Below are 287694 nucleotides of genomic sequence, written 5' to 3' on the forward strand. Positions count from 1 at the left end.
AGGCAGGGGAAGTTTTTCAGATGTCAGAACAAAGGGATGTCAAAATAACCCTTGTTACAGGGTTATGGGTGCCTTTACTTCACACAAGTTCAGGAAGAATGCCAGCCATGGCTTCTGATCCAAGAAACAGGCAGCAATGTAGCAACTGAGCCCTTCCCACGGGCTAGTGTTTACCCTGTTTCCCTATAGTTGCTGCAGTCAGCTGTGTGCCAGGACTGACTGGTCTTACCATATCTGACCTCTGGTCATCTACCTTAAAATTAAGGATTAATGTTGTGAGGCTAGAGGAGGACTTACCTGTACATCTGATTTTATTTGGATGCAACTGTGAATCTGAACAGCATTAAAACAACTCCATGTGTAGTGAGTCATACATTTCAGATAACAGTAGTAGCTGTAGTCTTCTAATATGCTTTGAGCTTTCAGATGAAGCTTGCCACATTTAAACTGCTGTAAAAATTGAGATATTCCTGTTTCTCTTTCTGGGTTATCCCACATGTATACTGATCCGGTGGAGTCTTTTATAACCAACCCTTTAGGCCATTGGTAGGTTTCTACTCAGTGTGTAAAACTGGTAATTCATATGCAAAACATTTCTAGTTTGGTGATGGTCATAAAAATGTTTGAGTCTTTTGTGGCTTAGAGCTTGCTACCCAGTGATTTTTTTCCCAGCCATTAATGAACGCTGTTTTGGTTTTCTTATTGTAAATTGGTTTGGATTATAATAATTTTATCTCAAATCCCATCCCCTGCAGGATGCTGTATTTCCCTTTATGGGTGTAGGGGTGTAGGGATGTCCTATTTTTGCCCTTGGAAGCTTATTTTCATTTCTCTTTTTCTTACGGTTCTCCCCTGCAGATCTTGTTCCCAAGAGTCTCATAGGAGTATGCAGCAAGCCAGCCTGAGCTGCCATCACTGAATTTTAGCAACAGTGGCTTGAGTACTATACCAAAATTTTTCTTCATTTAACATCACACACAAAAATACAGTAACTCTTATTTTGCATGACATCAGCAATCCTGTGAGTGTAATGAAGGATTTGTGTACAAAACATACCAGGAAGGCAAAGATGTCCAGGAAACATGCTTGGTATAGTCCATGACTGGACTTCTGCATATTAAAATAATCACATTTCTGCAATTTGTTCCAAAAGAAGTAGTGAAGGCAGAAGGCTTGAAGGCCTTATCCTCTGGAGAGGTGGTTAAAATAAACACGTCTGAGGCAGAGTTGTGCAGAAAAGCTTTGAAAGGTTTAGCAGGGTAGCTGTAACTAGTATTTTTTAAATACTGGAGACAAAATGTGTGCTTGCCCCGTTCTGTGTGGCAGTAGCTTTTTCTGTTCAAAGATTATAAAAACTGCTAGATACAGTTAATGGCTGGAGAGAAATAGCTGCCTTTGGCCAATGTAGCCTTGTGAAACCAAGAGAAAAGATCATAGTCTTGCCTTTAAGATGTGCACACAACATGAAAGGTGTGTGTGGCTATAGGTGACTTTTCAGATCTGTAATGGCAGCACAGTTTGGAGTCTGACTCAGGACAGAGAGATATCAGGTAAAAAAAGAACACTTGGAAAACACTGCCAAGGTGTCATTAAATCATTTGGGACTGACAAGTACCTATTTTTTCAGGCCAAGTGATATACACTTAGAGAATGCTTCCTGAATGCCTGTCGTGTCTTATCCACAGTGGCTTTGCAGCTCATGTTAGAAGTGTTGGTAATCTAGTATGATCCTCTATTGCAAATTAGTCACTGCTCTTGATGGTCTAATGTTGGAATGGCATCTGACCCCAGCCTTGTTGCTGTAAGTGATGGGATACACATCAGTTATGAATCATTTGCTCTGAAAATCATTACTGAAATCCTGCTGTGCTGTATAGCTGCTTTTATAGCATCTTTAAAACCAAGTTTGGTGGTTGCTGGTTTGTTGCAAGCACCCTGCCTTGTGGCTGAGCTTTATGTAAGCAGCCAGTAAGCAGCAGATGAAGAAATGCAGTGTGGAAAGCACAACCATGCTGTTTTCTCCTGAGTGCTTCTGTATGTTTAGAGCAAATTTGATGTGGATGCAATTGGCATGTGAAATACCATATCATATCAGGTAAAACAATAAGGACTTGAAGTGTTGGATCTTAGTAAAGGTGATGCATCTGTAGATCCTGCATCCCATAGAGTCTCCTTTAAAGCTGAAGCGAAAATTGCTGGACTCCCAAGAGTGTCACAACTTATGGATCTTCCTTCTTACTTCTTGGGTTTGATAAATATTTCTTACCCAGCACTGCTTTTTTTCCTGTTCCTGTTAGAGGCCATAGATTTAAAGATCATCCTGAACTTGTTTCTGAGCTCGTAAGACTGGGGTGAGCTTGCAGATCATGAAGTGTGAGTGGCGAGGCTTAGCCTTTGCTGGCAAGTGAGTGGCTGGTTGTTATTTCAAACCTCTTCTTCCTGCTGCAGTTTTATGTAGAATGCTGGGGGTTTGTTTTTGGGGGTTTTGTTGTTGTTGTTTTGGTTTGGTTTGTTTCTTTCTTTTGTGGGTTTTTTGTTTTGTTTTTGGTTTTTTTTTGGGGGGGATGGGTTTTTTTGTGGTTTTGTGTTTTGGTTTGGTTTGGTTTGGTTTGGTTTTTGGTTTTTTTTAGGTGTCCTGTGTTAGAGATTTCTTTCCGTGTATTGAAAATGCCTCTATGGTGGTATTTATAATTGTTATCTTGTCAGATATGGAAGCATGCGTGGGGAGTGAGACAGCTGGCCAGCTTTCTGAGCACATCCTGCTTTATTACCCAGGACACTGTATTCACAGAAATTGCTCCTTTACAAATACCTCTGTTCAACCTTGAGTGTGAATTTCCATCCTGAAGTGTAAAAAAAGGGTAAATAGGAAACATGTAATTTTGTCATATATTGATTAACTTGGTCAATACAAACATCTCTTACAACCAAACCAACTCACTTCACCCTCTCCTTCCATTCTTTACCCTCTGCTTCACTTACAGTAACTACTGACTTTGAGAAACTTACAGCAGGCCTATGGTGTAAGGAAGCAGTGTTCAGTAGTGCTAAGCTTGAGCCTGCCAACAAGGCATGTTATGAAATATTTATCATTCTGTTTAGATTAGAATGTAAATTTTTACACATGAGTCAAGGAGTGATTTCTGTCCATGCTATATTTTAAGTTTTCCTTCCTGGAGCAGTTTTTAGTAGAAGATGTCAGCATCCAGGGTTTAAGAGCAAAAGAACTGTTTACATAGGAAGCAAAGAGCACAGTTAGGATTAAAGAAGTTGAACAGATATTGTGGCAGAGGAAGAAATTACTGTGTCTTCTTGCTGCAACAGGATGACCCTTGCCTACATCCAGTACCTTCCAAAGGTGCTGGATCTGCTTATCAGGGAGCTTGTTATTCCCATACTGGGTGGTATTAAGACGGCAGCAGAAAACCAAGCCCTGTCGTGAGACCCATGCTGCACCTTTCTTCCTGCTTCCTGCCAGGCACTGCAGACTTAATCCTTTCCCTATTTCATCATTAATAACACAATGCATGTTTGCTCTGTGGGATACATTCCCTCCTGGAATGACATCTATAGCCCTTCAGTGCACTGCCCAGGGCAAATCTGGTACATCAAAATAGGACCTGGAAGAGCTTGCACTGTAGTAATGTCGAGGTAGTCAGGATAAGATGGTGTTGAATTTGTTCAAAAAGCAGAGATTTTGAGCACAGTTGCCTGGTTTAAGATTGTAGAGCAATACCTGCATTGGAATTGTTCTTTGTGCTGAACTTAAACCAGGACATTATATGGAAAATGCTCTCACTCAGTTGCTAATAGTTGACTTCTTCATCTGTTTGTTCAAGCACCTGTTAGGATGTTTTGTCTTCACGGCAACTTTTGCTATGATATGACTAAGTCCTCCAGGAGTATTCAAAGTAGGAAGAGGTGCTAGTGTGATTCATGTTAATTAAAACAACTTTTGTTTGCAAGAGCTGCTGAATGCAAACATGAGAATTATCTCTTCAGCGAGAGGAGCTGTATGTTTCTTCTGACTCGGGGCACATCCAGAGTTCTGTGGCTACAGTACAGCCTTGTGATTACTCAGTGATCTACTTTACGTGGCAAAGGTAAGGAAAAAAGTGTTTGAAAGAGCTCTCTTCTGTGAAAATCTGGGAACTAAGTCAGAAGAAATTAAATGAGAAAAATAGTCCCCTTGCTGATAGTTTATTTTTTGCCAGACACCACCCAGTAATTCCAGTGTAGGTTATCTTGCTGCCTGTTACAGAGCCTGCTTTTCATTCCAGAGGTAAAGCTGCCAAGTTGCCTCACATTGGCCAAAGCACTTGCCTGCACTGGGATCTTGCCCTGTAACTGGGGTTCCTGGTGATGGTGGCAGGGAGGATTGGTGAAGGACAGGTACACTGGAAGCAGGTCTGGATTGTGCTTATAGATAATGATGTAACCAGTGCCCAAATTTGTCTTTTCAGCCATGGTTGGCTTCATTTTGGCAGAAGATGGGACCTGAAATGAAGCACTATTTGTGACAAGAAGGGGGTTGTGATACCTGGTGATTGCTTGCTATCCATGCTTGTCATTCAGGCTGGCACAGTGTGAGCATGAATGTTGGGATACTCCAGATGGTCTATTTGTGGCCTGTAGGCATCTGTTGGTTTGTGTATTGAAAATGCCTCTATGGTGGTATTTTGAAGTGAGATTGCTCAGTGCTCGTCTGGTACCTGATAGCAGCAAGACGCATTGCTGATAGTCCTGTTATTATATCCTATCTGCAAGGTAATTGTGGTGCATGTCTCCAAGTGTGCTTACCACAACTGTAGTCTTCTTGCAGCATCAGTTGCCCATCTCAGGCCTTTAATCTTATCTTCCTTCTTCTTCTCCAGAGAGCAGGTCTAGGAAAATGTAAAGGATGAAAATAGTGACAGGGTTATTTTACTTCACTCAAGACTTGGAGTTCTGTGGCATGCTATCAAAGGTATGTTTTGTGACCAGGCAAGAATACATGACATTGTCATTTGTGTCCTTCTGTGGACACAGGAACTCAAAATCTTGATGCTTATGTTAATAATAACCAGAGAATGCCTGTGGTTACTGCTGTTCATCACCAAAACCAAAATGAGAGAAAGGAAAATTCTAAAACTAGAAAGAGAAAACTATGGGAAGACAGGCACAGAACTTCACATCAAGGTCAGTATTAACATGGCTTCTGCTAGCAGCTGTGTTGTGAACACGGTTTGAAAATCCGTGATTTCCAGATGGTTTTCCGTCCCATACATGTGCATGCAGCCTGGAAAACTCTTGCAATTACTTGCAGATCATAATGATTTATGCAACATGCAATATGCAGATGTTAAAAACTTGAGTGTAGTTGTACGGAAGCTTCTCAGCAAGATTTTGGAATTGGTAACAATATCTCTGAGGCTTGAAGAAAGGAAGCATCATAATTCTGAGAACAACTGTGGTCAGAACAATGTTTATTCACTGTATTACATGTCAGTATTTATTTAAGTTCCTGGGTGCTAAAGGAGGTTCCTATGTGATGACAGCTTAGTGCCCCTGTTGTTTTCTGCACATCCTGAAGCACACTGCATGTAAGACAGGTAATGCAAATCAAACACTCACCAGGTTTTTTGACTTCTATATATAAAAACATTAAAATGATTTTATAGGGCAAGGGCAGCCACATCTGGGTCCTGCTCATTAATCCATAACCCTTGTTTCAAAAACAATGAAGAAAACCTAGGTGTTGGGTGTCCCAGCATAGGAGCTGGTGTACCAGAGTACAACTCTAGGAACTGGTCACTCTCCCTCCTCCTCTGTTCCAGCTCAGCTCTGAAACTGGCAGAATTTGTGTTTCAAGTTCTGTTATAACAGAGATAAAAATTTCTTAGAGAAGTTTCACAACCAGCTTCAGGGTTCAGAGCTGGCTGCACCAAATCACACTGTAAGTTTAGGACTTCTCTCAAAAATGCACATTTCTTTCTCAATGCGAACAGCCATAACAACAACCTATTTATAAGGGGGAAAATACTAAACAGAAGAAGATGTCTGCTGAAATACCAACAGAGACAATGCCTGCCAGCCTGGGAACAAGGCCTGGAAACAAGGAGCATCCTTGAGAAGCACAGCTGGCACCTTTGAAGTGCAGGTGGGCACTGAGGGACCGTGACAGCCTGAGATACCATCAACAAGTGCAACAGCAACAAGGGATTGTAACAGAAACTTATCATCTGGAAAGCTGAAAAATAGTCTGTCAAAAGGGGAAAACATCCTGGGAAAGTGAGAATTGGTAACTGCCAGTGGCTGCTCTAACTGCAAGAACAGGGAAACTGTCTGGAAAAACAAAAACTCTTTTGAGAGAAGAGAAAACATTCTCATCTGTGGGCTGCTCCAAGTGAAAAATAGAAACTAGCTGCCTCTTTTGGCTGCTCCAGGTGGTGGTGTCCTGCGCCCATGTATGTCTCTGTGATACAAAACTGACTTATTTTTGACTCAAACTGGAGCCTCTGCAAACTTCCCATGCTGCTGCATGTACTCTTCCTTGTCCTGAGCAGGCTGAACTCCCTGCATGAGCTTTTCTATGTGACCTCCTGACGAGTTACTGGACCACTGCCAGGGATGCCTCATTGGCTCCCATTTATGCCATGGATCATCTCTGAAGTGAGCCTCTGTCTGTTGTTTTATTTGTCCCACTTGTGTGATTGGTCTGATTTGGTCCCACTTGTGGGATGCATTTGGCCTCCCATGTGTGGGATTGGTTTGCTGAGCTTGGTAGTGGTAATACGATGAACGTGCCTTTTTATGCATATAAGTAATCTGCCATAAGAGTATATGCTGTTCTATTATCGATAAGTTTGCTTTACTAGTGATAAGTTTGTAGTAACTTGAAATAGAATCAAAATCACAGCATGGTTTGGGTCGGAAGAGACCTTAAACCTCATCCAGTTCCAACCCCCTGCCACGGGCAGGGACACCTCACACTAGACCAGGTTGCTCCAAGCTCTGTCCAGCACATCCCTGAACACTGCCAGGGATGGGGCAGCCAGAGCTTCTCTGGGCACCCTCTGCCAGTGTCTCACCACCCTCACAGGGAAGAACTTCTTCCTTACATCTGACTGTCCTGTAGTTCTACAGCTCTTCATTTTTACCATTTTTAAGGTGGGTTTATGTTTCTTACTTGGAAGAACCTCTTTGGACAACCTGTTCCAGTATTTTACCACCCTCATTGTAAAGAGTTTCTTCCCCACATCCAGCCTGAATTTCCCCTCTTTTAGTTTAAAACCATCACCCCTCATCCTTGGTGCATGACAGTTTCAGAAAAAACAACACAGGATTTCACATTCATAAAAGTCTCTGTTCCTGTCTATAGCAGTTCAGGTGAAAACTTCACTACCAGACAGAGGTGTCTTGATTATTATCCATTCCAATTCACTCCATGTCTCCTGCTGTCCCTTGCCCAACACACCTGCACACAGGTCCACCACCTCAGGAAGTAACGTGGCTGCAGTCCTGAATGGGGAGGGGACACCACAACAAGAAACCAAACAGCCAATGCTATGGCTTTAAAAGACGTGACCCACATAATGTGGTTACAGATGACACCAATTTATTTAAAAAAGAAAAGAAAAGAAAAAGTTGAAAGAATGTCAGTTTTAAATGTTAGGTGTTAAGCAGGCAAGTAAAGGTTAAGTGATGGGAGGTAAAAACAGAGCCTTACAAAGTAGAAATCACTGTGAAATACCAACAGGACCAGAGAAACCCCAAAACCTTCCCCTGCAACCCTCTGACAGAATGCATATAGAAAAGAAATAACACCATCTTTCCAAATTGAGCTCTTAAGAATAGGAAGCTGCATTGCTGCAATGCACAGGGCAGGGCAGGTAGTGCCTGTGGTGCAACCCCAGCTGCCGCAGTGATGGAAGCTGGTGTCTGCAGCTGCATGTATCACAGTATCACAGTATCACAGTATGCTAGAGATTGGAAGGGACCTCAAAAGATCATCCAGTCCAATCCCCCTGCCAGAGCAGGAACACCTAGATAAGGTTACACAGGAATGTGTCCAGGCGGGCCTTGAATGTCTCCAGAGAAGGAGACTCCACAACCTCCCTGGGCAGCCTGTTCCAGTGTTCCGTCACCCTCACTGAGAAGAAGTTTCTTCTCAAGTTTAAGTGGAACCTCTTGTGTTCCAGTTTGTACCCATTACCCCTTGTCCTATCATAGTTTGCCACTGAGAAGAGCCTGGCTCCATCCTCGTGACACTCCCCCTTCATATATTTATATACACTAATAAGGTCACCCCGCAGTCTCCTCTTCTCCAAACTATAGAGACCCAGCTCCCTCAGCCTTTCCTCGTAAGGGAGATGCTCCACTCCCTTAATCATCTCAGTTGCCCTGCGCTGGACTCTCTCCAGCAGGTCCCTGTCCTTCTTGAACTGAGGGGCCCAGAACTGGACACAATATTCCAGATGCGGTCTCACCAGGGCAGAGTAGAGGGGAAGGAGGACCTCTCTCGACCTACTGACCACCCCCCTCCTAATACACCCCAGGATGCCATTGGCCTTCTTGGCCACAAGGGCACAGTGTTGGCTCATGGTCATCCTGCCGTCCACTAGGACCCCCAGGTCCCTCTCCCCTACACTACTCTCTAACAGGTCGTTCCCCAACCTATATTGGAACCTGGGGTTGTTCCTGCCCAGATGCAGGACTCTACACTTTCCCTTGTTATATTTCATCAAGTTTCTCCCTGCCCAACTCTCCAGCCTGTCCAGGTCCCGCTGGATGACAGCACAGCCTTCTGGCGTGTCAGCCACTCCTCCCAGCTTAGTGTCATCAGCAAACTTGCTGACAGTACACTCAATTCCCTCATCTAAATCATTGATGAATATATTAAATAATACTGGCCCCAGTACTGACCCTTGAGGCACTCCACTAGATACAGGCCTCCAACTGGACTCCGCCCCATAGATTACAACTCTCTGGCTTCTCTCCTTCAGCCAGTTCGCAGTCCACCTCACTACCTGATCATCCAGGCCACACTTCCTCAGTTTAGCTATGAGGATGCTGTGGGAGACTCTGTCAAATGCTTTGCTGAAGTCAAGGTAGACCACGTCCACCGCTCTGCCATCATCCATCCACAACGTTATTTCCTCATAAAGGGCTATGAGGTTGGTCAAGCATGACTTCCCCTTGGTAAAGCCATGTTGACTGCCCCTCATAACCCTCTTATCCTTGACATGCCTTAAGATGGCACCAAGGATAAGGTGTTCCATCACTTTCCCAGGGATGGAGGTGAGGCTGACTGGTCTATAGTTACCCGGGTCCTCCTTCTTGCCCTTTTTGAAGACTGGAGTGACATTTGCTTTCCTCCAGTCCTCAGGCACCTCTCCCGTTTCCCAAGACTTGGTAAAGATGATGCCCCTTATGCGCTGGGTACAGTGTGTAACTGTGCTGGGTGCTTGTGGCAGGCTGTGGGCTGTGGGGGGCTGCAGGGATGGTCTCTGTGGGAACAGACTAGAGGCTGCTTGCTCTGCAAGGGACCCACCGCAGGACACGGCTGAGCCCCTCAGCCAGGCTACCAGTGCCTCTGGGGACATGTATTAAAGGGCAGGGATAGAAAGGGTGAGAAGCAATAGAGGGAACACCACCACTATCAGGGAAAGGAGGAGGAAGGAGCGGCCTTTGTGGCTATGGCATTTGTCTTGCCAAGCAACCATCTGTGTGCTTAGCCCATCTTTCCTGCTATTTGCCAGACATCTGTTGGCTGGTGGGAAGTGCTGAAAAAACTTTTTGCTTTGCTTGGGTGTGCAGCTATTTCTACCCATGCCACACACAGAGTCATGGATCCCCTGAGTGCCAGCACAGCACCTCTCCATCTGACTCCCTGCCCAGATCCCAGCCCCTTTAACTCGCCTCACAGGCCCTCTACTCACCAAAGGGTCCAGCTCAGTGCTCACCAGCCATGCAGACACTCATCTCACAGGAATCCCACACTTACGGGGCTCCCTCCAAACATCAGTAGTGACCTTGTGCCCACCTGGTCCCCTGCCCAGCCCCAGGGCCTCCTGCTCCCCGGCTAGTGCAGCTTGGAGCTTGCCATGGAATTGGAACTGCACACATGAGCTGGAGAAGACACGGGCACTCTCCCCCCAGCACCAACACATGGACTGTGACCCCCAGTCCTGCTCCAGCTGCTGAGCCCCACACTCATCACTCATCACTCCCTTGCCCTGGTGCCCCAGCAGCCATGGTCAGGACACACAGACACGATCCCGACCCCAGCACTGGGCTGAGTCCCTCACCCACCCCAGCGCCTGGCACCACACTGAGGTCCTGTGCCCCTCCGGCTCCAGAGCTGGCTCCACATGCAGGGTGCCCCTTGGTGCTGGCACCTCATCCTTACAGCACCGGCACACACAAGGCAGAGACTGAGGTTGCAGGGAGAGAGCAAAGAAAGGGTTTAATGAGGAGCCAGGACCTACTGTGGTGATCGGGGCAGGCCTGGGTCAGACAAGGGCTTACACACCATCAGCAACTGCTCACACGTGGCCCATCCCCTCCTCTCTGTCACTCCCCTTCCCCTAAATGTTCCTCAACAGGTTTTGCACAGGCCCACCTGGAACATCCCAAATCCTCCTGCTCCTTCCCCCCCTTTTATCTGTTACAAAGCCCAGGGTGTCTCTCTCCAAAGCTGTGTCTGGAGTTTCTTGTTGGCCCATTAAATAGTGGCTGAAGACTTTCAGTCATTGCTATTTCTACTGCTCTTTTATGTGCAGTAGATCTGGATCTCTCTCAATTATTATCCTCTTTTGCATTTAAGTTGTACTTGAATGGGTGACTGTAACGAAGTGGATGCTCTCACCTTCCAGGTAGCTTTACAGAAGCAATTCAGCGTCAGAGCGAGCAGCAATAGTTTGAACAGTTTTCTATGACTAGTACTGCAAAATTCAGTACTTGGCGACGCATGGGGCTGGGTTGGTAAGAAATGAATATTTTAATGTGGAAAGGCTGCAGCAGAGCTCTTGCCACTGGAGAAATTTTTCATTTCTTTTCAGCAGGATCATTGTAACAATTTGTAGCAGATTTAGCTCATGACCAGCTGTTCCTTTCTTTATTATACCAATAGCATCTTGCATGTACACGGGTGCGCTGCAGCTTTCAGCTCTTCACAACAACCCGTCTTCAAGATGAGGTGAAAAGACAGGAGCAGTACAGTACAGTGTGGAAATGTATACAATAAAAAGTATGTGTGCTGTTCTGATCAGATGAGTTTATTTGTTGTTAATTGTATTTCTGGATTTTCATGGGAAGTCTTGAGTCTGAGATAACCAAAACACAGCAGCAAACACCACCATCCCCATCCCCCCACTCCCCCAATAAGCAAACATGCAAACCAGAAATGGATGCTTTGCTTAAGTTTAACCCATGGGCATGTTGCAAACTGGGCCTATCTGATGAGGCACACAAAGAAATGGCACTATGATATATATATGGTGTTGTGGTGTTGTGAAAGAGAAGCACTCAGAGCTTTCTCACTGTCTTTTTGATTAACCATTACATATGAGCTATTTAACAAAGCATTTTGTGAAGCCAATGTTTCCTGTCTGGTCAAAGCGGATGCCTTCAAAAGCAGGATTTCCTGTGAGCTGGTGTCAGCTTTTCAAATTGTGGATTTACTGTGGTTTATTGTTCATGACAAGAAAGAGGAGCCAGATACAAGCTGAATTCTCTGTAACCTAATTTTTTAAATATTAGGTTTAAAGAATTCAGGAATGTGTACTTTCTGCACATCTCCAGCTCCAACATGGAGGACAGCGTTTAGTTTGCTTTGGTACAGAATCACAGAATCACAGAATGGTTTGGGTTCAAAGGGACCTTAGAGATCATCTAGTTCGAGCCCCCCCACCATATAATGTTATAATGTTATGTTTTAATAAGTTTAATTGCTTAATTTCTTATACTGAATTATAAAAAAGAAGTCTTTTATTACATTTAATCCTGCATTCTGTATGGAAACTCATTTGAGACATCTGTGTTTTAAATGAGGAACGTCCTGCCCTAGAATATGCAGTCAGATGCAGCAGCACAATAAAGAACTCAGGGGGTATGGGGGCAGAATTTAGATCCAGCTTGCTGGGGAGTGTGGTAAGTCTGATGTCTGTGTCATAGATCTGCCCACAAGAAACCACAGACTTGTAAAACAATGCTGAAGATCTTTGTGCAGTCAGCATTAATCCTTTATGTGATTTCTGCTGTGTGCACAACTGATTTTGATCTTGTGAGTTACAGTGCATGGTATAATTGCTAGGAAGAACTGTACTAGCTTGTTTTGGCCCCAGAGAGATGTTTTACGTCACAGCTGCTCAAGCACTGTCTGGATGAGTTTGAAATATCAAAAGCCACAGACTCTAAAGCCTTTATGTGAAAATGGATCAGCAGCATCCTGCAGCTCACTCCTGCAGAGCTGGCCCTGAAGCTGCCAGCTCCTTGAACCACACACCCCACAAACTGGAGTGAGGGAGAAGAAGGAAGTCTTTGGATGTGGAGGCCTTTAGACCTTATCAACAGCACAAGACAGAGCAACCTGAAGTCTGTTTTAACTTTCTAAGCCCAAGGAGTCCCTTCCAGGAGGAAAGGATTCATTGTACTGCAAGGCAGGGTAGAACCTACCTGCCTCTCCAAAGCCGCTTGTAGGGGAATCAGCTGTAACATTCAGCCTCCATCTTCTTCTTTCATACTGAAATCTCACTGCTTGTCACACAGTCACAGAATAGTGGAGACTGGGAGGCAGCTCTGGTGATCATCAGTGCCCAGCTCAAAGCAGGGTCAACTACAGCAAGTTACTAAGGACATTGCCCAGTTGGCCTTTGAATATGTCCCAAAGAGAGAGGCTTTGCCACCTCTGGGAAACTTGTTCCAATTTTTGACCACATTCACTGTACATTAAAAAAAATAAAAAGGAAAAATAAAGGAAAAAAAAAAAAAGACAAGGTCCCCCTGAACCTTTTCTTCACCAGGCTGAACAGTCCCAGTGCTCACAGCCTCTCCTTGTATGAAAGATGCTTCAGTTCCTTACCTTACTGTTTCTTTCCTACTTGCACCAGTAAATCCACACACTTCTCATGCAGGGGAGCCCAAACTGGATACATGGCCTGACCAGTGCAGAGTAGAGGGGAAGGATCACTTCCCTTGGCCTACTGGCAGCTTTCTGCCTAATGCAACCTAAAAGGCTGTTGGCCACCTTTGCCATGAGGGTGTGAGGGCACGTTGCTGCCTCATATTCAATTTGTCATTTGCCAGGAATTCCCAGATCCTTTTCTGCAAAGCTGCTTCCCAGTCAGCTAACCCCACTGTGTGCTGATTTCTCACCATGTGCAGGAGCTTGCATTTACCTTTACTGAACTTCATGAGGTTTCTTTCTGGCCATTTCTCCAACCATGTCCAGGTCTCTCTGAATGCTGGGACAACCACTCGGTGTATCAGTCACTCCTTTCAGTTTTGTATCATCTGAGAACTTACTGAGGGTAAGAGAACTTACTCTGCTCTATTGTGAAGGTCACAGGTCACAGACACACTACTGCATCCAGTGCTGAGCCCTGGGGCACGTCTGATCACTAGCCTGCAGCCAGACTGCATGACACTGATCACAACCCTTTGGACACAGCCTTATAGCAAGTTTTCAGTCTGTCTCACCATCTACTTATCCAGCTCTATAGTTCATCAGTACTTGTTTGTGAGGATGTTGCAGGAGACAATGTTAAAATAACATCCACAGCTCTCCGTGGCGTGAGTCACCTCATTGTAGAAGGTTATGAGGTCAGTCAGGCATGTCTTCCCCTTTGCAAATCCATGCTGACAAGGTGATTGCCCTGCCTTGGCAGGGGGATTAGACTAGATGATCTCCAGAGGTCCCTTCCAATCCAAACCATTCTGTGATTCAGTGATTCTTATCCTTTGTGTGTCTGGAAATGGTTTCTAGGATGAGTTGCTCTATTAGCTTTCCAGGGCCTGATGTCAGGCTGACTGGCCTGTAGTTCCCTGGATCCTTCTTCTTGAAGATAGAAGTCATCTCCTGTCTTCATCTTTAGGGACCTTTCCTGATGACCATGACCTTTAAAATGTTGTTGAGAGTGGCCTTGCAATGAAGCCAGCTCCCACAGCACTTGTGCTACGTCCCATCTCAGGGTCCATGAACTTGTGTATGTACATGTAGTTTCAATGCTCCCTAACATGATAGCTCCTCCACCAAAGTTAAGTCTGCTTTGCACTGGACTTCCCCATAGTTTTCATGGACCTGAGGTTGCTGAAGGCAAGTCACCTTAGCAAAGTCTAAGACAAAGGAAGCACTGAGTCACAGAGTGTATCACCCTTTTCTATGTCTTTGTTACCAGCTACACTGCAGGCCCACATTTTTCGCTAGGTATTTTTTGCTTCCTGATGTACCAAATTAAACCTTTATTGTGGCCTTTCACACCAGATTCCAATCCAGGCAGGCTTTGGCTTCCCTAACCGCATCCCTGCAAGCTAACGGATTCATGCGGGCCCACTGTCACCATTTGTAACCTGCTCATTGGGTGGGCTACTCTTGAGTTCAAAGGAACTGATACTTGAAAACCATCCAGCTATCCTGAACCTCTTCTCTCTAGGACTGTTTGCCATGGGATAACTGAAAGCAGATCCCTGAGCAGCCCAAAGTTTTCTTTCTTCAAGTCCTGGGTTGTGATTCTGCTTTTTGCAGGTTTTCCCTTCTTTTCAGGATCCTGAACTCCACCATCTTAGGTTACTGCAGCCACACCTTCTCCCAGCATTTACATCCCCAAACAGTTCTTGTTCATGTCCTTAAAAATAAATGGAGTAAGATGAAAAAGAAGGGAAAGGACATGAAGAAAAGGGATGGAAAGTATTTTTATGTTCCAAAATTAAACATATATATATTCGTGGTAGCCTATAAAGTAAAAATTATTATGAAATGTTAATAAAATTATGTTTCCAGATTTTGACTAAACCTCAGAATTAACAAGATGAGTGAATTGTGAAGTCCTCTTCTGTTCTGAAAGTACTATTATTTGTTTTCCATTTGAAGACTGGCAGTACAAGCCTATGCTTTTAATAATGGAGTCTACAGATTCAGCTTGTTCAATGTATTCTGTTGCTCACTGAATGTAACATTGCAATTAGCTCAAACAGAGTTTGGTGCAACCATGGCAGGAACATGCTTTTTTTCACTATAACTCTGAAGAAGTAGAGCTCTGTGCTGTGATAAAAGAACACAAGTTTCCTGTGTGGGTCACCACGATACTTATTTCCCATCTCCCAGTTGCCCTATTTCAGTCTGATAGTAACAGTCAATTTGTCATCCTGCAGAGTCATGGAGACCAGGACAGATGCACCACCTGTTCTGCTATCACATTTCAGCTTCCTCCTGTGGAATTAAGGTAAATCCCCTCAATTTTCTTGTCAAAATTCTCAAAGGACTTTTGTTTTTTGATCAACATGTCATTGATATAGGTCAAATGCATCTGTATTGCTTTTATTGATGGTGCTTGCAGTGAAAGAGAGAAATCCATTCTGCAAATTGTCCCACTAGAATTACCCATGTCTGTCGATTTGCTACATAAGGAAATATAATTCCTCACCTATGTCATTTTGGTCAAGCTTAAGTTGCTTACTTATATTAGTTGATGTGGAGAATGCTAGGTAACTTCACCTCTCTGTGAAAGTAAGATCCCCTGTCTAACACTGTCCTACCTAGCATTCATCATAGGAGCAGTTTAATCATAAATGATAGAGCTCTTTGAGAGCTATTGTCATTGCTTAAATGACTTCGTATTCCAGAAAGCTGATTTGAACTAGATTGTATTTAAGATCCCTTTCAACTCTAACCATTCTATGATTCTGTGATTTGTTTCATGTATTACTCTTCTGCTAATAATATATGCTGTCATTAGAAATGATTCCGAACTGCTGGAAGGAAAGCTCTTTTGACCATCAGGAAAATTCAGACCCAGACCTGGACTTTGCAGCTAGTTGGACTTCTAAATTCCAAGTAAAGCAAAGTAAAAAAAAGCAACACTTAAAAGCACATGACAGGAATAAAAAGGAACACATCTATCTGAATGTGAAACACAGCCCTTCTTCCAAGAAACAGATGATGAGAAGACAAAGAACAGAGGAGAACATCACAAACAAAGGTGAAGTCTGTGAATGGGAAAGATGTATGCATTACTGAATAAACAGTCTAACAGTTTTCATGTCTGAAGGGGGGCCTACACAGATGCCAGAGAGGGACTCTTCATCAGGGACTGGAGCGATAAGACAAGGGGTGTTAGGTTCAAACTTAAACAGGGGAGATTTAGGTTAGATATAAGGAAGAAGTTCTTTACTGTAAGGGTAGTAAGGCACTGGAAGAGATTGCCCAAAGAAACCGCGAACGCTCCATCCCTGGCAATGTTCAAGGCCAGGTTGGACAGAGCCTTGGGTAACATGGTCTAGTGTGAGGCGTCCCTACTCAACGCAGGGAGGTTGGAACTGGATGATCTTAAGGTCCTTTCCAACCCAAATCATTCTAGGATTCTATGAATTAATTATTTGTACTTGTATGCTAATATATTTTCTTTTCTAGCCTGCTATTTGTAGTTGAGAAGGATAGAGAGTTCAAGGCAGGTTAAAGTTGGAGACTTGCAGCTCCAATGGAGTTAAGTAATGTGTGATCTAAGAATTTCTGTTGATGCTGTATCAAAAAAGTCACTGTAGCTGGGCTACTCTTCAGACAAAATCCTGAGTTGTGACTGATCAGTAAGCCCCTACAATGGGAGAAGGGAAGTACACAAGTGCCATGTATGCATGAAGTATGCAGTATTGAATGTGGCTGCCAGAAAGAAAGCTGAACTTAACATTAGGGGTACCATAGAGGTACCTTGGTTTTAGATCAACAGTTGTATCAGCTGAGTGATCAGCTGGTGTAAATTCGTGTAAATTTTTGCCTGTGACTTGATTAAAAGAGTGTGAATGTCTTCCTCAGTTAGTCAGACCAGCATGGGGGGGGGTGTGTGTGTATGTGACAGCCTAACATAGAGTACAACCACTGAACAGCTGACAAAAAGAGCTTTGAAGACAGCAACGGGCTTGAGCTGCTTAAACCCACATATTCCTTGCTGGTGGAACCCAGCGTTGCGTTGGTGAGCAAATTATAGAGCCTGGCAGTGAGAATCACATTTGTCTTGTGATTCAGCTGTGTATTGCAACGCTATATTCTGCTAAATGTAATTTGCACTTATGTGTTGCTTTCAACACATAGCTGTACTATCCTTCTAAATCAGAACCTCATGCAACATCACATTTCTTTAGCAAAAATAAACTGATATTAAACACTGAATTATCCATGTGTGGAATATCAAAAAGAACTAGTCAGATAGTATTGCACTCTGACATGAGTGCAGGGTGAAGTAAACAGACACTGCAGTTTGACATATATTGTATTTTTGGAGCTGATCCCATTGAGAAAACCTCACCTTTATGATATTTATATTCTTTTTCTTCCTGTTAGATTTTCCTGGTTTATGCACCAGCTGCCGTATTACTGCAGTGATTCTAGGGATCCTCCTCTTGGCATCGCTGGGAATAGCACTGGGTTTTATTATCAAGGGTAAATAAATACCTGCCATTGGAAATATTTTATTTGAAGTTAAAACTTTGTCAGGAAGCAAAACAGAGCTTTCGAAATCTGCTCAGGGGTCCAAGAAGAGCATGGAAGTATCCTTTCTCTGTTAAAAAAGACTTGATTCTGTTTTCTGAGGTTTTTAAATATTAAGTTTGGCCTAGTTAGACCTGTCCTCAGCAGGAACAAGAAAGTAAGGCATAGAGAATATCAAAGATGCCTTTGAGAGAGGGGCAACAGGGTAGACTTCAGTGTGTAGCAAGCACACTTTGTTGGGTGCTCAACCACTCATGACTATTTACATCCTGATGAATGCCACTCTAGGCTGGAGGACACAACCAGAAAGCCCATTTTTTCATGTGTATCTGGAGATCAGTGCTGTACAGTGAGAGAATGAACCCTGAGGTGTTCAGTGGCCACCCATGGGCCAGTAGCACTAGCTGCTCTTCTGTTAGGAAGGAAAAGGAGAGTGCTTCAAACTGCAAGACCTCCATGACTAGCAGCTGTTACAAAATGATTCCTGGTCCTAGCAGCAGCCAGAGCTTAGTGGTGGGGGCTATACGGAAGTGGGTGACCTGCCACAGTCCTGTCAGGTGCCAGGGCTTTGCCTATCCCATTGGACAGAAGGAAACATGGGCCAAAGACAAAGTTTATATGGGGAAGACAAAATAAAAAGGGGAGGGAAAAACAAAAGAGCAAAAACGCTAGAAAGAAAAAGGAAGGCCTCAAGAGACCCCTCCATAATCTCCCACCTATTCCCATCTGGTAAATGGATGCTTACTGGTAATGGATGGCATTACTATAATCCTATATATATAACTATAATCCTGGAGAATCATTTTCTAGAGAGGGTGCGTGTGAAAAATGTGTTTTCAATGGAGCAGGCTTTGTCTATGAACGAGAGCTGTATGACTGTTTTGCAGGCTACCAATGCCCACGCTGCCCTGAGCAGTGGGTCGCCTACAGAGGGAGCTGCTACTCCTTCTCCAAGCAGAAGAAGGACTGGCATTCCAGCCGGCAGTCCTGCGGGGCACAGGGAGCTCATCTCCTAGTGATCAGTGATACCAGCGAAATGGTGGGTGCTTTTGCAGTGGCCAGGACTGAGGGCCTTTGCCATACAGGATAACAGGATTACAGGGAAGCAGGTCGAAGGCACTGTACTGTCCAGCTCTTCCCCTCTGTGAGGAAGGGAAAGTGTAAAGGGCCTTTGCAACAGGAACTTGCTTCTCTCTGCCTGCCCTTGCTGAGCTTGTTACAGGCTCAGCCCTCAGACCCATGGCTGAGGGAGCTGCTTGGCACTCCGAAATGCTGAGTCTCACATTCCTACTAAGGAATAGTGTGGGTGCCCAAAGGACGTTGAGAAATAGCTGCAAACCTCCCTCTCTCACACAGCGCCCCATTGTTCCCCCCAGAATTCAGGACTTGACTGGGTTTCTCTGAGACTACTGATCGCCCTGCCTCTCTGTCCCTCCTAGGACTTCTTCCAGATGATGCATACCAAATCCTACTGGATTGGTTTGCAGAACAGCACTGGTTATGACTGGGTCTGGGAAGATGGCTCAAAACTAAATGGCAAAAAGTGAGTATGGTATTTCCTCTGTATTTTTCCATAAAGTAATGAGCTTGAGATCCTTCCCATGCCCTCAAACTTTTAAATGAGATGTTCCATCTGTAGTCTGTGGAAGTCTATCAGCAATGAATACAGCTGCTAAGGGGTGTTCAGAGTGGCTGCTGGTTCCAGCAGCTCCAGAACTAATGGGTTCTTCCTTCCTGGCTGCTGGAGCCCAGTCTGGTGCACCAGAGATGTGGGAGTCTCTATCCCTGAATGATGTGCACAGCTGCTATATTCCCATTTGTAGGATCACTCACTAGGAAAGCTGAGCATGTGTCCCAGAGATACAAACACAGATACATGTGCAGGCAAGGGACACTCAAACAGCTGGCTGCACACACTGCCAACAAACAAGGCACTGCCTTCAGCAGCAGCTGCATGTAATGCTAATAGGACTCACATAAAGCACAACTATAGGCAGATAAGTCCCTTTCCTCCTCCTTGGCTGCTCAGGATTGAAGTTCATTAGTGAACACACACACACACACACCCCCCACTCCCTAGGTTCCCAGGGTCTCCTACCCCCTGGCTAGTGCATCTTGGAGCTTGCCATGGAATTGGAACTGCACACGGACAGTTCCCCTGCTCACACGTGGCCTGTCCCCTCCTCTGTCACTCACCTTCCCCTTAATGTTCCTCGACAGGTTTTACACAGGCCCACCTGGAACATCCCAAATCCTCCTCCTCCTCCCCCCTCTTTTATCAGTTATAAAGCTCAGGGTGTCCCTCTCCAAAGCTGCGGCTGGAGTTTCTTGATGGCCCGTTAAGTAGTAGCCAAACACTTCTAGTCTCTGCTGTTGTCTCTGTTATCTCTTTTGCACCAGATTTGTGTCTGTGGATTTCTGTTTGACCATTAATTCCCCTTAGCATTGAAAAGGTTTTCTATTGGAAAACCTTAATGAAACAGAGGCTTTCATCTTCCATGTGCCCATACAACACATTCAAACTGGAATACTTGATACTTTCTGTCCCAAGGTATCCAAATGCTTTAAGTGGAGCAGCAAAAATTCCCCCGTGGACAGGACTTTTCTCTCATTAGTGATGAGAAATGGAGAGCCCAAAATGAGACAGACTACCTCTTAAGTCTCAGGGTGAGCTGTGGGCATAGCAAGCCCCACTGCCAGACCTCCCATGTTCCAGGATGGGTCTTTCCTGACACAAGGCCATGAAGTCCAGTTTCAGTGAGTCTCCTACCTCCAAAGATGTGCGAGGTTCTTCCCTCTGCCAAAGTGATGACCCCTCTCTAATGTCCTCCCACTTGTGTGCTCTGCCCGTGTCTCCCACAGTGTCCTGTTCAACAGCCCCGTGCAGAACTGTGCCGTTCTGCTGGATGGTGCCATTCGTGCTTCCAGCTGTGAAATCCTTGCCCCATGGATCTGCGAGAAATCTCTTCAGTGACCTCAGTGGACCTTGTGTGAGGAAGTGTCCTTTGGAGAGTTGTGCTAAGGCTTGGTCCCTGTGAAGGTGTCTCAGGAAGCTTCTCAGAGAGAGAAGCTGTGCTCCTTGCTGCTGTTTGTACCTGGAGAAAACTGCAGCATGGCTGGCAGTGTTACACTGCTGTGTAACTCACTGTGATGGGGTAAACCTGCTACCCTGCTGAGATGAAAATAAACATGGGTTGCTTCTACCAATTTCTTCAGTGGTTACTTTCTGTTTTCCTCCCCGATATCATTGTTAAGTGCATTAGGTGATTGATAAATGGGCAGAAAGGAAGCTGGTGGCAGGAACAGAGTCAGGAGGGCAGGGAGTGAAATATTTTCTCTGCACTAGCACTGCAGAATAGCAGCGTCTCCTGTTGCAGAGAACAAGATACACTACAGCTCTTAAACAGGTTCCTGTCCCAGATCTGCCTGAGGGATTGCAGACTGACACAATTACTTTTGTCAGCAGCCAAATAAACGCAGCTCCTTTGTTCTGAGGCCCACCAGTAAAGGCACCCTCATGGTCAACATCTTTGTCGGTGACATGGACAGTGGTATTGAGGACATGGACAGTGGGATTGAGGCACCCTCAGCAAGTTTGCCCATGACACCAAGCTGTGTGGTTCAGTTGACACGCTGGAGAGAAGGGATGCCATCCAGAAGCACCTTGACACGCTTGAGAGGTGGCCAATGCCAACCTCATAAAGTTCCTTTGCCCAAATTGCAAGTGGGATGGTTTGAGACCAGGTCTGGGGGAGCAGCACAGGCCAGTCCTCTGTAGTGAGTGGATGGCTTGCTGGGAGCTGAGAGCAGTAACATGGCTGGCAGAGGTGATGGCCCATGTCCCTGCCACCTCTTCTCTCTTTTGGTAACTGTAGGACAAGTTTCTGATTCATTGGAGGGAAGCTCCAGTTTTTCCCACCAAGCATGGTGGACACTGTGACTTAGGTGATGCCTTGTCAGCTGCAGAAACAGGCTTTCTTTTTCTTCCTATGCAGAAAATGTGGGGAATAGAGACACCAGCACTTGGCACACAATACAGATGTAAGGTAAGAATATAAAGCCAGTTTGTCACAAAACTATTTGATTGACTAACATAGATTTAGCCTAAGAAATCTTGCCTCATTTTTCACACAGGGTTAGCATCTGTTTGGACTGTGCTCTGTGTTTCACAGACAGGGCCATCAGCTCCCTCCAGCAGTTGAGCATTTGTAGTCAACATGCAAAGTTAACATGTGCAGAGGTTTAACCTGGGACTCCAGCCTAATCCACACAGATTTATTCTGAGATGATACCTGTGACATAGGGAGCAGCCTGGATCTCAGTAGATCTTCTAGTATTAGTAGTGATGATTTCCCCTGAAAGCATCATCAAGCAAATAAATCTTCCTGTTTGCTTGCACAGATCTCCTTTCATCAAGGCATTTTTCCTGAAGGTTGATACACTTGATAAAATCATGTATTGTGGAGAAGGATAAAGCTATTCTCCTTTACACTGTAACCCCAGGACAGTCAAGTTTTGGTTACAAAATTCCTAACAGTGAATCCTACTTAATGTTGTGGTCTTTGACATTACTAAATCTGTCCCATTGGGTGACTTTATAATCTCTGTTCCACCCTTTGGAGGTTCACAATGCCTACATCATCTTACATAAACAGTGGATATTTGAGTTGTTTGACATGTTGAAACAAGAGTTTTTAACAGAAAATACCTATGATAACCCTTGTCTCAGAGAGGAAAATTGGAATAGCTGGCAGGTTTCTGTCCCACACTGAGATTAGTTCATAAAATCATCAAATCCTAGAATGGTTTGGGTTGGAAAGAACTTTGAGATCATCCAGTTCCAACCCCTCTGCCACAGGCAGGGACATCCCATCCCATTTCTTCTCCTGTACTTTTTAAAAGGCAGCACAAAACTTCCCAGGAAACACACCATCACCAATTCACAACCAGCGTATATACTTTTTCCTCTGTTATTTCATTATATAACCTAGCTTTCCATGTTTCTGCTTTTGAAACTCCCATACTATGTAGGGCTTGCATCTTTCAGATCTCCAAACAAAAATCATGCTATTTGGAGACAGAAAATCATTTTCAAACTAAGCTTATAAATCATAGTTAATCACCTTCAGTATTTCTGGAAGTGGATCAGTCTACGAAAGTGTTGACCTAGTTCTAGCAAAAGATTCTCCCCACCTTCCCCTTCAGAGACCTGATGTTACTTTGCTTTTTCTATTCTGTATCTAGCTGATCTAGGGTTGTTTTCTGCATCTCAAAGAACAGCTGCCTTTCCTTAAGCAGGATGATCGTATCAATTTTAGTATCAATCTCTGTAGATTGCTTTGAGATCCTCTGGAAATGGAGGCTAGGCTTCCTACGTGGTGAAACCTGCCCAAAACTATCACCCAGACAAAATGAGACCTGAACTGCTTTGCCACCTTTTACACTTCTGATGATTTTGGTATGTACTGGGAAAAACAGGAAAAGCACAAATAGCTGTTGCAGGGAAAGCGCGCCTAAAGCTCTGAACTATATCTGCCCTGTTCTAAAGGATTTGGGTATGCAACAGAAAGAAACAAGAAGCACAGAGGAAATCTTAACAACCTTATATCCTTGTAACATACTAGTGACCCCAGAGAAGATCATTAATTGGCTTAACTTACGGAGAAAACTAAAGCAGCCTGGGCTGACCTGAAAATGAGACAATCTGTGACTTACTGGCCATGCCAGTTAGGCAGCAATAAAGAGTGAAAACAAGTGTCACTGAGGGAAGGAACCACTTCCCCATATGTACAGCGTCATAAAGAAGGCTACGCTCGAGCTGGAACTGCTATATGTACAAGCTGGGCCACCAGACAGGTCTTGGACACTTTTACCACCTGGAGTAAGCGTACTTGTCATGGCCAAAGCAGTCTTCATTGGGGGCATTTTATTGCCAAATTGTGAAAACTTTGTATTACTGATTCAGATATTGAGAGGAAAAAAAAAGTATACAATTAAACAAGCATTTAGGGTAACACCTTTCCTCTTCTTTCCCTCAACTCATCTTCAGTAAGCTGTCAGAAATGAATTTTTGGCCACAACAAATGCCAAAGAAAGTGGTACCAAAATGGGGAATGGTGAAGGAACCCAGTAGTGCAACCAGAGCTCTCTTGTCCTCGTGCTCAAGTCCAACAGCAGCTCACTGCCCTCCTGCTGCTCCCAGCCTGCAGCCTCCTACACCATTCGTGAACTCAGCCCAGGATGGACTCAAGGGCCACTCACCATGGCTGCATGCTTGCAGAGAAGTCACCAGGTCTTCAAACACCCTCTCCAACATGGTGGGTTATGACAGTCATGTACCCACAACACAGCGTAAGACAGCAGCAGAGAACTGGCCAGTATGGAATTGCAGCCCACCAGACCCATGCCCAGCACCATGATTTTGGACCTTCCCAGCCACCCATACACTGCTTCAGCTGATATTCCAAGCAAACAAGGTTTCCATAAACCACACCTGTTCCTTCCCAGGAACTCACAGCTCGGTACCCAGCGATATTTAACTCATCAACTGCACTTAAATAAAGAGACCTGTAACCCTGCTCCAGCCAATGCAACCGCTTCAAGGTCCCGGGTCGTCCAATGGCCCTTCAGTCCCAGCCCCCCTGCAGCACAGCCACTGGAAGCACGGGCAGCTGTGCAGGCAGAGGTGTAGGTAAGCGGTGTAGGCCGCGGTGCAAGCAATAACCCGAACAGCTGGAGCATTGGTGGTTCAGTGGTAGAATTCTCGCCTGCCACGCGGGAGGCCCGGGTTCGATTCCCGGCCAATGCAATGCTGTCTTTTCCCTTTTTGCTTTGATTTCTACCCATTCCATGGACTCATGGAATTCTTCTCAAAATCTCAGCCTAAATAGCATCTTTACCTTAGCCTTCAATGAAGGTGCAAAAGCTGCCAGTGCCTAACTCAGTAGAGGGGTTTGCCACTGGCCTGTTACCCACTTTAAAATCCAGGAAAATCGTTACAGAAGACGTTTATGAACTTTTCCTCCCAAAACGGCTGACACCAGCTCTGTTCTCAACCTGCTATGAGCACAGCAGGCTGATGGGAGACGGGCATGGCCACCCCAGCGCCAGCTCCTGCCTGCTGCCCAGCGAGACCCCCGTGTCCCTCAGCCCCGGTCAGGCCTGGCCCGGAGCCGGCCACCCCCTGGAGCGCCGCGGGAGCTGAAGCTGCGCTGCTCAAGCCATCAGCGCAGGGCTCGCAGGCACAACACCCGGATCGGACACACGCCCTGACCCGCTCACGCCCAGAAGCTGACAAGCTCGAAGATAAAACTTCAGTGACACGTAATGGGGATGGGAGATACGGAGTAGCTCGGGGGCGGGGGGACTGCCCCCCTCCTGCCCGGGCACTGACCCTGACACAGCCACCGACACCCGAGCCCTCGCTGGGGCTCCGGGCCCTCACATCCCCAGGGCTGTAGCCCCGTGCTGCCCCGTGGTGGCCCCGTCACCCGGGGAGCCGATCCGATCTGGTTCCGTATCGCGGGCAGCTCCACGATGCACTGCGGGATCCACCCAAGCACCACAGGCCGGCTTCTGCCCTCCTGCGATCCGCAGGCGGCCCCGCTCCGCTCCCAGTCCCTCCCCGCGGCGCCGCTCCTTTCTCCATCCCCTCGGCACCGGTGAGCTGGGGTAGCCCGGAACGCCACCGCTCCCGCCCCGGTTCCCACCACCACCACTCCCCCCTCCCCCCTCCCCCTTCCCGGTGCCGAGGGCCGTTCTCTTCCTCTTCCCGCACCGCGCTGGCAGCCAAGGCCCCCGCTCCCCCCGGCACCGCCTTGCTCCAGGGCGCCCCCAGGCGACGCAGAGGCTGCCTCCAAAGTACCCGCTGCTCCGGAGGAGCGCGCTTGGTTTATTGCACACCGAGCACCGCAGAGTTAATGGACCCTCAGTTAATTACCGAGCCCTCTATCAGAAGCGGCTTAGCTGGGGCTCAAGGGGGACACCGGTCCCTTGGCAGCAGGAAGGCCGCGAAGGTAGTACACCCAGGAGACACCGGCCCCCCCAGGACAGGAGACCACCATCCTGCTGGGGACAGCGGCCCCCTCGGCAGCCGGGCTGCCAGCGAAGGAGATGGTGATGGCCATGGTCTTTTTGGCACGCAAGCTCTTGGGGGCCCTGACGGTGAAGGCCGGGTGCTCCACCGTGCACTGGAAGGCCATGGTTTGGAGGAAGATGTTCTTGAAAGGGATGGAGAGGGTGGTGCCAGCCTTGACGGGGAAGGGGCCCTGGGGCTTGGGCGGGAGGGCGAGGCCAATGAGTGGGATGCTGTAATCACTGCCAAGTGGGGAGGAGAGCTGCAGCGTGGCCCTGGCTTCACCCAGTTGGCAGGGCTCAAAGGTCACCTCCACGCTCAGTTCCGAGCCCCTGGGGCTGGCAGGGGCCACACTGATGGTTTTCTCTGTTTGGAAGTCAGCACAATTGGTCTGCACAGGGGAGAAAAGAGACCAGGGAGGGGGTGGATCACAAAAGCTGAGTCAGTACCTCAGGAAGAAACCTGTGGTCGCCTACCATCACACTGGTTGTGGTTCCTGTCCCTGTCCTGTCACTGTATATCCAATCCACAGCATTCCCCTGCTGAATGCGCATGAGAACTGTCCATGTACACCAAGCAGGGACAACCCTGCACCCAAACCCCAAGAGGCCTTACTGGACTGTAAGGTGGAAGTCCAGACACCATGGAGCCTGCAACAGCACCTCCAACAAGGGCAGCAGAGAGCGTTCTGCAAGGGAGGCCAGTCCAGCTGGGGACAAGCCCAGTGCTGGTGGGCAGACCCCCGGACTCACATGGCCATCCTGCCTATGCCAGACCAAACTAGAGGGGCTGGACCCCTTGGCAGAGAGGGCTGGTGCTGGTCAGAGGAGCTGCCTCCCAGCCAGAGCCCTGGCAGCCCACGCTCACCTGGAGGAGGTACTCAGTCTTCTGCCGGGCATAATTCATTATTTTTGTGGTGATGGTCTGACTAGAGCCCAGTGTGACGCAGAAGTAGAGGGGCTTCTCTGGCCTGCTCAAGATGGCTTTCAATTGCAGGTTGTAGTAGAAAGAGCCCAAGTTGCTGCTCTGGAGCACCAGGCGCCCGGTGCTCTCACCCACTTTCAGGGGCTGGTACTCAAGTACAAGATCAGCCTAAGAGGAACAAGGGGAAAAGCCACTGAGTTAGGCAGAGACAGTGAATTCAGGGCCTAGGATGGGGGAAATTGTTCCCTGGTGTGCTCACACAGTGCTGGAAGGCTGGGCTGCCTTCCTTGTTCCAACTCCTCTCTGGGGCACAGCCTTGCTGCATCTAGGGGGACAGTTCACTTGTGGGACAGTCCCCAAGAGCTGAGAGTCCTCCAGCACTATCCCAGAAGCTTCCCACCCTAAAATGCCCCTATAATGCCCCAGGGCACACACCACGTCCTATCAATCCAGGCTGCAGGCACACTGCGGTGTGCTGAGGCATGCCTTGCAGCCACTCTGAACTGAAAAACCACATTAAATAAAGAGCAAGTGGCACAAGGACCTGCCACATGAGGCCTGATGGCAGCATATCACAAGGGGTAGCAGAGCAGACTCCACCAGCACAGGATGATTCCCACTAGGGATATTCTCACACACTACTTCCCCTCTAAACTATCAGCAGATGGGAGCTGCCACCCTTGGAAAGAAGCCCCAGATGATTTGTTCAGGGCATCACCCATCAAGAGCACCCCCTCCCAGAAAGGCTGAAGTGAGACTGTACTGGAGGAGTTTTGCTCCTACCTCCGACTGTGCAGGAACAGTGAATTGTGGGGGAACACTGACGTCGGGCACTTTGCAGTCTATGGCAAACGTCACTGGGACGGACAGAGGATTGTCCACCTTGACAGTGGAGGACACTCTCTGCCGAACAGCGGTGGTAATTTCAACAGTGCTGATGGGTTCTGAAGCGGTAGCCTTGTAAGTCACCATGTAGAACAAGTATTCCCCTGTCTCCTCATTGAGGAAGGTCACCTGAATCAGAGAAAAAGGGAAGTGCTGGTCATTCTCTGCTAAGAAGGACCTTTGCAGGTCAAAGGAGGTGATCCTGCCCCTCTACTCTGCTCTTGTGAGACCTCAGTTGGAATATTGTGTACACTTCTGGTGTCCTCAACGTAAAAAGGACATGGAACTGTTGGAACAAGTCCAGAGGAGGGCCACGAGGATGATCAGGGGGCTGGAGCAGCTCCCGTATGAAGATAGGCTGAGAAAGTTGGGGCTGTTCAGCCTGGAGAAGAGAAGGCTGCGTGGAGACCTCATAGCAGCCTTCCAGTATCTGAAGAGGGCCTATAAGGATGCTGGGGAGGGACTCTTCATGAGGAACTGTAGTGATAGGACAAGGGGTAATGGGTTCAAACTTAAACAGAGGAAGTTCAGGTTAGATATAAGGAAGAAATTCTTTACTGTAAAGGTGGTGAGGCACTGGAATGGGTTGCCCAGGGAGGTTGTGAATGCTCCATCCCTGGCAGTGTTCAAGGCCAGGTTGGATGAGGCCTTGGGTGACATGGTTTAGTGTGAGGTGTCCCTGCCCATGGCAGGGAGTTGGAATTAGATGATCTTAAGGTCCTTTCCACCCCTAACTATTCTGTGGTTCTATGATTCTGCAGATAAAAATATACCAGCTGTGCTAAGCCAGCTCAAAAAGCCTGCCAAGCACAGTGCCCTGATTTCAAGAATAGCTGTGAGCAGTCACAGAGGAAGAGTGCAAGACTGGGGGAAAGCACGTGTAGTATTTCACAGAACCCTAGAATGGTATGGGTTGGAAAGGACCTTAAAGATTATCTAGTTCTCATTCCTCTTGCATGGAACCTTCCACTAGATCAGGCTGCTCAAAGCCTCATCTAACCTGCCGTTCAACACTTCCAGAGATCAGGCATCCGTAACTTCTCTGGGCCATGTGTTTCAATGTCTCAGCACCATCACAGTGAAGAACTTCTTCCCAATATCCAATCTAAATCTCTCCTCTGCCAGTTTGAAGCCACTCCTCCTTGTCCTATCCCTACATACCCTTGTACAAAGCTGCTCCACAGCTTTCTTTTTGGCCCCTTCAGGTACTGGAAGTCTTCTATAAGGTCTCCCCAGAGCCTTCTCATAGCAAAACAAGCCCAGCTCCCTCAGCCTTTCCTCACAGGGAGGTGCTCCAGTCCTCTGATCATCTTTCATGGCCTTCTCTGGACTCACTCAAGCAGGTCCATGTCCTCCTTATGCTGGCCCCAAAGCTGGATTCAGTATTCCAGGTGGGATCTCACCAGAGAGAAGAGGGGGAGAATCACCTCCCTTGACCTGCTGCTCACACTCTGGGGATGCAGCCAAGCACATGGTGGGGGGTGTGGTTCTGGGCTCAAGTGCACACTGCTGCCTCATGTTGAGCTTCTTGTCGGCCAACACCCCCAAGTTCTTCTACTTTCTCCTTTAGAGGCTCCTGATTATCCATTGCTTCCAGCTCACCAATGTCCTGACCCACCTGTACTCAGCAGTGGGACCCTCACAGAAACTATTGCATTAGGGGGTGTGTGGAGAGATGCCTGCTCTTTAGTACCCACCCAGGACACCTACAATCCCACCAGTGGGCATGTCGAGGTATGAAAACAGGTGTGTACCTTCTTGGTGAGCCAACAGCTCCTTGAAGGGCCCCACAACCTGAAGTCCACACTTACCACTGCGTTAATGACTACTTCTTTGTATGAGAGGAACGTGAGCTGGTAGTCCTTCTTGGCAGAGCCTGGCACATCAATGTGTTCCAGCCCCTGCAGCACAAAGCTGCTTTCCAGCTTTTCTGGTTTGAGTATGTCTATCACCACAAGGAACCTGTGGGTGAGAGGACACAGTGAAGGTCAATCGGAAGGACATACATAGGTACAATACTGCCCCTCTCATCCTCAGTGCCTCAGGAAGAGAGAGCCAGCTTTTATCCACCTTGGAGGTAAGGCCTCCAGGATGGGTCTGTGTAGGCAGAACATGGGTAGTGCTTAGGCACCTACTGTCAAAAATGGCCAAAGAGAGTAAAAAGCTTTCAGGAAGGATATTCTATGCAATGTAAGGTTCCTTCCTTGTGCTCCTGCAAGGATTGCTGATCGGGCGAGATTTCCTGGGCTGGACTCACCTCTGCGGCCTGGGTAACCAGTTGCAGACAGGGATGAGCTCAGTGTGGGAAGTTCTACATGGCACCTGCTGGGAAATAATTCCTGAACACTCTGGGCCTTCAGCAGTTCCTTGCAGGCAGTAGTACAAGCCCATCCCATCTGGCAATGGGAAGAAGATAGAACCCTAGAAGACAAGATGGAGGATAAGTCAGCTCTCCTTTGCTCTGTCTGGACCAGTTCCTGGCTCTGGAGTACCTCTGGTCAGTCCCATGTCTCAGGCTGTCACTTGAGCAGCTTTGAGCAAGTCCAGCTGGCAGAGCTGTAACTGCAGCCCTGTCCTACGTGGGAGAGATGGCAGTGTTGTACCCGCTCAGGCTGGCACAGCCACAGGACACAGAGGCAGCATCTCTGGGCAAAGCAAAGACACAGTGGCCCTGCAGCAGAGCTGTTCTGCCTATCCCAACACTTTTTTACTTGCCTGACTAACCCAGGCACATCCGCTGCCAGCCCTGTGCTCATGCAGGTTCAACCATAGTGAGGGGGATGGCAGCCTCTGCTAAACTGGACTGCCCCAGCCATGCTGGGATTAGCCCCAATATTACTGCCAAGGGAGAAGCCTGTAAGCTGGCACAACAGGGTGCTAACTTACAGCCAGGTGGGCCATGAAAAGCTTGTATCCATACTCATTTTGGGTGCCAATGGGTCACAGTCACCTGCCTGTGGAGCAGCATCTCCTCTGCCTTCAGAACAGCTGAAAACTGCAACACTCTTCATGCAAGACTGTACGTTAAAGAGGTATTGAGCATGTGCAACCCTACAGGGCCCAGCTCTGCTGAGCACCCTGGAGACTGAGCCCAGAAGTCTGTGGCCTCCAACTCTGGCCTAAATTCTGGCCTAGGGTAAGGTCAGCAGGAGTGGGACAAGGACCTCAGCAGCTCCAGCACCCCAAATTCCTTCTGAACTGACCCCTTTGACTTATGGCTTGTCCCTGGTCTGTCACGAAAAATACTGCCCATGGAAACAAACGGGTTGGTCATCCCCATGTGCCCAGCCTGAGTTCTACAGGAATGGCTCTTTCCAAAGCTCTTATACTACTGAAGGGGATGTCAGGAGGGCCCTTGGTGTCGTTTCCCACCTAACTGCTCATGGCCAGGGGCTCAGTGAAAAACTGCAGGGTAGCTTTGCCCTTCTTTCTCCCTGTAAAAGGGAAAAGGACACCAGCACAGAAATGCTGGCAGAAGTGGTTGTGCCAGGGCCTGGGGAGCCTGTTCAGTCCATAGGAACTGAGTCCATAGGGACTGAGATAGGCAGGGACCAGGAGCTGCACCGAACAAACTTCATTTCCTGGACCTTCAGAAAGCCTGGCTTTTTAGGTGAGCTGCTCCAACATGGTTAGTAGTCAGTCCAGACTTCCCACCTGCCCTTTCCCTGTGCCTGGCCTCTAGCCACCAAGAAAGCAGCTTCCAATAGAGAACACAGGACACCTTCAGCTTGGACAGGGCCTCTGAACGTCATCTTGTCCAACCTCCTGCCCAAAGCAGCGTGAACTATAAGGGTCACCCCGTGACGGTTGGCATGCTGGCACAGCTCACGTACCTGATGATTCATATTCTCAGAGCTCATGGTTTGAGGTGCGTAGGTGACCTTGTATGGCTTTTTTTGTTGATTGGCTTCTAGATGGAAAAGTTCAGGCCCCTTCCAGTGTTCCCCCTCAATGATGGGTTGCACAGTCCAGGCCTCGTTGCTTGGGTTCGACAGGAGGATGGTCTGGCTCTGCTTCTCACGCACGCTGCATGTGAAAGTCAGAGTCTGCAACAGAGGAGCACAAAGGCTGCTTGGTCACACCAAGGAACCCTTTCCACTCTTCTCACGCTGGCTCTACACCAGGACTTGAAGCACAGAGAGCAGCTCTTCTTTGTCACATGCAAAATTTCCAGTTGGGCCACAGCTTTTGTAGTAAATCAAGTTATTTGTTCTTAAAGAAGGGAGAACAATCCTTTCACATTCTGAGTGAAAGAAAAAGGGGTGTCCTAGAAGGAAACTCTCCTGTGCAAGAAGAAGACCTATAGATGCACAGCCTCTTTGTGGGCAGGCTGAAACGCAATTCTGGACGTTCTTTTGGGATTAGGAGCCAACACTTCCCAAGTTGCCCTGTCCTGCAATGCCTGTGAGGGCCAGGAGTCCTCCCCACTGCATCCCTGTGCCCCAGGGGCCTGATGCAGGTGCCCTGCCCACTCCTAGTGCTGAATGTCCTCCTCTGTCCCAACAGGGAGAAGAGCGGCTGTGGGTGTACAATTTTGGGAGTATAGCAGAGTGGTTCTGTGGGGAGGGTCTCAGAAAAGCCCTGCAGGGTGTCCCTGTGGCAAGGGTGCTGCAGCGTAGAGCGAGCACAGCTGAGCTGCTCACTGGAGGAACAGCACCTTTAACAGGGCTCAGGAATTTTGAGAATCCTGCCCAGCGGATTTCTCAGCTTTCTAGAATACCCAGGCAGGAGTGAGTCTATGCACATTAAGTGTCCTCCAGTCCCTGCCCTGGGAGAGATGTGGTGCAAATGGTGGGGTATAGGTGGGATGGGATCCATCCTGTCTCTGCTCCAGTTACCTCTTTGATCACAGGGGCTTCCACACTGCATCCTGCCAGAGTAAGCCGGAGTGGCTCACTGCCCTGGATGAAGCACTGCAGCCCGTCATACTGGACAGCCTGACCCAGCTTTGAGGGGCGGAAGGTCACAACGAAATGAACAACCATTCCTGGGGAGATGTAACCCTCTGTGGGCCTGATGCAGAAATCTGGCTTGAAGCTCCTTATGTCCCACTTAAACCTTGCCAAGGAAAGCACAAGAACAGGAAAGAAGGATTAGAAACTTGGGAGGCTTGTGTGCTGTTTGTAAGTCTCTTGTGGTCTTTTTCACATCTTGGGCATGATGCTGAGGCACCTGGCAATCAGGCTTTAGGCTGGGCAGGGCTTAGCTGTGCCCATCTGTAAAGAAGCTTCTGGTTGTATCCCCTTTGGTTGTACCCCCTCGCTAACTGCCAGGGCCTGACTGCACAGCCTTGGCTGCATGACTCTACACTGGGATGCAAAAGCAGAGGAGAACTATCTGGGCAAGCTACAGCTCCATGCAACCCTTATCCAAGCTGTCAGCCCTCAGAGGGGATGGGGTTCTGCATTACTTGACTCCTATGTCGCCTGTGTTCCTCATGACAACGCGCTGGCTTGCGTAGCTTTGCTGCATCACTGCTCCAAAGCTGAGGTGGTCCTGATCCAAGCTCACTTGGCTGCCCTGGCAGGAGCCCCGCACCACAAAAAGGGAGCGCACCAGCCCGCTGCACTCCAACATCACTTCTTCCGTGAACAGCTGGATGCGGCGCTTTGGAGAGAAGGTCACCTCCACTTTACAGGTGTCTCCTCTGGGCTTCAGGTTTAGTTCCTTAGTGGGCTTCAAGCAGAGAACCTGCTCAACGAAATGAGTGGAGACTACTTCATCTGGCAACTGAACTGTGGATCCTCCCTCACTAGAGCCAGAGAAGAGTCTTCCAGTTCCTGTTCTGTCCCCACTAACATTGCCCCAGTCCCACTCATTCCCACATATGAATTCCTAGGTAACACCAAAGGTGTTTTCCTGTGATGTGTCCATCTGGCCATGGGGAGCTGAACTATGTCTTCTGAAGTAATTTCATGCAAGCTTCAAGAGAGCTTTAACTCTTAATCTTTAAAAATTCATTTATCTCCCTTACCTTTCCAGATCTAAAATACATGGCTGTATCCTAATGTATGTGTCTAAAACAGGCTAGGGGAATTGTACCACCTCACTTCTGGCTCTTAGGGGAGTCCTGACATCCAGCTCAGCTGAGGCATTCACACTGCTGGCAGAGCAGTTCGAGCAGTGAGGACAGGACAGCACATAGGCAGCCAGGACAGGACATGGTTGTAATTAGCTACTAGCTCCTGCCCAGAGCAGTTCATAGCTACCTGCAGGCACACCAAAGTGCTCACCAGTGAAGGAAGAGGCCTTACCCCAGCTTCTTGCAGCTCTGGCATGGTGGACGTGAGACTAAGCTTAAAAGTGAGAGGGGCAGCACTGTTGTTTGCTATGGTGACAATCTTCTTCACTGTCTGTCCAATGGAGAGGGCTCCCAGGTTCACCACCTTTCCTTGTGGTTCCACAACATCAACCTGAGCCAGGAGGGATTAATGTAAAGTGAAAGGAAAGAAGGAGAAAGGCTTTCTGCCACCCTTATGGCAGAAAACCAAAACATGGTAGGCTGGGGAAGAGATGAGGAAAGTGAGAAAGCCATGCTGGCTGCCTGCTACCCGCAGTTTTAGGATTTGGATTTAATCTCACCTTCATTTCTATGCCTCTTCCTCGGACCTCAATGGTCTGTTGGTACACACCACTGATTTCAATAGGGATGAATTCACGATAAGATGCAACCTCTCTGGGATAGAAAGTGACAGGGACCTCCACTGTCCCTCCTGGGCACAGGACATACACTGGGAAGTCCACCTTGAGGTGCACAGTGTTGCTGAACAAGCAGTTCAAACTGGCAGAAAGCACAGCAAAGAGGAACAGAGGTGTCACAAGGCTGCGTGTGCTCAAACAACAACAGGGCTGCTTGAGGCTCTTCCACCTCCTTTCCCTGCATCTTCAGGATTTTACTCACAGTGGTCATGAGGACACACAGCATGGACGTGCTAAGCAAGGGTCAAAGGAGCGTCTGGAGAAGTCCTACCTCATATCCTTGTTTGCCTTGTTTGTGATGACAAGGGTCTGTTGAGCAGGTGTCATCCCAGCACGGTAGATGAAGCAGGTTCCAAAGTTGAGCCTTGTGGTCGAGAAGTGGACAGCGGGTGCTACGACAGTGGCCAGGAGCACGCAGGTAAATGTGGGACCCTTGCTGATCTGGTGGGGTGAAAGACAGCATGAACCAGCTGAAAATATGGGAATTCCAACCACAAACACCAGAGACAGCTGAGGAAGAGGATGGGGACAGCTGGCTGCAGTGACAGTAAGGAAAAGCAAATGCTGAAGGAATTTCACCAAACGCTGAAAGGATTTCTGTTCCCAGAATGGAAATTGAAGGTAGAAGGCTTGCTTCCCTCTCAGGGAAAGGTTTTTGGAGAGCCACATCCCTGCTTTGTGCAGCCACATGCTGGCAAGACCTTTCTGAGCTGTGGGACCTGGCTCAGGAAGGGCCTGGTAAGGAGAAACAGCTCCATCCCCATGCACATCTAGGTAGGTCCCCCTCCTCCTGCTCCCAAATTAGGGACAGAGAGAGCCTAGTGGATATGATCTGGAACAAACGTGCTTCCCAAAGGGCTCCCAGATAAACACTTAGTAAAATTCTCCATTCAGAAGCTGTCAGACTCTATTTCAGCAGCAGGAGCCTCTTTTGCCTCCTTCAGGCTCTTTAGGGGTGGAGCTCACCCCTGGCTCTGGGCTCCTGCTGCCAAGCTGCTGCGTAGGGAAGGCAAAGGTGCCTTATTAAATGTTGGTGCCTCACCTGCAGTGTCAGCTTAACATCCTTTAAAGAGCACATCTTTTGTGGGTGAAATGCCAGCTGGGTCTCTGCTTTCTTCTCTGCCTGCAGGGTGCCTGTCCAAGGGGTGATGGTGAGGACCTGCTGACAGGCTGCTGGGCCGCACAGCTCCCATGTAAAGGTGAAGCTGAACCTGCTGTTGTTGCGGATGCTGAAGATGCGCTTGATGTTCTCATTTAGCTGTACCTGTGGGGGAGAAGGTGGTGAAGACAAGGGGTTGGAGCACACACCAATTGCTGGCCAGCCCGCTAAGTGCTCCTCCCTCATGTGCTCTGGCATCTTTCCCATTCAGCTAATGACCTGTGTGAAAGATCCATCTCCCTCCCTCTTGAGACCCGACTGTACCCATAAATGAAGAAAACTTTCCCTTTTGTTGAAATCTGTCTGCAAAGCTTCTGGTTAAGGTGCAATCTTGCAGGGCTTTGTGGAGCAAATGGTTCAGGGAACCAGTGCTACTCACTTCCTTGAGATCAATGACGTTGATTTTGTGCGCACTGAGCTCAATGACATGGCCATCACTGTCCTGGCACCCGACAGAGACATTCATGCTGTAGCTGGTGGCCTTGATGTTCAAGGAGAGAGGCTGGGTCTTTCTCTTGACATCGCACTTGAGGTTGAAGACCACCTCTCCTTCTGTTGTTGGTATGAAGTAGACTGTAATGGGAAGCCTGAGAAGAAAAGACTCTTTTTGTTCCATTCACTGTCTTTTAGTTTTCTTGGCCTCACATTGCCTTCTCTGTGGGAGAGCAGCTGTGCAATGGCTGTGGTGAGACCCTGGGCCTGGAAGAAACCAGGAATGGCATTCTGCCCTTCCAGGGCCTTCCATTCTCCGTGATGAGAGCTGTCTAGAGTATGATGATTCCATGCAATGAAACAGCAGAGGATACAACAATAAAGCAGCTAACACTACCTTTATTGTCCTGTCCATGTGCTGGAGGGCAGCATTGCCTTGAGAGCCTGCTTCTGTCCCAAACACAGAAGAAGGTACTCAGAGACCGCCAGTCTCTCTGATCTGTATGACAAGAGTAACATCCTCTTTCCAAAGAAGAATTATCCAGCTCCTATGACAGCAGTACAACATGAGTGCCACCAAACTGCCTCTTTGTAATTTCTGTGAGTAATCTCTGGATAGGTGATCAAACACAACCAAACTACAAAGATCTGAGGAATTACCACTTCTCAGTTGAACCACAGTAACTGATATAGGACGCTCTCTTATCTTGCACCCCATGGCAAGCAAAAATTCAGCATCTTTTAAGCCATAGCAAAGCTGCCCAGAGCTAATATGTTCTCCATACCCCAGAGCAGACCATGACTGGGCACAGAGACATCCATGGTGGATCAGCAGATGAGCTAGTGACCTGTTAACACTGCTTGAACTCATGATCATGTCTGATTGCAAGTCATGGCTGCAGTTTACAAGAAACCAACATCCATTTTCTAACAGGGGATCCTACGAAACACAGCTAGTTGTGTAAGTCTGTTGCTGTACTCCCACAATAGGCTTATATGGTGCCTGTAGTGCTGCTTGCGTGCTTTGCTCCTCTTGGTGGTCTTGCACAGACCATGCGTGGTGGGCTCTGTCACTAAAGGCACAGAGGGAACAGAGTAGACCTTGCACACTTAAGGCTACTGGCTTAGGGGATCACAGGGTTAAAACCCCAAAACATGCTTTTGTCATCAAACCTAAAAGATCTATAGCATGAATTTCTCTAGAAAGGGAACCTAGAAGACTAGGGTAACCTGGACACAACCACTTTACCAAGAAACCTGCAGTTTCACAGTGTCCCAATTGGAAAGGAATGAAAAAAGGTAGATGCCTGCTATTGCTGAGAGGCACCTGGTGACTACCAAGGGGAAAAATCCCAAAAGCAAAACAGCAGTGCAACGTTTGGCATGCAGGGGAGGGAATGTGGCCTGTGAGCTCTTTTACCTTGAAAGAGGAGCGATGGAGCCTTTCAGGGGCTCTACCTTCACGGAGGCCTTGCATCCCTCTGAGAAGAGAGAGCTTTCCCTGAAAGCAAAGCTGAAGGCTTCCTTCTCACTGTTGATCATATGTATAGTCTGGCGTACTTCGTGCCCTGGGGAGAGGACAAAGTAGCTGCTGAAAACCACTTGTATCTCTGGCCACTGGGCCACCATTGTCCCTTGGACTCCTGCCTGCCAGCTGACCACAGCATGCAATCTGCACTGAGGACCATTGCTTGCAGCATGGCATACTCAGAATGCCAATATGGAAACATTTCTTGTACAGCACGCACTGTTGCACCCTCTCTCCATGCAAGGGGACCCCCTAGACTCCCCTGCCTCCCCCAAATCCTGTCTTGAGAATAGCCTCAACCACATGCTTTGTCCTTGACACATGCCTTCCTCCCCCTCATACATTTGGGTGCCAGGAGCTGGATGATCTGCTTAAAAGTGCCCGTTTCCATTTCCAGCTTCCCTTTTGGAGCCTGCTAGAACAACAGGAGTGCTGAGCCCCTGAGGCAGTCCACATCTGAGCACGCAAGGTATAACCATGGTGCTCACCAATTAACAGCAACTGGAAGTTCAAGTGAGATCTGTCCAGAGTCACGAGTGGGTCACTGGCATTGCCCACTAGCAGAACTGGGACTGAAATGTTCTGCTCAGGGACTGTAAAGATCCAGAATGATTCTGTCACGTCCAGGTGCTGGGGAATAAACTGGAACTTCATCTGCGGAAGAAAGAGGCAAATGAAGGAAAGTTGCTGCCCTTGGCAGGGCAAGGAGTGTGTGTGTGCAGTTTACACCACCAAGAAACCCAAGCAACCTCTACCTTATGCTGCTGCGAGCTCAGAGACAGGCAGCTGTGCCTAAAGCTTGGCAGATGTGGGGTACAGGGTGAGAACAGGTTTGTCTGCCAGCTCATTTACACTACAGTCAAAGGTTTCTGCATGGTCTTGGCAAGCTCACAGTGAGAGGGCATGCCCAGTAGTGTAGACATATCCAGTGCTGAAGTGGCATACATGTGTAGTGGAGCTATGGATCTACCTTCTTAATTTTCTGCACCCACCTCTGCTTTCTTCCCTGGCTGGATCTGACCTCTCTCTGTGAGGCAGAAGAAAGCCTCCTGTCCTCGTGGGGCTTCAGGGTCTTGACAAGTCCACTGGAAGGAGTATGCAGAACTGGTTGGGTTTGTAACCGTGAAGGTCCTGGGAACACAAAACAAAATGGACTACTAAGGTGGCGTTGCAATGTGAACAGCTCTTGTCCTGCAGCAGGCATCAGGAACTGCCAGTCCTGGACACCATCTTGAAGGAGTTATTTGGTACTGGGAACCACACTGGGAGCACAACATTTCACCTGCTTTCTAGTGACCTTGTTTGTGTCTCAGGTGACTAAAAATTAATATCTCTCCACAGAGAAATTAGCAAAGAAATTATCCAAACTCTTGCATGTTGAAATGGTAAGATCAAATGAAAATGGTAAAATCAAGTCCAGTAAGAGTCTCTTGGAAGAATGGTGCTCTCTATTGTGGCTGCAGCCTTTGCTGACCCTGTCCAAGTGGTAATCTTAAAGGAGCAAGAATGTTCTTTGGAGGAACAAAGCTTGTATTGGCCATAAAGCAGAAGCTTGGGATACATGGTCCTCCCAGACTGACCCACACTACTGAGGAAAAGGACAAAGAGAATCGAAAATTGGCTAGTTGGTCTTCACTGTCCAGTTTCTTCCAGGCCCAGGACAGACTGGTGGCCAAGGGTCAGCAGATCACAGACAAGGTACAGATGTATGCTGGGGCTTGGAAGAGGAGCTGGAGAGGTTCTTTGGATAAGGGGCATGACTGGGAGACCATCAGCCAGAGAAGCCATGCCCACACCTACCTGCTGCTTCTGCTGCACAGCCCAATGGCCACAAACTCAATCACTCTTGTGTTGAGATCTAACATTGTCTCCTTTGGGTCTGACAACTTTGGGTTGCGCCTGTTTGCCATGAGGCAATCAGAGTCTTCTAGTTCAAAGTGGCAGTTTGTCATCAGACTTTTCCCCTTCACAACCACCTCTGGGCACTTCTGGTTTGGTGTCAGGTTAGGAATACTAGGAAGAAAGGGACTGATATTAGCCAGGTAAACATTTCCAGACAGCCAGCTGCTTGCCTGTCTCCTTGTACAGCATGTACTTTTGCACCCTCTCTCCATCAAGTACTGTGCAGAAAATAAAACAGAACTGCATTCCCTGCCACAGAGACAGAAGAAACGGCACAAACATAACCAGTGATATGTCTGAAGACCAACTGCAGTGCACAGGTTTCTCTGCAGATAAGGAGGTCATGCTTGACTGATAAGGGAGCATACCTAGGGACTGGCTGGCTCCTTGGTAGCCAGTCATTCAGCTTCTCATTCCAGAGAGATCCCTACGGGAGCTTAATATTTCATGTGATTTCTTTTCCCAGTGCCTCCATACCTGCTTCTACCAAAGCTGAATGATCATCTTTACTCCTGCATGTTGACTGGTTCTGCAATCTCTCTGTGGCTGGTTGTCCACAGGTTTTCACCTCCCCCATCCCAGAGGCACAATCATGACTATCCATCAGTAGTATGAGTTGAAAAGTGCCAGGACATTTCCTACCTGCAGAGCATATGGCTCTCGAAGTCCCCCACATACACTGGAGAGAACTTCATCTGGAAGAGCTGCTCCTGGCCAACAGGGATGGTGCCACTGCAGGGCTCGACAGAGAATGGTGACGTGCCACTGATGGCATTCAGAGATGAGTTCAGGGAGGAAGAGACTTGCTCCAGTGAATGGTCCAGCTGACTCAAACAATGGCTGGGATGGAGCTTCCCAGAGGTACCACAAGTGGAGAAGAGGGATTGCCCTGCGGTAAGGAAGAAGCACGACATCGCTCAAGGAGAAAATCCTTTGTTCCCAGCAACTCTGCCTCCTGCTGCAGTGGACAGAACGGAGCTGGGATGCACTTGGAATGTCTCTGGCCAAGTGCTTTCAGCAGGAGGGTTCCCACTGAAGAACAGGCAGAGTGACCAGTTTGTGTTTCAATTCTGTGATACTGCTCGCTAAATCATAATCCCAGAAAGTCCTGGGGAAAGGTGGGAGAACAGGTGGGAGAACAGGGTGGGGGGCAGCAAATATAGTGAATGGTCCTGCAGAGACCCAGAGAACTGCTTGAATCAAAACACATCACTGAACATTGCTCTGTAAAGACACTCAGATGGTGGACAGGAAGGCTATGTCTATGTTAGCAAATCAGAAGGGCCCAGGACAGAAGCCTGCTGCTTCACTCCATGCTGGACTGGGGAGCTAGATGCAAACATCTCCTGCAGGACCACTTCTGGCCAGCATTCATTCCCAAACCATGTCCAGGATCTAACAGAGATACCTGTGTTGCATCATCTGGGAGAATTTCTGGGAGCTGTTTCACATCCCAGCCCAGCCAGCCTCAATACTTAGCATTAAGGACAGTGTTGAGTCCTGCAGAACTGAGCTTTGCTTGTTGTGTCTGGTGGAGAAAAGGCTTTGGGGAGCAGCGCTGCTGTTCTTCACACCCTTTCCTTCTTTCCTCTTTGTCAGGCTTTCATAACTAACAACCAGACAGCTAATGGCGCAGTCCAGCAGACCAGCGCCAGCATGAGGGCACCCTGTGCTCGAGAAGAGTCAATACCTGGATCCCAGGGGAGGGAGATAAGCATATTCAGAGCACCAAAGACTTTGGCTGAGGTCTCCCATCCTGACCATCAGAAAGCTGTCCATGCTAGGAAACACAAGGGTTGACTGCTCTCCTATATCCTGTTTCTGGTGTACAGTTCTGGTGTCCTCAACATAAAAAGGACATGGAACTGTTGGAACAAGTCCAGAGGAGGGCCACGAGGATAATCAGGGGACTGGAGCATCTCTCATATGAAGACAGGCTGAGAAAGTTGGGGCTGTTCAGCCTGGAGAAGAGAAGGCTGCGTGGAGACCTCATAGCAGCCTTCCAGTATCTGAAGGGGGCCTACAAGGATGCTGGGGAGGGACTAATTATTAGGGACTGTAGTGATAGGACAAGGGGTAACGGGTTCAAACTTAAACAGGGGAAGTTTAGATTGGATATAAGGAAGAAATTCTTTACTGTAAAGGTGGTGAGGCACTGGAATGAGTTGCCCAAGGAAGTTGTGAATGCTCCATCCCTGGCAGTGTTCAAGGCCAGGTTGGATGAGGCCTTGGGTGGCATGGTTTAGTGTGAGGTGTTCCCATGGCTCGGAGGGTTGGAACTAGATGATCTTCAGGTCCTTTCCAACCCTAACTATTCTATGATTCTATGATGAGACCTCTTGGACACACAGCCCTGTTTCCTTGCAGCCACCCAAGGAAAACAAGCACTCAGACACAAGCATGTTGCTATGGGTTAATGAGTCACAGCCCCACCACTGAGCTCCAACATGCTGGGAGCAGGGTCTCTGCTGGCAGCAATACTTCTGTGCCTGAATTAGGAGGATCAGTTTTAAACAGTAACATTGCATTTGCTTTGGACTGGGGGATTGCACACAGTGATACAGATCAGCTAACTTAGTGCTACACCATCAGTTTTCCCAGTCACAGAGACTTCCCAAAGAGGTGGCCTCATGTCCCTGTTGCCAGTCCTGACCCAGGCTCAGTTCCCATGCAGACCACAAGTATCAGAGCAAGCATATGAGGGTATGAAAAGCAGAGAGGGGGACAAAGAGAAAGTCTCCAGCTGCAGCTGGGGAGATGCTGATGAAATCAGATGACTGGACAGGGATGAAAAAGCAATTCATGTTTTGGGGCGAAGTGACACAGTCTTCTCCACAAGCCTTCAGCTACCAACTGAAACACCCTGGGCATGCCCAGCTGCCACCCAAAGCCAGTGCCTTACCACTCAGATTGGGCAGGAGCAGCTCCCCAGTATGGTTCACTGCCCTTTCATCCTCCACAGCTGCCATCCAGGTGTATTCCAGGGCCACATTCCCTGTATTGGACAGCTGGAAACTGCTTTTCAGCAAGAGAATAAATAAAAAAAAAGAAATAAAAAGAAAACATCCAATAAGTACAAAGCAAGTAGAAAAGTAATGCTTTATGGTGGACTCCCAGTACCCCTTTCTTTATGCTGAGTAGCATCTTCTTCCTCAAGCATCTCTGTTTCGTCTAGATTGCTGCCCTGGGCTGCCCCAAGACAAAGTATTTCAAAGTTTGGATGTTAAAGAGGAAAAGGCAGACATGGTGCCCAGGAAGTTAATTCAAGGGTCTTATTCTGGTCTTTATATCTCAGTTTGACGTTATTTTGACTGCAAACTCATTCTTAAGCAGACAAGGACAGGCAACATGCAAAGAAAGCAAGACCATGGTTGTCCTCAGCAGAACCTCTCCTGGCATATCTTGGCAGGATAGTGTCTACCATCTCCTGCTTGGCTTTGTATGCACATATGTGGGCCTCAGCACTTACCAGGACCCGGAAAGGATGAAACAATAAATGACTTGTTTAAAGGGAACAACAGCAGGGGAGAGTGCACAAAAAGTTCTAGGAAGGGACTCAGATCCACATGTGGGAGATCTCCAGGACCTCAGGATATGTGGAAACTGAAACCTCAAGAACCAGCAGGCAGCAGCACCTTCCTCCAAGGCTGGTCAGCCTCTTAGAAATTAGAAGAGGCTTTAGAAGAATTAGAAGAATTAGAAGAAGTGGCTGAGCAATAAATATGTCAGTGTAACTTTTGTTGGCACAGGAGCATGAGTAGAAGGAAAAGCAGAGGCTACCAGAAAGCACAGCACAGCTTTGGGGAAGCAGATGCTGGGTCAATCCTGGGAAAGGCAGCTCCCACTTGCAGGTCTCTGCCTGGCCTCCAGCACTCACGTGAACGTTCTTGTCTGGAAGAGCAAGGTTTCCTTGAACTGAATTATGTCCACATCCAGCTGGAACTCGGCATAGTCAACAACAGCACTGAGGTGAAGCTCCACCTCACGGCTGCTCTTCTCCAGGACAGTGTGAGCTGGTTCTGGGGTTGTCTTGATAACCTCCATAGAGGAAAGGGAAAAATCATTAAGCAAAGTCCAGAAAGCCAGGCTGAGCAGGGAGTCTTTTGGCTTTAAAATCACATACAGGGGCTAGAAAGGACCATTCCCATTTATTTTGCCTGAAGGATAACAAAATTTGATCCTTCTGCTGCCTATTTTTTTCTACCTATTGATCAAAGCAATCACCACCACGACTGTGTACTCCCATGGTGACTATGACCGGGTATCAGTCCCTGTGTTTCATCCCTGTAAAGTGTCTGATGTTTTTCTTGGCCCAAATAAATCCCAGAAGGCCTCTAAATTAGAAATAAGTTCCCCTGCAGGAGCTCTGTGGATGGAGGCATCGAAGACTGAACAAACCTAGAAAGCACCTTTTCCTTCTTGACTTATGAGAAAGTGCCTTCCAGATGTCATGTTGGGCAACAGTCACAGTGGTGGGGGATGGCGACAGGTATTTTTGGGATGGAAATGAATTCCTTAGGAAGGTCTCTGACTGCTGAAGCTCTGATGAGGAAGAAGTTTGGTTTACAGCTTTTACAGTGCTTCAGAAACTAGGGAAGAACCATCACTGGGTAAGTGTGTTTGACACTAATGATAGTAGAAGCAAGAGTTTCTGGAGATGACACCCAGACTCCTGCATGACTGTCCTACAGTGCCTGGGCTGCTCCATAATGAGACACCCCACACGACACAGAGACCACAACCAAAATCTCTGGTGTCAGTGTAGACAATGCTCAGAGCACACACACAACATGCTGGTGGGTTACCCAGCATATACAGAAGAGCACTAATGTTGCTCTCCAAGAGACAGAGCACAGTGAATTTAACTCCTTGATGAAAAGGCACTGAATCAGATAAGACATTTTAACACCATAAAATGCAATGAAATCAGAAAGTGTGACCTCCCATTAAACACAGGCTGCAACACTTCAGCCTTTGGCAGAGACTGATAGTTTGCATGTGGCTAAACATCTCTTTCCAAAGACTTCCCCATCTTGTGTGAGCATGTCAGGTCACTGTGCATCCACCTCTCCTCTAAAATTCACTGCTGTTTAACCTCATGGGATGGATTAAATAAAGGAGGAAGCAGGAGCTGCTTAGCCAGCAGAGATGTTAGTCTGCTGCCATCAGCAGTTCTTTTTGTAGAAGCTCAGTAGCTTTTGCTATTGTGTTTCTTACCTTCCTCATAGGCCATGTGGCTGCTGAGTCCCTGCTGGCATCCATCCACTCAATGGTGTGCAGGTGGTCGTCCCAGTCCATCACCTCCTCTGGTGGCAGCTGGAAGGCAATCCTCACAACCTTACACTTCACAGGGTGCATTTTGAAGGCAACTGGGACATCCGATTTCAGGGTCACTGTGATGTTCTTAGCACAGCCAGCATGGAGGTGTCCCACCTACAGAGAACCAGAAAACCAAGACCAAACTGGAATCACTGGCAAGGGCAGGACTGATAGCAAAGGGATTGATGTGGTGAGCAGCTGTGCCAGAAACCTGCATCTTGCTGTGTCTTTATGTGAGGTTTAGCAGAGGAAAGTACAAACAAAGATGCTGCATCCTGTAACACAGTCTTTACTGCAGGGCTGATGGCTCTGCCCCAGCAAAGCCAGGGATTGTATCTCCTACATGGCACTGGACCTTCCTTTTAACCAGTCTATGGTGACTCCCTGCTAGCTCCCAGGAAACCACTGGGTAGGGCTTGAGCAACAGGGAAAGGCAGAGCTATCCTAGCTCACCTGGGGGGAGAACTGGAACGGGGGGTCTACCAGCCACTCAAACCGCAGCACCTCCACCTTGCTGCGGTTGCTGATTGTGAAGGTCACGGTGTAGGGTGTCCCAATGTGACAGTCCCCAAACTGGATGTGTTCCACTCTGGCAGCTGCTAAGAATAAGAACAAGAGGTCTCAGCATGCAGTGAGGTCCATCTGATCCCTCACATGCACAGACATATGTATGTCCCACTCTTCCTTGCTCCAAGCCTTCTTCCCGCTGGGAGATGCAGTTCTCCATCCTGCCACTTTCAGGAACATGCCCCAACATGTCCCTAAACCCATGGCTGTGCTGTGCAGAGAGACAGCTGTACAGTATGCACTGTGTCTGTGCATGCAGCTGGCATTCTCACAGGCTATCTGGTCCAGTGGGCAACGGCACAGGCCTGGTTACACAGAGGGCACAAATTACCACACACGGTCTTCATCTCAATAATTGACTATGGGCTAGCAGACCTCCTTTCAGAGATAGGAGCTGAATGCTGGCATCTCTGACCCTTCCCTGCTAGCCTGCAAGATTCTCCCTTGACAGAGGATCTTCCCCTGTGTTCTTATGTGTGTCTGCTCTGCAGGCTACAAAAGGCAACAAGAGCTGTTCTCAAAGGCTGGACCAGACCTGCGCTGTCACAGGATGAGCAGATGGGTATTTTCCTGTTCCTTGCTTCATCTTGGCAACCTCTCCTCTCTTACCCTCAATTATGTCTTCCTCCAGATTGCCCTCAGTGTTCTCCTCCTTGTTGTCTGACACTAGTCCATGGATGTTATCCAGAGTGAAGTCATCCTCGTAGCCTTCACCTAACAGCTGAATGCTGGTCTCTTCATATGGGTTGTCCACCACTGACAGGTAGATCTTCCCTTTCACACGTTGTGCCAAGGTGGGTTTGAAAAGCACATCAAACTCTGCTGATTCCCCTTGATGCAGGACCAGGGCAGCTGTGTGAGGCTTCCTGTCTACATGACAATAGAAATCAGAGACAAGTGGTAAAGCTATACAGGGGAACTAGCTTCATGGGGTATAAGCAGGAGTAAGAGGTTGAAACTCAGCTGCCTTTAACTGAAGGCTCTTCCACAGTGTTCACAATGTTCTTCTGCTATGTTCACAAGACTATGACACCACCATGCATATCACTGCTTAAGTGTCTTAAACTCAGGTTAACACCCAACTCCCACTCAAACTGCATCCAGCCAGATTCTGCCATACATAAAGCTGAGTCAAAGAGTGGTTTTGGCTTTTCTTGGCCGGCTGTGGGCTCAAGGGCTGCCTCCATTCAGACTATTAACTTCCTGTTAACTTCCCACATGCAGTAAAGACCTTGGTGCATTGACTTAGTGATGGTCCCCCACAGCTCAATCCACCATGTCTGGAACAGAAAAACTTCCTAAAACTTGATAGTATGAAACCCTGCAAAGAGTCCACATGAAAAACTAGGGGTACAGAGCACCCCAGGAAAGAAACTATCTCTAACATCTGGCTGTTGTTTGGACAAGCCAAGAGCAGAGCACACATTTTCCCTGTGTGGATGACCACACATTTTCCCTGTGTGGATGACCACACTTCATGGTTATGAATTTACCTTCTTCAGGTGAGTCCTCCTTCATGTCTGCAGCTTGGTAGATACAGTGTGTGGTGGGCCTGGCTTTCAAGAAGAAAACTCCCCCTTCATCCAACAAGTCAATCATCAGCTGAGGAAAGGGAACACAGAGTATGACCACACTGGTATGGGTACAGGATGGCATGTGGATTAACATTGTACTGCTTCTGGTCTAGCATGGGGAGCCCAGCAGCCTTTCCCTTCACATACAGTTCTTAGCATGAAGTTTAAGTAAAATCAGACAGGAAGGCAAAAAAAAAGTGTTCAGAGGCATTGGGATGTAATTAAAATACAACCAAAAAGGACAGAAAGTACTAAAAGTAATGAGCAGAATTTAATTAAACTACAATTGAGATTAATTAAGTTGTAGTAAAAGAGGATCAAATACAATCTAATGTAACTAGGACATCACATGTGCCCACATGAGAACCAAAACATGAGAAGAGAGATGGGAGAAAAGTACCCCACCAACTTTCTGGTGTTGTGTTTAACTAAAAAGGACAGGCTAATGAGAATATCACATTTCTGAAACTCCCTTCCTGAAAACAGACATCCATCAGTTGCTTAAAAAGAATTCCCAAGACCTGCTTCCACATCTACTATGTTTTCTGGGACCTTTCCTTCATGGAACAAGCACTTGTTCCCAGACCAGAGCAGTCCCATGGCAGGTACTCACCTGGACAGGTATGATGCCACTGTTATAAAGGACTAGAGGGAGTTTTTCTGAATCACCCAGCAACAACTTCTTGAAGAGCAACAGAGGGTTCCCTCTCTTATTGTGAAGGACGGGGCACAGGACCGTCACCCGAGGCAAATTCCCATCTCCACTGATATCAAAGATCAGGCTTTGTGCTTTCATTGCTGTACGGCTGCAGAAGAGGCAGAGGTGGAATCACCACAGTGGGCACTAACCCTTTTCCCACTGGGCAAGCCATGAAGCAAGGCCACCCACCGTGTTTGCCTTGGCTGGTGCTTCTTTTCCCCATGACACAATTCACCCTCACCCTTCTCCTCCCCATCTGCTCAGGGCCATTCACAAGAGGATGGCTGAAGAGCCAGAGCCTTCCAGCTGGTTGGAAATGTGACACTCCACGGCAGCCTTGGTTGCAGTGACTATGAGATGGTCGAATTCGAGATCCTCGGGACAGTGAGAAGAGCGTGCCGCAAGCTCATTGCCCTGGACTTCAAGAGAGCAAACTTTGGCCTCTTCAGGAACCTGCTTAGTAAGGGTCCATGGGATACAGCCCTAGAGGGCAGGGGGGCCCAAGACTCTTGGTTGTTATTCAAGGATCACCTGCTCCAAGCTCAGGAGTGTTGCATCCCAACTAGAAGGAAGTGCAGCAGGAGGGCCAGGAGACCTCCTTGGATGGATAAGGAGCTGCTCAGGAAAATTCAAAGGAAAAAAGAGGCTTATAGAAGGTGGAAGCAGGGACAGGCAGCCTGGGAAGAATACAAGGATGTTGTCCAGGAAGCTAGGGACCAGGTGAGGAAGGCTAAGGCCCAGTTAGAATTGAACTTGGCTAGGGATGTTAAGGATAACAGGAAGGGATTCTATAGGTACGTAGCGAGTAAAAGACAGATTAGGGACAACGTAGGCCCCCTTCGGATGATATCGGGAGAACTGGCTACCCTGGATTTGGAGAAGGCTGAGGTTCTCAATGACTTCTTTGCCTCGATCTTCACTGGCAAATGCTGTGACCACACCACCCAAGTCTTGGAAGGCGGACGCAGGGACTGTGAGAATGAAGACCCTAGGCCCACTGTAGGAGAGGATCTGGTTCGAGACCATCTTAAAAACCTAAACGTACACAAGTCCATGGGACCTGACGACATCCATCCACAGGTCCTGAAGGAGCTGGCGAATGAAGCTGCTAAGCCACTGGACATCATATTTGAAAAATCATGGCAGTCAGGTGAAGTTCCTAACGACTGGAAAAAGGGAAATATAACCCCCATTTTCAAGAAGGGGAAAATTGATGACCCGGGGAATTACAGACCAGTCAGTCTCACCTCTGTGCCTGGCAAAATCTTGGAGCAGGTTCTCCTGGAAGGCATGCTAAGGCACATGAAAAACAACAAGGTCCTTGGTGACAGCCAGCATGGCTTCACTAAGGGGAAATCCTGCCTGACTAATTTGGTGGCCTTCTATGATGGGGCTACGAAACTGATGGACGGGGCAGAGCAGTTGACGTCATCTACCTGGACTTGTGCAAAGCCTTCAACACTGTCCCACACGATATCCTTGTCTCTAAATAGGAGAGACATCAATTTGATGGGTGGACCACTCGGTGGGTAAAGAACTGGCTGGATGGCCGCACGCAAAGAGTTGTGGTCAATGGCTCAATGTCCGGCTGGAGACCGGTAACAAGTGGTGTCCCTCAGGGATCGGTGTTGGGACCGGTCTTGTTCAACATCTTTGTCGGTGACATGGACAGTGGGATTGAGTGCGCCCTCAGCAAGTTTACTGATGACACCAAGCTGTGTGGTTCGGTTGATACGCCGGAGGGAAGGGATGCCATCCAGAGGGACCTCAACACGCTTGTGAGGTGGGCTGATGCCAACCTTATGAAGTTTAACCATGCCAAGTGCAAGGTCCTAAACCTGGGTCGGAGCAATCCCAGGCACAGCTACAGGTTGGGCAGAGAAGAGATTCAGAGCAGCCCTGCAGAGAAGGACTTGGGGGTGTTGGGCGATGAGAAAATGAACATGAGCCAGCTTCAGTGTGCGCTTGCAGCCCAGAAAGCCAACCGCATCCTGGGCTGCATCAAAAGGAGTGTGACCAGCAGGTTGAAGGAGGTGATCCTGCCTCTCTACTCTGCTCTCATGAGACCTCACTTGGAGTATTGTGTACAGTTCTGGTGTTCTCAACGTAAAAAGGACATGGAACTGTTGGAACAAGTCCAGAGGAGGGCCACGAGGATGATCGGGGGCTGGAGCACCTCCCATATGAAGACAGGCTGAGAAAGTTGGGGCTGTTCAGCCTGGAGAAGAGAAGGCTGTGTGGAGACCTCATAGCAGCCTTCCAGTATTTGAAGGGGGCCTACAAGGATGCTGGGGAGGGACTCTTCATCAGGGACTGTAGTGACAGGACAAGGGGTAATGGGTTAAAACTTAAACAGGGGAAGTTTAGATTGGATATAAGGAAGAAGTTCTTTACTCTTAGGGTGGTGAGGCACTGGAATGGGTTGCCCAGGGAGGTTGTGAGTGCTCCATCCTTGGCGGTGTTCAAGGCCAGGTTGGATGAGGCCTTGGGTGTCATGGTTTAGTGTGGGGTGTCCCTGCCCATGGCAGGGGGGTTGGAACTAGATGATCTTAAGGTCCTTTCCAACCCTAACTATTCTCTGATTCTATAACACGTAATAATTTCACTCATGTAGTACAACAGACAAATTAAGAAGCAAACAGATGAGATGTGGCAAATGACTGGCTGTGGTGATAGGAGACGTGCAAAAAAGCACATGCAGAGCATGAAAATAGTATGAAAACAAGAAGGGAAAAATAAACAAACAACACCATCAGTACAGATTATTTCCAAAGACACTAAAAAATTGCTCTTTAGGGCAGAAAGCTGACTTATCTTGTCTTACTTCAGTGACCAAAGGTCTGGGAAGAGCACATCAGGGTCCCGGCACATAGGTCCTGGGACAGAGAAACTGGCCTCTGCTCTTATAAGGGGTCCAAATGCTCCTTTAACATAAAATAACTTAATATACCCCAGGTAACTACATAGATCATATCATTTTACTATAAACAGGGAAGAAATAATGCATGCTGACTTTCCGGCATCTAATCTTCATCTAATCCCTTGTCTTTGGAATGCCCCAGCTCAGCTATTGCACATCTCCATTTTTTCTGGTTCAGTCACTTCCAGTTGGCTAGTTCATGTTGCGCTGTCTTCATAATCACTCCTATTGGCAAAACTATCACCCTTATTTTTCTGCTCTGCTATATCTAGTAGTTACTGCCTTCTATAAAGCTAAGTTTACCTAAGGTGACTGAAAGCCTTAGGATTAACAAGAGGTCTATGTCCTCACATAGGAGAGGCAGCTGTCAGAAAGGTTCCCCCAACGGGGTGAGTTACCTTGCCCGGACATCAAGGGAAGCCTCAAAAGTGCACTGGTAGGTCTCCATCGATTGGGGAGTGAACGCCACCGTAGCAAAGGCATGGGAGCAGCTAGGAATACACATCCGAACAGGATCCACCTCGAAAACATCACTAACACGGCTGTTAAGCTTGGGAACACCACAGAATGGAGTTAGGAGGAAACATTCTTCAATATGACACATATATGCATCATATATGCATCACTGGGAACAGCCCCACACAGCATGCATTCCTCCCTCCTTCCTTGGACAGGCTCCTTCATCCCAGAGTGGTGATGACCTTGCATGGGGAGCTGCCATAAGGGCCAGAACTGCAAAAGCTTGCTCTGCGCTCTGGGCAGTCATCCCAGCACACGTGGGAGGTGGGGACTTCATGGAAAACCCTGCAAATAGTCTAGAATTGACCTTTAATGAGAAGGAAAAAAACAAGGAGCCCGAGGAAATGGTCTGCTTTGAGCTCAGGCACAGTCCAGTAAAAGCCCCCATCTGAGCATGCTTCCAAGAGATGTTCAGAAGGGTCCAGGTCTCCTACCAAAGACCCAGAGGGGTGAGCCAAAACCTTGCTTGAGAGACGCTGAATTCAACCCATCACCCCAGCATTGCTGCACTCCCCTGTAGTCTGACCTGCACAGCGCTGAACTAGTCTGAGCAAGAGGAAGCAATGAACCTGGAGAATGAGGCAGCCTTTAAACAGCAACAGCCACCTTGGCATCTTGTCCTTACCTTACTGGGGACAGGTCTGACAGATAGGACAACATTACAGGGGACTTTGCCCACATTGCAGATCTTGAAGCGAGCTGTGGCCTGGTGCCCAACCAGAACATCAGTGAAGATAAACTTGTTCTCATCTGTGATGAAGATGCCCTTGTCTTGCACTGTCCGTAGGATGTGGCAGAGGTTGTTGTTGCTGCAGATTCGATGTTCCTCAAAAATGGACTCTATGTCATCAACCACAAATGCTGCAAACAAATCAGAGGAGTGCTGAGGATAGAGAAGCCATCCTCCTGAATTTATCTGGACCCTGTTGGCATCTCAGAAGGCTTGATGAGCCCCTTCTGCCCAGGTCACTGCAAAACCCAACCTGGGGTGGGAGAGCTGGCTGTGAGGATAGAGCTCAGTCACCCTCAGTCTTAAAGGGTATTGATTTCATTTTATCCTTCTATGCATCCCTCCCAGCCTCTCCTCACTTGTGCACTTGAAAAAGATTGGAACTTCTGAGGATTTTAAGATGGGACTTCAAGGTCAGGGTGCCTTTCTATTCAAGCGGTAAGTTTAAGTGCTGATCAGCATCAGTGAACAGGGTGTACCTGGAAGGCAGGACTCAGCAAATAGGGTATACGGGATGCCAAAAGGATTATCCCTGGGGTCTCTGTTGCTGACATCGATGGACAGGAGCTCCCTGCATGTCCCCAGCGGCTCTGCACAGCACTCCACTGTGATCATCTGCTGGCCCCCAGGAGGGATGGTGCCAAAGCCTGGGTACACTGTGAACATGCCCATGGTGAGACGAGCCTGAAGAAAGAGGCAAATCAACAGCCTTACCTTGAGCATCCCCAGAAAGGAGCATGCCACTCCTTCACCTCCAGGCAGGCCCAAGCCCCCAGCCCCAGGGCAGGGAAGGATGACTCCATGGCTCAAAGGCAACCCCAGGATGAAACGAACAAGCCAGGAGGAGCTGCAGGCTTGCCCTGAGTGAGGAGAAAGGAGTTTGGATGTAAAGGGTGAAAGTGGCAGCAGGGATCCTTCAGCCTCTTGGGGTAAAACAGGAGAGCAGAAAACTGTGAGAAATGATGGGAAATGGGAAGAATGATGGGAAGAAGAAAAACCAAGCTAATCTGATATCTGTGGACTGGGAGTTCAAACAGGAACATTCTGCATCTGTGGTATTCACACACTTATTTTGGCTAGCAGCTACCAAACGCAGGACCTGTTCCCCTCTTTTGCCCTGCAAGCTCCAGGTCTGAGCCGAGCATGGGACTGTCAGTGGGACTGAGCAGCTCCTGCCTCTGCTTGTGGGTAGGAGATGACGGCCCTCCATCACGTGGACCATGCCCCATCCTGTGGTGACGAGCCCCCTGCCTGCAGCAGCATGTGTCAGGGAGCAGGAACAACTCACCTGTGGGACAGGGTTTGGGTCCTTTTGCAACAAGCGCTTGCTTGGCTTGGCTGACAGAACCACTGGCTTTCCATTTTCACTCTCTTGGGAGTGAGCAGATTTCCTTTGATGTGCACTAAGAGGAGAAAACAGAAACATCCATCATGCATAGCTGCCCCTGACTTTCCCAAAGGCTGAAGCTGGCCTTCCTTGCCATGGAGGAAAACCTTCAGGCTCCTGGCTGCTCCCGGAGGGCTGCCTGCAGCACATAGTGCTGAAGCTTAAGGATAGGTCAGCTGTATCACCAGCTTCATCCGACACATGGGGATACTGAAGCATTTTTCTGCTCCCTGTTCACAAGCCTGTGATGCTAAAGGACAGTAACCCACGTGTCCTGGCTACCTGTCACACCCTAGCCATGCCATGGTGCCTCGTCAGGCAGGAAGGATGGTACAGGTCCCTTCTCACCTTTTCTTTGGCAACAGAGGTGCAGCCTGGTCTTGGTAAATGAAGAATTTAAAGTCAAGGATGCCTTTGTTTTCCAGAATGAAGCTGCAGGTTTTCCTGGTGCCACTCACCATGGCACCGAAGCTGATGAGTGAGGCAGGGCGAATGCTGTACTTGCTGAACACAGCTTTTGCTGACACCTTCACTGGGATGATGGCGATGGTCTCACCTTCTTCACAGACGTGGGGATCAATCACCTGCAACCAGAGAATAGCTTGGTAATTACAGCAAAAAGGTCAGCCTCTACCTCTGTCCCCTGATCCCAGGTCCCCATCAGCTCACCATCCCTATTTAAGTGCCTCCTCCAGAGCCAGATTTTCAGCTCTGCTTAGGAAGCACCACAAATGGTTTCTGAAAGACCTTGTCATATAAATGTGAGAGAGGATTCCCCAGCTAAAGCCCTCCTTCCAGAAACACGTCCTGCTCCACTCCCCAGCTACCACCTGTAGCTGTGTGCTACCACTGCCTGGCCCAGGCAGCTCACCAGGCACTGTAGGATGGGTTTGTTCTCAATGCTAAGTTCCGTCTTAGGGTGGAAGAGCAGATGGACCTGCGCAGAGCGCTCGGAGCTAGCCAACACGCCCCTCTGAGGCTGGATAGTGATGTGGGATGCCAAGTCAGGTATGCTGGTATGTGTGGTTTCCAGCTTGAAACTGGGGAGAAAGAGAAGGCACAAAACCACTGCAGTTGAAAGTCCAGGGGCCACTAGCACACCAACGACATTGCATAGCACCATGAAAAATAACAAGGGGAAAGAGTCCAGCTCTGCTTGGGGATTCCCAAATCTTGACACAGAGTGCAGACAATCATAAGTGTTGCAAGCTAACCCTGACACTGCATTTTTTCATTCCCTCCTTTAAAGAGTCTCATTAAGAGATATGAGCTGACCCATAACAGAAGGCAATGAACCTTAGCAATGAGTGGCTTATATTTTGGGGTCTCTCCTTCTGGTTCTTGCTGAGCTGTGAATTGTGTTTGGCTGGATTCTCTATTAAAATATTTGAGATCAGAGAGCCCAGGTTTTGTATTTACTCAGACCATGACATAGCCAAACATAGGAACAGGTTCTAGCCATGGGCAAGAGGAGAAGGCAGATGGTGGCACCATGCATTCACAGAGCAGGCAGCTGGACCCACCTGTACACAATCTCGTACTTCCCTTTATTCCTCAGAGTCAGCACTTCCTTTGCATCCTCCAAGACTTTCAGAATTCCAAAATCCACACTACCATCTCTACCTGCAGAAAACCCACAGAGTGAGGTAAGAAACGAGAAATATTTGTGATCTGCTGCAGAGTATAGTAAGTGACAGGAGACAGATCAATCTGCACATGAAGCTGCACACTTCAAAGCTCAGAGCTGAGAGACTCAAGGCTGTCTGTGCCCTGGCAGTATTTTACTCCAAGCAGCTTGCAGGATATGTGCTTTACAGATCCGTGCCACACTTGTATGCTGTCTCATACTACACACCAAGTGCTTAGCTTGCCTATGTGCCAACACAAGGCAATGCAACAGGAGTACTTTGGGGACATCCACTGACCTTTAGAAATGCTGATGTTCAGAGCAACATCATAGGCCTCTGCAAAGACTTGGATATTTTCAGTGTGAGCAACCCCCAGGTCGTTTTCTGTGTCTGAAACCTAAGACAGCAAGAAACAAACACTGCTTAAACCATTCTCCTCAGTTCTTTTGGTAGACAACATATGAGTCCTTGTCTTTACCAGTTGCTTCCACCATGGCCTCCCCTGCTTCCCAAGCATTTTGGACTCCTAGGTTTTCCTAACCTGTTCATCTCATGGGCTGACCCAGTGGGATTTGGCTGCAGTAACAAACACTATCAGCCCAACTCTGCTCTCCTACAGCAGGAAATGCTGCTGCTAAAGCACCATAGCAGGCATGTAAAAACAACCACAAGAAATGTAAGTTGTCCCAGAGCAGGTGGCATTGATCAAACCAACCCTCTCCTCTTCAATCACTCAGCATCCTCACCAAAATGTAGCTTCTAAACCATGTGGAGCAACATTCCAAGGTGGAAGTTCACTGCTCTATGTTAAGAACCCCAGACAGACTCCAAGAAGGGTTCACGGAGCATGCCAAAGTCTGGACAACCAGGGCCTGGTTACCCAGCAATGCAGGTAGAAAGAAATCTCATGAAGGCTCATCGTTTTCCTCTCTCTGCAGAGTACCCTTCAAGCACAGTCTCCATCCCTAAGAGCATGGAGCTGATCACTCCACCCTGCTTTGGTAGGGAGGCCACAGTCCCCCTTACCTCTAGTCGGATGGTCTTCTTAATGCTGAGAGCCTTCATAGGCTTAAAACATAGATGCACGCCAAACTCCGTGTAGGGACCAACGATGCCCTCAGCTTGAGACACAGAGAAGTCCTTGCCGAGGTTCTCCAGCCCACTGAGTTGCCAGGCCACAGGCAGTGGGGTGCGGTTTTGCAGGACCAGGGTCTTGCTGTCCCTCCTGCAGAGACCAGACAACACTCAGCACTGGCCGCTTGACTGGCACGTCAGCCTTGCAATTGAATGCAGCTTGGAGCAGCCTCATCCCACATCCAAAACCATAGTTAAACATTTTCCCTTTGCCACAAGTCTCAGAGGTGAGGTCCTTTGGGAGACCTGGGTGCTGAAAGTGTATCCAACATAAGAGAGATAAGGAGGAGCAACTGAACTGCTCACTGAACCAGCAGGCAAGATACAAACGCATCAGGATGCCCATTGTACAGCACTGCTGGGGGCTACAGAGCTTGTAGAAGTCATGAGATATTCAAGCCAGCCAGGAATGGTGAGCAAGAGACTGGATCTGCTGGAAGAAGCCAGCCTCTCATCTGAGTGGCCACAGAGCCAGCAAAGGAAGCTGGAAGGGAGCTGGCTAACAGCTTGTGTCCCCAGCAGAGCCTGCGGGGTGGGAGGACTGACCTGTGCAGCAGCAGCCTGTCGAAATGCAACTGCCTGGGGCTGACCCCCAGCACCACCTGCACCCCCTGGCAGCAGAGGTGGAACACCACCGGCTCTGGGTTGCCGCTAATGGAGCAGATGAGATTGTCTTCCATGAGGCCAGCTGAAGTGGGGTATGCCCAAATGCTCAGCTCCTGGTTCCATCCCCACAAAAAGAAACACAGAAGAGCATTCAGTAAGCAGGAGGAACAGGTCCTGGGCACTTCTACCTGTGCCTGCGCTACCTACCCATCTCCTACCTGCTTCTCATTTGGTTTCAGCTTCATGCTGGGAGGGTCTAAAAGGAATGTGTCCGCTTTGAGATCGTGCTCAAAGCAGAAATGCACCTCTGCTTCCAAGGCAGTGATGTTGAGGATGGTGATCTTCTCACAGTTGCTAGGATGGCGCAATGCCTTGTACCTGTCCACAAGACGAGAAAAGGCTGTTGAGGAGACCACTGCCCTTGAAACACACAGAGGAAAGCACTGTGTCCTGGCAGCAGGAGGCCCCACTGGAAGACCATAGTCTAACAAGCTAGCTAAGGATCACTTCCAGGGGCATGTTGCACAGTCTGTGTCTTCATCCTTGTGCTACTTTGATGTCTGCCCTATACTTGGTGCCTCCATCCCAGAAGCCTGAAGATGCACAGGCCACTTAAAGAGCATTTTACAAAACGTCAATTCAAAGACAAAAATAAAAGTACACCAGGCACATGGGTTCTTCCCCCTTCTTTGTTAGATTTCCTTCCCTGCAGGGTATAAAGAAATGCTTTTGAAAAAGGTTGTAAAAATAGTTTAGCTTATCTCTTTCAAACAAGTCATGAAACTGCCTTGCATTTAATGGGTTAGCTCAAAGCCTGAGGGAAGGAAATAGAAAGGATTCATTCCCAAGAGGAATGCTAAATTCAACAATGTCCCTCCTCTCAGGTGTGAAACAGAATCTGGAGTTAAAGGGCTAAGAACGTGAACAGAAACCCAAAAGCATTCAACAGCCTGGCTAAAGATCCCATTTTTTTTTTTATAACTGTTTTGATTTAATTTCCTCGGGTTGGCAAAATATCACTAGCTCTGCAGAGCTCCCACAAAGAAAAGAGCTTCATTTCTAATATTAAAACAAAAGTTACATGCTACAATGGCCAACTTTTTTAAGCGGACTTTATCCAGCAGTGAGGATCATTTCATAGGTGATAAAGCTGAGATGTGGAGGGGGGAACCAAGGCACCCACCAGGTAGGAAGCTCAGCTCTATCTCTCCCCAGCTCCTCTAAGACCAATGTGCCTGTCAAATGCTCACAAACCTGTGGTCCTTCAACCCCATGTATCTATTTCCTAGGTCTCTGCCTGGGTCTGCCCTGAACTGTGCCACTGGGACAACATGTCTCAAGCATGATCATGAGAGCACAAGGCCCTGGAGATCCCATCCCAACATCTCACTTTGCACAGCAGTACATCAGGATGTTCACAGGGTGCAGGGAGCACATACCACTCTCTTGACTTCCCACACCGCAGCGGTCCGAAGTGGAATACACCAGTGTCCATGACATACTGCTTGAAGATGATGTCATCTTCTGCCTTGCTCTTCCTCTGGTGAGGGAACACCACCCTGGACAGAGAAAATGGCAAATGAGGAACTATGAGATGCTCTAAGTAGAAATCATGGTCAGAAAGCTATAATCCTTATTGGTGGCTGAGGCACCACTACTGGTTCCCAGTTCCAAGCACGAGAAGAGATGCTAGGTGGTTCAAGCAGCATGCTCTGTGCAAGTCAGAAGGTCACTGGGGTACATGGGGCAGTCCTGGCTCTGAGTTAAGGGGGAATCAGTGTGGGAGGCTCCCAGGGACCATTCTTACCGTGGGTCCTGGCTGATGGTGGGATACAGGCAGGTGCCCCTGCAGTGCAGCTGGTACAGTCGGTTTGTCCCCAGGATCTCAAAATGCAACACCTGATCAAACTGGCCAACCTCTGTGGAGCTGAAGAAGACCTTCAGTTCCACCTCACTGCGGGCAGGCACTATCCACCGGCAGCTGCTCAGCCTGGCAATTAAAGAGGAGGCTTCAGATATTGCTAACAAACAATTAAGACAAGGAGGAGGATCATGGACTCGCCATCCCATGGAGGCATCATCAGAAGATCCCCGAGGTGCTGGGGATGATGGACCTCATTTGGCAAGATGGCCATGAAGCAGAGGGATCACCTCCCGTACAGCTCACCTCCTAACGCATGTCGCTGGGGGTGGCACTGTGTCCACGACACTTCGGCGCACCTTGCGGGGATGGGGAGGTGCTGCTGTGCCCAGCCCCTGGACACCTTTCCTGCCCCGGCTGGAGCCCTGCCTCTCCCTCACAGCCTCCCGGCTGCCCACGGCTTTCTCTTTCCTCGACTGGCTCTTGGTGGGGGTGATCTGCTCTTCTGAGGTCTTAGCACCAAGGGGAGAGAAAAAAGGGAGAGAGAGGTGAGATCTGCCCCAAGACAGACAATCTCCCTTCCCAGAGAGAAAGCTGCACGTTGGATAAGAAACAGGAGAGAGAATAAATAAGTAGCTGCATCTGCCCATGGACTTGGCCTTCCTCATTGGCCTTTGTTTTGCCTACAACACCTCTCCTTGCCCAGGACCCTCTCCTCAAAGGAAGTTGAGGGTCTGAGGTGATATTTTTTCTCTCTCATTTTACAGAACCATCCTACGTCTCAAGCAAAGCTGTCTCTTTTGGACAGCATAGGTGATGCCTGCAGACATGGCACCCCATCACATCTTCACTGCCCTTCCACAATTACCCTTTCCCACCCATATGCCCTCCTTCATGGCCCCCCCATCCAGCCTGGCCCCTGCCCCGGCACCTTCACTGTGGACACAACAGGAACATCCAGGAAAAGACTTTCAGTTTTCTTTACTTCTGAAGTGGCACCTTCTGGCACAGCAAAGACAAAGTGCTTGAGGGCTTCTCCTACTGTGGGGGCCATCCGCTTCTCTGGGTAGTGAATCACAGAGTACAAAGTGGCAGGAGGAATGGGAGGCCCTGAGGGACCCAGCCCCAGGTCATCCAGGATCTAAAGCACAAGAGAAAACTCTGTTTATACTCCCGTCACCTTCATCCTCACACTCCCTCCTTAAAGGCACTGAGTTTTTGGCAGTGTTGGGGTTTTTTTTGTTTCTACGGAGTACAAAGCTTTTTTATGCCCAGCAGGGTGGAACAGTGCCACGACCTAAAAAAGGGACCTAGAGAGAAACCTCTTCCTCGAGTGACTCAGCTGAAGGAAGCAATGACCATGAGCTGCATTGCCCTGGGACCATTTGTAATGATTTCCAGACTGGGAAATTCTTTGAACAAACAGAGTACTTGGACAGAGAGCACTCTCTCTTTCCACCCATCTGAGGGATGGTGAGAACCTCCCCAGCCACATGGCTGCTGTGGAGACATTGCGGAACATCATCAGTGGCCTGGACAAGGGTCTGTGCTGTTCTTATTTGGTGGGACACAATGCACCAAGGACCAAGGCCATGGAAGGCTCAGCATCTGAGCCTTATCTGAGCATCTGAGCCTTACCTGCTCTGCTGCTGGCAGCCTGCTGCTCTCCAGGATTGCCCTGGTCACATCTTCTGAGTGTACCACCTGGATGTCCAAGGAGGGCACCCCGACATGCTGGTCACTGACTGACCCTTCTGCACCTTCCCCTTCCAGCAGAGATGACTTTGAGTCCACAAGAGCCTTCAATTTTTCCAGCCGCTTGCTCTCCAGGCGCTCTTTCTCCAGCCTTTTCAGACGCTCCTCTCTGCTCTTCCGGGCCCTGTAGCTGGATAAATGTTGGCGTCGCTGTTCTGTTTGTTGCTGCATCCCTTCGTTCAAAGGGATTAGCAGGATACCCTGAACCCTGTCCCAGGATGACAAAATATGGGTGACATCCTTCTGTGATGCCTCGTAGATCTTAAACCTCAGGGCCAAGTTCTTCTTGCTGTCACTCTGGGTCTTGGTTTCGGTTTCCTCCTGTTCTGGATCTGGTGCCACCACTGGGCAGACATCTGTCAGGGGAACCTTGCTCTGCTTTTTCTTATCTTCCTTGTCATCTGCAACAGAGTCTGGGTGCTCCTTTACACGTCCCTTCTTGTCCAGCTCCTCCATGACATCGGACTGGTTGCTGTTGGATGCATTGGTGTTGCCAGTGGATGCATTAATATTCTGGACAGGAGAAGCAGGACAGAACACTATTTCAAAGCACTGACTCAAATGCTGTAGGGCACTCATTATCTTTACAACAGCACCCTAAGCCTTGCCCGAGCCCTGTGCTAGGTGCTCTACAAATCCCAATTCAGCACACAGATTGTACAGTTTAGCTGAAATGAAACCAAACTCTCCAGTGTCAGCCTGACAAGGAGTCCTGCAAACCAGCTGAGAAACAGAAAAGCTTCCAGACCCAGAGTACTTAAGACCAGTGTGGTCTTCTGGGATTGTTTCTGGCATGTTGAGCATCCCTGTGGCTAGTTGACTCTTTGGAAGTCTGGCTCCTAATGAATGAACTAAGGTCTGGTGTATCTCCTGCCAGACATGTCGGAAAAGACACCTCATCCCAGACCGGTTATCGCTCAGAGATGGCAAGTCACATGTAGAGTGGGGAGAAATGCTGGACTAAAACTATCTAGAGCTTTACAGTGGATGTATGCAGTTATGTGAAGCCATGACTCAAAGGCAGCATGATCCTAGAAGAGCAACTCTACCAATAAATCCATGGGAAAACACCCCTGCTGAAGCAGCAGTACAATCAAACACAGGCTGTTGCTTCCCAGCACAGCCCCACATTCTCAGGGCCAGGTTCTCGTCCCCAGCACTGCGTGTGGCTGCTGGCTTCTCAGGGAACGGTACAGCTCAGTGGGAAGGTCCACAGGGCTTTTACACATCTCTATAAACACAACTACCTACCTGCCTGACTCCGGAATGGCTTTTCTTCTTCAAAGCATTGTCTTTGTCTTTTCCAAGCTCCCTCTTCCCCCGCCTAGACTTCTTTTTCAGCTCTTCTTCTTTCTTCAAGTGCTCTAGCTCCTGCTGGTGCTTTTTTGCAAGCACTAGAGCCATCTCCCTTCAACACAGCAAACAGAAAATATCCTTGAGAGTCACCACCAGAAATGTGTGCTCACTGCAATCCCAGCTGGTCCTGCACTTAATTCACTGATCCTGAGGTCAGGCAGGACTGTTAGACTATCCCCATGTACTTCCCTCAACCTGGGGAGGTTGGGAACATCCAAAGTGAGGAAAGGTGCAAGGTGACCTCCAGGGCCACCCAAATCTCAGCCTTGCTGTCATAAGGTCTCAGTTGGGCAACTTCTCTGATAAGGACCACCTGGACACCTCCAGCACACTGCCAAAGACTGACCCACCATTTCTCTGCACTGATGCCTGAAGCCTTCTCTTGATTTCCCAGTTTAAACCAGCTCACAAATTACTAACACCTCTCTCTATATATATCCCTGCACCAATACTTAACTTGGCTTACCCAGCCTGCTCCTTACTGAGAAAAATCCTATGAATCACAAAGCAAAGGCTGCAGTAACTCCCCTCCTGGCTCCGAACAACCAGGCTTTCTGCTGGAACCCAGCTGTGACCAGGGGAAATTTGTACTGCCTGTCCTGAAAATTGTGATTTGAAAGCAGACCCAGCAATCTTCTCCCGGTGAAACAAACTTCAGCCTGGGCTAAATGAAGTGCTGAAGCACAAGCTTTGAGCTCAAAAAAGGTCTCCAGAGCAGGCAAACCCTTTAGGGACACTATCCGAGGGAGTTACCCATGCAAGGCTTACAGACCTCCTCTTCCTCTCTTGCTGGACTTGTCGTATATTGTTATTAAACTGAGTTTTCTGCTCCTCGGTGAGGGCATCATACTCGTCCTCATCCATCTCCCAGAGACGTGCTTTCTCTCTCCTGCCAGCTTCTTCCTGCTCCCATCCTGCACAGACCAGAGGAGAAACCATTAGCGACTGCCAGCAGAGCTTTGCTGTTCTGGGGAGGCTGTGAGGATTCACAGCTCTGGCCCAACCCAGCCTATCATCCTGCCAGCAGATACCGGGGAGCTCATATCCCTGCTCCAAAATGCAGATAAACCCCCAATAGCCAGTCAGTGAGTCCTGTGTGTTGCCTGGCTCATGTGCACCAGTGTTGTGGTTTGCTTTGAGCCACAGTTATTGAGCCACAACTGCTTGCACTTGCACCCAAGCTTCACTGTCAGAGACTAAGGTAAGTATTACAGCCTTAGCTCTGCTATATTTTAAACAACTGTGAGCTGAATACTGGCAGCACTGAGGCAGAACATGGATTAATAAAAACATTACTTACAAGCTCTGTTGGTAGCCCAGATACGCATGGATGCTGCTGAGGGCTTTGAGAGAGAAGATTTGGGAGGTATGGAGATGAAGAGTCTCACCTTCCTGCTCTTTTGCAGCTGTCTCCCTGGCTTTAAAAGCAGCATAATCGTCAAACAGGTTCACAAAATAGATATGGGGCCGATTTCTAACAGCTTTGAGAAGGCAGAGGAGAGCAGATGCTATGTTGTGCGCAAAGAGGGTCTCCAGGCCATCAAACACCACTCCCTGGTAGCAGTCACTTAACTGTGAAAAAGTCAGGAAGTCAGCTATTGCACATGTTGGGCTCTCAGCTAGTCATTAAACACAAATGTCAAAGGACACCAGCCATTGTGGTTTAAGAGCAGCAGCTCAGACAAGCTCCGATCTTTCACCATGCACTGCCAACTTATAGCATCTGCAGCTTCACCTAAGGATCCCTGCATGCAGCCCAGGACATCTTGAACAGCAGATACAGACCTCCTTCAATCTGAATTGTACCTTGCTGCCTGTCTCTCTGTAGGAGGAACGTCTCCTCTGCCCCTATGCCATACCTGCAGCCTTTCAGAGAGGATGGCTACCAGCAAGTCCTCGGGCAGCACGCAGCTCATGAAGCCCAGCTCTCCCGCTGTGCTGCCATTAATGCTCAGGGATTGCTGCATAGCAACGCAGGGAAGGGAAAAGGCGAGATGAGAACTGGATGAGCCCTGCAATGTTGAATGCCACAAGAAAAATAAACCACTTTGGAAACCCCCAAACAATTCCAACTGCTGGGCCTGGAGCTGGGTTTCTCACTAGCGGGAAACTAGAACAATACTGTAGGTCAGAAGCTCCAGGGGACAACCCTGGAGGGCACATCCCTTGGCCAGCAGAGACCCAAGCCTGCAAGCCCCAGGCGCAGCATCCCACGGCTTTGCCCACCCCCTGCAGCCACATTACCCAGGACTGCACTCTACCAACAAACTGTTATGACCCAGTAGAGATTTTCTGCTAGAGCACAAGGTTTCAATCCCACCCTGAGCCATGCCCAGGTGGTGCTCTGTGCTCTGTATCACCACACCAGGCTTTGGGTAGCAGGGAGCCTCCACTATAAGCAGCTCCTTCACTTCTCAAGGCAACAGGCATTAACCACTGCAGATCACACTTCACCTGGGAGACTGTGGGATCCATTACACATTGCTGGGATTGGGAAGTGTGGCTATCCATCTTCTTGCTCACTGCGGTGCTTGCCTGGCCTTGGGAACTCAGCCCATTAGGCTGCAGGCTGGATTTGCCCTCAGAGCTGGACTGGCTTGCACTTGGGCAGTGTGTGGCCTCAGTGTGGAGCTGCGGGCTGAGGGACACCACTGTGGTTTGACCTGTGGAGAGGACAGAGGCTCAGTGGGGAGCAAGCAGAGCCCTTTCACCTCAATGAGCATAGCACCCTGCACCCTGCCAGAGACACAGCACCCATCCCTAGCCTGCAGGGCACCAGCAGCACTGCCTTCCAGAAGCAGCTTCTGCCCAGCTTCTATTATTAGCATGATAAAGAGCACTGTCTGGTACTGGATTTTAAAGCCAGAGAGTTTTTAATGCACAGTCCTGTGTCCCTCCTATAGCAAATGTGCATGCAGGTGACATTGCACAGTAGCTCCTCTGTGGATCAAACCAAGAATTCATCCTCCATGACCACCCTGCACCCATTCTGTATACTCACATGGAGACTGTAACATGCACCCCTGTCCCAGCTGCACCCCCTTATCTCCACTGGAGCTAATTCCTGGTGGGATAACCCCATCCCAGACTTTCCCCCAGCTCCCAGCCAGGTTCAGAGCTAAGCAGCGCAAAACTTCCCTCACTCCCCAAGCCAAGGTCTGGCCTCACGCTGCAGAGCCTGGAGCACCAACTGCCCAAAAAAGCTTCCTAAAAGTCTCCAGTCTCGCATGGAGAACAGCTCAACATATATGAGCTGTGTGACCTGACTGGGTGTATAGGGAAATCTCTGGAGAAATCTCTGCTATATACAGCATGTGTCTCATGTGAAATTCCTCTGCGAGGTTATTCTTCCCTTCCTCTTATGAGTGAAGCCATACTCTTAAGTCAGTCATCTAGTGCTTAATGAGCCACTTCAAAGGGCTTTTTCCTTGTTGAAGTAAGCAGCAGTTCTGTCTGATGGCCACGAGGACCAAGCTGGATTCAGCTTTGAGGAAATACAAAAACTTTGAGAAAGATACAGGTGTGCTTCACCTCTCTTACAGAAAGGAACATGCGCCAAGAAGCCTAAGGCAGCAAAAGTGCCTGTCTGAGTGCTTAAAATATATATTTCTTCTTTTAATAACCAGAGATGCTGTAAGAAATTGTTTTGCATTTGTACATGCTGCACCCATGTTCCTGAAGAGACTCAAGGGCTTTCAAACTTCCTCTGTGGAGCAAGCACAAGTAGATGGTCATGGTGGGTTTCAAAGTGCTGCTTTGGGTCCCATGTTTCTTCTTACCAGCACCCTCTGTTTCCTGCTGGCTCTGCTCGATGGCAGCCCTGATGCAGAGCTCCCGGGCATGGAGCCCTGCCAAGCTGCTCCTGCTCGAGATGGCTTCTTTCACCACAGCGTCAATGGACAAGCAGGCAGCGCCGTAATGCTTGGACAGGGCAACTGCTGCCGCTGTCTTTCCTTGAGAGAGAGAGGAAGACTGCTTGGTGACACTTGCATGTGAGGCATGTTCAGGGACAGGCTTTGGAAAGCCCCCAGACAGGATTTCAGTTTCAGGGACAGTTGGAAAACAAGTGCCCTTTTTTTCAGGGAGACTGTGTGGGTAGCAACTTGAGCATGGTTAGAAGCATTGAATTCTAGAACCAGGTGGATCATCTCCACCTCATGTTCAGCTGAGGACTTTGTCACTTGTGGTGACCTCAGGCCTGGGCCAGGACATTGTTTCGAGCCCTATCCGCCATCCCTCAAGACCATTTGCTAGCCAGTGCTGGTGAGAACTGTCTTGTGCAACGTCCAGGTATGGTTTCCGGGTCAGCAGGGCCTGGGACTGCTTCCATAAGGCAACAGGGACAACTAGGCAGTGTGGTCTCATGAAGCAATGGCAACATGACCACCCTGTTTGGGGGAATGAGAGCCTAACTGTATGGACACAAGATAAACCACACCACCTGCACCAGCTCAGCAAAGGCCTGTGACCATTTCACGTATCAGCAGAGCTATGGCTCACCTCGCTTCACTTCAAATGGTCAACTGAGCACCATGGTCCAACGGAGTATGTTTCTCCTGTCCTGTCCCCCCATCCTCCCTCTTCCTTGCAGCCAAGGGCTGCGGCTCAAGTACCTGTCAGGGGTGCCCCATGGACAATGATGACAATCCCTCTACGGTTTCGGGCTGCACACCCTTCTGCAGAGATATCAATGCCGAGGTGACGGGCGATGGCTCTAAAGACAGGGCTGGTGTCCAGTTCTCCTGCGGCCTCCTTGCTGCTGATGGTGCTTTGCCAATGCTCTGCTATGAAGAACGAGGTAGAAAAGTCAGTCACCTGCCTACCTTAGATCCTGACCATTCTTCCCATTCCCTCAGATCCTGGGAGAGAAGACTGCTAACACTAACGTCACACCCAAGGTTCCTTTAGGTTTGCGCAGATCAAGGTCTGCCTAGATGCTGGTGAAGGTGCCTGTTCAGAGTACTTCAGTCACCCCTGCAAGTGGGGTGGCAGAAAGAGGGAGAACGAGCATCCAGCAGTACCTTAAGGGACCAGACCAAATCTCTTTCCATGAACTGTCAGCATGGTCTTCACAGCAGTTTGGTCCTGGGTCTTGATGAGTAAGGGGGGACAGGCAGACCCAGGACATTTCACAGTTCGGGGGGTGGGTGTGGGGCTCCATTTGGGGATGAAACAATTATCCAAAAGCTGGACGCTTTAGGCATGTTGCACCTTACACGGGGAGATCTGGCTGGGCTCTGAATTCACTGTAACAGCATTTACAAAGAGCTCCTGCCTGAAGGTCAACAAAAGCCATCGCCACTTGCAATGTCATGTAGGACAAAAGGTGTGGTGCACTGCCCAGGAAAGGGAATAGCATCATCCTGATCCTAGCAGCTTCTGGGGGCAAAGTGCTTATTTGGCAAAACTGGGGAAAACCTCCCTGGCCTCTCACTTGTCCCTGCCCCAGACTCTTCTCAGGATCCTACAGACTTCATTTGCAAGAGCGGATTCAGGGTCTACAGAAGCAAAGATGGCACCAGCCTGCAGTGAAGGGATGGAGGACACCGAAATCCTCCACTTAGGAGCACTTAGGAGGTGAAGAGCTTAAGGTTATTACCTGTCCTGCGTCTTCTCTCAACACCTTCCTCCTCCTCTTCTCCACAGACAGATTTAGAGTCCACCTTGGATTGGCTTTCATCAAAAATGGAGAAGGGAATAACTGAGCTATGAGTTGAGCTGGTGTGAATGACGCCAGCAGAGTGTTTTCCTCCTTGATCTGACAGGAACTGTACATCTTCAGTGTTTGCTGAGGAAGAAGAACACAGGGAGAAAAGAATAGGGTGAACACAGCCTGACAATCTGCTCTTTGCCCTTCACTACTTTGCACAGCCACATACCAAAGGTGGAAAATTTCCCAAGGAGGGAAACTCTGAGGCACTGAGAAGCCTCTCCAGGCTGTCTCTACCCTCAGGGAATTTTGAGCTTGTGCTTCTGTTGCTGGGAAGGAGCTAGTAGAAAATAGCTAGCGATATTAGACCTGGTCCTACTGGCTGAAGAACTCATCCAATCATGCTCTTTGTGGTTGAGGGGCACAGTCTACAACAGACAGATACAAGCTTGCTTTGGCTGCAATCAGGGCTGATAGAGGCTGTGTGTTACAAGCCACAGACATTCAGTCAGGAATTCCTCCACCAAGCTGGGCAACAAGCAGCTGATGAAAGCATGGGCTTTCTATGGAGAATGAAGTTTGCTGTGTCCATACTCAGGACAGCCAATATCAAACCCTCACCATTGTCCTGGCCTGCTGATTCCCCAGTCTTGGACTTTTCCTGCTCATGCTGCAGCCTCTTCTGCTCCTCACCATACTCTAGCACCTCTGGGGGTAAACTTTCACCCGGGGCACGTGGAGGCAGCAACAAGGTGTTGTGACAATTGTAATCCTTCAGCATCCGCAAAATCTGTGTGCATAAGGAGTAACCATATACAGGATGCATTTCTTGACCTTCATCACAAGAACAGACCCCCCCAACCAGCCTATCTCTTTTCATCTCTTCCTCCCAACAACACTGACTATCCAAGCCCCTCTACAGCCTGCCAGCAATGCTGGCTAACCCTGAAATGTCACCAGGCTTTGCCCTGGGGACTGCCCCCATATCCCTGGCAGAAGCCTGAGAATGCTGGAGCCCTGTGAAGCTATGGGAGCAGGCATATGGGGACCAGACCTTCCCTCTCACCTCCTCCTCAGCAAGGTACTGCTCATCGAACTCCAGTGAGTAAAACTCGATGGGGAACTGACATGGGTTCTTCACCACCACTGTCCCCTCCACCCCACAGCTGTATGGCAGCAACGGTCCCAGCTCGAGCACTGGGGGGCTGAACTCCAGCCGTGGTTCCAGACCATGTCCCAGCACCTGCAGCTGGAGTTGCTGGCTGTTTTGGCAAATGTTAATCTTCATCTCACTTCTGTAGGTCTTCTGCAAAGAGAGAAGTGCAGAAAGCTCCTCCATGAAGTCCTAGGTGACAGAGCCTCCAATTCAACCTTTGCCCCAAGTTCAGAAGTGTTATCAGTACCTCTGAGGTGAACGGAAAATAGGTATTTACTTATAGCACAGGCTACAGCATCTGCATGCTGGCTCTGAGTAACTGGGATGAGTCCTGGTGTGAAGTGTAACTGGATATTTAGGCATCAGATGGATCTAAAATGGTCTATCAGATGTTTTTACCTCATCATGAGGGATCATAATGCTCATGAGAAAGGTCCTCAGAGTTACATTGCCCAGAAACAGTCCTGGACTGCTGCGTTAGGCAAACACCAGCTATATGAAAGAGGCAGATGAGCTCTCACTGGCTAGAAATAACAGTTGTCTTCTCTGCTCAGTGTTTGGCTCTGGTCAAAGCCAGACACAAGACAGTTCATCTCTATTAGCAATTAAAAGATCCCTGGGACTGTTCGCAGGCATGGAAGCACTTGTGTCCACATTGTTACACACTGTCAATTTCCAAGTCACAGTGGCCACATGCAAATTCGTCTTTGGGAATACTCCATCATTTAAGCTGACTCCCAGACTGCATGAGAACATGCAGCAGGCTGGGTCAGAGGCACAGTGACTGCTGGCAGAATACTACTACAGGTATTCTGACAGTCTTGCCATAGCTAGGAAGGTGTCTGAGGGCTGCTTTTTTTGCTGGTACCAGTAGCAGGATTAGCCTAGACTGGGCCTTCCAGAGATATCCCCTATGAGTCTTGCAGCCTGCAAATAGGCGCACATAAGGGGGAAGATGATGGGAAATGGGAAGATTTCCCCCACTTGCTGAGAGGCAGCCACATGCAGTACCCTGATGCTCTCTGTGTAAGCTCCCCATGCAGATTTCAGAGTGCCTCTCAGAAGAGTGTGCTGCAGGGGAAACTGAAGCACAGTGGGTACAGGGTTTGTCAAAATCTCTGTGTGGAGGCGGACCTCATCTTTTGCTCCCTGTGCTGGGCTCTGCTGACCATGCTGCCCTGCCAGACCTCCTGGGGGTGACACCTGCCAATCTCACCTCTTCTGTGGGTGAAAACCTGACTTGCACATTACATCGCTGCCCTGGAGCAAGGGTTCCAGCCAATGGCGTCACCTCAAAGACACAGGGCTCAGCCTTCAACTTCTGAGGCAGCTTCTGATGCAGTCCTACTGGCAAACGTTTATCCACCTGGAGCACAGAAACCAGTCGTGTGAGGCCTCCTTGGTCTGTGAGGACATCCCTCTATGGCTGCAATGCTCTGAGATAATGTCAAGATGCTGAGAGCATCCCACATCCAAAGCAGATGTGGCCACCACAGCCTAGAACTGGAGGGAAAACATATAGGCAGGGCAGGCAGTTGGGGAGGCACTGTCCTCAGAGAAGGAGTGGATGAAGGCGGCAGAGAAGTGAAGCATCAGCTAATGAACAGCAAAGGGAATCAGCTTTCATCTCTGTCCTCAAAGGCTTCCACAAACAAGCTGCAGCCCAAGGCAGTCATAGGGGCAGAAAAGGCAAGAGAAGCAAAAAAAACCCAACCAAGAAGTCATGTATTAAACACTGTCTGTGCTTTACCTTCTCAACAGACTGTTTCGTGGTGATGAACCATTTACAGGGGATCTGGAGCTGATTGTGGAGCTGGACAGTTTCTTCCTGGCACTGTCCATGCTGGACAGCAGAGAATTCCAGTCTGTCCCTGGAGAGGCAGACGGATGGCACAGCCACATTGGCACGGAGGCGGATGTGAAACGTGGGGCCTTCTGTGACCTAGTGAAGGACAGAGCATCCAGTTGAGAGACCAGGTGGCATCTGCTGCTGTGCCCAACCTGCTGCCTGTCCCCAAAGTTGTAGTACCTTGATGGGCAGGAGCACGTTCACCTCTCCCAGCGGCAGGTTGGCACTTTGTGGGTCAAAGCGCACTTCGAATGTCTCAGTCTCACAGCAGGGCAGGTGCTTCACACGGTCCAGCCCCACGCTGAATCCTTGAACAGATGAAAAAAGCTGATATATATAAGCAACAGAAAACATGTTAAGGCCGTACAGGTGTTCTGGCCGTCAGCTCTGTGAAAGTCCCCTTTGCATTTCTAGAGAAACCTGCTGCTCTTTCTCCCTTGCCACCACTCACAGAGAAAGGGTTTTCACAGCCAAAATTCAAGGTTCATGTAGTAACATATCAGTTGAGGAGCTCCAGCAATTCCTCTGAGGCATCTCAGGGAAGGAATTTCCAACTAAGATACCTCCATGCTGTGGCGCTTCTTGGACAACAACTTAGAGGAGACATCTGACCACCTTTCTGAGACAGCAAGTCACCATTTGATGGAACTGCAACTCTACCTGAAGGCCTGTTTTGGAAGCCTATTTTGATATACCAGTGGATCTCACAGGCTGTTTTCTCAGTTAAGGCTGAACATAAGTGCTATGACACTATGAACTCCAAACAAAGCACTTCCAAACCACAAAGGGTCCCATCTGTTTGCAACACAAGCCCACAGAGTGCACAAAGAAACTCAGATGATGCTCACAGCAGCCAAGAGCAGAAGATGCTAAGAGCTGACCAAGGTCATCAGCCCATATAGCCCCTGCAATGAAGTTTTAGGACAGTCACAGGCAGGCCAGGTCTCTGGGCACTGCTGGCCTGAATTCAGGCTCTAAAGCACCTAGCGGGAGGTACTGAGGAGGAAAAAGCTATATAAGAAAGCACTCAAAACCCTCCCCATGTCCAGTGTCTTAAGTTAGTCTGTCAGAGACAGCTCCTTCAAGCCTACATGAAATCTCTCCAGCACAGGCTACCTGTGTCACGCAGGACATGTCCATTGATGTGGAAGGACACAGGAAAGTGCCCGGTGTTGGTGATCTTCACGATGTGCGTATGGATGTTACCAAGAATGATGTAGCCAAAGTCCAGGATGTACTCTGGCAGCTCAGCTCTGAAAGGAGGAGTAAGAAGAGTCCTTAAAACACAGCCTGGCTACATTTCCAAGAGGGTGGAAGATGCAAATACAGTGGACATTTCTGTATTTACTGCTGTAAAAATTCAACTCAAGCCCATAAAATCCAAGGTCTGACAACCTGGTAATAAGACTAGCTCATGGGGAGTGAAAATCCTAGGTTTTATCAGCTACCAATGGGACTCCATAATAAAATTACTTCTAAATGCACACTGGACACAGCTCCTCTGCTACGAAAAGCCGCTGTAGTTAAGTCCACTGGACCTCAACTGGTCTCAGTGAAATTGCTAAGCCTGGTGTACAGCCCAGGACCTCATTGTAAGAGGTGCATTTGCCTGCACAGGAAATCTTCACTGCTCAGCAACCAGATCTGTCCCCAAAGCAGCACCAGTGAATGCAGTAATCGACACCTACAAAATTCATGGGAAGGTCCTTTGCCAAAGCAATCTCCCTTGGGAAAGCACATACATGATCTGTTTTGCAAAGCATCTTCGTCCTGAACTGGAACCTACTGTGCTCATGCCTTATCATCAAAGAGCAAAGGGAAGGGCCAAGTTACCTGGGTACGCTCTGCAGTCCCACAGCTTTCAAGCCACCTGATTTTAGGGTTTGTCAAGGGTTTGTCAGCCTGTACGATTCCCTGCTCTTTTTGCTTAGTGCAGTCTGTTAGTCGGAACAAAGATGCCAGCTTCGAGTAGCTTCTTTGAGAGCTGGCCAGCAGGGATGGTAGCCATGATGCCTAGACGGTCTGCACTGGATGCCCTGAGCTCCAGTAACAGAACCCAGCAACTGTGGAAGTGGCACTGTGTAAGTGAGGACACTTCAGCTGCTCACAGGGAGCATGTCAAAATTATGGGGCTCAGAGCCTTTCTGAACTCCCCAGCTCTTCCCAGCTCTGTAGACACAAGGAAGTCTCAGGAGAAGGGCTGCACTGCTGGATGTTACCCTCGGGGCACCAGAAGATAGAATAGAGGAGTCCCTACTAACTTGAGAAGCCTCTGACGTGCACGCTGGTCAAAAGCAATGTCCTCTGGGGAACTGGAGCTGACAGCTTTCTGCTGTTCCAGTGCATGTTCCTCTATCAACATCTGCTCCATCTGCATCTGCAGCTGAGCATCCAACTGAGGAAAGACAGTGGCTGGTTAGCAACAGTTGTACCCAAGGATCCTGCTTGTCTCTGGAGGATCCCACCCTGCTTTTGAGAGGGACGATGGAAGTCCTCCTGTCTTGCTGCTCTGTGTCTGTGACACCTGCTCTCTTAGTCAGCACTTTATCTCAAGAGAAATGAACTCCAGCATCTCCACTTGCCCAGTTATAAAAGTTGATCTGGCCAAACAGACAGACAAGCCAGGAACCTTTCAGAGCTCCAAGTATTTGCCTATCCTCAGCCAATGACAAAGCAGCTTGGGCAAAAGCTCTCTTGAAAAAGGGAACCACAATAAAGCTGGCATCTCATGGAGACAAAAACTGACAGCACAGCCCCAGGGCACAGTTAGGCTGCTGCTTTTAAGCTCTCTAAACCTGGCAGGGCTTGTGTTGTGAGCAACAAACACCCCGGTAATGACCTGCACCTCCTTCAAAGTACCATAAATTCAATCGCTTGAGCACCACCTTCAGGGTCTGTCCCTGGGGTAGTCAGGAAGTTGGTGCATCTCTGGGAAGGACAATTCTGAGAGGTGGGCAGCCCTTGGAACAATGCTGAGCTCACACAGACCGTGGCCAGTGGTGGGCAGGGAGGTCTCAAGGGCCCGCAGAGCCCTGGGAAGCCTGCTGTGGAGTGCAAGGGGCTCTAGTGAGACAGGGTGAAAGTGGCATGGGCCCATGGGGCAGCATCTGTTCTCACCACAGTGCCTGAGTTGTCTGTGGCTGGCTCTGCTGCCACAGCCTCCTCCAGAACAACTGCCTCATCTTGCTGGCTAGCTTTTTCCATCTTCTCTTTCACCTCTTTGAGTATCTTCTCATATTTTTCGTTTCCTGAAGAAAGAAAACATCCACAAATAGCAGCATGGGCCTAGTGCCATTCCCATTTAAACAGGGAAGCCCTATTGCCCTGATGCTGGCCTCTCCCAGAAACATACTCTTCAAGTAATCTATGAAAAACGATGCTGCTGCTCTGCTCCAAATTCTGATACTCACCCCCCACCATCTTCCTCTCCACACAGAAGCACCTCTTCTTCTGCAATGTGATACAAATCCAACCCTGCCAAAATCCCAGCCAGCCTCTATTACAGCTTTCCCAAGCTTTTCTGTCTAACCATCATCTTTCCAGGCCTCTGACAGATAGGCTAGCAAGCTCCTGTGGGATGGTTCCTGGGACAAAACCCACATGGGATCATTCGCCAGAGACTCAAGAAGCAACCTCCAGACCTGGTGGAGGTTGGTAAGAGCTGTGCTATGGTTATATGACATGTGGGAAAAAACAGGGGACTTCCCTAGGGAGCAGACAGGCAGTGCTCACCTTTGATGTTCCTGGGCAAGTCCAGGTGGATTCTAGGAAAGGTACCTTCTCCTTTCAGGGAGATTTCTTCTGGTTCCAGGTGACCCACTCGGATCTGGAAATTCCTGGAGAAGACTCCAGGCACTCCTGGCAGGTAATAGACTTTCAGCATTTGCTCTTTGCCAGGTCCAACGTAACCCTGCAGGACACATGAGAAGAGGAAATGCACAGAGGTTTTGGTGGAGGGATGGCTCAGATGATAGACATGCTGAGAAGACACGACAGGTTCTCATATGTAAACGTCAGACGTCACCACATTCTAGCTTTCGTGTATCCAAAAGCTCTGATCTACACCATCCTGGTGTAGATCACCCTATAACGTGTCCTTCGGAGGGCTCACAAGGCTGTACTCCTGCAGTGCAGCCTCCCCTTTGCTCAGCATGAACACAGCTCTTCTGCTGATGAGGTTTGATAGCCTTTGCTATCAAGAGCCACACAGAATAAACAAAAGCTCTTTTACCAGCTACTATGGGAGATGAGTGAAGAGCCTGTGCTCTCAGCAGGGTCAGCAGCTCCTGTCAAGCACATCAGTGGTTCCCAGGCTGGTGTAGAAGGGCCTGAGCCGTTATTAATGATCCCAACCAAACATCTCCTGATTGTGAGGTTACTCCAAGGGCGCAGGAGTCTATCCAGAAAGCCATTTGGCCATTTAGCTTCCTCTTCTGATTGCAGAAGGGGATAAAGTGATAAGGGGATAAACTGCTTCAGTTCAGACAGCCAGTTCAGGACTGAGAAGCTGGGATGCTGCAAACTCTTCTCATTACCATCCCAGCCTTGCTCCTCCCTGGCCCCCTCACTGCCCAAAGCTAAGCAGAAAAAAGCAAAAGCAAAGCATCAAAGCTGGAGGAGTTAAAGACCGGCACAGGGGCTGTTACAGTTTCTGGAAAACGAGCTTCATGCCCAAGCAAGAGAGTATTTAAGTGCTGCTTAGTGCTGGCAGGGACAAGCAGTGTTTGTTACAGGCAGGGACAAGGAATAAGTCCATTCTGATAACACAACCTAGGTAAGGAGACCCTCCTAAGAACCAGCACTGTCTAGCTCCAATGCCACACAACTGAGAGCTCAACGGCTGGTGTCTGAAGAGCTTCCACAGCACCTCATGCTTGCTGCTAGCGGCTGCTGTACGACAGCAGAGCCACCTGCCAGCCAAGGCCATTAAGGGAGTCTATTAGGACTGCACTTGCTTGACCTTCTCTGTCCCAAAAAGCAATTACTTACATCCCTGTCTCTCCTGGCTTGTTTTATGTTTGGCTTTTTTCCTTTCCCCCTTTTTTTCCCTATAACCCTCTTCTGGCAGCCTGACACAGGGCCAGGGTTAATCCCTAATGGTACTCACTGTGCTGGGCACCACCAGGGGCACGTCAGGCAGAGGGCTGGCTGCAGTGGCTGTGCTTGGGCTCAGCACCACAAAGGTGAATCCCAGCTTCCCGCTGTTGTGCAGAGTGACTTCTGCTTTGATGACTTCGTTAAACAGCTGAAAAGAGGACAGAGGAACAGGAAGTTACAGACACAGGTTTGCTGCTGGGAATCTCCTTCCTCTTTCACTGCTTTCAAAGTAAATGACACACAGCACAGAAGCAGGGAGTGCAGAGGAGAAATGGACACTTGACTCTCCTGAGTTAACCTGGAGAATCTGCAGCAACAGGGTACCTCTTAGCCCTACATAAGAACAGATGGTTATAGCAGCATGCAGAGGTGCAGTAACAACCATGTAAAGTTCAGTAATAAATAAACCAGGGGATACAAGCCCTCTGCACTTGAGGGTGTCATCTAGCGGCTAGCTGAAACAAAGAAGGAGGCATCAAGGAATTTCAGAAGAAAAGGCACCTGCACACAAGTATTTGTAAGCAAAATACAAGCAAAAAGGGACACAGACAGGGAACACATACGGGGCCAACAGCTGGAAATATCTGTGTGATTTCCAATTTAAAAGAAGTAAAGTGAGGATTGGTCTGGGACATTCTCTCCAGTGACTGGAAGCCAAGTTAACTTCCTCCCTCATTTATTTTGTTGATTAATCAAGAGCATTAAAAGACAGCATCTCACTGGACCTCCGGCTTTAGGAGTGGATCAGCAAATGGATGTCTGAGGGACACGTCCCTCTGTAGATCACCACTGGGATCCTGCCTGTCCCAAAAGGCAGCATCAATTACCTTGAAGAGGAAGAATTCCCAACTTTATCGCTGGATCGGCAATGGCCATTAAAAAAACAGCTAGGAGGCAGGGCATACCACTCAAAAGTTGGACTTCCAAGCCACAGAACCAGCAAAATAGCTGCAAAGGGGAGAAAACCCTAGACCTCTGTGGGCAGGGTTTGTGTCACTCAGTGACAGTTTTGAGACAAGGACCTCTGTCAAGAGAAGTGTGGTACCTGTAGCCCGCAGTCAATCTCTGTGATGTCTAGGAAGTAGCAGATGAGCGAAGCCTCCCCACTCAGCATCACCTCATAGCTTGGGCCGCCCTCCACCCTGCAGAGTGCTGTGACATGGGCGATGATGTTTGCGTGGCCAAAGAAGGTGAACATGACCTGCTGGCTCTCACCTGGCTGCAGCTCACCATACAGTGGCAGGATATCAAAAACCTGGAGGCAGGGCAAGAGAGACTGAGATGTCGAGCATGGGTTAGTTGATGCAGAAGAGTAGCCATGGCATGGAGCAAAGTACAGGCATGGCTGGAGTGGCTTCTTCCTCAAACACAGTCAAAAATCATCCTAATCTCAACCTGCATCCATTCCACTTAAAATGGAGGGACGAGGGGAAAAATATTGCATACTCACTAATGAATATATTAATTAATACACTACATTAAAATAATATGTGACATCTCCTGGCCGCAAGAAATTCTTTCTGTTGCAGAACTTGTGTTTAAAAACACTTTTTACTGCCTTCAGAAAACCACAAGACTGGGAGGTGAGAGCCTGTGGAGCTGGGGGTTGGATCCAGCCCAGCTCATCTGACTCCTGGTGCTTTCCAATCTCTCTCTGATTTGTGTCCTGCTCTCTCAAGATGCTACAGCAAAAGCTACTGCAGAAGTTTTCTGCTGCCCACTTGATGAGTAACAAGATGAATAATGCCTTCCATAGGTGCTACGCAGGAGGTGTCCCTGGTCAGCCCTACAACACGTCCCAGATGGCCTCTCCAATAACCTCAGCAGTGCCATGCAATGCACCTGGAAGGATGTGAGGCCACTCTGTGAGCACTGCAGACGGCCACCAGTGTGAGTGATGGCTACATCTCTGTTTGCCACACTGGAAACGTGAAAGCAAGACAGATTTCCACTTACCTCCTCCACTCCCAAGGCAAGAGGCTCCGTTTCCATGAACTGGACCAGTTCCTTGATCTCCACTGGTCTCGGAGCATCTGCAGCACCTTCCAGTTCCTCAGCAGTGGATGGCAGTAGCTGGAAAACAAGCATCATGGGCTGCAGTAAGCAGCTGGCTGGTCTGAGTAAGATCACTCTGCTGCAGGCTCCACCACCCCACCAAGCCAGGTGCAGCCGAGATGGGACCTAAGTGAAAATCAAGTATGGGTATGTCCATGCCATCAGCTGAGTGTAGGTCAAGCCCATCCACAGATAAGACATGGGCTCCATTTATACTTCTTACATGCAAACTCATGGCTGGACAGATTAGTTTCTCCATGACAAAAACAGGAACATAATTGCAAGTGAGAAGTATCAAACCCAGGAAAATAAGGACTTAGGAAGTGCTTGGCATAACTATCCAATTTCAGACAGCGCTTAAGTTTCATCTCATACATTTCTTAGTGCTGGAGAGCTCAGGATCTCCAACAGGGCATTCTTCTCAAATGACACCTTTCTGAAGAAGACAGAAATGTTTCTATGTCTTGCAGCCCTTGAGAGCTGCTTTTTAACCTGAGAGGTGCCATCTTTCAAAGGGAAGCTTGTTCCTGGGCTTCTGACCCCTATTTATAAGCAAAGGCTTTGTGATTCTCTTATAGTCAAAGAATACTTGCTTCTTTAGTAAAAAAGTGCTTTCTGCTGGGGCCTTGACATCAGCAGAGTCTGCAAGAATATTTACGGGACATCCTTAGACCTAATCAAAGGCTACATCTCCCCAAGTAAATAAAGCACTGGGAAGGGGTGAGTCTTCTCATGCTTCAATGCTGTTTCTGTCATCTCCACATTTTCAAACCTAGCAAAGTTTTACTAAGTATATATTCCCAAAGATGCTAACCCATATCTTTTCCAGGCCTATGGTCTACCATCTCCCCAGGGAGGTTATATGGATATTGCCTTGATACAGTGACATAAAGAGAAGATGAAGCTGCAATCGAGATGTATCCTTTGAAGCAATTTCAGATCCTACTTAGCCATATCCACTTGAATTTCCCTGGTTTATTTGTGCATACACGGCAACAAAGCAGGAAATGACGATGATTTCATGCTTCTATCTGAAAACAGTCAGACACACTATTCTTTACATCTACATGGTATCATTTTTTCTTGAATCAGAAAATATGTGCAGACTTATAATGTTAAAATGACTTGATATTTGGAGGTGAGCAGGTGAAACCCCTCTCCTTGAACTTAATGCCAACACTGGCACTTTCAGAACCTCCCATGCTTTCTTACATCCTTTTTTATTGCCCCAGGAGCAGCTTCTTTCCTACAAGATGGTGTATAAGGCATCAGCTCCCACTAGCATCAAGGTCAAGCTCTAAAGCACCAAGGCTTGCCACGAAAGGTCAGCAGATAAAAGACCATTTTCCAAAGGCCACGCTAGGAGGAAGAGACAGTGACTTTACAAAGTCTTATTTTATAAAAGACAGCTCTGTGGCTGTTGCTGCAGTATCAGGTCTCAGGTGAATGCAAAGACATGAAAATGGGTGGCTCTTGCTGGGGGTGAGAAGATGGGACATAGAGATTAGTACCTGGCACAGCTTGATACAGGACGGAAACTGGAAGCTTTCACATCACAATGCAGACAAAAGCCCATTTTATATTGTAAAAGCCAAAAAAAAAAAAGGCAAAAAAAAATCCCCACAAACCCAACCCCAAACTCAACACAGGTCAGTAGGATCCGAGTGGGCTTCTTCAAGCAAAACTATTCTGTTAATTTCTCCTCCCTTGAAGACACATGCCCAGCCCTGCTGGCCCTGCTGCTTGCCCTGCTGCTCAGGGCAGCAAAAGGGAGGTTGGCACAAGCACAACTCTTGGGAGGGAAGCTGGGGGATGCAGCGCAAGCAAAAGGTGTACAAGAAAATCTACCTTTGCTTCCAGGGAGTCATCTGCATGTACTGGCTCTTGGACAGGATCTCCCACAGCTCCCTGGGCTTCAGCTGGCTCCTCTACACTTCCACTCCTGGAACTGCTCTCTGAAGATGCTGAGTGCTCCACGGAGGTTCCCTTCTCCTTCAGTGGTTGGGGTTCAATGAAAAATTTAGATGTTGGAGGGCTGTACCTGGAAAAATAACATAACTTCAAGCATGGACATGCAGTGGGAGGTAAGGAAGCTTCCATGAGCAGCTCCTCAGCAGGATGTGGTCCCTGTGGTCACTGGTGGTGTGAGTCCAGGTAACAGGTCTGACCCAGGAGCCCCAAAACCAGAATGGAGCGGGCCAGCACTTGGGGTGCCTGGGGATGATGCTGATATAGCAGTGGTGCAGGCAGCTGGCAACGGGTTGCAATAAGGAACTAAAAAGGACAGAGCTGAATGCCTTGTGGGGAGGCAGAAAGCACACCAGGAAAGGAAAAGGTGCAAAAGGGTAAGACTGAGACACAAACAGTCAGATCCAGACAGTGATAAGCCAGTACTGCCCCACCAGTGCCCTCCTAAAAGACCCACTGTTGCAGACCATACCCAGAGACCCAAAGTGAGAGAGTTTGCAGCTCTACTAAGTATTTATCTCGAATACTTCCCCTGACAATCACCTGCAGCTGCAGGTCAGCACAAGCAAGTTGTGATGCCCATGGCTTTTTCCATGGTCCATCAGGCAGGAGGAGGGATAGAGCCCACAGCCTGCTGTGGCCTGACCCCAACAGAGCTCAGCACCATGTAGGGACACCACAGAGCCCAGCACAGGATGCACATGCAAGGCAACACAGAAAGACATGCCAAGCAGCTCCAGGCAGAGACTCACAGTTAAACAGCCCTTTAATCTCTGATAAGCAACAAAGCAGCAGCAACTGGTACTTTGCAGAAAGAAGCTTTGGTCATTTTTAATTAAGGTACTGCAAATTATGACAAGGTTTAGCTCCCTGCTGTGCCACAGGTATTCCCTGGCTACAAAGCAAGAGCTGTAACTGCACTTCAAGCTAAAAAGGCAGCAGCTCTGCTGAAACCAGGCTGATACCCATGTGGCACTTACCAATGGTGCAATTACCTCCCCAGCAGTTTCTGAACACAAACTGCTGGAGGACCAGTTTGGCAAATGATTGAGCAAAACAGCTCACTCATGAACAGAGCCAAGCTGATCATTTGAGCAGTATCTGACAGTAAAAGGCAGATGGTTTAACGTTTTCAGACATTCCCAGGTGACCCGGATTAGGTTCCCTGTTTTAAATCACAGCAGGCGCTCACAGGAACTCTGCTTGCATTTCTAATGCCACATGGAGGGACACACTCGAACCAGGCCTGCTTGTCACTGTGCCCATTTGCAAGTGTTCCTCCTGTAGTCAAACAAGGCAGATTTTCTACAACAACCTGGACTCTTCATTCCCAGCTGGGAATTCTGTGCCTTTAAAGATATGTTCCCTAATTAATACTTGTCTTCAGCTTTGTAGCTTATTAGCTAAGGCTGTTCTTCATTTCTGGATTGGAGGCTCTGTTCTTCTTAACCCCTAAGGGATCCCACCTGACTTGTCCTTCCTACAACCACATGCAAGAACAAGGCTTGGCCCAGGTGAGCTCCTCTGCAGCCTTCCCTCTGCCTGCTGCTGGGACCTCATGTGGACCCTAAGCAAGACCTTGGAAGCAAGTCCACGTGGAAGAACAAAGCAGGGCTGGAGGAGGGGAAGGCATTCACTTGCCCCTGCAAAGTGTCGCTCATTTATGGTCCCACCTGTGTAACCTTTGCTCCTCTCAGCTGAGGTACCTTAATACCTCTTGGGGTGTACTGATGCACCAAACTGCTTAACACCTCTAGCAGCCACTAACTTGGGTATCTGCATCAGAATCATAATCACAGAATACCAGGTTTGAAGGGACCTCAACGATCATCTGATCCAACCTTTCTTGGCAAAGCATGACCTAGACTAAATGCTCCAGCACCTTGTCCAGCCAAATCTTAAAGAGTGTCCAGTGATGGGGAGTCCATCACTTCCCTGGGGAGATTATTTCAGTGGCTGATTGTTCTTATTGTGAAAAACTTTCCCCTAGTGTCCAGTCGGAATCCCCCCAGGAATAACTTGTGCCCATTACCCCTGTCTTTTTCATGTGACTCCTTGTAAAAAGGCAGTCTCCATCTTCTTTAAGACACACTTTAAGTACTGGGGCATAGTAATATGGTCTCCCTGGAGCCTTCTTTTCTCAAGGCTGAACAGGCCTAGCTCTCTCAGCCTTTTCTCAGTTTCCCAGTCATTTTGTCATCTTTGTGGCCCTTCTCTGGAGCCTCTCAAGCCTGTCCACATCTATTTTGTATAGCAGGGATCAAAACTGAACACAGTATTTCAGGTGTGGCTTGTCAAGCACCACGTAGAGGCGCACAGGATGAAATAAATTCAGCTCAGCTGTGACAGTGGTGCTCTTGGGCAACTTGCAGCTGAATGTTACCTTTACCCAGTGACAAAGGAAATGCTTGCAGTGTAGGGGTACCAACAGGAGCACCTCAAAGCCCTCCAGCTGTGGACAAGTTCAGGGCATGGGTCTGGCAGTCATCATAGCAGCCAGTGTGATTCATCCTCCAGGATGAAACCACAGCTCTTAGAGTGGTTTGTGATAAATACTGTGGGTTAGTAACAACTCCTGAGGAGAGGTAAACCCCCAAGATGGAAAAAAACATAATAATTTATTAAGTTATTTTAGTTTTATAGAATGGTTTGAGGTAACTTCACAGGACTATGGTGACTGGACAACAACAATACTTTTCACTCTAAAGTAGAAGCCCTCTGGGACCCAGTGCTGGGAGATGATATGATTAGTGAGAAGCTGTGGAAAAGCACAAAGCAGAGCAAGGGGCTTTTTCCAGTGGTAGAGAAGTCAAAATGAATACCAAGAAGTGTAACATGAAAAGGAAGAGAGTGAAGAATCCAAGGTATCAATAGAAAGTTGACCCCTGGGAATAGGTATCTTCCTGGCACTGAAGGAAAGGTGGGTGTCTTAGAAAAGGAGAAGGAAGGGAAAGATAAGAAGATGTTCAGCATCAGCCCAGGCTTTAGGTAGCTCTTTCTGTGATGTAAATTGCAACTTTCTGGGCATCCTCCAGTACTTTCAGGCCAAGGTTGTGAATTCAGGGAGGAAGGCAAGGAGCAGAGAAGAACCCATCCTAAACCAGATGGGTCAGAAGGCTGTGGAAGCGAATCCACCAGCACAGCTGAGACAAGAGCCTCCCGACATAAGCAGGTTCACCTAAAGCTTAAGGGGCTGAAGCAAGGTGTTAAGCCCTCTGGGCACATTTCACCCAACCCAGACAGCCCTCAGGTAAGACAAATGCCTCCAGGAATTAACAGATGGAATTTAATGGGAGCACAGGTGGATTGACACCAGGGAGAGAGGAGTCCTTACTGCTAATGAGCCAGCAAAAGGGCTATGCCAAACTCTTTGGAGCAGAGGCTGCCACTCTGATAAGATATTCAGGACCCTTCACTGCCAATGATGCAGCTGAGTTGGGTGACTTGGCACCTACCAAAGAATGAGCAGGCTCAGGTCCAGCAAAGCCAGTTCAAGCAGAGTCAGGGCAAATAAAAGCTGAAAACTGAATTAGCGTTTACATTTCCAAAACCCTAACTTGGTTCTAATAAAAAATAAGAGTAAAGATAAACAGGCAACCGGCCAACAAGTGGCCCCAAGGGAAATTAATTCCACACAGGCTTCACTGTAATGTGTTTGTTTCTCCGCTTTTAAAAAATATATGCATTGTTTTATCATCAAAATTAGATTTTCCCTTTTGCTTGTAATTAAACCCTCATCTAATTTACCAGGAGATAGCAGAGGACTTCAAGCAGAGCTTACAGCCCTGCTCACTTCTCTTCATCTGCTTTTTCAAACTCAATTCTGCATTTTAGGGTGTGTTCTTGAAGTTGCCATGCATTAAGAAGGGCCACACTGAAGACCTGTGAGTTGGTAAGACCTAGCTGAGAATGCGCTACCTCAGTGCCCCAGTTTTCTCCCCCAGGCCCTCCTCATAGCCATAGCTACTTTTCAGTTCCCAACAGGTCATCTTCCCTAAACAAAACTGTTTCTTGATGATCTCTATTGTTTGTAACAGCAACACTTCGCTCAGTTTCCTAGGGCATTATGGAAAAACCATTTGCTATCATAATGAAAACTGCTGAGACAAGACTTTTGTACTACGCAGAGAGGCCACAGTGGGAGGAACCACTAGAAATGTGTTTATAGATGTGCTTCAGCATGACTGCAAGATTGTTCTTGGGCTTGGAAACCACAGGCTAGTGCTGAATGGTCCTGCTTCCCAGGGAATGTCCAGACAAGTCCTCCCACCAACATCTACAGCTGTACCTAAAGATGCAGCAGAACCTGCCATTTCACTGTAAACTGCTACATAGCTCTTTTGTGAATGTGATGTGTATTTTAACAGACAAAAACTCAGGCCAAGAAGGTTTGAGAAAGCAGCCTCCCACACCAGCTTTCCTTCTCCCAGGAACCAGTACAGGGGCTACAGCAAAGCAGAGCAAAAGACTGAGACAGCAGCATATAGTTCTGGTGGCCGTGCCTATGTAAAATCTTAGTAGGAGATAAAAACAAATAGGGTTGGCAGGGTAAGAAAAGTGGTCATGTTTTATCTCTGCTTATCCAAGTGCCTAAACATGGCTTTGTAGCTCCAGAGATAAAGCAGAAGGGCTATGTGAAGTGTTAGCAGTGCCTTACCTTCCCAGCATGGCTGGAGAACAGTGTCTCCTTTCCATCATCAAACTACTGGAGATCACCTATTTGCTGAGCCTGACCACAGATGGTAGGTGTTGTTTCCACAAAGGAAAATTGAAAACAGTTTGCCAGATCAGGCAAATGGCCTTGGTGTTTGCAAACTACAAACAGGATACCCGGAAGAAGAGGTTCAAGGAGAGGGCAAAGGTGCACATACCTAATGAGGTTCCTATGGCTGTCTGTCAGGAATGACCAGTGGTACTGGACAAGAAGCGGGCTGCAGTTGGTCATCTTGACATAACGCACATCTTCAGTGTTATTCAAGATGCAGCCAAAGTCCAGGGCTGTGGTCTGGATAAGGAGATTTGGGAAGTGGACTTCTCCCCGAACAGTGACCTGCTCCTGATGAGGATGCTCAAGAAACTGTATCTTCAGAGCCTTCTCTACTACCCGGCTGCTCAAGTCTTCCCCATAAGCAGGGTTGAATCTGAGGCAGAGATGAAGTTCCTCCCCTGTCCCCAGCTTCACTGGCTGCAAGTAGATAGAGTATTAATCACCAGTATGATGAAGTCCCAAGGTCTGATAGCATGAGAAAGGTAAATGTGCAATGTGTGACCCCAATGTGGGCTTCTCAGTTCATCCTTCATTTTCTTCACAGTGAGTGTCTGACTGCAACCACCACACTTTTGTCTGAAACTATCTATCTCAGGGTCACATTCCTGTGTTCTGCATCAATATAAAAGAGAAATAAGCACTGTTCTCCTGAATTATGGATCTGCAGAGACTATGTGCTAAATGCACAACCAAATCAGCACTCTGGAAAGCCAGGGCTTTTTGCCCTGGCTTTAGGGTAACTCCTTTATCAGCACTGCAGTCTCACCCTTGCAGGGGCTAGTCACTGACAGGGCACAGAAATGGTGGCTGCACCTACAACACATGTCTAGCAAAGTCCATGTCCAACACCTTCCACTGACACCAGGGCAGGAGCCAGGCAGCAGCTGGAGGAGCATCCTCAGCCTTCCCAAAGGCAAAGCTGCCCTCAAAGAGCAGGCTGCTCCTTAGGTTATCTAAGGATGGCTGCTGGAGAGCTGGGATGGTTTCCCAGAGACACCTTTACTACACAACTTGCCCAGATCTAGCTGCCTGCTGCTTTCTCCTCATGTCTTAGAGACAAGATGTATCTTCCCAATAGAGATGATATTTTTTTCCATCAGTAGGTTGTTTCAAAGCTGATTTAGCTCAAGCCAGTCTACTGCAGACTCTACAGAATACACTTCCATGCTAGAGGACCTCCCAACAGAAATGCATCACCACGTTCCTCCCTCTTCAAACCCCACCAGCAGGAAGGTCCACAGCTGCTCACCTGAGTGTCTGCAGGGAGGGGCTGCTGGTCTGCATTGCAGATGGAGAAGGGTTGTCCTAAGGCTAGGACCATGCTGAGGGGCAGTGACGAGATGTTTTTTAAAGAAAGAGGCTTGTACTGCAGAGTAAGGACATCACTGGGTTGCTACAGAAACAGGAGACAAGAAAAAAAATACTGAACTCAGGCCATGGACCTCCTTCCCCTTCAGATACATTTAAAATTTTTCAACCCCAAAAGTGCATACATCTCTATTTACTATTTTTATTAGTTTCTACCCTTATAGAAGGTTTTTTCTTTAAGCATATCAGATGCTTTTCACATTTAGAAACCAGAGCATCCCCCAGGGGACAGGGAAACAGTCTTTCGTACAGATGACAGAGTAGGACCTGTACAGGAGGCAGTTGCTTGAACAAGATCAAAACCAGAAGTGAACTCAGTTTGTCTCCAGTTTTGTATCCTCTCTTGGCTAGAATGGCACAAGATGACTTTCACTCACATATGGTAATTTCTAACAACCTGATCAGCTCTAGTAGCCTCATAAAAGCAGTGATGCTACTCAGAGGAGACAAGCAAGCAGGATTTGCTTGCAGGATTTGCTCTCCATAGTGGAGAATCTGCAGCAGCCTGAGGTTAGCTTTGGACACTGAAGTGTACACAAAGCCAGCTAAAAACCTCAACAGCCTGGTTGCAACCTGCTGCCCCTGCTACAGTGACATGGTGTCCGTAGTCTCACAGCTATGCTCAGCCTAAGCTATTTCTTCCTGTTTATGCATTGTTCTGGGCTTCCTGCATGGTTTCTATAAACTAGACAGTGTTTAGGAAACTAGTTCTGGATGTACAGATACCCAACAGCTGCAGTGTCACAGCACTCAATAAATCAGAGCATGATAATCGGGCCCATAACCCAGAGGATGATGGATTGTAACCATCCTCTGCTAATTGCTTTTGACAGGCTGAGAAAGTTGGGGCTGTTCAGCCTGGAGAAGAGAAGGCTGTGTGGAGACCTCATAGCAGCCTTCCAGGATCTGAAGGGGGCCTATAAGGATGCTGAGGAGGGACTCTTCATTAGTGACTGTAGTGATAGGACATGGGGTAATGGGTTAAAACTTAAACAGGGGAAGTTTAGGTTGGATATAAGGGAGAAATTCTTTACTGTGAGGGTGGTGAGGCACTGGAATGGGTTGCCCAGGGAGGTTGTGAATGCTCCATCCTTGGCAGTGTTCAAGGTCAGGTTAGACAGAGCCTTGGGTGACATGGTTTAGTGGGAGGTGTCCCTGCCCATGGCAGGGGGTTGGAATTAGATGATCTTAAGGTCCTTTCCACCCCTAACTATTCTATGATTCTATGATTCTGTGATTCTAGTTAGACCTGAACTGCATTCTCACAGGATTTTGCACTTCTCTGGAAGCTGGCGGACCAGAGGAGAGACTTGAAAATGCAGAAACTAAATTATGAAATATCTTCTCTTTTTCAGACACAGCAGAGGGAAAGATGATGCAGGAGTTGGGATCCAGAGACTGAAGGGCACCTGCTTTGGGTTGGTGTTATCAACACTGCAGCTGAAGGGCATCTGTAGGTTCTTTGAGGAAGGGCAGAATAGAGCAACTGAGACTGTCCACAGCCCCAGAGGAGTGAAATAATGATCTTGGTGTTCATGGCAAAAGCTTGGTTCAGCTCAAATCAACAGCCAAAGCCAGAGAAACTTCTTCCTTTGAACACAAGCACATACACCCCATGGGCTTTCAGTCATCAGCCACACCAGTAAATGCCAGGATGCAATTCAGAGACTTACCTTCTCCACACGGAAGGTGATTTCTCTGGTGGACATCTGCAGAATGGGAGCAATGAACTCACACATGACATCTGTTTTCATGATCAGGGTTTTCCCTGCTGTGTTCCCCACGACGGCATGACACAACAGCCGCTCCTTCACCACCTGTGTGCAAGAGAGACATGTCACCCAGTGGGTGTTATCAGGGCATCCAGAAAAAACGCTCCATTTGCTCACCACCCATGGACCCTATTACTGACATAAAGTTACAATCATTGGTCTCCTCAATAACACCTTTTTCTTTCTATGCTGCATCCTATTGATTCTGCACTCAGATGTTCCTAATGCTACAACCCACTAGCCACAAAATGCAGTCATGTGCTGCCTACAACTGTAATAATACCTGCCCCAAATGTTTATTGGTTTCATTTGTCCCATTGCTACACATAATACTTACAGAAAGCTGTAGGAACTAAATAAAAAAAAACAAAAAAACCAACCAAAAAACCCCCCCAAAACCCAACTGAAAACTATATTAAGGGGTAAACAGCTGATAGAAAGACCAACAAATGCCAGAAAACCCTCCCTTGGAAGTTTGGCAGAAAGGATCCATGGGAAAAATGCCAATAACCAGCCTGTCTTCCTAGGGTGTAATGTGCCCTCCTAGAGCTGGTTTTAAGACAAACCTCCTCAGGAAAAAGATGTCTTGCACTTTGAATGAAAGCCCTCTGCTTAAGCTGGATGTTCTTATATTCAAGACTTTTTTTCTCGATTTCTCATGGTTTCACTGTTTCCTTCCTTCATTTCTCATTCTTCCTTCTGATACACCACCACAACCCAACTCCTCCTCAGAGCCTACAGGCTTCAGAATCATCTGTGTTTCACACACAATACAGGGAGTTGGGCTTCTGACCAACATGAAGTTCTCAAGACCAAGGAAGAGCCTTTGACTGCAGGAGCCAGGTAGCCACAGCTGAGCTCATAGATGCTCTTTTCACTTTCCAGGCAAGACACTCATATCAGTGCCCTGACCACTTTATTTCCTTTTTGGTACCTTTTTCCCTCTTCAGCAAAACCTGTGGACTCAGAACTGCATAGCGACAGTTCCATAGCATGGTGAGTAATCAAGTCCTCCTCAAGCTACCACTGAGGCAACCCTTTAAAACACCTTTCAAACACTAGTAGCAGCAGGAGCTTAATGCAGATTTTTTTCCATATTCGCTTAAACATCTGTGCCCAGTGCTCCTGGAAATAGGGAATGCACACCAGGTCAGCTGGCAGCTCCTCTGCAGAGTTGGATTTCCCCTGGAAAGACAGGTCTAGACAGTAGAATACCCAGTGACCCTGCTGAAATCTCCGAGTTGCCACTCAAGGGTGCTGCAAGATCCCTGGGACATGGGGGCTGGCTGAGAGACTGGGGCGAACTGTTACAGAAATACTGACACAAGTCAAGCTATCAATTACAATGAACCCTGGGAACAGTCTCCCACATGGATGAACGTCATTCTGATCATTAGAGCTGGCACACTATGTTAATTTCTCTTCTCCAGGACTCAGTGCTAGACAAGTCCTCTCTGCCCATGTTTGTCTACAGAGGAAAAATGATGCTGCTCACAGATACTCCCTCTCTTCCCTCGTGGGTTTTTTGTTTTATTCACTGCTTCTCCAGATAACAGCACTTTGCATTTTTTAGTTTACTTTTTGCCTGTGCTCCTAGTTTAAGCGCAACTTATTTTCTCTACTCTTCTTTCCTGCCTTGGCACAGGAGAAACTGTAACCTGCTGTTTGCCCCTGACTTAGCAATAGTGCCTGCAGGCCACATTTTGGTATCAGCAAGTTGGGTTTATGGCAGCTCTGAAAACACAAAAAAGCCTTAGCAACTGATGGTGCCAACAAGGAAAGCAACTGGTGCTGCCATGGTAGCTTGTGGCATTTTATTGAAATGCCACAGCTTATTGAAAGCATCTGCTCATTCGCCCAGGCAAATGTCAAGGGGTTGTAGAAGAAGTGATCCGGCAACGAAGGCTCAGCCCTTATAGGGAACTCACCCGGGGAGTGCTAGAGGAGCCTTCCAGCAGCATCTCCACTGTCTTGCCAGGCATGAGCTCTGCCCTCGCTGGTTGAAGCGTAAACACAGGGCAGGCAAGACTGGAGGCCTGGGAGGAAACCTTGGCTTTGGTGTTACTGATGGGAGGGAGATGATCACGCCGGTGAAACACAGTGAAACCTTCTGTTCTCCAATAGAGTAGATGAGCGCGTCGTCCTTTGTTTGTTACCTTGAAGCTGTAACAGCAGGGATCTAGGCTAGAAGAGAAGCAGAGATAGAAAATGTCATGGGAGCTGCTATTTCCCAGCAGTCACCCAGCTTCAGCACCCTGATGGCATGATCTGACTGCACACTCAGCAATAAAACCTCCTCCCAGAAGGCTGACCTAGCTCAAAGCTTCAGCAAAAGTCAGACCTTGGCTGTCCCTAAGTTTATCACCATCAAGCAGCTGGTCTGCTTGTGTACAGCAATTAAAAGCTTCTTGAAGACCATGATCTTGGTTGCCGTGGACAGAGCATCATCAGCCTTTGGTGCTTAATACACGGAGTGTTGCTCCAAGGTGCTTCCTGTAGTTCTCACTGCATCAGGCACTAAGCTTGACTGTCCTGGCTTCAAGTAGATGAGGGAACAGCTTTGCTGGCATTTCGCCTTTCCTTGTGAGCTGCTGCCTCAGATGGCTTCCTCTGAAGGTGCTATTGGGGAGCTGCAGGGTATATAGACTCACCTAGTGATCTGGACACCGCTTGCCTCTGATGGTGGGACTCTTGCCCTGGCACCCATGTTATCCCCTCATCCCATAGGCAGCATCCAACCCTCATCGCCCCCATATCACCCTTTGCCTGAACAGCACAGCTGGTTTTGAGTTTCAGGAAGATAAATGCACTGTGAGAACACCTGTGAGAAGTTTCCCCCACCCAAACACAGCAGCAAGGCCAGCTCTAGCTGCTGAGGGAATGGAATAACAAAAGACTATTACATGAGACCCTCAGTGACATGGTTTAGAGGTGGTCTTGGCAGTCCTGGGTAATGGTTGGACTTGATCTTAAAAATCTTCTCCAGCCTCATTGTTTCTATGATTCTGTGACCCTGTAACTAGAGTTTGACCTAAAACAAAATGAATATTCAATGGAAATTGGTTCCGTCATGTTAAGAAACACTAACTGCAGGCTACTCTTACCCTCTATAAATCTGAGCATGACCAGAAAATCAATTGTTCCTAGGATAATTATTGTCTTTTTCTTGAAAGATACAGAATACATGGCTTACAAAATGATATCTGGCATGAGCAACTAAATAGAAACACTGAGGTGACAGTATAGAACACACTAGTCTCGGTAACATATTGTTAAAACATGATGTGTATAAGCTTAGTATGAAATGGTTTATGTTTTGAACAGCAACAGATGAAAGCTTGCAGAAGCTTTGGGTAGCTGCAGGATTTGTAGCTCTGGGAAAGGCTCAACTCACCTAGATCTTATCTCAGCTTGTCCGGTGGCAGTGGTTGCAATGGCAAACAACTCCAAACCTGGAGGCAAAGATGTGAAAGGGGGCCAGAGGATGATGACACAAATCATACTGATGTCCCCTCCATTGTGTAGCTAGTTTGTGGCTGCACAGAGAACAGGACATGCTGGACAAGCATCAACCCTCCTGCAAGTGGAAAGTGCAAAGTGCAAAACCTCCCTGCTTAAGTGGACGGCATGTGGGTGCATATTTAAACCCCAAAAATCTATACTGAGTGCTTATGGTAGGATTAACCTGCTCTTTCTACCCCAAAATGTAGGTATCAAAGCACTGTGGACCCTCTTTGCAGCCAGAGAAAGGATCAGGCACCTCAAGAAGACTATTCTTCTTGTCCCAAGAGGTCTCCAACACAAGGCAAACAGCAATTTGAAAAAGCTTATTTTAGTCCCATTTTTAAGAATGGGCCTGGTTTCAGACACACATGTTGGGATAAGTGAATTCCCTCCTTCCAGCTCAGCCCTTTCAATTAATTTATCCTGCCCAAACACAGCAGACTTCTCCTCCTCTCCCTTTCAGAGCTGGTCCTGTACCCATGCTCATGTGACCATGCCTATGGCTGTCACTGTGGCAAGGGAAGAAGGCAGGAGAAACAAGGAAAGAGCCACTACATTTAATAAAGAGCAGCCTGGCAGGGTAGCCAGGGAAAATGAGTGAACGGAGGGATGATACATGGCAAAGACAAATTCTGCTGCTCCTCCAGGACTCCCAGGCAGAAGGTAGGTAAACCAGCATCATTAGTTTAGTCAAGCAGCTGCTAACAAGCTATTGCCAAGGCTTTCCACTGTTGTGAGACAATACTCCATGAATGGAAAAGCAAGCAACATTATTGCAGAGAAGTATGTTCAGACTTGTAATGCAGCATCTTTCAGCTGGAGGCTTTCAGGACCTGCTGTTTTCCTCCAAATCTTTGATAAAGTGAGGAAATAAATCATAGAATGGTGAGGCTTGGAAAGGACCTTAAGAACATCCAGCTCCAAAACCCAGCCATGGGCAGGAACACCTCACACTAGACCATGTCACCCAAGGCTCTGTCCAACCTGGCCTAGAACCTGCCAGGGATGGAGCATTTACCACTTCTTTGGGCAGCCTGTTCCAGTGCCTCACCACCCTCACAGTAAAGAACGTCTTCCTTATATCTAACCTGAACTTTCTCTGTCTAAGTCTGAACTCATTATCCCTTGTCCTATTGATACTGTCCCTGATGAAGAGTTCCTCTCCAGCATCCTCTTAGGCCCCCTTCGGATACTGGAAGGCTGCTAAGAGGTCTCTTCTCTTCTCCAGGCCGAACAGCCCCAACTTTCTCAGCCTCTTCATTTGGGAGGTGCTCCAGTCCCCTGATCACCCTTGTGGCCTCCTCTGGACTTCTTCCAACAGCTCCATGTCCTTCTTATGTTGAGGACACCAGAACTGCACACCATACACCAAGTGGGGACTCAAGAGAGCAGAGCAGAGGGACAGGATCACCTCCTCCGACCTGCTGGTCACACTCCTTTTGATGCAGCCCATGTATTATAACTAAAGACAATTCAGTGACAATTTAGCAACTGGTTTCCATTTCAGTAGCTTTTGAGAGTATCTAACGTCTTTCAAGTGGTCATAAATTGTTTCTAAAGTAATCCCTGTGGCTTCAGTAAAACGGAGCCAGGACTTTGATCACTGAAGAACTAGCCTGAAGGACTGCAGCACAACTCCTCTTTGCTAAGCCCCTGGGGGAAGTGGGAGCCAAGAAATATCCTACCTGAAGTGGGGTCCCAGGTTGAGCTCTGGAGCAAAGGGTTTGTCGGTGACAATTGTGGTGCCAATGCCAACAGCCTGGACAGGGATGACAGAGGTATGGCTGTTCTTTATAAACAGCTTCACCTCATCATTGAATTCCTCCGTGTCATTCAAGTTTGCTATGACAGCCACAGACACCACAGTCTCAGGGGGGATCACTCCGTTACTGGGCTCAATTCTCCAGCATGAGCGTTTGTCAGCCTGTAAGACAAGCCAAATGCTAATTTAGGATGGAAACCATGGACCCTGGTCTCTAGTATGATGCAGGAAGAGGAAGGACTACACGTAGGAGAGTAAAACCCACAAAGGTTTAATTTCTCTAAACCTAAGCTACGGTGTCTGGAAATAGGGAAACAGCAACTACACAGGAACCTACTCAACCTGTATTTTACCCTCCCTTAACAGACTCACCTCATGAACCTAATTTTGCCCAACCCAAGGGATGCTCATACTCAGGAGATGGTTATTCACCCTCCAGCCTCTCTTTTGGAGTGCATGCCAATGGAAACTTTCTCTCTCCTGTTTTCCCAGCAATGGTGGCCAGTTTTGCAGAAGGGCTCAAGGTCAGAGGAAGCCAGAACTGCTCAAATCCCACCTCAGCAGCCACACGGTTTGGGGGATACTGCTGACAGCCTGAAGAATAACTGCAAAACCAGTTGATCAAAATCCCAACACCAAAGTCTTCTTTCCCAAGAAATGCTTCTCAACAGCCCCTGGAGGACTGAAGCACTCTGTTCCCACTGATCAACAGCTGCAGCGAGGTGCCCCAGTGCCCTCTGCTCTGGAAAATTCAGCTATAAATGTTCAGAGTAGGGCAGTAAAGCAATAAGCAGAAAGAGAACTGCAAGACATGCCCTGTGGGCATGGCCTGGGTTTCCCAGGCACTCTTTTCCTCTGGTTTCTCATGGACATCCCTCTATGGATGTGGCAATAAAGGTATTGGACCCCAAGCCCATCTAAAACCACATTCAGAGGGTGCAAGCTTCGGAGGAGATATGCATACAATGCTCCCTGGCCAGCAGAAATGTCCTGGGATGTAGATATATGGCCCATCACGGTGTTAGTGGTACATGTGCCACAGTTCAGTGCTGTGTTTGGGATGACAGGTACTACTCACTCCAGACTGTGCAGTACTGTAAAAAAAGAATCTTTTTTCCACCCTTTTTTTTTTTTTTTTTTAATGGAAAGCAACAATGCTCTTAGAGGCCTGACACAACCCAAGCAAGTGCTTGATCCAGGTGAAGTTAGCTCGAGCTTCCATCCAGCAGGCTGGCATCACAGAGCTTTAACAGGACACCAGCCAGCCCAAGGGAGAAGAGTATTAGCAAACCAAGAAGCACTCCAAAGTCGTGGGAAGCCTTCTATACAACCCACCAAAATGCCCTCAGCTAACAAGGGTAAGACGAGCTGGAGGCCAGAGAAGCAATAACTTGCTAATCATTCCAGGTCTCAGCAGTGTGTGTAGGTGCCCCAGTGACAAAAACTCCTTAGGCTGACCACTCTGCATGGAGAGCAGGTCAGGTCTATGTGCCTGCACCCCAGGATGGAGCATGCCAAAGGCAGCAGTATCATTCCAGGCTCTGGCAAAATTAATAAACTCAGCTCCATTTAATTTGCCCTCTAGAGCTGCAAAAGAAAGTCTTAAAAAAAGCAAGATGAAAATGAGATGGAGGAAGGTAGTTGGCACAGGGTAAACAATGGGGCCTCACTGACCATATAGGATCCCATCAACCCTCTTCTGTTGTCCCTGCATCCCTTGTGTAGCTCATCACTAGCTGCAGAGGCAGCTTCTGCACTGCCATAAGCCAAGGGAGATCAGCCACCAAATGGGAGACAAGAAAATCACAGCTCACCATCCTGCAGCAATCTCCAAGCAGAAAATCAAAGCAGCAGCTTTGGCATCTCAGAGAACACAAGACATGGGTTCAGGGCCACAAATGAATAAAACATGCCCAAGTCACCCACCAGTGAGGCTAAAAGACAGCCAGAGCCAGTTCTGCTCTCAGATGTACATGTGTGGTTCACCCTGACACCCAACTGCATCTCATATTTTAATCTCCAAAATTATTCAGTCCTCTCTTCTTCCAATCAATAAACTGCCAGGCAGCCTTAGGCAGCAGCAAAAGGCAAGACTTCAACTGAGGCAGCAAAACAGCACCAGAGGAATGCAACTACTATGGGTACAGGAGTAGCTTGGGCACATCCCGCCTGCCACAGTGTTGCTCCCATCAGAAAAGCAGCACTGAAGAGCCCTTGATAAAATGGCTGATCAATCAGGTTCCCAGGATCTGTCACCCTGAACATCTCCATGGTTATCAGCAGCTGTTCTGTGAAGCCAAGATGCTCACCATGGAGTAATTCAACCCTGTAGAATCAGAAGCGGGGACTACGGAGCAGCAGAGCCTGTCTTTACTGCAGTGAAAGAACCCATCCCTGAACTACCTCATATTCTTGTTCTCTTTCTTAATTAGGCTCAATATTTGCAGAAATTGCAGTGAAGCAGAATAGGATTTATTGCCAATCCCACACATAAGGGCCCTGAGGCAATGGAGAGGCAGATGCACTCTCCAAGACCTGCTGGGTAACTGCAGGCTGCCCAGGAGAAGGGAAGGCATTACACCAGGACAGCAGTACTTAAAGAGCTCTGCAGGTCAGTACCTGGTTATGAGCATATAAGCCCCATCATTTATACACCAGTACCACCCATCTGAGGTGACTTGCTCTCTGCAGAGATGGAAAGCTGATTTTAATTGCGGAGTGAAAGAAAGCTGCCCTGAGAATCCCCACTTCGAGGTTACATTTATCCCACAAACAGCTGGAAAAGCAGCAGGAGGGAAATTCAGCCCTCTCCTCCTTGGCCCAGGTGGCTGAGCCTGTACTATTAAATAACACCCGATGCTTTATCCACAGACACAACCAAGTCCCCAGTGCCAGGTCTGGGTTAACCAGCTCCAGAAGTTCAACCCACTCAGCATGGTAGAAGACCAAGCCTCCTCTGCACCCTGTGCTGAGCTCCTCACAGATCCCCTCTCCAGCAGGGAGCACACCCCCTCCACCCCCAGCACGAGCCCTTCCTGACTGCATCAGCCCTGCTCCTCCTGCCAGAGGAGCAACTCATCCTCCTGCTGTGCAACCTGTAACACTATGCAGCCTCTATGAACTAAATAGCCTATTTCTGCAGCTAGATACTCTGCAATTCTATGGAGCACAGAGACTTTGTAGGTACACAACCCCTACAAGTCTATTTTTGTGCAACAATGCAGCTGGTTAGACCCCCAGTAGGTGTGAAATTCAGCTCACCGTGAGCAGTTTGAGGACAGATCTCACATCTCAGTCTCTATCTAACAGCATTTCAACACAAACCAGATGCAGACATAACAGGGAAACCATAGGGAAATCCATGCCCATGCAGGAGCAAAGGGCCACAGAGTTCTCTTGATCTCAGAGTTCCAAATAAAGGGAAAACTTGTAAAAATTATCCAGGATCATTTCTGCCTAAACATCTGTGTAAACTCTTTGTTTTACTGAGGCATGCCCCAGCTAAAACAGCCCTCAAAGCCAGGCTCCTCTTGCCACGTTGTGATGGGATATCTGGCTTTCTCTCTCAGTGATGTGGAAAACTTGCATATGAGAAAAAAATCAAGTCACAGGCTGATATGGACCAGTCATTTTCATTGGAAAATAGTCCCACAGACACTTACCATCTTTGCTGAGAAGGGTGCAGGGATGACAGACTGATTGGAGAGGTGAAGGGTTTGGGAAGCATCTTGTAGAACTTGGATAGTGCCAAAATTTATCTTACTTGGATGCACGTAGACAACTGGTCCTTCTCCAATGCTCACTAAATGGATTTTCTGCTCCAGGAAGCAGGTTGGAAAGACAGAAAAAACAGCAGGGAAAGTTGTAAGGGTACACATATACTGGGGAATAATTCTGCCTGTTTGAAGTTTTCAGTGTTGTGAGGCTGAAACAGAAAGCCTGGAGCAAGTGTGGGATCTGGAGTGGTCCCATTTGAAAGCCACAAGCTCCTAGTTATCAGGGGATAAAGAAACCTCATTTCCCATGCATGCTTTTTCACACCTCCGTGCTGTTAGCTCTCCTTCCCCTACATTGTACCCTCTCCTGCTCCTTTTATTGCCCAGTCGGGCCCCAAACCACACTCCCTGACCACTGCTGCTGCACAGCCACACTGCCCAGAAACTTCTCTAGCATTCTCAAAGCTACACCTGTGAAAACCAGCACAAGTCAGAAGCAAAGCTGGCTCTTCAGAGTAGAGATCATGCAAGCTAGTTGCCTGATTTGTGCTTATGAACATTCCTGGTATCCTGGGCTGCATCAAAAGGAGTGCAACCAGCAGGTCGAAGGAGGTGATCCTGCTCATCTACTCTGCTCTTGTGAGACCTCACTTGGAGTATTGTGTACAGTTCTGGTGTCCTCAACATAAAAAGGATGTGGAACTGTTGGAACAAGTCCAGAGGAGGGCCACGAGGATAATCAGGGGACTGGAGCACCTCCCATATGAAGATAGGGTGAGAAAGTTGGGCCTGTTCAGCCTGGAGAAGACAAGGCTGCTTGGAGACCTCATAGCAGCCTTCCAGGATCTGAAGGGGTCCTATAAGGATGCTGGGGAAGGACTATTCATTAGGGACTGTAGTGATAGGACAAGAAGTAACGGGTTAAAACTTAAACAGGGGAAGTTTAGATTGGATATAAGGAAGAAGTTATTTACTGTAAGGGTGATGAGGCACTGGAATGGGTTGCCCAGGGAAGTTGTGAATGCTCCACCCCTGGTGGTGTTCAAGGTCAGGTTGAACAGAGCCTTGGGTAACATGGTTTAGTATGAGGTGTTCCTGCCCCTGGCAGGGGGGTTGGAACTAGATGATCTTAAGGTCCTTTCCAACCCTAACTATTCTATGATTCTATACGAAAACCAGGTATTAATTATTAATTGCACTGTTCAAACAGTACTTTTTTCTATTGACAGTCTGAGACCCAAAAGTTTGTTCTTGCAGAACTGGTGCAGGCTATTGGGGGAGGAATGTGGATCCCTTTGGTAAACCACCTCACAGCACTAAAACCAATGAGAATTTATCCAGTCTTGCTAGTTTCACCAGTTCCAAACATACCAACTCTTACACAGGATCTGACACATCTGACAAGCTGTTGATTCACTGGAGGCATAGGGTATGATTTAACCACAAAAGAAGCCAGCCTCCATGATGTAAAACTTTTAATGACATCTGACTCAAGGAAATGGCATTGACAGCTGTTAGAACCACTAGTCCAATTCAACCAGAAGGAGCAGCTTCCAGAAATGCTCATCTCTTGACAAGACACTAATAAGTGCAAGTAAGGACCAAAAATCATGTATGAAGGCTGGTACCTCAACAATAAGGAACTGAAGCCATGCATGATGATGGACCTTTCACACCTCTGGGAGAGGGGCAGTACAGTGAGCTGTGATGCTGCCCAAAGCTCCTGGGAAGGAGAAGCCAGAGGGAGCAGCTATGCCTTGCCAGCCAGCTTCACTTCCAGGTGACAGCAGAGCAGGAGCAGCAAAGGCAGGGCAAAAGCCTTTGGAGATGAGCAGGATAACATCTGGAGGATGCCCATGCTAGCTGGCCTCAAGTAGAGTGTGTACTAACACAATATATCCTCACCTAGGAAAGGGCTCATTAAGAACCCCAAACCTTCATCTACAGTCTTCTTAAAAGGGACAAGGAAAAATCTGTTGAAGAGCATTACACCAATGTGACACACAAGGAAAGAGAGCAAAGGAGACAGCAACTTTGCCAATTGTGATATTGCCACATATACACTTCCCCAAGCCCAAGCAGCACTGCTGGCTTTGTTGATTGGTATGTAATGCCACTTTGATCATTAAAGAATGGAGAACATCTGCTCCTGGCTGTGGTTTGAGTGACCATTTATTCTGGTAGCAGCCAGCTGCCAAATCCCCTGCCTGTGACACATGAGGCTGCTTTGCCACAAGTAAAGCTAGGGTTGGATTTTACCAGTTCCTTAATGCAGATGAAAAAGAGCAAATTGAATCTGGCATGCAGTCACCTGCAAACAAAATACAAAGCAACAGACCCAAGGAGGGACTCTACACAGGCCAGATGAAAGATCTTCATCACATTTCATTTAAAGCAGTGCAAAGACTTGATATCAGTGCTAGACAGCATAATTCAAGAGCAAGTGAGTCCAGAGGAGGCTACAAAGATGCTCTGAGGGCTAGAACACCTCTCCTATGCAGACAGGCTGAGAGAGCTAGAGTTGTTCAGCCTGGAGAAGAGACGGCTCTGGGGAGACCTTCCAACACCTAAAGAGGCTGACAAGGAGGCTGGAGAGAGGCTTTGTACAGGGGTATGTTGTGATAGAACAAGGCGGAATGGATTTAAACTGATAGAGGGTAGATTTAGATTAGATATGATTTTCCCTGTGAGGGTGGTGAGGCACTGGCATGGGTTGCCCAGAGAACCTGTGGCTGCCCCATCCCTGGCAGTGCACAAGGTCAGGTTGGATGGGGCTTGGAGCAACCTGGTCTAGTGGAAGGTGTTCCTGCCTGTGGCAGGGGGGTTGGAAATGGATGAGATTTAAGGCCCCTTCCAACCCAAACCCTTCTAGGATTCTATAATATTTTGTTTTATTGGAATAAATGGCAGTCATCCCCCTGAGGTCAGATTTGCATCAGATAACCCATATGGTTAGGACCACTCACCAGTGGAGGATGTAGAACAAGATGGGCAGCTGTTCTGCTAGGCCAGAGAGCTTTGGATAAGCCAGCTACTTGCACTCAAGCTATAAGACAAACCTATAGAAAATGCAGATTATCTAGCCTGTCACCTAGAAACTCCTACCTGTGCAGGCAACATACCCAGAGAGGTTTCTACCAGCAGCAACCAAGCATGAGTGTGCTCACTGAACATCAATTGAACAGGCACACAGAGTCACTCAGTCCTGCACTAGTCATTTCTTTAGGGACAGCTAAAATTGCCCAGCTGAAATGCTCACTCTTCAGGCATGTTCTTCTCCAAAAAAGAAAAAACCCCAAACCAACAGGTAAAGTAAACTTCAAAACTATAAATTGTTAGCCCAAGGGTAAAAGTTTTGTGGGAAGCTCTCTACTGTCTCTCTACACTGCTCTCATCCCCTCTACTCTGCTCTCTTGAGACCCCACTTGGAGAACTGTGTGCAGTTCTGGTGTCCTCAATATAAGAAGGACATGGAGCTGTTGGAAGAAGTCCAGAGGAGGCCACAAGGGTGATCAGGGGACTGGAGCACCTCCTGTATGAAGACAGGCTGAGAAAGTTGGGGCTGTTCGGCCTGGAGAAGAGAAGGCTGCGTGGAGACCTCTTAGCAGCCTTCCAGTATCCGAAGGGGGCCTAAGAGGATGCTGGAGAGGAACTCTTCATCAGGGACAGTATCAATAGGACAAGGGATAATGGGTTCAGACTTAGACAGAGAAAGTTCAGGTTAGATATAAAGAAGATGTTCTTCACTGTGAGGGTGGTGAGGCACTGGAACAGGCTGCCCAAAGAAGTGGTAAATGCTCCATCCCTGGCAGGTTCTAGGCCAGGTTGGACAGAGCCTTGGGTGACATGGTCTAGTGTGAGGTGTTCCTGCCCATGGCAGGGGGGTTGGAACTGCATGTTCTTAAGGTCCTTTCCAACCCTAACCATTCTGTGATTCTATGAAATCTGTAGTTAAAAAGCAAGCTCACAGTTAATAAACTGGTTATTCTAGTGGGGAGAAACCCTCCTCTTCAAGGGAAATCTGCCTTATATTTATGAGCAACTCTTGTAAAACTTCATTTCTTCCTGCAAGGCCTTCCTGTTGACTGATTTACATGCACATCCACAACAGCCTGGGTGGAGATGTTCAGTGGCACCCAGGGGATTTAGCAGCATCATTTCCATTCATGTTAATAAAAGTTTAAATCCATGCAACTACTTTCAAAATGTCAGCCTTCTTTTCTGTTACAGAAAATTTAAATGTTCCTAGGAATCCTCTGACATCCTCTTTCGTGCTCAGAGAGAAGACAAGATATTTTAAAACAGCTGCTTCAAAGTTAAAATAATTTTAAATTGAAGTTTAACTTAATTTGTTCTCAGTTCCAGCTGGATGGAGCCAGGACACTACAGACACCATTCTCTTGCCTACATTCTGTTGTCATTGCTGTTGTTGTATATGTCTGAATGCAAACAACATCTTTCAGGAGGCTTCAGCCCAGGAATGCTTTGCCTCACCCATTTCCACACTTGGTGGAAAAAACAAAGCTTCTGTGCTCCAGATGCAAGTGGTGTGCATGTCTTTTGCTGGGGCTTTTTGTAAAGAGATATGATGGATGGATAGTTCTCAGATATGATGGACCTGACTTTCAGAAAAGCTTAACCCCATCTTAGGACAGAACATCACTTTGGCGCAGTTTCTAACACAAAGCTTGCTGTAGCAGGGTTTAGGGGTGTCCCTGTGTGCTCCTGAACAAAAGTTCTAATGAAGCAGCAGTTGCTGTTCAGCTGTAACACAGCAGAGTATAACACCCAAGGATTATTCTGGGTTTCAGACTGGGCTTGTTATCCTGTCTCACATATCCATAATTAAATGCTGTGTCAGACACTTAGATTACCACCTAAGAGGATACCATTCTTCCTCTTCTCTAGGCATTATCTGTTGCTTATGCCATGAATCCCTTCTTTCCTTGTCCATACCAGTCACATATTACAAATTCTTGTTTTCCCTGGAACAATCCCTGCACACTTTATGCTCCATCACGTTGAGCTGCACAATGGCACATGTCTTCCCTAGCACTCACCAGTGGGGCACCTTTACTCCCAAACACCACGACATGAGCAACAGTGTCCTGCTGTCCAGTCATCTGGGCTTCCAGTGTGAATGGGATCTCCACTGAGCTGTGAGGCTGAATAATTCCACACGGCATGGAGCTGGAGTACCACACAGCAGCAGTATCCTTATGTTCCTATGAGGAACAGAATCAAATACAACTTCAGACCGACATTCGAGGAAACTTTTCAACTCTTTAACATCTACCACAATGGCAACTCACACACATTTTCAAAAATCCCTAGGAGAAAGCAGAAAGGCACAACACAAGATGCAAGACTTGTATGGGTTCAGCATCCTCAGCAGGTCCAAAAGCTGCTGCATCCACAAACACTCACTGCTGTGCTGGCAGCCTCCTTGCAGCAGCTTTTCACAACCCTACAAGTTCTCCTGCATGAAAGCACCCCAAAAACTAAAATATAAACTGCTTCCTAAAGAGTTTAAACTGCTTCCTGAAGTTTATGTTCAGGTTGGTTCCTGTTCTCAGCAAACCTTTAGGTCTGACTATAGATCAGTAAGGTCTTAACAACCCTTTTTTCCTAATAAACCCTTGATAACGTTTGAGGGCAGGAGGTGGATGGAATGCCAAACCTGAGGAAGAACCCCATAGCAGCCTGGAAGGTCACTGTCATTCACAAGGGTCAGCATTTGCTGATAAGGGAATTTTAGAAAGCACCGTCCAAACGTCATGACAGGGTCAAGCACTCGCAGCGGAGGAACTATACATCTAGGGAAAGACACAACCAAAAGGCAATTAGATACTGAGAGAAAGTAGAATTTGTTTACCCCATGAAAAGCATGAAATAGAGCATAACACAGTTGTCACTGTCAAACAGACATTTAATATCCCTACAGCCATAAATGGCCTTTAACTTCTTTTTAACCCAACAACCTCTTGCAAAGGAAGGGCAGAACCTGGGACTCAGAATTGCAAAGGCTGCCAAGCACCCAGCAGAGCATGGTGCTTTGCCTCAGATAGACTTTGCCCCTCCTTTGTCCCAGGAGCTTGCAAGGACCCTCCCAACAGTCCCAGGAGCAGCACTCACCAGGGCTCAAGGAACACCAGACTCTAGTGTCTCAGTGAAAACGACCCAATCCTCTCCCACACCACTGCTGCCCTGCCTGAAAACCCAGCAATTTACCCCATTGTCAGAAGGCATGGGTCATCATCTGTCTTACACAGTGGGTGATCACCCTCTCCCAGTCCCTATACTACCTTGCTCCTTCACCCCACGGGTCCACACACTGTCTGTTCTCGTTTGTACTTGTTTTACAGAACTGCAGCCCAGGCACTGACTGGGTGACTGCCTGGGAGAAGGAACAGCACCAGTGAACTGCACCCCTCTTGTAATTAAACTGACACCCACTGCAGCACAGCAGGCTTGAATCTGGCTGCAGCAAAAACAACTTTCAGCTTAAGTTCGAGAACAAGTCCATGGGACCTGATGAAATCCATCTGCGGGTCCTGAAGGAGCTGGCAAATGAAGTTGCTAAGCCACTGGCCATCATATTTGAAAAATCATGGCAGTCAGGTGAAGTTCCTGACGACTGGAAAAAGAGCAATATAACACCATTTTCAAGAAGGGGAAAATCGATGACCCGGGGAATTACAGACCAGTCAGTCTCACCTCTGTGCCTGGCAAAATCTTGGAGCAGATTCTCCTGGAAGGCATGCTAAGGCACATGAAAAACAACAAGGTCCTTGGTGACAGCCAGCATGGCTTCACTAAGAGGAAATCCTGTCTGACCAACTTGGTGGCCTTCTATGATGGGGCTACGAAACTGATGGACGGGGGCAGAGCAGTTGACGTCATCTACCTGGACTTGTGTAAAGCGTTCGACACTGTCCCACGTGACATCCTTGTCTCTAAATTGGAGAGACATCAATTTGATGGGTGGACCACTCGGTGGATAAAGAACTGGCTGGATGGCCGCACGCAAAGAGTTGTGGTCAATGGCTCAATGTCCGGCTGGAGACTGGTAACAAGTGGTGTCCCTCAGGGATAGGTGTTGGGACTGGTCTTGTTCAACATCTTTGTCGCTGACATGGACAGTGGGATTGAGTGTGCCCTCAGCAAGTTTACTGATGACACCAAGCTGTGTGGTTTGGTTGATACCCTGGAGGGAAGGGATGCCATCCAGAGGGACCTCGACACGCTTGTGAAGTGGGCTGATGCCAACCTGATGAAGTTTAACCATGACAAGTGCAAGGTCCTACACCTGGGTCGGAGCAATCCCAGGCACAGCTACAGGTTGGGCAGAGAAAAGATTCAGAGCAGCCCTGTGGAGAAGGACTTCAGGGTGTTGGTCGATGAGAAAATGAACATGAGCTGGCTGCAGTGTGCGCTCGCAGCCCAGAAAGCCAACCGTATCCTGGGCTGCATCAAAAGGAGCGTGACCAGCAGGTCGAAGGAGGTGATCCTGCTCATCTACTCTGCTCTCGTGAGACCTCACTTGGAGTATTGTGTACAGTTCTGGTGTCCTCAACATAAAAAAGACATGGAACTGTTGGAACAAGTCCAGAGGAGGGCCACGAGGATGATCAGGGGCTGGAGCAGCTCCCGTATGAAGACAGGCTGAGAAAGTTGGGCCTGTTCAGCCTGGAGAAGACAAGGCTGCTTGGAGACCTCATAGCAGCCTTCCAGTATCTGAAGGGGTCCTATAAGGATGCTGGGGAAGGACTATTCATCAGGGACTGTAGTGATAGGACAAGGGGTAATGGGTTAAAACTTAAATAGGGGAAGTTTAGATTGGATATAAGGAAGAAGTTCTTTACTGTGAGGGTGGTGAGGCACTGGAATGGGTTGCCCAGGGAGGTTGTGAGTGCTCCACCCCTGGTGGTGTTCAAGGCTGGGTTGGACAAAGCCTTGGGTGACATGGTTTAGTGTGAGGTGTCCCTGCCCATGGCAGGGGGGTTGGAACTAGATGATCTTAAGGTCCTTTCCAACCCTAACTATTCTATGATTCTAACATTAATGCTCAAAAGAATCAGAGGGAAGCAGAGAAACATGAGCTCACCTTCCACACCAAAGACTCTTTTCCCCCTCATAAGATCTCACCTTTACTTTTCCCTCACCAGACCTGCTGTATGCCCCTTTCCCATTTGCACGTGCCTTCATTAACTGAACCAGACATCAGCAGGCTGCTCTCTGTGGCCCAAACTGATGTTGTATTTTGGTTGCAATCCAGTACATGTCCACTATTTGAAGGAAGAAGGAGGGGTGGCCCTTTGGAAATGGTACACTTCAAGAACCAAAAATCCAGGCTAATAATTAATATAATCACTATTCCCCTTCAGAGAAAGGCTCAGGGCTGCAGCCTGCCCTCTGAGCACATAGGCTGCTTTCAGTGCACTACTGTTCTCCTGTCTAGCTGGGCAGAAGTAGCTCATTAAGCAATGCTTCTCATTTGAGGCTGAAGCCAGCAAGCCATGCGCAAGGCAGTGTGCTGGAGCCAGATGCATGAGGAAAGACGAGGAAAGCTGCAAGGAAAGCACTGGTACCTGGCTGTGAGGAGCAGCGCCAACACCTCCTTGCCAACACCATCCACATCTACCACCAGTGCCAGCCTGTATCTCTTCACGGTGTTGGAACACAGGGTGACCTGGTGGAACACAAGAGCATCAAATATTTCATCACTCCAAAAAGACATAGGCTATGTGTGGTATCCTCCAGTTCTCATTCCACAGGAAGGAAAGGGAGGATTTCTTGGATATTAGGAAGATTAGACATCAGGAAGAAGTTCTTCCCTGTGAGGGTGATGAGACACTGGCACAGGTTGCCCAGAGAAGTTGCGGCTGCCTCATCACTGGCAGTATTCGGGGCCAGGTTGGACAAGACTTAGAACAACCTGGTCTAGAGGAAGGTGTCCCTGCCTGCGGTGGTGGTGGTGGTTGGAATTAGATGATCTTCCAACCATTCCAGTCTAAAAAGGCCCCTTCCAACCCAAACCAGTCTATGATTCTATGATTTTGTCTTAATTCTTCTGCTGGTCTACATTAGAGCACAGTCTCTGTGAGTAACAAAAGTCTTCTGACAACACCTGAATAGTTAAATATACCTTGCAGTTATCAGGGCATACATAAGCTAAATTAAAGCACAATTAGACTAAGGCTCTACTCATCACTGTATTAAAATTAAGGGACCAATTTTTAATTTCAGCTACAATAGCATAAATCCAGAGGAAATCTATGGATTTTTAACAGAATGAGTTGAACTTTACAGTGGGAACCTGAAGGCAAAATGTGGCCCAGCAGATGCTGTGCTGTTCATAGCTGCCAGAGCTTTTTCAGTCCCCACTGGAGATGACTGCAGTGAATACAACTCATTCTGTTCAACAGGAGACAAGGAACAAGACTGGGAAGAAAAGCCAACTGCATTATACAACGACACATCTCTTTTTAACAGTTGCCTTTTGTCCTCTTCCTTCCTCTGCCCATTTTAAATCAAACAAACCACTCCAAGCAGCTCTCAAAACCACATGAATGGCTTCTCTACTTGACCATATAGTACATGATCTTCAGATTATGATTTTGGAAACAAAACGGTGCTCCTTCAGTTAAGTCTCAGAGCAACCCACCTAACAAAAGCCTAACGCTAAGTGCAAGTACCTTACATTATGCTCAAAGCTAGCAGTGCTGAAGCCTGCTCACACATCAGTGAAGCTTCAGCTCACCTCTAAAGCACTTACAGCTGGACTTGCCCCATACCTGGATATCCAGGTGTCCACGGGCACAGACAGTCCCTCTGCAGGGCCTGATGGTAAATTCGGTTGGCTTGATAAGACCTTGGGCTCCCTTTCTCCAGGACGGACAAGTGTTCTCTGACACCTGGTCAAAACTGGTCACACTGGGCTCCCCCAGTCCATCCCCAGGAATGTGAAGGTTGAAGGTCATGGGCACCAAGGAGGTGTTAGTGAGGCGACATGACAAGGTGCGAGGAAAGCCTAGGAAAATGACACAAGTATGAATTTGTGCACCAATTACCCCTTGATTACTGGTGTGAATATCCTGTTATAATAAAACTGCGTTTGGAGTTTAGTTATTTTCAGTCTGAATTACAGCTAATTGAGAAGCTTAGTGAGGAATTAATCAAGTAGGTTCCTTTTATGCTGATCACAGAGGTTGCTTCCTTGGAAATGCCCACTTTTAGCAATGCTGAGCATCAGAAGTTTCTCTTTAACTATGAGGAGATCTCTCACCTGCCCCCCAAACCAGCTCCATTTATTTCTCACTCATGAATGTGACTCAGATAGACCATTTACTCTGAAAATTCAACCTGTAAAAGTTCTCTGCTAACTTCGCAAACACTCCCAGTTTTCAGTAGATAAAAGCAGTACATTGTCATTGAGGAGAAGCTACAATAAAAGAAAGGAAGGATGAAATTGAGAACTGCAGCAAGATGCAAAGCACTCAGAAACAGGTTCTTTAGTCAGGATCCTTAAGGCTTCTCCTGTTCTGGGGCAACCAGACAGAGCACGTGACAACTTCACTGGAGGCAAACCCGATGCTTGCTTAGAAATTAGCAGGAACCATTTCTCACTTTACCTAAGAAGTGAGGATATCACATCCATGCTGCAGACTGGCTTTGGCTACTGCCCTCAAGGGTTTACATCACTTGAGCTTTGATACTTGCTTTCTATAATGGAAAGCCACTGATCCAAGCACACCTGGTTGGGTGTTCTGCAGAGACAGGACCACAGCCTGCTTGACAGTAGACATCTGACTTGGCTGGCCAGCTCTGCAAGGAGGAGATATGTCCCACAGCCTGCATACCAAGCGTTATTTGAATACAGATGGGGAAGCAACCCAACTGCAGAGGCACAAGATAGCTCCTTCACGCCAATCACCAGTGACCATTGCTTACCTTCAGCAACTGGGAGGCAGGAGGTGCATGAAAAGGAAACACAGACTCCACAATCATGAATGAGACCCAAGCCACCAGATGCTGACAACAGTCAGCAGCAGTTGCAAAAAATACAGTAGGTGCCTTCAGCTGAGAAGGCCTTATTAATGAAATGAGATTAAGTGGGATGACTCTCCTACTACATGATCACACTTCTGCCTGGTGCATTTCTTGTGTTTTAGCTATTCAAAAGGAAAAAAAGAAGTGACAAAGTGGTGATGTGGGGATGCTTAGTAAGTTTTCTTTAGAAGTCCATGGACAGCAAGAAAACAGAGGCATCTTGGGCACAGAATTATAATGGCCCTTTAATCTGTCCACAACTGATTTCACGTTTAAACTTCAGACCATCTCAGTAAAAAGCCCTTTGTGAGACTGATATGGAACACCAGAATGTGAATTTCAATGGGGATGCTCTGGGTGTGCACCCACTGGTCCTGTCATCAGAGTTGGGCTTTTGGTGGGGAAGGAGGAGCCAAGTCTCTGAGGACATCGGTGCCTGATACAGAGCTGTTGTTTGGGCATATTACCTGAGAGGTGATAACAAAGTGCCCTCACAGCACTAATTAACTTCTCACACTAAAGGTCAGGTGGGTAAATGGTGCTCTTGCCTTACAATAGGAACATTTACACAGAGCAGCTACAGGCTAGTAGACAGCTTAAACTCCCTTCTCCTGTGGTCCCATCCTTGGGACCCTTCTGCGACAAGGACCCTTCTGGGACAAAGACCCTGCTGCCAGGGTCTGGGAGGCTGGGTCTGAACTAACAGTGAGGAACACCACACATGATGATCTCATGATGGCAAAACACTGCCTAGGGAACCAGCAGCCCTGGTTTTAACATCCTAAAGGCTGCTACAGAGGAACACAAGTGATAGATGTTCCTATGTTGAAGTGCTCCATTTTGGTAATGCACAGCCCTCTCAATCTATGGTCCAAGCCTAGGGCACACTCACCAAAGGAGACATCACCAAAGCAGAGGAAAGGTACATCGAAATGAAATGTCGGTCCAATGACACAGCCCCTGTGAGGACAAAGACAGGCAGAGGAGCTATTGGCTTGGTTATAAAGAGAACTGCAAAGCCTTCAGCTTTCATTACTGCTCTGATGGGTAAAGCTGGTCTCAGAAGCACAGTGCACATTTATCTTGTGTCCATGCATAAATCAAATCAAAATTGGTTGGCAAGTCTAAATACACTGTACCTCGAGTGTTTTCCCCTGGTGGCTTGCTGGATATATTGGCTCTGCTAAATCTCTCTGCTTTTGAAATAGCTTCAAAGGCAGACAGGAATACACAAGCATCATGCAGAATATTTCCTACTCGTTCAAACATCCTGTAATTTTCAGTCCTTTTGCTCAAAGTATCCAACAATATTTCTTCTGCTGTAATCAAGAGAACTAATTTCTTCCAAATTCTGGACCTCCCGAATAGGGTTACAAGAATAACCTGCTGCTCGACATGATCTGCTATTGCTGTCACAGATCTCTGGCCCTGTATTCTCTCTCTACCATCATTCCATTCCAGAAGAGTTTTAGAGTTGGGTATTTGCTTATCTCATACGTCTGAGCTATATCCTAATGCTGATCACACTCTAGCAAACACCACTTGATTCTTATCTGGATATTCCTACTTAATTACGTCAGAAGCTTCCTCAAAAATAGGATGCAGCATTTGGGTGAAATGGCAGCAATCAGCATAAAAATTAACTAAAGCAACACCTGCATCATGTAAACTGTCATCTGTATTTCCACCATCTAGACTTGTCATTTCAGTTCTTATCTGTTGAGACCACATCTGCAGAGACTGGTCCAGGCTGCCCAGAATGGTGGTAGATGCCCCATCCCTGGAAATGTTCAAGGTCATGTTGGATGGGGCTCTGAGCAACCTGCTCTAGTTGAATTTGCCTCTGCTCATTGCAGGGGTGTTGGACTAGGTGACCTCTCAACCCAAGCTACTTTATGATTCCCCCTTGCAAACAATTACATTTTCATTTCTGCTGCAATTGCAAGGAGTCAGGGTCAGGCAGAAGTCAAGGTTAAAAAGCTTTGGCTCTTAGTGTGGGGATGCTAGGATCAGAGCCAAGACTTAAGACCTTAACATATCTTTTTTTCTCTGCTTCATCATAAAACGAGGTAGGTGGGAGATGATTACCCAGAGATAGCTACAAATGTGACCACCAAGCTCTTATAACCCTCCTCACCTGATAGTCAAGGCCACAGGCTCAGGGGATCTGTCCACGCTGAACATGAATTCTTCTGTGAACTGCCCCAGGATAGTGGGTCTGAAGGAGATCTGGATGACTTGGTACCCCCCCAGCAAAACGATGCCCTCCTGCGGGGTAAAAGTGAAGCAGGAGCCCAGAGCTGTAGCTGGAAGGACCAAGATGAAGGGAGCATCGATGGCTCCTTTGTTAAGCAGGATTGCCTGCAGCACCAAGAAAGCAAAATGGAAATACATGAGGAGAAGGAAGGCTGATTTGTTTTCTAATTAAACAATTTGTTTTCTAATTAAACAATTAATATCTGTAGAAGACCGAAGATGCTGTGTGCTGCTACTTGACAGAAGCCAAAGAAAATACAGTATGACAAGTACTGCCTTTGGGATTTTTCATGTAAAGCAGTGATAAGTTCACATAAACAATCACTCTGGGTTTATTCCACTGACACAGAGCAGTCCACTTTTGACTTGTAGTGCAGAGGACCTGCTCAGCATCACCAAGCTGATTTAGACCTGTCTCTAAGAGCCATAAAGGGCAGTTGCATCATTACTAGTGAATCATCACATAACTGCTTCTGCTCCAGATGAGTCCGATCCTGCCATGTTCAGCAAGCAAGCTTACTGCATGCAGAAGACACCTGAGGACACACTATAACCAACTTCAGAAGCACTCCCCTAGTCTGCTGTGGTATATAATTTAGGTTTATTTTATTTTTTTTATTTTGATCTGATATTTTCTTAGTCCTTGCTTAAGCAGACATGTGAAGAGAGGACAAGAGTGAGGTGTACAGCACCTTCACCTATTTACAAATTCACTATTATTTAGAAGAAAAAGCAAACTTGGAAACTGCCTCAAACAAGTAACACAATTCCACAGCATGTGTTGAGATTCATTTGCTGAGAAACACCCACATCTGTCTGTTGAGTACCAGCACAAGCATACTGCCCCTCACCAACAAACCTACCCAAAGCAAAGCTGTTCTGATTGCTGCAGGGTGAAATCCTGACATGTCCTTGCACCTACCTATTATCTTTTTTTTTTTTTTCCCTAATTTTTGTCCTTGCAAAACCAGTCAGAAAAATTGAGTCAGAAGCAGAGAGATGTCCCCCTTTTTTTTCTTTTTTTTTTCTTTTTTTGTGAATATTTACATATTCGATCTCTGCAATGGTAACTTGAAAACTACTCTCTCCTCTCATGTGTTTTATACCTTAATTACAAATTGCACTTCAGGATCCTATGCCAGGATGAAGTTTACCTCCAGTCTCACTGCTTAGTACAGCTATAACAATATCATCTACTTATTCACATTGTCTCAAGTAATGGAAATAATAAATTGATGTAGAGAGAATCAATAAAGTATCAGCATTAAAAATGCAAAGAGAACACAGTATTTTGGTAAGAAAACACTATAATGTGTCCTTCCCTGCCACAGTCAAGCTTTTGAAAATGTGGCATGATGCACTGCCTTATCCTCTACCTCTCTAAGTTGCTTTATGCTATTTGTTTTTGCAGAAGACTTGATGCTGTTGGGGAGGGGAGAAGGCAAATATGTAGAAGGTTCCTTCGCTTCCTTTCCAGAAATGCTTTGCTCTTTATAGAGCCAGCAGGGCACCAAGTCTGAAGCAGGGCAAGAGACTGGTCAGCAAGGGAAAGCACTCCCAACTTCTTTGTGAGGGACAGCTCTGAGCTGGATAGCTTTCCTCCATCTCCCAGGAATCGGTGGGATGCACTTAACTGAAAACTATTTGCAATGGACTCAAGGTCAAACACAGTAAATTTGTTCCAGCAGCTTTTTAACAGCCAGAGTACAAAGGTGCACCCAGGGCTGAAACAAAAACCTCTAAATACTTATCTTTTTGACCCAGTGTGGCTTTCATGTATCACATTCAGTTGGTTGGTTGGCTGGTTTTTTTGCATTAAGCCTCCCAGCTGATCTCAAAGGAAGCTTGCCGAAAAGCAGGGATTAGGGTTTCATGAATAACATACACAACTTTCAGACCTCATCAAAAGTATTTAGACTCCGTGATACCCCCCAAATTTGACTATTAAATCGAATATTCCCTGCTCACAACTGCCAGAGTTGCCAGAAATCCTGCAGGTCTACGAGGATCACCGCTGCCCCAGGAACCATCAGGAACCACCCTAACCCCTGCAAATCCCTACTGCTCACCTCATAGCTGAGGGCTGAGCCAACAAAAACCTGTCCGATGTCCAGCAGGTCAAAGTTGAAGCGGAGCTGGGGTCCGATGCCTTCTCCGCTGATGCACAGAGGCAGCCTTGTCTCACGGCCTGGGGAGAGAGAACCCTTTCAGTATAATTCCCTCCGTTAGCCTGGATTTTCCTGGTCGCTACAGTGCTAGGCCAACTGAAGATGCTGAAAGATGCCTTGGGGCTGGTTTCTCATTTCTAACTAACCCCTTGGGCTGGTTTGTAATTTAGTTATTAGTTTGCTCCCTGAAAATGTGATGTCGAGTTTAAAACAAGATCTCTGAATCTTTTTCCATGACTTCCATGAGCTTTGACATCCATTCAGTGAAGGCACAAAGCTCAGGAAACAGAACTGAAGGTAAGAATCTGCTGTCTATACTGATGCAATCAGAGACAACAGCACAGGAGTCAAAAAGCATGAGCCCAAGCAAAGTGAAGCTCCCTGCTAACAGCAACACGCACATCTTAGCTAATGCCTGTGCCTAACAGACAGCTCCATATCGGGGTAATCCAGGGCTCACATCTTGCAGCAGTGCCTAAATAAGACAGGGCTTTATGATCTCCAGAGAGGAGAAGCACTCACCTATCCCATCAAGACACCAAGACCTCATATTTGTAAAGACACCTTACTTGAAGTGTGCTCAGCAGTTTTGGAAAACCACCCTCCTCACTACCGAGATCAGGTAAGCCATAAATGTACTGCTAACATGAACATCCCTTGTTGAAAGGCAACTGAGACCACAAGGCTTATAGGTAAACTCCAAGATGCTAATTTTCTTCTCTAAGTCTGCTAAGATGACATAGCACAGGACTTTTCAGTCTGAAGGCTGTTCTGAACCACTGCAGAGGCCCGAAGAGCCTCAATCCTAAACTCAAATTTTGGCTTGGGTCTCCCTGCCATCCCATTCTACTCTGCATGGAAAGCAAGTAGCACAAGGAGGAGAAGAAAGCCCCTAATTTGTATATAACCTTCACTGTAGCTTTTCTGCAAAGACATCCTCCATCCTTCAAGCTCCTTTTGTGCAATGCTTGCCATTAACAGAAGATCAGTGAATTAAGGTTGATTTTTTTTTTTTTAATCTGCTGCACAGTTATTCCAGAATGTCCTAAATGAATAAGTAAAGTCTCTTATTGCAAAGAGCAGCCCACGTGTGATAACATGGTGAACAGATCACAACTTGAAAACAACTCTCCTGGAACAGCCTTTGCAACGATTGCTGACTTCAATTTTGCAATCCTGGAATGAGAATGTTTGATAATGTCCAAAGCCAGGAAAGAAAAGCTACATAGCTTTTGTGCATTGCATCAATTTTTAAGTGGATCCAGCCAAAGCCCACCTGAAAGCAGAGATGATTCTATGTTTCACAGCTCAGGCATTAATCAGAGGGCTGTGAATTTGTTTCACAGACACCATAAAATGCTCACTGTCAAAAGATTTCTCTATCTTGCATAATTTGTGGCTTAATTTTCATTAAAAACTCTAGGTCTAAACCATCAAAGGTTTAGGAAACAACAAAGATTTCTAAGTGACAAGCTTTTGTCCATGATCATGCTGATCAAAAAATCAGTGGCAGTGTTTCCTCATTCTGCAGTAAGTCCTCAGCCTCTCCAGAAGGTTCATGGAAAACCATCCTTTCTTCTACCCCTACACTGATCCTGGAACTCTGGGAAGTCCAAGAAATTTGGCTCTTCCTCCTTCCAGGTGAACCACAGATAGTGCTTTTCCCAAAGGAGAAGGAGCAGACAAAAATATATGCAGCATTCAGGACAGCAGAGAGGAAAAACAACCAAACCAACAAAATGAGTGTACATCCTCCTCTCTGCTAGGAGCTGGGACTTTCAGGAACACCCAGCCCTTGCCCAAGGCCTGGGTATAGCTGTGATGCTCCCACTGTAAAATGTTCTGAAGCACACAGACCAGGTATGTAATGACTACTACATACCCCTCATCCTCAATCCTAAAGCCACACCTGGCACTGAGGAGTAAGAATTTGGATCTCAGCAGGAATAATACCTTGGTATATCATGTAGGGTGTACAGTTTGGCATTGCTGCCTCAATTTTAAATAAATAGAGTGCAAGTGGCCTAACAGCACAGGACTTCGTTGCCAAATTCCTTAACTCCTGCTGCTTTCTGACACTCCTCTTCTTGTTCACAGAATGTGACTCATTTTGAACATGATTCCCATCTGACCCTGTTAATAAATGTAGATCCACTATTTACATGATGTAGCACATCAGAAGGTGAAGGAGTAATCATCATTTGGGATTTTGCTTCTCCCTGCAAGACTGGCTTAGAAATGGGTTTTGGAAGAAATCAGATGTAACCCAAAACATTTCCATATGCAGAAAAACTTAAAAAAAAAAAAAAAAAAAGGTTTTTGAACCCCCACCATGTGCTTCCTTCCAGTTCCTACAGTTTTATTTGCATTAATAACTAAGAAAGTTATTTAATAACTAAGAAAATTTACTAAGGAAGTAAATTTTGAGCTGAAATATTTGCAAGAGCAAATTTGAAACCTCTCCAAACCAGCTTTGCAGTTGCAGCCTCCAGAAAAGGAGCCTGGTAAGTGGAGGACCATGGGCCTTGCACTCTTTGATAGTAAAACCAAAGTGTTCCCTGGATTTGACAGTCATCTCTCACTCTTCAAAAACACCTTAAACAGCAACATGCAGAGATGGAGAGGAAGGACAAGGTAGCCTGAACCACGCAGCCTGCCACAAACATCCCCCACCCTGTGCTAGCACAGCAAAGCAATTTCCTCTGTAAGAGCAGAGGTGGTAAAAACTCAGGCGGATCAGTGATAACTGCTCCCAGAATAGGACTTGACAGTACCTCTGTAAGACAGGGCAACCATAAAGCTGTCTAGCAGACTGCTCAGCCTGCTGAGTACAGCAACTCCCATGCAGGGAGAGAAGCACGTGCTGGCCAGGAGTGGCCCTTCTGCAAACACCCTGCAGTCAACAGGACTCAGCCACCCTCAGTCTGGCAGGAGGGGATTCAGGCTCAGGGAGCACATTTTAACTCAGCTCCAGCAACCTCAGGAGTCTGACGACACATCCATGGAATGTTCATCTTGGAGGGAAATGGTCTACAGGGGTTTAGTGCTCATTCACTAAAAACTGCTCTCCTTTGTAGCTCTCTGGCCTTTACATACAGCAGAAGAAACGCTGGCAAACCCATGGCATGAAAGCTTATCCCTTCACTGCTTTGACTGTTCTGGGACCAGTGATCCAGAGCCAGGCATCTTGAACCTGGCCTTGGACAGGAGAGGACAGTGGGCATGTGCCAGCATTGCCCTGCTGACCAGTCCAGCAATTACATGAGAACTGAATGGGCTGGAAGAGTGTTTGTGCCTTCACTGTGGGTAACAGGAGCAGGAGAAAGGAGCTGTACCTGAGATGTCACAGTAGACTCTTTCTTGATAGACTTTGGCTTCTTGGGGTTTAAAGATCACCTTGATTTCAGTTGAAGAATTTGGCCAGACATCTCCCTCCTGAAACAGAAGGAGACAGCAAACGATTTATCTTCAAAAGTCACATTTCTTGTTTTCAAGCACAGCCCTGTAAGCCTTTATTGAGAGCATCAGTGAAGAGCAAGAAGCAAGCAATACTCATTGACAAAAACTGTGAGACAGCTTGGAAGCTGTGGCAAAAAAACCTTTCTACGTCCCTTACCTTTACTGCCACCTGGTAGAGGCATTGTGTTAAATTACGGCTAGACAGAAGCAACCAAACTGGCTCACACTCTAGCAAATAAGCCAGAGTGGTCAGGCACCACACAGGCTCTTCCAGCTGATGGATGATCAGAGGAAGGAGCAGAGGGCCTGTTTCTCTCAGCAAGGTGCACACATTCCTGTTTCTCTGAGCACAGGCTCAAACAAGAAGAGATGAGATTTGCTTTCAGCTCCACACCTCTTTCAACCAGCAAGCTCTTTCCCTTGTCATGCTCTTACTCAGGGATCTAAGTCTGGGCCATGCTACCAATGCCTGTAACTGTCTGCTGCTTCCTCAGGGTTTTCTCCCAAAGAATCCTAGCACTGGCACTCAGACTCCAGTCACACATTCTGGAGGCATCCCTTGTTTCTAAAGGCTCTCACTTCTTGCAACAGGTTTAAACAAAGTCATCACTTACGTTCCTTCAGCCTTAGCATTGCAAATGTCTGTTGACAAAAATATATGTACTTCTGACAACTGTAAGACTACTCCAGAAGAAGATGAAAAGAACAGAGTTATTTTTCTGTCTGCAAAGTGTGGCTTTGATTCTGCTTGCTGTTGGGTATCCTCAGTACTTAGTCCAAAAGTCTCGAAATGACTGGGGCTTCCAGCACTCCTGCAGCATAAATATTAAGTAACTATAGTACTTCCCATCAATTGAGCACTTATAATTCAAAGGACAGCCCCCACAAAAATGAAAGGGCTATAACATGGTGAGTTCTTAGGCTGCATCTGCAAATAATACCCTAATGCACAGCCTGCTGGAAGTCAACAGAACAGAGGGAATAACAGGTAAAGAAAACCATTTCAAACAGCAACAAACCAACAATAAGAAAAATGAAATCTGAAAGGATAAAGTCAATTGGATTCTTCTCAAAACCCAGGATAAACACCTTTGTCAGGTCAAACATATTTCTATCCAGCAAGCAACTGGCTGAGATGAAGCCTCACATGACAACACACTTGCTTGAGGAAGCAAACTGGGGACCCCAGCCTGCAATCGACAGTCATATGGGTCAACAGAGGGGTGAAACTGCAGTTGTGATGACATGGGTGGCTCTCAGCCTTACTCTTCCTTGGAAAAAAATAAATGAGTTTCACCTACTTTAAAAGAAATAAGAGTTTGGTATTATTGTAGGGTTTTACTCCAATATGAGAAGGGATGTTGCACTGCTCAGACAGAAGGCATCCTTCATTTTAGACCATGCAAATACTCAGAATGAGAGCAATGGCTGATTGAAGGACATGAGGTTTTGCTTGTATCAACAGAAAAGCAAAATCTTTCCTGTGCCTATATGCAGTAGAACTCAAAAAGTCCATTTAAACCTGTCAGCCTTGTGTCCAGGCTCACAGGTGACACTGGAAGGGAGATTCCAGTACATAAAGGGGGCCTACAAGCAAGCTAGAGAAGGGCCTTTTATGAGGATGTGTAGTGATAAGACAAGGGGGGAATGGCTTTAAGCTGACAGAGGAGATAATTAGATTAGATATTAGGAAAAAAATTCTTCACTATAAGGGTAGTGAGACACTGGCAGGGGTTGCCCAGAGAAGCTGTGGCTGCCCCATTCCTGGCAGTGTTCAAGGCCAAGTTGGGTGGGTCTTGGAGCAACCTGGTCTACTGAAAGGTGTCCCTGCTCATGGCAGGGGGTTGGAGCTGGATGAGCTTTAAGGTCCCTTCCAACCTCAACCTTTTTAGGATTCTATGATTCAGACATGGCATAAATCCAGGTTATATGAAGGTATTGGTATTTCCATGATTAAACTTGCGCTGAATTTTGCCTCCTTTCCTCAGAGGCCATTTCATTCTTCGGGTCACTATGTGAACTGACAGTGCTCTAATATCCCTAGTAATAATCCCCACATGCTATGTGTAAGGTTGTGCCCTTACGTATAATAATCGATACTTCTGAACACTGTAAGAACACCTAGTAAGTGCTCTTAATTTACAGTCCTAGTAGCAGAGCTCAGTTTTGGGCAGGCTCTTGCTGCCTGTCAGGAGCTCGCTGCTCAGAAATGCTTTTTGCAACAAGCTCTCTCAGCCAGTGAAGGTTTGTGCTCAGCTATTGCTTACCACTGGCTCAATGGTGAAAACATCATCGGAGAAAAGCATGGAGTCTTCCTGCACCTTTGTCACTTGGTTCTCAAAGGTGCGGATGAGAAGGGAAAGGCGCTCTTGGAGAGTGGGGTGCACCTCACCCTCCTTGCGAGCACAGTCCGTCCCGTTGTCTTCCTGCTTCTGCAGCCTGCAGCCACCAGGACAGACAAACCAAGCAGGAAACTGAGTAAGCAACATATTTGCAGAGACTGTTCTATACATGCAGGAGCAGCAAAGCACTTTGGGAAGAACAGCAGCAGCTCAGGAAGGCGATGACTGCAAGTCACAGGCTCCTAAATGGATCTGATTATTACCGGTCATTTGCTAGCACAGCAGGTAGTTTTACTCCACACTTACAAGCTAAGAAGAGGTTTCTGAAAGCTAGCAGACTTCAAGAGAGCCTCCTGGTTCAAAGCCACTGCCCCAACCAATAGAGATTTCACCAACAACCTCAATTGGCTTTTCCTACCATAGGGCTATTGTGGGGGGTCAGAAAAAGCCTGAAGAGCACACACTGCAATGCGTCAGTGGGAAAGGGAGAAGCAGGTGGGTTTCAGCTACAGCATACAAGCATCACGCTTTTTTTCTTCCTTTTTGGATCTACAGGAAACTGTATCTGCTCTGTTGCTTGTCCTGCTTTCCACCAGAGGATCCTGAAGCACTTCAAAAGCGAACTAAGGAACTCAGGCTCAGCACAGTCCCAGGTAATGAGTGCTGACACCTTCCTCAGCCTCATGGATCCTCCACAGCCCAAGGATCTCTGAATCTCAGTAGTCTGCAGTTCCTAGATGTGAATTTGCTCTCTGAGGAAATCCAGTGGTTCCAATCAACCTTTCCTCCCCAAAACATCATCCTCAGATGGAGTATGGCTGGAACTGGAATGGCAAGTGTTAAGCTACATTGCCTGGAAGCCCAGGGACATGTACCCTGATGCTGTGGATGGGTTTACTTGTCCTAAACCATTCAAAAGCACCAACACCTCTCTCGGGCCTGGGCAGTGTGTCTTACGGAAATGAATCTTCGAAACAAACCTTAGCTTCTGCTGATCCTCCTCTTCTTGGTTAACAAAAGGCTTCCAATGGAAGTGGGCTATGATTTCACTCTGGTTGTGGACGACCACGGATCTGTGGTTTGACAGCGTTAGGTAAGTCTTCTCAACTGTCAAGGAGTTCCTGTCTAGCCTGATGTTGACATCTACAGCTGCTCCGTAAAGGCTTGTGTGAATATCTTCACCTGGAACAAAGCACATGGAAGGCTCTGCTCATCTCATTTGCTGATGGAAGTATAAGGAACAAAGCAAACCACAGGTAACAGAAGAAACAGCTACAGCTTTTAGCTGCAGCAGTTCCACAGATCAGACATTTATCACATCCTGACAGCTGCATGTGGTACAGCATGAGGATGTCCTGACATCACCTTAAGCACCTTATTTCTGGGTGTGTTTGTAGAGATTTATCACCAAGGTGCCAACATTTATAGTGAGATTCATTCTGATTGCCTGGCAAAGTCATGCCCAATATACTACTTAATGAATCAATCAGCCTTCAAGCTGCTCCTCTGCTTCTCAGCAGATGCTGATTGATCCACAAAGAAAGGGGGCTAATGTAGGGTCAGTTCTGCTCTGAAACACATCCAGACTTAATGAGACTTAAGAAGTGATTTCCACTGATGATAGAGTAGGCAAGCTGTGGCCAGGGTGACCCGCAAAGAGATGAAAACCACATTCTTCCAGAAATTTGTCATGTGCTAAAAATGGCTGATGTGGCATCACAGGGAAATCTCCTTTTGTGCATAACCAGGCACGAATAAAACAGTCAAAAGGAGGTTTTTAACTTCCAAATGACCCTCCTATGACACACAGCCTCAGCTGTGCTCATGCAGCCAACTCTATGGGTTGCTTTAGCAGTCCTTTTGTCAGGAGGAGTGTTACACTGTTGTGGAGCTATAAAGCTCTTGAAAAAAAACCCTCAAGTAAATGAAGCACAAACTTAATTCCCTCTCATGTACCCTCAATGACAGACCATTCATCTTGAAACACAAGGCCCTGGAGAGGGGCAAAGGCCATACTCTGTTTGCAAGGAGTTGGAACAACCTTATCTAAAATAGTATTAAAAAATTGTCAACATTATTACAAACAGTTCTAGAAAAGGGGAACAAAGGCAGGAAACAGTTGCTACCTACTGGCTTTGTTGACATAAACAAACACGTTGGAGAACAACTACGTTCACCCATCAATCTAATTGATTTGAACTATAAAAGCCCATCACCAATCAGGTGTATAAAGTACCAGCTCCCAGTCCTCAGTCTGTTGTAGTGCTGCTACTGTTAAGGTGCAAAGTCAACATATAGTTGCACAAACTCCTCTTTACCCCCTTTTTTTTTTGCCTACTTTGAAGCAAACATATAACATAGAAGTCTGACAGAACCCAGCCATACTGCTGGGAATTCCCACATGAGAAGGAAGAAAAGCACAACATGCACTCACCACCTGCAATAAGCAGACAGAAAATCTTTTGCCAAGTTTTTAAATGGCCAACAGAAACCATTTAGACATGGAGGCTCTCTGGGAATCTGGTGGGGACACTGTCTCAGGTCAGGACCTGCTTCTCCATGCTGCAGCCTCGTGCTCATCAACATGAGGCTGATCACATTTGGTCCTACAGGTAGCAAACAGCAATGGGAAGGAAAGGCTGCTGGCGACCCCGTACTTTCAGGGCCAGTGAGCAAAACTCAGAGGCAGGTGAGCAAGGCAGAGCCTTCCCCTCACCCAGGGCAGGGCAAGCTCACACATCTCCAGCTCCGAGTGTGCTGCACTGGAGAAACATGCTTAGCTGCTCTCTTCTCCTGTACAGGAATAATCTGAATTTGGTAGAGAGCAAGTGTTGCTCCCCAGGGTTCAGGAGGGGAGACATTACTCCATCCAATTTGTACAAGCGAAGTAATAATCCCTGTGCAGAAAAACTCAAACTCATTGGCTACTATGGAGCCAGAGGCAGACACCACCTGCATCTTCTACCTGCCCTTGAAGAAATAATCAAGAAGCTGAGGCTGAGCTCTCTCTCCCTTGCCCTGGGTATGCAAAGCCACAAAGGATGCTCTGAGCCTGGCCTGTGATACACAGCAAAACAAGCTGAGATTTGCTTTAGGAGAGCTCCTGCTCAGGAACTGTCAGCCCTCCTGTAAGTTGTGGAGGAAGTTGAGGGAAAATGATCAAATGCCAAATATGCAGCTGGTTCTTCAGCAGGCTTTTAGCACAAGGTTGGAGGCTTTCAGCAGGACTAAAACCACCAAGAGCTACTCCTGAGCCTCATGTTACCTCTCCTGTGGGAAAGCTGCTTTGTGGGGCTCCACACCAAGGACAGACAGGACAGTAATGGAGTGGACACTCCTGCCTGACAGCTGGTTCTTCTTGCATCTGCTGTTTCCTAAAATTCTCCTATGTGTACTGGCTCTGATCTCTTTCCTCAAACAGGGCATTTGACACAGTCTCCCACAGCATCCTCATAGCTAAATTGAGGAAGTGTGGTCTGGATGATCAGGTAGTGAGGTGGACTGTGAACTGGCTGAAGGAGAGAAGCCAGAAACTTGTAGTCTATGGGGCGGAGTCTAGTTGGAGGCCTGTATCTAGTGGAGTGCCTCAAGGGTCACTACTGGGACCAGTATTATTTAATATATTCATCAATGATTTAGATGAGGGAATTGAGTGTACTGTCAGCAAGTTTGCTGATGACACTAAGCTGGGAGGAGTGGCTGACACACCAGAAGGCTGTGCTGCCATCCAGAGAGACCTGGACAGGCTGGAGAGTTGGGCAGGGAATAACTTGATGAAATATAACAAGGGAAAGTGTAGAGTCCTGCATCTGGGCAGGAACAACCCCAGGTTCCAGTGTAGGTTGGGGAACGACCTGTTAGAGAGCAGTGTAGGGGAGAGGGACCTGGGGGTCCTAGTGGACGGCAGGATGACCATGAGCCAACACTGTGCCCTTGTGGCCAAGAAGGCCAATGGCATCCTGGGGTGTATTAGAAGGGGGGTGGTCAGTAGGTCGAGAGAGGTCCTCCTTCCCCTCTACTCTGCCCTGGTGAGACCACATCTAGAATATTGTGTCCAGTTCTGGGCCCCTCAGTTCAAGAAGGACAGGGACCTGCTGGAGAGAGTCCAGCGCAGGGCAACTAAGATGATTAAGGGAGTGGAGCATCTCCCTTACGAGGAAAGACTGAGGGAGCTGGGTCTCTATAGTTTGGAGAAGAGGAGACTGCGGGGGGACCTTATTAGTGTATATAAATATATAAAGGGGGAGTGTCACGAGGATGGAGCCAGGCTCTTCTCAGTGGCAAACTATGATAGGACAAGGGGTAATGGGTACAAACTGGAACACAAGAGGTTCCACTTCAACTTGAGAAGAAACTTCTTCTCAGTGAGGGTGACGGAACACTGGAATAGGCTGCCCAGGGAGGTTGTGGAGTCTCCTTCTCTGGAGACATTCAAAACCCGCCTGGACACATTCCTGTGTGACCTCATCTAGGTGTTCCTGCTCCAGCAGGGGGATTGGACTGGATGATCTTTTGAGGTCCCTTCCAATCTCTAGCATATTGTGATACTGTGAGATCTGCCCCAAGGCTTTTGATTCTGTATTAGTCTCACAGAGCCACCAAAGTAAAATGCTCTCCATAATCACTCTTATTACTGATGGAAATAATAGCAGCTCAGTATATAGTGTCTGTCAGCCCTGCACAAGCTCGGGGTGCTTTATTAATTACCAAAGTTTCTTGCACTGACAAAGATCCCATGGGATGTGGCAACCAATGGGGAAAAACTGTACAGAGCAATTTCAGCACTGAACAATAGATCTCCTGGACTAGAAGCACATTGTAGCACCTTGCTATGAGACCCAGTGGGCACTGCAGATACCCACATACAAGCACAGAACTGGGTCCCACACCTTGAAGATCACCCATCATACCATACTTCTTGGAGACTGGAGTCTAATGTAAAACAGGATTTAGGGAGCTTTGAGCACAGAAGTGATTCTCCTTCCACAGCTCCCAGCATCTCTCCAGCAAGTCCTGTCTTTGTTGGCCTCCTTCACCTGCATGGAACATCTGCCATAGATGTTACTGTTTCTGGGTGCTATGGGACTGGTGAATTTGTTTTTCACCCCTGGCACAGCTCTGGGAACCTGTTACACATCTCCTTAGCCATGTGTCCCTGAGCAAAGCTCACCCTCCCACACCAAGCTTGTGCTTGTGCACAGGCTGTAATAAAAGTTGTGACTCCAGCAAAATGGGTTTCATGTATGAACAGCAGCACACGGGGCATCTAGCTGGGGCATCTCACTTGAACGCTGCTTGAGAGCTAAAAGAATAACTAAGCTTTATGAATCCTGACTTGGTTGAGACTAGACTTAACTCTATAAACTTGTTTTCCCACAGCTGCACAGGGTGGCTGAAAGTCATCAGGGAAGGGCCAAGGACTTTCAGTGGCACTGAGTGATAAACCCTTTCCAAACCTGCACGTGTACTTGGCAGGCAGGCTTCAGAAACCCCTCCTGATGCCACAACCTGATGTTAAGGAGATGAATAGGGATGTTCTGTAGCCCCTAACATCCCAAGCCACCTTTATTTCAATGTTCACTGGGATTTTTCACACCCAGACACATGTACATGGAGAAATGGAGGAGTTTGGCCATGTAAAGCACTGAGGGTTAAATATTCAATGTAAATCATTACGCTCTTAGCAGCAGTAATGTAAAGAATTCAGTAGTTCTTTCAAGGAAGAAACCAATGAGCCTCTCTCTGTGTAAGCATAAACCATTCTCTGTGAATAGGTCATTAACTGAAAAGTATTAAACAAAGCTGTGAAAACTCAGAAGGCTACGAAGAGCATTTGAAAGATACAGGAACATTTTTAGAACTTCTACAAACTCACGACAACTCAAATGCTCTTTGCAGGGCTAAAGCATCGCAGTGTCACACTGGTTAGGCCATCCTGCTTCCCAGGACTGGAGTTCAGGAACAGGGACATCACAAACCTCTTTTTCAGGAAAGAGAAAATGCATACCAAATGCATTCACACAGATGAGCAAATGCTGTGTTCAGCATCACAAGATACTTCTGCTGAAGCAAGGCTACAGAAGCATTTTAACGCCACACCTTTTTCTTGATTTTTTCCCACTTACTCTTGAAGCGACATTTAACACTGACAGTATTCCTGTGGCCTGATCCTGGAATAAGATTCCCTAGTATAAATATTATACCTATGTTTGGATACAGTGAGCACTTCCTGTCAAATCTCAAGTGCTCTCTAGACCCAGCTGCTTTAGTCCTGATGCTGTGAAGTGTGGGTTGTAGATGGGTAGAAGGAAACAGAAAAAGGCTCTGTTGCAAGACAACAGAGAACCACTATGTGGGACAGAGGTGTATAAGAGACAGTGGGCATTGGAAAGAGTCTGTCAAGGCACTCCACACTTCACACACAGTGCTGTCTAGGAATAAGAGAGTGCATATGCTCACTAATGGAGAATCGAGGTTCTGCCTTCCTCCACTCAGCAACGCTGAGCAAAACAGGATTCCAAAAACCTGATTCCTATTTGAGGGGACCCAGTTTAACAAACCTCTAAACACCAACTACTCTTCACTTTTCTTTGAGGTAAAGGGGGCAGGGAAGATGCACCTGGAGAGGGAATTCAGATGACTGGAACAACAGGAATGAGAGTAGACAACTGCCATGGGTGGGTGCTGTGTGGAGAACACTGTGCTGACACTAGGGTCTCCCCAGGGATGGGCTGGCACACAGCAACACAGGACACAGAGAACAAGGACAGATTCAGTCTTTGCCCCTTATCTGCTCACTTCTAAGAACTGAAGCATGCACAGGTTTTGAAAGAAAAGGTTTTAGAAGTAGCCTGCAAAGTCTTGCAAAACAAGTTTAACGTTATTCTGCTTAGGAAGGGCTCTGTTTGGAAGGACACAGAGAGGGTGCACCATGCAGCACCCAGCTCTTACCTGTGTCATAGTGAACTATCAGGGATCGGGAATAATCACCAGTCTTCAGTGGGTGAAACACCACTGTTACTTGCATGACTTCACCAATCCCAAGAGTCCCAACGGAGGGATCCACGGAGAAAGGGCTGCAACACAAAGAGAGACATTAGGACTATAGTGGGAAATTTGAGGACTATATTCCTTTTGCAATCTAGTTCACTTCAACTCACTTGTGCAAGCAAGGAGCAAGCAAACCACAGTCAGTAGAAGAAAAACAGAACATACAGGATCTTCTGAAGAGGCTGAGCCCTCAGAAGATCCCATGGTATAACATGATCTTATGTTCCCCATACTCTGCATCCAGTTCTCTGCAGTGAGGCTCCAGAGTCTGACTGCCAGCTGCATGATCAGAGAATGGGTTTTGAAGAAGACAGAGGTGGGGAAAGAGCTACTCGGATACACAACTTGACACTGACTTCACATCAGGCATTTGACGAGGGGACCACCAGAATGCCGTGTGCTTGTGGCCTCCTAGAGAATAGGTGTACTTGGCTGATAGTGGTAGTAACCATTTCAGAAGGTTATTTATGATCAGGAGGTTGCAAGCTGGCTACTAACATATTCTAGCCCTTTCCAGGAAATCTTGAGAGGGAGAAAACCCTAGAAGAAAAGGCCTCCAAACCATGCACCAGATATTGGCTTCATCTTTCGCCTGCACCCTCAATAGCATTCTGATTTGGGGCTGTAATGCAGCTTTGAAGCCAGTGCCTGCTCCTCTCCATTTAAGAGCTCATTCCATTTAAGAATATTTGATCCCAGGAACCAGACCAAACCCGCTGGAAAACAAAGTTCTTGGACCACACACTGTTACTGCCAGGGCCTCAATACCCATTGCTTAGATCTACAATCTCTGTTTGCACTTGCTACTACAGACACAGCTGCTAATAAATTCTTCAATGTCTCTCTCACCAGCTCACAGCATGCCCATTTCTCAACACTGTGACTGGGCTACATAAACTGTGCTCCTAGAGCTGTCGTCTGCCATTAGCAGTCAAGTTGCCTTCCTGTGTCGGCTCTTTTAATCCAATAGAATCAGTTGTGCAAGATGCTGCTTTGGAGATACCACTGCACTATAAAACTTCACTGTATCTTGCAGTTTTCTCAAAGGTTGCATCATGCTTAAAACACTATAAGCAACAGCAAACCCTAGGTGTCCTGCCCATCTCCAGCTATGGCTGCAGTAGAGCAGCTCATGCACCAATTCCTTTCTGTTGCTGTTTACCAATTATATTATCACAAAACAGTGTTTTGCACAAGAAAGATAAGCTCCTTTACCTCTGAGTGCTGATGCTGTAGCAAGCCTTCCGATTACCGATGTTGCGCACCAGCAGAGTTTTCTGAGTGCTGAACTTGACTGGACACTCTGAGAAGTTCACCTGGTCAGGGAAGTCCAGGATGGCTCGGGCACCTATTGCTCGAACAGGCACAATAAACTTCTCCCTTTCTGTGATGCAGATGAGCTGGTGGAAATAATCCTGCAGGGAAAGAAACAATCTTAGCACAGTGAATTTAGTACCACCTCTATGGCAGGAGAAAAAAACTGCTGTTTTCTGTGACTTTAACAGTAGCATTCAAGAATGTGGGAGTACTTTTTGCCTTAATGACCTTTCATTCCAGCAGCATGAATTAGACAGGGCTGTTAACTTGCAAAGAAGAAACAATCCCATTGATTCACCTGCTTTCACAGTAAGCTGGCAGCGTCAGACAAAATTAGCTTGTACTTGATTCTGATTCTTTACCAAAATAATTCCATGTAAGGGATCAAAGCAGTAACAGTGCTTTGATCACCACTGCGAATTATTAAAGGCACTGCTAAGAACTCAGTTGTGTCACAACACTAACTCCAATCCCAGCAATGCAGCGACTCATTGAAGCTTGGCAGGGGATGCTTGATCCATTTTGCAAAAGGCCTTTGCCACATGCACGATCAACAGTTTGTCTTTGCTGAAGTACTTAGCAAGCTGGAAACAAGCATGTTTTTCATGTCAGGTGAGCATAGGGTATGTGTGTATCTCCCTTCATTTCCCACGCCATTATAGGGACAAGGCTGGGACCACACATGCTTAAAAAGCTATCTGACCCACCTCCCCACCCCTGAACTGGCTCTGCCTTATACCCAAACTATCCTTGTGAGATGTTTGAGGAGTACACTAACAATTCCACCCCTGCCCTCTGCAGCCTATTCCATCTCTACCCTAGACCTAAAGAGAGTTAGTTCCTCCTGAGCCTAATCTCAATTACCCTTTACATCTCATCCTAGCCTCAGGGATGCAGGAAACAGCTTTGCGCCCTCTCTGCTGCATGGCTGATGCCTTAATCACATCTCTCTGGTAAGGTCTTGGTGCCTTGTTCTCATGCCTACCTGAGACAGGTGGTACCAGTACTGCAGGTGGCAGACAGACATCCCTATCAGAGCAAACTTAACCGTACTACTCCCAGTCACTGGCTTGTTCAGAAAAGAGCCAGACATTCCCCTCTCAGCATTCTGGTATTTAGCAGGAAGAGGCGAATCAAATCACTAACAGCTTTTCCTGTAGGGATGAGCAGATCCATCTCCAGATGTACAGTGTGTCATTGCTGTGCTGGAATATCACCTTGCCTCTAGTGAAACCAGTGATCAAACTTCTGCAGTAGCGCTAGGAGCCATTGCCTCCAGCAGCTCCTTTCCTGGTGACTTTATAAGAGCTCTGCCTCTTATCACTTGCTTGTTGTCCTGATCTTTTCTCCTCAGTGATTTTAACTCATTTGATATTTTTATAACTGTTGAAGTAGTAGCAAACAATTTGATTTAGGAATTGCACAGAGCAGCAAACTCTCTTAATCAGAACTGATCCAGATTTCTTTACACTTGGAATTTCCTGCTTCCATACTTACCCTGTTTAAGCCTGGAAGGGACCTACGGCAGCCAGATGTGGCACAGACAGAAAGCTATTGCTTTAACACAACAACTAAACCTTAAACCTTCACCTGGGGTTTAAGGTTGCTGTAATGGATGCTGTTACATCCAAGACATAAAGAGAATAAAGAAAGATCTTCTCTTCTAGACATCTCAAATATTCACAATGGAAACTGCAGAAGGGCTTTTGCTTCTCACATTTGGAAGGTAAAATGCCAGGAAGTGAACGCAGCAAACTACCTACAGACTTGAATATCACATTTCAAGGACAGCATTTCATCTTCAGCAAGTCTTTCTGAATTAGGAATTCTGTACTCAATTTTGCATCCTAAGCCTTCTAAAATAAAAGCTAAGGGCAGCCCATGTGAATTCAAAGCATCCACTACCTGGGCACTTCACGTCCTGGACTGTTTAGATTGACATAACGTGAGGACACATGGGAACATATAGTGGCACAAGAACATCCACACTGTACAAGCATGGGTAACTAGGGACCGCAGGGCAGTTCCTCTTCAGTTTTCTATATCCATGCTGCCTGAGGATAGGACAAAGTGTTCAACTAAACCTAAGCAGCAAATGGAAGATGAGAAAACAGTTATGCTCAAAGGAATTCTTTACTGTTAGGGTGGTGAGGCACTGGAATGGGTTGCCCAGGGAGGCTGTGAATGCTCCATCCTTGGCGGTGTTCAAGGCCAGGTTGGATGAGGCCTTGGGTGGCATGGTTTAGTGTGAGGTGTCCCTGTCCATGACAGGGCGGTTGGAACTAGATGATCTTAAGGTCCTTTCCAACCCTAACTATTCTATGATTCCATGATTCTACGAATCTTGCACCTCTGTCCCAGTGCAGAAACATCAGGTGCAGAGCTATCCCCTAATGTTGCCTCTCCACCAAAGTTATGCAAAGAGGTAGCAGGATGCTAGTGGAAGGAGCTGGCCTGCCTGCCCTCATTTCCCTGTAATGCTTCCTCATTTCCATGCCATGTAAGAAATCCTTTTGTATAACAAGCCTCCAGATAACACCGTTGACCCTTCATATCGCAGAGAGTCAGACTTGCCAGGGCCCCAGCACTGATGTCCCAGCCTCCCAGGAAAAAGTCCCTGCCATGTGCACAGCACATCCCCTCCCCTGGACTCACAGCTGGATGCAGGCAGATAAGTATCCTCAGGGACAGCACAGCTGCAAAGCTTGATACCCCAGGGTATAAAAAAGCATCAGCTTTGCTGCAGCCTAGGGTGAGGCAGGAAAGTGGTTGCCAGATGGGAAACAGAAAAGCTCTCTGGATCTCTTTGTTCCTCTAGTACTTCCATAATAATTAAACTCCTACCACTGAGTAGAGAGAGGGCTAAACATCTTATCAATACCTCTTCCCTGCCATTTTCCTACTGATACATGTGCATCTTCCCTCATGAACGCTCAAAAAAGCCCAGGGAGGGAAAGCACAGCTGGTCAGTCCCAACTGCAGTGGCCAGCAGCACCACACAATGCCAAGATGTGACTAGCTGCAGATTGCCTGCCCACAGCCTAGAGAAGGTCTGATGGCACACTATGGACTGTAACACAGAGAAAATGCCAGAAAGTACAAGAAAAATGATGGCTTTAGAGATCACATGCCGCTGTCTCACTGCTGTGTCCAACATGATATACATTAAAGAGACTGCAGTTTACAGAGGTGGTGGTCCTCACTCTGATCAGGCTCAACTTTGGGTTTTCCAAATACCTGGTCAGTTTTAAACAGATTTCTGTGTTTATAATTATTGGAGCAAACCCATCATTATGCAGCAATGGACAGATATGAGAAACCAACACCAAGAGGCCACCTTATCACAGAGAGTACTCACCCCCGAAGCCAACAGACATTACATTACATATTCTAGCACTGAAGGATAAAAACAATCTGAAACATGTAACAGCCTCCAGCCTATGAGAGCATAACCTTCACCATGAGGAAAGAGTTTCTCTCAGTTCTAGATCCAGTGCAACTCCACTGAATCAGGACAGTTCCTCAAAACCCACACCAGATGCCCTGTTCTGAAACCAGCCCTGCAGGTTCACCTTCCACTGAAGGCACCATCTCTTGGGACTTCCAGTCTCACCTTGTTCTCCTCAGGGGTGAAAAGAATGCGGAAGGTTGAAGACATGCCAGGTGCTACCTTATGGCTCCCACCGTCGGGGCCAATCAACTTGAAATAAGGCGAGTTTTCCAAGACGAGCTTCACCAACCGAGGAACCTGCAGGGCAGACATGAAACTATCACTTTGCTACTTGTGGAAACATGGGGAGAGGAGACTTGGCCATGCCCTGGTGACATCCCTCCTCAACCACCTTTCCAAAACACTTTTAGGTCACATAATACACAAGGGTGGACTTGAACCCCTTCCGCCTGGCCTAAAAGCTCTAGGCCAGAGGCAGCAGGGCAACGCACTGCTGTGAAAGAAGCACCAAGCAGCTTCTTTTGCACCAGCCCATACACCACACCAGGTAACACACCAACAACATAGAGGTGAAATACCTGAATCAAGTCATCTGTATATTCAACAAGCCCAAAGAACCTGCTTGCTTCTGCTTGTACACACCCATACCTCTAAAGGGGGAATATCTTATCTGAAGGCCAAACAGTGTGTGTTGTACTGGAAGAAGGAAGAAACTCACAGAAAACATACCAGGTTTGAGTGGGGAAGTCAAGCTGTTGTGCTAGTCATGCTGGCAGACCAGCAAGAGAAGGAGACCACAGACTTTGTGGCCTTACTGGGAATAAAAGTAAACCTGAAGAGCAAAAGGAGGAGCATAGCAAGATAAAAAGACAACCCCAGAAAGAAGGGGATGGCTAAGAGAATTTAAAGTGGGGTGTAAAGAAGCAAAGGAAAAACACAATACACTAAAAGAAAAGGATGAAGCGGAATATGAGAGCAGTCAACTTGCCTAAATGATGGAAAGCCAGACAACCCCCCAAGCTGTACCTATCAATTACGGGCTTCAAAGGAATTTTCTGCCTTGAGATAGGTGACAGCACTGACTCACAGTGTGGTTTCATTATGAAAAGCCAATCTCAACTCCTGAGAGCCTCTTGTGGCCTGGTGCTTGCAGTCAGGCAGCTGCCACTGCAGCAAAGCCAGACCTTTGGGAATTTCTACCGACAGCCAGGCATCCCTGCAGGCACCCTGCTGCAAGTTTCTGCCTTCTGGAATATCACATTGTTGTGGTTTAAGCTCAGCCAGTAACTCAGAATCATGCAGCCACTCGCTCACTCACCACCTTTTTCCTCCTCCCGCTCCCGGAGGGATGGGGAGGAGAATCGAAAGAATGTAAAACCCATGGGTTAAGATGAGAACAGTCCAGTAACTAAGGTATAACACAAAACCATTACTGCTACCACCAATAATAATAATAATAAGGGGAATAACAAGTGAAGAGAATACAATTACTCACCACCTGCCGACCAATACCCAGCCCGACCCGAGCAGTGCTCTGGGCCTTCCAGGTAACTCCCCCCAGTTTATGTACTGGGCATTACATGCTATGGTATGGAATAGCCCTTAGCTACTTTGGGTCAGGTGTCCTGTCTCTGCTTCCTCCTGGCTTCCCCTCCTCTTTCGCAAAGCATGAGACTGACAAAGTCCTTGGTCAAAGTAAACGTTACTTAGCAACAATTAAAAACATCAGTGTTACCAGTGTTGTTCCCAGGCTGATAGTCAAAAACACAGCACTGCACCATAGTAAGAAGGAGAAAAATTACTGTTATAGCTGAACCCAGGACACAAATGCATGGAGACAGTAAGCAGGCATTTCCTAGCACACAGATATCAACCCCTGAGTTCAAGCCTCATCTCAGAAAGCCTGAAACAGGTTTGACTGACAGGCAGCTTCACTGATAAGGCAACCTGCTCCAGTTGAAGATGCCCCTGCCCACTGCAGGGGGGTTTGGACTGGATGACCTTTAAAGATCCCTTCCAACCCAAACAATTCCATAATTCTATGATAAACAACAAACCCACACGAGGCTTGGAAAACCTGGAGGCTCATTTTGCACCACCCATCTGAGCCTGATAACCCATGGCCAAGGCAGTCCTGAGCTCTCCAGAGGCCTTTTGCTCTCAGCAGTGCCCTGCTGCAGTGAGCTTCAGGAGCCAATTTCACACTGCAAACAAGCATTTTAGTCACCAGGTCCCTTGGGAGATGAGCACAGGTTGCAATGATATTCATCAAAAGCCACACAGAACATCTCTGAGGGTGTTGAGAAGCAGCCTGAAGACAAGGAAGAATTTTACAGCACACAGGTAAGAGCAGCAAGTACATAATGAAGCACTTCTGGGATGGAGTGCTTACAGAGCCAGTCTCTGTTTGGAATATACTTTGCAGTTAGCTGGATTTTTATGGTGCAGACAACCTCAGGTTACCATGCAGTAAGATTCAGAGGAATCTGGGAAACTGGAGAAAAAACTTTCAGACACAGCACAGTGTTGCTTTTCTCCAGGACATTACCAAAAGCCAGTAAAGAGAGAACATCATAAACTCTCTTGGGATTATCATCTCTATCTTTGTGTACTTAAATATGCCAAAAATTTTCCTTAGAGCCAATCTTACTTTTACACCAGTGCTGTCCAATGGTGGAGGTCTTACGGTTTCAGAAGATAAGTTTTTTTGGGTTTTTTTTGTCAGAATTTTGGATAAAATCAACAGTTCACACATTGCCTCCTTTTTACAGGGTACAGAAATCCCAAGGTGCGGCTGTACATGTATATAACTTTTTACTGGAGAATAGCAGGAATATTAATGCAGACATTCTCTTCCACTTAGGGAAGCAAATTAACTGTTCACCTGCTAGCTGGTACTTGCCAAAGACAAACCTTTTGCATGGATAATGGAACAGCTGACACCAAAAGACTTAGAAGGAGTGAAGCAGAGCAGTAGAAAAAGAGAAACTAAGGCCCATTTTAATAAGAAAAGTGTATACCTACAGCAAAGATTGCTCAAAATGCACATTACCGTGGCTGTGCTGTGGTTCTCCAAAGGCAAAGCTGAGAGACACGCTGTCTTAGAAAAACCTGAGCACAACTGAATTAAGCTTAGCAGGAGCCTAAAGTGACACATGAAGTCCTCCCCACTGCATCCACTAAATGGTTCTGTTTCCACTACTGTTTGAAAACACCTTTCCTGGGCTGCTAATGCCACGAATTATAACTTATTCCACCATAAGGTGAACAGTAGGATGCACAGAGGCAGCTAGACAGGCTGAGAGAGGAAAACTGCCCTGCCAGAAACCAAGATTAACAAAGGAGCCAGCAGGACATGGTGCATACTCTAGGTAAAGCATCCAAGGAGGTAAGAACTATACAGCCGTCAACATTCCCATCAATCAAGGGCTTTCAAAAGGAAGCATGCTGCCTAGAAAGTTCCTTTGGGTTAAATACCACCAATGCATGACCAAAATCATAGGGAGAATCTGCAGCACAGGAAGATTTCTACCACCTTGCAAAATAAAACTGGTGAGACATTTTATTCTGGATGTGCTGTGCTGGAGCAGATAACTTACTATGTTGTATAGTGTGTGGATTCCACTGCTCTCCTCTTCCACCATAGTGTTAAACCTCCATGTTCCAGCACTTACCTTGTCTTTGTTCCTCAGAATCAGCGGCACTTCATAGACCTCGCAGGGAAGGTAGTTCTGAAACACCACCTCTGATGGGAAAGGCTGAAACAAGCTCTTGTCCAGGTCAGCTGCTGAGAACTGGAGATGCAAGACACAGCAGTGAGAGATTCAGCTGCTGGGAAATATGTTAATGAATGAGAATCCTACATTGATCTCCAGTGAAGTACAGTCTCTTGGTGAGTACATGTGCCCAGTTTACATGAAGGAGATGGCAGAGCACCCACCCATCTTCTGAGCTGATCAGATGTTTCAGGACCATGCTGAACAGGTTTAAACTAAGAAGCTCTTTTGGTGGGTGTTTAGGTTTCCTTCTGCAAAATTACACCAAGCTGTGATACCAAGCTGTGTGGTTCAGTTGAAACACTGGAGGGAAGGGATGCCATCCAGAGGGACCTCAACACGCTTGTGAGGTGGGCTGATGCCAACCTTATGAAGTTTAACCATGCCAAGTGCAAGGTCCTACACCTGGGTTGGAGCAATCCCAGGTACAGCTACAGGTTGCACAGAGAAGAGATTGAGAGCAGCCCTGCAGAGAAGGACTTGGGGGTGTTGGGCGATGAGAAAATGAACATGAGCCGGCAGTGTGTGCTCGCAGCCCAGAAAGTCAACCGTATCCTGGGCTGCATCAAAAGGAGTGTGACCTGCTCCTCTACTCTGCTCTCATGAGATCTCACCTGGAGTATTGTGTACAGTTCTGGTGTCCTCAACATAAAAAGGAACTGTTGGAACAAGTCCAGAGGAGGGCCACGAGGATGATCGGGGGCTGGAGCACCTCCCATATGAAGACAGGCTGAGAAAGTTGGGGCTGTTCAGCCTGGAGAAGAGAAGGCTGCCTGGAGAACTCATAGCAGCCTTCCAGTATTTGAAGGGGGCCTACAAGGATGCTGGAGAGGGACTCTTCATCAGGGACTGTAGTGACAGGACAAGGGGTAATGGGTTAAAACTTAAACAGGGGAAGTTTAGATTGGATATAAGGAAGAAATTCTTTACTGTGAGGGTGGTGAGGCACCGGAATGGGTTGCCCAGGGAGGTTGTGAATCCATTCTTGGTGGTGTTCAAGGTCAGGTTGGATGAGGCCTTGGGTGGCATGGTTTAGTGTGAGGTGTCCCTGCCCATGGCAGGGGGGTTGGAATTAGATGATCTTAAGGTCCTTTCCAACCCTAACTATTCTACGATTCTATGAATCTAAAATGCAAGGCAGTGCTTACCTCCAGCAGAGCCCTCTGCTAATGTGGTCATTCAGTTCCAGAGACTTACTGAAAGAGCCACGAACCCTCACAGAGGAAGCAAAACCCAAGAATTTAAATGAGACTCCACAGGGAAACAATTAGTGATGATCTTTTCTCCCAGAGAGCGAGAACAAGTCCCAGACATGCCCAAATGTCTTTATTTCTACAAAGAGCCTAGAAACGAGTAAGAAGACAGCAGTACCAGAGGTACTGATAAAAGTAGCAGAGTAGTCGGGAAAAAGACCAACAAGGTGAACGCTGGATGGTGATAAGGTTCACCTCTTTCATCAGCATTACTGGTCAACTGAACTAAGAGTGGACTTGGTATCTTCTTTTTCCACGAGCTTTAAATGGAAGCTTTAGTGTATTCTATTATTGCTGTTTCATTCAATACTACTGCAGAAGCACGTCTGAATACACAAACAGCAAATGCTTCCAGAGCAGAGGCATTATTTTGAGCTGTTTTTCCCTTCTTCCAGCTGCACTGGTCCCAGACTCTCACTGGAGAAAAATGTTTATCCTTTCCCCCAGCAGAAGGAATTACACCACCATCAGTTTGAAATTACAACAGGACCTAGTAACCGAGCTCTTTGGATAAGACGGGGGCAAGCCTGTCACAAGCACGTGCCTTTTTCAAATGCCACATCAAACAGCAAGGGAAAGGGCAGGAAAAGGCTACCTTTCCATGGGAGCTTTCGCTCATGTCCTGAAGCTGGATAATGTGGGGCCACCTCATCTTCCGAGTGCTGGCCAGCCTCTGCTCAGTGCTGAGAGACATCTCCTTCAGGAAGGCAGAGGGAGTCAGCTGAAACAGAAAACACCAGCAAAAGCTACAGAAACACCTCTGCTCAGAAAGGCTTTTCTTGTTGAAGTGCCACTGATGAATAATTTGTGATCAGAGCCGAAGGACAGTCCTGGAAGTTACCTCCTGAAATATCTAACATCAGTAGATCAACGATTTTGAGTGGAATACACATGCTCTCACCAAGTGGCTCTGTACCATTAGCTTCTCTTCTTCATGACCTGATGTGTCGTTGCTCTTCAGGCATTTGTTTCCTCTTCAGTTTTGGTGGATTGAACCAGTGACCTTTGCAGTGAGCAGGGAGGAGTTCCCAAAAATCCCCTAACTCCATCCTTGCACAATGCTTACAACCAACACACACATGGAGATGTCACTGCTGGGTGAATCAGAGGAGAGCCGAAAAGCAGTTTTGTGCAGGACTGCTCCCTCCCTGGCAGTGTTCAAGTCTAGGCTGGACAAGGTGACATAGTCTCGTGTGAGGTGTCCCTGCCCATGGCAGGGGGCTGGAACTAGGTGATCTGAAGGTCCTTTCCAACCCAAACTGTTCTATAATTCTATGATTCTGTGACTGAGGTGAAGAGGAACGGGTTGTAGTGATCTCTTTTTAATTAGCACTTGTTTTCTCCCTGTTCTGGCCTCACAGACCTCTCCCCTGAAGTATACAGAGATATCTCCTTGACAGAGTCTCAGCACTAGGTCACTGACAGTCTAGTGGGCTCCAGTCAGCAAAAGGGAAATTTGTAAATGGGACGGAGGAATTGCCCTGACTCCACTGCTGCTTGCAGGGCTGGATCTGTCCTCCACACAGGATAGGAGACAGAAGAGGTTCCAAAACAGTTGTTCCATCTGGGACCACAGACCATGTGTCTCAAGCTTTGAGTCAGAGCTTGGACAGCCCACCACATGCCCCGCTGACTGGAGGGCAGGTATGGCCAGAGAAGCACTGGCAACTATGCCTACATGACAGAAGGTATGACTGCCCACAGAAAGAGGATGGACAGAAGCATGCACTCATGTTTCAGCTACTCCAGTGCAATGCCCAGTACGTTCATTTAACTCCAGTGGTATAACCAGGCAAGATTCTGGACTATCCCTGAAGCAGGACACAGTCCATCACCTACTGCACCATGATTGCCACCTCCACCACAAGCATTGCAGCAAAGAGATGGGGAGGTAGTGTCTAGCTTCAGTGCTGCTAGACAACAGGGGCAGGTACATGAGGGACATGGGGAGTTTCCAGCCTCAGCACAGCTCCTTCCTGGCCTGTAGCATGTACTTACAGTTCCAGACTCCTCTGATTCTCTGACTAGCTCAAGATTATGAGGTGCTATCACTTTGCTCTGGAATCTACCAGCCTTTGTGGAGGACCTCTTGGACTGGAGCATCTTGACAGTAGCCGTATCTCAGAGATCACCTGGAAGGAGTGAAAATGGGACTTTCACGATCCAGAATCTCAGTCACGGCAGACCCAAGGATACACCTGTGTCTCCAGCTGTGGCACCCTTCATAAGCAGAGAACATAGGGCCTCCCCACCCTGTTTCATGATAATGCCATATTTAAGTACCTGAGTTAAGATCATAGAAGTAAAACCCCAGAACAAACAGTCTCTGAGCCAATACAGCCTTTTGCTTTTAGTGCAGTCCCACAAGCCACAAAGAGACACCAGGACCTTCTGGCACTTCTCACTTTCCATTACAGAACCCCATTTACTGGAAATATCAAGCAGATCTATATTCATCTCCAAATTGCCCCTTAGTACTCTTTGACAGTTTTTTGGTGGGAACAGAAGGAAGGAAATGGTACTTTGCTGCTTCATTTTGATGCAACATTCATCTGGATTTCAGTGATTTATTACTGGGTCTTGAGAATAACTGGATTATTTGTTCCAACTGTCTAAACTGTAATTTCATTTTACTTGAAGTGAGTCCTGTTCCTCATGTGCACAGCGCTTGTGCCAACGGGCTTCCACTCCCCATACCCCCATCCCAGGCTAGCAGCTTCCCCTTCCCTCTAGGCATGGTGCAAGGCTCTTCCACAGCCCCACGACTCCAAATCCCTAGAGCCCAGAGGAGGAGGAAAGGAGCAGCACTAAGAAAGCAGCCACACCGCCCTGTAGAGACAGGACACAACAGCAACCGGGAGAGAGCACACCCCCAGCCCACCACCCCTGCCGCTATCTTCCCCACCCCAGACAGCTCTTTACCTGCCCCAGAAAGGAAGGAGGGGCTGCAATTTCCCCTCCGTTCCCTCTCAGGGCACAGGCAGCTCCGTTTTGGGTTCAGAGCGTGAATGCCCTTAGCCTGCGCAGAAGGACTTGCTGTGCTAGGCCACAACAGCCCAGACCACCTGGGAAAGCAATGAAGAAATATGCCCAGGGCTGGGCTAAAATTCCTGATACATCTCAGGAAACCCCGACGTATCAGGGCTGGGTGCCAAGCTGAAGATCACCAAGGACACCCAAGCTTCAGCCTCTTCCCCCCCTCCCCCCCCCAGGATCCCTTTATCCAGGCTCTACAGCTAAAGCTACAAGTCTTCACCATCACTGCAAGTTGCACGGCAAGTTTAGAACCCGCTAAAGCCCCTCGTAATCTCCCCAGCCTCCCTCTTAGAGCAGGCGTGTTCAAACCCTGCTGAGCCCCACAGCACTGCCACAGCCCTGCCCTGGGCTCTGCTGCCAGAGGAACCGCCTCCTCCCTGCTCAGAGGCCCGGCAGCGCCCGCACACGGGCAACTTACGCTTTTCCTGCAGGATCCCCTCTTGTGCAGGGTCCAGTGTCGCTCCCCGGCTCCGTACGGGCTGCTCGGTGCCTGCGGGCAGCCTGGGCAGGCAGGAGTCGCCCAGGCAACCGTTGGTGCGGCCGCTCCCCCAACGGCTGCCGCTGGGCTGCAACGGCCAGGGCAGAACCGGGCCGGCCTTGGGATGGGGCTGCCCCGCACCTCCCCTCAGCGCCCCCCCGACACCAGGCAGGGCATGAGCGGTTCACCAGCGCCTCAAGGAAGGGAGAGATCCGGGCCTGCCCTTAGCTGAAGGCTGCGGAGCTGCTGCTCTAGCGAGGGCAGACACGGCCCTGCTCAGGGCTGCGCGGAGCGTATCCAAGCAGCAGCAGCTCGGGTGTAGGTGGCACGACAGGAAAGGTCACCAGCTCGGTGCACAGCAGGGGTTACCACCTTAACCACTTCCACACCGAGGCCGCAGATGCATGTTCAAGCGTTTGTGGCTCTGGGATTTCTTCAGCTCCAGGCTGGAGTGCACAGTGCCTTGAGCTCTGTCAGGGTCATAACTGGCTGACTTGCCCTACTCTGGTGGGCTACAGTGCCACTGAAACTGCTAAAGTGACAGCCTTGCACCTCCCTGCAGCCCATCTCTTTCTTAAATAGTCTCACTCTGCAGTGAATGACTGCAGCAGGATCAGAAAGAGCACCTTAGAGCAATGTTGGTTAGCGTCCCATGAGTTTCAGATAAAGGAACTTACACACTGCAGACAAGCTCAGAATGTCTTTGCTTAAGGAGTAAAGAAAAGATTTTTCCACCTCAAACCCTCCTGCCTTCCCAGGCAGACCAAGGAGGCCAAAGCCATTCCTTTGTCCTGGAGAATTCGGAAGGCTCAGTGGCACAAACGCAGGCCCTGCGGAGCCCACAACCTTGGCAGAAGCTGTGCTGAGGAAGAAGTTGATGAGAGCACTAGATATGGCCCTGAGGAATCCAAACCTGTTTGTGCATACATCCAGCAGCTTCCCCTGTAAAACAAAACTGAACAGCATTCTGATGATACTGTGCTGGAAAAGACAGGAAATGGAGAATAAACAGCAGTATTTCCTACTGGAAATTAAGAAAAAAAGGGAAGTTTCATGCAAAGGCACAGCTTCATGTCTGTACAGATCCTGTGGGTCTCACTGTGCCACGTGCCAGTGCTCTTACTTGAAGAGACCCCATGTCACTTGTGCAGAAGCAGCAGCACCAACCTCTGAGCTGTGCTAAAACCAACTGGTTGCCCTCCAAACTGAAAGGCTAGGGAAGTATTGGCACACTCTGCACTGCAATACACTACACCCAGCTCTTCTTGTAGCATCACCGACTGGTGCCTGAATGAAAAGGTGCCATCACCATCTCTGAGGTGGTGTTTGGCCCCTGTACACACTGCCCTTGATCAGGAGGGTGAGCAGTTAACCAGTCACCAGATCCAAAAGGAATGCAATCCGCAGGTTACACAAGTGGATTTCTTGTCTTGCTGCAGGCTGCACGGCCCGGGAACAGGGCTTCTGACTGGCAGCACCAGGCATCCCCAGCTCAGTTACAGCTGCACCTTCTCTTTCCTCCTTCACCACTTCATCCTGATGCTCTGCTTTCCTGTCTTTGGCTTGGTAGTTTTTCCCTTTATTGTCTCACTAGCTTCACAAGGCCTCACAAGGCCAACTAGTTTTCCCCTGTCGTGGGCTGCCAAGAGTTTCTCACTGTGTCACACGGTTATTTTAACCTCCAGCCAGGGCTGGGGAAGACAATGAACAAGAGCTTCTATGAGCAAGGAGATGACAGACACCATCAAAACAAAGGTCTGTGCTCTCCACTGCCCATCTTGGGAACCTTTAGAAATCTCAAAAGGCACAAAGGAGCAGCTTAGGTGCTCTTCAACTCAGTCAACCTGGGCTGGGATGCCAATGAGATGCGAATGTTTAGAGAAGACATGTCTGAATGACACCTCATGCTCCCCATGGAAGGGGAAGAAGGCCCTCAGGTGGGAGAGGTGACACAGAAGATGTACATGTCTCTACTGGTGATGGCAGTCAGCCAGCACAAGCATAAGGAGCCAAGACAAGCTAAGATACTTTTTGGAAGCCAGTCATCTGCTGTCAGGCAGCGATATCCATGTAGACATGCTCAGTCAAAGAGGCTGTGCAGCAAAAGTACTACTGGGGGTGTGTGTGGTTAGTGATGGTTCTCCCTTATCAACAGTGCTGTCGGTCACATCAGTGAATAATGCTTTGGAAGGGCTGTGGAGCTTACAGCTGGGTTTTAAAAATGGTGCTGGAAGGTTCCACATGTGGCCACCCTGGCACAGACCCAGGTTCTTTGGCCAATGTTGTGATTTAAGCCCAGCCAGTAACTCAGAACCATGCAGTTGCTCACTCAATCCGCCCCCTTTCTTCACCTCCCCCCTGGCTCCTGGAGGGATGGAGAGGAGAATTGAAAGAATGTAAATCCCATGGGTTGAGATAACAGTCCAGTAACTAAGGTATAACACAAAACCACTGCTGCTACCACCAATAATAATAATGATATAGGAAATAACAAGGGGAGAGAATATAAAACTAAAAAGGAAAAAGAAAATGATAAACACAAGTGATGCACAATACAATTGTTCACCAACCATCAACCAATAACCAACCCAACATGAGCAGCGATCTGGGCCTTCTGCGTAACTCTCCCCCAGTTTCTATACTGGGCATTACATGCTGTGGTATGGAATACCCCTTTGGCTACTTTGGGTCAGGTGTCCTGTCTCTGCTTCCATCCAGCTAAGTAAACATTACTTAGCAAAAGCTAAAAACATCCGTGTGTTATCAGCAGTGTTCTTAGACTAAAGTTAAAAATACAGCACAGCACCAGCTACTAAGGAGGAGAAAAATGACTGCTACAGCTGAACCCAGGATAATACCCACTCCTTATTCCATATCATTCACATCATGCTCAGATTGCACATTTTTCAAGATACCATCGCTTTTGTCTCATATATACACACAAAGAGAGACATATAGTTCCTTAGCCCATGAACCATCACTATAAAATTTGCTGAATTCTTTCAGTCCATGGTGTCAGGCTCCATCTCTTGTAACAGTCTTCCAGGGCGGGAGAGGCGGTGTGTAGTGTTGGATTGTTGCCTGCTGACGACACCGCTGAACTCGTCTGGTTTCATCAAAGTTCATTCTTTGTTGGGGCGATGACTGGGGGGAAGTCAGGGTCAGTTCATGGTGACCTGAGGACAGTTCTGCTGCTGCTGGCTTTTCCCATTACTTTATTCTCCGCTGATGTTCATGACAACACATATCTTCTTTTCAAAGCCCAGAGTGGTGGAGATGGGCATTTAGCTGATCAGCTATAAAAAGTGTTATATAGCAGGCAACAGCATATAATTGAATTCATTGCCTGTTTTCCCCTAAAATCAAATCCCCTTGATGTACACATCGGACTTCCCCATCTTCCCGCATTACCCAACAAGTATATCCAGGTCCCTGAGCAAAAGCAATACCACGAGTGAGTTTGCCTTTACCTGAAGCAGGAATAACCCAGACTGTCTTCCTCAGCAAATTCTTTATGTGCACCACAGGAACTCTATTCCCTTCTACAGTACATAAAAGTCCTGATTGGGCTGGGCCAGCCCTGTTGGCAGATCCTCTGGTGTTGACCAACCAGGTGGCTTTTGCTAAATGTGTATCCCAATGTTTGAAAGTCCCACCACCCATTGCTCTCAGTGTAGTTTTTAATAGCCCACTGTACTGCTCAATTTTCCCAGAGGCTGGTGCATGGTAGGGGATGTGATATACCCACTCAATGCCATGCTCTTTGGCCCAAGTGTCTATAAGGCTGTTCTGGAAATGAGTCCCATTGTCTGACTCAATTCTCTCTGGGGTGCTGTGTTGCCACAAGACTTGTTTCTCAAGGCCCAGAACAGTGTTCTGGGCAGTGGCATGGGGCACAGCGTATGTTTCCAGCCGTCTGGTGGTTGCTTCCACCATGGTAAGCACACGGCACTTGCCTTTGTGGGTTGGTGGAAGTGTGATATAATCAATCTGCCAGGCCTCCCCATATTTGTACTTCAGCCGTCATCCTCCATACCAGAGAGGCTTTAACCGTTTGGCTTGCTTAATTGCAGCACATGTTTCACATTTGTGAATAGCCCAGGCAATAGTGTCCATTGTTAAGTCCACCCCTCGATCACGAGCCCATCTGTATGTTGCATCTCTGTCTTGATGGCCTGAGGTGTCATGGGCCCACAGGGCTAAAAATAATTCACCCTTATGTTGCCAATCTAAGTCCATCTCAGCCACTTCAATCTTAGCAGCTTTATCCACTTGTTGGTTGTTCTGGTGTTCCTCAGTGGCCCAACTCTTGGGTACATGAGCATCTACCTTCACCACCAGATTCTGCACCCAGGCAGCGATATCTTGCCACAGTGCGGCAGCCCAGATGGGTTTGCTTCTGCATTGCCAGTTGCTTTCCATTGCTTCAGCCACCCCCACAGGGCATTTGCCACCATCCATGAGTCAGTATAAAGTACTGGCCACTTTTCTCGTTCAGCAATGTCCAGGGCCAGCTGGATGGCTTTCACCTCTGCAAACTGACTCGATTCACCTTCTCTTTCAGCAGTTTCTGCAACTTGTCATAGGGGACTCCATACAGCTGCCTTCCATCTCTGATGCTTTCCCACAATACGGCAGGACCCATCAGTAAACAAGGCATACTGCTTTTCACTTTCTGACGGTTTATTATATGGTGGGGCCTCTTCAGCACGCATCACCTCCTCCTCTGGTGACATTCCAAAATCTGCCCTCTGGCCAGTCCATTATGACTTCTAGAATTCCTGGATGACTGGGATTTCCTGTTCAAGCTCCTTGTGTAATTAGCATGGCCCACTTACTCCATGTAGCATTGGTTGCATGATGTGTAGAGGAGACCCTGCCTTTGAACATCCAGCCCAGCACAGGCAATCGGGGTGCCAGGAGGAGCTGTGCTTCAGTGCCAATCACTTCTGAAGCAGCTCAGCCCCCCTCACAGGCTGCCAGTATCTCTTTTTCAGTTGGAGTATAGCTGGCCTTGGATCCTCTGTATACCTGACTACAAAAGCCAAGGTGTTGACCTCAGATCTCCCTTGGAGTTTTCTGCCACTCCTTCTTCCTTTTCCTCTGATTCATGTATTAGTAACTCTTGTTCAGATGCCGTCCCCTGTAGCAAGTTCATTGGGTCTTCATCTTCTTCACTGCACAAGTTGCCCTTTGTGGCTCTTGTTTGCTTTTCCTCTTGCTTACAGGGGCAACCAATATTGGCACAGATTGGTCCTTAGGTTTAGCTGCAGTGTCTATCACTGTGGCTGGAGTGGCTGCAGTGTCTTTCACTGTAGTTGGAGTGGCTGCGTTTTCTGCCAGTAGGGTTGGAGCAGCTGCAGTGTCTGTCGTTCGGGTTGACGTAGCTGCTGTGCTTGGGGCTCGAGTAGCTGCGTTGTCTGTTGCTTTGCCATCAGATCCAGAGACATCTTTTTCCAGAGGTGCTCTGTAGGCATAGGCCAAGCCCTAGCACGTTACAGTGATTTGTCCCTCTCTGGTATTGCCAGGATGATAGCACACCTAATTTAAGTGTTCTGCTAATTTTTCCGGATTTCGCACTTGTTCAGAGGTGAAGTTCCAAAGCACTGGGGGTGCCCGCTGGCCCAGGTGCTTGCCCATACTGTCCCACACACCGTGTCACTCATGACTGTCCAGCCTCGGTGAAAATCTCTTGGTGGTCCTCCTATATCGTTGTTTAACCCTAGACAAGACCCAAGCCCAGCCCTGCTTAACTTTTGAGATCAGATGAAATAGGGCGTTCTCAGGGTGTTACGGCTGTGGATAAAACACTTTCTGTATGTGTGCCAACATGCTGATCCCGAGCAAAAGCAGCAGGCAGGTTTCAAGGGTATTCAAAGGCCATCCAAAACCTTTAGAATTCTCAAATGCTGCTGTAAATAGCCTGGTGGGGGAGCAGGGAGTGTGAGGGTATATCCCCTTCATAGGCTGACCACCTGAGCAGGAAAAAAAAAGTGTAACTGCTAAAAAATTCCATTACATGCCTCCCAAAGTATAGAGGAGATGACCACACTGGGAAAGCAAGCCAGATCAGTTTCATGATCAATGATTCTATTGTATCACAAGTCATCACCATGAGGTACAGAGAAACAAGAACCTTAGCCCAGGCCCCTCAGCTGATAAACACTAGAACAGCAAATACTGGCTGTAAGAAAGGTACGACATGCTGAAACTCTGAGATCAAAAGCAACAACTTTAAGAGCCAATAAATCAGCATTGTGACAAGTGACTATTAATCCAAAACAATGAACGCTTATCACAAATATGATCAGACACAGTCTGGTCAGATCTGTCGTTATCTCAACCCTTCAAGCCCTGTGTTGGGCACCACAAAGAACTGCCGAGGTTTAAGCCCAGCCAGTAACTCAAAACCACGCAGCCGCTTGCTCACTCACCACCTTTTTCCTCCCCCTGCTCCTGGAGGGATGTGGAGAATTGAAAGAATGTAAAACCCATGGCTTAAGATAAGAACAGTCCAGTAACTAAGGTATAATACAAAACTACTACTGCTACCACCAATAATAATAATGGTAAGGGGAATAACAAGAGGAGAGAATATAAAGCTAAAAAGGGAAAAGGAAAACAATAAACACAAGTGATGCACAATACAATTACTCACCACCTGCTGTTTGGTCAGTTTGGGCCAGGTGTCCTGTCTCTGCTTCCTCCCAGCTTCCCGCGCCCCTCTGCGCTGGCAAAGCATGAGACTGAAAAGTCCCTGATCACAGTAAACATTACTTAGCAAGAGCTAAAAACATCGGTGAGTTATCAGCACTGTTCTGAGACTAAAGTCGAAAACACAGCACTGCGCCAGCTACTAAGAAGGTGAAAAACGACTGCAACAGCTGAACCCAGGACAGCCAAACCTGCTTTTAAATCTGCTCTTCCAGCTGTTCTTCAGGAAGCGTGGCATGCATGAGGCACACCAGCACTGTGCCTGTGACAAGAGAAGACTCCAAACTGCTGGAGTTGATGGTGTTGGTTCTCACCAGCTGCCCATGTTCCCCTTTTCCCCTGTTACACCCCCACTGTATCACTGGGCAGTACCAGCGGGGATCCCAGCACGACAGGACGGTGGGAGGGAAAGCTTGCTGTGGTGATGTGGTCAGGGCTGCCCTGGGCTGTTTTCTACACCAGCCCTGGATGGAACTGGAGGTGGTCATGCATTGATGGGAGGGGTGGCAAGGGAATCCCCCTGGACACTGGGAGGCCATGACAAAGCCCCAGGATCCCATGGGGAGATCCCTGCTCTGGGGTCTCTCCTGGCATGACTCCAGTGTCCCCACAGCTGGCAGATCCCAACCTTGCTGTCACCCACAGGTGGTCTCGCCAACCGTGAGGATGCCACCAGGGAAAAACAAGATCTAGTCCCCCTTAGGTGTCATTAAAGTGTTGAGCTTTAATTAACTCCTGGGTGTTGGCTGGAGCCAGGTATCGCAGAGGGTCTTCTCTAGTTTCTGCCTCGCTCAGAGGGCCCCCTAGTCCTGTAGCTCCAAGGGATCTGGAACAACACAGGCAGAGCCATGGGGACCTAGTCCCAGCCAGGTGCTCCCATGGCTGCCCTGCTCGAGGGACCTGTTCTCCACTGAAACCAGGCCTCCCAAGCAGCAATAAAAGCCCTGTGATCCCTTCCTTCCACAGCCCTTATCTTTACCTCATCAAAGAAAGCTGCAGCTGCCACCTGCAGTTTAACTGAACTGGAATCCAGCTACGGCAAGAGGTTCTGCACCCGCATGGGAGAGATGAGCCCAGCCTGGAGCAGGACACTGCAGAGAAGTGATTCAGAGCAGCCCTTCAGAGGACGAGGGTGTGCTGAAGCTGAACAGACCCTTGGGCAACGTGGTCTAGTGTGAGGTGTCCCTGCCCGCGGCACGGAGGTTGAAACCAGATGATCTTAACGCCCTTTCAAACCCAAACCATTCTATGGTTGCCAGGCCCAGGCACAAGCCCCAACCATGATGCTGGTGAGACAGGTCGAGATGGGAATCTCATCTGCAGGCCAGCATCAGGATCCGGCTCAGTGATGGCAGGGCTGTTGGGATGGTGATGGGCTGAAGCTGGGCCCCATGGATCTGGCTCTACACAGCTCATGGCTTGGCAGGGCAGGCCTGTGAAGAGCTGCGGACTGAGACAGGGCTGACAGCCCTGGAGGGGGTAAGATGGAACTCCAGGCCATGGGCAGGTTGATTGGTGGTCCTGGGCACCTGGCAAGGATAGTCATGGCTGATGGTGCCCTCAGGGCCCCATCAACTGGCTAGGACTGTTCAGGGCCTTAAAATGGCAGAGAATGCCTCTGCCTCCATTACACTTCTTAAGAGCTTCTCATGTTGTCCAGGTCTAATTGAAGTCCACGCTGGTGGCACAGCAAGACATACCCAGGCTATGTGAAACAACACAATCAAGAAAGGAAAGAAATGACTTGTCCCGGTAGACAGGACAGAGTAAATCTGGGGTTCTGGGAAAAAGTAGCAGCAAGAAGTTCTGGCAAAGCTGTTCCTTTTTACAAGCCCACATCAAGAAGAAAGGCTGGTCATCCATTTTGGATCAAGCGTGTGATTTTCAAATGCATCTTTATTGATTGGTTGACTTAGCTCAAGTAGTATGAACTTTAGTTTACAAGAACCTGCAGCTAACCAACACAAAAAAGAATTACCATCATTATCTTGTTCAATATCAGACTAGCACAAAAAGAGAAATGCCACAATCCAGTTAAAAGAACTGTAATATAACTAAATCAAACTGTAAACTCTACATGTAACAAACGGCTGAGATTAGTCCCACACATGTCATGTATAAACCCAGCAGCAGGACAGGAGGGGAGGTCTGAACTCAAAACCAAGCACCCCAAATGCCAACACTTCTCCCTTAAGCTTTGAGACAACACACAACTACGTGCTTGGCAGCACGCATGCGCGCAAGTGTGACAGTGGCAGAGACATGCACACCATCTGCCTGCATCTTGTTTTCTACCCCAGAAAGCCTCCTGGGTCTGTTTTTTGCTTCAGAACAGTCAGAGCTTCCTAAAACAAGAAACTGATTCAGATTTGCACCCAGAGGATGTGAAAAGAGCCTGGTAATTGGAGGAGAGTGGTCTAAAAAGAGAGGACTGAGTACTGCAGGCAGAAACTGAAGTTATCCAAGTTGGCAGAAGGTACAATGTATCCAAATGCATTTATTCCAGATAATGGAACAGCAAACCTGAAGTTCAGGAGGAAAAACTGGGGATTCTAACCCACCCATTTCACCCTGTATTTCCCCACTTTCTGTCTACTCATTATGAGTACTGTCTACCTCCTTTGTGGTCCCCCCTTCTCTCCCATTCTTCTACTATTTCCCATACCACACAGGTAGTGACCCTCCTGCCCACCACACTGCCTTCCCTGACCTTCCCACAGTTCTGCCAGTTAACTCCCACTTTATGCTCCCAGCCTGCTCTCCTGTCTCATGTACCTCTGTGGAACAACAGAGAAGGCTGAAACCTGATTTCCTGTCTTCCACAGTCAAGGAGCACTCCGTGATTTCTCATTCCTGAGGAACACAGAGAACTGGGATCTAACTTCATGTAAGGAGAGCAAACACCTTTGACTTATTTCGGAATCTACCTGTCTTCTTCATCCTTTTTGTCTTTTCCTCCCTCTTGGTCCCTCTCAGTTGTAGGAATGATTACAGTAATTCAGATCCAGTTCTCTGATTTTTAGATAAACCCCCACAATTTTCCTGAAAGTCAGCTCACTCCCCAACCCCCAGTCCTTCACCAGTTATGGCAGTTATGGGAAAATCTGCTGTTTGTGCCATTGGGAAGAAACTGCTTTGGCATGACAGCATAAGGCTTGCACAGGACAGGATCTATCTGTCACCCTTCTAAGAACAACGCTGGCTTAAAATAAAATAATTTAAAAAAAATACATAAATCCACAGAGAATCTATTCCCCTTCAAGTCTAAAAGCACCTCTCCTGTCACAAAGAGTGGCACTGTCATCCAATCACAAAAATCCAGCAAAACACTTGTGGAAGCAACTGATTTCTTCTGCTTGTGCACGTGGTACAAGGACTGTACAAGGATGAGACATGGAAGGCTAAACCCACAGGACTTCCGCCATTTTCAAATCTGCAGAAGACTGGTGCAAGAACAACACCGATAGTAATTTCCTATGTTCACCAGTAACAAGACCATTAGTAGTTAGTTACCTCAATACACAGCAAGGGAGACTAAAGTTAGGTAGCAAGAAAAGCTCTCTCACTTGTAGGCTAGCTAGGAACTGAACAGACAAATTCAGCAGCTTCCAGGATCCACCTCAGTGAAGCTCACTAAGAAAAAATTTGACAAGCAGCTATGGTGGACATGTTTGGTATACTCACTCCTGTCGCAGAGATGGAATAGGACTCTTGAGGTCCTTTCTAGCCCTGTGCTTACAAGTTTATCAGTTGACTTCACTAGGTAAGAATGAAAATGTCTTCTCTAATTTTTCTCTCCAGCACTTTCAATTAAAGCAACAAAGGCGGGGGGGGGAATCCTTCTTTTCCCCAGCCTTCACATCTCACAGCTGAGGAGCTCCCAGCCCTCAGAGTCAGCCCTTCTAATACTGATAGAAATGATGGGAAATACAATACTCTTGGAACACTTCACAGGTAGCTGTAGGAGTGCAGACTGTCAGCACGTAACAGCCTTGTGTGGACAGAGTGAAGTATTTAAAAGCTCACTGAATGCTCACAGGAGTGAAGCCTGTGCCATGGGCAACAAGGTCAGTGTACAATATATGGCATGCCTTCATCCAATGAAAGGGTTACACAAAAATGGCCTTTCTGCACAGTCACTCTCCTGGAGCTCCACCACACTGTCTTGTCTAGCAGCCTCCAATACTGGCTAATTATTTTCAGCTGTGGCAAGAGAATAACTATGAACAGTGGAGTCCCCCCATCCCTCAGTGCAGAACCCCTTGTTAGCCTTTCAGGTCACCCTTTCATACACTGTCCCCCCACCCCTCCCTCCCCTCTATTTAAAAAATAAAAGGTTATCATTAATGCATGGTAGGTGATGGCATTGTGCATGTGTTTCACTTCCAGTTCTCTTCCCCTCTTCTCAGGCATCCTCCTTCTGCCTCTCCAACACTCCCCCTCCAAATCCATTCCATCAGTCCATCTCGCTTGCATGCCTGAGGTGCTGGTGCTCACTTGCCGTAGACGCTCTCATCACTGTAGGCCACATAGAGAAAATAGTCCTCTTCATGGTTATCCTGCAAGAGAAGAAAGGAAGTAATACACCAAAGCCCTGTAATGTGCTACATGTGAAAAAGCCCAGCGATCACTGTAACAAGAGGGCATAACCTCTCTTTCACTATTTCTCCCTCTTTATATCAAATGCTTCACTTCTTCATACCAAAGCAAGCGTATAGCAACTCCCTCTCTCTGGCCACAGCTCTGCGTCTTAATTCATGTATGTCACATTTCTGGACACAGTGAATTTACTTGAAGAGCCATAGCCAGAGTGTGCTTCAAACATGCTATAGAAACAGCTCTGACTGTTTCAGGCTAAGCAGTAGAATCTCAGTACTGGTATAGCCTTGAGATTGAGAGGAGAGACTCGGAAGGCTTTAACAAGTCAAAAATCACCTCTAGATACTTCAGTATTTGGTAAATGTGGCTGTATTCGTCATTTTTCAGAACACTTTGGCAAGTGGCTGTATTTCTAGTCTTGGTTTACATATGGGCAGTAAAGCTGAGATGTTAAGTGATTACATTGACACAAAAAGTCTGCAGAGTGCCAGGAAGAGAGTCCTCATCTCAGCTCTGGACAGTCAGACATACCTTCCTGCTACACGTCTAGATGTGGAAAACTCCCTGTGTGTGTTAATCTTACATGATTTTCGTCCATTCACATGCAAATTGTCCAATTACTGTCAAAAAGTGACAGTAAAAAGAAAACCCTAACCCTAAGCCAAGGTTCCCAGCACCATACTGGAGCTCTTCTATTAAAGCACACTAACACAGCAAAAGAAGAAATCAATCCAGGCTGCAAACCAACTAATTGAGGACATTCCTCTGAAGGGTACAGACTAATGCCTTTAAGGTCAATCAAATAACACTGCTCAGTAGAAATGCTGGGCAGCAATGTTCACAGTGTCCTAGAAGGTCCTCACATATACAGTGGAAGTGATGAAAAATTCTCAACAAAAAGTGTTCCTTCACAATGTTATTTATAGACAGTTGGTTGCCCAGTGATACTGTGTTCTTTTACTAGCTAAAAGGAAATCTCTTTTGTATAAACTGGAAAGCTATAGTGTGTGTTCTACTCCCCCCCCCCCCCGAGTCTTTCCACTCAAATATAAAGAGGTTTATTTCATTACTTTGTTAAAGCGGCAGGACCAACATATCACTGCTGAGGCAATCATTTAGCATCTGATACAACAATCCTTTTAACTAGCAAACAATCAGTTAAAATGATGAGGCCCTCCGGGCTATCCTTTATAACTGTGGGATGGAACTTCCCTAAAGAGATGACGAATACAGCCCAGGTGAAAAGGGTTCGTGTTCAGGCATCTACGACCAAGCTGCACCCATTGCCAGTAGACTAGTGGTCAGTTGTCCTTCAGTGAAGATGCACATTCTTCCAGATACTCCAACAAAGGAAAAAAGAGATGGGCCAGGCTTACCTCATACAGCTGGCCCATGGTAGCACTGGTGGGAGGGATGGTATTATTGACAAAGAAGAATAGAGCATCTTCTGGCCTCAGGTGGATCCGCTTTCGGATTAAGAAGTAGAATTGGCCAACTGAAGAGGAATAGAGAAGAATGCCTTAGGTGCAGAAAGAACATTTGGTTTGGGTTTTTTGGTTTCTTGTTTTGTGGAGTTTTTTTACCCTAACCATGGTTGTTTTCTTTTGGTGGTGGAAGTCACACGCTGTATGTGAAACATAGGGGAAAATGAACAATGTAGGAAAGAAATCAGGAACTTCATGATTGTAACCACATTAGCAGCCAATCTACTTGGAGCTGGTATTTTCTCAGCTACATGCCTCAGGTATGTACACTCTAAGTCCACATTCCACCTACTATGGTATGAAATGCTATACTGCAGGGAGTGGTGCGAAGAACTCTAACTAGTTTAACCTTTAAATCCTATAGCTCAAACACACCTTAGAGAATTTAGCCTTGGTGTAAGCGGTCATGCGATTCCTGAAAACAAATTCCTTACTATTTGATTGAGCCATGTTGCACAAGAAAGTATTTTGCAATCCACTATATACTGCAAGAAAAAGAAACGCTGTCCCCTTAACTTGTTCATGTTCTCAAATTAAAACAAATGTATTCACACACAAAACGTCTTATGACCATTCAGAAAAGAAACTCTGTAGCTACGACTCCGACCACTCCATCTTGGAAAATTATGGGACTATTTCAAGAATTTGTCTCTTCCTGCAACAAGGATATAGCCTCTGGCAACTACTCTGCAGCTAGGTCATCATTAACTGATGATTATGCTGCTGCCTATGATACACAATTCAGCCATTTTCATCATGGTTAGAAGTCAGCCGTGACACATGCATGCTAAGTCAGTGGGATACCTTAGAAGATCTCAGCAGAATTCTGCATATTGTAATCCAGGCTGTAAAGTGCATAAATATAACAAGGAAAGCCACTTAAACTGGGGTGATGATAAGATGTGGAGCCTGCCTGGATATTTTCTTGGTGCTGATTATAGAGTAAAAAATACTTCTGAGACCTTCTCACTGAAAAATCAGGAAGAATGGACATTGTTACCTGTGAGGTCAGAAGGCACAAGATACTTCCTTTTGTCTAGATCGGGTACTCTGGCTTTTGGTGCTTTTTCCACAATTACCTAGAGAGTGAGAGAAAGCAAGAAATAACCCATGAGCATCATCAGACAAAATGTACCAAAAAGCATCAGTGAAAAAAGGATATTACCCTTTGAGATAGATGGTGCTACCAGGCATTAGAAATTTATTTAATCTATAACAAATATACAACATTAAAGCACAGATAGGTGAGAAGAAGACTTAAAATTGCTGGCAATAGCTGTGCTGGGAGCCCAGGACTGCAGCAGTAAGCACACTGAGCAAAAAACAGTCTGGGACAGGCACAAAAATAAACCATAATAGCCAAGGGGAAAAAAAAATAAAAAAATCAGGTCACCTTGATGGTCCCAATGCAGGTTAATTTTGTATGTAGGAGCTGCCAGGAGGCTAACACATGAACACAAGAAGCATCACAAGTTGAACTGTTTCCAGGTAACAGTTCCAAACTGATTGGCACAAAATCAGCCCTACTCCCAGGAGTCCCACATCCTAATTTCTGCATTCACCAATACCAAGTGCTCTAGAATGAAGCAAAGAATTAAAGAGAAACTACAGCTCACTGGGGAATGTTTGATGTTTTTTAATCTTCAGTTCTTTGGTAGTTATTTTCTAGTCTGAAATCTGTACCTTTTAAGGCTATTTTCCCTACTTTATCTAGTTATGGATATTTTCTTATCCATATAAATATCTAATACTTAAAATACAGGCTAACATCCAGGCAATTGGGAGTACTGGAGAGCCCTCTGACACAAAATCCTAATCCTCATTATATTCTAATGTCATTGCAACACAGAAAAATATGAAACTCAGCACCTTTAAAGTCAAACTGACCAAGAGATCTTCTGCTATAGGAACATTTTTGCTATCAGAGCTAGGCAAAATGCTTACCTCAGAAGAAGGAAATATTCCAAAATGACCTGATCTTCTTCCATGAAAAGCCTTTAAAACCTTTGGAACTACTGGGTTTGTACAGAAAACAACTGCAGGCAGGTTTATTTTTCTTTCTTTTAAGGACACGTAGTTTTGAACTGGTAAGAGATACATGACATGACTCCATCTGTGTGGCTTGCTGTTCTGCAGAAGCCATTTTGACGACCTAACAAGAAGCTGGATTTTCTGGATCTCCTCAGCTTGGTAATTGTTAGACCCTGTAACTGTAAATACTCCATCTGAGACACTGGGACTAATTTCTAAGGGTTCCATGCTCCCACAGCTCTTTGGCAATTCAAATCAGCAACTCTGTTGTCTAACCAAAAAGGCTGTGGACTAAGCCTTCTTTTGGAAGCAAAATGGTGGTGTCACATCAGTGAGACAATATGCTAGAGAAATGATGAGCTTGGTGTATTTAGGCTGGCCAAAATGGTTGTTAACTTTACTCTTTCTACATCCAAGTGAATATCTGCTAAGCATGTCACACCACGAAGATGCTAGCTTGGACGTCTCTTCCCTGTGTTCCATTTGGATGCTGCCAACACAGCCAAAACCCCTGAAAATTCTAAGTTTGTTTTTTAAATAGAAACAGGGTTGTCTCTGTTACTGTAAGAACCTGAAGGACCTCAATTAGTACAAGGCATTCAAGCTCTTTCAGGCAGCTTGTGGTAGGACATACATTTGCATACAAGACGCTGCTGGTAAATGCTATGAAGGAAGGAGAGTTTCACAATCTCACTGAACAGATGCAGGCTGAACAGCAACACCACTTTGCATGTTTTTTCATCCGCACATCCAACAGGGCAATACCTAACACAAGAAACTGCAGTGGAGAGAAACCTTTAATTCTTACCTCTAATTTTAAAAACTACTGACACACAAAACTGCTGTATCAGCAGCACCGATATGACCACCCTGACTCCAAAAAGGTGGCTTGTCATTAGATAATAAAGAAAAAGAAGTCACTGGCTATAAGAAAGAGGCGAGAGTTTCGGGGCTTCTAAACACTAGGAAATATTTAAATCAGATCACCAGTAAGCTTAAGAGAGATCTTGCAAAGAGGCAGAGGAAGGAATGGAAGTGCTCTACTAGTATGACTAGCAACTGTAGTCAGTTTGCCTGATAACACTAAACCCTTCACACACACAAATAAACCTACAAAGAAAATCCAAAGGGCAGATACAGATTATGTCTGTTGTTGCTGGGTGGTGACTGTGGTGAGGTGGGACCATGCCAGCAGTATAATCTCAGCAAAACACTGAGATGTATCACGGCACTGCAGTGTAGGCAGCCAAACAGACGTCATCTTCAAGGATCTTGCTGTTAGGAAGGGCAGAGACAGAGGAGATGTGTCTGCTGCATTCATTTGCTCCTTACACAGCTCTGACCACAGGCTACCCCCAACAATTAACATCTGGGCCTCAGCATGTGTCCGTTCTCACTTATCCTGAACTACAGCACACTGTTATTTTGGTCCTGGCTTTCTTCATAATGATCTGCTGGTGTCCCCCTACCTTGACCTCTTTTACCTTTGCCAGATGTGGTCTTGTGCTCCTCACATGGCTCTGTTGCACACATTTATCACGATCTGCTGTGCAATCTGCCACGTTAATCCTCAGTTTATCGCTTGTCTCTCTCCTGACCTCTGTGGTCTTCATCATATACCACAAAACCGCACAAGACTTTTGCTCAACCTGCTAGGCTTGAGGGGTTCTCAAAACCAGCTAGGACAAATGCACCCGAATACTGACTTCCAAGAACTTTTGCAAGTCCAGTTGAGGGCCACTCCTGAGATAAAAAAATGGTGTTAGCCTGCAGGGAAAACACGTGGAGTAACTGTTACCCTTGTGCTTAGATTTATGGGGGAGTCTAAATTATTTTGCATGCAGTACCCCTGGGCAGTAAATCTAGGACAGACCTCTCCAGTGGGGATGGGAAGAAGGAAGATTTGCAAAACGTTTATTAAAAAGAAACACACACACACACACACAAACCCCCAAAACCCACAGAACCAAACCAACCCAAAACCCCACCCAAACCCCCCACCACAATTAATTCAATTTGTCACCTCTTTTCCCAACTATTATTAGTAATTATAAAGCTAGAAGTTTTCCACAGGTACTCCAAAGGGACCAAAGGATAAGGAAACAAAGTTTAGGTAGGAGATGACCTTGTTTTCCAAGTGACGTTTTTTTCCACAGGATGATTAAACCGGAGGGCAAGAAGCCTGAGAAGTATCTTTTTTTTTTTTTTTTTTCTCTCATGCAAAAGAAAATAACAGAGCAAGACCGTGCCGGGAAAAAAAAAAAAAAAAAAAAAAAGGCCCAAGAAAGCAAAATAAAAATAAAGGGAAAGGATCAGATGACAAGGATCTCGAGCTTGTTTTCCATGAAGTGTACCCGGCTCACTCACCTCATTGTTCTCCATTTCCACAAAGGATGGTAAGCTCCCTCCCCATCCCCCATCCCCACGCACGCAGGCTCCCAGAAAAAGAGATTAGCAGCGTTCCCACTGTCGACTTACTGCGGATCCCAAGGAAGCCGGGATCCAGCCACCCACCGACACAGGCCTTCCTTATACAATAAACACGCCTAGCTTTGCGCTGAACACAAAAGCAGCCTGGGATTTGAAATCGGATCGTCACGACCGCAACCATCTTTACTGATCCCATTTGTTCTGCCTCAGGAAAGAATAAATATAAAGCAAGCAGCAGCCAGCAGCAAGGCCAACAAAGGCTGATTCGTCTGCCAGGAAAGCCGCCCTCGCCACCCGCACTCACAGGGACTCTGTCGGGATATTTCTTCCTGATTTTCTCCCCTTCTTTTTTCCTGTACTCGAACGGGTGGTCTTCCTTGTACTGGAACTTCATGCTGCCGGGCTCTCACCGTCCCTCCCGAGGGCCGCCGCAGCCGCTCCCTCCCCTTACGGCCGGGTGCTCTGCGACCACCCCGCGACAAGCGCAACACAGCGCAGCGCCGCAACCCGGGCCCTAGCGCTATAGCGCACCGCCCGCCGACGCCAAACTGCGCGCTGTGGCGTCACGGGGAGGCATCCACCGCCTCCCCCGCCGTCACCGTGCGGTCGGGGCGGGGCTCATACCCATACCGCCCGTAGAGGGGGTGGGAGGAAGGTGCGGGTTCTTCACGTACCGGGAAAGGGGGTCAGGAAAGGAGGTGGCCCTGGTTTTGTTTGCGGCAGTAAATAGTGATGCGTATAAAATATGTAATTTTATATATATATAAAATAAACGTTTATTTTAGATATATAAAAGCAAACTAAACATACGTTGAGCAACGCTGCACCCACGCGTGAGTCGGCGGTTATAAATACAGCATGAGCAGGCACATAATCCAGCCGTGACTGTGGGGATGGACTCGTGGGAGCGGGGCTGCTTGTCGCCCGTGTGAGGCTTACTGCCTCTGCTTGTCCTGACCTATTCTCAATGTGGCTATGAGATATAAGACCAAAAAAAGGGCTGGTTTTCGTGCCCGTCCCTGTTGCTGTTTGGATCTGGATTACTGCCCTGTTCATAACAGCTCAGGTAAACAACAAGGGGCAGAAAGTTTGTCACGTAATGTGCCAGACCAGATGCACATTACAAACAGCAGGCAGTTCAAGGGAACTGTCTGCAAACAAGCCAAAATAGCTGGCCAATTTTAGCCCAGTTACTCAGCTGATACATACTTGGAACATCTTCGTTTTTTTCCTAGGAATAAGTGGGCTCACAATTATTTACTGACCAGCAAAAGAGAAGGTACTAGTGAATGGATCAGCTCAAATCAGCATAACAATAAATTGCTGGGGGACAGCTAATGGGAGTGTATCAAATAATTTTTTCTTTGTGTGCCTCATCCAGAGAAGCAGATAGCCCTTGCTAGTTCATGTGCATCAGGTTTGTACAGGAAGCATCATCAACTTGTTTCTGTCTGTCCTGGGACATGTGAACATTTCCCCATGGTTGCAGGTAGTGTCAGAGGATCTCAAGAAGGGTGAGTCAGCAGGAGAGAATTATTTTTGTGCAGCACCATAGCAAACAGCCTAGAATGAAGGAATACCAGCGTTTAGGCCTGGGGAAAATTTGGATTTCATGGCATTGTGACTTTCTGTAATAACTCCTTGCTTCCTAACTGCCTGCAGCATTGCAGTTGCTGAAGTGTGTTTCTCTTTAGTGATTAGATCATAAAATCATAGAATCATAGAATAGTTAGGGTTGGAAAGGGCCTTAAGATCATCTAGTTCCAACCCCCCCACCATGGGCAGGGACAGCTCCCACTAAACCGTGTCACCCAAGGCTCTGTCCTACCTGGCCTTGAACACTGCCAGGGATGGAGTATTCACAGCTTCCCTGGTCAGCCCATTCCAGTGCCTCACCACCCTTACAATAAAGAACTTCTTCCTTATATCCAATCTAAACTTCCCCTGTTTAAGTTTCAAACTGTTACCCCTTGTCCTATCACTATAGTCCCTAATGAAACCCCTTCCTCAAGGATAAAAGAGAGGGATTTTTCTAGCCTGTTTCAGCCAGGCCACCAACACATTCTGTCAATTTTAACTGGCTGATCTCAGACTCCTGTTGTACTGTAAATTGCTGTCTCCATCTCCAGGACTACACATAAGGGTCCTGAGCTAGCGTCTAATTTGAATTTCTGTTGACAAACCAGAGAGGAGCTTTGGGGTTCTTCCCTGGTCTGATGCAAAGACATGGCCTGTGAGTGTATTGTGAGGTGACTTCCCCCCCCAGCAAATCCCACGTGAGGATTGCAAATCTCCTTACTGGACTCTTGCTGCCCTTATGATGCAGCCCTGGATGTGCAGCTATAAGCCTTGCTCCTCCCACTACCCTGCTTCCTCCCCATCAGGCACTGAATTCCCAGTCGTCTTCTCCAGCTCAGTAAAAACAATAACGTCACTGGCACAACAGCAGGCAGGAAGATGATACATGCAGAAGTAGCGACAAACAGCTAATCATCTGACTTAGAGTTCTTATTAAAATGTCAGAGCACAGGCATGTGACAAACCCCACATTCTGCATCTGTGTGCTAGAGGGAAGAACTGGAAATGGGCTTGGATAGTTTTCCTACCTGCGACTGACAGCACAAAATGTTTCTCCATAGATGTCAAAACAATATACTCTTTCTTAACCTAGAGTGTCAGAACAACTCTGAGCAGGAAGTATATCGCTGTCTGCAGCTCATGTAGTCAGAAGTTCCTTCTAAAAGGGATTCCTGAAGTGTTGCCAATGCTGTAGCCATAGAAGCAGGAGCTAAAAATACTTGCACCGGTTCTGGAGGCAGGGTTTGCAATGCATGCTGTACCACACAGTGCTCCAGGGGCACTGCTGGGAGCTCTGCAGTGTACTAATGTGAAGTGAACCAGCTTAGGTAGCTAACTGCCTAAGATTCTGTGAATTAAGGACAAAAATATTAATTGCCCTGTGTTTCTTGGAGGTGTTATCTACCTGGATGTCTCTTGGCAGTCCCCTGGAGCTACTGTTCAGCCATCTATAACTCTGGACTCCCTTGGATATTTCTTTCATTATTATCTCCACCTGGGTACTAATATGTGCCCCCACAGTCTGACTTTATTTTTTATTAAATCTTTAGCATGGATTCAGCATATCTCTTGTCAGAAAACTTCTAGTTTTTAGTTTGAATTGTGATCAAACCGTAGAGGGTATACCTGAAGTCACTTCTGATCTTGCTGTTTGATGTCCATCCGTGGCAGAGCCCTTGCCTGCTGCTTCTCCTAGTGCTTCTCCTGCAGTGCTCGTGACTCATCACCAGTTTCACTCGACCCTGGATCTATAGCAGCCTCAGAGCCAGCCACTAGCACATCGGCCCTGGCATGAGGGCATAGGGTTAGTCACTCCCAGCAAACAATGGCTAATTGTGCGGATGTTTTGCTTTCCTCTAGGAAAGGACTCTGTATTGTATACACCGAACTGCCGCCTCACTGCTCCCTTTTCTGCAACATCTTAATTTTTACAAAGAAGCTGCTCATTCCTCCAAAACTGATTGCATGGCCCAGCCTCAGCTCAACTTGCATACAAATGATGTTACAAGGAAACTGAGGAACATACCACATTGTTGGTAAAAAGCAGCAGTAAAGGACACAACCCCAGATATGAATAACAGAAGTCTGAGATCCTTTTGTTCTAACCAGTGGTTTGGAGTGGCCTGTGGGGGATGGGTATCATTGTTCTGTGAAAACAAAGGAGCAACACAAAAGTGGGGCTGATGGGGTGTTTTTGAAGACTGTTTTTTCTCAAGTACCATATGTTCTAGGGGAGCCTATGGGTGGTGTGGACAACTCATTTGCAGCACCTTTGTCAGTGTATTCATGTTTCCTTCATCTTGTTCCAGCCCAAATTACAACCTGTGCAGGCTAAAGGTGTTGGAGGCTGGTTGCTTTCTCCTTTGATATCACTAGTCCTGTGCCTGCTCCAGTCCCACCCTTTTCCCAGTGTTTGGCCAAGGGTTGAGTGTACAAGCAAGCCAAAGCTGAGCTGAGAGTCATGAATTGGTTATCATGGTTATCTTCAGTACTTTGTGCATCATTTTCCCCATCTACATATGGAATACTAAGGCTTGTCTGACACATAGGCAGTGTGACAACATGGGTAAAGTCTGCAAAGTGCATGAGGATCTTTGGATCTTAATTATTCATAACAAAAAACCAAACTTGAGCATACCTTCTCTAGCACTGAACAACTAAGAGTGAGACAAGCAAAGTAGGATGTGAGCAGATGGGAAAGGACAGAACAGAAAGACAAAAATGGTTCTGGTCAAGGGGAAACCACTGAAATCAGCAGGTAGATGCACAGCTCTGGGTACGACTGACCTGTAACTTTTCCCCTTGAAACTGAGAAAGGAGGTAGCAGAGGTGATTTGGTGCAGAGGAGGGGAAAACTAAGAATTTGAAAACTTCCCTTTCTATTGTACATCTTAGAAAAAAAAAAACAACAAACAACAAAACACTGTAATTATTTTTGCAAGTTGCTAAAAATTGTGCTCTCCTGTTTTGTGAGGCAGGGCTACTGCCCCGTGGAGCAGGGCTGCCATCTTGTGTTAAATGCCCGCATTCCTCGGGGCTGGAAGGCAGTAGGAAGTGGTAGAGGAACGTTATGTTCTCCCTGGAAGCAGTTGTGAAGGCTTCCAGGTTTCTGGGCTTGATAGTGCTTGATGCATGTTCAGCAAAACTAAATGTCTCTCCTTACTTTAGACTTTCACTGTGGAGTAAACAAGAGCCTTCCAGGAATTGCTCTGTAGCTTGGTGGAGAAGTCAGGCTTGAAGTGGACTTCAGAGAGCAGCTGATGAAATGAGCCACATTGGTAGATATTCCACAAACAGCTCTTATTATTATTTCAAGTGTGCCGTATAGCAGAAGAGACATAACCGTAATGTCACGTTCATTCCATGCCAGTTTTCCCCTCATTAATGGTACAGTTAGGTAATGATGAAACAGATGTTTGTCACCTAGGAAATCAAGACCCTCATTAAATTCCCTTGGATATGAAGCTCCTGTGACTGGGCAAGGCTTGTCACATCATCAAAGATATTCTAGTTATTCAATTTGGCTTTATGCTATCCCTAAAGCTGTCTTACCAACCTTCTCTAAAATTCTCTATGGCTGTAATTGAAACAGCAGTTAGGTTCCTAAACCTATCTGGGGACCTGGTCCTTGTACTCCTTACCTTCAAAATAACCATATTTTCTGTATTTCACAGGAAAAAAGATCAGCATATGAAGAAAAGTGAGAATTTGGGTATTCTACTAGGAAGATGCATGCACACGCTTCAGAAAGATATATCCATGACCTGTGCATTCATATCAACATTAACATATACATGCAGTTCATTCATGGCTGCTTCTTGTCTGATATTTGATGTCTTTCTGCTTTAATGTTTTCAGTTGCTGAACACGAGGTAGAGACAATACTGATGTAATTCAAGAATCACCTTCTTACGAGTACCTAGGCCAAGAAAACATTTTACAGATGATCTGTACCTATGGTCATCCAAGGAGTTTGATTAATATTTCTGAATTATTCAACATATTTGTATTGATAAAGAAAGTGTTTTAAACGGTCTTATTTAATTTGATCTGCTTTTGACAGCACCAGTAGGAATAATTAATAAATGATAAAATGTGAATGCAACAAAAATGTGATCGAGCTTTATTTCAGGGGTGATGTTATTGCTCCTCCCCCCCAACCCCCCCGGTTCGATCTGTTAGTGCATACATCATCTTTTTAAATTAAAATACAAGAGCTTGTGACTACTATTTCATAATTGCTATATATCCTGTTCAGAACTGGACTGCCTTCATTCTATATATCCTGTAGGGCATTTAAAGCATATACTGCGCATATTACCAATGTATTCTGTCTTTTGTTTACATGCAGACTGTGTTCCTACACAACTTCTTTTTTTTCAATGTACTATAAATGGCATTTTACAGAAGTTTTGTGTTATTATTGAGTATCAAGACCTTCTCACATGTCTTTGTTTTTCCTGTTGTGAAAATCATTCTGTCATCCTCAGGAAACTTAGGCTGGAGGCAAGCAGAATGAGCCAGCATCTGCAATCTCCCTGTGGGTCAGTAGCCTGCAAAGTGGGTCAGCACCTTGGTCCCACTCCCTGCTTATTTGTGCGAACTGTGGTAGTTGTGATGTGTGTATGTAATAAATGGACATAGAGAATGTCAATAGCTAATTATCTGAAGGGAGTGTCAAAAGAAGCCACCAAAATATGGTGGATCTGAAAATAGATGGAATTTTAGTCTTTTTCCCTTTGTTATTAGACTAAGAAAGCTAACCTGATATTCCTAGCCCTGCCCAGAAAAATCAGTCTCTGCATGTAGCTATTCTGCATTATTTGCCATTCAGTAGAAACAGGCACTAGTGTCCTGGAGGGGCTGCCTGGGCACCCTTGCCCTCAACAGATGCCTGCAGTTTCTCCTCTGGCACTGGGTCCAGGTCTGGCACTTTCTGCCCTGCCTTGGCGACTGTGAATCTGCTCATGTGCAGAGCCTCTTCGTAAACTGGAGGAGTGTCTGATGCCGAGAGGGGTGGTGTTCCCTGCGCAGCGTTATGAGAGTGTGCCACTGCTAATATCCTCCTGGCAGCAGGCCCAAACACAGAGTGGAGAGCTGAAAGGGAGGAGACAAAAGCTGTTTCCCTCATCCTGAAAGCACCATGCGATTAGAGGAGGACAAATACATCTGCAGCACACTGGCTTTTCTCTCCCCCACAGCCTAAATGTTTGCCTTTTCCTGCCCCTTCATTCTTTCCTAAAAGAGGTGCGTGTGAATGCTCATCAGCAACATCCCACAATCAGTCCTTCCTCAAATGCCACCAAGGCTCTTAGCTGCCCCATTTCCACCCAAATATGTCTCACAGCTGATTCACTATCTGGCTGCATTTGCTACATGAAGTCTGGTGAACACCTTAATTTGTTCTATGTACAGATGCTGCTTGCCCTGCATTCTGCTGTGAATTCCTTCTGTCAGCCTTGGGGTGCTGCAGTCAGTGCAGCTCCTCACTTCAGGGTGTACAGAAGTCCCCAGCCTCCATCAAAGCCAACTCACAGGTAATGGTACTCTGGAGGGTGCTGTCATGATCAAAAGCAATGACGGTAACCTCATAGGGCTGAGGACCTGATTCCTCCCCTGTGTGATGGCAATGAAAACAGCATCTCATGCATATGGAAAGCAGGCCACACAGGAGCAGCAGCCCACCGATCACCACAACCAGCCTGGAAAGGGAGAGGACACAGGATTAAGACAGAAAGATTTTATTTGAAGGGAACCTCTTAATGTCTTTCCCTGCATAAAGCGAGGATAATTTCAATGCTAGATAGTCTAGTCATCTGGGGCCTTGTCCAGCAGAGTTTGGACAGTCTCCAGGGATGGAGATCCCATATCCCCTCCAGGAACCTGTTCCAGTGCTGCACCATCCTCAGGGGAAGCATTTTTTCTTCTGTCTTATCAGAATTTCCCTGTATGCAGCTTAGCCACAGTCAGCTTAGGTCCTTCTGCGAGGCACCTCTGAGAAGGCTCTGGCTCTATCTTCTCTCAAGATCCACTTTTGGTAGTGGAAAACTGCAATTAGGTTGCTCCCTTAGCCTCCTCCACACTGAACAAACCTGGTCCTTTCAGCCCCTCCTCGTACATCATGTCCTCTGAAGCTGCGACCATTTTATTTGCTCTCCAGTGGAATTGCTTCAGTTTGTCAACATCTCCGTTGTACTGGGGGACCAAAACTGAACTACACATTTCATGTGTCCTCATGAGTGACAAGCTGAGAGGAAAAATCATCTCTCAATCTGCTGGCTATACTGATCAATGCAGCTTTGTAGATGTCCATCTTTTTTGATCGTGAGATCAAAATCTGATCTGATGAGAATTACTAAGGAATCAGACTAAAATTACTTTTAAAGAGCATATTGTGCCACAAATTATTTACTGGTATTGTTAATCAGACTAAGTTAATATGTGGAATAAAAAAGGAGTCTGGCAAGTCAAGATTTGTTCAAGACAATCTGATATCTAAGGGGTTGCCTTGCAACTGCAGACTGTTAAAGCGTCCCAAGGGAAAGTGGGAGGTGGCATCACACTTGAGCAAGTCACATTTAATCCCACTGTTTGCTACTGGAATTGTCCAGAGATGCAGATTTTTACAATAAATATATGCCATCTTACCAGATATACCATAAATGGTCCCACTCCGTACCTGAACAGCTGAGGAGAAGAGGGTACAAGAAATAGTTAGCCATAGAATACAAAATACATGGGAGGATCTCTACCATACACTCTTCAGGTTCCTCCCATGCTTGTTACTTACCATTCACCTTCTAAATGGCACAATGATGAGAAACTCACTGTGCTTCGTGGAGAATAGGGTTGACCAACCTCATCAATCTCCCTGATAGACTTTCCCTTCTGTTTGGCTTTATCTCTTTGTTGTTCTCCTGATATTTGTACCTGCCCAAGTCTGTTTACAAACCTGAGGGATCTGCATTCACGTTTGCTTTTATCAGAATATAATTTCTGTTATTCTTACAAATGACATTCCCAAGAGTAATGTTAACCAAAGCAGTATATTTCAAACCAGTTTTTCAAGGAACAGTTGATTCCAAATTCATAATCTCAGCCAATGAAAATGACACCAGAAAGCTCTTAACTATTACAGTTACACAAATAGGTAGCAGGAACAGTATGGCATGATCAGTAGGTTGATCAATAAAATAGTAATTAATACATTTCACATTCAAAGAGATGGAGATTTTATGTGAGTTTTCAGTAGTTGCAGTTAAATAAGCTTGTCAGCCATCACATCATAACAGTGATGTCTACTATTGCCTTTGTCTGTCGTTGTGTTCTTAAAAAAGTGCAAAATAGACAAATACTCACAGTTCAGTGTTGAGACAGTTTTCCTCACCTCTAACTTGGGAGAACTAGAAGGGGAAAAGCAAACAAGACACAAATAGAGTGAATTAAGTTTGTCATATACAGCTTTGTTACCTGGATTGTTACCAGTCTGAATTTCCTACGGTAAGAACTTATTGTTATTTATCTTCCTTTGTATGCATCAGATATTTTGCTGTAGTTTTGAAGTTGCTGTGATACCAACTGCATTGTTTCGTATCTTAACTTCCTGTAGTCATTAAAATCCTACTTAGTACTGTTCCCAGCACACAGCCCAGGTCATCTTCACCCTCACCACAGGTTTTGGTCTCCCCTTACAGATGTAGATCCTTCTCCATGTTCAAATATTAAGAACCTTTAAATGTCCTGCTTCATATTATACCCATACTGACTTGAATTCTGCCCAGACCCTCCAGCACTCCTATCCTTGTAATTTCTTTGGATACCCTGATCTCTGTGTTACCGCCTCTGAAATAGCAGCAAATATTCTTCTCTTCTGCATGTCTGCCTTTTATATGTCTAGTTCTTTCTAACATCAGGGAAATTGTTGTGACTGTCAATTGCTAATGCTCCTCCATCTTTCTAAGGTAACTTCATAACTGAGCAGAGATCCCATGAAAAGGAACCTGAGATGCGACTTACCCATAAGAAACACCCTACACCAAAGCAGATTGTGAATGAGCAATGCATCCCTGTAGGGTGGGTAGTTCAGTGGCCTCTTGGTGTCTCAAGCTGCTCTTTGTCTTCTTGTCCTTTAGTTTCTGTTCATCCTCACCAGTCCACTGACCAGAAGAAGGAGCAGGTTCCTTATTGTGTGTTGAATCCAATTTCTTCTTCCTGTTCTCTCTCTTCCTCTCCTCTGGGTCTATCCTTCTCTGCCCTTCAGGTTTTTGCTTTCTCTCTTTCTCTCTTTGTCGCTGGCAATTCTTGCTTGTTTCTGTTTGTCTCCCTTTGTTAGTCTCTGGGCCTGCTTCTCTCCCTCTTTTGAAGAGATCTCTAAAGCCTTCCAGTCAGATCAGGAGAAAAGCGGTCGCTACAAGTTCTTTCTTTAGATATTGAACTGGTTCAGTGAAGGGCATCATGAGATCTCTGCAGACCTGACCCTTCCCTTCTGTGAGCAGAAAGGGTCTCTGAGTTTGTTCATTCCCAATTATTCATCACTCCGCCCATACCCTGAGGGGGGGTGGGCTGAAGGTCATGTTACTTACCTGTTTAAATGAAGTGTAGATTCCTCTCCCTCCTCCAGTACGGTTTCTGTCCCTGCACTCACAGTGTCCCACCTTTGTGGATCCAGTCTATTGACTTTAGCCATATGGTCAACATCCAGAGTGCATGTTACAAGCAAGATGTTCCTGCTGAAGTGAAAGAATTTGCAATATAATAATTATATACAGCATTTTATATGGAGAGTTATATGTATAAATGTGTATATAAATGCAACAGATATGCACATATCTGTCCTGGGTTCAGCTGTAGCATTTATTTTTCTCACATCTGTGCATATATATCATAGGTCGTATCATATATGTATGCATATGCACACACACACATATATATATATGCATATGCAACACCTCTTGTATCTTCTATTTTAAGGCTCCTCCACCATCCCTCTCACCTGAACTTCCTGCATGCCCAGCCAAGTCCCAGTCAGTATTGTGCATTACAGGGAATACATGTTGACCTGGACACTATTTGTCCTGCAGCTGGTTATATTAGTAGGTTGCATTCAACGAACCATTAATTTTCTCTCTTGTAGAACTGCTTTAGATTTCTGTTACTGCTTGTGGCTATTCAGAGTGTTATTTACATGCATATAATTGTGTTCACCTTCTCTTTTGAATAGCTGAGAGAGAAAGAAAATGCTCTGCAGTAATGTATTACTATTTGTGTTCAGGAACCACCTGGGACTGGTACATTAATATATGTTAAAGGCAAGATAGCAACTAGAGAAACTTGTTGCCCCATGTTGCAGTCACAATGCATTCACATTAAACTGGTGAATCATTAGCCCTCGTGATGCATTTTAAAGTTGCAGAGCAGGACCAATGTATTCATGAGCATAATGTGCTCTCTCAAGGCAGGCTAAAAAAAGTTTACCATTCTCTAATTATAAAAGCAGTGCTGCAGTATAAACATCACTTATCATGAGTTTATCTATCTATCTATCTATCTATCTATCTATCTATCTATCTATCTCTCCGTCCATCCATCCATCCATCCATCCATCCGACTCGATTACTAGAAGAAGGTTTCTGAGACCTGGTGAACAAATAAGAAACATAGAAACATGAGGTATTTGCTTTGTATTTATATGAGAATTGCCCAATACTGTTTTTGTCTCTTTCCTTCTTTGTCCTTCTCCTTAAATTCTTTTGTGTATTATAAGAGTTTTAGAAGAAAAGACCCAGCAGAACTGTAAAGTAGCCTTTCTTATATGTATAACTTTTAAAACTGGTAGGATTCAATATGGAAAGAAAGTGCAAATTTACAATGCTTTTCGGGGGCTTTTTAATGTCTGTGTGATAATTCAGTACATTATCACTTGATTTTTAACTGAAATTCATGAGGATTTCAAATTCTAGAAGGATCAAACTGGAGAAATATCAGATAAAGTGATAAAAAAATTCTCTAAAGAAAAAGCATTAGTGTGACATAAAACAGTGACCCCTTCTGTTAAGTGCATATCATAACTCATTCTTGATGAACCTTGCTGATCACTCTTTTTCTATTTCTATGGCATTGCCATTAATACTGTGCTTCCAGTAATCCACCTATGGCCTTGCTAGCCTGTCATTCAACAATGCTTTAAATTTCTTCACATTACCCTGGTATGTTGCCTCAGTTATCTCTATTCTATCTTTATTTGCTTTCTGTTATATTGAAGTGACTTTTCTTTTTCATATTTCCCCTTTACCACCTTTCAAAAGGTTTAAAAAATGTGATCAGACTCTTAGAGAATTGCTAAAACAAAAATATCTCATCACTGACTTTTCCTCTCTTCTTTGTTTTTGTTTAAAATCTTAGAGTCCATTCCAGAGAAATTTATGTTCTGAATCTGTGAGTTGAATATATCCTTACTTGGATGCCAGAGAAAGCAGATTATGGACAGAAAATACTTGTGTCCTCTCTGCTTCCCTCTTCTGGTTGCATCAAGGGATGCATCTCAAGCCAGTTCTAATTTTCGTGTCCTAGGTAGCACGATCTTAACTGGGAGTAAAGCTTCCTAATGAGCTGAAAAACTGCTGTTGCACTGCTCTTAGAAGTTGTTGAGAAATTCCTGCTTGTTCCCTGTTACTCTTCAAAGGAGTGTTCCACTAGAGACAGCTTGATTAGTCATCCCCAATACTTCCCCATGGACATTTAGAAATATAAAGTATGGAAACACATTTGGGGCTCAGAAAAACCCTTGATACTTCTGCCGGTGTAGTAAGACACCTTGCTTATTATATATTATTTAAGACCCATGATTATTAAAGCTTTCATGTATTTTACACTCGTTGATAATAATCCAAAAGGGCTCTGTTTCTTGCAAAGCAAAACCAGATCCTTTTTTAATTAACTGTGCATAAAGAAGCAGAACACTTTCCTCCCACATTTCATGCAGTCATAATTTAACCACAGCTGGCAACTAAGCCCCACACAGCTGCTTGCTCACTCCTGCCTGGTGGGATGGGGGAGAGAGTCAGAAGAGCAAAAGTGAGAAAACTTGTGGGTTGAGATAATGGCAGTTTAATAGGTAAAGCGAAAGCCACACACACAAGCAAAGCAAAACAAGGAATTCATTCACTACTTCCCGTCACTGGCAGATGTTCTCCAGGACAGTAGGGCTCCATTATGCATAACAGTTATTTGGGAAGACAAACACCATCACACTGAACAGCCCCCACTTCTTTCTTCTACCCCCAGTTTTATAGGCTGAGCATATCCCATATCATATACTGATGCCATATGGTATGAGATATCCCTGGGGTCAGCTGGGATCAGCTGTCCCAGCTGTGTCGCCTCCCTACTTCTTGATACCCCCAGCCTGCTCACTGGTGGATAGGGTGAGAAGCAGAAAAAGCTTTGATTCTGCGTAAGCACTGCTCAGCAATGACTAAAACATCCCTCTGCTATCAACACTGTTTTCAGCACAAAACATAGCCTCATGTCAGCTACTATGAAGAAAATTTACTCTATCACAGCCAAAACCAGCACATGTGCTCTTTCCACACTGGACATATGTATTTCATAAAGGTTACCTCTCCTTGACAGAAAATGTGACAGAAGTTTCAAAAGCTCTGTCTCCAATAAGCCTTATGCAGCTCATTGAAGGCAGCACAAGGCAATCCTTAAAATTAATGTTTATTTGTCTATATTTATCTGCCCAAATGCTGGAGTCTAAGTCATTGCATCTGCTTTTTCCATGGTAAGATAAGTCAGTGAATGTCTTCTGCCCTGTACCCAGGGAGCTCTATCTTCACCAGCTTGGGCTTTGCAATGCCCCAGTGAGATGTTGTGCTGAGGGGTTATGTTCTGTGCTCATGCTTATTCCTGAGTTGACAGCTGGTGAGAGCAGCAGTTCTGGAGCTGTGTGAAGGAGAGCCATATGAAGTAAAACTTAAAATTCAGATCTCATTCCTGACATTTTTCCATCAAACCTAGAAATACCAGGAAATGTAGGACCAGCTAAGTTTCTCCATCTTATTCTTAGTGCTCAAATTTCAAAAAAAAGCATGGTGCAGGTGCTAAAGCTGACATCCCTTCTTGGATGCAGCAGCAGCCCTAGAGGAAATGGTATGCTGCTGTGCTCTGTCAATCACTCTTGCTAAACGCAGTGATTATCATGTGTGCCTGTGCCTAGACTACTTCCAGCCCAGAGCAAGTCCAGGAGCACAGCATCATACTCTGGTACATGAATTTTCTACCCAGACTCCCCATTAGTTCAGGAGATATCTTCAGCTTTGTCATGGTTTAAACCCTGTCGTCAAGTTAGCTATGCAGTCCACTCCCTCACTCCCCCCTGTTTTCTTCCCCCCCACTCCCGGAGGGATGGGGAGGAGAATCGAAAAAATGTAACTCCCACGGGTTGAGATAAGAACAGTCCAGTAACTAAGGTATAACACAAACCACTACCGCTACCACCAATAATAATAATGATAAGGGAAACAACAAGGGAAGAGAATACGATACCTCACAACCCGTCAACCAGTACCTTGCCCACACCCAGCAATGAACCAGCCCTTCCGGGTAACTCTCAGTTACCTCCTGAGCATGCTGTGCTGTGGTATGGAATACCTCGTTGTCTAGTTTGGGTCAGGTGTCCTGTCTCTGCTTCCTCCCGGCTTCCCCTCCTCCCTGGCAGAGTATGAGACTCACAAAGTCCTTGGTCAGTCTAAACATCGGTGTTATCAGCTCTGTTCCCAGGCCGAAAGCCAAAAACACAGCGCTGCACCAGCTAATAAGAAGGAGAAAAAAAATGACTACTACTGCTAGACCCAGGACAAGCTTATTACCTTTTACAGTGCAGTCATACCTGGAACAGCAGATGGGAAACTGGGATTAATTTCTTTGTGTCCTAGGAATGGGCAATGATTGTGACAAGTCAGTGTGGTACCTCATTAAGACAAACGTGATGTGTGTGCTTACAAACAATAAGTAAAGGGTATCAGGATGTTGCTCACTTCATTTTGCCTCCAGTTCTCCTGTGCCACTTGAGAAATCAAGGAGCCATTCTCACTGAATTTACTGAATATTTATCACTGTATAATAAACCCAGGAAACAAATGCTCCTGCTGCTGAAAAACTTCAAGGAATTGTTTAGACTCAATCCAAAATTAATGTAATTTCCTTTTCATGTCTCCTCTTCCTTCTTCTTTTTTTTTTTTTTTTTTCCTACAGAAAGGAGGTACCCTCAAATTAGGGAATTAGCCTAGGCATCTGTTCCAGGAACTGAGAACTGTAAGATTTCCATGCCCCATTGAATTTTTGCACACGCAGAGGAGATTTAAATACTATCCTGGGACTCTGCTACATGTAAACAACCCCCAGTATCACTGCGTCATGAAATCCTTTAGCATGAGCAAAAAAAAACCATTCAACTTTTGCATGAATCACTCTGTTAGCTTTCAATGACACTCATGGTTCATTTCATCCTAGCCAGATCAGATTATCCCTATTTCTCCTGTGTGCCTAATCAAACTTTTGAATTCTCCTCTAACCTTGCCAGAAATGACAAGTGAAGGAGTGACCTACACAGACCCGAAATTCATGACACTGGAAAAATCCCAGGACCAGGAGCTCCAGACTGCCACAGCAAAAGGTAAGGGTGGTGCTGGAGGGGGAGTTCTCTCCAAGGCAAATTCTCACCTTGGAGAACATTTCTGATGTGGCACTCAGAGGAGGATGTCACCTACCAACAAGAATCTGGCTCCTGAGAGCCCTTTGGACTCCAACCTTTTAAGAAATTGGACGGAGAAAAGAAAGAAGGCAGGAGATTAAAAGGAATACAAGGGTGGAGAATGTGGGAAAACCGCTTCAGTTTGAGAGGAGAGATATAAATAAGGTTGTGGGATACAGTTAAGTAAAAATAGACATGTTCCAGTTGAACATTAAGTGTCAGCTCCTGGAATTTAATGAAGTATCTGCTAAAGGGAATTTGCAAGTCTTTCAGTTTTACTCATTTAAATCTGACAAACTGAATGGAGTAAGTGCTAGGGAAAAAGATGTTTTCTGTCAAGGAAAGGAATAGATGGACAAATATATTTTTGTATTTTAAAATCATAAAAATTGTGCTATATAGCTTCACAGAGGAAGGGAGGAATGTGACTGATTGCAAATCTATATTCTTTATGCTTGCATTACTGCTTTAGAATTGCTCAGTATAGAAGGTAGTAGCAAAACAATGAGAATGTTATGTTCCAGCCTGACTAAATGTCTGGTGATGAATTTGATAAATTTGATAATAATCTAATAGATTAAAAAGCTCTTTCTGAAGGAAATTTCCCCTTATTTACTAGCCAGTGAATATCTCATTCTCACTTTTTAAGGCGTCTTTGAGTTTTATCCTTGGAAGCTGAACCTGAATGCCCAGTAATCTAGTAGGGTTCTTTGTTCGGTTAAAGGTTTAGGGAACACAGGGAATAAAATGCAGAAATACCACAGGTTGATATGCTGGTATTTCTGCTGGTGACTTCAACATAATATTAGTATTTCTACTGACATTTCAGACTGGGCTCTAGTAAAAGAACACAAAAATCATAAATTGGAAGCAGTCCTTTCCTCTGAGTTTTAGGAATGTGTAAATTCACACGGGCACTTGCATTTGCCCATATTGCAAGAATGGGTGTGCGCATTTCCAGGTGTGAGACCGTTTCTGTGCAGCTGTGTCTTGTTCACATCTGCATACAGTAGTTTCAGGCTATTTTACAGGGGCCTGGCTTTCACTGGTGACTATTTCTGAGGTTATTTTCTGAAACAGTGAATTCATTCCTTCTTGGCAGGTTAGGCAATCAAAAGTAAAAATACCGATACCTGGCTACATATGAAAATTTCAGCTATGTTGTAAACACAAATACTTCCTTGATGTTCTTTCCCTGAAGTTCTGTGCTGTTCAGCTTTATTTATCCAGTTCATTTCTCCTGGCTAAGCTAGTTTCCATGACTTGCTCCCTTTCCAACCCCCAACTGCTAAGGAATGAGGGGACTGGCCATAGCCTAACAAGGGGACAGTTTTCATAATGTAATACCACACACCAGTTTGAAATTCAGGAATTCACTGGGCAAACTACTGTTCATGTTGTCTTGTGCAACGCAGGATCTGCAGACAGAAAGATGAGAGGTTCCTGTTCTTGCTGCCTTTGCTTCTTTTTGTCTGCCTCAGATTCCCTCAGCCCATCTTCCTGTTGGTGACTGGCTACAGTGGTGCTTGGGGTCTTTTGCTTAAGTTCAGTGGCAGCTGCAGGAGTCTTGGCTGCCAAGTGTAAGTATGGTCACAGAAGGGGAGTTCAGAGTTCAGTATGAGCAACTAAAAGCCTAGGACATCGGTTAAGGAAGAGGATTAGCCTAGGAAATTATTGATGCAAAAAAACTGGCCCTTGCTGGAGGAGTTTACCCACTCAAGAGATCTCCCAGTCTTTGAAATTGGGATGTATTATGTCATGCTTATGGGTGTGCACAAACTGTAAGTAGGCCAGGTATATTCAGTTATGGGGAGGTACATATGTCTTTGGTAAGTTTATTCAGGTTGCATTGGGCAGTTTAGCTTTAATATTAATGGAACAATTTCCTTCTTGTTTTGCTGCAATTGAAGTCATCATGGTCTGCCACCTTATGCATGAAAGGGATGAAAACTTCACCGTGCTAAAGGCAATTATGGAAAGCCTCAACGAGCAGCTACAGCTCCTCCAGGCTCAGAATTTGAACTTGACAGAGACTGTAAAGCAACTTGCTACCCGCAGAGGTACACAGTGGTGGGAAGATGATGGTTGCATTGCTTCATGGTAGACACAGATTGATTTTTTTTTTTTCTTTTTCTGTCAACCATATTGGGAGGACAAATCAAAATCTCTAATGTAACCCTGAATGGTTTAATTTAAAAACAAACTTCAAGATGCATTTCCATTGTGATCATTTTTTAAGCATCCGTCTTTCTGAAGTATGTTTATCAAATTTTTATAATGGAGCTTCTTTATATCCTAACCCAAATATTTTAATTCAGAAAATACTACAATTATGACACTTTAAAAACAACAACAGCAACAAAACCCAAGGTATTTCTAATAGAAATTAATCAATTGATGATTCATTGATGCTACTACTCCTTCTTTCATGGTCGGTTTCAGGAAATTATAGTAAAAGTATTTTGGTGGAAAATTCCTACTGGCTTTAACAGTTTGGAAAGCTTTGATTCCTCAAGACAGCTTCGTTGTGTTATGCAGTAGTGGGTGCAGCAGTGTATATACTGCTGCTCTCTACCAAATGTGATTGCAATCACTGGCTTTAACAGTTTACAGACTTTATGCTGAAGGTATTTTTTTTTCTTTTTTCTTGTGCAAAATAATGATATGAAACTTTAATGATGTATTAGCTGAATATGCTGGATTATCATATTGCAGAGGGAAAAGGATCATAATAAATTAGCATCTTGTGAGAGAGTGGCAAGGTTGTCACCTGTGTAGATGTCTGCATTTCAATTTAGCACAAACTGCAAGGTACTTGTAAGGGTCAAGTGCACTGTGCTGTGTTACCTATTGCCACCCAGCATCAAGTCCTGAAATTCCCAGCTGGCACTGGTTCGTTACAGTGTAAAATGGTCTTGTGAACTGGAGAGCCATGAACATGCTTCATCCTATGATTGGGACCCAGTTCCCAGAGGTCTTCAAAATACTTTGGCTGGCAGGTTTTCTTGCTGCTTGTGATTATTTCGGTTTCCAGCTAGAAATGGAGTTCTCCAAATGGTGCAGGAGTGAAAGAAAAATCCAACATTTTGAGTTCCTCCTGGCTTCAGTACTACTCAGGATTCCAACAGGCAGCTAACAGAATAATGTGGCAGAATAGAGTCAAAGTGCAGCTATCCGAGAGGCATTTTCTTTAACAACAGTGGGCTCGTCTTTCACTTTGGCTGGCCATCACTATCCGAGATCTGCACACTGAATCCACAGCAAGCATGAAATGCTATAAGAAAAGTTAAAGAATAAATTGACTTGTAAAGCACTTAGCTGTTAAGGTCCTTTCCAACCCTAACCATTCTATGATTCTATGTTAACAAGAAGTTAAAAGTATGTTCACATGAACAGAGATGCATCTGCATGACTGAAAGTCTACAGGTTTTTTTCATTCACCTAGATCCATGTCTGTGCGCATGGCTCAAGCTTCCAAAATTTCGTCTATCTGTATTTTACCAACACCTCCAGGTTTACTGGTCAGATTCAAAAAATCTTTATTATTTGTTTTTTCTGATTTTCATTTAGAAATGTTGTTCTGGTCTTCTGGCAAGTCTCCAATGAAGACGTGAATTTATCTGCAGAATGAAGGAGGAATTGTTGCTCCTCTGTGATAGAGGGGCTCTGCACTGCCCTAGTGATCCTGCAGGGATCCACTAGACCACTAGAGGTTGCTGTTACTGACAAACCTGATCAGGTGCTCTGTTGTTTTTAAGGACATAAATGTATTCCTTGCCCTGAGAACTGGCTACAGTACGAGGAGAACTGCTACTTCTTTTCAGAGGAATGGAAAACCTGGCCAGAAAGCAAGGCAAAATGCTCGGCTCTGGAGTCCAGACTTCTTCAGATAGAGAGTAAGGAAAAGCTGGTAAAGATATATTTTTTTTTTTCTCTAACTATACACTTTTACTGTGGCCTAGGCAGCCATTCCATTCTGCACTGGTGCAGTATGCCATGGCATGCATGTGCTGGACCAGGAGCAAAAACTGACCATGCCCCTTTGGATTCCGCCTGCCTGTACTGTGGCTGCAGCCTCCCTGATGCCTCTCTACTGACTTCACAGGAGACCCAGCTTGGATCTATGTCTAGATCCCACCCTACTTCAGGGCAAATATAACTGAGCTAGTAGTACTGGTTGGCAACTCTTCTGTTTTCCTGCTAGGGCAAGCTATTTAGCAAATGTTGCAAGCCTGGCCTTCAGCTTCTTGCTGTCCACAACTAGAAGGCTCACCAGCTTGGCCCGCTCCCTGGCATCTTCTCCCATATGAGCAGAAGAGGATCTGTATCTTTTTCTCACTTTTACATTGTAGATGAAGTAACAGATAAAGCACAACTAGAAGAGCTCTTGAGTGCAAAGGAAGTTCTACCCAGACCCTTAATGGCAATGGGTTTCTTCATCAGGGACTGCAGCAATAAGATAAGAGATTGTGGGTTCAAAGTTAAACAGGGGAAATTCAGGTTAGATATAAGGAAGAAGTTCTTTACTGTGACGGTGGTGAGGCACTGGAATGGGTTGCCCAAGGAAGTTGTGAATGCTCCATCCCTGGCAGTGTTCAAGGCCAGGTTGGACAGAGCCTCGGGCGACATGGTCTAATGTGAGGCATCTGGGTTGGAACTAGATGATCTTAAGGTCCTTTTTCAACCCAAACCACTCTATGATTCTATGATTGTATCTTGAACTCCATGGTTTTATTGTCTGTATTTTGAATTTCTTGTGTAAAAGGATAACAAATGATTCAAAGGCCTTTTCCTGCCTGGCTTATGCAACCAGAGTGTGGGAAGGAAGTTGTTATCCTATACCCATTACCCAGCTAATGTTCTAGCTTTGGTTATCTCATCTGAACTGTGGTTTTACCTGAGAGCTATGAAAGCTTTCAGGAGGTTAATTTTCCTTATGTCCAAAACAGCACTGATAGCCAGAAGTAAGAGGAAGTGCCCAGATTCACTTGGGAAACAGGTGTGAGCAGCTCACTTTCATTTACCTCTCGGCTTTTCCAAATCATAGGCTGTTGTGACTGAAGCAAGGATGTGATTCACAGGCTTCGAATTTATTTCCCCACAGGACTTCATAATACGATCAGCACTGTCTCGCAGTTCTTCCATTTTTTGGATTGGGCTGTCTCGCAACAGAGCCGAAGAGCCCTGGCTGTGGGAGGATGGATCAGCTTTCTCCCCTGATTTGTAAGTCCTGACACAGATAGGAGCAGACCATGTCTAGGCATATTTGTTCCGAGTCAGAAGCAGCAACCTTTAACTTCCACTCAGTAACAGGTCACCCTGCCTGCTTGTCAGCAGACAGGTTTCCCATCATCATTCACTCATCAACCTAGGCAAGCCCCAGCAGAGAACTTATGGGTCAAATGGGTAGCAGCAGTCAGGAATTATTGTATCAGCCTGTGACTTTTTCCATGGGATGACGAATATCTCTGCTATTTTTTTCACAGGTTTCAGATCCAATGAGCCAGCTCGAGTCCTTCTCTAGATTGTGTGTGGCTTCAGGGTGCAAACATCGCTTCCCTTAAAAGACAAAAGTATTTCTAGTCCTCCTGGTTAGAGAAAAAAACTTTGAAATGGGATTGCATCACTTATGGGCTCAAAAAACAGAAGGCAAATACACAACACATCTTCATGGAGGAAAGTCAGCAATTTTTAATGCCTAGGAATGCTGGTCCAACTACTACTGTATTATTGCAGCTGCATTCCTCTAAGACATCTGGCTTGAAATTAGTCCATGTCACACATGATGCAGTTCTTCAATTTCTCAAATCCGTTTTCCATTCTGTTGCAGAATTTCACAACTGGAATAAATATTGCTGCTATTGACCTTTTCTGTAGTGTATCTTTTTAGTAAATCACTGCAAAAAGTGACTCAACAACTGTCAAACAAAGGGCCTTTAATGGTGCAAAGCCTCCTGCCATTTTGCTGCTGTTTAAGAGGCTGTTCAAAGAGAAGACTGCTTCAGAGAGAGAATCTCTCTTCCATGTCACTAGTGAACAACAGAGGTCTTTGAAATCTCTCAGAAGCAGTCAAGTTTATGGTAAGAACTTCTGTTCCTGTGTGTATTTTGTACTAATTTGAGACATTCAATGAAAATTGGACTGTTGGAAAGTGAAGATATTTAGGCAAGTCTCTAATTACGTTTATTTCAGACATAAAGCCATGCATTGGAAGTGTGCAGTAGTAACAGCCAACAAGTGTGCTGCCTCCCTTACTAAATGAGTGCTTAGCAATCATAGAACCCTAGAATGGTTTGGGTTGGAAAGGACCTTAATGTCATCTAGTTCCAACCCCTGCCATGGTCAGGGACATCTCCCACTAGACCAAGGCTCTGTCCAGCCTGGTCTTGAACACTGCAAAGATGGGGCATTTACCTCTTCTTTGGGCATTATCTTAATTATGGATTTAAAGAAGTAGGGACAGCAAAGTGTCTTGCCACACAGCTATCTCATAGTCTGGAAATGCTGCATTTTCTAAGTCTAAGCACAGGGCCTAAGCAACCATGGAGATACGACCTGGGATCCCAGCACTGCCTGATCTACAGGGGATGCAGGTAAAATATGAATGGTGGGAGGGGTAAGACCTACAGGGCTAACCATTGCATTCTGCGCAGCTACCTATGAAGTCTGGTCCTTCAAAATTACCACAACTTCAATGTCAATTTGTCTTGAAAGCAAAGTCACCTCTGCTGTCATTTGGCTGCAGAAAGCATTTAAAACTGACGAAGTTCAAAAGGCAGCATACAATCATTTAATTGAATGAACTGACTCATTTTGAGTTATACAATGCTCATAGGCAAATCTTTGGGTTTTGTTGCACACTGAAGAAGACAAAGAGTAAAAGAGGTTTTTTGATAGCTACTCCTAGATTAGTAATTAGTTCTCTGTTGTTGCTCTAAGACCTTATTAGCACAGCCAGTTCTGTATTCTTGTGGTTATGTTTTTCACTGTGATAAAAAACTTGAGTATATAATTAGCCTTTTCAATTCAATACAAAGTCTGTTAAAATCAGAATATAAGCCTTGTACCTATGGCATGTTGTTACAAAACAAGTGATCATCTCACAAACCCCTCTCAGTGCTTCTTGGCAAATAATTTCTTCACTGTTCCAAACATGATTGTCTCAGTAGATCTACCAAACCGATGAATGTTTTTCTTCGTAGTGCCTATGTGTTTTAAAGACAAATAGTTCTGCTCACTTAGTTTTCTTCTATTGCTTTCTATTGCTTCATATTGATGTATAGCTGCAGAAGTAGCTTATTTCTTGGCAAAGCTCAGAGATGCAACCTTGAATGGAGTGTCACAGCTTTACTTTTTAATGAGTTTTCTTCTCTGCATTGACATGCTCTTTACCCTGGTGGCAGAAAGTCAATAAACCATCTGCATCATAAAATCTTGAATCCAAGTGCGGAAAACTGTTCTTGCAGCAGGATCCAGGTACTCATAATTAGCAAAGAAAATACATGCATCTGTTATTTCATGTGGAAAAAGAAGGTACTGTCTTTAACAGTAGGCCTTGCAAAATATACTGTCATTTTCAAGTTGCATAGTTACATGATAGATAGATAGATAGATAGATAGATAGATAGATAAAAAAATACTGCTAAATCACCTCTGCTAAAGACTGCTGAGAGAACAAGGAAGCAAGGAGAGAAGCACAATGATTTATTGAATATACAACAGTAAATACAGCTGCATAATTGGTGCTTTGACTGAAATATTTAAGTTTTCCAAGGTTTTCAGTTTTGTTTAAAGTATGTGTTCATGTCCTGGACCTAAAATCAAAGTCAAAGGCACGGAAGATGGTCAAGAGAGATTTTTTCTGTGCACTTGGAATGCTTCAGACAGAGTCAGGATTTTGGGAACCTGCATTTAAACCTATGCATTTAAACTTGATTAGCCTAATCTTTTGCCCTGTCTCTAATCTTTGATTCTCTTTCCACCACCATCTCATTTCAAACCCTCCTGGCTAAAAGAACTAGTTTTAATGCTAAAAGAAGAAGTAAAAAGGGAAACATTACTCATCTTCCAGTTCTCTGGTTAGAATCATGTGGGGATTTTTTTTTTTAAATTTTGCTGTATTTTCTCATCCTGTAAATTCAGCATAAAGAACTTTGTGGTTTTACACTAGGAAGCTAAAAGGCAGAGCTTGTCTAAATGCTTCCAGAGAAGCCTATTTCTGTTTCAGAAATTTGAAGTCAGTGATTTGCACACATATGACTTCTATCCTGAAAACTTGCCTACTCTCCCTGCTCGTCACCGTTCTGGAGGCCCATCAGCAAACTGAACAGGAAGAAGTGCTCACTTCTGTAGAAGGGTTGCCCTTTTGTTCTGGTTTGAAAGAAAAACATTCATTTGTAAAATATTTTTTTTGGCAGAAAAAGACCTCATAAGTCTGATTAAGCCATCAGCAGGAAACCGAGTATTTCCTCACTATTCAGTGTTTCCTGTATTTTATTCTTTCTCAATCTTTAGATTTATTGGACTTCTTTCAGAAGAACACAGCTAGTAACAGCGGCACCTGAAACAAACAGATTCAAGTGACATATGGAATTGGAGCACACAGTTGGAACACCAATGCACAAGATGCCTTTGTGAGTAAAGCATTTCCTGGAGATGAACAGTCAAATGACCATACTGAAGTCATATTTGCTATTTTTAGTGTTGGATTAAGTTGAAGGCTTGTCATAGCACAAATTGTGGTGCATATATTTGATAAGAATTGTGCAGCTGGAAAGCAGTATTTTGTAGGGGAAAACAAATAAATAACTTGACCATGTTATGACGACAAAAATCTTATGCACTTAAAAAATTTGCATCTTCAAGCATAAGGTTACAACCCAAAGGAAGGGAGCAGTTTATTCTGCTGTATAAGTAAGACTGTGTCACAAATATTACATATTCATAGACCAAGAAGTGTCATTGCTGAATGTGGTGGTTCTAGTGTGTCCCTATGCCAAATGCATATAGAAATATGCATCAAATTTCTAGTGGATGTAATGTATTAAGTGACAAAGTACGCCAAAATACCTTTTCTAATTTGTCCACTCTACTCAGTTTTCCAACATGAAGTAAAGATCTCAGAGTCACTTTCAAACTTGGAACAATAACAAGGAGATTTTTGTAATTAATGTTCCTACTAAAAAATAGCAAGCACTATAAATTAAATTGAGCACCTCATTTCAACATAGCCACATCAGTATCACACAGAGATTTTATTCACTAGGATCTAAAATTTGAGCTCCTAGAAAAAACATAAACTCACCAAATGATTGAGGTTGGAAGGGACCTCAGGTCAGAGGGCTGGAGCAGCTCTCCTATGGGGAAATGCTGAGAGAGCTGGGCTTGTTCAGCCTGGAGAACAGAAGGCTTTGGGAAGACTTTATTGTGGCCTTTCAACATATAAAGGGAACTTAAACGAAAGACAGAGAGAGACTTTTTACCTGTAGTGGCAGGGCAAGAGGCAACGATTTTAAACTAAACCAGGGTAGATTTGCGTTGGATATAAGGAATAAATACTTCACAATGAGGGTAGTGAGACACTGGCACAAGTTGTCCAGAGAAGTTGCGGGTGCCTCATCCTTGCCAGTGTTTAAGGCCAGGTTGGATGGGGCTTTGAGCAACCTAAGCTAGTGGAAGGTGTCCCTGCACATGGCAGGGGGGATAGGACTAGATGATCTTTAAGGTCTCTTCCAACCCGAATATTCTGTGATTCTATCACCTCTGGAGGTCATCTGCTCCAACCCTCCTGCTCAAGCAGGGCAACCTAGAACCAGTTGTCCAGGACTATGTCCAGACAGCTTTTGAATATCTCCATGGATGAGGACTACACAACCTCTCTAGGCAACCAGTGCCGGTGTTTGGTGCCACTCACAATAAAGAAGTGTTTCCTGATGTTCAGAGGGAACCTCCTGTGTTGCAGTTTATGCCCATTGTCTCTGGTCCTTTCACTGGGCACCACTAGAAAGAGCCTCACTCTGCTTTGTACCCTCCCTTCAGGTGTTTATATGCGTTAAGAAATTTACCTTCAAACCTTTTATTCTCCAGGTTAAACCATCACAGCTCTCTCAGCCTTTCCTCATAGCAGGGCTGCTTCAGCCACTTTGTCATCTTCATGGTCCTTCACTGGACTCTTTCCAGTAGGTCCATGTCTTTCTGTTACTGGTGAGCCCAGCACTGGACCCAGGTATGATCTTGCCAGTGCTAAGCAGAGGGGAAGGATTACCTCTCTAAACCTGCTGGCAGCACTCTGAATGCAGCCCAGGATGCCATAAGCCTTCTTTTCCACAAGGGCGTACTGTTGGCTCATGGTAAATTTGGTGTCCAGCAGATCCACAGTTTTTTTCTGCTGGTCAGTCCCCAGCATATACTGGTGCATGAAGTTGTTCCTTTCCAGTTGCAGGACTTTGCACTTCTCTTTACTGAACTTAATGATGGTCTCATTCAGCAGAGGGTCTACATTTTCCCTAATCTTTCTTTGTCATCTATGTGCTTGTAGAATCCATCCTTTTTGCCTTCGATGCCCCCCTCACCAGATTCAATTCCTTTAGGGCTTTGGCTTTCCTAACCTTATATCTGCACGCTCAGACAGTGTTTCTGTGTTCCTTCCAGATGTGTTACTTCCAGGTTACCTGTCCCTGCTTCCACTCTCTGTATGTTTCCTGTTTGTGTTTGAGTTTTGCCAAGATAAACTTGTTCATCCATGTAGGTCTCCTTGAATTCCTGCCTGACTTCCTACTCGTTGGATTGGCTCCTGAGTTTGCAGAAGGTAACCCTTGAATATTAACCAACTTTCTTGGGGTCCTGTTCTCTCCAGAGCCTTATCCCATAGGACTCTTTGAGTCAGAAGACTCAGATCTTTGAAGAGGCCAAACTCTGCATTCCTGAAGTCCAGGATTGTGAGCTTGCTTTTTACCCGCCTCCCTCTCCTCAGCATCCTGAAGAAGATACACCAGACACAGTTACTTACACTTAGAAAATCATCCATTCTGAAAGACAATTAATATACAACACCAAAAATATGTGGTTGCCATTACATCGGTGTCTTGGGTTCAGGATACCTGATAACACACCAATGGTTTAAGTTGTAAGCATTACTTAGCAACAACTAAAAACATTGGTGTGTTATCAGCGCTGTTCTCAGGCTAAAGTTGAAAACACAACACGGTATCAGCTACTAAGAAGGAGAAAAATGACTGCTAATGCTGAACTCAGGACAACTGGAAAATTCCATTCCCAATTCAGCAATTAATATTTTTCTGAACACCATCACAACATTCCAGCTATCAATGCAGCCATTCATGTCACATGCATTGAGTGTGTAGCCATTATGGCACATATCCATTCTTTCATATGATGGGATACATTAGGTAAAGAGATAACATGTTCTATGTTAGCTAAAGACTAATAGCCATCAGATGTCACTCTTGCAAGAATCCTTCTACCTGCTGGAGTGCAATGGTGATTATGATAATAACAATGTTTATAAAAACTCATGTAACACTGACTTACAGGCATTCTTAGAAGATCATAGTATTGCATGTAAGACAAACCCAACATTATCTGGAAGTAAAATTTGAACTTATCTAAAATTCATATATTATACCCAGTCAAGAAGAGGACAAGCGTGTCAAGTAATGTTTCACTGCCAAGTAGTGAACAAGGGAGACACATATTTTTGAGTAATAAAACAGAGGAGACTGCCTTGGAGTTTTGAAAGAATACAGAATAACTGAAAGTGAGTGCACTGAAGAGAAGGCTGGAAATAGTTAAGAATTATGAGAGGTCAGCATAGATGGGTATACATGAAATTCCAATCAGAGTGGCAAGAAGTGGTCTCAAAGGCCTTTACACTTCTGATTTCTTTGGCTGTAAGTAGTGCTCAAGATTGTCAGCATTGCTTAAGTAGAGGTTTCTGAACTAGAACACTAAGACTAGTATCTTGTCTCTGATTCATAGATACTTGTTAATACTGGCTCTTTTTATCTGCAAAGGCTTTCTGTATCATTTCCATTTTTTGTGTGAATACACTAGGAAGAAAGGATGGACTCTGCTCTGAATTTGTGTTAAATGTTGTTTTACACCCCTTCTTTGAAAATCTGAACATCCAATTCTTCATCCTCTTCCAATTCTTTTTCTGCTGATAATGTTTTTAGATCAGCTGGACTGCTGCCTTCTCACAAATCCAGGGACGTTTCTCATAACAATTCTCACTGTAAATTGTTGACCTATGATAAAATAGGTATGCACAGTTTTGCTTAAAGGACAAATCAATCCTAGAAAACAAACAAACAAACAAAAACAGACCATCTTGTTAAAAATTCCCATGTACACATGTTTAAAAAAACCATAAAGCCCTTTTGGACAATTATACATTATTGCAAAAGTTTCTTAGTAATTTTAAGATTTATAAAAGTTTATATACAATATTGAAGGTCATAACAGCTCATATAATTCAAGTCTGAAGGATTTCTGGCAGTGTTCAAGGCCAGGTTGGGCAGAGCCTTGGGTGACATGGTCTAGTGTGAGGCATTCCTGCCCATGGCAGAGGGTTGGAGCTAGATGATCTTAAGGTCCTTTCCAATCCTAACCATTCTAGGATTCTATGATTCTATTATCATTCTCTCACCTGCCTTCAGCTCTAAGACGTAAAACAGAAAGCCTATGTATGCACCATCATATCATCAAAACAGAAGATAGTACTAGTTCCTCACAATAGCTGCCTGTCCAGCTATTGCTTCATGTAGTGATAATTTGGGTCTGGAAACTGAAAGGCAGTGGTCTGCCCAAATAGAAGTCTGATCATTCTGCCTGATGTTTACTAGCTTTGGGAAGTGTAAGAGTTTGCAAGAAAAATGAACATGTATTTCCAAAGAGACACTGGAGAATCTTCACTTGAAAAAGGTTCTCCAGATCCTGAAGGGGACTCTCGCATTATTGCATACAGTGATCATTTCACACAGAGCATAATGGAAATTAATTTTTTTCCCCCATGGTTAGTAAAGGCAAAATGCACCAAGTAAGTTAATGAGATTTTACAAAACAAAGTAAAAACGGGTTTGCTCTACCTAACGTTGACTTTTTTTGGGTGTAACAAAGGTTTCAAAATGTTGGTGACTGAGCAGAAGAGGCAGGTGTAGGCAGGCTTTGCAGGAGGTAGGCTGTCTTGAAGGAAGTGTGGGTTGCTTCCTATAGAGTCGTGAAATATTTCATAAAATGAACGGTTTTAAATTGTGAGGTCAGTGGCTGCAGTGGTTTTGACTCCTTGTCCTGCTCACACTTCTAGTTTTCTGAAACTCATTGTCTGTTTCAGGGGGTCTCATGGTTTAACCCCAGCCAGCAACCAAGTACCACAGAGTGGTTTGCTCACTCAGGCATCCCACAGTGGGATGGGGGAAACAATCTGAGGAAACTTAGGGGTTGAGATGAAGACTGTTAAACAGGTAAAGCAAAAACCATACACGGAAGAAAGCAGAACAAATGCCGTAACTCCTTCTTCTTCCCCCAGCTTTATATGCTGAGCATGACATCAGCTGGGGTTAATTGTCCCCGCTGTGTTCCCTCCCAACTTCTTGTACACCCCCAGCTCATTCACTGGTAGGTGAGGTGAGAAGCAGAAAAGGCCTTGACTCTGTGCAAACAAGGCTCAGCAATAACTAAAATATCCCTGTATTATCAATACTGTTTCCAGCACAAATCAAAACCACAGGTTCATACTAGCTACTATGAAGAAAATTGACTCTATTCCAGCCAAAACCAGCACAGGGACTGCACACCAGAATTAGTTATTTTAACTCCAAATACATCTGCAGCTGTACTCTGCCTTGAAGATTTGCCGTTAGTGGGATTTTGGTTTCTTCCTCTTTCAGTGCACAGGAAGGATATTGTGCAAGAAAAGATGAAAAACCACCAGCTGTTTAAGTTCAGAAAACTTACCAGTCCATTCTCTTTGTAGAAAGTTTCATACCATCTGCCCAAGACCAGCCATCAACTCCATATGATAATCCAATCCAGTAAGACTGTTTTGGTAATATTTGAGATATGCTAATCTATAAAAAATGCAAAACCTTTATCACCAAGAACCATGTGGGTAGTTTTCTTTGTTGTACCTAAACAACTACTGTTAAGAGAGGAAGTGATCAAGAAAAAATTAAAGGAGGTAATTTGACAATTGCTTTCTGAACAACTCATCAGGCCCTCATAATTCTTTCCAGGAGAAAATATCTCTATTTGGAATATTTTGTGTCTGACGTCTCTACTAAATGTAAGACCAGGGCAGCAATTCTTTATAGAGCCTTCTCTCTCAGAATATTCAAAGAGATTTCCTGAATGAAAAATGTACTCCTTATAACCGTCACAGGATCTGTGATGCTCATGTTCACTGTTTGGCTGAGTAATATCCTGTGTTGCTAGCTATCTCATCATTACACGTTTGTGGTTAAACATTCTTCAGTCTGCATTGCCTCAGACCTTGCTAACAGTACCTCTATTACTATGTAACATCAAGAGATACTTGCTGACTGGCAAGTAGTTTTGAGTAATTGATACCAATGCAAAGAAATGCCAGTATGATTGGAACCATACCAACTTGCTTTTCATTTTCAGCATAAGAAGGGTGGCATTCTGGGAGAAGCAAAAGTCTTCACTTTCCTGCCATGTGGCCTTCTTTTCTGAAAAGTAGAAGCAGGTGTCGCCTCCAACCCATTTCCAGTTTGCAGGGCAGAGAGTACATGCAGGTCCTAGAACAGAAAGAAACCATCACTCGCTTATAAATCGTCAAAAGCGGAGTGGAGAAATCTACACTTATAGGCCTGAAAAGTTAAAGATATGCAGAACTGAAATGTATATGGCACTTTACAGGTCACATTCTTTTTTTAAATTAATTAGTCAATCTGATACAGCATATAACATCCTTGTTTAATCTGATATAAGACCTAACGCCTAGATTTCAGGCTGTGTGAGCAGTAGTTCTACTTACTATTGTTCTTACTGTTGTCATCACTCATCAAGCACAATTTCTCTTTTAGTCCTTGCAAGTTTTCATTATGTCCCGCAGGTGCCTTAGAACCTCTGAGACCTGGAGTTCATAAAGATATTCTTCATGAGACAAAAAAGCTGTGACATTGCTACTGCATGATACATGCTTCATCATATATTGCAAATTCACTTTCTGCAACAGCGTGCTCACATGCAAGTCTGATGCTACAGTGTCTCATATTGTGAGATCAGCAGATGAGAAAACGATGAATAAAAACATTTCCAAATTTTAAGTGCAGTTTAATCACAGTGCCATTGCAGATGACTTGGTCATCTAATGAAGGACTAAACTAATGCAAAAAATATGCTTAGGAAGGACTATCTTGAACTAATGGTGTTGATCTGAAAGGAAGTTTTATAACACTTTGAAAAAAAATAGAATTCCAAGCATTCTTCAGGTTGAAAAAGCCTTTTACTACTAAAGTCTGGTAAAACTTCTCTGAAGGAAGTGGGGAGGATTTTTTCATATAACTTCCTCAACAGTATTTAGATACTGGCTTCCAGTAGCAATGCCTCAGAATTACTATCTCCAGGCTCCATGGTAGAAAGCATAGGTACAGTCATGTCACACATTAGAAAAGCTAATATAAATATGAGTGTCTTCCTGGGATGACTGAGTGAAACAGACAGAAAAAGTGAGATTTCCTCATGAATTTGAGGGCTAAAAGTGTGCCCATTTTTGATGTACTACTATGAATTAATTTAAGTAGTCCACGAACATGAACAGTTCATCAAAGGAATGAGATAGGAACTGTTCTTGCAGTAGAGTAGGGAGACTTGAACAACAAGAGAAGAGGTGAAGGGGAAATACAGACTGATTTATGGAAGTCAACAAAAGAATTTTGTAACTGAATTTGAATTAGCAAATAAATGAGTAATAGATGGATGAGGACAGAATCCATTCCTCCCACTTCTTCCAAAATATATCATCTTGACTTCTATATCCTTGCTCTGCGCATAGGTCTGGGCAGAGTGTTCATCATAGGCAACTAGGAGGAGAGGAAAGGACTGTATATGCGGGGAGAATGAGCTATGACTGTGCTTGTAGCAGTCAGCCACCTTTCTTCTTTCAGTTGAAGGTGTTAACATGATGTCCTGGTGTAGCAGTCAGTTTTCATGAAAAATGGACACATGAATAAAGGAACACAGTATATTTTAGCACTTACCTAGGATTATCATTCCTATGGTGAGGGTCAGGCACAGCACAAGCAAAGTGAAGATAGCTGGCCACCATACAGCAAAGGGAAGAGAGTGCCCTGGGAGAAACCAACAGTTTATCTAAGAGCAGGTACCCATTTCAGCAGCACTCCCAACCCTCCAGCCCTCCATGGAAAGCCATCTGGTGACTCTTGAAAGAGTTCCCCTTCCAGGCTGTATATTTTAAGCATCAACTCAAATGCAAGTTGAGAAGATGTGGTGCCTCCGTTAAAGATGTCTCTTTGAAAGAAGACACTGGACATGGTCTAAATAGAAAAGGTAGGGGATTCCTTGTCTTTGACAAATGTTGAAACTGTGAAACACTGTAGTTATCCTTTGCCTTAGAAGTAGGTGATGATGCTGTTCTCCTTTGGTAGTACTCTGTTACTGTGCTTTGTCAGAACAGAGTAAGGGACGGTTTGGATATAATCTTTACCATCTACACTTTGCAGAAATCCTTCCTGCTCTGAGGGCACACAGTGCTCACTCTGCATGCCAGCACTAGGCTGAAGCCCAATTCAGGAAAATTCCTGAGTACAAAATATCCACTGAGGTTTCCCTGGGTTCAAAAGTTCCCGAGAGTTACCATCACCAAACAGCCATGGCAATGAGGTATGATGGACCTTTAGATAAAGAAATATTTAACTCAAGACTGGATGCCCTCTTGAAGTACATGGCCTAGTGTGAAGTGTCCCTGCCCATGTCTTAAGGTCCTTTCCAATCCTAACCGTTCTATGATTCTATGATTTAGCCCAACTGGATCTGTGGGACTTGAAGAAGGGAAATGACGTGACAGGCCTGATGCTGCCTCATCCCTTCCAGCCTTAAGCATTTTCTGTCATATTAAGGTTCAGAGGTCAAAAAGTAAAGGATGTTTTTTTTCCTATCAAAATCAGATTGCCCTGTGTCTACAGCCATTTTCTGCAACAATAAATAAACAATAAATAAAACTAACCACATAAAAGCTTATTCCTACATTCTAGAGTTTGATCCTGCAGCCACCTGTCTTTTCCTACAGAAATCTAAGGCAGGTAATGGCAGTAGTTCCATTCTATGGATTTTTACATTCATGCATGCTGGGGTTTGTCAGACAAAACCATGCCAAATAATGCATAAAATCTATAACATTAAACACATAAGTATGTTACTTACTGACTTAGACAAAAGAAACTGTTCCTACTATTATTGTCATACTGCAGAAAGTTCAAAGAGCAAGCATCAGTTGTACCTTTGTTGATGTTCAGGGACATGTAGTGTCTGGCTGGATGCTGTGGCAGGTGATATAAATTAGAGTATCCACCCTCTTCATCTGTATTCATAGGCATCGTCTGGGAACTCATTTGGGATTCAGTAATGATCCTCTTAAAAGACAGACTGAATGATTTGTGAAGGAGAAGCAAAAGGAAAAGCAGGAGGGTGGGGATAGGAGGACGACTCACACTTTACATGCCTTAAGGCAAGATACTAGTGTTCAAATGTTGCATGTGACTTCTTCTATTCCTCCCTCAGAGGAAGAATTCATCTCTTCCAACCCATTATGTCTTAGCCTGGGTCTGCATCCCCAGTTCCAAAGACATGTAGGGATGACATGAGTTACAGCATATGTACAGCCTGGTAGTTCCCCTCTTTTTAATTTAACCTTCCCATGACTTTCATCTCCTTTGAACTTTTCACATTCAAAACCAAAACAAACAGCTTCAATTCATCTCAGAGGCAGATTAACTTCAGCTCTGTGCCTTTTTGATTATTCAGTGTTAAGGGCTATAAAATTAAATCTTTCCATGATTCTGTGATCCATAAGTAAGAAGGGAAAAGTCACTATAATTTTTAGGGGAGAATGCACACAGAAACAATAGTAGACCACCCAAAATTGCTTAATCTGTTCCACATTTTTGTAACTTGGAGAGAAAAATTTAGGAAGTGAGAAACAGACTGGATGCTACTTTATTTAGTAACTCAAATACTCTGCACCACTCAACTGCAATAGGAGCCCATTTTTTTTCTTGCAAGGCTTGGCTCACAGTTTGTTGGCCTTTCTGCACAACGCTGTGCAATCTTCCCTTTTTCCTCTGGAAATCCCCTACTAGGAGAACATAGGATGCATTGAAGTCATGATGTCAAGAGAGAAGTCTCTGAAAGGTTGGCACCTCTCCTGCTGCCTCAGATGTTTCAGATGAGTAGAGGCTTATTTAATTTAACACAAAACAAATACAAAAACTGACCAAGTGAAGGCAGGGACAGTGTGAAAGACCATGCTCTATGGACAAACTGAGACTAGTTGAAAGATCCTGTTAAGGACAAAAGTTTCTGTGGGAAAGATGAGTCAGGCGTAGGGTGATGTGAATCTGTAGGGTAGTAGTGAGGTTGTGTAGCTGGACACCTGTCATTAGAGATGCATGAGCCAGAGCTGAGAACCGTGTCAAGAGTTCAGGCACCTCCAAGAAAAGATGCATGGCTGAACTGTGGTGTCTTAAGACTTCTGTCCTAAATGCTGTTGTTTGAAAGGAACCTCTGGAACTCAAATGGTTCAATCACCTATTTAAATCTGGGGCAGCACTGAACTCTGATGAACTTGATCAAAGACCTATTCAAGTCAAGCTCATGCAGTCTCCAAGGATGAAGATCTCCTAAACCCTCTGGTGCCTGAGAGCACTCAACAGACAGGCAGTAGGCAGATAGTTTTAGGTTGAAAAGTGGGTGGCATGGTTCTGGATCACAACATCTGTAGGTGATGCCCAGCTCCATCTTTCTGTCCTGGCACCTTAGATGTGGGAGCAGGGGCTGGATGTTTGCACTTTGGAAGCTGGTTTCTGGGATGCCTGAGAGCACTGCCCAGATAGGCAGTATGCAGATGGAGTTTTAGGTGACAAAGCAAGGGTGAATTGCCATACTGGTGGCACTGAGGTCACCTTGTGTAGGTGATGTTGAGCACCAGCTTTCTGTCCAGGAGCTTGTATGCTCATAACAAGGAGATGAAGGACATTTGGAATGAGAGAGGATGCAGTCTGTGCAAGGCATGGAGCAGGGCGTGTAGTGAAGGATGTGAAGAGGACTTGTGCAGCAGATGTGTTTGGTTCAACTCTTTTATTTCTGAACCTGCCTTCCTGACATTCATGAGCTCTGCTTTTTCCTACCCAGCAGCTGACATTTAGCATCCTCCCATTTTACTATCTTGGTTGTTTTGTTGAAGATGGGCAAAGGTAAAGCTGTCATGCTCTTTCCACTTCAAAAGGGCACTGCAGGGCTCATTCCCCGAATGTACCCCTTTATTCACTCCACCCCTATTTTCTTCACTGTCCATGTCCTGTTTGAAGAGATATTGAAGCCAACAACTGCTCTTTAGTTCCCAAACCTGTCAAGATTTATGATATCTTAGGTTCTACAATGGGTTTTACTCTCACACTTAGTATACAATACTAGGTTTCATTTTTCATGCAAAATGTGCTTCAAATGAACTGCTTTTCTGAACTTCTCTGTGCATGAAGGGATTGTGGACCTTCCCTATCCCCAAGGATACTGAAACTCATTGAGCAGATTGTTTCTTGGACTCTGTAAATGTGTAGTCAGGAGGACTTTGACAGCCTCTGAGATAGAAGGCAGACTGGATGAAATAATGGATTTGCTTGAATTTAAATTACTAGATAATATAAGTTCATCCCTCTGAAACAGGCCTTGGTTTTTTAACAGGGGAAAAACCCTTTCCAAGCTGCTGGGGTCGAGATATGGGCTAAGACCAAATGGAGTTTACTCTAGGAAGATATGGAAATAGTTTATAAAGATCATCCAGCCAAAGAAATGTACCCTGCAAGTTATCACCACTGCCTTGACCTTCCTGATCCCTAAAAAGCGAATGCTACCTTCAAAGGCACACCAAGCAGCCAGCAGGAAACCCAAAGGCTAACATTTGTTTTTGCAAAGCATATAACAAAGGCATATAGCAGATGATTGCTAGAAAAAAACCCCCAAGTGTTAGTTTGTGGGAAGAAAAAGGGGTAAAATGTGGCAGCCTAGAAGAATTTTTTTTCCCAACTTGAATGGGTTGAAACAGATGGAACATTGTATTTTACTTGCACTGTACCTTGCACTTCCTGCTGCGATTGTAAAGAATTCCAGGTAGTTCAACTGGTGGTTATGCCCGTGAATTATGACTTGGCTCTGCTGAGTATTGTAAGTGTATTCAGTTCACAAACACCAGTAGCGTGCCCTTACTGCCAGGAGGTCAATATTATCCTGGGGTGTATCAGGAGGAGTGTGGCCAGCAGCCCTATACTGACCCTGAAGCACTGTGTCCAGTGCTGGGCTCCTTAGCACAAGAAAGACAAGGAGCTGCTGGAGAGAGTCCAGCAGAGGCCACAAGGATAATCAGGAGTCTGGAGCATCTCTCTTATGAGGAGAGATTGCAGGAGCTGGGTCTGTGTAGTCTAGAGAAGAGCAGACTGAGAGGGGATCTCGTTAATGTATATAAATATCCGAAAGGCAGGTGACAAGAAGATGGTGCCAGACTCTTTTCAGTGGTGCCCAGCAACAGGACAAGGAGCAATGGCCATAAACTACAAGAAGTTTCACCTCAACGTGTGGAAGAACTTCTTTACACCGAGGGTGGCAGAGCACCGGAACAGGCTGCATAGGGTTGTTGTGGAGCCTCTGTCTTTGGAGGCATACCAAACCCACCTGGACACATTCCTGTGTAACTTGCCTTGGCAGGGGGTTGGACTGGAGGTCTTTTCCAGCCCTAACGATTCTGTGATTCTGTTATAGTTTAGCACATTATGAACAAGGGTTCATTTTTATACCAAGGAACTGCTTCAGTCTGTAAGAATATTTTCCAAGGAAATACTGAATATTAAAAACATACTATCATTTTTTTCACTTATTTTAAGGAAAGTCTCCAAATACTAAGGCACATGCACACAATACAAGGTATATATATACAAGGAATATATGCATATGTAATACAAAACAGATGCTGACATACAACTTAAAGGAACTCATACAACGAAACTCCACTCAGAAAATTGGAGGCATCATCTTCCTTCAAGAAGTATGACAAGTGCTTTAATAACACATGATGCACAGTGTGTACTTTGAGGTCCAGAGGTCCCAAACAGTGTGGATATAATACAGGAGCTCAAGTAAGACCTGTGGCAATGGATTTTGCATCAGTTTGAATACAAATTGTGTGTAGTTCCGAATGGAGTACATAATTAATATTCTTACTGTTATTTGCATAGCAATTAATAATATGATAGCACTGAAGTTATTCAGGTAATATTTTAATCCAAATGTGACATTGGACTCTGCTTTTCGAAGAGATTGCTTCCAGGGATTCCCTGTAGTCTTCTCACAAATGTCCTTTAAATTTTATAAATATTAATGCATATATGAATATATTTTTATGCATAAATAGAGCTTTGGGTTCTTTCTGTATCCCTGTAATTCAAATAGGGTAACAACTGGCAGAACAGATTTAGGAAAGAAGGCATGCCTGGGCAAACTGCTCTATAAAAGGATTATGTGTGGGCAGTAGTTAGTGCGTACATTAAGAAAGCCAGTGAGAAAAATCATCAAGGATGTAGTTGGTTTGGTTTATGCCTGGCAGGTGTTAGTGTAAAATGCTGACTGAAGCTCAAAAATATAAAGCTGCGCAAGAATTTGTGGTTGTGAACTTAGCCACGCAAGAATCATTGCTTGACTGTAGCTAGTAGTTTCTAGCTTTGTAGGTTGTTTTTCTTTTTTCTCTCTGATTTGTAAACCTGGGAGGGAAAATGCAGACAAAGAAGAAGACTTAGTCTCTAACAACTCATCCATTTTGAATCACCATTCTGAGAAAACTGCATGATAGACAAAAATGAAAATATATATAAAACTTCCAGTGCCTAAAGTGGGTATCTCACAGTGGCAGATCCCACATCCCTTCTTGCACTGCTTCTTCAGGTGAAATGAACAGCCACTTTCTCACAGATCCAGAATTGCTGTGTTGAACAGGAGTGGCTGGCATAAATGATCCGTCCATATAAGGAGGCACAGAAGATGCTGTCATATAACAAAACCCTAGAAAGTTAAAATATATGTCTTAATGATGTCCTGGTAATATCACATGATTGATATTTACACCATTTGTAATCATTTTCCACTGGAATGTAGAGTTATTTCCCCCTTGGAGATACTTTATTTGTGCTAGGTGGTCCTTTCATCATGTTCGTGTGATTGAGCTGTACTTTGCCACACATTATCCCTTACACAGGACATGAATCAGAAGCTCCATAGCAGATACTATAGTCTCCATGCTCCTTCATCACTGCACGTGTGACAAGCATGAGCAAGTAAAAGGAAGCACAAGTCTCATATAATTTACTGGGGCACACAGGGTAGAACTGCACTGGTCCTAAACTATGAAGGCTTACCAATTTGTTGCTTCTTTGGAAAAAGCGGTTCCATCCTCCCAGTACCAGCCACTCCTTTCAGATATGTATGATAATCCAACCCAGTAAAACTGTGAATCCTGTGGCAGAGAAACCTGTACGTATGAGAAAATCATCACAATAATATTTAAAAAATGAGACCTAAGCTCCTGTATCTTCGTGAAGGTTCTGCAACCAAAGGACGTAACTTTTACTCAATAGGAGTGAGATCTGTTCTCCATGCTTGTTTTCTATGAGGCAGTAATGACTGCTCTAATTATAGGATCATTCAAATATCATTGTTTATTGAATTGCCACAAGAGAAATGTACCACTGATCTGTAAAAACACTGCTCTTTAAAAGAAAACAAAACCCTGGTCTGCCTTTAGGTATCTACACTGCCTTTAGACGTCTGCAATTCAGATATACTTATGAGAGCACTATTTAAGCACCAATTGGTGTCAGCAGAGATGTGGCCAAGAGATCCAGTGGAGCACGACAACTGGTCCACCTCACCCTGTGGGAGTGCTACTGAACACTTACCATTGGCCAGAGCTCCCACTGACTGTTAACGGAGCCTGAGGAAGTAGTTCTGAAGTTGCAGGCCACTTACACTGTAGATGCCTGAAGTTAGGTGAGATAATTCCCAACCTAGAGGGCAGTCTGTGACCTTAATACAGGCCTCTCATACCTTTTGAGATTCTCCAGCTGGTCTGAGGTCTTCACATATGGCTGACAGACAAGACTGAGAACCTATGGGAGAACTGTGCCTTGCTGAGGCATTCTTGGAGGTTAAAGAGGTAATTTCAGATTGCCCTAGAAACCTGTGCCTAGGCACTGGAATAATTCCATAGGTGTCTAAGTGCTACCTAAAAGATTCCTCAGCATCTTAGCCCTTTCATATCATCCAGATACTCTATTGCTGCTTAGTAGCATGTCTAGGTACTCATCCAAAATCTAAAACTCACAGCTGGCTTAAACTGCTCTGGCCTCAGCCTGACTGCAGCTGCCTGTACCAAACAAGGAATTAAAAAAAAGCATCCAGACATCTGGAATGAAACTATCTAGGGATTTATATAGCACATCAAAACAATCTCTTGAATTCAACATTGAAGGTGTGTTGTTCAGGTGTTTCCCAACAGTGGGAACCATAATTCTAACCTCAGGATGCTGGTGAACACAATAATAAATCGTTTATCCACTTTCTATTTTGTCTTTGATCTGATTTTCACTTAAATCTCATCTGTTTTTTATGTAAAAAAAAATAAAATCCAGAAGGCCATCCTTTAAGCCTTGAAATAATAGTTGAGAACTTCAGTCTGAAACTAACCCCATCTGGAAAAAAGAGAGAGATTTTCAGGGAAGCTTGTTTCCTTTTCAAAGTTTTATGTAGCAAAAAAGAAAAAATAAGGTTATTTGGGTTTTGTGTAAGCTTAATATATTTTTGAAAAAAGGTTTCCAGGTATATGTGTACAAGAAGGTAAAATATGATCTTGACAGCAAATTAGAGATTTTTCATTAGATATCAAAAACAACCCCAAATTAGTAAGACTACTTAAAATTAGTAATTTCCTAAAGTCCAAGGCTGTCTACTCTTTGTGCCACCATTAACAGCACTCTGTGAGGGTATAACACAAGGCCAGAAAACAACCTTTTATAGACATTTTGCACTGCAGCATGCAAATGATAGTACCATGGTGAATCAGACACTCTCTAGATTTCATGGTAGATGTGAATTTGATGTCGGAAGCCTGTAGTAATAAAACTTGCGGAAAAAGAGAATGAAAACACGCATCTTGTGTGCTGGGTCTCCCTCCTCCTTGCTGATAATATAAAATTTATTTTCTCTGTGAAAACCTAAGTATTAGCTAACAAAGGTACTTTATGCAATGACTTATTCTATTTACCATAATGCATAATTTTCACAGCACACAATTTAGAAAGTGTTGCAAGTCATGACAATGTTGTGACTTGCAGGAAGGCTGCTTGATCAGGGAAACTTAAACACATGCACTGTAAATGACCCAACTACTTTCTGCCTGTGTGAAAACACATCGCATAAAGAAATGCAGGAGGTTAAAAGCATAAAAAAAGATGTACCATCTTTGCTTTGTCTTTTAGCACAAGAAGAGTGGAGTTTCTTGAGGAACAGAACTCTTGACTTTGCTTCCATGTTTTCTTCTGCTTCGAAATATAGAAGCAGTTGTCAGCTCCACTGTTTTGCCAGCTTGCTGGACAGAGAGCACATTTTGTTTCTAGAAATCAGAAAGAGTATTATGCAGACTTTGTGAGACATACAGAGCTTTAGCTACTGGCTAGACTGAGGAAAGATTAAGGGGAGCCATGAATCAGCTGAGCTCTTGAGGGGCAAGAGACAAATTGTTTTGCATGCTAGTGTACGCATATCCACACCTTAAATACTACCACAGTTAAAACCAGACGTGAACCAGCCAGATCTTTTCCCTGTGATTTTATAGTGTCTCAGACAATGGGCTCTGTAAAGGGGTGATTTGTGTTTATTTGCATAACAACCGCATTTACCATTCTTTTCCTTCCCTTCAAAACATAATGCTTCCCTCATTTCCTGCAGCTTCTTTCCTTCCTCAGGATCCTTGGAAACCTGAAAAACTGAAGGGTATGAAAGCGCTTATCAAATATTGGTTTTATAAAAATTAGAGCTTTAATTTGTAGCTTTTGACTTTTTTTTCTTGTTATCTACTTTATTTGTATGTCCACCATCGTGTGTACATCATCCATGTTTTCTTAACCAGGAGGGTTGTGCAGCACTGGAAAAGGTCACCTGGGAAGGTGGGGGCATCTCCACCCTTGAAGTTTTTCAAAGGTCATCTAGACAAAGCTACAGGTGAGTTGTTGATAGTCCAGCTTTGTATGGTGGGGAAGAAAGGGAGGGTGTCAGACTAGAAACCTGAAGAATTGCCTCTGAGCTAACATTGCTATGATGCCATGGACCACCTTGAGTATTTGTTCTGGGCACTTGGAACTGCTTCTCTCCTGCCAAAAAGGAGACGAGGATTCTCTGTCTCTGCTTCCAAATATATTGGCATCATATTTGGTTGTTCATTGAAATGTTGTTATGGAAAATCTGCTGTAATTGTGGACAAATGGACCAGTTACAGTGCTTCGATGCCAGAATTGCCCTCCTTGTAAAAAACTTGGAATCCAAGAAAAAAGAGAGTAGCTGTGAAATATTCCAGTAACAGTCACGGGGGGTGGGGGAGGCACCACTACCCTGATTATGTGGCTAAAGAGGTGAGCTACTACTGTGGAAATTAAACATTTCAGATATGGGTTAGGGTTAAGGGTTAGGGGTTAGATTTAGGGTTAGGGTTAGTTAGTGGTCAGGGTTAGGTTTTAGGATGAAGATTAGGGTTAGGCTTAGAGGTGTGGGTTAGGGTTAAGTTTGGGGTTAGGATTAGGATATGGTTTAGGGTTGCTATGATTAGAGTTAGACATTAGGTGTTAGTGTTTGGGTTATGTTCAGGGTTATGATTTAGGATTACACTTGGGGTTCAGTTTAAGGGTTAGCTTTATGCCGAGGGATAGGGTTAGGTATTATCTTTAATGTTAAGTTAACTGAGTTTAGGATTAAGATTAGGTTTTAGTTTTAGGGTTAAGGTTAGTTAGCTTTAGGTCTTGCATTAGCATTAGTGTAACCCTTATGGTTAAGGTAAGTATAAGTGCAGATAGTACTGATACTGAGTGACCTGTGCTGACACTCAGCCGTGGGGGTACTTCTGTGGGAGAGCTGCACTGTTGCCCTTCTTGCCTCATTATTTTCACTGGGGAAACACGAACAGTCTGCAGGGAGAGAAGAAGCAGCCATACATCTGGAATTCACTCGCACAGCAGCATCTTGGGACACCATTGTACTTACACAGGGCCAGCAGGGCTACCAGCCCCAGCAGCAGCACCAGGCACAAAGCGAGGAAAGCAAAGGCCGCTGGCCTCCATATGGAAGATGAGGCAGAGGCTCCTGGGACAAACAATAAACACATTCAGCAACAAAACCAACAGCTCTTCTCTCCGTGCAGTGATGTTACCTCCTCTCTAACAACACCAGTTCATCTTCATCATAGAATCATAGAATAGTTAGGGTTGGAAAGGACCTTATGATCATCTAGTTCCAACCCCCCTGCCATGGGCAGGGACACCTCACACTAAACCATGACACCCAAGGCTCTGTCCAACCTGGCCTTGAACTTAAACTGCCAGGAATGGAGCATTCACAACTTCCTTCTGCAGAGCCTCTTTTTTGTCTTTATGCAGTTTTTGTAATCACTGTTCTGAATTTCCTAGAGTAATTTTGAGAAAATATGTACTTATCCACTGAGAATATTTATTAACTAACGCTGGAGTGTTAGATTACAACTTCTTCTCATGACACAGGTAAACAGATTAGATTTTGCTGTTCCCACTGTCCTGGAAATAATGAAACAATCCTTACGACTTCTTCATCTTAAAAAGTAAAATTTACCACCTAGGTTTGGATGATCACTTCTGGAACCTGAGATTGGGATTTCTAAATAATTGCAGTGTTTGTACATTAAACTGTCCATGTTTCTTCAGGCTCTTTCTTCAGATTTCCATTGTGATTCGATGTCTAATTATAATTATAGTGCTCCAGAATTTTACAGCTGACTGTCCACATATATATATTAAAAAAAAAAAAAAAATGCATTTTTCCTTCTGTGATACTCATAATATCTATTCTAGAGTGTTCAGATTAATTGAAAAGGATTACACATAAAGTTTTTTACTGGAGTCCAGTGCATAAGAGCGAGCACCTCCAGGGACCCTTTTGTTAGGTGAAAAGAAACACTCTTCAGAGGTGCCCAGAAAACCAGATAGACTTGGCAACTAAAACTTATATAGCCAGAGTTAAGGGAGATGACCCAAACCCTCATCAGTTAATGTAATTTGAAGAGACTGTAAATGGCACCACATTGAGGTGGTGACTGATAACGCTGGAGGCAGGGCTTCCTTTTAAAAGGGACCTAAAAATCCTAGGAATGGGCTGTAAGTGCTTAACAAAGGCAAATATGAAATCTGGCATGTGTAACAATACAACTCCATGCACCAGTACAGGTAGGAGACCAGAAAGAAGTCATGCTTCAGGATCCTGATGGACAAGTTGAATGTGAGTCTTCAAGTGTCTTTTTGGCAGTGAAAGCTGACCAGGACTGGGGTGCACTGGCAAGACTGCAGCCAGCAGGTCAACAGAAGTGATTGTTCCACTATATTTGACAATCATGAAGCCACTTTTGGGCTATTGTGTCCAGTGCTGAGCTTCCCAGTTCAAGAGAGATGTCAGATAAATGCAGAAAGTCCATCAGAGGAACACTGAGTTGATCAGGGACCTACAGAGAGGCTGAAAGACCTAGGCCAGTTTAGCCTGGAGAAGAGGAGCCTAAGGGAGGGCCTAATTTCAGCCCTTCGTTGCCTAAAAGGGCATTATAGATGGAGCCAAACTCTTCCCAGAGAGGCACAGCAAAAGGACACAATATAAGAGTCTCAAGCTGCATCAAGGAAATTTCCAATTACATGTGAGGAAAAAAAATTCTTTTCCTTCAGCACTGGAAAAAGTACCCAGAGAGGCTGTGAGATATTCAACCTTGGAGGTTTCAAAAACTCAAGCGGACAAGGCCCTGAGCAATTTGATCAGGCTTTAGAGCTAGCCCTTTTGAGCAAAAGCTTGAGAAAAATGAACTATAGAGGTCCCTCCCAATATAATTTGATCATAAGTCATGTTCTCTGTCCATATCAGAAGGTTTAAAAGCTTTCTGAGCTTGCTAACCTGTTTCTTTTCAGGAAGCTCTGCTCCTAGATCACACTCCGTTTTATCCTTGGTTTTCTGGCTGCTGCTTTTCAACAGCCCCTCCTGCATCCTGTTTGCCAAGCAGTCATTCTCAATGGATAGCCCTAGATCTTTTTCAGACAGCACCAAAGTGATGTTAATCTAGCCTCTGTCTACTCCACCCAAACTGAAAATAGCACCAATGATATTTATTTCACACATAAGCCACCTGGTGAATTTAGGAGCAGCAGCAACAGTCTTCAAGTCCTCATTTAATGGTTGCAGTGAACATTCAACTTGTTTACAGAAAAACTTTAGATATAAACAAATAAAAATATGTACTCAGAGCTTACATTTGCTGTTAAGACTGATAAACAGGGCACTGCTGCTCCCCACAGCTGAGGAAATTGCTTCCATTTCCTAGGCCTATATTATCTGATAAAACTATAGAGCCTTCTTCTCTTGCAGTGCTCTGCCATATAAAATGACTCCTACCAAAATGATAAAAATTCTAACAAAGGTGGAATTTGTTTTCTGTATTGAAGTAAATGGAAAAAATAATAGGCGTAAAGATAGGCTTCAGAAAAAACATGATCTGTGATCATAACCCTTAGCACACAAGACTTCATTATGATTTTTCTTTCTGCTGTTTTTATGAACATCTATATGAGAACATGCTATAATGTTTAGAAGGATTCTAAAGCAATCAACATGACCATGCTAATTTAAGTTATGTCCTAATTTAAATAGAAAAGCTAATTTCCATTTGTACTTACTGTCTACTACAACGCAACTGCCTGGAGCCTTAAATGCAGAACATTTCCTGCTGCTCAAATATCCAGGAGTAATAACTGAAGTTGATGGTCGTAAGTTTAAAGCGGTGTAGCCTTCCTCATCCTCCATCTCCAGCTCGTCACACTTCTTTCCTGCAATAGCAGTACTTTGGGAGTAAGGGTACACTGCAGCACGACCAATGCTGAGACAACGAGAATGGTTCATTTTTCAGCATTTCCAGGGAAACCACGGAGGAAGCTGGCTCTAGTCTGATTACTGTGTCATAGTAAAAGTGTAACATGTTGGAAGTACATTAAGAAGTTAAAGTGGCAGTGTTAAAGATGGATATTTTCTTCCTGAATGTGAAAATGGGAAGTCTTGTTTCCCGATCAGAACCTGAGACTGTTTCATTTAACTATCAACTTGATCTGACCCTGGAATATCAAGCAAATATCGGGATTTTCTACCACCTTAAAATAAGATGTTCTAGAAATAGTTGCTATTTTGAGTTAAGGTTTGAAAGATATTTGTTCATGTATCAGGGCACAAATACAACACAAGAGCTGCATGGAAAGCAACAAGGCTGAATCTCCATACACTGTTATGAAACAAATGAAAAACTAATTTACAAAAATTCACTGAAATAAATGCTAGAAGGGTAAAAGCTGAGCTGAAAGGAAGGTGAGGCCAGGAACTCAGCATGATTCACATGACTGCTCAGCCTGTGTCAGGAGAAGACCAGACTTCACTGAGCTCCTTTCTGCTGTTGTACCATACACAGAAGTCAGCCTGCAGAAGTGGCTTACCCATCCTCACTCTTCATCTCTAGCTCTCTGTATTACCTTGATCCAACGCTGAGTTGTAGTTCTTCAACATCTTCAGTTACTAACTCTCCTTAAACAGAGCACTTGTCCAGACACGATGAGTCACATTGTGGTGACTTGATGGAAGGAAATTCCTCTCTTGCAAGACAGGAATTTCTGTGGTAGCTGTTCATGCTTTTGTGTGTAAAGTTCAAAGTCTTCCATTTGCAAAACAGTATCAACAGCCTGGAAATAAACTGTAATACAGTCTAATGACTGGGCTGTTCCTCCTTTGCTTTGCAGATGGTGAATTTTTTCAGAGCAAAAATATCTCTGACTGCATGTATTTCTTGCATTATATCTTACCTGTATGCAGAAAGAAGGCAGGACGGAAAAGTTAGGAGTAAAGGGTGCTTACGGTGAGTTTTGTTACACAGAGAAGCAAACAAGGAATAGCAGTGGCTGTGTATTCATGGTATACTCATAATATCCTCACAGAAACCTCATGCTGAATGTCGTGCAAAAATACTTGTCTATTGGGCCTGAAAACTGTATGTTGGCACCTTAGTGTAAAATAGGCTTTTCTGCAGATTACTGGGATTCAAGTGTGTGTTACTGAATTTGGCTGACAGCTTACATGACTGTAACCTCTTCAGTCTTAGCAACAACTTCTCAAGTATGCAATCAGTTGTCTTTGGGGGAAATTCTCCAATCTGATTTTACTTCTGAAAACAGGAGATAAAGCAATTTTCTTGTATCATTTTGTTAGCTCTGAAGTCAATAAGCAGTCTGTGAGTCATAGCACTTCATCACGCTCTCTCTCCTTTAAGGATGCAGAGCAGGCAAAATTTCTTGTTTCTTCAAACTGAAAAAAGGTAAACTAAGGCAGGAAGTTTGGGTCTACATTTGAACACTTGTATAAATATTGTCAGCAGGCTGGACAAAACAGCTGTGTTTATTAACCAGAGTGTGACCTAGTAAATTGTATTACCTGGAGTCTATGACTGGGGGGAGTGGAAAGGGGCATGGTGAGGAGCAGAATTTAAATATGGGAAACACACTGTTGTAGGGAACTGTGATTAAAAAATGTCATCTCAGCTAATACACAAACAATACATTTCTGTGTCTCTTCTGCTATAAAGAAAAGTTCATTTCAGTGGAAAGAGGGATACAGACAGCACATCCTTAAAGCCTTTGTGGTTACCCCACAATCAGGGTATACCTTTTTGCCAGCTTCAAGCTTGCTGGACAAGGTTGTTCACTGCAGCAGTCTGAATGTCGGCAGTGAATGGTAGGACACTGCCTCACTTTAATTCGGGGTGATTTTTACTTTATTTCTTTTTTTTTTCTTCCTTTTATTATTTTTGTGAGTGTGTGTGCGTGCATTTCAGACATGGTTTCACACTGTGAAACCATACTGTAACCCCACCTGCCTTTACAGTTACAAATACAGTCGCTGCACTGGGAACTGCTTTTGGACTGGCAGTAAATTGACACAAAAGGTCAAGGCAAAGATATGATGCAGCCTTTTGGCTGCTTGTCAGCATGCAGAGCTGTCAATCTCAGGACATGTTTGTCTTCCACATACTGCAAAAACACCTAGGGTTAGCCCATCTGCTCCTCAACAGGGATTGTTAATAAAAAACCATCCTGGAAACATCTTTCCTGTTTCTTCACAGTCACTCTAACATAAGAGAAAACTTAAAAGGTCAGACTTTTTTTTTATTTCCTGTTTTCTTTTTAATATTTCTGCAAATTAAAGCGAAGCCCATCATTATAAAGAGAAAATGCATCATGAATACAGCTCAGAATACCTTCCACATGAGATTTCTTATTTCAGTAAAGCTTGTATGAATGCTGAGAGACACTCCAGGAAGTCAGCAGGGCTGTGTCTGCATGACAGGACAGAAGCACTGTGCATTTTCACCCCCAAAGACAGGAGCAGATATGAAAAGTTATGTTAGAGATGCAATTAGTGAATGTAAACAGCAGACAGGAAAAGAAATCCACTAAGGTTTCCAGAGTGTGAAACTGGCCTTTGAAAATAATGCCCAAAATGTTCATGTCAGTGATCAGAAACTGTTGTGTAGTGCTGAGAGCAGTGAGACATTAGAACAGCCTCTTGAAGACAGTGACTAGTGCTTCAGAAGCCCAGCTGCTACACCATTGGCAGATGATCCACAATAAATAATCTGGGATGAAATCCACAAGGAATGCACAAGTCTCCAGAGGGGAGCAAGCTAAGAAATTGTGGACTTTTTGCTCAAATCAAAACACCATTATGGAACTGAGATTTCTCATTTCAACTTGGCTGTCATTGTTCTATGGAGATGTGGAGGGAGACACTTCGTCCATTGACACTGCTTGGGATATTTTCACTATGCTTGGGTTTGTAGACCCTTGCTTAGCACATTAAATTGGTAGGATGGCATTCCAGGAAATATCCTAAAAATACATAAAAGCAGGTTCTGTTCATGCCTCTGACTCAAACCCAGTGTAACTCTTTAATAGATAAAAAAAGTAGAAAACTAGAAAAGTAGAGAAGAAGAGCAGAACTATTACTAGGAAAAAAGGGAAAAAAAGGTGAGTGTGTGTGTAAGAGAACAAACAGTGCCAGGAAGAAGTATAGAACATGGAAAAGAGCTTGACATGTATAGCTGAAGGGTATCTTCTCCTGTGACACATGCACAAGTCCTTATGAGGACTATGAATCTTTGCTTGTCACTGTACTTTTTTTCCCTGGCCATCACTTTTGGCCATTTTGTCCATTAATTGTGTTGGTTAAAACTAAGTAATCATTTGGAAGTATTCAATCTGGAATGACAGACTTGGGGTGCTCCTGGAGCCTGTCACCATGCCCATTTCCTTAATATGAAGATATTTTTACATATCTAAAAGAGAATGAAAACAGGGAAGTGTATTAGGACTGATAACAACATATTTAAATTCTCATGTGATAGTTCTCAAAAGCAAAATAAAAAATTCCAACCTTGCAGAACATCTTCTAGCTTCTCATAATCATTTGGTCTGACAAACCAGCCCTCCTGACAAGAGTTGTTACATCGCTGTAATTGGATGGCAGGCTTTTCACAGATATAGTTAAGCTCTTCTTTACATGATTTGAAATATATGGTAGTATAATAAACCGATCCACAGCCCTGGGAGTAGGACTTAGGCTTTACCCTAGGAAAGAAAAATCTTTATTTTTACATCGCACCTTGTTCAGATGGTGCATCCTTTCCCCTTCCAAAAAGCTGTATTTGCAAGAACTCCTTATGTGGCTTTCATGAAGAATATATATCCCCAGCAATATAATGAAGTGTTTAGTGTTATCATGTACCAACTCCTAGGAGGCTGACCCTATCCTGAACATGTCAACAAGCACCCCCAGCGGAAACTAGGTGGGGATCCTAAACCATTTCTTGTACCTGGCAGTAAGAAACACTAACTCCTGGGTACTGACTGGAGGGTGTCAGTGGCTGTTTCAACAGAAATGCTAAGAAGAGACTGCCCAATGATGAAAAGGGAAATCGGTAAAGCATATTGGAAAGCAGGAAGAAAAATACATTGTATTTCTGAAATAATACATTAAAAACCCAAGTGAAATGAAATGGTTCTAGAGAATAAATAGTGTCTTTTATGAAAAAAAAAAAAATATTAAATCAAAAGCATGAAATGAAACACCTCTCCACTGGAGATTTACCTTGTCTCCTCACTGAAACAATATGTCAAACACAAGGGAAACATATGACATTTATGGTCAATCTGAAAGTAACTTGTGGAAATAAACTTTCTAGGTATTTTTTTTTTTTTGCCCAGTAATAGTGCTTAGATCACTCTCCAAGCAGTTCTGGGTGAGGCCAAGAAAAATCTGAAATGGAAAAGTGAGTCCCACAATACAGAGAGAGATGCATAAATGTTCGATGTTCGACGTGCCCTTTGAGTCACAGAAACTGGGAGTTGTATGTGAGTGAGGACCAACTTTATGTACTTTGAGAAAGCTGTCAGCTTACCAAGACTTTTGTTGTTCTGTAAGAGTGGTGTTGTCTGCCCAATACCAGACGCTCTGCTCCAATCTAAGTCCAAGCCAGAATTCTGCTTCAGCAATTTTTTTTACCAATTCCTATGCATAGTAAGGACAATTCAAAATGGATATTTAGGAATATATTAAAAACAAATATTTAGGTTCAGAAGTCGAAATCATTGATGAAAATTGCTTAAAGAACATAAACACCACAAATTGTTCCACCTGTCAGGACAAGTTCTGAATTTAAATGTTCTTACATTACAAGTTCTGCCTAGTATCAAAGGGAAAATGACAGTAGAACTGTTTTTAATAGGAGAGAACATGCATTGCTAGCTCTGAAGAGCAATGTCACCCTCATCAACCTGATATGAACCCTTTGGGTGAAACACTAGATCATTCTTCCCCCTTTAGTGATTGGGTTGTCTTCCTTCCTCCTTCTTGACTCTGTCCTTAGCATTTGTCAGCACCAAAAAGGACGCCTCTTCAGGGAGCTGTTCTCTTGGATTTTTGAACCGTCACACTTGGTTCTAGCATCATTAACTTATTCCCAAAAGTTGGAAAATGACAAGTAGAGAAGGTCTTAGAGTTAAGCAATATTCTATTCTTAAAAAAATGCTCTGAGCAGAACACGTAAGAATGCAAATTTGAATAATGCTGGTTTTCTCACTGCTGCTGGAGGAAAATTTCTAAAGGTTTGAATTCAATTTTTCTGTTGTTCTCTTCCTTCCTTCACATATCACTGTCATCCCCAGTGCACTTCTCCATTTTCTGTTTTGTTTCGTACCTCTCAATGCCATGATTAAGACAGCTAGAACAGACTGCACCTCACAATCTCTGCTGTCACCAGTTTGGGAGGGTGAGAATTAAGCTGTTTGCCTTTACTACTGGGACAAACCTTATAGCCTGTAGCTCAGTAAGAGGGAAACTGGCATTTGTCAAGTGCTGGAGAGCAGGCAGGCCCAGTCCTGACTGATAGCTCCTGGGACAACTTTTCTGCCTTCAGTCTTACAATGCATCTGCTGGCATCCAGAAGCAAAAGCATTATTTCACTCTGCACCTGGAATTTTCTCTCCCCAGCTCAGCTTGTTTTCATTTACTAGAAGATTAGGCCAGGTTTCAGCAGCTCATTGCTAATCCTGACTGAAAAGATAAGATCAATTTTTTGGAAAGAAGTTCAGCAAAATGGGGAAGACTATGATTTGCATGTGGGGAAGAACCAGGTTAAAAGAGGTTTCACAGAAATATCTTTACCAAATCCTTATGTGGTTCTGCAATACTGGTAGAATTAGTGAAATCATTACCTACAGCAAAGAAGCCATGAGCCTGCTTTCACCGGTCAACCCAGTAAGAAGCCAGCCACGGCAAGCCAAGGCAAAATGGGCTGTCTCTGATGGTCAGCCACTTGAAAGGCCATGCTTTGTGTGGTGTAGACCAGTTGTATGCCTTAGCATTGCCCAAGACAACCCAATCACTGTAGAAAAACTCCTGCTCGTGGTGCCATTGAAGAAAATTTCGTGTGAGGCAAGTAGCTGATAAGGTATAAGAACTTCCTCCACATGAAACAGAGTGAGAAACCAGTCCATACCAACTTCTCTTTCTGTTTTATCAGAAGAAGAGTAGAGTTTTGTGAGGAACAAAATTGGAGACTCTGTTCCCACGACTTCTTTCCCACGGAGTGGTAGTAACACATATCACCACCTTTCCAGTTCCAGTTTGTGGGGCAGAGTACACAGTTCTGGCCTGGAAAAGAAAAACCATCACCCTATTTCTGTTCCCAGGTTGTCCCTTATAGAACATTGCTGTTGACCTGTGACAACAAGAGCTGTAGGGACTGATGATATTTGAGATGTTTCTCATTCAGTCAAAATCCTATTGTGATCCCAGAAGGTTAAGGTTCAGGTAATAACAGAGAGGAAAACTGAACCATCCCCTTATCTCTCACATTCCTATAGCACTGAGAAGAGGTTCAGGTGTTGCAAATGGGATTTTTTTTGCCTAATTTTAGGAGTTGACAAAGGTGACATGAATCAACTCATTTGGATTCCCATTTTAGTCAATGGACAGAAGCAGGCTTGTCTCATACATGTCTCATGCATGATTTTCCTTTCATTTTAGATGTCTTTCATGAGAGAAGACAGACTGCATCCTTGCATTACCAATTTCTCTTCATTGACTAAAATGGACACCCAGACAATTAGCTTCTTTGTGAAATGATATCTGGGCAAATGAAATCCACCTTCCTGACAGCCACAGTGGGATCCCTTTGCCTGATGCCTACTAGTGCTGTCTGAAGAGAACTATTTCTCTGGCAGGCTCATTGTCAGATGCCACTTAAATAACCAAGCTGTTGCAAACTGATTTCAGAAACAGCACTGAACTGTACACGGTCAGGAGACAGGAAGTGAACTCACAGGTTGATTTAGCTATGCTTCACCACACTTCACTTCTGACTAGAAGATTCCTGTCTTTCCTGGAGTCAGTACTAGCACACTGTCCTTTGTATGGACTGCTGTTCACACAGAGTGCAACAAAGTTGTTTAATTCTCAGTCACTACTGTAAAATTGTCTATTAGATGCAGATGAACAATGTTGTAGAGATCTGGTGCTGACAGGAACTGGCATATCTAGAAGACATCCCACAGAACTCTTTTCTTACGGAAACTAAATCCTGAAACCCTGATACTACTGCCAGGTCCCATGCCAGTTCACATGTGACCAGGTTGTGAGCCTCCCTTCAAGTGCTGCATGAGGAGAGATACTCTTATTGCCTACGTTCTAGGTTATATAAGAAGACACAGGCTTACCTGAGGAGGCAGACCTGAGTGGACACAGAAGACATATCTGATTTCCTTCTCTGCCATTTTGAAAGATAAGCCCTCATAAAACCTTTTTGATTTACCATTATTTTTAAGGTTTGTTTCCCCTTCCAGGCATAGCTGATTTCCTATTGCTTGCAGCATGTTGGAGAAATTTGCATGCAGCTCATTCTTTGTCATGTTGAGGTCTCTAAGTTGTGTTCTGTAGTCCTTAGGAATCTGCAAAACTAATATTCACAATAATACATTTTCCAGAGCTGTCCTTCAGAAAGGGGGGGAAACAGATAAGGGATGTCTTAGCAGATCAATAGGGATAAATAAGCCACTTGGGATGCTGATTCTCCCTGAACAGTTGCATGTAAGGGCTGAGATGGAGACCTTTTGCATAGTGAGTTTCGTATTATTGGCCTAACAAGTGAACAAGAAACAAGTGAACAAGAAAATTAAAGTGTCACTTTTCATCATATATTTCCATTGTGTATCTTTCTCTTATATCAGTTTCCAGGCTGTGTTTTTTTCCTAAAATGTGATCTTCAGCTCTGGATCACATTGAACTGTTGCAGTTGGGAGGTAATATACACAACCTGTTTACTGTGACACAAAGTTTTTTCCTTCCCTTCAGCATTATCAAAGAAGAATTCACTCCATCACTAGTCAGTACAGCAGGATTCCGGATACAGTTTTTAGGAGACCAAACAATGGCAACCAGAGCAAGCATTGGGTCTTCTACTCCACCCCTTTCCAGTTCCTCTCCTCGTTGCTCATTTTTAGCCTCATCACTTCAAGAAGAGGACAAGGGTACCACAGTAAGGGAAAATACCTGATTTGCATGGTTGCCTGTTCTCAGCTGAACCAGAAATTGCACCTCAAGAAGATGTCAGTCTAATGTTATTTAGTAGCTTGAGGTCTCCAGCAAACAGAAATGCGTTAGTACTTACATAAAACTGCCAGGGTCACCAGCGCCGTCAGCAATGTCAGGCACAAAATGAGCAAAATCGGGACTGCTGGCCAGCAAGAGCGGAATGAAGTGGGAGATCCTGGTAGGAATTCATGAAATGGAGTAATGAAATGGAGGTGTGGTAAGAAGGGAATGGTGAATGCCTCATTAAATTGCAACCATTTTTGTGGCGTATTGGTCAATAAATAATTGCTTTTACTTTACAGTTACATATTCCTGCTGCAGAATGTCTTCACACAGCAAAAGATGCACAAACAAAGTAAAAGTGAGACATCACAACAGCTCAGTGAAGAATGTGGAACAGCCTTGATCCTCTCAGAGGCCACAGATGGTAGAAAGAAAGATATTGAGAAAGCAAGATATTGCAAAATCAAAGCTGAAAAATAGCACACATTGTATGGTTGTGGTAATTTGTGGTGCATGAAATGTATCTGGTAACTTGGTTAATCTGAGTGTTACAGTTAACTCATAGTAATTTGAAAATTGTTACTTCATAGTAGTTTGAAATTTCTAGCTAGGAATTAATAGAAATTTTTTTTCTGTAATAAGGATTACAGCCTAGATACAAAAATTAGGACTCAGTGAGGAGAAAAAGGAACAATTCTTTTGCTGAGCAAAGAAAATTTTAAGCATGTGGGTCATCCATGTTTATAGAAACTGGAAGATTTCATGGGTGAAGATGCACCAAAGAAGGGAGAAAAAGCATTCAGTCAAGGAAGCACTAATTCTAAGGCAAATACTAAAGTTGTCACTGTATGAACTTTGTGGAGAGCTGCAACCAGCTTGACTTAATCCAATAAAGAGTAGAAAGGGAATCTGGAGAGGAAATAATTAATCTAGAAAAGGAAAGGGCTATTTAAAATTGGGGAGTGAACTTCTTAAAGAGCAGGAACTTAAATTTAGTGTGCCAAGCTAAAGGAATAGGAACAGAAACTATGCAGTGTGTCCTTCTTACAAATAGCCTGTGGTCAGCTTCTGCGGTGAAGCAGTCCTGGGCAGAATGTTGTAAAAGACCTCACTCTGTAGAAACTCAAGTTGATGAATATTCAGGTGAAAGATTGAGCAACGGATGTTGTCTTGAACTGGTACACAGATCACCACAAACCCTAGGTCTTTTCCAGCTTCCACAGCCAGCCTGTTACCAGTATGTACCACTCACTGCCAGGGATTAGATAACACTGCACAACCTGTGGAGCTTCATGGGTTTTCTGCTCACCTAGTCCTCAAGTTTCTCAAGGTTTCTCTGTTTGAAGCTCTACCACTTGATAGCATCAGCTACTAAAGAAACCCTAAACCCCTCATTTAGTACTGTTAGAAATTTGCTGAAGACACACTCTGGGTCATTTTTCAGGTTGTTGATGAAGATTTTAAACAATATAGAATCAGGATCTACCCCTGAAGGACCCCTGAGGGACTCTGCTACCAAGCAGATACTGAGCCGTTACTCCCCTTTCAGCCTTGTAGTCTATCCAGTTTTTAATCCACCTAACAGTCCACCATTCAGCCAATAACCCCCTCAAGTTTTAATATGACAATACCATAAGAGCTACTAAATATATATTATATCTGCCACTCTCCATGCATCTGTATTTCACCCCAGAATGCACCACCAGTCTGAGGAAGTGCTCTAACTGCTTATTATTGCATAAAAGAGAAATACCCAGAAGAGAAAGAACACCTCCCTTCCGCATTATTTTCCAGAGTCTGATCTTACAGACATATGACAGAAACACTCGAAGATAAAGCCTGCATAGAGGAATCACATAGATCCTACCAAGAATGTTTTGACTTGTGTTTTTAAGGTCAAAGTGCTTCTATACATGCTTTGAAGCTGAATATAATGAGTCTGGAGAACTTCAGTAATAGAAATTTGACCCTCTAAGGCATGCTGCTATATAGACTCATATGTATTGGAGCAAAAGGGCAAAGAAAAAAATTGTTCCTACCCCTACAATGTCACAGCCCTAAGCTGAAGACTGAAAGCATTGTAGTGTATGCTTCCTGGAGCTTTTAGATGAGAAGAGACAAAGATTCTGTATTTGAAAGTAAGATTTCATAAACAGCTACAAAATATTTTCTGGGCAGCATTATGAATCAAAATAATGCACACCCTCTCAGAATGGTGCTGTCATCACAGGATATGTTCTCTGCTTGGGACAGAGAAGCAGGATATCTGGAGTCATATGAGGATACTGGTGTCATTGGACAGTAAAGGAAAAGAAGCCCAGAGCTTACCACAAAGACAGGTTAAATTTTAACTTTTTTTGGTTTTTTAGCCCCTAAACTATACTTTGGCAATGCTCAAACCCAGAACCTGATAAATTTCAAAAAATGTAACAAATGTTCAAAAAACATAGTAACTTTGGAAACCACTGTTCTTTGACACAGAATTTCCTAGAGAATTTCTTCTGAATCACAAGCAAGTTGTCTCCTTGTTTGTGAACCTCTGCTCCAGAGGTTTACACCATCCCTGTACACTTTCTTTGTTCTTTTGTTTCCAGGAGTTGCACCACTCAAATTTAGAACTCATCTTTACAATTTAACACAAATTAAGCAAAATTAATTTTAAGATAGTATTTAAAAAATATTTTGAAAGCGTTCACCCCTTTAACAGACATGGCCATTTCAAAGACCAGCATCTTAATTCAGCCCAGAACTTCAGAAGTGAAAGAGTGAGTCAGTTAAAGCTTATTCAGTTCTAAGCTTGAATGCAAATGGATAGAGAAACTAAATCAAACTAATTCACTTTAAAAAATAGTTCAGGTTAAGTCTTTTGAGATGTAGACAATTAGGACTGTTCATGGAGCTTAGTATAATGCTCAGTAATAAGCTTTGCCATGAAATAATAAGATCATTATTTCAGGTATACCTTCCAAACTCAGAAAATTCAGGCAGAAATGGCAACAACAAAATACATGGTAAATTTATAACCAGTATAACTTTTTGACAATAGCAAAGCTAACAAAAGCCCCCTTGGCTTATAACTAGAAGTATTTACCATCCCATTCACTTTAGCAAGAATAAGTAATGAAAGATCGATAGATACTACACCTTTTTCCTTAGTATCTTTGGGCTCTGCGATATTATCCAATTCATGGCTGTTTTCAAATCTGAGATTAGCATATGTTACTTCTGTCATAGCTGGTAAAAAGAAAAGCTTCAGAACAAAAAGGTAGAAAAAGATCTAGCATTGGCAGCTAGTAAGAAAATCTAGCCCTTTGCACAGGTTCCTCATACTGGCAGGCACAAATGAAGCAGCTGAGACATCAAGATACATCTGAACTTCCTTGATCACGGTACTGCCAAGAAAATGTTCCTCGTTCACTCATTGCTATATTCTCTTTCTTCCTCATTATCTCACTTCTGCCCTTTCTGACTGGCATGTATTTCTTTCCGCCATTGTTGAAGAATACACAGCCACTTTTGTAGAACTTCTACTTTGAATAGCCAACACCTAATTCCTGATTACAACAGGTTCAGGCTTGAAACACAGAACTGAATAAAATGTTTTCCAGCTTTGAAGATGTCTCAGTTTGGGCAGCTGTATTCAGGAGCAGTTTTGTGATCACACTTCAGTTTCTGTTTCCTATTGGAATGTGCTGAAAGCAAACCAAAAGGTGGACTTGCATCTTAAAGCTGGCAAACTATGTTCTCATCCAAAAGATGTAAGCACTTGAGCTTGAGGTTAGCACCTCAGCTAGGATATATCAGGATATTGGCTCTTGCCTTCCATGCCACCTTCCCAAAGTGATTAGCCTGGGACTTCTGTGTCACCAAACTAGAAGGACCTCTCGACAAAGGCTAGATCTCAGAAGATATTTACTTTCACTCAGTTTTCTGGTTTTGATATTTTATTTCTATTTCTGGGATAATTTTCTTTATCCTTCATTTCTTCTCCAGATCTATGGCATAAGGAAAAGCATACACTCAGATTTTGAGACTGCACAGTAAAGTGACTCTGCAAGAAAATACATTTCATATATCTCCCTTGAACAGATGGACACAGCTACTGCTCTCTAAGGTGAACAAACAATTCTTTAGGTTCATCCAAGTACTAACCGAGCCCGACCCTGCTTGGCACTTTCCCCCTTGGAAAGTTTTGCAAATCATTTCAGTACTTTCATTCTAACATTGTTGATTCTTGTTCATCTTTTAGTTTGGCCACTGTTTGGATGATCATTCCATTAAATGCAGTCTTGCTCTTTATTTGCCTTTTTAAAAAATAGTAGATCAAAATAATTATTAAAAAGATTATCAACACAGCTAATGAAGTGCTAATCAGTGATTTTATCCATGAACTCAAATTCCACCCTAATCCCTTGAAGATTTTATCTCTCCAATTTTCTTGTATGTCTTGTTGGAGCCTTTGAGTATTCTCTTCTACCTTTATCAAGAAGTCTAAGTCATGTTCCATATCTAGAGTCACATTCAGAATGTGTATGCAATAATAATTAATTCTACCTTTTAAGTAGCCATAATCCTCATGCTTTTTAAGTAAGACCATATCCAAAACCATTCTGTTTCATAAAGCCATCCTTGAAGTTGCCTGTAATTGTAAATTCAAGTCCTTAAATCCTTGTCTGATTTCATTAGCTAGCTTTTCCACTTGTCCTGTTAGTTGGTAGATGCATTCCCTATTCTATATTGCTAAAGGAGTCAGCAAAGGCTCCAAAGCCCAACCAAATTTCACTCCAGTAGAAGGTTCATTCCATTGTTCATCTATTTCTGACCTCTTCACCCGTTCCAATTTTAAATTTTCTAATGCTCCTATAAAATGAGTTCTTTTCCAGGTTGGACATGGAGTCAGCATGCCTCATTTGTCTTCCTTTACCATCCAAAGGGAAATGAGTTGTCCAGGTCCCATCACTCATTGTCCACACTGAGTGTCCTGGGCTCTGGAGGGCAGATTTCTTTGCAACTAAGCATTGTTTCTCTTTTTGGGTATGTATGTCTCAGTCAATTTGACGTCATTCCTAAGGCCTCTACACAAATGTTCATATTTTAAAGCAGCAGCTAAAGGAGGACTAGTAGCCTGAATCACTTTATTACAATTATATACGTTTTCACACTTCCACCAAGACCCTCAGTTTTCCTTTTCTTACCACAAACTACTCCTATTCTTCACATTTTCCCAGGTTGAAAAAGTCATTCCATCCAAATAAAACACCAAGGTGCCTTAGCCACGTATTGAAATGGAGGTAAAATGGCCATAGTCCACCAAACAGAGTCTCAGTTTGCCTCGATTTTTTGTGTTGGACTTGTCTCATTACATTTTCACTCCATGATCATTCAACTCACATTTCTTGTTCATCATAGGAACACCATCCTACAGTCTTAGATCTCCCTATTTTGGTAAAAACATAATTTAACAATTTCTCACAGTCAGCCCCACTACCTGGGAATTTCCATTGTTTCCAAATGGTTTCCGGTTGTTGTTGCCATTCAGCCACAGGTTTTTGTTCACAAAGCGTGTTTTCATTTTTATTTAAAATTGTCAGATTCATAGTTAAAATCCCTCAGGGGATTGATTCACTCACTGTTCTTGGAATTGTTAAACAAGCAGTCATTTGTGACACTTTTTGCAAATTAGCAAACTCTTTCATTAATCCTAACATCAAACTTTCACTCCAGGTTTTTCTTGGGAGATAGATTGATTGGTCTGTTTCTATTTGCCTTTTATTTCTTATTTCTTTCCTCCCCGTCTTTTTCATGGTTCACTTGCCATCTCATTAGGATTAAGGTCTGGAACTGGAGCAGAAGTCCATCTCAATTTCAAGAGATTTCCATGTCTTACTAATTCTCCCTCTGATTCAGTTTTTACCTCAAAATTGGCTTCCACTAAGATCCAAATCAATATCTGTTCTCCCCAGATTTGAAAAGGATACACAAAATTAGATATATTTCAGAGCCAATTTTGAGGTCTTATCATATCCCTATTGACAATTTTCCATGATGGTGGGGCTTCCTTCACCCTATTAATTAGCTATTAATACTCTGTATTAATATCTTCAATGTCTGATCATTAATGTGTTTCAGAAACAGCACATTTCAGCCATACTACTGAAATCCAGAATGGGATTTTAAAGGTCATTCCTTACTTTTGCTAGAATTCAATATTACTTCTATTAATAAACATGAATTTGCAAAGCAAATAGATTTATAATAAATAGAGATGGATATTAATAGTTACGAAAATGCTTTCAGAATGACTTAGCTTCTTATGAATGTTTTGATTTAAGAGCAAGTTAAAGTTTTCAGAATGTGTCACCGAGCAACGGAAAAGTAAGTAGTATTAAGATCACCATTTTTTACCTGTATCTGAAGTCTGTGAAGTAAAACGCACTCTTGGGCAATACTTCTGCATAAACCACCTCACTTGCCATTTTGAAAAGATGCTTTCAGATCTGCAATCAAAATGGACTCACTGAAGAAGTAGTACCTCATATCACACCCTTTCTGGCCTCACCCAACCCATCATACCACATTAGGTCAAAAGAAATGTTTAAATGTCTGTAAACTGGAAAGAAATGAGATATATCTTTGCTTTTCTCTTTTATCTTTTCTCGTTTCTGTTTTCTCTTTTCTCTGTTTTCTCTTTCCTCCTTCCTTTCCTTTCCGTTTTTTTTTTTTTTTTTTTTTTTAATGTGAATTCTCTCCTTGTAGCTTTTGATAAACATTTCTAAATTCTCAGCCACTTCTGTTGGTGCACATTCTACTAAAAGCCGCATACCCTCAATTTCTATCAACTTTCTCATAAGCTGTGACTTTCTGGTTTTCTGGCAAAGGAGACAAGAACCATCAGCTTGACCTACATTATTTTCACACCTGGGAAAACAAGCATGGAGTGGTCACACTCAAAACACCTACCCTGAAGCTAGGTCCTGCGCTTCAGCAGCAGCTTGGGACACTGCAGGAACAGAGGACACACCACCCCCTGGTGCCTTCTTCACGTGGTCTGTCCTTGTTGGGAAACATTCAGGGACCGACCATTCCTCTGACTTTTCAGGAGAAGATGCTAGGACCAGGGAGGTACCTATTTCTTTCTACTAACTGGAAAGTAAAAGTGAACAGCTTAGATTTAGACACCTACCTATGGGCATCTAAATGAGCAGATTTCAGCATTAAAATATTTCTGTCCAAAGGAACACAGAAACATAGAATCATAGAATGGCTTGGGTTGGAAGCAACCTTAAAGGTCATCTATTTCCAAGCCCTTCCAGTTCCAACATCCTTCCCCTTCTAGTTGCAACATCTTCCCCTTTCCTTAGCAAGCAGGAGATGGATGATGCAGATAAAAAAGACATTTGCTTCATGACTTCACAGCCAAGATGTTCTGAGGCAAATTCTTTATTGTAACAAAATAACAAGAGGAAGGGATTTGTATTGGGGCTGAGGCACTAAACTGTGCCCTCAGTGTCAGCGATGGAAAGCTAAACTAAAATTGTTTACTATAGCATCCAAGGTTTTTGAAGACACCAGGGAAAATTACTGACACAGAAGACAATAATGTTTGATCACTGTTTTACATTCTGCATATTGCCAGTTGCACAGAACTGACAAAATTATTTTCTCAGTGGATTTGGTGGAGAGTGTGTAAAGACTTTTTCTCAAGGATTTGGTGGAGTGGACAGGCGTAGTTCCGATCACTAGAAGGGTATTTCAAGGGTTTGCCATCTTACATTAATCCTTTGCATTTTAATAACACAAAAGAGTCACTAGATGTCTCTACTGCACCATAAAAGGAATCAGACATCATATTCCATTTAAACTGAATAACATTTTATATGTTTATATAGCCTTTGTTAAAAAAAGAGTGTGAGTAGCGTAACATAACTTGTCAGATATAGCTAGAGTGTGAAGGAGAAAGAAGCCTGGAAGACAAAAAATGAGTGGATGAGATGGGTATTGGTTACAAATTCACGAAGCACAGAAGACTTAGCTGTAATCTTTTCCTAACTGTGATCAACACAGTAAAGTATTGGAGAGATACTGGAATATAACTGTGCCCCTCTAATAGAACTATAAGCTTCAGCAGTTTAAACCAATCCTGATGGGGAGGATGGGAGTGTGGGAGTTAGTACTGTAGAGAGATGTGCAATATCCATATCCCTTGATTAGTGATGATGGTAGCAGAGACGGAGAAGGGTGTCAAAGTCCACAGAACATATCTCAAGGTCTTTGGCTAAATTGACCATGAATGTGATGTCAGGTGATAGGACTTCAGGGGGGCACAGCAAGCAGCATGCTCACAGGGAAGAGATGTCTTGCTCCAGTATGGTGGATTCTGTGCAGATCACACAGTCCAAACTGATTTTCCTGCCAAAGAGCTCATTACACAAGAACTTTATAACCTGGAAGAGCAAGAGGCAAAGTACCCATCCAGCCCATTTCAACTTTAACTGATGTGGCTAAATAATCCAGGAAAAGTACACAGCAATTATGCATATCTATTTTTAATATATTTATTATTATCAACTTCTGGATTTGTGGGTTGCTACTCTGAAAGCTTTAAAGGAATCTGCATTCAGCAATTCACCTGTTGGAATTGCATTACAAAATACCTCCTTGCACGATTCTGTTGCTGTGTTCCTGACTGAATTTTGCTTGGGAAGCTCACAGCAGTGGTAAATACTGTGCAAGTTTTCCTTAACAAAAAAAGCTTAAAATGAGAAGAAGTGCACATGGGGTTCTGTTTTTTTAAAACTATATCAATTGGCTATTAGCAATTTGCTGTAATACAGCTACCACTTGAGACTTTAATGTGACCAGGGAAGATGTAGGCAGTAGTCTGGCTCAGCCAAGCGTCCAGATCATCAGGGCAGGTCCGAGGTGAAGCCAGGAAATCAATGGATCGGTTGAGGTGAAACGGGGTCCTGAGCCCCTGCGCTGGCATGTGGGAGGAGGGATCACCTGTGGGGTGACCCTTCAGAGTCAATCAGGCTCATGATGAATTCACAGACTCCCTCATGGTCCTACACAGAGTTTGTGAATTTCACTGTCAAAAAATGTGCCCACCTACAGACAGTAACTAGACATGTGTGTGGAAGCATGTTCCATCGGGTAAACAATGCAGTCTTGGGCCACCACAAACATAAAGCAGAGGAGCAAGGTCAATCAAAAGCAGAGACCCAAAGCATCACAGGGAGCAGTGGCTGGAAGTATTTATTGGCATATTTACACGACAATTTACAGAGACAGCAAAATGAACTTCTCACCTTGCCTGGCACTTCATGCTGACTCTTTCATCTCGACTTTTGACAGCTAGTGAAAAATAGGTCCCTACCCTGTCAATCCTAACCCTGATCACAGGTCCTTACAAGGGGTCCCCTTCTGTTCTTGTGCGTTCTTGGGGAATGACTATGGGGAACAAAGATATACTGGATACTCTGTTCCAGTTCCTCCTCTTGCCTATTTCTTTTCCCCAAAAAAGTACATCTTCTGGGTTAATTCCAAGTGCATTTATAGTGATTTGCAATTTCTTCTTCCCATGTCTTTGAAGATCAATATGCCAAGCTCTTAATCTTCCCTGTGAGCTTCTCTGAGATTAACATAGTGTTCTGTTTCCAGACTAGGACATTTTCCTACCTTTTAAGCTGGCTTTTCTTCTGGTTCACATTTTTAAAGGCAGTAACCACTCTTCATAAATCATGTGTCTTAGGAAGTAGTCATTGTACAGGTATCTGCTGAATTTGAGAGTGACCAAGCAGGAATCAACCACAGATCTTCCAGGTGAGCCTCCCATGCCCCTGTTACCCATTTTCAGGGCATCATTTTAACCCTTTTGTGTCCATCTAGCAATGTTTTTAGGTGCCCTAAAATGTTATGCTTTTTTATTGCAAAGAGTTCTCAAAGAAAATATCCCCTGCCATGTCCCCGAGCAGTTTCAGCAATGAAGCTGCATTACCAAGGCGCAACTTCTGTTCTTTGCCACGGTTGTTGCAGCCCCCAGCCCTCACATTTCTCAGCTGAAGATGGTGTTTGAAAGGCAGGGAAGTTTAGAACCTTTGCCCTCCCTTTGGCCTCTCTTCTAGCATCTCATGTGGCATTGGCTCTCAAATAATCTACATTCTAGGTTGAGTTACGATGATGAATGCTAAGATTTTACCAGGTAGAAATTTTGTTCTCTCTTTCCCTTTGTAGCTGCAAAACCTGAGGCAGGTCACCATGGAAAATGTCCTCCTGAACAGTGCCCCAGAGGGTGGATGGGTTTCAAACATAAATCTTATTTCTTCTCAGAGAAGGAAAAAACTGGACATCTAGTCAGACCTGCACAGAGAATGAATCCATGCTAGCCACTTTCGAAACCCAGGAAAAAAGTAGTGACATGTTACTATACGCTTTTGATCTGTCTAATCACAGAGCACCTAATAGCTCCACAGACAGTCTCTAGGACAAAACAGTTATGGGAGTTTTGCTGTTTGCTGCCATAAGACAGGTGCCATGGTCTCTATATCAGCAATATGTGTTATGGTTGCATCAATTCTACATGAAATGGGGGATCACTGCTTTTTAACACATGTAGGAATATTGCTTCCTCCCTGCAATAGTCACATTACGCATGTGATTATACATCCCCTTCTAGAGTCTGACCCTGCATTTCAGCACTAGAAAGCAATGTATATGTTTCTCTCCATAGTGAAGGTGGTCTTTAGATTCATGCAGATGTGAAAAATTCCTCCCATGCTATTAAAATGTTTGAACAAAATGAAGTCTCTGAGATAAGAGATTTGACCATATTTCCCCTTTTTATGAATGTGCATTTAATGTAACCATCTTTAGAATACTACTGTGCACTTCAAGAAAACCTCTGCAATATGAGCAAATAGTGGGAATACTTCTGAAACAGGCCTTAAAAATGATTCTGTTTTGTAGGCTGAGAAGCAATATTAACTCATCAATATCCTGATATTTCCAGAATTGCTTTTTTGATTGCCAAAAATGCCTATTGAATGATCAGATTTGCTTCTCTTCTATAAACAATAATCTCTGTAACCTAATCACAAAAATAAACCCCAAAATCCAAAAAATAAAATGAAACATAAAAGTCAGTCATATGCTCTTATTTCAATTATTCACTTTTATTTCTATCATCAGGGTACTTAAAAATCATCATCTCTCTTAGGTCCATGTTGTGTTAGGTGCTGCGCTTTCCTAAGAGTCCACCCTTGCTTGAGAAAGGTGAACATAAAAGGCAGAGAAGGCAGGAGTGACTTTGCCCAGAGGATTGAGTGACAGAACTGCTATTGAAAACTGTGTCATAAATCTGTCCTACCCACTAGGCAGCATTATTCCTTACAGGACATTGAAAGTGAGCTGCTGAGCTGGCAGGGGAAAGTTCACAGCCTAAACTTTAACCTGGGGTCTCCAGAAACCTTGGGTACCTCTGGTGAGAAGCTATGTATTTCTGTACTGTTTCTTGGGGGAAAAAAAATGCAATTTTTGTTGAGAGCAGTGTGATTTAAAATGTTCTCTTTAAGCTTTATATTGCAAACTTTTTCTCAGTCTCAAGATTCATTTGTTCCTGAATGAATCCAGGATGGCAGGATTTCAGGATAAGTGCATTAAAGCTTTGTTTGATATTAGAGAAGTCATGCTTCACAAATCATTCATTTTAAAGCATCTGTACTATTTTTCCTTTAAAAAGTTTTATTTGCATTTGCAAAATGGAGCTATAGGTGCTATCTTAAGATCCTTGAGTAAACTTCATGAAAACATGTTTTGAAATGTTTTTTTTTAATGCTACTTTTTCTACAGTGGCACAGTTTTCTCACAGTGCTTTGGGTTTGCTACTCCTTTCCCGAAACACCATTTCTTTTCAGTGGAACAGTTAAGACAGCAGGGGAAAACTGTACTTTTAAGGTTTCAGTTGCTGCTGTCAACATAGGGAAAAGAATGGCCACGAGGTGGTAGCAGTCTGTAAAGGCGGACCAGAAGATGGCTCTCAGCTTTGCTTCTTGATCCTACGAGGCAAATACTGCCTGTGTGCCTTGCGCCGTACCGGGGAGCATTTGCAGTGTTCAAGCAGAGTTATTTCAGATAAATTTTCTTGAGTTCTTTCACTTTGAGGTAATCTTATGTGAGGTAGAAAAATAGGAGATGGGTAACACCATAGTGTCACTCTTGTTGTCTCTGTAAGCTGGTAGCATGGGCAAAGATGCCAACTGCAAATCCATTTAAAAATTGCCAGCATAAACTAGCATATGGGCTTGTGTGCTGCCGTGAGGTCTTGGCTGGCTTGTGCAGCCCATCTGTGTTTTGGGCTGTCCTGATGGCATCCAGAATGGCATGGCCCCAGGTTGCAGGGTGCTGACTTCAGACATATCCCTTCTTCTGCCAGCTCAGATCAGTTCAGAGTAATGTAATCCATAATGCAATAAGTTCATGCTGCCTGGCTTTGTGAGAGATCAGATGTCATCCAGCCTCTCTGGGCTGACATAAAATTCGTGTTAATAGAAAAAGACAGTGAAAATTCCATCATGTGCTCTGATTTGATAGAAATGCAGTCATATGCCCACACATGATCAAGATTAAATTTATGCTATCTGGCAGTGTGCAAACCCATTAATGTGATTGAAACCACAGTTCTGGGGAAAAAAAAACCTCAAACAACAAACAACCCACTTTTACTTTTGATGCTCCTGCTATGAGAGGAAAGAACAGAAAGCGGAGGTTGTGACAGATTACTGGGGCAGACAATTGCATGGATCACTTTGGTCTGGGTTACGATTACCAGAAAAGATAGGAGGTTGTTCAGTAAACTGATTCACTGTGAATTCTGGGAGAACTTCATCCTTCTTGATGCATGGGGATTATGGGAAGGTGTGTGAGGACTCGTTAGCACTAACTTGTTTCTACCCTGTGTCTGCTTTACATCATACTTCAGTGAAGTTTTTATTGTGTCAGCACAACTTAATATAAAGGCAATATTCAATTTTTCAGCATTATAAAATTCATTCAACTCTGCAACAAAGATAAGACCCTCATTTCTTACTGCGTTTGTACATATAAATGTGAGTTGTACTGCAAATAGTTTCATTTTAGTGTGGTGCACAGATGTGAATGCTCAGACATTTTGCAGCATGCAGTTTAAATCTTTCAAAGTAGAAAAAAGTGTGTCAGTACGGACTCAGCATTTGCTGCTTAATAAAATGAAGCATTGAAGGTAAAGGTAATTGTTTCTCTCTCATACACTCATTGATACTTTTTTCTATTTCTGACTTAATTTCCATGTTTTCCTTTACTTCCATAATTCTCAAAGGTGCATCCTCAATTTTATAGAAAGCAAACTGTTTAAGAATATATATTCCAACTACTTTATCTAAATAAACATAATATACCCTCTGGATATTTATACAACTGGCTCACTTATGGGATTTAGTAAGTCTCTATGAATTTTTACAGGTACGTAGGAAACTCTTTGTCAAGCAAGCTCCTTTAAATCCAGTTATTTCTGCTTTGTACTTTTCTGTTCTTTCCAGATATTTTCTTCTCTTGGGCCATCTCATGAACATCACATCCCTAGTTGCCAATACCGATTCTTGTGTTCATGCATGGGTTTCTTTCTCTTTTTCTCCTTTTCCCAGCTCCAACTTTCATAAGCCTCCTGGGATTTCTTTGAAGATTTCATCTGTAACTGCAAATAAACCCTTGTGTACTCTGACGCTGATTAAAAACCAAGTGACCTTGTTCTTAAGGCTGAACGAAGAGCTCCTGAAGCTCTTTGGAGATGGGTACTCGACACACACCTGAACTCAAACCTGGAATACCGAAAAATTAAACAAATTTTTAACATTTTTCCTGCCTTCATTAACAAACTGTTCTGAGCCTGTTGCAATGTTTATGTTCCTTCCTGTATTTACTGAGTTAAAAAGGTGTTCTGTAAACATTTTCATTAAAGGTGGTATGTTTCTTTCCCATTTTCCTCCCAAAGCTCTGGTTCTTGTACATATAAAACAAGTTCTCTCACATACTTGGGGAATATTTATAATGTTTTTCTTTGTTATATCATTCTGTTTAAAAGCCTTGGCTGAAGCTCTTGAGACTTATTATGTTGAAATAACTTGGGATCACCCAAAATGAAACTTGAAATGTCATGGTACAAATTTGGTCCTCCAATGTCAGAAATATACGGCACGAATATATGCCATGTTCTGAGGCAACCCTATTTAACACAAGTGCTTCCCAAAATCATGTTACTGCATTCCAGTACAACCCCTTGAGAGAGCTGGGCAATGGTGAGACCCTCCTGGAAATGGCTGGGGAAAAAAAAGTTAGGAAAAATGGGTGGTAACCATGCACAGATCTTACTGTTCTTACACACATTCTCCAGGGACAGGGAGTGTCTTTTTATTACATGGATTTACAGTGCTTAGCACAGCAAAGCTTTGAGCCCTGCTAAGGTTTTTTGGATGTTTTGGGAATGCCAGTGAAAACTGTGCTATTTAACCAATGGTTATTGTAGTTCTTTGAGAATTTGTTTTGTTCCCAGAGGTTTTATTTTTATCCACATTCCTCAGCTACATATTAGTGTGACTGTCACTGTTATTGTCATGCCAGGATTAGTCCTCACTGCATTCTGGACTACTTTGTTTTTTGATTCTGAGTATGGCACTCACCTCTAATCATATGCAAATGTCTGTATCTGAGCTAGGCACCTTAAGTTTTTTCCCTTGTCTGTGGAGGATTAATCAATGTAGCTGTGACCAGGGCATGATTCATATCATGCTGAAGCATATGCCTGTATTTGGTTAGATGAATATATCCTTCAACTCTGGTGGTTTTATTGACTAGATTCCCCTTGGCAGTCATGGTATAGATACCTAAAGTTATCAGAGATGAATCCCATCCTTAGAGACCTCTACTGTGCTGCCTGTATAACAACGTAGAAAGATGATGTGTAGATGGTGCCTAACCCATCCCAGTCAGAGGTCTGGGTGCGCTGCAGGGGCTGTCCCTGGCCTAATGAAGGGGGTCCTTTAGGTTTTCCCTATCCTGTGAATCTGTTGTAATCAGGTCCACAGAGTCTGCCACATCTGGAGCAAAGAGTAAACTCCAGATAATAATCTTTCTCCCTTTTCCCCTCTGCCACATCTTCCCTCCTCGCCCTGCCCTGTCCTGCTCTTCCCTTTGGCTTATCTCTGCTGATGTTCTCAGCGCTGTGCTTGTGCCCACACTGCTTTCTACCCAGTCTGACAGTTTTTCACTGGTTTCACTGTTGTTTCACTTCACATTTTTCACTAGTGTCTTTCTAAATACAAGGGAAACAGAAGAAAGAGATATTTCATCCTCATTTTTTTAAATAGCTTGGAATGTAAGACAGCGGCACTGAGCCTGCCCCAAGGTGCACACAACCTCTGCTGTGTTTCTGATAGCTGCCTGTAGTGGGCGCTGGGGAAGGATGCAGGGCAAGTCCATGGTGGCATTTCCAGTCTGCAGATGTCTGGCTCAGAGGCTTTCTAAATCAGAGATGTTATCTTTGGATAGAAATCCATGAACTCTCACAAATAAAGGCAGTAACGTGGCAGTGGGTCTGAGGCTGACATGTCTAATCCCTCCTCTACCCTCCTCACTCTCAAATGAGCATTGCTGGATTTGGTGGTGTTTTGTAAACGGGGGGTTTACTTACAGGAACCATCTCAATTACTTCTGATTTTTTAAAATCAAATAATAATTAATTTTACCTTAGTTATAAACTCCAAAGACATTGGCTATAGTCAGAGAGTGGAGAAACAGTTAATGAAAGTATTGTCATCAGGGGTGATAAGGGCCTTGTGGGAGACCAGTGGTAGGAGAGCTGATGCATCTCAGTGACCGTACAGAGTCAGTGAGTTTGTTATTTGCACTAAAGATTGCCTCTGATTTAATATTCAGTCATCTAGGATATAGACCTGCTGGGATAACCAGGCTCTGAAAATTCTTGTGACTTAGGAAGACCATTGTAAGGTGCAGCCCAGCCAGAAGTCTTCTCTAGCTGAGAGAGTACACCCTCTGGTATTGTAAAATACAGGCTGATGGTAAGCAATAATGTGACACCAGTGCTGGGAAGAACAGTGACCAACTTTTCAGAATGGCACAGAAATAGGGGAGACAGTGAGAAAAGCTGATGGAGAAGATGCTCTGGAGAAGGAAAAGTTGAGAGACTTGTTTTACAAAAGGGACAGTGTATGCTTACTGATGGCAAGCTCTGACTCTACAGCACTGCAGAGATAAATAAAAGCACTTAGAGAACAGCTATCCTGACTGAGTACCCTATTAAGAAGAATAAACTTGAATTTAAATTTCCAGACCATCAGTGATAGCCTAAAGCCAAACCCCTCTGAAGCTAACCCAGTGGTTTGCAGTCTGCATTTCTGCCTGACTCAATCTGGGAATGACACTGAGTGGTCCCCTGGTGGAATGGAAAATAGATTATGTTGCAATGGCTTCTTGTACCTGCTACATTTCTAATGTACCACCCTTCACTTTGTTTGTTTTATGCTGCTATACAAGAGTATGGAAAATACTTTGTTACTTGCTCATTTATTTCTTTATGGAAACATCTTGTCTAAAGGTGATGTGGTCTGTGTAAAATACTTGTCATCCCTGCAGCGATTTCTGGACTAGCACATAGGTGGCATGTCTGCACTTCATAGCTCAGACGTGCTGCAGCTAGCTCCAGTTAGAGCTGGAATATCTGAGAAGTGTTGTGCTGAGGTAGCAGTCTGGATCTAGAGGAGAGTACAGCAGTTTCAGTAGTGATGACGTTTCACTGGAGGGAAAATCAGATGGCCAGGCTGCTGTGCTGAGGCGTTGGGCTGTTTCCCAATTCAGAGCTATTTTGGTGGCCATTAACTGCAATTTTTGCACCAGACCCTGTTGCAGGATGCAGGTATGCTCTGTTGCCTGTTTCTGCACCAAGGAGATCTGTGATGTAACAGACAACATGACAAATATTAATCCAACAGAGGTTATTTTTGTCTGTCTGTTGCAAGATAGCTGCACCCAGATTAGGACAATCTGAGTAGATCTGGTGACGCTTAAAAGTCAAGAAGATCCAGGGCTGGCTGGGTTAATCAGAAAAGCAGATCTATAATGCAGAAAACAAACAGCTCAATAATGTTTCTGCTTCCAAGATGAAAGCAAAGCCTCTTGACTCAGTGAAATAACAACAGCTTAGCTCAAGTAGCAGTAGAGAGGTGACGAAACCACTACACTAGCTGTAAGCTATCTGGCATGGATGCTGCTGAGGAAATTGGTGCAGCAGCAAAAATTCTGCATGGGCTGCAAAATGCTGCTGAGAAGCTATACATAGTCACCACAGTTTCATGTTTCAGTTAGTTGAAACTCTTAGAGTCCAGAAAGTGGTATGTATGAAGCAGGTTCCTGCTCTTTGGGATGGGTGCATGGATTTTCTAGACTGCCTCCAACCTTGGATGATGCCTTTTATCTTTTTCCAATATGCTTCAAAAATTTTTCTACTGTAGTGTGAGTTTCTGCCCATCAAATTAAAGTGTAGTGGCAAGCATCTTGTTTGCCTTGGTTGTTTTTCATGGACCCTTTAGAAGTAGTTCATGGGTCCCTGAGGACTGTAGACCACAGGCTGAAAATCATTTTTAATAATTCTCTTTCCTGGTGCCTTACAAATTCCTGTGACACAGCACTTCTTTCAGCAGAAAAAAACAGGATGATGCATCCACAAATACATTCATAGCTTATATGAGACAGAAGGCATGTTTTTTTAGGTCAGGACAGTACGATATGCACGGCAAAAGGAATCTAATTGAGAAAAAAAGGGCTAAGTGATGTTCAGTGTATGATAACGAATTATTTTCTTCATTTCTTTTTGCACTCGTAACTGGGAAGTGAGGTGAGAAGTACGTGAGTATGTAGGGTAGAAAACATTCCTTAGACTTACCCTGCTGCGGCTAGTTTTATTTTTTATGTTGACTTGGGGTTAGGAACAGTCTGTGGCTGTTTCTTTTCTTCTTCAATTGCATTTTTAACTTTTGGCAAAGTGTCACAGACTTGAAGATGCTTATTTTTATAGATTTTAGAAAACAAAATAAATAAAACCAAGCTATTTGTATCTTTGTGCTTGTATCATTCAAAGTCATAACTATGCCTTTCACTGCTTAAAACAGGACCCAACAGCAGTTTTTCTACAGCTGTGGAGAGCTTGCATAGTACTTGATAGTGCTGAAGGTACAATATATTTTCCTCCAGCCTGTTTTGCTTCCAGTAAGAGAAAGTTCTTATGGGACAGCTGCCAAAAGATAAAACTCATGTTATAAAGCTGCTTTTTTTACAAGAAAGTCTGTACTAGTGGCTGCTGTTTCCTAGAGTAGAAATCACTGTTTCTATGTAGGGAGAATTTATCCTGAGATATACACACCTCACTGTGTGTATATCCTGGACCCCTCTGTGCTGTTCCTGGCCCCAAACACTATAATATTGCTCCTCTCCTGTGTGGTGGTGTGGGTTGTGGGAGTCAGCCAGCTCCCTACGCTCTGCGTTCAGATGTCAGGTATTACTAATCCCATGGTTCCTCTCCTCTCAGCTTCTGAATACTCTTAATGTTTCTATGGATGAGGAATGTCCCAGTGTTTTCAGTGCCAGTAATGAGAAGCTCTGTTTGAGGATGTAGCATCCTACCACCTTGTAAGCCAACCGTTGCCCAACTGCTGTTGGACAGTTCTAGCAGTGCATTTTGGAAGGCAAAAGCTACTCCAGCTCTCCTTTCCCCACTTTCAGCTGGACTTACAAGGCAACAAGTAAATGCATAAATACTGGAAGATGGCAAAGGGCAGTGGGATGGACAGTGGTGCTGTGTCAGGAGGGTCTTCCCTTGGCACAGCCTCATTTAGAGTGATTTTGCACAAAGGCCTGAGAAGCATGGGCTGCTAGGGCAAAGGTTTTAGGGCGTTGTTTTTATAACCTTTTAGAGAATGCCATAGTCATGAAAGGAACTTTTTGGTATTTCTAAAACTAAAAAATCCAATAAAATTTAAGTTGGAAAACATATCAAAGTCACCCTTATTTTCTGTATTTATAGCTCCAGTTCTCACAATATACCACAGATGTTACTCTCTAACTATACAGGTCTGTGTCCTCAATAAGGACATCTCTGTATTAAGGAAATTACGCTTGAGTTTGGCATGGCCAGAAGTTGAGTGCCCAATGCTGTGCACAAAGGGGTAGCAGGGCACAGTGACCCTTGGATGAACAGCAGGCAGAACCACTATAAGCATATGAGGAGCCCCAAGAGAATAGGACATGTTTGCCAGCCACCGTCATCATTCTCCAAAAGGAGCTTATAGGAGGCAGTTATGTACAGGGGTTGAGGATCAAGAATTGGAGAGGGTGCCCACTCCCACACCTGCAACCTCACCACTTCCAGCACTGGAACAAAAACAATGCCAGGTCAGTCCCAATCTGTGCTTACTGGTACTGACAGCCTTGCTTCTGTAGCTGGACTTTGCCTGAGGCAATAGGGATATCCTGACTATCATCTTGCTAATTAAACTTGATTTGCTACAAATATTCTCATTTGCTACAAAAAAATCTTTACTGTGAAAGTAGTGAGGCACTGGCACAAACTGCTCAAGGAAGCTGTGAATGCTCTATCCCTGACAGTGTTCAAAGCCAGGTTGGACAGGGCCTTGGGTGACATGGTCTAGTGTGAGGCATCCCTGTCCATGGCAGTGGGGTTGGAACTAAATGATCTTAAGGTCCTTTACAACCCTAACTATTCAATGATTCTATGAATTAAATTATTAACATATCCCTGTTTTGATCCCCATAGGCATCTGCAGTTCTCCCTCTGATTCTGCTTTCTTAAGTGTGGACTCTGCCTGCTGAATGCACTTACCCCCTCCAAACATCCTTCACCCAGTTTTTGTTCTAGGTGTGCCTTGTCAGCCTTTCTGAGGCAGTAATTCTCCACTATAGCCTTGCTTTGAGTAACCCCCAAAAAGCAATATCCTAGGTTAAGCTATCAGTGAGCACGAGGCAGTGTCTTCTAGTTTGCCATAGATGGCTAAAATGTTAAACCTACAAACTCCCTTGTCTTAGCTAAAATATTCCTTCTTTCTAGTTACTTCATGAAGGCTAAGAACTTTACATCCCTTTTCATAGTATAGCCGTCCCCATTGTTTCAATGAGCTTAACTGCCAACTCTTGTAGAAGGCCAAGGCTGATACTGTGAAGGGTGATGCCCCAAAAACCAAATGTGGAGAAATACTGCTTGCTGGAAGAAAGCACACAAGATCACCTGAGCTTCTCCTAAGGAGCTGGAAAGCTGGTCTTCCAACAAGTTGCAGTAAGTGTATGGTGAATTATGGGAGCAAGGTGAATTTTCAGCAGCAGATGTCTGTGCGTAGGGGAAGGCTGGGAAGTGTTTTTTTTTTTTTTGTCTTAAAACTACTCGGAGAATACAATAATTGTAAAGATCATTTTATCTGCCCACAGGAACTTTACTAACTCAACTTCAATAACTTCTACCAATCTCCACTGTGTCCTATCTGAATTCTTGAAATGCTGCTCTTCAGTGGCACTGACTTAAATGAAAAATCAGCCTCTCACTGTCACTTATTACAGTATTTTGTAAGGATATTCAAAGGCTACCTGAAAACTTTTCTAGTGGTCCTGCACAAGAACTGCCTGAACTACAGATGTTAGCCACTGCATATCAATCCACTATCCTGTCACACAGTCTTGGTTTAAAGATCTACAGGGCACACATCATGTGCAGTTTTGTTTCTGAGGTCCATTATTTCCTCTGTCAGAAATGAGCAATGTGGTTCTTATCTGAATTGTCAAACAACAGTTTCCAGCTATCAGATCTGACTTTACTTTTGCTGCTTGGAAGAAAGACTCATCTCCTCTCGGAAGTGCATTCATATGGAGACATTTCTCGGTCTGATCAAATGGCCTTTTTGCCATCTCTTTAGCAGACCAAACAGGGGTTATGGATCCCTCATGGAACTTAATGAAGTCACTTCAGGTTACGGAGTACTGCTCAGCAGCTGAACTGCAGCAATGAGTTGTGCTTGCGCCCTGAGCTTGCTGCAAGCAGAAAGGATACATGCAAGCATAAGCCACTGTGACCTGTATTTTAGTTGACAATTGGCATAGTCAAACAGGTCATCTTCTCTAACCCAGTCAATGAGCAGTAGCATTTAAAGCTGTGGCAACCCCCTTGTTTTGGATGTGTCTGAACCCTGAGCTAATTTACCCCCTCTGCGCACATTCAGTGTTTCACTGCAAAGCTCAAGGAGATGAAGGGACTATGGAGACAGATTTCTTTTCTTGGTTGTAGGTAGTGTCAAAGTGAATACACATGAAGGGCATTGAATGGCTTTCGCACTGTCATGTAGCTCCCGGCTACAATTCCAGTTTGAAAGCAGGCCAGAAGATCTGTATGATTTGGTCCACCTGGGACCTTCATCTGGGGCTTAGAGAGGAAGTCCAGGTATTTCCCACAGTGTGACTTTTCTCAGTCCTTCAAAAGAGGTGTTTGAAATTTTCTCTGTAATTAAATTATTATAACTAGCAGCAATTTTCCCTGCTTGCAATTTAGTTCATATTAAATTTATCTCTATCATTTTTGTCTGCATGAACTTGTGAATCTTGTTTTTAATTGACTAATTTAGATAGATTGAGAGATAAGGTTCTTCTGGGAGTAGGCACCTGAGGGCTCCAAACTTTTCCTTTTGAATTACTGTATCAGTCCAGGGCCAGGGCAGTGAGGGTAAGGAAATATTTCTTCCTGCAGGGTTTATCGAGAGCATCTTGGGATCAGAGTAGCTAATTATTCAGGTTAAACACTGCTTGAAGTGCTTGTGGATGCAGATTTTAGATCAAATTTTTATATACATAGAAAAGCTATGTGTTAAAAGGATGTAAACCAAATAGCACTTTGAGACTCCTGGCTTTAAGTCAAGGAATTAAGTTGTGTGCCTTAGTGCCATAGGATATTATTGTACTAAAGAGCTTATTAAGATTAAAAATGGGATTAGGCATTACCATGAATGAATGCAAAGAGTGTACATGGCTGGGATAAAGCTGCAAAGCCTTTTTCTGCCTTTCGGGGAAATGCTCCCAGACTGGAGCTAAGAAATAAAATTATATATCATGAGGTGCATCTTGTATCTTCCAAAGTGGAGAAATCTGGCACTAAAGGCAGGATGCAGAACTGAAATCTCACTGGTTTTTTTCCAAGAAGCAGATCTTGCTGATCAGTGAAATGAAAATATCTTGTGTGCTTCCACGCTCTTTATTTTGAGACTTAGATTTTTGCTGGCTTTTTATATTTATTTTTCCAAATGAGCTTTTGGTTGCAGTTGCTCCCTTAGTCCCTAGAGAACCAGCAAAGGACCCCCAGCACTGCAGGAAAGAAGCCAGGAGAGGAGAGGAGAAAAGAGCAGAGGTTGGTTGGTTTGCTTGGTTTTTGTTTCCACAAAGAAATGATAACTCCTAACAGGTGACAGGGATCAGGGGTGAAACCTCAGCTAAGATGTTTTTCTTCCATCATATGAAAGTGTTCCTATTTCTTCACTGGTTTGTTTTTGTCTTGTTATCAGAAGCTTACAGACGGCTGCTAAACAGAGCTTCCTGTGTATTTAACTTTGATATTTTAATGACTGAGCATAAATTTCATATGAAAACCAAACTTATTTTCTATACATCACTACTGCATAGCTTGAGAGAAAGCAGCGATTGCAATGGCCCAGCACAACTGTCCTGCCTCCTACAGGAGCTATGCCTGATCCATACCAGATGTTCCCTGCAGGGCATTCTTGGATGCTTTCTACAGTCCAGTCAGCAGTGTCCTAAGTAATACAGACTTTCCATTTCCCGTGGGACAAGAGGCCAGCTTTCCCAAGGAAGGCATTTGATAGGACTTCTTGATAACAGCTACTTAAAATTTTGATGTGTTGGTATGTTCAGATAGATTTTCCTTGTTTCATCTTATCTAATACTTGTCCTCCTTTGTTATCTGTAGTCTATAGATACCTCCACATGGGAATCACACCACCACCTGGCTATTACAGGGGGCTGTGTTTGCTGGAGTAAATTCCCTGCTGCCTGTGGAGTCCTTACTCCTCCTTTCTTAATTTTTCTATTGTATGTTTCTGCCTCCTTCTACACTAGCTCAAAATGTGTTACATTCATCAGCCTCTATCCTCAGAATGCCTACAACTGAATGCAGCTTTCTGCAGGGGGACGCAATAGTGGTTAAGTTCCTCTCCAGTTTCTCATAATATAGCTCATTGTGGTATGTCCTGGGTTCAGCAGTAGCAGTCATTTTTCTCCTTCTTAGTAGCTGGTGCAGTGCTGTGTTTTTGACTTTTAGCCTGAGAACAGCGCTGATAACACTGATGTTTTTAGTTGCTGCTTAGTAATGTCTAGTCTGACCAAGGACTTTCTGAGTTTCATGCTCTGCCAGGGAGAAGGGGAAGCCGGGAGGAAGCAGAGACAAGACACCTGACCCAAACTAGCCAAAGAGGTATTCCATACCACAGCATGTCATGCCCACTATATAAACTGGGAGCAATTACCCAGAAGGGGGAGATCACTGCTTGGGTCGGGCGGGGTATCAATCGGCGGGTGGTGAGCGGTTGTATTCTCTTCCCTTGTTATTTCGCTTATCATCATTACTATTGGTGGTAGCAGTAGTGGTTTGTGTTATACCCTAGTTACTAGACTGCTCTTATCTCAATCTGTGGGAGTTACATTCTTTTGATTCTTTTCCCCATCCCTCCGGGAATGGAGGGGGGGGGGGGGGGAAAGGGGGATGTGAGAGAGAGACTGTGGTTCTGATTTACGGCTGGGCTTAAACCATGACATGGTACTATTTTGGTATACACAGCTTTAGTCTTAGTGCTTCATTTGCTGAGCATATTTCATTCCAATTTTATTGCCAACTTGCTTTCCCGTTGTTCTTGGTGGCACTTACCAGCTCTTCTCCTAGCTTCAGATTTGTATTTGAAAGGACTGTTTCCTGATGCCTCCATCTGTGTGTTCCTTATCCCAACTGTCTATATGTGACCTGGCCATGTACTGACATTTTCAAGACTGTGCTGCATCTCTACTGTTCCCTGCTTGTTAGTAAAGTTGAGAATCCATAGGTTGGAGTAACAAACTGGCTTGGAGATAGGGATTATTATAATTCATTAGTTCCCAGTGATGTACTTAAAAAGTGCCTAGTATGGAAAGACCTTGATCCCAGTGAGGGTTTCTGGTAGCACTGCAGTTGCTGAAGCCAGACCTAACACTACTTGCTGTTCCCTGCTGTTATTTTTCTTCCTTTATTTTCAGGCCTGCAGCCAGCTTCCCTGATGCAGACAGATGCAAGCTTACTATGTCCATGCCAGCAGCTGCCTGGATGTTAAGGTGACTGTCCTGTGTACAGGCTTGAGCTGACTTATATCTAGTTAGCTTGTGAGACAAAGCAGGTGAGTTTGGCAGTCAGCTCACAACACAGGGGCTTCATCACATTGCTGCTCTCCATGCTCCTGAAGGAATCTTTCCTTGCTATGCACTTTTCCTGTGCTCACCACTGTCTTGATCAAGCTCTCAGGGTACCAAAAACTTTCTTCGCTGCCAGTGCCTCCCTGACCAAAGTCATACTCTTCACAAGGTAGTGATGTAGTTCATCTGTTTGTGTCCTATCTCTGGTCTGCCCAGCCATTGGGACAGCCTGGTGTATGTTATGTATGTGCTGGTGTTTGGTATGCTCAGGCATTCCATTTATAGCCTCAGGAATGTGAGAGGCCCTTAGAAAGATGCCAGAGACAAGAAAGTGTTTGACAATGCCTGAAGACAATAAGCCTTCATACCAAATGTATCTGTTTTACCCACCAGGAACAGAAAGCGCCAAAAATCTCACCACAGTTATGCTAAACTTCAAGAAGGGGACCCGTGTAGAAAATTAGAGCACTTGAAGCTAGAAGTTGTAACTGATTCAATTAAATCCTTATGTGCTCCCAGCACAAAGGCTTCATCCTTCCCACTCCCTACAGGTGGATTGCAGTCGGTGTGGGGAAGCCTGGGAGTCATAAGTGCTCACTGCCTTGGGCAGTCAGCACAACCTCTGGAGGTGCAGGAGCCTGACATCAGGCTGAATCCAGCTTTAACAACCCTGGCAGAACTATGGGGACTGGGAGTAAGATTTCAAAGTTAAGCAGGCCAGTATGAGGAAATTCCAGAACTGATCACATTTATAAGCATGTGATACTATCTTTAATTGCATAATCTTCTGTTCTTTATTTTTCCCAATCTGTCTAGATTTACACCACAGGGCTGTGGTGATGCTGAAACAGACTGCTGGCTGGAATAACCTGCTTACCCTGAGTGATGCTCAACATGTCATTCCTATGAGGCATTGCATAAATACTCTCAAAATACATACTCATTGTTCCTCAGATCTCCAAGATGAGGTCTTGGATCTTACTGCCTGAGTGAGATCAGACTCAGAGAGAGTGAGACTCACTAATGAGTACTCATAGCTGCAACCATAACCAGCAACAGCTGTATTTTAAACACCAAGTCACAATGTTAAGCACTCTGAAAAATCAGGTACTGGAGACTTAAAGGTGATGGATACTCTAGACATTAAGTTTTCTAACTTTCAAAATATCATTTATAAAATAGAAAAATGTTCCACAAAACACAGTGGTATTGTCAGTACTTTTGGCAGCCCATAAGATATCAGACTGGAAAATACGATAGTGGCTTGGTACTGAGTGATGCGCTGATTTGAAAACTGCTAGAGGATGGGAATCTTGCGCTGAGCATCTTCAGATCTCCTAAATAATCCATCTTGCACTGAAGAATTTTTTTATCTTAATTGAGTTTCCTGAAGTGATTTAGATATACTAAGGAAGGAAAAGCAAGACAAGTGCTTCTCACTTTTCCCGAGGTTCATTCTTCTATTCTTGCAGAGATTTAGGTTTATTTAACTTTCTCAGTAGATCCAGAAGCTGAGGTCGGTGAGAATGGGACTCATCTCTGAGGTCACTCTTGCTGTGATACAGAATTTTACAGGGATCAGCTAAACCCATCGTTAAGGTTGGTGCTACTACGTGGCAGTAACCATGTGAAAAGAAGTTTCTTGAGTTTTCAAAGTGCTGTTTGGAAGGGATTTATAAAAAGGGCCCAGAATGACTCTTGCCTAACTCATATTTGTATCTCATATCAGAAGGCAGTTAAACCTGACCAAATTGAAACCCCTTTGTACATTTATAAAGAAGCAAAAGGGGATGAGTGTTAGCAGCTCTAAGTGGTATTCACATCTCAGTCATTCTTTCCTATAGGGTAGAAACATGCCAGCACTCACTTATCTAAAGAGTCCCAGAAGACATAACTGACCAAAACTTTTCAGGCCTAAGGAAATCATGTGCACCACGCCTGGAAGAACACACCAGCCATTACTCAGGAAAAAACTGCTTCTCAGATGATATCAGTCTTTATTGCCCATTGTTTGGAGATAGCTAGCTGATTTTCTTTCATGAGTGAGTGGTGAGTGGCTTTCCAAGCTTTCCTCAGGAAAAGATTTTAGAATGAAAAGCTAAGTCATTTGCCTTTCTCCGGATATATTTTGTAAGCAAGTCAAACTACATTCTTATGATTTTAAAAATATTTTTATTCATTTTTATGACTTTTGACTTATTTTTATAGTAAAAGAATAAAGAATAACATATTACAATGTATATAGACTGAAGTCCTTCAACAAGCTAGTTTAACACATTTACTTTCTTGCATCATAACCATCTCACAATGATTGAAAATGGAAGTTTCAGGGGTTATAGCTCATTAGAAAAAAATCAGAACCTCAGACAAAACAAGTATGAGGATGTATTAAGACTCTTCTTCCAAGCCCTGAAATTCCTTACAAGTAAAGGAAGGAATGTAATCCCTATTAATGCATAGAAATCAGTTTCTAAAATAACTAACAAACTGTGTTGACTCAAAATGTCTTCTGATACAAGTCATCAGGCAGGCATGAGAGCTGGGGTATGTGTATATTCTTACTATACTCCTCTAGGAAGGAGAATGAAGCAGTTCTCTGATGGGAGCTGGGGTTATGACAATCAGATGTGGAATTTCACCAGTAGCCTCATATTTGCTGAAATGCTTCAGTCCCTGGACTAAGGAGAACTTTGCTTTTATCCCAGTGTTTTCTGACAGAGGATCTCACCACCTTTGGACCGCTTTCTCAAGGCCTGGGATGAAACAGAAGCAAAAGGGCTAATTCAAAGTTGGTCTTCTTGATCTTTTGTTTAAAAAAACTTAAAAAAGGGAAAACTCAATTATAATAGAGGCAGCCAGCTTGCAGGATCCAAAACTGGATCCAGTTGTGTCTTTCCACAGATAAAAGAGGACAGACTGAAAGGTGGAATGAGGATCACATGCTACAGGATGATGTAATGTGAGGGAAAGCACAAGAGCATTGACATAGGAACATTCACATTTTAAGCACAGAAGCAGAAGGCTAGCACAGGAACTTGTAAAAAAAGATTAAATCAGTCCTCTGCAGTAAAAGCTAAATAAACTGTCATTTACATAACGAACACTTAGGAAAAGAAGAAAAGCCTTAAAAGGTGAGAAAGGTGGGAGAAATTAGGAGTAAGTGGGAAGGACACACTGCCTTTGCCCAAAGAAATAGCTGTGGGCTGCAATTAGCTAAATGGTACATGACTCCTGCTCTGTGGTTATGTTGTGGTTCTGAACCACTCATTGGTTTACTCCTGTTTCTAATGGCAGGAGTGCTGAATAATAAAAGCTGTACTCTGGACTGCCAACAGGAATTTCCTTTAGCTTTTGGTGCTAAAGCTATATTTTAAACGAAAACCATTAGCTTTTATTTCTGGAATAACACCAGTAGATAACTATAGCACAACCATGGATTTATAGCAATGTTTTATGCATGGGGATCGATTTTTTAGGCAGGCTTTGCTCTCCTGTCCGCAACCACTCCTTGCTCCCGTAAACATTTTTGGCATAGGAAAGATAAGCTGGGGGGAGGCATTTCTCATGCAATGAAGCTCATCAAGTTGAAAGCAATAATAAAAAATGCCACCTCCTCTTATAAATATTATGTAGCTACAACAAAGATCGCTCTTTGCCTCCAAACAAAACAAAAGCCCTTCCTTAGTGCCAGGGCAGCAGGAAATCTCAGTGCCTTCCCGGAGCGTTTAAGTGCTTATGAGTGCCTTACCACTCACCAGCACTCAGGCTGTTGGAGACCAGGAGACACAAATCAATAGGGTTAAGTGGATTCGCTCTGTGCTTGCCTGCATATACACATCCTAATCTCTCCCTGCCTCCCCACCTGCTCTGCTGTTATCTCTCTCAAGGGAAATACCATTTGCCAGCTTGTCCAGACAAGCTCCAGAGCTTAAAGTTGCCAAGGGGTGAAAAAAAAAAGCCTTCCTGCTGATGAAGGTGTGTGGGGGGGAGGTGAAGGGAGACTTGCCCTATGTTAAATACAGGGAAGAGGGAGCAAGTAATGCAATACCATCTTTGCTAGATAAGACGGGTCTGCTGGCACTGTCTGGTAACAGATAGTAATGATTCTCTGTCATAGCAGCTGGCAGCAAACATGTTCTGGGGAGCAAATGACTCATCAAAGTATGTATGGGCATCAGGACAGTGCAAGTGTCACACACGGGTGTCCCATCGAAGGGCAGGAAACACAGTGTCATTTGGAGCACTGTCTCTTTGGAATTGTGACCACAAAGGAATGAGGAATAGGATTAATTCATTTAGCTGTTGATCTCAGACACACACATTTTCATTTAACATTAGAACAGAATGGCTCATAACTGTAGGCAGTACAGCAGAGACAACATCTACATTTCCCTTTGCTCATGAGGTAAATCTTAGCAGCCAATTCCTTATAGTGAACCCCTGAGGAAGGTTTTCATATGGAAAAATAGCCTAATGATTAGACTGGTGACTCTACTTCTGTTCTCTACAAATATATTCTCAGCAAATAACTGGTGGCTCAGATAACATGGGGATATAGCCAGGTAAATTCTACATAGAAAACTCTCAGGGAGGAAAGGAAACAAACAGAACAGGCTTGATATAATTAGGTCTGGATATACATGCACATCCATACACACGGTATTTCAGCTGTTCAGGGGAAAAGTTCAAATACAGCCTCCCTGTACCTCCATAAACATAAAGAGCTACAACAGCGAGAGGAGACAGAGTAGGTACAGGGAGGCATTAAGACATTTTTCAGTAGTTTCATCACATGAAGCATGAGGTCTGTTCAGGGACCTGAATAACTTCTTTGTCAAATTAATCTGCAAAGGACTTTCTCATAACTAGCTCTTACAAAATCCCTCTGCCCATGAGTAAGTGAATGTAAGGGCCAAGAATAAGTTTCAAAGGTGATGAAGACCATGCTGGGATTGGTGGAGTCACAAGGTGACACCATTAGAGATGCTGGCACCTTAGATGATCCCAAACTGGGCCAGCTCATGCAGTTCCAGATGGCTGAAAGCTTCCCATGGGCAAATCACTGTGATATCTGCAAAAGAGAGAGAATGAGAAATGGGTTCTGGTCACTGCACTTCTTGGATTTCTTTTGCGTTAGGAGAAAGGCTGACTTACTTGGGAAATATTAAGAAGAAGACAACTCCATTTGAAGCTTAAATGAGCAGATGAGCTCTTCAAATTTGGTACTACCTACTAGACTGTATCTACATACAGGATACAGGACAACTGTATCTTCTCCTGCACAATTTTTCTCTGTGAGCAAAATCAAACCAGCATTTCCTATAGTCTCTTTAGTGACTGTGTAGACTGGTATAAAAATTCATTCTGGTTATGTGGTTTCAACTGTTCTTATAAACTAACTGTATCACAACCGTGATCTCCTTGAAGACACATGCAATCTTAAATCAGATACTGAATAATTTGGTCTACAACGTTCAGGATCTGCAGCTCTTTGGTAGGTGCAGTTGTTATTGATGCCTAAGAAGTTCTGACTGGCTACATCTCATCCTGTGCATGTTTCTCAATCCCAGACAGGTGCGTAAAGTTCTTAAAATTAGAATTCTGGTGATAACACAAATACTTAACCAGCTGGAATTTAGTTCCTGTGATTTTTGGTACTAATAGCTTAGCATTTGGCATTTCTTTGAGAAACTCATTCTGCTGCAATTCTTAGCCTGAGTATTATCAGAAAACAAACAAGCACATTTGCAGCCAAATGAAACTATTCAGAAATTGAAGCATGCCTAAATAGCCTTTCTGTCTTCGAGTGTGTTTAAACAGAAGCATGACTGTGGCAGCTTGTGGTGGAAGTACCAGCCTTCTCTGGTGATCCTGAGATCTGCAGGGAGGCCAGGGAGACCGAAAGGCCATCCCAGAGAGTCCTCTCCTGTGCTGAAGCATGACTGCACAGGCGTTCAAGCAGGGCATGACACCAGCATCCCACAGGGCTTACCTGTGCCAAGTCCCTCCATGCCTGGGATGTCATCTCCAAACCTAGGGGAGAAAAGAGAAGGTGAAGAGTTGAGTTTGGGCCAGCAGCACCTGGGAAAGGAGAGAAGCCCTGCACATGCAGCCAGGGAAGCAGAATTGTGGGTAGGCAGCAGATGAAGAGAAGCAGCTTCAGGCAGAACTGATGGCACCAGAGGCAGGGGGAAGTCTCCTGGCTCCTTGCCCAAGAGAAGATGCTACCACAGAAGCCTTAGCAATGGGGAGCCACCTACTAGCATGGCTTCTTTTCTTTTGAAAATGCTCTTACCCTTTTACTCCTTTTTTAGGGGGCTTACTCTTGAATTGCCTTGTCTGTCTCTGCTTGAACTTGGGAGGCCCCTTGCGTGGTGTGGTAGGACCAGTTGGAGCATCTCCAGTGTTGAGGTTGGTGGTTGGGTTCTCACTCATTGCTGGGCTGCTGTGTGTGGCAGGCACGTGCCTCTCTCAGATTCCTCTGGCTGCAAGATAACAGCAAGGACTGATGCAACATTCTGCTCAGCATTTCTAGGTATCAGTAGTCAGGTCACAAAATTATGAAAAACATAATTGTGACAGGATTAAAGATAAAGATGTTAAACATAAAGAAATATTGTAAGGCATTCAAAGTAAGTAGGATAGCACTGCCTTTCATCTGGCATGCTAGAATTAAGATGCCAAACAAAGGACACTTGAGCTAAGGACAAAAAGACACTTTGCCCCATAGTGCAATAACTTGCAGAGTCATGGAGAGTCACACCTTCTTTTGTCTCAAACATAGCTGGACTTTTGGAGGCATGTCGCTGCAGTAGCTTTCCCCACAGTTTGGGTGAAATAGGAAGGTTAATGCCAATATAGTTTGTTTTCTAGTAAGTCTTGAAACAGCAGTGCTGCTGTTTTTACTTATTGGTTAAGGATGTGACTACTAGGAGCTACAAAGACACACTTATGGTTTAGAGAAATATCCTATACTTGGGAATCATCATGATATACTTCACTTGTGCTAAGCATTACCTTTTACACACCGAATGCTGAGTTAGATGGGCCCTTAGTCTGGGTGGAACTTCAATTAGGGTCTCATGTTTGTCAATACCAAACTTATGGGAAATAGCACAGGATCTTTGAAAGATGGTAAAGAAGGCTAAGGCAAAGCGTTGGAGATTGTCTTTTAGACAGAAGGTAATTTCTCAAGATTTAGGAGAGTAAAGCCTGTAACCTTCCCCAGGGTATGTTCATTTTGGTATTTTTGAGCATTACATTACTGTATTGACCTCTTCTGCACCACACTGCACATGAGCCAAGCTCCACTTCACAGGGGCTAAGTAGTTATCAGGGAGCAATTCTTATGCAGAAGCCATCTCTCCAGCCTCAGAGAGCAGAACTGCTGCACTCAAGAGCCCTTTGCTTCCTTCCCAGATTGCACAGCAATAACTCTCACCAGTGCCCAAGGGGAAGATTCCAACCCTTCATCAGATTTTATGCTTATTAGTATGCTAGAATGGTCTGAGCAAGTGCATTTATGGACAAAAATAAATGCCTTTTTTTAATCCTCTCCTTGAAGTCACATTATTCTTCCCCATGACCATTACTTAACTCCTATCTCCAGGTGTTTGTCCCTGTGCAGCCAGGCTGATGGAATCACTGATAGAATTAACTTCAGGATTTGGTACTAAGGGCTAATCACATTATGTCACCATAGTGCTCTGGCCTAATCCCCAACATCACATGCAGTGACACTCCAGACTTTTAATCTCAGAACTATAAATGCCATCAAAGATATTTTGGTTTGCGGGTTGTTTTGGGTTTTTTCTTTCTTTAGTCTGAAGACAGTTTGTGTCTTTGACTGCCCTGAAATATCCAAAGTACCAGAAACCAAAGCCTGAGATGAGATGAGAAAAACCATCCAAGCAATCCTGTGTCACTTCCACATCAGTGCAAGACAAAGAGCCGAGTTTCTGTGTTTGTGGCAGTCTGGGAATACTTCACCCCTGACATCTTTCCATCTGTGCTGACAGTAGCATGGATCCTAATGAAAGCACCTAAAGGCATTTTAGTTCTCCTGTAGCTTGCGGTCAGGCTCCTTTCTCAGCTGTAATATCCCGAGCAGGAAACTGGATGGGTTCCAGCAGCCCCAAATGGAGCAGCAGATGGTTGTGTCTGCAGCTGAAGTATGCACAGATGCTATTCCCCCGCCTATAACACGGTGCTTCCTAAGCACATACTGTGCCTACAAACACAAGGATCAGCTCAGACTGTAGAAGTTACTTATTTGGCTGCCATCTCTGCAGCCCAGTATTTACAGCTTTATCCTCACAACCCAGTGGCAGGACAGGCAAACACTGTCACCTTCATCTTTTACAGAACGGGAATGAGGTGCAGTGATTGGCATGACCTGGACTGCACTGCTGGAAGGAGTGACAAAATCTTTTGACTCACAGATTTTAGGGCCAAACTGAGAGGTGAAGGCAGTTTGGCTTCAAAATGAAGAGAGAATTTGGTGCCTCACTTTTACTCAGGACCAGTGAGGAATTCAGATGTTACTGCTCTACAACAAAATGCTGCTCCATGATGTGTCTGCTAATGCCCCAAAGTATAACATTATGCTTCCATCTCAAGTGCAGTTCTCATCAACAGGGTGTCTCAGTGCTAGACACTCCTCCTGAACTACGAGAGAGACACATCCACTTCTAAGCACCATGTTCATCTGACATGACAAGACACATGGCACTCCTCTCAAGGGCTATTTGTAAAAGTACCACAGAAGAAACAAACCAGCTAACAGATTTCCAACCCTTTGGACTGGCATCCAAAGCTTGTAAGATATATCTGAGTTCCATCTCCATGCGAGCTCCTGCCCTGCTTCACCAGCCATTGCTGTTTGCCAGCATAGTACCTTAACCACAAAAAAGTCTTTCAGAATCAGCTCCTCTTAGTTCCTTGAGACCATGCTTTGTGTTTGGCCTTTATTTAATAGGGAAATAGCTAATAAAAAGACTCAGTATTTGGAATTTCCTTTTCCTCCAGTCTGAGGTAGCTGTATCCACCTACCAGCTACTCGATAACCCAGGATTTGGTAGGAAAAGGTAGGATTTGGTAGGAAAATCTGCCCAAATCACACTTCATCTTCTCTCTCACCTGTAGGAATTCAAGAAAGAGCACTCAATGAAACTAAAACAATTCTAACTTCTTTCTTAACAACCTCCCTCTACCTATTCTCTCCACACATCATCAAAAGAAATGGCAGAGGATGGAAAGCAACCTTAATGACTCATAACAGCCTCTATCTTGCAGCAGGAATCAAACTGCCCTCCCACCATTGATCTGGTTGGACTCATACACAAGCCATCACACAGAGGTGTATTTCCATTCATGCTGGAGGGGGCCTTGTCCCACAGCACAAGACCTGTTCCAGTTCCTACACCTCAGGAACTAACTAACCCTGCACACAGCCAGACATGGGGGGGGCAGACACCCCAAGGTCACAGATGTGGAAGAAACACCACAGCAGCTTCCCAGGGGAATTTCCCAGCCTTTCACCTCCCCGTACCTGGGTATTTGGATCGTCCTTAGTACCACACCAAGCAGATGGCTTGACAAAGGTCTGACGAGACTGAGTCTCCTTCTCTAGATCTCTGCAAGTGTTATGCTGCCTTCTCCCAGTGCTTCCTGGGCTGCCAGAGCCCTTCTGTTGCTGCAGGCACTGGGATGTAGCTCCCGGGTGAGAGCTGATGGCTGTGAAATTAAAGGCTGTTGAGGAACAAGATGTTCTTCCATGCACTTCCTCTGCCCCCTCCTCTGACAAGGTATTACCAAATTCCCCCTGACAGCATTTCTGCTCATTCCAGGGTTTAATCCTGTGGTTATAAGCTTTGCTTGCGTCCAAATGCTAATTATACCTAATACATGGTAATGGGCTTATCTCAGTTGCGTCAGATATCCCACCTCTGGGTTGCTGGCCAGGTTAATCATCCTTCTTTTAGTTTTGTTTGAACTCAAAGGGGCTTGAATACTTACTGGCAAATGCTGACTCTTTAATCTGCCCTCTCCTTAATCTCTGATTCTCTGTGGAAAATTTCTGTGACAGATAATGCAGATGCCTCACTTGATCTTCTTCAGACAGATTCAGTGTTGGAACTCCTCTGTCCCTGTCTGAAATCTTCAAAAATATAGCCTCCTCCATGTGTCTTCATGGTGCCTCAGGGGTGTCCCACACAGAACCCCCATGGCCCTCCATGAAGAGGTACACTGGGAGTAGACAGCAACCAGGAGGAAATATCCTTGTTTTCACATCCGTTTTGATGGGGTTCTTGCATTCTTAGCTCTTGACTTCATGAGAGCCACTAGCATCACCCTTGCAGCCGGGCTTTCATCAGGGAGTATTGTACCTGGTGTAAGATGCCTGTGAGGAGTGTTACAACTCCAGTCTCAGTTGCTTGAGCTGAGTAATCATAGTGATGCAAAAAGTCACTGGTTCATTCCTCTCTGTTCCTGTATTTTACACAGGATCTCAGGCCCTTCATTCTAGCAGGCAGAGACTCATTTAAAGTACAACTATATTCCCACAACTGTTTCCCAGATGGGGACCTTTGGATACACTATGCCAGTTTAAAGAAGACATTCAGTAACTCTGGAAGTACAGCATCATACAGCATCACATGGTATAAACTCTCCATCAATGTACCCTGCATGTACTGCTGGGCACTGGGGCAGGAGATGCCATCTGTCTGTCCTGACTGCTCCTCAGGAGCCCCACCAGCACTGCTCACACACAGGCTCATCTAAGTAAGGGCACAAGCCAAGGGGGTGCCAGGGAACCCCAACTAAGGGATGCCCGACATGAGAAACCGAGCAGCCCCATGGAGGGCAGAGCTGCTTGCACAGCCAGGGAGCTTTGAGACAAACCACTGCTGCAGCACTTGTCCTAATGTTAGAGGAAACAGGAAACAAACACCCGATAACCATATCTCCTTCTCTTAGCTACTGGGTCTGTTCACACTCTCCAAGCACAAACAACCAAATTTCTCCCCCATGGGGTTTTATCAGGACTTTTCTCTCCTCTGGGTTTTGCAGCCAGTTCCTCCTCCATCCCCCGCCACCCTCATTATTGCTTTGAGCTCCTGGGAAACACACTTACAGCGCCAAGGGCTCCTCTTGCAAATCATCCAACTCCAGTCCTTCAGCCTGTGTAGAAAGTGTCTCAAGATGTCCTGTCTCCTCTAGATATACCCTGCCACCAGGTGACATCTGGGTGTCAATCATAGGTGGGTGTCCACATGGCGGGGGGGGGGGACGGGACACGTGTTGAGAGCTCTCAGTGGTCCCAGTGCTCTGCAGGCACAGCTCCAAGGAGGTCTGGGGAAGCAGCAGAGCCTCAGCACTGTCCTGAGGGGCAAAGCGCTCCTTTCTGCACAAAGAGGCTGTGGTTTCCCTGGAGCTCCTGATGGGAGATGTCTGGAGAAGCAAAGAGGAATAAGGAAATCACCTGTCCTTTGAGAGATGCTTCTGTTTGTGAACACACACATGGCTGCACATGCAGGGAAGGAGGAGTTGGTCCTAATCACCTCAGATCCCTCCCCTATGCTGGTGAATGCGTAGACAGGCTTCCAGCAAACTTCTCAGCAGTGTCGTGGGGGTCAAGATTCATCTTACAGAGCGGCGCATGCAGTCAGCCTAGTGCATGAGGGCTGAGTCCGCTCAAGAGAGTCTGAAGAACACTGCTGAGATGCCGTGCAGGAACCTGGTGAATATTTGACTGCATCCAGCAGATGGGATGGCAGGGGAAGAAGCGGGAATGTTTGCGTTGCATGTGGGTGGCCAGCCAGCAGTGTGGCCTGTCACCTCTGAGACCAGAGAGACTGGGTTTAGGGTAACAGATAGGTCACATCTGGGTTCTTGTAGCATTGCTACTGTGAGGCGCTGCCTGAGAAAGGGTAGAGCTGGTACCTCAGCCTAAACTGCAACCCAACAAATCTCTATGCATGGTAACGCACACTGCTTTACCGGCTATTTTGTACTTCTAATGCATTTTACAAGCCTGTTATGACTGCCCAGCCCAGGAGATTGGTGTCAGAGATGTGGAAAAAGTAGCCAGAATCTCAAGGTGAAAAAAGAAGGTCCAGGGCCATGCTAGAAGGTGCTGGAAGGTCATCCTCATCCTCAGCTGGGGCAGCACCTCAGTCATGGACTGTAGCTGTCTGGCTGGAGGCATAACCAGAGGGTTAACAATCCTCTGGGATCTGTTGGCTGTGGTGAAGCACCACTCACTTAACCTTGTTGAGCATCCAGTTCACAACATGAGATCAGGGCTGGCAGGGCCAAAAATGGACCCAGGAGACAGAGCTGTGCTAGGAGCAGCAGAGCAGCGCAGAAGCAGAAGGAAACCAAGGTATGGGTTTGTGTAGTGATGTAAGGGCTTTGTCTTTGGGTAACGATGGAGGAGGGGATTTTGGAGCAGCCATGACAGCCAGGGGTGTGACTGCGTGTGACCAAGAAGGGACAGGCTCTCTCTGGCATGACAGACCCTGGCAGCAGGGACCAGTCCAGCAGTGCTCTGATACTGAGCAAAAGCCCACAGCTGAGGCCTCCGGCTTTTCAGACTGCTGAAGTTAGACAAGATAAATCCTTCAGAAAGACTCTTAGCTTACATTTAAAAAATTGATAAGGTCCTAGCTCTTGAGTGGACACAAAGAAGCTGGGAAGCAAATCCTAGGTACAGCCGAAGGGCTTTCAATCTAGCAGAGAAGCAGCAAACACACTTAACGTTCCCACGTGTTTGAGGACAATCACACAGCTTTCGGAGGCTTGTGTGATAATTTCTGGGCACAGGAAGGAGGACAGGGGCAGCATCGTGTTGGCGTTGTCTCTTCCCTGTGATGACTAGAGCCTGTATACAAATGCATGGAGATTGATGGCACTCGGCAGCTCCTGACAGCAGGAGTGATTACAGTGGGCAGGGACCTGCTTGTGTGGCTATAAAGAGGTGCAGCCTGCTGGCAGCAGATTCCACTCCCATCCCCGCTGCTCATTCCCATGCCTCCATCTGCTGCAGACAGGTTTCCGGGGGCTCTCCCTCCCCTTATGCCTTCTCCTGTATAGGTAAAGTTGCTGGGGAAATCAGCTCTACAGCCCCCTACTCCTCTTTTCAGAACCTTAAAAATATACATACTGTTTGTTTTCAAAACACCCCTTTTATTTTCCTGTTTTCCAGATGAAATCTGGCTCATTTCTCTTTCACTAAAGTGGACATGCGGGAATAAAATTTCCATGGTGTCACATGAAACTATTTTTTGGCCACTGACAAAGCATGTCAGAAACTCCCTAAAGGGCCGTACTTATCGTGGTTTTTTTTTATCTCCCATGATTATCAGGCCATTCCCTCCTCTCTTTCCCTTTCTCCCTTCCCCTCACAAAGCTTGTGGCATTTGCTTTGTGGGGATGTGTGTGCTTCTGTCCAAGGGTAGAGTACCTGATCCCTGTACCTCTCTGCCCTCCCAGCTTCTTCCTCCCCTGGCCCCAGGAAAGCCAGCTCCAGACTTTTGAGTCACGTCAGTTGCCACCCGATCCAGACCAGAGCTGCAGCAGAAGCCATGGGTTCCAAGCGGTACCAGGTGTGCAGTCCCTGTGGCTCCAAAAGACAACCCATGAGCTTCATTACCTTTGTCCAGATTATTCCCTATTCAGAGGAATCACTTAAAAACATTGCCAAGGTTTCTGACCCTATTTATGAGCTGTTGTAGCCATGGTAACTGCATGTAACCAGAAATAGCAGCTCACTTGAATGACAAAGAAAACATAAGTTTACAAGACAGTGACTTTTCCAGGAGCTGGCTGAGCTCATGGAACTGTGGGAGGAAATCCCAGGTGAGGTGTGGTCTCAGGGATGCAGCATATGAGAGCTGTGGCTGGCGTGGGCCACAATAACTCTTTTGAAATATATCTCTACAAGCTTGTGCCAGGGGTTTGGAAGACTTTGTGCCTTATTGACAGAGCTTTATCACTTGCCACACGGGTATACTTGACCAGAAATGAGCAGAGACTTTCCAAGGCATCTGCAGTTAAACCTCAGTTTCCCTCCTGCAGGCAGGCAGCCTACAAAGTGCCTCTGTATCCCTGACAAGAGAAGGACGGTGGTAGGACCTGGATTTGGAATGAGAGTGTCTATTGGTCTTGTAGAAAGTCAGTGAGGCTGTCATGTCAATAGTATTTTGGTGAGAAACTCAGAATACCAAGGTGCCTGCAAAAGAAGATATGTATGCTATAACTCTCCTTTGCCAATGCCCATCATTTTCCTAAGCTGTCTGTCATTTATGTTAGTGAAAAAAAGAGAAAGAGATATAGAGGATTGGGCTTTGCCTGGTGCAGATATTTATCTATTTGAATACATGCAAATCAGTCCATCAAAGATGCAGAGAAGAAGGCATCTTAGTGGAGAGTTTTATCACTCTTCCTCCAGGAAATCATGCACCACTGTTCTGGTGTTAGGATTAAGCATCTGTAGCAGCCTGCAATAAACCGGGTGTGCTGACTTTGGGGATTCTATGCCTGCTGCTGACTAAAAGAGCTGAGTGTCTCCAAGCCCAGCTTGCAAAAGAGCCTGGTCTCAGCTCTCATTTTCACTCATGCTCTGGAGGCTACTTCGTCAATGACGCAAAGATTAAAGAGGCTGAGGTCTGTTTTTCCACTGCTGGGGTTCTAGAGAGAGATTCCATGGTCAGTCTGGAGCAAAGGGTCCTTTGAGGAAACACTAATCAAGCCGTAAGGTTTGGCTGATCTATCAGCAATCACCCTGTCTTAGAAACTGGGGACGTCACTAGGCAGCACTGGGGACATGACTAAGTCTGCAAGCCAAGGTCATTGACAAGGCTTTTCAGGAAAAATCAAGTTCCTGATTTTCTCATTCAGCCAAGTATACTTGATTTTGCGTGTCAGATCGTTACAGGCCCCAGGCTTTCAGGCACCAACACTTTAGGACATGCTGGGGCTTTTTATAGCAGATGATAAAAAAACCCATGTAGCCTGTCATACACTTCATTAGCTACCAGAGGGTTACATTTTCTTCTGAGTAGTGAGTCTGGCCTTTCTTGGAACAGATAATCAAGTTTTACCATCTAAATACTCACAAGACTGCTACACTGGTATGATTTTGTTAACCTACACAAACTTTTCCCTTATTGGCACAAATAAAAGGAAAACCAGAATTATCTTTTCCATTTTTAGATGGCACTTTTCACCCACAGATCTCAAAACACAAAGCTAAATTTGCATCAACCCTATTTGTAAATATGCAGGCTGATGAACAGGAAGTTCATAGACCTGCAGATGAGACCCAGCCATCCAGACATCTGCTGTGGGGACTGATGTGCTTAGCCATGCAGCACAAAAAGCTCAGTACTTTGTAACTGCTTTGTGATTCATTGTTTAAGAGCATCCCCCTGCTCATTGCAGAGTTGTCCCATGAGAAAGCAATAACATTAACTAATGTCCTTTCCATGCACAACTTTGCTGAATGTGTGCACCAGGGTGTTGGCAGTGCTGCAATGAGACTGAGTTGTTAGATCATTTTAAAAAGCTCCCTTTCTTTCATGTTTTCACTCTGCCCAGAATAAAAATATCATTTTGGGGTTTTTTTTGTAAGATTATTTCCCCCCTTGAATGACATGAGCCGAACAAGTTCAACATTAATATACTGAACCATACTTAAAATTTTTCTCTTTTTTGATCAAACCCCAGTAGTTAATCTTGTTATTTATGTGACTGCCAGAAAGTAGAGCATGTGGTTGCTCTTAAAAACGTACCTGAATAACAGTTTGCACAGTATTGTCCCAAGGGTCTTCCTTAGATTTTTCTTTTTCCATAATTGATTCCTTCTGTATGAATTATATGCCACATACCTGTGATAGTGGTTAAATGACCCACTAGCACTCACTAAAATGATCACACATTGAACTAAACAGAGAAGTAATGATGCTTTGTTAAAAAAAAAAAAAAAAGAGACTGTGAGAATGTGTTTTTATTTAAATGGGAATCAGATAATTCCAGAGCTTTACTCCTTTTAAAACAGCGAAGCAAATGATTCAGTGTCACTGGGCTAAGAGGAAGAAACTGTACACAAGTCAGCTCCAGATGTCTTCTTTCCTGACAGCTCCTTTTCTCATCTCTTTTCTGAACGATCAATTTTTTCTCCTTGGCAACCAGCAGCTCAATAAAGAAAGGCTTTTCTAAAACAGTTTGGTAGAACGTTTCTTTCTTCTTCTTAAGGGGACACATCTCTTCCTATGGCTTTCATACCATACTCTTCTTTCCTCCTCCTACCAGATAAAAGCACCGCTGTGCAATCTCATTCAGTTCAGCTCTTTGCCACCATTATTACGATTTTTTTATGTAACAGCTGAGGCTTTCAAACAGAAATGATTGCTTCTGGGGAGCATCATGCACTCTCCTTGAGAGCATTCAACTAATGGGCAGAGGAGGCAGCTCTTCCTGCTCCATTATCTTGTCTCTTGGGTGGCTGCTCGCCTCTCACATACATGGATGCTAAATGCTCTAGCTGCCATGCGATAGCAGATCCCTGGTGGAAATAACTGTGGAAGGGGAAAAGCCACGGGATGAAAATATGAATCATTTCCCCCTCCCTCCCCATTTTCTCCTTTTATTGATCAGGTGTATTGTTAGGTAATACACCTAGTTCTGCTCTCCCCTCAGATCTTGCTAATGTGTAGGGTTTAGCGTTTTAATGTGTGTAAATTTTTTATGGCCTCTCACTGGCACATCCCAACCTTTCTTTTAATTTAGATCCTCTACAGTCCTGCTTTCCAGAGGAAGTACACACGTCTATAAAGTGAATTAGAGTCTCTTACTGGGAGGCCCATAAGGATACTTCTATGCCAAGAATCTGGAACTGTAGCCTGCTTCTTGGGCCCGGCCAAGCATCATAAACACATCATAGACTAAGTGAACTGTTGAGTAGCTATCATTGTATGCTGGGCATGCATGCATGGCACAGAGGATGTTCTGACAGTTTCATAGACACAAAGATTTGTTTGTGGTGTCCATAGCTAATGGCATACTTTGCCTGTAGTAGTGAAAGTTATTTCTAGAGAAAAATTAAAATAAAGGAAGAGGAGAGAGAGGAAAAAGAGGGGAAACCTTCTCCAGTGGCCAGCTGGGGAAGGCAATGATGGGGTCCCATAGGAGCATCCTCCTCTGTGGGCCCTCTCCAGTGCAGCATGTGATGACAATGAAAATGGTGAGGGTGATGATTTCTTGCTGTGCTTTTCCTTAGTATCATATGTTTTCATCAGGGCCTATTTAAACTCCCTATTGGTTACTCCTGGTTGTGATTCTATTAGCTCTGGGAAGAAAATGCTCATTGTGTGCAAATGTTGCACATTCATTACTTGTTAAGTTTCTGTGAATACATATTATTGGATAATATTTATTGAGAATTTAAATACCTGTTAGCTGCTTTGTTGGACATGACATTTGTTTTTCTCTTTTATATACTAAAGTCTACAAAACAAGAGATAAAGAAGCAGAGGGAGGAAGAGCAATTCTCACACTGGTGCTTTCCATGAGAATCCACTACAATAACACTGTGGGGGTTTGCAGAGGCAGGGCTGTGACAGCAATAATATGGGAACAGCACAAGTGCAATAAAGGAAAACTGTTGCCACAGAGACGCTGATAATTACTGCCTCATGGCTTCAGAGAGAGCTTTTGTATCTGCACGCAGCATGCCCCGAGCACTGCTAAGGCGAAAGCACCAGGGCAAGTAGGCACCTAAGAGCTAGCAGGAGCCTGGACACAGCCTGACATGGAGCCATGAATTCCAGTATAAAATCAAGGTGTCTGTTGAGAGGAGTGTTTAGCACAGGCAAGGCAGGGTGCAGCTGGCAAGAGAGATTTTCTAAGGCCAGTAGGGGAGGAGAGGATGGCACAGCTCTCCTCCTAATTCAGTCTCAGCTTCAGCTCTGGCTGTTTTGAAGGAAAGTCACAACACCAGGAGGAGTGTTTGAATAAATACTTCCTAACACCCTGCCTGATGATCAGCTTAGAACTGAGATTTGATTACACTTGCTGAGATCTGACCTTACATAACCACCTGTTTTCTGAGAGGTCTTAAAATAATCCAGTCCTTTTTCAAATCCAGCTTCAGTGGGTGACTTCTCCAGGACCTGGAGATGCCAGCCCCCACCACAATATCCACTGAGGGGTGGAGACTAAAAGCTTTTTTCTGTGCTAGGCTTTGGAGTGCAGGGGTGAGGCAGAGAAGATACCCCTGCTACCCAGTGGCAGGGACCTTCTTCTCCTTACCAAGCCAGGTCCTCTTACTCTCCCCCTTTTACCCGCTTAGCTCTCCCTCTCCTTTACTGGGATGCTCTGTCCATCTTCAGTCTCTCTCAGGCTAGTCTCTGGAGGAAACTGGCTCTGTTTTACCCCTACTCTCTCATCCACAGCCAAATCAGGTTTTTTTAGCTCTTCTTGCTGTTTCCCTTGCTCCCCCAGAGGAATCAAGTCATCCAGCAGTAACATGTGAAGTCTTTGCACACCTTCAGGCTGGAGATGGGGTTTATGAGATAAGCACGTTAACCAGCCTGAAAGCTGCTTAGGCAAGCATTAAATCTCCAATCTTCTCTCCATCTTTCAGGAAATCTCTTCTGGAGGAGATGGAGAGATGGAGCACACAGTCATGTTGACTGGGGTCAGCTCTTTGTCCAGCTGAGAGCCCTCAAGTCCTGTGGTGAGGTGGTTTGAAGGGATTGCCATGGGATTGGGCAGTAGGAAACTCAGATAAACCCTTACCAGGGGCTCTGTGGCTGCACCCTGAAGTACCTTCCTCCGCCTTGCTCTCCATGCTGAATATTGGCTTCTTTGTCTGGCACTGTGTCTAGTGCCCATCCCTTTCCTCCCTTCTTACCCCATCATCTGCACGCTCCTCTGCAGCACTTTAGGAGGGGAGAATAGCACGGAGTAGGAAGAAGACAAGCACAACATGTGTTAGGCACAGCAGGATCAACCTTAGGATGCTTCCTTTAAAAACCAAATCCTGGTACACCTTGTGCCTGAATCTGATTTGCATGGAATGAATTCATGCTTCATTGGCTGTAACCCCTGTTTATCCTGCTTAAGTGAGAGGGGGAGGAGGCAGTGCTGGGTTTACCAAGGAGTTCCGCGGCACTTGGTGATGCAGTGAATACCCCCTCATATGGCAGGGAAAGGCCTTGCATCTGATCTGTCACCTTCCCCCACGCTCATCACCTTGTGACTGCCTCAGGCCCAGATTACCTCCTCCCATCTCTGGAGGAGAAAGGATCTCTGCAGGTAGTGAGGACACCATCTGGGGACACTCACCTGGGGATGCTCATGACTTAAACTGATGCTTACCTTGCAGCAGCTGTTGACATGAATTTGCTGCACTATGATGTTTTCTTCCCAGCGTATCACTAGTCTTTCTGGAGACTGCAAAAGGCTTGAGGGACAGTGACAGGATTCAGCAACGTTACCTAAGTTAGTAACTCTGTGTACTGAGTTCAGTGCAAATTCAAACGGGAAGCTCCAAACCACTTTACAAGAGCAGTACTAAAAAAATATAACACTATTGGGCCTCTTACAGTAATAAAAATGGATTCCCTGCCTGGACTGAAATATCTTTTTATTTTTCCCCTCAGAACTTCCAGCTGGGGAAATTTCAGCTCCAAATTAGACAATTTTGGAAATTAAGAGTAGATGAAAGTAAAGGATTCTAACAGGTGAGGATTTCCTGAATTAGTCACTCCTGAAGGCCATAAAATAGCTCCTTTCCTGAAACGCAGACACCTTTTCTGCAGAAGATAGAGGTGACATTAAGCAGCATACAGCAACAATGTACCACCAGTCTAAAAAATTCAAACCCAGAAATGCTGGACAGCTTATGGGAGCAATCCAAACTCAAACAGAGAAAAAAAATCAAAAATTACATGCCTAATTTTTTTAATCTTACAATTTTTAAGAAATCTCATTATTTGTTGGATCTAATAAGGTGCTATAGAAAGTGTATGACTGTTGAGAATAAAGGCTGCATAGTTGAAGAATATGTATTTAAAAATTTGCATACGCTTTTGGCTATTTACTTGAAAGAAGTTTAGACACTTGCGGTTGATGATACGTATTAATGTGGTCAATTAATTGTACAACCGACTGTGATCAGTTAGGTCAAAGTAAATAAGTCCTAATCATAATATTTTAAGTAGAAAATATTTTTTCAAACTAAGAACACATTTGAAATATTACAGTTTCATTTACAATAAAGCTGGTATGCTCTAGCTGTTGTCCTTGCCTCCTTCTGCTGCAGACAGAAGAATTGGCTGGGGTTGGACAATGTTTGGAAGAGATGATCTTCATTGCATGGCATCAGTTTGTCAGAGATTAAATACTCAGTGGTAGGGATTTGCTTTCAGTAATATTCTTCTCCAACATGGTTCAAAATCTGCCTTTCTTCCAGCAGATCAGTGATGTGGTTCCCCAGCAGGATGTTGGATATGCTGACCCAAAGGATGATGCCTTCTAAGCTCTCATCTGCTTGACATGGTGCATACCTAATGTACGCAGCTCCTTCTCACCCCTCTTACAAATACGAAGATGAAGCACAGAGCAATGACATGATTTGTCCAGGATTACATATCAGCTAATTTCTAACCTAGGAGTAAAATCTGTTTCTCCTGTGTGATAAGCAGACGTGCCAATATAGGCTGAGTGTATGTACTCTATGGTGCCACATAGCTATACATCCCTATGCCTTAATGTATATTTGTGGATATACTGGTCTTGATGTATGCTCATATACATTTAGAAATAGTATGCAAATAGCTTCACAAAGGCACAGGCAGTCTGGTATTTATAGAATCATAGAATCAACCAGGTTGGAAAAGACCTTCAAGATCATCAAGTCCAACCATTCCCCCAGCACTGCAAAGGCCACCACCAAATCATGTCACTGAGGGTCTCATCTACACAGTTTGTGAACACTTCCAGGGACGGTGATTCCACCACTGCCCTGGGCAGCCTGTTCCAATGCCTGACTGCCCTTTGGGGAATAAATTGTTCCTAATATCCAGTCTAACTGAAAAAAAAAAAAAAAAGAGACAAGCTAAACCCCAACCACCCCCCCAGCAAAAATTATTGTAATGATGCTGGAGTTATGATTGCCTTGCTCTCTCTGTACACAGCCACTAAACCCAAGGGAATTTCAAGCCAAGCCATGAGCAAACTGTAACCTTAACCCACACACCCTCCTAAAGGGTATTATGGTTTCCCAGTACAAATTGGGAAATCTACTGAAATCAGAGTGTTAGTACAGACAGCACAGGAAACAAGAAGTTGATGTACCAGACACAGAGGCTGTTTAACAAGACCATTTCCTCAAAGCTCTCTGTAGTTTACACATCCAGCTCTTCACACCTTTCTCAGGCCAGGGCTATTCACATGAACATTTTGAGCCGCCATAATGTGGCACTGTCATTGGTAGAATTTGCTCTGTCCTTTCCTCATCCCTATCCCATACAGCCCCTTCCCTTATGTTGGCCCAAGGGTTTAGCCACATTGGGCCACTGTGAACAAGGACCGGGAAACCTATCTGAGTTTAAAATTATATAGTTATGCATTTCATTGCATATTCGTGTGAGGCACATTTTAAACTCAGCTCAGTGCTGTGCTCAGCTCAGCTCTCTTGTGCTGGCCCATGGGCAGGGTTAGAGTAGGAGTGAAACAGAGCAGCAGAGAATAAAATAATTTCTCATGGCAGTGAAGCTAATTCGTGGAAGCTTAAAATGTTTCTGAGGCTACAGCCCCTGCTAAACAGAAATTCATTGCCAGACAGACATATGCTCTCTTGGTCCCTTGAAAAGCATGAGGTCAGAATCAAAGTGCCACCCATAGCCTAAATGAAAGCAATGGTAGGCTGAGAAAATCAGTTCCCCTCCTCCGAGATCTCCTGCTCCTTTAGGAGAGCCCTCTTACTCAGCTGTTTGCAGCCTTTAAAAATTTGCGTACGATACATGTTTTTTAATAGACATGTGGATCCAGGGCAGTGAATTTAAGCCCACTGATAATAGATTTGCTTTGCTTATTTTGCTTCTGGAAATGCATGAAGAGCAGTCTATCAATCATCGCAGATCCACATTTGCTGTTTGCAAACCAATGATCTAATTTGTTGTGCATTGGGGATTGTGTGTGTGAAGGATTTATCTGACTGAAGATATTTCTCAAGGAAGTGGTGTAAAATCTTTCTGATAATTTCTGATCATTTCTGCTCTGGGAAAGGAGAGCCTGTTCTCTCTGAGGTAGCTGCTCTTTGAAACCGCATGTGTGAAAATGGCTGGGAGTTGGGAACAATTAGCTGATTAAGTGCAGCAGGTAGCATATGTTAACCAGGAAAAATGAGGTTCATCAGTAATGAATCTTAATTGCACCCCTCAGTATCCCTCCCCCTATGCAGGAATACATTCAACGTGATTCTCCGCTTATTTTAATCGGTATAAATCAGGGTCAGGTTTTGAAATCGACCGCAATTACTCCAGGAAAGTAAACAAAATAAAACCCAGGACTGCCAAACAAAGACATCCCCCTCTTTCCCAGGCACACGGATCAGGGCGCGGGAAGCATTCCCGCGTCCTGAGCCGGGCTCAGCTCCGTAAACAAAGCCCCGCGGACCTCCGCGCAGAAAGAGCGCAGCGGCCCCGCAGACAAAGCGAGGCCGGCGACAGCTACTGAGCGCTGCAGCATGCGGGACCGTGCAGGGCTTCCTCTGCGAGTGGGCTCTGGCGGCGGCTGCGGCTTTTTTTTTTTTTTTTTTCCCATTCGTGTGAGCGTTATTTTTTTTTTTTTTTTTTTTTTTTTTTTTCTCTTCTCTCTTCACCAACTTCCTTCCTGCTCCAACTGCCAAAGCCCAAAGCTGAAAGCTGAGTGGAGGACTCCGGTCGCAGGCGCCGCTGAGCCGGTGAGTGCGAACCCCGGCGGGGAGAGTGCGGGGAGAGCCGGGTAGGGGGACTGGAGAGGGCTCACCATGTCCCCGGGCGCTGCTCAACTTTGCGCCTTTGTTCCCGGCGGCTAGCTCCGTTGCCCAGCCCTGCCCGGGGTGACGGGCAGGGCCCCCACTGCATCCGAGGGGGAAGTTGGGCTCCACGCTGTGGTGGGCTGGAGGGACAGGGGAAGGAAAGGCAGCCCCCGGGGTGGTGGGAGGGCCCCCATGGGGTGTCGGTGAGTGTACCCCAGTGGGGTGATACCCGGCGGTCCCCGAGTTCCCTTTCTGCCCTCACCCCCACGGGGGTGGGATGGGGATTCATGGCCCTGGAGGGGTCAGTGTGTTTTGCCCATGTTGTGGAAAATCACTGCTAAAACCCACTTCCTGGAGATAAGCCCTCGATCAGAGGGTGTTTTGGGGGAGTGATGCCCAGAGGGAGGGTGAATAAAATGCTGCCCCTGTGTCACTGCTCTTTGTGCCCATGGAGGCATGTGGGGGCTGAGGAGGTGCCCACCATCTGCCCCATCTGCTGCAACCCCACTTCTACTGCGGATGTGAGGGCAGCCACCTCCCTGCACAGGCAGAGCCCAGCCAAGAGATGCTCACACCACTCAGCAGGGCATGATTCCTCCTTCATCTCCTGCAGCCATCTCTGTCTCTGGAAAGGACTTCTAACACTGCCCTTGCCCCTCTCCCCACTGCTTTGTGGGTGCTGCCAGGCCTCAGAAGCACAGGTGATGCATGACTGTGGGTTGGGGCTGCAGGAAAGCAAGTAAAATGTAGTGATGCAAGGCACAAATTGCCCAGAGTTCTCCTTGCGTGGAGCATTTCTGGGGTTAATTTTCTCATTTGTACTGTGGCTTGTGGCCTGAAGAGGGGTCTCCATCTTAGCCCAGCCCTTGGCTTGGGTAGTGGTACAGGATCTCAGGGACCCTGATAATTGGGTACCCCACTCACTTTGGGGAAGTGTTGGTGCCGGAGCCCAGTAGCATGTCTCAGCTTGTAGAGCTGGAGCAAGTAGAGGCAGGGGCAGCTGAGATGTGAGCTTTCCTCTTGGTCACTTTCTGCCTGAGAATTTGACGGAAAGGCAGGATCAGGTCAACAGCCCAGGGAGAAATGCCAGAATGGGCTCTCATCAGTGCCATACTAAGATGTGTGTGAGCCAGCGGTTGTTCAGTGAGCCACCCACACGGGCTGGCAGGGAATGTCTATATGGCTTATGTGATACAAAGGGAAGGTCTGAGGGATGGAGAGCAACCAGCTGTTGCAACCCTGACTGCTTTTTCTCTGAGTGTAGCCATTGCTCTCTCAGGTGTTAAATCACCTCCACTCCCCTCCCAGAGGACAGGGGCAGACAGGCAGTTCTGCGCTGTGGTTGTAGTGGTGGCAGATGCAGCCTGGTATCATGAGAGAGCTCAGGAGAGAGAAAATTACTTGAGTCCGCAGCTGGAGCCCAAGTGAAAGGCAAGACCTGGTGGTGGCTGCTGCAGCTCATTACATCCTTTTCCTGTGCCGCATGTGGGATGGCACTGAGAGGATGGCGAGGCTTTGTAAGGTGACTAATGCTGGGGCCGCAGAGCAATGGGGCTTGAGCAGTTGTTGCTGTCATGAGGAAGCTTCTGATTTCCCTCCTCATGAGGACAAGCTCAAGGGCCTTCCCTATGGTGTGTAAGTCCTTCACACTTCTAAGGCTGGGCATGAACTCAGCCGCAGTTATTCAGCTGCTGGAATGTGTTTTCTTCCCTGTTCATGTGAGCTGGGATTCCCATTTATTTCTCAGCTGCCTGCTCTGCACTAATTCCTGAGTCACCACAAAATTGCAAAGTAGTCTTGCAATTGCCATTAACATTCTCGACTGTGACACCGCTCTTCTTATTCTTCTGCTGCTTGGTCCTTCTCTGTCCTGTTGTAACATGTCAATACATCCCTCCCTGTTCTGTGGGGGTTTGGGGTTGGGTTGGGTTTTTTTTTCATTATTTTTTCCCCACTGGAATTGCACTGGGAAGTCTGGATATTACTCATTGCTGCCTGATTCCACTTGCTGATTCACCCTGAACTGTTGCTTTTTTGCATTTCCTTTCTAGTTTAATGAATGAGATAACTATCCCACTAGCTCCCAGTTTAACTTATGGGAGCAGGGGTGAATGTTAAGGCCAGCTGCAGAGAAGGATAAAGGGTTTGCTGGGGAAACTGCAAATAATCAGGCAAAAGGGGAATTTTTATTTGGGACAATCTCGAAAAAGGGGTTAATACAAGGATAATTGGAAGTGAACTGAATGAACTGTGTAGCTTGACCAAATCCTTTTGCTGCCAAACAGCAAGGAATGGCTTGGCCATTTGTGACAACTGCTGCTGCGCCAGAGCACTGCTCTGTTTTCCGCCTTTCTCTGAAGAATGGGAAAGTGTTTGGAACCATGCGGCTGGCTCCGCAAGGCAGGCAGCTGACTAAGGGGGACCAGGCGCAGCACTGCTCACCTCTCCTGCTTGTCTCCTTTTCTGCCATCCCATGCCCTGGCTGCTCATCGGTTGATCTCTCCCTGCTCTGGCTCCCATTTGGGATGCCACCCAAGCAGCTTTGCTGCACGCCTGCATTCAGCGGTGCATGTCCTGACTGTGCTGGCTGCAGGCTCCAGCCATCCTGCCTCTCTTTTTGGAGAAACCCTGCTGATGCAGCACAGGTACACATGGCTGCTCTGCAGCTGGGCTGGGTGCAGCTCCCTTCCTCAGCGGGAAGGAGACAAGATTGGTGCCTGAGGTGAGCTATTCCTGGAGCAAGCTCTGGGAACACTAGCAGATAAGACTATAGTGGGTGCATTTCCGTGAAGGCTGCTTACTAGTATGAGGGTGCTGCTGCCAGGTATTTGAGCTTTCTGTGAAATGTGGCTTTTAGCCTATTGTGAAAGGGTAAATGAAACCTCTGGCATTGGCTTTATTCATGTCTCTCTGTGCCCCAGTGCGTGGCAGTGGCTCTTTGTGTGAGATAGCTGGTGAGCACTGAAGCACGGTGGCTTGTAATTGCAGGGCTGCCGGCCACAACTGTGCTGCAGAGTGGCTGTAAATCACTCTGCTTTCAGCCTCCGCTCCTGCACCTCCTCCTCAGGAGGGAAGAATGGTGTAGGTCTGTAGGTCTGCGTGTGCGCGTGGTGCCTGCAGGGAGAGGAGCGGGGGCAGAGGGGGATTGTGTTCGAGCCAGAATATCGGCTCGGCAGTGCCGGGATTGCAGCTGATCACCAGCGCCATTTGCCTTTAACGATCCTGCTCTGTGCTGGGTGTGTGCCTGCCTATCCAGGGACTGAGCCAGGCTGTGCCCAGAGCAATTGGCCCTAGAGATTGCCTTCCAAAGCAATCTCATTGACTACCCCCTCCTCTGTTACCCAGACCAAGTGACCATGACTGAGAAGACCCAAGAACCTCATGTGGAGGATGATGATGATGAGCTGGATGGGAAACTCAACTACAAACCTCCTCCCCAGAAGACACTGCAGGAGCTGCAAGAGTTGGACAAGGATGATGAAAGCCTTGCTAAGTACAAGAAGTCCCTGCTGGGAGATGGACCTGTGGTAGTAGGTAGGCTGGGGCATCCTGATAGGAAGGGACTGGGGAGATACATCACACCAGTGTGCTGGGGGGATGATGCAAAGTGGCTTTAAAGAAGAGTGAGCTTGTTTGACCAGGTACATGAGCTGCTTCTGTTGGAGGACTGGGGATGGACAGGTAGAAAAATGCATGTCAAATAAACAGGGAAGATGCTCTGACCATTAGGTGTAAGGTTACTAGGGCATGCTGACATCAGAAGGGGATGTGTGGTGGGAGGTCTGTGGGCCTTGAAGGGTTAAAAACCCCTGAGAGGACCAGTGTATGCTGAAGGAGGGACTTGCTGCTCAGAATGATCTTAACAGGGGGATTGCCTTGGAGTGGAAAGACCTCCTCTAGGTATTGGGATGGAGGCTGGAGGGATCCATGTTGGAAGACTGGGGTAGATACATGGTTGTATTGTACTAACAGTCTGTTGTTACTAGGTGTTCCGTGAAGTGTGGTTTTTGTGTTTCTTCAGTGTTCAGAGACTGTTCAGTCATCCGTCCCCACCCCCCCCTTTAATATTGCAAGCTGACAGCTTACCCCTGACTTTCCTATCTGCAGACCCAACAGCTCCTAATGTGGTGGTCACCCGCCTCACCCTGGTATGTGACTCTGCTCCAGGACCGATCACCATGGACCTTACAGGTAGGCACAGACTCTGTCATTGTGCACAAAAGGGAACAAGCAAAGGCCCTGGCATGCTTCACATTGAAAAGGAGCTTGTCCTTGGGATGCTGCAGTGGATTTTAGAGGAACTCTAAGGGCATCTTAGCCTTATTTCTTATTTTAATGTATATGTGTATGAAAAAGGAGACGTACAGAGAAAATTGTTGAGGGTCTTCTCTGGCTAGACTAATCTAGGAGCTCCTGAGTTTTTTCCTGCATTCTCTTCTTACTTCCTTTCAATGAGACCTCACGAGCACATGGGATGTGCATGTGTTTGGGTAACCGACTGTTTTGAAACTTCAGAATCAAGCAATGCTGCAGTTCCGGCTCCTGAGGACATGGGGAGAGAACCAGGCTTCACCTTATATGGGCTTTTCTGCAGAGAGAGGAAGCTGGGCCCAGAGGAGCAGAGAGGCTTCCTGTTCAACCAGAAGCACTCAGAACCCTGCAGAGTCCAGGCAGCCTCACAAGCTGAGCAGCAGCTGTAAAACATGCTCACTCACCCAAGCCAGGGCTGGGCATGGGTGAAGCATGCACATGTTCCTGCAGATTCCCAGAAATGGGTCTGTGCATAAACATCTTTGTGTATATATGCCCAGACCTGTGTTTGTTTAGGCATTATCTTCATAAATGTGGACAGAGACACATAGAATAGAATAATCTAGAGTTTCACTTCCAGAGACAGCCCTGACCTCAATTACACAGCTAAGGCAGGTGTAACCTCAATATCCCACTGATTAGAGGGGCTGTGTTTGAGAGGCTCATGCTGGGTTTCAGGTGAACATTAAATAAAAATTCCAACATTCCATTCAGAATCCATTTTCTAGCTTGTTAATTCATTGGAATTAAATTAACATATGCAGATTTTCCAGTTTCTTTTCCCAGTTCACCAGAATCCTGTTTCCCAAGTGTTTCTACGCAACTGGCATTTGGTTAACAAATGAGCCTTTGACCCCCATGAGCATATAATTCCCTTTTGATAGAAATAGGACATGCTGCTCTGAAGTTCAGCTGAGGTCCAAGATGGTCCTTGTTGATATTCATGTCTCAGAATTATATGTACATAGTTTTTGCAGGTAGAACTTTTCATGATTCTTCAGTTTTCATTGCATAAGACTGTGCCAGAGATTGCTACCTTGTGCACATTCTTAGAGTCAATACATATGTACACCTAGGTGTTTCTGTGTATGTGCTCTCAACAGGGCAGTTGCTTACACAGACTTCTGTATTCATTTTGTAAGTGTGCTGTGCCTGAAGGGGATGCTTGCTTTCAACACCAATCCCAGCCCCATCCTCCCTGCATGTGGTCTCTTCTCTACATGTCTACATGTGCATCTACACTTCTGACGTGTCTAGTTAATGGCTTGATCCTCTCTTTACAGGTGATCTGGAAACACTTAAGAAAGAGACCTTCGTTTTAAAGGAAGGAGTGGAATACAGAGTTAAGATCCACTTCAGAGTGAGTTGTTTTCCTTCCTGTTGCTTCTCATCACTTGCTGAGTCTGGTCAGTGACAGCCTACCAGATAAGTAGAGCCAGGCAGCATGCCTGCCTAAAAGTTGAGCCTTTGTAAAGCTTTCATAGCTTCAAGTGTCATTCTGCCCAACAAGGGATTGGGTATTTCCAGGGACTTGCTTGTGCTTGGTTGCCCCTTGGAAGAAGTTGCTTTCTGTCCACTCACAGTGGTGAGCAACAGGTGGTTTGGAAGCCAGATGGGTAGTTTTGGCTGAGTTTGGCTGTGCATTTTAGCCACCAGAAAACCTTTACTTCACACACAGTGGAAATGGACAGGAAGGAGAAGAGATAATTGTTTTCCATGAAGTACTGGTTCAGTTGGCATTGCTGAGCATCATGTATAGAATGCTAGAATGGTTGGGGTTGGAAAGGACCTTAAAGCTCATCCAGTTCCAACCTGCTGCCATGGGCAGGGACACCTTCCACTAGGCCAGGTTGCTGCAAGTCCCGTTCAACCTGGCCTTGAACACTGCCAGGGATGGAGCAGACGCAGCTTCTCTGGGCAACCTCTGCCAGGGCCTCACCACCCTTACAGTAAAGAATTTCTTCGTTATATCTAATCTAAACCTACCCTCTTTAAGATGAAAGCTGTTTCCCCTCATCCTGTCACTATATGCCCTTGTAGGAAATCCCTCTCCAGATTTCTTGTAGCCCTCCTTTAGGTACTGGGAGGCTGAATACATAAAAAAGATTTAATACTATAGCATTTGGCTGAAGATACCTGAGTTCTTCTGGGTCACAATATATCCAAATGGGCTCATTTCTTCCCCTCTCCTGTTAACCAGTGTGTCAGCCATTTCTTCTGCTTCCAGCTGAAAATGAAACTTGGCCACACTCCAGCGTGGCATCCAGTGCTGAAGTGATCATCCCCAACAAATGTTTGCTGCAGACAAAGCTGGGCTTGGCAGAGAAGGCAAAAAGGGAAGGAAAATAGCTCCTCTGAAATGGATAAGGGAAAGTGTTAATGTGTTTCATTCTGTAGGAAAGATTTCCCTTCTTCTCTGAGGCTTGCTTTTTCAGAGATTAATTTGTGTCCAGAGACACCTCCAGCTCTCCTTTGTGCTATGATATATTTCCATCTGTACCTGAAGCCCGTTGACAGGAGATGCCTGGAGCCAGACAAATTATTCTAACTCCCTCCCTCAGTTCCAAGGCTGGTAAGAGCTGGCACCATGTGAATTATCCCCTGGGATTTAAAAGGATCTGCCCATCTTGTTTCCAGATTGAGTAGTGCCATGGGGAGGCAATGTATGCTGGAGGTGGACAGCAAGGGATACATTCAAGCTATCCATAGGAGGTCTGAAGAAAAGCTATGAACAAAACTGTGCCCCTCTGTCTTTTGAGGAGAAACTTGCCAGCTCTCCACAGAGCTTAGAGAGTAGCTGGAAGTGGTCGGTTAACCTTGCCCCTCTGTTTGTGCTACATGGATAACTCTAGTCATACATGTCTGGTTTTCAACATGGAAATTGTTAACTAGGAATTCCCTGCTTCACTTTTCTTTGTCCTCATCAGCCCGTCTTGTGAAGCTGGCTGATGTGCTTCAGTCAGCTTCAAAGTCAGGGGAAAGGATGGAGAAGTGCAGGAAATGCACAGAGGATGCTGCAGGTCTCCAGGTGCCTATGGAGAAGTCCTCACAATGTGCCTTGTGCTGAACCTTTGAGAGCAGTGGTGTAGGAAGCCAAAATGGGTATGTCTCCAAGGAGAGGGAAAACCAGCAGCTACTAAATCAACCCCCCTCCCCTGACACTTCTTTCTGGTCACTTCTTGCAGGTAAACAGGGACATTGTGTCGGGACTGAAATACGTGCAGCACACCTACCGGACAGGGGTGAAGGGTAAGAGCTCTTTGCCTTGCACATCAGTGCTTCTACATCTGTGTTCCATCTGCTCAAACAAGTGTGCCAGCATCTCTGGATGAGGACAGGGCCTTCCCTGGTGCCAAGGCCCACCCTGTGCCAATATGTAGGAGGCAAAGCTTCTCAGCGGAGTGCCTTAGCCTGCACCCTGAATCACCCAGGCCAACTGCTTCCTGTTCCTGTGCAAACTCAATATGAGCCAGCTCTGGTATCTGTATGCTACACCACTGTGCAGCAGCAGTCCTTGGAGACAGAGGTTAGACAGTGCTTGCCACAGATTTCCTCTCTATACAGAGCTCTTCACCTCTCCTCCTCCCCTTTAGAGTGGCTCACCCTGTCACCCCTGAAAGCTCTTCCAAATGCACTTGGTAAAATTCAGAACTGCTCTATGGGACTTCCCACTGTGTGCAGAGCCCTGGGTTTGCCCCAGAAAGCGCACCTCTTTGTGCAGCGCTGCCCTGCCTGGATGAGGCAGAGGAGAGCCCCATTTTGCATACACACATCCCCCATGTGCATTTCTGCATGCAACCACCTCTAAGGCTCCAGCACACGTAAGTGGTGTCTTTCACAAGAAAAGAGTAGCAGGGGATCAAGAGAGATCTTGAGTCATACATTGAGTGTCCCCACTCCCCTCCAGCAGAACATACATATGAGAGGGTACTGACTGAGTTGCTTGTCCTTCTGCCTGTCTGTTTATCTTTCCAGCTGTCCTTATGCTTCACTAACTTTTTCCACTGATTCTGTTCCCCTTGCTGACATAGACTATCCCTTTCTCTCCCCACTATCTCCTTTCTTGTCTGTGATTTGTGCCCGTGCTCCTTGATCATTCTCCACCTGTGGGACTCATACCTTGTGAATTATTTTCTCCTAGTCGACAAAGCCACATTCATGGTTGGCAGCTACGGGCCACGGCCAGAGGAGTACGAGTTCCTGACGCCTATTGAGGAGGCTCCTAAGGGTATGCTGGCTCGAGGCACCTATCACAACAAGTCCTTCTTCACGGATGATGACAAGCATGACCATCTCACCTGGGAGTGGAACCTGTCCATCAAGAAGGAATGGACAGAATGAGTTCACTCAGTTTGCCTTCCCCCTTCCCATCCCCTTGCCTCCTGCACCAGTCTCCAGGTGGGCCATGCCCACCACACTGCTCCTTCCTGCCACTGTGGCCAGCTGCAACCCTGGCAGCCCTTCCCATGGGTGCTGGGGCTCTGTGCCAGGCCTCGGTCAATGCACAGGCCTGCAGGCGGCCTTTGCTGCTGCTTCTGATACACTGAAAATAACCTGCCCTTTCTCACTACCACCCCATCATTACACCTAATGGGTTAAATTGGGAAGTGTCTCCCTCCCTTTCTCCCAGTACTTCCTCCTGCTGCCTCCATCTCTCCTGTACCAACTCTGGTTCCAGAAGTGCCTTTTCTAGGAAACAAGATCACCTGTCAGGGTGGACTGGTCCCTGGAAAATCCCTATCTGAGTTATACTTGCCATATGTTCTGACTCACCGTAAATGGTTACTTACCTTCCATGATGGTCTCCTGGTCTGTATCTGGTGCCCCACCCCGTTAAAATCCATCCTTGTGCAGGCAAAACCAGTCAGGGGGAATGCAGCTAGATGCTGTAACAAGACTTCAGTGTCCCAAGAATAAAACCAGTTTCTTTCTTCTTTTCTGTATAAGCGTCACATTCTTTTCTAGAGTGTGTTTTTCAGTGATGTGTATGTGGAGAATGCATTATAGGAGGGCTTAAGAGCATGTTTCAGCAGGAAAATAGCCTGCCTCCTTCAAAACATGTCCCAGTGACTGCCCTATTGGCCAAGCACAAGGCAGCATCAGCCTCTGTTCCCCAGCACTTGGAGAAGTGCAGTGGCTCCTTCTGTGAGGAGAGATGTTCTTACCCAGCTGGGGCACCTGATCACACACCATAGGGTAGCCAAGGTGTCCAGCTCTGTGGGTGAGGGTGCACTGGTGGCGGTGTTGGTGAGGCTTTCCAAGGCTGTTGCCTGTGCAGCAGCGAGGGGCTCCCTCCCAGCCAGGAGGTTATCTCTGGAGCTGAAGGCTTCACCTTGGGCCAGCTGCTCTCTTCCCACCATGCAGGGAGTGGCTGTGGGCCCCTGCAGCAGCTGACGTGTCTGTTGCTGGAGAGGAGCGGAGCAGAATGCCATGGCGAGGACAGGGCAAGCTGGCACCATGAGGACCTCCATCTTCCTGTGCCTCTTGATCATCCTGCTCACCAGGGGCTCTCCTGCAGCGTGTGCTGGAGACAACAGCTCTGCATCCCACAGTAAGTGAGAATTCCTCCTGGCTTGGGGAAAGGCTGGGTCTGCTGTGGGAAGTCTTTCTTACCCAGGAGGGTTCTGTTGAGCTTTCAGGAGAGGTGTGTGGGTGAGACTGTAAGGGGTGGGATGCTTTCATGCATGTTGGGGGAAGCTGTTTGTGTACCCTCTGTCCAACCATGACCTCTCCTTTCCAGGTAGAGCCAGCACTGCAGAGAAACCTGTCCTGTTGGATAATGTTGCAGATGCTGAAGCCTTCATTAGTGGGGCAGAGGTGGCGGTCATTGGATTTTTCCAGGTGTGTTCACAGCACCTCTCCTCCACCAACTATGAGCTCCGTCCCACCCTGATGAGAGCATGGGGCTGGATGTGGCATATACACCTTCCAAAGGCAGCTCCTGTCCCAAAAGGTGCTGGGGCTATGACAGGCCACAGAGGGAAGGCAGGGAATTTGATCTATGTGTGGGAAGGGAGGTGAAGCAAAGGAGGAAGATGAAGGAGGTCATAGGAACCCTGGAGCCAGAGAAAGAGAAATGCTGCAGGGGAAGCAAAATGTGGGTGGCAGAGCAGCAGTGTTGGCGAGGCATGAGTGGGAATGTCAGTTGTTTGCTTTAGTCAGCAATGACAGAACGAGGCACTGCCTGTGTCATGGGGCTAAGGAAGCTGGGTATTGGGGAGCAGCACTGGTGCGGGCCCTCTGAAGTCCAGAAGTGATCTCAAGCTGCAGTCTCCTCCCAGGGGCAGTGTAGGCATGGTCTCTCTGCCTTGCTGCTTTGTTCCCCAGAGCTGATACCCTTTGAGGCCTCTGCCTCTCTGTGCGTGAATTCAATTGAATTCAAAGGCGAGTGATGGTATGCATCCCTTGCTCCCAAAGTGATGTGAATGTTTTTCCTCAGAAAACAAGACAAAAATATTTATTTAGAGCACCGTAAAACAGGGACCTCTTTGTCAGGATCCTCATTACTTTTAAGGTGCCCAAATTGCACCTTTTTCCCCCTTTTCCTTGAGCTCTGCTCTGGGCTTCTGCTGCCCAGACACTGCCTCATTGCTTCTGTCAGAAAAGACTTCAGCTTTTCAAAAACAGCTCCTTCTGAAAGCGCCTTCCTTCTCCTGCCCCATGCCTGGGGCTGGAGGGCAGCCTAGGGAGGGCATCATGGCCATGGTATAGGGCAATGGCATCTTAGAGCCCACCATCGAGTGAGGATTGATGGTATGAAGCAAGAAGCATGTGAGCATTGGAGGCTTGTGCCCCAGAGGCCTTGCTAAGCACTGATCAGAGAGCATCAGCTACCCCACCTGCAGTGCCTGCAGGCATTTGGAGCTCCTCACCCTTACAGTGCTGCAGTGCTGCAAACCAGCAAGGGAATCTCACTGTATGGAGATGCCTCCTTCCCTTTGGGCAGCTGGATGGGCTTGTGGCAAAGTTGTACCTGGGGCACAGAGCTTGCTGCTAAGCAGCAGCAGGGACTGTGGGTTCTTGCTCAGCAAAGCTATGTAAGGGCATAGCCACTGGTGTTTTGTGCCATTGTGGCCTTTCTGTTGGTGCAGGATTTCATTCCACAGTCAGACAGGAGGCTGGTGCCATGTGGCCCAGACTGTCAGGAGCACGAGGCAGCAGGCAGCAACGTGTCAGTCATTCAGTGCCTGAAGTATGACAGGGCTGCGTTTAAACAGTGGATAAAGACCTGTGTGTGCCATGAGGGCTTGTCTTGGCCCTCTGCCTGAGAGTATATTCATCCACATAATGCCCATGTTCTCTGTTCTTCATAAATTATTTTTCTACTGCAGCCTTTTAATTCACTGCAGTACGTGGCTCGGCAAGCTCCCTGTATAATGAGCACAGCCTCTCTGACTGGGAACAGAATGCCATGATGGAAAAACAGCACACTGCTCCAGAAACCCTGTGTGTCTGTGAGAAAGGGCAATACTTGACCTGATTAAACCCCAGCTTTCCTAGGAATGCTCCAAAATTCAGTGTGGTTATTCACACCCCAGGCTTTAGTGCTCTCACCAGAGCCATGTCAATGTGCTGGCATTTCCAAAACAGGTCACGAGACATGTTTTTCTTTTGAATAAAGAAAGAATTTTGTTTTCCATCCTCTCTGGGCTCACAAACAGCTGAACTGGTGGTTCAAACTAAAAAGAAAAACAGACCAATTATTTTCTAGCAGAGACTATGTCTTGAGAATTTAAATCCAATAAAAGGTATCAAAAATACATCACTCAGAAGGTTGGAATGGGAATAGGAAGGGATGCTTCAATACGGGTTAAGGCTGTAGCCAATGCTCTTGCTCGAGAAACAAAATGGACCTTAAATTACTGAGAAATTGCATATTTTTATCCTTTGATGTGTTTGTATTGGCTACTATTTAAAGTATGTGTCTAAGACAGCTTTTTAAAAGGAACCAGGATACTGATAATGCACAGTGTTTTACAAAAGTTGTAAACCACTGACTCTAAAATCAAGGTTATCTTAAAAATTGCATTTTTATATATTTATTTTATACACACATGTATGTGCATAATTATATGTGTGTATCTGATAGCTAAAGGGTGCCTACAAGAAAGATGAAGAGGGATTTCTTACAAGAACATGTAGGGACAGGACAAGGGCAATCAATGGCTTTAAGCTGAAAGAGGGTAAATTTAGATTAGATGTTACAAAGAAATTCTTCATTATAGGGTAGGTGCGACACTGGAACCTGTTGCACAGAGAAGCTGTGGCTGCCCCATCCCTGGCAGTGTTCAAGGCCAGGCTGGACAGGGATCGGAGCAACCTGGTGTAGTGGAAGGTGTCCCTGCCTATGACAGGAGGGTTAGAACTGAATGAGATTTAAGGTCTGTGATTCTCTGATTTCATGACATATATGTATATATATTTAAGGATGTTTCATCGAGATTCTGGCTTTCTCCCCTCCCTTTTGAGACCTCTAGGGCTTCTCACGATCACAGTATCACCTGCAAGCCTGTGGGTAAGACGTGCGGGTTCACAGAAAGGGAAGGCCAGGCTTACGCAGCGCTGTGGCACCTGCCAGCTGTGCCTGTGACACCGACAGCGCGCCGGGCATCGGCGCCTGTAACATCCCTGATTCTGGGGAGGAGCGATGGTTGGCGGGGCGAGGGGAGGAGAGGGATCTCTGCAGCATCCCGGCAGCGCAGGCAAGGTGATAACGGGAGAGAAAGATGCCGTTTCTCCCTTCGGCTGCCCGATTTTCTCCTCTCTCTCCCTGCAGGGGGGCTGATCCGGGCGGTTCTCCCGAAATGCCGCTAGGTGGCACCCTCGCGCTACATCATTGAAGGGCGGCAGGCACCGCTCCTCACCCCCGCCTCCCGCACGTTCCCTCCTTCTCCCTGTGCAGGAATCGGAAAGCCCCGAAGCATCCCAGTTTCACCTGACAGCCGGCCGGATCCCAGAGGTGCCCTTCGGCCTCAGCACCAGCCCCGAGGTCCTGTCCCACTACGGCGTCGAGGCGAACACCGTCACGCTATTCCGCATGGTGCGTGAGCCCGCGTTGTGGCGTGGAGCAGCGTGTCGGGGAACAGCACCCACCGTGCCGCCGTCGCCACCGTGCCCAGATGACCCCGGGGAGCCAGGCGGGGCGAGCCGCAGCTGCCCCCGAGCTGCTCCCGCCTCGGGAAACAGGGTGTCGTGCAACAAGCTGTATCCCCCAAAATCACCTCCTTGGTTTAGAAGTTCCCCTGCCCGCTAGGTTTGATGAGAGGGGCTCTAGGACAAGTGCTAAAGTCCTACCTGCGGTCATGGTAGAGAAGAAGTGAAATCTCCAGGCAGTAGTGACAGAGAAGTTTAAAGCTGCTCATGTCTTAGACATTAGGAAGGAATTCTTCACTATGGGGGTGGTGACACACTGGCACAAGTTGCCCAGAGAAGCTGTGGCTGCTGCATCCCTGGCAATCTTCAAGGCCAGGCTGGATCGGGCTTGGAGCAACCTGGTGTAGTGGAAGGTGTCCCTGCCCATGGCAGGCACCTTAGAGGAAGCCAAAAAACAAGGCTTGTCATTGACGGTCACTGCTTGCCACCTAAAAGCACATCTGTAGAGCTTCTTGCCCCAAGGAGGCCTTTTACTTTTCACTTGCAGAGTACCCATCACCAAAATATGCAACATTTATTACACCTGATAAGGTTCTCCATTTCAAGTGTTTGCCCTATGGATCTGGTCCAGCATCCAGAGTAAAGAATGATGTCTCTGTTTCTGAGTGACCTGCCTGGAACTCAGTTTTACTTGGATGAGTTTCCGTGGTTTTGGTAAGGCTCCTGAGACACACAAAGAGCATCTAGAGGCCGTGTTACAATGGATCAACACAGCAGGCATGATATCAGATCTTGCCAAGCATTGCTTCAGACAGGCAAGGCTGTCTCAATTGGTGCACGACTTTTCCATCATGATTGAAAACAGATTCAGACCGGGTCTCTGCAGTTATAAATGCTCTGCTGCCAAAAGAAGTCCCAAACACTTTTTCTGTCTGCTGCACTATGATTTGCAGTTATTCCCTAAATAGGCTTTGGGCATGGGCCCATTAAAAATGTTACTTTGCAGTTTCTTAGGGATGGATACAGTTGTATTCAGCTGTAAGTGCTGGTGCCTCACTGAATTTGAAGCTACTGAAGTTTGCTGAAATTTAAGGAGATGGTATTGAGAAGGGCTATATACTTGCTTCAAGAGTACCAAAAAAACCTAAGAGCAAGTATTCTGCCGATTATATCCATTTCCTAGTGTGGCCCCTTCTCACACAAGTGTGGCACTAGAATACTGGAGAGAGATGTATCTTAGGAGGGCGGCCCTAGGCAGCGCAAGATGTCCTGTATGCCAGAGAAGTCTGTTGTGTCAGCAGAGCTCTAAGCACACCCTGGGAGGGTGAGTGCAATGCAGACACACTATGTGAATTAGGGAAACTAAATGTGACAGCTTGGCCAAGTCCTAGATCCAGGTTGGTCAAAGATTGGACAAAACCAGTTTGGTCCCCTTCCTTTCTCATCGTTTCCTGCATCATGTTTACCACTGGCATTATCCAAAAAATTCAGACAGGATGATCTAAGAGTGAGCAATAGGTAGGCAGGTCGTTTTATTTAACCTTTTATTTGCTATGTGCAGGCTTTGCAATTTGAAGTGACACCCATCTCCGTTTTGTTTCTTAGTCATGGTGATTTTCTTCCAAAAATACTGAAAAGGTCCTTTGTTTTTCACTGTGGCAGATAGTGAGGATGACTGCATTGGGAGGGTGTTTGATAAAAGAAAATATCTGGATTTTTAGAATTTGGATTATATTGAATATTCTTTGTTCACGGTCCTGTTTTTGCAGCTGAACTCTTGTTTAATAAGGAAAAAAAAAATCCCAACAAAACAAAACAAAAACGAAGCAGGAAACTAATACACTAGTCATGTTTAAATGTGGTTGGCAACTCACTTATCCAATTGTCATTTTTTCTTAAATTAAGATATTCAGATATATTATTTTTCCTTTTATTCTGTGCTGAATACTGTGTAGCAGTAAGGGATCAAAGATAAAAAGGAAAAGAAAAAAAGAGCTGAGACAGGAACTTTGAATCAAATACTTATTTGAAGAATACAAAGATGAGTGACTGGGACAGCAGTGAATCAGAAGCATAAACTCATTTTTTCTTTGCTTTTGCAGAGCATGAAACACTTAGAATGCTTAGAAGTTTAAACCATAATTACAGTAGTAGGATGGGCTGCTGTCAACTGGTGACACTTTTTTGCATATAGTGAAGGGAGACTGATTTGTTCTACTGAGGCATCTGGCCTGATAGACCTATAAAGAACATAATTAACAGATGCTAGCAAGCTAGTTATATGGAGTGATAAAGACATTTTGACTGACCTTCAACTATTAGATGCAGGCTATTTCCCAGCCTTATTTCCTTAAGATCATGAATGTTGACTGCAGATTTAAGAAGTTATTATCCCCAAATGGAAATCAGATGTTTTAAGAAGCCCATGAAAGTCAAGAGAAGACTTTCTATGGAGTCTGGAGTGCTTTAGACTGATTCCCAAGGCCTGTCTGTTCTCATCCACCAAGGTGTCACATTGGCCTGATCTCATTTACTTGAGTAGAGCTGCCCTTTCATTTTATGGAAGAGGAAAATCTATGAGAGGAATGAGTGTGCAGTCTGAAAAGCACCAGTTTGAGTTGCCAGACAGGGTGTTGTGCCCCCCTACCAGATCAAAGACCTTTCGAATGACCAGAGAACAGCAAAAAGGGCTTTAGATGTCTGCACACTGCTGGAAAAACTAACACAAGCACTTTCAGAGGTTGTTACAGATGCAGAGAGTAAAATATGGGCTATGCATGTGGACTTTTCCTCAGCCCTGAGAACCTCATTCAACATGTGTATTGAAGGCCTTCAAATACCAAACTTTGATCCTACTACATGTCAGAGGCCAGCGTCCCTATGGCTCAACTCAGTCATGTCCTGCATATGCTGCAAGGCAACTCTGCCCCTTCAGGTGGTTTAGCTATCATTCAGTGGTTGACCGCTTTTTTTTTTTCTGTTTACAGGGTCACCAAGACCTCAATAAAATCACATCATTTGGGGGGAGGGAGGGAGTGTGGGGAGATATGTGGCAGGGTGGATTTTCCTCTAAAGCTAAAATGTGCTGGGCTTGATATTTTTCTTCTCCTTTTTTTTTTTTTCTGCTGTACTGGGGAAAAAAAAGTCCTCTTTTTATTGGAGAGATTTCCTGCTTACACAATGTTTCCAGGAAATCTATACAGGCCCATGCCAATATTTATTACTTGCAGAAGAAATAGAATAACCAGATGAAGATTTTGAAAAGGGATGTAAAGCCAAAATTGATGCTAGGAGTTAGGCTATTTCATGATCTTTCCCCACAACACCTAGAATAGTTTATCAACTAATCCTCCCTGTCTCCAGTGCATCAGGAGAGGATACTGTAGGAATGTCTGGAGTCCTTGGTGGCTTCTGTAATGCCATGAGTTTGCCTTGTCTTTGGGACACTGAAAGAGGGTGGAAAATCCTTATCTAGCAGCGCAGGCTGGTCTCTGTAGGTGCTGGACTTTCAGAAGCGGGGATTATGTGGTGGCAGGGAGAGGATGGTGGTGTCCTAAGGGGTGGGTGTCTCTGTGAGTGAGCGCCAACACTGCCTCTGAAGGGGGCGATAGGAGCAGAGGACAGCTGTGACTGTTGGTGTCTTTGCGTGTCTTCAGGTAGACAATCAGCGGAAGGATCTGGATATGAACAACAATGATATTGATGCTGAGAAGATGACTCGTTTCATTCGGATCAACGAGCTCCGCCTGGTGACAGAGTACACCCCTATGGTAATTACAAGCTCCTCGCAGCCATCACCCTGTCACTTGGCCTCCTCCTCAGGGACATCCTCTGGTCCAAGAGTTTGCATACCCAGACATGTGTGAGGGTTGTGACAATGGTGTGGATGAAAGAAGGCACACAGTTCTGCTGCGACTCCATATAGGGACAGGAAGCAAATGCTGTGCTGGGGCGTGCAAGTGGGATGGGGAGAGGAAGGGAGACATGGTGGTTCATTTAGCTTTCCAGTAATTATGGGGTGTTGGTGGGCTGAGAGCTCCATTTCTTTCCACTTCCTTCCAGCATGGTATTTGCCATATTGTGCCATGCCTGAAGACTCTTCTCAGCCAGATCCCCTCTCTTTGACTGAGAAGCCTGGAGAAACATGGAAACTTGACTGACCTACTGTCAGAAGGCAGACTTCTTCATGGCCCAGCAGCACACATGGCTTGATGTAAACCTGGCTATTTGAAGGCATATTGAAGAGTTGGTTGGAAACTTTCCAAGCAAAATTTTTCACATTCCCTCCATCCCTTACTTCAGAATTCATCAGTTCCACAACAAAAAAGTCAGACATAGGATGCTTCCATGTTGGACATTTTCATTAGCTCACCTATCTGACTGGCACTGGCAGGATGCCAGTGCTCTTTCCTGCTGTAGAGAGTGACAAAGGATTTAGGCTCCTCTGAAATCTCAGCAGGTCACTGGTCGCATTGCTGTGAATTCAGTAGGTCTCAGAAGTCCCAGTGACCACAAGGCTGAGACTTCGTCATCGCTGATGGGTTCTGTTGTGGACTTCTGGATAGCTGCAACAGTGTTGACCTGGCTCAATTTACTGAAAGGAGAATGGGCCAGCCTGTTTAAAAGCCAATCTTTTCAAGTTGATGTCAAGGTTCAGCTAAGAGGGCTGACAAATTCCATAGTTCAGGTGCAGCCTGCCAGTAGAGAGAACATTTTCTTTTGGAAATGCAACATTTTGTTTCCACAATGAAATACTGGAGAAGTTCCGTTGTTTTCTCAAGAAGAAAAAGAAAAAAAAAAAAATGGATACTTTTCCATCTTGATAAAGGGCGTGAAAAATTAATTTTAAAATTAGAGTATTTTGGGGGACAGAAAAGCCTTATCCTGTCCCACTGTCCTTGCAGTAAACACTCAAGACATGTCAGAGGGGATGTTCTTGTTACTTGTTATCTTTATAATTGCCCAGGTCTTTTGAACCCTGGGACCTTTTACTACATCTCTTAGCAATTAATTAGATCATGACTCTTTCTTCATGCTTTTCTGCTGATGCTTTGGGCTTTTCCTCTGTGGCATCCTATTCAGCACCCAGGCTGTCTCCCTTGACAGAGAAGCCCTGAGCTGTTCAGCTGGTCACTTCCACCCTGACTGACAGTACATATGTTGTTCCAGTTTTTTTCCAGATGCTCTGGAGTCCTGTCAAGGTGCTGGAGCTCACAGTGCCTCCTGCAGTCTCCAGCCCAAAGCCCTCCATCTCTGCTAATGTAGCTTGGTTTTTGGTAAATATTTATTCCCAGTGCATATGCTGTTTACATCTAAGAATGCTGCCGGGCAGCAGAGGCTGGGGTCACGTGGATCACACTGAGTGCTGCCAAGAGTTTCTCTCCCCATCCTGGGGCCCTTACTGTTTCCCCCACATACTTCAAGCATTTTCAGGCAATGTTTTCCCTGTGGGCTTTCCAGGAGAGTCAGATATGGCCTAGCTATGTTGATGAGTTCTGTTGATCGCTATTGCACAAGGTTCTGTGGACAGCCACACCTTTGTGTGGAGCTGCAGGAGGAGCTGCTGCTCCAGCGCTGCCTTCTCTCAGTCTAGACTTGTCATGACCCTTGGTGCTGAGTGGCTTCACCCTCACCTTCAGCCCCATCCTCTCCCATGAGGTCTAATGCCCTACAGCCTTCTTTTGCATCCACTCTTCTCTCTCCTTCCCCATCTGCACATCACCAGAGAAGTGAAGGGATACAAAATGCCTCATAAACATGAGGCTAATGGCAGAGTCCTGGCTCTCAACAACTAGATGCTTTGTGATTCATGGCACTTGCCAGGGTGCACTCCCTGACCCCTTCCTCATTACTCCTGGAGCTTGTGGAAACTTTTTTCTCCTGCTGGCAGGGAGCTGCACAGTCTGCACTTCTGTGGTTTCAGTGGCACGGGGGAGGCAGCAGCTCTGGTCTGGCTGCTGTTTAGTTTGAGGGAGAGGCTGCAGGGCTGCAGGAAGTGGGGAGAAGGAGGAGCAAAATGATGACTGAGTGAGTGCCTGAAGATGGTGCAGCACCTTCTTGGGCAGTGCCAGCACTGTCTCTTTCACAGAGGGCCACTGTGTTCTGCCCACTTGGCCCTTACCCAGGGAATGAAGAACAGCTGGCTCCAGGTCTTCCACTATGAGACTGCAGAGACAATTTTAACCCTGAGCACTCTGAAATACCCAGGCCCTGGTGTTGCTGAAACTCTGGACTCATCCCCATCCTACACACAGCTTAATGCTAAAGAAATAATGAAAGGCACCAACCCTGACACTATCAATCCTTCCCACTTTCTTGCTCCCATTTGTCCAGTTGCTGTATCTCAGTCATTCAGGGCACTCTTATGTTCAGTGTTTGCTGGGCTTCCCTCTCATCTTCCTTGTCCCTCTAGTTTTCAGCTTGCTGTATCCAGGAAGTCCCTCTTCCTAGTCACTGACTATCCTGAGGCCAGTGATGAATCCTTGTGGTCTTTAGACTCTCATCTTGGGAATAAGCAAAGTCATGAGGTTAAGTGCTTCCACAGAGCACCCAGATTGGATCCCTCCTGCTTTAAAGAGATCCCTTTTTTGGGAGGCTGATTTGCAAAGAAATCTAAGCTGAGACATAAGGACCAATGTCCCTTCAGTGCTGCAACCAATGCGGATTGAATGTTCTCAATCTCTTTGTCTGTGTGTGTTTCTTTCTCTATCTGTGGTGGCAGACAGCAATAGGTGTGATGCAGAGTTCGTTCCAGCTTCACCTTCTCCTGGTCACAGACAAAACATCCCCGAAGTACCCCGAGCAAATACGCAGATATCGGGAGGCAGCAGAGCTCTTCAAGGGAAAGGTAAGTCCAAACAGAGATTTGAAGAGCAGTGATTTCTTCAGTGGGTGGGAATGGCATTATCTCCTTCTCTGTGGATTAGGGGAGCAAATCCAAGTGGCAGGAAAAGAGGATTGGTTGGATAATTAAGTGGAGGGGTTGGATCTGTTCACCTTTTGCCAGTTTTCCTCCTTGTAAGGAAAATATCCTCTGTATCTTGCTCCTCTGCTCCCTCAGTGGGACATTATGTACTTCCTTGCTTCTGGTCCAGTTTTGTTGCCTTGTATTAGGAGATGACAAACAGCTGCTGCACTTCAGTCTGGTGATGATTGCTTTCCACTGGTGTGAGAGATGATTTTGTATATACAGCCTGCAAGATACCAAGGAGCATTTTATAAGTAACCAGTAATAGCAACTAATGTCACAGGGATTCTTAACCATTAGCCTTCTGGTTGCATCCTGGGGAAACAACTATTTTTAAAGAGTTGCAAATAGGTTTGTCAGATTTCCCACACTAAGGTGATGGGATAGATGGAGTTTTTCAGAGAAATTCTGCCTGGTTCCCACCCCACTGTGGACAGAACTCCCCAAATAGGAAACGTCCCATGGCTGATTCTCTGCCAGCAGCTGGATTACATGGGAATTTGTATTCATGGAACAGAGGAAGGAACTGGCAAGCAAAGGAATGCATCTGGGGCAAGGGAGAAGATTAGAAGGGAGGGGGCAGAAGATCATAGCGGGGGGTAAGGCTGAGCTGAGAGGCAATGGAAGAAATCTTCCTGGGTGATGTGTGGAGCTGGAAAGAGGTTCGAGAACATAAGCATCTGCATGCATCTGTTTGTGGTACTGAAGGGGCAGAGTAAAAATTAAAAATATAATCATCCTCAAATGGAGGGGCCACCTCGAAGTTGTGCATCCTCTAAAGTCTTGAGACTTGTTTACTGCAAGACTACTTTGGACCTTGCCATCTGTCCCACCCACTGAAAACCATGCATCAAAGTAAAAAGGTCTCTTCAGAAGTGTTCTGCTTTGATGAATATTTTGTGATAAAAGAAAACTTGCTTATCTGAAAAATTACAGCCATCTCATGTGAGATGTGTGTTATAGTAACACTACTAGCACCGTCCTCCATGAGCAGCACAGTTTGATACAGGTCTCCCCACTCCAAGCAGCTAACTCTTCCAACATAACACGTTACTGTTTAACATCACTATCCTTTGCTGGTGCAACTGCAGCTAGCTTTCTCTTCATGTGACATGCCTAGATCTGAGAAAATGTGAATAATTTTCCTAGAAATACTTCACAAAACATTGGATGAAATGTTGTACTGAAGTCCAGATAAATTATGGATTGCCAGCAATCCAAATCTAATTTTTTTTTTTTTTTTTTTTAATTCATCCAGGCAAGTTTCCCAGTCTAGAAGTTTCCCACAGTAAAAACAGAGATTAAAGATGTGGGGATTTGAGTTATTATTTCTACTGCAGTGGTACTGAAGAACATGTAGATGAAAGGGCTTAGAGTCTAATATACTGTTTTTCACAAAGGACTGCCACTCTGAGGAGTAAATTATGATTTGTGCTGCCCTCTTACAAAGCAGTAAGAGAGAACTAAGACACCTCTGTTTGGGTCTTAGATCTGGATAGTAAGGAGTAAGCAGAACGATATGCCCACTTAGGTTTGTCTCTTGCTCTGACATGTAGAAAGACATGAATCAGTTTCAGTATCAGAAGCAGCCACTGAACAATACCACAGAAATCTCTGCTAGCTAATTTTCCTAGTGTTGTCAGGATCACAAAGTTAAATCAGGTTTACTTCAAAACAAGTAAAGTATTGAGTAGGTTTTGCCTTTTTGCAGCTCACAGATTATGCACAAATAAATGCAAGATTCTTGACTTGAATTTTATTCAGGCTTACCAGTGAATAATTCACAGCCTGTGGGCTGGTGGTGAAAGGCTTGTTTGTGCTGCAGGGTTAGTGCTGTCAGTGGTTCAAGCAAGGAATCGTTGTGCAGTGGAGAGTTGTTCAAGCTCCCTCTGAGCATGTACCATGGGATCCATCAGCACTTTACAGTGATTGCAGAGTGCCAGAACAGAGTGAGGAGACTTGGTGTGTGTTGCAACTTCTTTACAAGCCAGTGCAGAACACAAACAGAGCCTCAAGATGATTCCCAAGCAGAAGAAGGGGTACCAGCCCTTTCACACATCTCTACTTTGCTCTAAGGGAAGAGGCGTCCTTGTCATTGTCATCACCAGCTGGAGGGAGAGAAGAAATTTCTTGCTTGCATTGATGGAGACATGAAGTGTAACTGCTCCTGCTGTGTGGCTGGCTCCAAAGAATGGAGAAAACCAAAGAAAATAGAATCATTCAGGTTGGAAAAGACCCTCAAGATCATCAAGTCCAACTGTTAATAGATCATGAGGAAATGATTAAGCTGCCAGTTCCCGGATTATAGTCCCTTCATCTCTGGTTTATGATCTTTTCATTTTTGCCTGAGAGGAAGCTGAGATTTTCAGCTGGAGGATCCAATGAGGCTGTATGTTTACGACTGGTACTTGAAAACAGCCTGAACTGCACCCTGAGCAGCAGTGTCTGAAAGCAGTTTAGATTTTATCATGGAACCTGGGGTCTAAAATGCTGGAAGGAAAATGCAAAGGTTAGATGATGCTAGGCCAGCAAGAGCTGACAAGATTAAGAATATGATACTTTTCTAGCAGACGCTGAGGAACAATTATGGGTGGGTAACAGTAAACAGAGCTGAGGGCGCTACAGCTGCAGAAGTGAATCCACCAGCCTTCTTGGAAGGATCCCACTGCAATCAAACATGTGCGTATTTGGGAAAGTACTGCCAAGAGTCCAGGGTTTCTACTGGAAAGGAAATGTCAGGGTTTGCATTGCTGAGCCAAATTAGCATAAGCATCTTCAATTTTCTTTTTATGATATCAGAGCATACATGTCAATTACAGCTGGCATACCTCATGAATGTTTGCAGAAGTTTCAATAACGTGATGTTGGGAATAACAAAGGCAACTTTTGCTGCAACTGATGTAACTGGTTTACAATGTCAAAATTATTTGGGTAGAGATGTTTGCAAAGTCCCTTTTACTTTATATGTAGGCCTATTTAGAAATGGGTTCTGAGAAATTCCCGAGAGCCTTTCAGGAGTACTTCCATGGAAATGAAAGGATGGTGCCCCTTCTTTTTCAGGCAGTCATTCATACACTTTTGATTTTTCTTGTCAGTCATTGATAGCCCCAGAACTGAGAGAGATAATATTTAGAAATGTCTTGTCTAGCCATAACCAGGGGAGCCTGTAAATACAGATTGTCTATGTCATTTAAAGATATCTGCAGTAAACTTGTTTTTATAGCTTGCTTTTTTTTTCAATTCATGACTGATATTTTTGTTTTGCTCTGATGTACTATGCAAGCTATGTAAGAAATTACTCAATCTGCAGAATTTAATCTTTTTCCTTATACGGTCTCCTCAAAGAATGGAGGTTACAGCTTCATGAAGCTCAGAGTCAAACACTGGACATGAGGTTGGATCATCCTTCCTGTTTATCTTTGTTTGAGGAAAAACTAAGTGTCCTGGGTTCAGCAGTAGCAGTCATTTTTCTCCTTCTTAGTAGCTGGTGCAGTGCTGTATTTTTGACTTTCAGCCTGGGAACAGCACTAATGACACCAATGTTTTCAGTTGTTGCTAAGTCATCTTTAGTCTGACCACAGACTTTGTGAGTCTCATGCTCTGCCAGGGAGGAGGGAAAGCCGGGAGGAAGCAGAGACAGGACACCTGACCCAAACTAACCAATGAGGTATTCCATACCACAGCACGTCATGCCCACTATATAAACTGGGGGCAGTTAGCTGGAAGGGTTAGATCACTGCTTGGGTCGGGCTGGGTATCGGTCGACGGGTGGTGAGCGGTTGTATTGTCTTCCCTTGTTGTTTCCCTTATCATTATTATTACTGGTGGTAGCGGTAGTGGTTTGTGTTATACCTTAGTTACTGGACTGTTCTTATCTCAACCCGTGGGAGTTACATTCTTTGGATTCTCCTCCCCATCCCTCCTGGAGCAGGGTGGAGGGAGGGGGGCAGGGAATGGGCGAGCGGCTGTGTGGCTGAGTTGCCGACTGGGCTTAAACCACGACACTAAGCAACACCAAATTAAATTGGTTTCTACCACTGCTGTGCTATTTGCAATTAACTTTAATTCCTTGGGTAATAACATCATTCTGTATCTTAGTATTTACCAGGAACTTGATGTTCTAAAAGCACTCAACCAGGAATCAAGCTGTCAAGACACCAAGATGGCACCACTGTACAAAATTTTCTGAAAGAGAAATTTGCCGTTGACAGTGCACAGATAATATCATGTGTGGAGGGGAGAATTTGTGTCAGGAATTCCTCATCCATGCAGGTGATTCTTCACTACCTGTAGCAGCAGAGCTCTGAAAGCAGGCAAGAAAATTGCTACAAAATGAAACATTTTCATAGAGATCATTTCAGAATGAAAAAAAACCCAAAACCAAAACAAACCCAGCTATTGCACAGGATAGGATGAAATAGCAAATGAACTTTCTGTCTGAGATGCAACTACCTGGTTTCTAGCAGTGATGTGACAGTTGGCATCGTAAGTGGGATATGTGTTTGTGAATTACAGCTTTGGTAAGTTGTCTGAGCAAAGGCTTTAGGCTCTTTCCAGCACTGATAGAGAAAGACATGTCCTTCTTCTCTTCTAAAATAGGTGGAATAATGTGCCTGCCACCGTTTATTGCAGAGGTTACGTAAATGACTGTCTGATACAAGACTAAGATCTGGATGTCAGATGTTAGGCAAGGTAACTCTTGTCTCATGGCCACTATAATTTTCCGTGGTCACTGCATTCATTCTTTGTGATTGGAGCTGGCTGGGAATCTCTGAACAAAATAAATTCCTCATGAGAAAATGCCAGGTGGCTTCTATCATGGAAATGCCCCCACTGAGAAACTTGCTTGGTTTCCAGCTGCTTAGGAGACCAGCCTTGCAATGCTTACGGCCTCAGTACCAACACACCTTACAGACTGCCTCAGAGGTGTGACTCTGAGGCCACACAGGTCTTGGCAGGACCCCTGGAGCACATCCAGTGCAGGGTGTACGTCCTTTTGCTGAAGGAGGATTCATCCCACATCACAGCACCTACTGAGAATGTGTCATTCTAAAATGCATTTAGGATAAGCATTAAGGTGTCTTCTTTGAAGTGACAGTGGACAAATGCAGTTGCCTTCTCTCCTGTATTTTTGGAATATGAGGGGAAGGAAATTTTTGCTATACTTTGGCATCCTGTAACTCCGTGAGCCAAGTGTGAGTCATTAGAGAGATCCAAGTCAGGAACTGTGAATGATGACATCTCAGCCTTTCTAGCTGAGGGACCAGTGGTTTTTATGGTTTTGTTTTCTTTTGTAAGGAAGAAGATGTTTGGAGACCTAAACCCCAACCTTTTTATTCTTTTATTCTTACTCTGTTCTCTGTATTCATAGATGAAGTATGTACAGCTTTTTAGTTTGGGGGTTTTTAACAAAGGCTGAAAGCTTGATAAAGTGAAGAATATTGACTGGTATTTATTTATATTACTATCTTTTTTAAAGGTGGAGGATATTTTGTATAGAAAATGACATTTAACAACCTAAATATTCTAAATGCTTTTTTTTTGTAGCTTGTTGCTTAACATTTGATTTAAAAAATGTTGCTGTCTAGTGAATCTTTCATAGAGAAACCTAAAAGCTGCTGAATGAACTGGTGAAAATGTGATACCACATCCTGTACCAACCTTCTGAAAGTGCTTCTCTCCAACACTGGCCTCTGTTTCCAGCTTGCTAGTTGGAAGGAGAGTCCTAAAATATAAATATTGATGCTCCAGCTGAGAGTTTCCTAGATTGGGTGCTTAGACCTGTGACCTTTAGATTTGTGGCCCTTCTCTAGTTAATCTATTTAGTGTTTTATCCTGGAAAAGGATGAATTTAGCACTCAGGGAGAAGTTTCCACAACCTGTCTGCTCACTAGCTTGTTTTCCTTGGGGTACAGTTGACTTTTGGAATAGAAATTGGTAAATACCATGTATCCAGTGAAAAGTATTGTTCCTGTTTCTGTATTGCAGTGATTAATCAGAGTTAAACCTTACACTAGCCTAACTATCCATCCTTCCCATAGGCTGTTTCCTAGGAAAGTTTCCAGATATATTTGGATTTTTATAGAACACAAATTTAGTAAAGAATTTGAGATTTACCAAGTTTATTTTTAGAGAAGAAAAAAGTTTTGAACTAACTTGCTTGTTCTTGATCTAAAAGAAAGAAAAACGTGAGTCACAGCCTGGGAAACAGACACATTGTCTTCACATTGCATTACTTTCCTTTTTTTAAAGTCTTTTTGGTTTTTGTGTAAGTTAAGTCATATCCATGGCCATAGGTACATTGAATATGCTAGGCCTAGTAGACTGCACAGGATAAAGAGAAGATAAAATAGAGCACTAGCACTATAACTGCATGTTTGTTTCATTGACTTGGATGTCAGCAGCCAAAGGAATCTATTTAATCAGGTCACTGATTAAATTTTTCAGTTGCTGTATTTTAAATTTTTTTTTTCCCCTAAAATCTGTGCATAATGTTTGCACATAGCATTAACAGATAATTCAACAAAGATCTTTGAGATAGCTGTATATTTTATTGTTAATCTTTCAGATTAAAACCATTTAAATTTATACCAATTCCTACTGCACCTGTAAGATCTCAGTTGAAACTTATTCTTAAAATAAAACTATGGAGCTGCTCACCATTTCTGCTGAATCTATACTATTGAAACATAGAATCACGAATGGTTTGGTTTGGAAGCGACCTTAAAGCTTCAAACCCCCCTGCCATGGGTAGGGACACCTTCCACTAGACCAGGTTGCTCCAATCCCTGTCCAATCTGGCCTCGAACACTGCCAGGGATGGGGCAGCCACAGCTTCTCTGGGCAACCTGTTCCAGTGAATCATATGTCAGAATCCTAATCCTTAGCTTGATCTTGCTCTCCAAGACTATTCATGAGCCCAGAAAACTGTATGTTGTTCTTATCCTGGCTTAGTCATTTTTGGGCTTCTCTCCCCAGGTCTGAACAACCCTCCACTGAGCTGGGCTGTATGGACATCGGTGTCTTGCCACCAACTCCTTTCCTAAATGATTGCGTCTTCATTTCTATTCACTGCAACTCACTTAAATGCATCCTTTCTGTTTGGCTCTCTCATGTTCTTATCCTTGCAGGCTCCTGCTGCGCTATACTTCACTCCCACATTCTTGCAATTGAGTTTGATTTTTACACACCAAAACACCTTTTTACTCTGTCATTCTGTCTTCCATGGATGTGATCTTATCCAAATATCATGCAAAAAGAGGAGTCAGCTTCTTTTGCATGTGGCACTAAGATAAAAGACATTTTGTTTCCTCAGCTACTAAGAGAATTGAAGTGAAAATTGCCTTCTTGCCATAGTGTAGATGTATTTTTTAAGAAGGTGAAAGAAGACATTTTATTTGGTAGTGTAAGACTGGACTTGATAAAATACAGAAAAATGCACTGTGTGGAGCAGTTGCATAGTGGCAGAGGAAAGTGATGTTCTAAGAGAGTATAGTAGGCTTTCTCTAACTCTTTATAAAAACGTTGTTAATCTTCGTATGATCACTGTCTGGGGAGCTGTTCTCTCAGTTTCCTTTTTGCTCACGTTTCCTCTCCTATTTCCATCACAGATTCTCTTTATCCTGGTAGACATTAATTTGAAGAGCAATGAACGAACAGTGTCATTCTTCAAACTGAAGAAGTCCCAGCTGCCAGCTCTGGCTATATTCAACCCACCAGATGAGGAACAGGATGTCTTGACTCTCGATGAAGTTTCCGTTGAGCGTGTACAGGACTTCTGTAATGGTTTCATAGAAAGAATGGAGAAGGTAAAGGGGAACATCTGTACAGTCTACAGAAATTTGGGATCTTGTAGGACAGTGCTGTTTCTCACAAGGCTCTCTTCAGTTTCTTGAACTCCTCCCCACCCCTGCCACCTCCTCTTTCATTTTCATTTCATCTGGATATCAGAAAAACTTTAAATCTAGAGGAAAGCAGAGATGGATGTCTTTGCAGAGCTTCTTTCTTCACTGATTTCTGCCTTCTAGTCTGCAGCAAGAAGACTTCACTGACCTCTTCAACTGTATGAAGGTGTCAGTGAAGCACCTATTTTCTGGGGACAGCTACTGGGAGACAGAATGAAGGGTGCTTTTGGACACTAGGAAGGCAGCACATGAGAGGGTCAGAGAGAGAGTGGAGTGGAGAGGAAGGAAATCTATCAAGAAGGCCACAGAACAGAATATACAGACAAAGGCTCAGAACTCTAACAGAGATCTCTGCTGGTAGAGGGACAATTTAATCTCCATGTTCATTCAGTGTTAAAGAGCTCTCTCTGTCAAGGTTCATCTTCCTATAGCGCAGAGGCTTTGTGTGTCAGTACCTTGTGTTGTGCAATTGAAATGGGATATGCAGGGCAGTGGTGTAGACAGCAGAGGCATTTAAGCTGGTTTGTTTCCTTTTATCACTATGCTGAAGAAACCAAGCAACATCAAAACTGATTTCATGCCTCTGATGTGTTTTAGGGTGAAGATGAACCTGAGGAGAAGGCTCCCCATGAGGAACTATGATTCTTTCTCAGCCATCAGGATGACTGTTCTTAGAGTCTGTGTCTGGCATATGAAGAGTTCACTGAGCCCCACAGCTCAGGAATTCCTGGGATGGTAGGATTATGGGACGAAGTCAGTCATGGATTCCTATCTGAATGCCACGTACATGTATGCTGTCTGTCCTTTCTTCTCCCTTCTCATTTGTTGTCTCCAGCTCTCATTTTCTCAGTACTCCAGTAGTTCTGGTATTGCCCTACACTGTGTCCTTCCATGACAGCTCTGTGACACAGCAAAGTGGCGTTATCAGAAATGAAGAATATAGTTCCCAGAGATGTTTCCCTCATTCTCTTTTCTTTTGGTGCCATGCTGAGTTCCACTGTCAGCGTCTCCTGACGCTAGGAACAAATTGGTTGCTTGATGGCACATGAACTTTTCCATTTATTTTACTAAATAAACCAGAAAATGAATAGCCTGATATTTTATGCAAATATGTGATTTTCTATTCCCCATGTCTTTCACTTAAGGACAAAGCCCGTGCATTTCTGAGTGAGTAAGCTCAAAAATCTCCTTTCTCTGAATTTCATCAGGCTTGCAATGCCTAACCAGTCAGACTGGTTGCTAAGAATCATTCCCCATGGAACCATACCCATCATCAACAGATATTTTCAGCAAGATGAGAGATTTCTGTGAAGGTTTGGGATCAGAACAGCACTGGGTACAGCAGGTCTGAGCTGGTGCAGCAAAAATGAATGAGCCTAAGATGCTGTCCTGGGTTCAGCAGTAGCAGTCATTTTTTCTCCTTCTTATTAGCTGTTGCAGCACTGTGTTTTTGACTTTCGGCCTGGGAACAGAGCTGATAACACCAATGTTTAGACTGACCAAGGACTTTGTGAGTCTCATGCTCTGCCAGGGAGGAGGAGAAGCTGGGAGGAAGCAGGGACAGGACACCCGACCCAAACTAGCCAAAGAGGTATTCCATACCACAGCACATCATGCCCAGGATGTAGAACTGAGAGTCGCCCGGAAGGGCTGGAATGCTGCGGGGTGGGGGCGAGGTACCGGTCGGTGAGCGGTTGTATTCTCTTCCTTGTTATTTCCTTTATCATTATTATTATTGATGGCAGCAGCAGTGGTTTGTGTTATACCTTAGTTATTAAACTGTTCTTATCTCAACCCGTGGGAGCTGCATTCTTTCGATTCTCCTCCCCGTCCCTCCAGGAGCGGAGGGAAGAAAGGTGTGTGTGTGGGGGAAGTAGACTGCGTGGTTCTGATTTACGGCCTGGGCTTTAAACCACGACAGATGCAAATTGAGGCTAAGAGGAATGGGAGCTGTGGCAGAAGGGCAGTAGGAAGTTGCACTGCAAGATAGGGGATATCTCCACATTGCATTGGAGTGGGAGGCTAATGTCTGTGTATTGACCTCAGACATTCCTCAGAGGTCCCAGTGCTGGCGTACAGGGGAAGGGGACTTTGAAGACGAGATGTATGAGCCATCCATGTGCTGCTGTACTAGATTCATGCAGTAGGCTTGCGTCATACTTGGCTGAGCATCCTTTGGCATGAAGCATGGATGCTTCTGTCAAACAGTGACTGCATTGTCTCTCAGGGCTTGAGAGACTTAGCTTGGGACAGAGCAGTAGAGTTGAGAAACCTCACTTGGCCCTTTCTCAGGGATTGGCCCAAGGTGAAGGACTGGGAATAGAAAGTTGTTTTGCAAATGAAGCAAACACAGCTCCCCACCACAGAGGGAGAAGTCAGGAGCTGGAAAGGATGCAAAGTAAGTGACAGCCACCATGATGAGGGCCACAGCAGGAAGGCTCTCAGTACAATAGAGAGGCAGGTGCCAGCCCTGCGTTAGCTCTTGCTTCATCCATTAGGGTCAAGCTGATGTCTTTCATCAGCCTAAGGCTCTGTCTTCCTTGCAGCTGGACTCAGCTCCTTCAGTGCTCTACTGTCCATTCTACTCTGCTTACCTAAAGCAAATCCAATGCTGCAACAGTTGGTATGGGGAATCAAAATTGCAGCACATTTCCAAGGAAGAGTGTTGTGACCAAAACAGTATTCAGGATTGCACCTTTTGTTGGCAAGGCTGGGCAACTGTTTCCCTGCCCAGGGGGCTATTCCCTAAGAGGCAAGGTGGTGGGCAATATGGGGTCTTAGAAGCTCCATGGTCAACAAATAGGTCTTAGAAGCTCCATGGTCAACAAATAGCCAAGAATTGTTTCCTAAATGAGGCAGTTCAGAAAAGAGCAGAACAGTGAGAAGATGAGAGAGGCAAACCACCTCTGTTCAATTCTCCTCTTGTCACAGCTGAGTGCTGCCTAACCTCTGGTTTGTATGTGGCCTTTGAGAACCTGTAATATTGCTTCTGGACACAGCTGGATAATAACACTGAAGATGTCAAGAGAGATGTGAGTTTGAGGCATTACGCTTTGCATATTTGTTTCTTTGGGCTGGTAAAAGTGGAGGCACCTGTCCTCAGCCCATAAAATTATTCTGCTTCAGTGTCCTTTCTTCTGAGCAGCCATTTCACAGTGACTTTGTGCCACTAGCATGTAGTCCCAGAAAAGGACATGTCACCATCATCAGCTGGAGCCTACAAGGCCATAAGTTTTGGTCCATGGGTGTAGTGTTCATATGACAGCTGGAGTGAGCCATTTCTGCAGGCCTTTTAAGTGTCTTTTTCTTTGAAGCACAAAACTATGCAGGGTGGCCACATATCTGCCACTGTGTTTGGTGCCCTGGATTTGCGCACTAGTCTTGGAGCTGCAAGTGAAGACTGCTTCTCAGTGGCACTCCTTGGCATGTGGGGCCTTGCCTGGTAGCATCATGTGGCTGCACTGCAGCTTCTCTACTGCTTGGTGAGTTTCCTCAGAAGATGCTGTTGTTGAGCAGACCAAAGTATGCCTTCACCATCGGTAGGGCCAGGGAAGAGAACTGTCTACACCAGATGACCTCTTGGGTGAGCGTGTCTCATGGTAATATATATGCCTCTTACCTGCTGGATGCTCCTGTGGCTTTTGTGCATTGAAGAAAGTCTGCAGAAGTATAGCAAAGATGCTGAGGACAGGAGGCCAAAGTCTAAAGTGTCAAAATGTCTTGTTGCTTTTGGCTGGTGTCTGAGTCCCAGAGTGTGGGCTGAGGTTGTAGTGCTGGACTACAAGAGCATCAATGAAGTCTAAACTTTGGCACTGGAGTTCCCTGTGTAATGCATGA

At 45.4% G+C, this 287694-nt stretch overlaps 9 protein-coding genes across 14 annotated transcripts; 3 read left to right on the top strand and 6 right to left on the bottom strand.

Moving 5' to 3' along the window:
* Positions 1-25641: 25641 nt before the first annotated feature.
* On the bottom strand, positions 25642-136231 carry LOC308233037 (hydrocephalus-inducing protein-like; the record flags this gene model as incomplete). Its single annotated transcript, XM_080639553.1, has 84 exons — positions 25642-26145; positions 26622-26846; positions 27462-27692; positions 29375-29525; positions 29821-29984; positions 31397-31609; positions 32402-32621; positions 32974-33254; positions 33818-33976; positions 34146-34344; positions 34534-34703; positions 35305-35526; positions 35801-36008; positions 37274-37421; positions 37870-38035; positions 38374-38512; positions 39182-39394; positions 39926-40172; positions 42186-42298; positions 43161-43321; positions 44501-44716; positions 45056-45198; positions 45779-46039; positions 46663-46771; positions 47357-47549; positions 50762-50913; positions 51508-51743; positions 52092-52296; positions 52901-53015; positions 53348-53583; positions 53871-54039; positions 54523-54618; positions 54921-55024; positions 55654-55852; positions 56308-56480; positions 56586-56745; positions 57807-57926; positions 58175-58357; positions 58535-58740; positions 59160-59369; positions 59867-60496; positions 61235-61387; positions 62108-62253; positions 62728-62911; positions 63199-63351; positions 63863-64002; positions 65119-65292; positions 65953-66123; positions 66939-67127; positions 67611-67779; positions 68056-68295; positions 69362-69511; positions 69896-70087; positions 70175-70295; positions 71104-71247; positions 72256-72389; positions 73112-73242; positions 73727-73904; positions 75102-75239; positions 76137-76346; positions 77048-77164; positions 78995-79187; positions 83986-84299; positions 85132-85275; positions 86924-87067; positions 88951-89206; positions 92212-92450; positions 95951-96103; positions 101065-101229; positions 101685-101820; positions 104596-104696; positions 105802-106037; positions 107949-108016; positions 109194-109417; positions 111382-111500; positions 114816-114915; positions 117207-117383; positions 118258-118463; positions 124233-124357; positions 125547-125746; positions 129262-129396; positions 132774-132893; positions 134724-134849; positions 136127-136231. 84 exons carry the CDS (start codon positions 136229-136231, stop codon positions 25642-25644), a joined length of 15270 nt encoding a protein of 5089 aa, XP_080495679.1.
* A 12467-nt stretch (positions 136232-148698) lies between these two features.
* On the bottom strand, positions 148699-155415 carry GABARAPL1 (GABA type A receptor associated protein like 1). Its single transcript, XM_080616369.1, has 4 exons — positions 155205-155415; positions 151440-151518; positions 150332-150450; positions 148699-148915 (listed from the first exon to the last, which is right to left on the bottom strand). Exons 1-4 carry the CDS (start codon positions 155292-155294, stop codon positions 148850-148852), a joined length of 354 nt encoding a protein of 117 aa, XP_080472495.1. The 5' UTR covers positions 155295-155415; the 3' UTR covers positions 148699-148849.
* Positions 155416-161324: 5909 nt separating this feature from the next.
* On the bottom strand, positions 161325-164542 carry TMEM52B (transmembrane protein 52B; the record flags this gene model as incomplete). The annotated part of the gene is made up of 5 exons (XM_080638982.1): positions 161325-161575; positions 162014-162180; positions 163127-163165; positions 163838-163881; positions 164495-164542. 5 exons carry the CDS (start codon positions 164540-164542, stop codon positions 161325-161327), a joined length of 549 nt encoding a protein of 182 aa, XP_080495108.1.
* A 5523-nt stretch (positions 164543-170065) lies between these two features.
* Positions 170066-175817, top strand: LOC308233040 (C-type lectin domain family 7 member A-like; the record flags this gene model as incomplete). The annotated part of the gene is given in 8 exon segments (XM_080639563.1): positions 170066-170156; positions 171716-171741; positions 171745-171814; positions 172145-172294; positions 173993-174144; positions 175339-175457; positions 175721-175733; positions 175737-175817. Coding segments are annotated over 8 exon segments (702 nt in total).
* A 1375-nt stretch (positions 175818-177192) lies between these two features.
* LOC308222022 (natural killer cells antigen CD94-like) lies at positions 177193-199670 on the bottom strand. Of its 6 annotated transcripts, none has more exons than XR_013957031.1 (12): positions 199499-199670; positions 196803-196901; positions 195449-195535; positions 195008-195162; positions 192911-193023; positions 187735-192557; positions 186476-186565; positions 185251-185349; positions 184857-185011; positions 184209-184321; positions 180299-182548; positions 177193-179685 (listed from the first exon to the last, which is right to left on the bottom strand). XR_013957031.1 is itself a non-coding variant. In XM_080619507.1 (6 exons), the coding sequence occupies exons 1-6, from the start codon at positions 199623-199625 to the stop codon at positions 192437-192439; spliced, it is 702 nt and encodes a 233-aa protein (XP_080475633.1). In that variant the 5' UTR covers positions 199626-199670; the 3' UTR covers positions 187713-192436. The 6 variants fall into 6 exon arrangements, 1 of the variants encoding a protein (XP_080475633.1); XR_013957032.1 differs by having other exon boundaries at positions 177193-178794; positions 179539-182548; XR_013957029.1 differs by having other exon boundaries at positions 177193-182548; positions 187735-192259.
* Positions 199671-200414: 744 nt separating this feature from the next.
* On the bottom strand, positions 200415-211239 carry LOC308222819 (C-type lectin domain family 12 member A-like; the record flags this gene model as incomplete). The annotated part of the gene is made up of 7 exons (XM_080621245.1): positions 200415-203190; positions 203289-203482; positions 204313-204422; positions 205912-206066; positions 207226-207369; positions 208081-208179; positions 211152-211239. 7 exons carry the CDS (start codon positions 211237-211239, stop codon positions 203183-203185), a joined length of 798 nt encoding a protein of 265 aa, XP_080477371.1. The 3' UTR covers positions 200415-203182.
* A 26305-nt stretch (positions 211240-237544) lies between these two features.
* On the bottom strand, positions 237545-238985 carry PDE6H (phosphodiesterase 6H; the record flags this gene model as incomplete). The annotated part of the gene is made up of 3 exons (XM_080623635.1): positions 237545-237621; positions 238543-238583; positions 238846-238985. The coding sequence occupies 3 exons, from the start codon at positions 238983-238985 to the stop codon at positions 237545-237547; spliced, it is 258 nt and encodes an 85-aa protein (XP_080479761.1).
* Positions 238986-254967: 15982 nt separating this feature from the next.
* Positions 254968-264751, top strand: ARHGDIB (Rho GDP dissociation inhibitor beta). The gene is made up of 6 exons (XM_080626913.1): positions 254968-255525; positions 258928-259116; positions 259690-259773; positions 261177-261253; positions 263079-263142; positions 264035-264751. The coding sequence occupies exons 2-6, from the start codon at positions 258939-258941 to the stop codon at positions 264232-264234; spliced, it is 603 nt and encodes a 200-aa protein (XP_080483039.1). The 5' UTR covers positions 254968-255525; positions 258928-258938; the 3' UTR covers positions 264235-264751.
* A 599-nt stretch (positions 264752-265350) lies between these two features.
* On the top strand, positions 265351-284725 carry ERP27 (endoplasmic reticulum protein 27; the record flags this gene model as incomplete). Its single annotated transcript, XM_080639582.1, has 7 exons — positions 265351-265444; positions 265634-265734; positions 268796-268933; positions 272643-272756; positions 275708-275833; positions 283564-283761; positions 284455-284725. 7 exons carry the CDS (start codon positions 265351-265353, stop codon positions 284497-284499), a joined length of 816 nt encoding a protein of 271 aa, XP_080495708.1. The 3' UTR covers positions 284500-284725.
* Between the last annotated feature and the right edge of the window lie 2969 nt (positions 284726-287694).

Source organism: Psittacula echo (assembly GCF_963264785.1).
Source record: "Psittacula echo genome assembly, chromosome: 1".
In the NCBI taxonomy this organism is placed as follows: Eukaryota; Metazoa; Chordata; class Aves; order Psittaciformes; family Psittacidae; genus Psittacula; species Psittacula echo.

Coding starts and splice junctions, on each gene's coding strand:
- LOC308222022 (XM_080619507.1), bottom strand. CDS start 199,625: ATGGAGGATGAGGAAGGCTACACCGCTTTAAACTTACGACCATCAACT. Junction 195,163..195,448: donor TGAAGGGAAGGAAAAGAATG/GTAAATGCGGTT, acceptor TCTGATTTCTAG/AAACAAAATGTGCTCTCTGT. Junction 193,024..195,007: donor TAAAAGACAAAGCAAAGATG/GTACATCTTTTT, acceptor TCATACGTACAG/GTTTCTCTGCCACAGGATTC.
- GABARAPL1 (XM_080616369.1), bottom strand. CDS start 155,294: ATGAAGTTCCAGTACAAGGAAGACCACCCGTTCGAGTACAGGAAAAAA. Junction 151,519..155,204: donor AATATCCCGACAGAGTCCCT/GTGAGTGCGGGT, acceptor CTCACTCTCTAG/GTAATTGTGGAAAAAGCACC. Junction 150,451..151,439: donor TGTGCCTTCTGACCTCACAG/GTAACAATGTCC, acceptor ATTCCTCTTCAG/TTGGCCAATTCTACTTCTTA.
- ARHGDIB (XM_080626913.1), top strand. CDS start 258,939: ATGACTGAGAAGACCCAAGAACCTCATGTGGAGGATGATGATGATGAG. Junction 259,117..259,689: donor AGATGGACCTGTGGTAGTAG/GTAGGCTGGGGC, acceptor TCCTATCTGCAG/ACCCAACAGCTCCTAATGTG. Junction 259,774..261,176: donor GATCACCATGGACCTTACAG/GTAGGCACAGAC, acceptor CTCTCTTTACAG/GTGATCTGGAAACACTTAAG.